At 40.3% G+C, this 288,358-nt stretch overlaps 1 protein-coding gene across 1 annotated transcript; it reads right to left on the reverse strand.

The window, feature by feature from the left end:
• Window positions 1-76,845: 76,845 nt before the first annotated feature.
• Window positions 76,846-230,220, reverse strand: LOC147619509 (uncharacterized). Its single transcript, XM_086773549.1, has 2 exons — window positions 230,199-230,220; window positions 76,846-78,029 (listed from the first exon to the last, which is right to left on the reverse strand). The coding sequence occupies exon 2, from the start codon at window positions 77,864-77,866 to the stop codon at window positions 77,099-77,101; it is 768 nt and encodes a 255-aa protein (XP_086629675.1). The 5' UTR covers window positions 77,867-78,029; window positions 230,199-230,220; the 3' UTR covers window positions 76,846-77,098.
• Window positions 230,221-288,358: the final 58,138 nt, after the last annotated feature.

A 288,358-nucleotide genomic window follows, 5' to 3' on the forward strand; every position in this document is an offset into this window, starting at 1 on the left:
GAGGTTTATTGTGACATTGCCCCTGAAGACACAAGTATGCTTGTGAATCACAATATTGAGATATATGACACAGTCCTCTTCATCTGTCTGAGGTTTGTGTAGATTTGCTTTTGTTTTCTTGATGAATTTCTCAGATGTTTTCTTGCTTTTGTTGACATGTTTTGTTTGTGTCTCCAGATGTCTTATGAGGGATCTTCATGAATCAATGGCTGTGCAAGTGACCATTCTTGATCCCCTTGTTACACAGTGCCTTTTCAATAGGCAAGGGGATCTTGCAAGTTTTCTCAAAAACTTTGATATGCTTACCTGCAATTACATTGTATACCCTTATGTTGAAGTGTAAGACTCATACTCAATTATCTTTTGCCTATAATAGACATTACAATATTCATAACTAATTGCAGTATTCATATTATCACAGAGGCCATTGGAGTCTTATTATCTTCAATCTATTGGATAGAGATGTGATCTTTATGAACTCTTTGGCATCCATTCATGGGAGAAGTAAAATGTAAGAATCAACTTTTCCATGGTTTATGTTCCAGAACAATTTCTTGCATGTTTTCAATTATTTGGTTGACCCTCAATATTTTATGCTTACAGTGCTGCCAAACTTATCTTGAGTTTTCCAAGTTCTACCTATGTAGACTACAAACTTGAAGATTTTAAGTACTTCAATCAGGAAGTTCCTTTGCAAAAAGACTCAACATCTTGTGGATGGATGGTACTTGCTAATGCTTGGAGATATCGAGTCAAGATTTAGAATGACAACACTTACTGTAAGTTCATGAATGAAAACCATTGATTGATTTAGTGAATACATTTAGTGACCTATTTTCTTACTTTCTTATTTTCTTTTGTCTTAGTTGCATGAGTATCCAGATTCTTGGGTAAGTTTGGTAAGGGAGAAGGCAGTGTCCATGGTTTTGAGCAGATCCATCAATCCATATGATCCTGATTCTCCCTTTCCACCTAATAAAGGAGCCAAGGATACAACTTCAAAGAAAAGGAAAAGGGAGAAGAAGGAAAGCAAAGACAAGGATGACTCATTCAAAAAGGAAAAGACCTCTGCCAAAGAGAAGAAGAAGAGAAAGAAGAGCCCTACTAAGAGCAGATCTTCCAAGGGAAAAAAGAGCCATTCTAAAGAGAAGACCCATTCTAAAGGAAAGATCCCTCAGGCTACAGAGAAGATCCCTACCCCTCCTGCTAAAGAGAAGAGCCCTAGCCCTCTTGCTAAAGAGAAGACCCCTAGCCCTCCTGCCAAAGAGATGAGCTCTTCACCAGCTCAAGGGAAGACTCCTATCAAAGAGAAGATCCCTAGTCCTCCTGCCAAAGAGAAGAGCTCTTCTCCAGCTAAAGAGAAGACCCCTGTCAAAGAGAGGAGTGCTACTAAAGGTCTTCCTTTTCACTCACCAGTGAAATTTAAAATTCAGAAGCGTCGTTTATCCAACAAAGGTAGTAAGAGGGCAAATGTTGGCTCTCCATTAAATTTCTTTTTCAAGTTCCCCAGGAAGACTGCCAAGTCTCCAAGGCCAACCTCCAAAGAACCTTCTCCAAAACCAGACCCCACTGCCAAATCTCCCTCGCCAACACCTGAAGGTCTCAGAGAGGAGCCCAACTTACCACCATTAGAGGAATTCACTCTAAAGTCTTCGTCTCCAACACCTCAAGTGCTGAAAACTACAGAACTTGAACCTCAATCAGCAAAATTTGATCGAAGCAAAAAGAAGAGAGAAAGATTCTCTAAAGATTCAGGGTCATCTCATGCCAAAAGGAAAGTTGATTTTGTAGAGTGATTCCACATATTGGCTTTTGTTTTGTTCATTTTGTCCATATGAACACACCCTTTTTGGGACAATATTTTGTACTTAAATTCAGTATCAATAATTTGATATTCAACTGTTAAACCTTGTTCTGTGTTGCAAACAATTTATTAACCATTTTTGTGAAGAAGTCAAGACGAAATCTAGCAGAATATATTGATTACATTATTGGAGAAATCCTTTTCAACTATACAAACTTGCCCTTGCAAGTAGCTCAAATACAACTTTTTTTGGGGGGAGACATGTGATGCATGAGGTTACACTCTCCATCCTTGTACTGACAACAATATCATCTACTTTGAATCTATATTCAGGTGATATTTCATCCAAAAACTCAAGCGACTCTCTAACATGTTGTAGTCGCCAGTTTGATGTTACTATGAGTTTCGTGGGATCTATGAATGGATGGACTATGATGTTAAATTCAAACTCTGGACAATTCTCTTCAGAATCCAAAGGGACCCAACTACCAAGCTTGCTTTTCCATCTCCTATAGTCATAGCCCAAAACTAGGGATTGGCGACACAGTTGGTATGAGATAGACAAAGAATTTGGGCTTACTCTACAACTGATATTGTCCCCCATATGAAAAGTTTCCTTGGTACTCCATCCTTCTCCAAGTACAGTGTCCAGATCAGTCAGAGATAGTCTTCTATTAAGCCACATCGTTCTTGTCCTCTCCAATTCCATTGTTTTGAAACATGCCACAAAGACATGTATAGGCAAGAACCATTGAATTTTTATCCTTCTTGAAATCCTTCCAGGAGACATAGCTTTAAGAATATCATCTTTGATTTTGGATTTGAAGCTTGTTATGGTATTTGGATCAGGAACTTCCATTCTAGTGACATTAATGTGAGAATAGGTATGTCATATAATTCTCCATGAACACCTTCTCTTGATGGAACCCTGTATTCTGCAAAATACACAAATAAATCCACTGATTTGTAAAATGAAGGTGGTTTGTCTGCGTACATGACATCTGCAATCCCCTTGTGAATTGCTTTGAATGTGCCACTTAAGCTCTCAACAGGCTGCCACTCCACAGCTGTTGATGGAAAGATAACTAAAATGAAATAAACAACAAATATATCAGAAAGAGAAATATTGTGTTGTATCAAATAGATAAAGTTTTGTTGAATTACAGTAAGAATGGAGAATTGGATGTTCATCCAAGTTCAACACCATGTCTTTGGCCATGTAGACATGTTGAACTTTTGCAAGCCAGCCATTGTCGGTCACTTTGAATGCAAGAACACGACCTTTCCAATGGGATTTCACTTCATTTCGCTTGGTTCTTTTCACCCTGTGGGCACCTTTGCAAGAGGGAAGCATTGTTACCCAATCATTCACACGAAAAGACATGGGTTTCCAAACACCATCTTCTCTCGTGTTATGAAAATCACAAGAAGTTATATTATGAGAAGGACGACGTGAGGACGCCATAGAAGCTCACAGATAAGAGAAAAATAGGGAATCTTTTGAATAGTGAATCTTTTGAAAGTGCAAAGAAAGGAGAATAAACCATATGCCAAAATGAAGGGAAGGTGGAAAGTAGACGTTTGAAAAAATTTGGTGTTTTGTCATTAATAGCGTTGTTTTCAAGGCCTGAAAAGAGGATTTCGTATCTTCATGCTTGATTTTTTGAAATAAAAAATGGAACAAGATGTCACTATTTTGGACCCAAACTTCAATGTTAGCTATCGTAAACGTCTAAATTTAGCCGTTTTAGCCGTTCGCTACTAAAATAGAACCGTTAAGAAGACATTTGGAGGAGACAAGAATGCCATACTTTTGTATACGTGTCAATTCACAATTGGATAATTTCTTAATTCTTAGATTAACAAACAGCCCTTTTCTAGCCGTTTTTAGCCCTAATGCATAAAAACATAAAAAGCACATCGGCAGAAGAAGACAAGAACATGTCCTTCTCAACAACATTTGACAAGAACATGTCCTTCTCAACAACATTTGACAAGAATCTTGCCACACAAAGGGACATCATCAAAGGTCAAAATATTTAAATGATGAATGTCACTTCAATGAATCAAATGAGAAACTGAGAATCACCATCTTGTTCTGATGATTAAGTCTACATTCCTCCAGATCCTTCTCTCTCCTCTCCCATTATTAACATCTCTTAGTGTCTCCACTAACAAAAATCAAAAGTTACCTTGCCAATGATTGCCAAAAGCAAAAAAACAGAAGGGCTCACACAAATATAAAAATGCAATCATTCGCACAAAACCCACCACCCCGTTAACAATTCCCAATACTCCACTAACATATTCATTTATTAACTATCTTATTTCTTCCGGAGGAATCAAGACCATTTAATGTCATTCAATATCAATGCCATCGACAAATCTTGTTCATTCTCCTCACACAATGGTCTTCAACGACGCGATCACGTGGACGAGATCACCATCTCAGGAAGGGGGGAATGTTAACCCAATTCTAGAGTTAACAAGAGCTACCGCCATTATCTTACATTAAGGAGTCATGGTAGATACACCAAAGGGTCAGACATTCAAGATATGAAGCCATAGTGTCCAAAGCTACAACTTGGGGACGGGCACCTGTAATAGTTCACGGAGTATTTATGGTGATTCTCGCTTCAAGAGCGTGTGGCAACAAGATAGGATGAAGTCCTAAGTGATGTACTTCATGGATATGTTATGAGAGTAGTCATTGTAATAGCATTAGGCCTCTTATGAGCCTAAAGTGTCTGGTCGGCCCACAGTTTAAGTGAGCGTGAACACTTATGGCCATGTATATAAGTGAATTTATCTCATAATACAACATACTCTCCCATTGTGCAATTGAGTCTTTCTCTTGCTAGTCCTCTTGCTAATCTCTCCCCCTAATGCATGCTAGTGAGTGTGTGTGAGTGAAGCGAGGTGAGAGAAGGGATGAGGAACCGTAGTGCAACGCAACACTGTGACAATGCTCACGAGAGACGTCGTGGAATTGCTTCTCAAAGGAGTTGTAGATCTTGGAGACCTCAAGGGTTATGAGCTCAGCCGTGGAAAGATCCTCACGACAGTTGCGGTTCACTGGGTAATCTCTTTTTGCATGTGTTTCAAGGAGCATTAGGGTGAGCCATAACACCCCTCTTCTTCCTGATGTAAATTCTATCCTTGAAATATGTCGATGAAGATGAGATGTATGAATAAATGGAGTATGTATAGCTCTATGATTGATAATTAAAACATAAATAGAGCTATACATAGCTTTATGTTGCTCATTATAAGCAAGAAACATAAGCATAAACATAGAGCTATACATAGCTTTATGTTTGCTCATTATAACCAAGCAACATAAGCATAAACATAGAATCATTATAACCAAGAAACATAAGCATAAACATAGAATCATTATAACCAAGCAACATAAGCATAAACATAGCTTTATGTTTGCTCATTATAACCAAGCAACATAAGCATAAACATAGAATCAACATAGGACAAAAAGCATAAAAACATAAGACAAAAGCATTAGGTTTTAGATTGGAGCTTACCTCAAGAGTTAGCTAAAGATTAGGGATGCCCTGAAGAGCCTTTACAATAACAAAAACAAACACACGCAAAAAGAAATTATTTTATTTTTCCTTTAATGAAGTTATCTCTCTTTATGCATAGCTAATGAGAGCTTATGCAAGAGATCTTTCTTTCTGCATAGCTCGTGAGAGCTCATGCATAATTCGTGAGAGGTTATGAAAGAGATCTCATGCAAAGCTAATGAGATCTCATTCATAGCTCATAAAAGTAAGAGCTTATGTGTATAAATAAGAGCTCATACAAATAAAACCTCATTGGTTTTTTCTACCTATCTACTATTTCTTGCTCACAGAGTAATTGGTGGTCATTTAGTGACCATGAGCTTGGGGAATCCACATCTCTACGAGAGTCTGAGAATCCTACTTTGATGCTCCCTAGTCTCCCAAAAAAGAAGAAAATAATGACTAACCCAACAAATAAGTAAGGGCTAAGAAAGGTCTAGTTCAAGTTCTCGATGTTTATTTTTTTTAGTCTTTTGTTTTATATTATTTATATTGGCTTTTCTATTTGGGTTTAGAAATAGACTCAAGAATGTTTGTAGGGTTTTTTGTAAATTATGGAGCTTATGATGTTATCTATTCTAATCTTTTTTTATGACTTCTCAACAAATAATGTGCATATTTGTGTATAGTGGTAAAATTTATTTTAGGAAACTCCATTACAAAAAAAAATTTTCATTTATGAAATTTGTAAAATATTTTTTATTTAAAAAAGATTAATATTACTTTCAGTTATGTGCACTCGTTCTATGCCATTTGAAATTTAAGTTGTTTTTATGTTAAACAATACCAATTTGTAAATCTATAGAGGTCACACGTGTTCTGAATATTAAAAAAAGTATCAAAATTCATGTAGTTTTTTTACACATGAGATTCTAGATGTGCTTTCAAAAGTGTGTTTTTAAGCTACTTTTGAGCTTTCATGCATTTTGGGAGGGAATCTTTTTAGGTAACCCTTGTCAGTTACCTATTTTGTTCATAATAGTGTTATTACACAAGTCAGCTTGAAACAACAATAATCAAGATGCTTGTGAAAATAATTGTAGCTCCATAAAGGAACAAGGACATAGCCTTCTACCTAGTAAGCTATTTTAATTCATGTAATCTATACATTGATTAATTAATCATCTATCTAATTATTAATATGTTTTTTATTCTTCTATGTGAAGAATATTTTGTTTGCACACATGGCCCATACTTTGTGAAGGACCAGGGGCTTCTTGCTTCATGGAACACTCAAGGCATGAAGAAATCACACTATGCTGCTCGTATCAATAATTTTTGTACAACTTGACACGGTGGTGGGAAAACAAAAACAAATACTTATTGAAAGCTCTTTAACACATTTTATCAAAGGGAAATGCAATGATACAATGTAATTATTAAAAACCAAGTTAGTTTATACCTCACAAAAATATAGTCAGGATTATTAAGATCAATATATTCTGAACATTCATCACTCAATAAAGTATCTTTTTATATAAGAAGGAGATTAAGACGAAGAAACTTTGAAATTTGAGAAACCCACACTACTACGTACCAAAAAAAAACTTTGCATTAATATAAACACTATATAAGAGATTTGTTTTCCAATATATACAAGTAGGGAAAGTTTTCTTCTTCTTTAAAAAAGTGTTATTCTTTTCTCCTTCTTCCTTTGTCACCTCTTCCCTAGAGAGTTTACTCTCTTTTTTGGGGTTATGTTCTTTGGCAGTTGTTTACCCTCCTTTTTTGAGGGTAGTCCTCTTCTGATAAATGTTTGCCTCTATATCTCGGGTAGCTTGCCTCTATATCTCAATAACTTTTAGTGCTGATAGCCTCCAAGAGCACATGTATCCCAATCAAGAACTACCTTAGCCTATAAGCTATATAACATAAAAAAATACCTTGCCCTTGATGCCCACAACCCTTGACTATATCCAAATATACATATAGCATCTTTCTTCTCTACGTCCAACATGATCTTTTCTATATTATGTTGCATCTTTATCAGTGGAGTGATATTTTTCAGAATATTTTATCTTGGGAGTGAATCCAATTAATTATATGTGATGCATTGTTTGATTTTCAAGCATGGTAGTAGATAATTTTCATTTGTCAGAATTATTTTTGTGGATGCTTCCAAAGTAATTGTGATCTAACAGTGTGGACTATGTTGAGTATAGATCATGAGTTTGGAACAACTGAGATGGACATTGGACGAGATTATCTATCCGAGCACATGTGTGCTAAATATTTGATTTCGTATCGTTTGGCCCATCCTACATATGTTGGGCAAGGTTTAATTTTTATGAGATACTTTAAAAGCATTAGACTATGGTTCAATTTTGTAAAAGCCCAATTTGGGAAAGCTATGCTATTTATGGCTCCAAGGGCTAAATTTATGATAATATGATTTAAATACCGTGTGTGGAATTGGAGCCACACATGTCGGGGAGAGATTGCACCCAATCTTGTGTTCTTTCATTTTTATGCTCTTGAGAAATGTTATGCTATCTATGGATTAATTCTTCTATTATTTAATTTGTGGAATATTCAAATCTCCATGTACCATGGTCCTATAGTAATAGTGGTATCAGAGCGCACAAAAAACTCAAGTATTGAATTCCTGTAAGATTCCTCCCCAACCTCTCAAGATGTCCAACATCTTCCCCTATAATCAAATCCCTCTTCAGAAATATAAAAGATCTTGTTTCTACCAGTTTTCGCCTAGAGAGAGAAAATCTTCTAGAGAGTGGTAATTCAGTTTTTAAATATTTTAGGATAGAAAAATTTCTCATCTTATTAAAATAAGTTCCCCTTAAATAGAAGTTCAAAAATATTTCCAGAAGGTGCATTAGAAATTAAGTATAATCTGTTCAAGAGGCCTTACCCTAGGGGTCCAGATTTTTGAAAAATTTTAAATTAAGGTTCCTATGGACCAATAAGATTTATCCAAATGTAGGAAGGACATAAATGGAAGAATAAAAGAAAAATCCCCCAAAAATGAGTAAATACTCACATAAGATGAAGAGTTGACTAAGGACAAGGTTAATAGTTAAAAAAGAGAGATATTTAGAAGAAATGATACATTTTTGACACCTCAGTATGGGGGAATTCCCCTCATGAAGGAGGCGCCTATCTCACATGTTTGAATGAGTTTTAAACTCCCAAATAATGAGATATTTTTATCTCTCCTCTCTCTTGTTTCAACTAGATCCAAAAAGTGAGCAAAACTCACCTAAAAATGGTCAAAAATTGACCAAACTGATCCAGAAAATTCTAGAATCAGTTTGCTTGGTTAAGAGCTAACTTTTTCCTATAAATAAAAGCCTTCCTCTTTGTTGAAGCTTAATAGTGTTTTATGCACTGTTACCCTACTTCTCCCAAGTGCCAAAAACAGTGAATTTTACTCATAATTCATTAGTTTTTGACCTTTCCTCTTCTAGAAGATTGGTGGCCACTCTTGTTTCAAACAAGAGTAGAACCCTCAAACCATCAAGCCAAAGGAAAGCTCTCAAATTATCGATAGAAAATCTTCTAGAGAGTGGTAATTCAGTTTTTAAATATTTTTGGATAGAAAAATTTATCATCTTATTAAAATAAGTTCCCACATAAGATGAAGAGTTGACTAAGGACAAGGTTAATAGTTAAAAAAGAGAGATATTTAGAAGAAATGATGCATTTTTGACACCTCAGTATGGGAGAATTCTCCTCATGAAGGCGGCACCTATTTCACATGCTTGAATGAGTTTTAAACTCCCAAATAATGAGATATTTTTATCTCTCCTCTCTCCTGTTTCAACTAGATCCAAAAAGTGAGCAAAACTGACCTAAAAATGGTCAAAAATTGACCAAACTGATCCAGAAAATTCTAGAATCAGTTTGCTTGGTTAAGAGCTCACTTTTTCCTATAAATAGAAGCCTTCCTCTTTGTTGAAGCTTAATAGTGTTTTATGCACTGTCACCCTACTTCTCCCAAGTGCCAAAAACTGTGAATTTTACTCATAATTCATTAGTTTTTGACCTTCCCTCTTCTAGAATATTGGTGGTGGCCACTCTTGTTTCAAACAAGAGTAGAACCCTCAAACCATCAAGCCAAAGGAAAGCTCTCAAATTATCCATGTAAGTTGCAGATTCTTCTCTTTTCTATTCCTTTTATGGTTTTTTATGATTTTTGTCTTCTCTAAAATGAAAATGATGTTATGCCTCATTGAAAAAAGGCATTCCCTTCTCTTCTTTAGTAAATCCAACCATTTTTTATCCTAGATGAATGATTAATGAATAAAATTTAGTTTTTCATAATGTTTCTCTTAAATAAGTAGAAAATGTTTACTTTAGAATGATTTAAATACTCTTGGTGAACTTCTAATTAATTTTAGAGAGTTAAAAATTGAAAAATGGTCAGTCATACAAAGGAGGTTATGGTGAGTTTTTAAAAAAAAATTGGAAATAAGTATTATCTTTTATTATTCTAAAAGAGTAATCCTTATGGTTTCTAAATTCTAAAAGTGTCATTTTCATGCATAGAAGATGCATTTTGATTATTTGTATAAAAGAAATTTATTTTTATTTCAAAAGTGTTACTTTTATCATTATTGATTTTTATGCATAAATGTATGAATAAAAGATTATTTTTTTATTATAAAAGTGTTACTTTTATCATTATTGATTTTAATGCATAAAAGATTTTTTTTATTATAAAAGTGTTACTTTTATCAGTATTGATTTTTATGCATAAAAGATTATTTTTTTATTATAAAAGTGTTACTTTTATCATTATTGATTTTTTTGCATAAAAGATTATTTTTTTATTATAAAAGTATTACTTTCATCATTATTGATTTTTATGCATAAAAGGATGCATAAAAGAAATTTATTTTTATTTTAAAAGTGTTATTTTTATCATATTGATTTTTATGCATAAAAGAAAACTTTTTTATTGAAAGTGTGATTTTCATCATAAATAATTTTTTATGCATAAAATAAATTCTTTTATATTAAAAGAGTGATTTTCATCACAAATGGTTTTGCATGCATAAATATATACATAAAAGATAAATTTTTTATTAAAAGTGTGATTTTCATCATAAATGGTTTTTATGCACAAATGCATGCGTAAAAGAAATTCTTCATATTAAAAGAGTGATTTTTATCTCATTAATGATTTTTATGATGATAAAAGTGTGACTTTCATCTCAGAATCGGATTTTATGCATAAATAGATGCATATAGAAATTTTTATTTAAATAAAGGTTCTCTTTAATCCTCTGTTTGATTTTCATAAAAATTGGAAAAATGAATAAGTAGATAATCTATGAGCGGAAATTCTACCGTTTCATATTCACTAAGATGGTAAAATGAGAAAATTCAAATAAACTATCGAAATCGGAGGTCGGGATAAGTGATTATTTTATTCCTCATAGGAATTCATGATTAGTTTAGAAATCTGATAGCAAATATTCAAAAAATAAAATTTTAGAAAAAGAGAACTTGAAATATTACCTTTCAACAAGAAAGATAGTTTAGGAAGAACCTTTCCTGACTCAAATTCTGATTCAGACTATTGACCAAGACCTAATTCCTTCGTCAGTTTCAATCGATGACGATGTGCCTAGTTAAACAAAATACACTTAAATCACCCACCGAATCTGGAACTAAGTTAAGACTTTTGATTTTGATCTGAGGATCAAGTTAACAGAATTCGAGGAATTCTTTTTGGAATTTAGACGAGGATCTAGAAGTATTGGGATATGGATTTAAGATTTATTCATGGTATTCAAATAAAATCAAAACTGAAAACTTGCATAGAAACCCTGTTTTCTTAAAGGACTGTCTTACGCCAAAATACTGGAGGGAGCATTTGGTTTATGTATGTTCTAAGGGAAGTTCGGTTGCAACAGCTGGCGGGGAGTGTTCAAAGGATAGCTCATGCGACAAAGCCTGCCGAGGTCTTGACCAGCCTCAGTATGGTTAAAATGGTGCACTTTCGGTAGTACGATGGGCGAGGGCCGACGAAGCGATCCCTGAGTGAAGTGCCAGGACACCTATGGAGGATCTTGGAGGGTTCTGACCAGGCGACGCACGGGCTCGCGGTGCCGAGGATACCCATGCGTATGTCGAGGAAGATATTGTATGATGGACCAATGTTATTGTAATCTATCACTAGATCTTGTTGTTGACCCGCTGGTCTCAACGGAGAGTCTAGAGTGATACTGTTTTGTGAGAAACAAAGACTCAATGGAAATTTTGAAGTATGATATGTGTAACCAGTAAATGGTTTGTCAATGGATTGTTTTATAAATTAAAGTTTAAAGAGGAGTGTGTGAGTATCTGTTTTCTAAAGCAAAATTTAAGAAAGGCATTCAATTATGGGTGGGTGAGTACTTGTTTGGATCTACTATTCTAGTGGTTGGGCGGTGGCTAACCCATGGGCCGGATGGGGTTAGGCTGGAATCGATAGAGTTTTAATAATAAAATTGATTAACAGGATTACGTTTAGAACTCGAGTAGTTAAATAGTAACCTGAAGACTTCTCTAATGAATAGATCAAAGACTGTGCCTGATTCAATCAGGAAAAAAATGGTGATTCCTTCAAGTTAAGTCTGTAATAGTTTCCCCTTCTATTTGGTTTATTCAGATAAAGGTTATTTCAATATCTTGACCTTGTTAGAAAAATTCGTTAAGAAATTCAAAATGGTGGAATCGTCCCCGCTTTTCGGGCATGGGAAACTTTCCCGGTTTCAGTTTTCGGAATGACCACCAGCCTAGTCTCATGCTCGGACATTCGAGAGCAAGTCCCCGAGTGTGAGAAACCCTACCCACGCATGAGGAAGCCACTTCCGCTGCTACCATCCGGGAACCCGGTGCGCCGAGGGGGCAGTGGGATCTCACAATTCGGATCATGGAGACTTGAAGAAAAGACAATAAATTAATTTTTCCTCAAAGCTTATTGGCTTGGATAAAATTTGAAGGCTTTTCAACAAATTCAAAATACTTGCATGGGAAGAGGAGAATGTGCAACAAGGGTACAAAGACTTTGGACAAAGACAAGATTCATTCAAAAATCCAAGAGATAAAGAAGAGAAGGTGAGGAAGACCTTTGGGCAAAAGAAGACATGGTTATGTGAATTTTATACACCCTTTGATGTGATTGAAGATCAAGGGCAAGGAAAGAAGGTGAAAAACCACAAGTGGATTTGGAAGAAACCACCCTCTTCAAGAAAAAGCGGTTTTCATGTATTCTCAACCTCTTCTTAATCCAACCTTATAGATGAAAGTAGCTCATTGAGGAGACCAAGAACCCATTCTTAGTATTGCTAAGTTTATACTGAGTTCAATTTGTATAAAGGAGGGCTCATACTAATCCTACAATTCAAGAAATTTGGAACTATCCTCATGAGAGGAAAGCACACTACATTGCGTCGATTTGAATGAGGGAGTTTGAAGATTGAAATTTTAGAATTTTTTCCCAAAGCTTATATATATATATATATATCCTCTCCTTCCCATGGGCGATGGAGATTACTAAGGGTTGTGCTTCTTTTTATTTCCTCTCCCAAGTCATGCCACACGTGGGTGGTTTACTCTACGTAGGCTGCCTACTTCTTGAACGTAAGAGTTTCTTTTATATATATATTTAAAGCTTTAAGCTTTAAACATTGAATCTTCAAGGTTACCTTCTTAAGATTTTGAAAGCTTTTAAAGCTTATGTCTCTCAAAAACTTCAAAAAGCTTATATCTTTTAGCTTTTTAAAAAAAAGCTTTTCAGAGAGTCACTGTTATGGCTCACCCTGACTCTCTTTGAAACACATCCAACAAGACATAACCTAGCAAACTGCAGCTGTCGTGAGGATCTCTCCAATGGCCGAGCTCATAACCCTTGAGGTCTCCAAGCTCTACAACTCCTTGAGAAGAAATTCCACCACACCTCGCGAGTGTTGTCACACCATCACGTTGCACTATGTATACTCGCTCTCCTCTCACCTCACATCACTCACACACACTCACTAGCATGAATTTTAGAGAGAGATTAGCAAGAGGATTAGCAAGAATAAGACTCAATTGCACAATGGGAGAGTATCCTAGTATTATGAGAGAAATTCACTTATGTACATGGCCATAAGTGTTCACTCTCACTTAAACTGTGGCCAACCGGGCACTTTAGGCTCATAAGAGGCCTAATGCTATTACAATGACTACTCTCATAATATATACATGAATTACATCACTTGCGACTTCATCCTAACTTGCTACCACATGCTCTTGAAGTGGAAATTTCCATAAGGATTCCGTCACACCATTATGGGCGCCAGTCCAAGTTGTAGATTTGGACACCATTGCTTTATATCTTGAATGTATGACCTTTTGGTGTATCTACCTTGACTCCTTGATATAAGATAATGGTAGTAGATCTTGTTAACCATAGGAATGGATTAACATTCCCCCCTTCCTGATGCTGATCGCATCCTTGTGATCGCGTTGGACCTTTATGTAGGGAGAATTGACAAGCTTGTAGATGGCTTTGGTGCTAATTAACGTTCAATGGTCATTTTTCCTCTGGAAGGAATGATAAGGGATAGTTAGTAAATGAAAATGTTACTGGTTTTTTGGGAATTCCTAACGGGTGGGTGTGTGGGGTTTTGGTGAATGATTGCATTTTTATATTTGTGTGAGCATGTTTTTTTTGGGATTTTTTGCTCACTTTGTTTTTGGCAATCATAAGCAGGGTTACAATGTGTGATTTGTGTTAGTGGGACGCGAAGAGATGTTAATAATGGGAGAGAAGAGAGGGAAGAATCCAGAGGAAAGTAGACATAATCATCGGGAGAACGAGATGGTGATTCACAGTTTCTCATTTGATTCATTGAAGCGACATTCATCATGTGAAGAAATTGGCCTTCGATGATGTCCCATTGTGTGGCAGTATTCTTGTCAAATATTGCTGAGTAAGAAATGTTCATGCATGCTTCTTCCCATGTGCTTTTTATGCTTTTATGTATATTTAAGTGCTCTATTTTATTTATTGAATGGATTACTTGGTGTTGCTTGGGTTTCCATTCTTGTTGAACTTTAGGTGAAGCTGTTGGGGTTAAAGTTGGTGGTGAGGCTGTCTTCACCTGATTTGATTTTGGCAAGCATATGATGGGACTACCATCATAGTATCCTTGTTGAAGCACGTGCACAGGCACCCATCTTTGATGAACATTATAATTTGGTGGGTGATGCTGTTGGTACTGAGGTTTTTCTCTTTGTGTAAGCTTAGAGGAATTTTTGATACACTTGGGAATCCAAGCTTTGGTATTTCCTTGGTAGTACCCTTGTGTTTGCAGTAATCTTTTGGGTACCCACACTTGTTGAGATGTTAGAGTTTGTTAAGGAACTCGCATAGGCTTCTGTTGGACGGTGTTGTGGGGTACTTTTCTTTTTCTTTGGCCTCTGACTACTGCATTGAGGAAGAGACTTTGATGATTGAGTCACTCAAATCGGATTAATGCCTTCGTAGTAGCTTGGGCTACAAGTAGCTGCTTCTCCACACCCATATATTTTGATACCATTAAGATACTTGGATTTTGGTTGTTTTGGTGGATTTTTCTTTTTAATTGAAGTGGAAGGTTTGGGACCCTCTGTCAAATTGGTTTGCACTGAGGTTACGGGTTTGAGACTCATGGGTGTTGCTGTTAATGAAACTTGAGTCTCTTGCAGAGTGGTGGTTGTTAATGTGGAGGCTTTTGAGCATGTAACCCCCTCTAAAAGAGGTGTTTGCTCCGGGGCTTTTTCCTTGAGCTCCTTCTTTGAGATAGATGGTTTTGGTTGGTGATCTTCTTTAGGAATAGCAGTTGATTGCGTGGTTCTGGCATCAAACTTTCTTGGTGAGGATGGAGTGGAATGGGTAGATGGTTTATACAAGTTAGTCATTAATACAGATGGTAGGTCATTGTGTAGAAGAGCTTCCATGGAAGAGGCTTGTAACTTTTTGCATTCAGCATCATAGAAATCCATTAGGGTTAGATCTTCTTCCTCGCAGTATGGTATTGTCAACTTTGTGTCATTGACCATCATGATGACCCTATCGCTAGTAAAGCACAGTGGTGCTTGGGCAACAATGGTCCATTTATGACCCAAAATCAAATCTACTTCCAACATATACTCAACCACAAAAAACTTTTAAGGGATTAGTTTCAATATACATTGTATGTTCAATGTATCCCATACATGGCATGTTCAAGTCTTGTGTAAATGGACTTCTTTCAGGATGAGCCATGAGTGTTGGTTGACCTAACAAATCCCATAACTCGAGGGTCATGAGATTTTGATCTCGTGTTGGATAAAGTTGTGCTTGAATTGTGGTAAATTGATTGGAAAGTTCCAATCCAACCATAATTTTTGGGATATTCTCAGTAAGATATGTTGGAAGTTCCAGCTCCTCCAAGGTTTCTTCCTCCCATAAAAGCAATTGCGCAATGCATGCAAGAGTGTTCAAGGTCACTGTTTTCATGTATTCATCAAGTCAACGAGTCACGTATCCAAGTTCCACCTAAGACAACATCATACTCAAGGGGATTTGGGGTAACATGGAATCTAAATTCCACATCTCCCTCGATTGTTTGAGTAGCATAGATAAAGTAATCTGGAACTTCAATGTTTTGTCCATTGGCTCCTCTTTCAAGACCATTATCTATGGGGATGAGTTTAGGTTCTCCCAATGACACCCAAGTGTCTATTGTTCAGGATGTTATGAGACTAGCTCAAGGGCTAATCGATGTGCATTTATGATTAACATCATTGCCATTCAAATTATTATCAGCATTAGTATTCTCCTCAAATTCCACTCGCATGATCTTCTTATGCTTGCATGACCACCAAGCTTCTTGCATACACACCTGGGCCTTTACCTTGGCAAACAACAGCTCCATATCCATTCCCATATGTGTTGTTTCCTCAGTAGCACTCTCAGTCTCCCAGCTTTCTTCATCAGTATCAGCCTCCAAGTCCTCCAGCTTCTCAAGCATCAGCCCTTGTTGTCCTTCCTTGAGCTCTTGCAACCGGCATAAAGCTTCGTTTTAACAAGCACTTGCATGCTCTCTTCCATGTCCACATGAGGAGTATCAGAGCCGCAATCTTCCTCATTCTCTTTAGGAAATTCCAAAGGCAATGCATCATCTTCCTCTGTTAAAGCCTCTTCAATGATATGCTAGGTTTCATCAACAAACTCATCACCAAGCATAGCATACCAACCATCACATACCTCTTGCTTTGAAACCAACAAATCCTGGCGGTCATTCATCAAACCGTCATCAAGGCTCAAGTTGCCCACCTCCTTGTCTTCTACATGCATACCATCATACATAGGGTCAACAGGTACTTCCAGCACCTCGTCTTCTTGGTCTTCATCTTCCTCATCCAAGGTAGAGACTAGGTCCTCCATTGGCCACCCTACTTGTGTCATTTCTTCCTTTTTGACTTCTTCTTCATGCTCGTCCATGGCAAGAACTGGGTCCACCGCATCCTTTGTTTCTTGCCTTTGTTCTTCTAGAACCACCACTTCATCTTCAAATATGACCTCGTCAGCAAGATACTCTGCATTCTTAGGCTCATCAACCCAAGAAAACTTTGGCAACACTTTCAGCTTCCACTCTTTAGTATGCTCTGCAAACAGATTCTTCCATCTTGGCCTCAGCAGCCATCGTCAAAACTGCAACAGTGTTCTTTGGCTCTTCCCTTTCTTTTATTTTGGCAAAGACATGGGGAGGTACTTGATGCATCCCTTGCTTCGGTCTACTTCCACCAGATTTTATGACATCCACATCAAGATTCAAAGGGCTCCACACGGGCTTCACCTCTTTGATCGGCATAGGCACCATCTTTGATTTCTTCATCCTTGATGAGAGCTACATAAGGAGATACTTCCACCTTTGGGACTTCATGGATCTCCTTAATCCTCATTGTACTAGTTGTCATTGTTACAGGAGGGGTGTAGTACATCCCCCTTGTCCATTGTTGGGGCTCCTCATAGGTATCAAAAATTGGCACAAAATCTGCATTCATCTCGCAATTCCGAGCTCCCTTTATCGTTGCATGTTCCATTCTTTCTCCTTCACGAAATCAGCACCGCCGCTTCTTGAAAATGTGCTGGTCGCTTCAAATCAACCTTCACCCTTAGCATTGTCACCAAGCCATCAATGAAGGCATTCTTCTTAAACATGAGAGGGGGTCTCTCATTTCCAAGAACTGCACAACCACCTGCTTCATAAGTTTTCAAACTTTCACAGGAAAATTGCAACACTTTCAAACTCTTGATGTGCGAGCCACTAAGCTCCTGCCACAACACACTTGGATATTCTTTCATCCGGAATTTTGACAACAATGCCTACCTCACTCCTTCAGTTTGTTAATCTCTGTGGCGGCTTTGCCATTGCTTTCTTTACTTGATACTCATTCCACCACTTACGAGCTTCTCCCTTGATACAGATTCTCATCATCAATTGTAGAATCCGGGCTTCAACATGGTTGCTGATGCAAGAAACCTCCATCTGCTCCAAAAACTCATCCACATCTTCACCTTCATCACCAAGAAACTTTGGGTATGCGTACACCATTTTTTGCATACCAACTCTGCAAGTACTTGATTCGGGTTCCTAAGTGGGGGCACCGAAACATGTGGGGCAAAAGGAAAAGGGTAGTCCTCTATAGCAACATCCACCCACCCATGCCAGAACACACTCTGTAAGATCCCTGTCCCCACCGCGCAACGAATTCAGGGGTGCTAGTAGCGAAAGTAGCACTTCTTACGTGGGGCAGGGTCCCACACACGGGACCTCGCCCACGGATATCCGGACAAGAGACTATTCCATCGGTTCTTCCAAAACCGAACCCGGAAAAACTTCCCTTGCCTGAAAAGCACGGGCGATTCCTTTAGGATAAATTTTTCTCTAACATAGTCAAAAGCCTTAATTAACTGAACTGATCTGACCGAACCCGTAAGTCCCATAGTCAGATCATGAAAAAGATTGCACTTGGATTATAGAGACCAATGCTTTTTTCCTCATTGAGAGGCACAGCTGTTCATTCTTTTCCATAGAATATCTTTTGTCCAAGAATTACTTCATCTATCATACCATAACAGAATTGAATCTCAATTTAGGGATCCATCACTCTAGCCTAACCCCATCCAGTCTTGTGGGTTAGCCAACCGCCCAACCACTGTAGTGATGGGATCCAATTAAGAGTTTGGTTAGGTTTTGTCTCGAGTACCAGGGAAAAGAGTTCCCAGGCCCCCTAGCCGGATATTCATGCAAACTTAAAACTAGTCACACCACTTACAGACCCAATATGAAATTGCCTTTTTCTCAGCATCAACATCATCTATCTTTAAAAACAATCATTTAATGAAACCATTGTGTCATTGATCATAATCCTCAAAATCTCTGGTTGAATCTTTATTTCCAATCATTCCTTCATCGGTGTACCTATGGCATCATTGGCAACCAAAACGCTCACAACCTGTCCACTCATGGGCCTTTTCGATAGTTCCTAGCTCATAGCCCCCGGCAATATAATCACATAAGAATATCCAGATGGAATCTCCATTGAAGATCAGCAAGATCAACCAACAGATCCATATAGAAGAGCCATGGACTCATCCATTGAGAACCAAAAGGGTCAATCAACCAGATCCATGCCCGAATTCAGAAAACAACTATTATTCCTTATTCCAATATCTTCCTAACGTACGTGTGGGTATCTTCGGCGACTCAGAGCCCGAGCACCGTATGGTCAGTACCCTCTAGGATCCTAGTGCTTCACTCATACACCACTTCCTTAGTCCCTCATCCACCGCACCGGAAGCTCACCATTTAAATCGAACCGGAAGCTTTTCCATATCAGTTTGGTCAACTTTTGACCATTTTTGGATCAGTTTAGCTCACTTTTTGGATCTAGTTGAAACAGGAGAGAGGAGAGATGAAAATATCTCATTATTTGTGAGTTTAAAACTCATCCTTACATGTGAAATAAGCGCCTCCTTAATGAGGGAAATTCCCCCACACACTGAGGTGTCAAAAATGCATCATTTCTTCTAAATATCTCTTCTTTTTTAACTAATAACCTTGTCCTTAGTCAACTCTTCATCTTATGTGAGTATTTACTCATTTTTGGGGGTTTTTCTTTTTATTCTTCAATTTATCTCCTCCTTACATTTGGATTAATCTTATTGGTCCATAGGAACCTTAATTCAAAAGTTTCAAAAAATTTGGACTCTCAGGCTAAGGTCCTTTTTACCTATTTTTAATTTATTCCAATTGCACACTGAAAAGTTCTTTTTGAATATCTGTTTCAGGGGAAACCATTTTAGACACTAGGAGGAATTTTATATCCAAAAATATCTCAATTTTGGATTACCTCCCTCTAGACATTTTCTCTCTCTAGGCCAAAAACAGGGTAAAACTGGATATTTCTTTTATTTCAGAGAGGGGAATAATTCTAAGATCAGAAGGGGAGGTTCTTACATCTACACACCTCAAAATCTGGAGAGAGGAATCTTACATCCTACCTCACCTAAAAAATGCGAGATGTTTTCATCTCGCAAAATTAGAGGATAACTCTTTTCCTTAAGATTTGACTGATTTTGGGGTTTCTTATAGTTTGGTGAACCCCAAAGAATCCTGGGATAAAGATCCTTTATATAGAACTCATCACATCAGATAACAATTCACTCAGATCATATCATTTAAATCCTTATCATCACAATAATGGTCCATTAGACCAAACTTTCTATCTGAACACTCCTCCATGGGAATTTTCAATTATACAGATTTTTAATTTGACATCCCTTGACTTGATCCATTGGGTCAAGTATTCACAATAGCGATCTGTTAACACAATGCACTAATCTCATACTGATTTGCTGAAGTCATTATCCTCATTCCAGTTACGAACATCAACACAAGGACTCGTCCCATTCATCCTCATTGTGGTTTTGCTCAGCTTATTACACTTCAACAAAAATTCAGGAATCATCATTTTTCAATCCAAATCCAAATCAATTCATCAGTTCTCAACCAAAATCTTAAAATCATATGAACCACATTCGAATTCATCATCTGGATAGCATTTTTGCTTATAATTTCAAGATCTTAGATTTACTCGTATATACTGCTAGTAAAGAGCTGTAGTTATACCCTCGGTATATACGGGTAGTCACGGCCCTTGGAACTATAAGGTAAATACCATCATGTCTAGGCCTCAAGTAAGTCAGGGATTCCTTATAATTGCAGTACTTCCATATGAAGACCCAATTATCAATTTAGGAATTTCATTCTGAATATCAATTTGTATGAGTTTCATTACACAATTCCAACCTTTTACTGCTACTTCATAAATTTATGACATTTTTGGCTTCTTGGTTGATCCACTTTAGCCAATTTGCTCTGATACGAGCTGTAAGATCCCTGAGCCCCCACCACGCAACGAATTCAAAGGTGCTAGCAGCAGCGAAAGTAGCACTTCTTGCGCGGGGCAGGGTCCCACACTTGGGGTCTCGCCCACGGATATCCGGACAAGAGACTAATCCATCAGTTCTTCTAAAAGAGAACCTGAAAAAACTTCCCTTGCCTGGAAGGCACGGGCGATTCCTCCAGGATAAATTTTTCTCTAACATAGTCAAAAGCCTTAGTCAACTGAACTGATCTGAGTGAACACATAAGTCCCATAGTGAGATCAGGAAAAAGATTACACTTGGATCATAGAGACCAACAATTTTTTCCTCATTGAGAGGCACAACCGTTGATTCTTTTCCATAGAACAATTTTTATCCGAGATTTACTTCATCTATCGTACCATAACAGAATTGAATATCAATTTAGGGATCCATCAGTCCAGCCTACCCCATCCAGTCCCGTGGGTTAGCCAACCGCCCAACCACTATAGTGATGGGATCCAATTAAGAGTTTGGTTAGGTTTTGTCCTGGGTACCAGGGAAAAGAGTTCCCAAGCCCCCTTGTCGGATATTCATGCAAACTTAAAACTAGTCACACCACTTACACACCTAATATGAAATTGCCTTTTTCTCAGCATCAGCTATCTTTAAAAACAATCATTTAATGAAACCATTGTGTCATTGATCATAATCCTCAAAATCTCTGGTTGAATCTTTATTTCCAATCATTCCTTCATCGGTATACCTATGGCATCATTGGCAAACCAGAATGCTCACCACCTGTCCACTCAGGGGCCTTTTCGAGCTCATAGTATCCGTCAATATAATCATATAAGAATATCTAGATGGAATCTCTGTTGAAGATCAGCAAGATCAACCAACAGATCCATATAAAAGAGCCATGGACTCATTTGTTGAGGACCAGCAACATCAATCAACTTGATCCATGCTCGAATTCAGAAAACAACTCTTATTTCTTATTCCAATATCTTCCATGATGTATGTGTGGGTATCTTCCGCGACCCAGAGACCGAGCACCGTATGGTTAGCACCCTCTAGGATCCTTTGCAGGTCACCTAGCGCTTCACTCATAGTCCGCTTCCTTGGTCCCTCATCCATCGTATCGGAAGCTCACCATTTAAATTGAACCGAGGCTCGACCGACCTTGCTACGTGAGACATCCTCCGTTGACTCTCCGTCAGTTGTTTGCAACTTTATCAGCTAGGTCTCCACGACCTCATTTAGAAGTTGGTCAAAATGCTTCCCCAGCATTCTTGACATAAAAGAGTCATTTAAAAATAGGTCATAAATACAATTTCTATAATAAACTCTCGTCTTTCCACATCAATCTATATTACTTAATCCACATTTATTTTATATACATTCTCATTCTCATCCAATCACATCATTTTCCATCTCAACACTTCTTTCCTCAATTAACCTCATCAGATCTTATCCACTCGCATTTACCCATATGTCTTATCACATCACATTCATTACCATCTATCCAGTTTACATCGCATCTTATCACATCCATTTCACATCACATCTCATTCATTCACATCCCGATTCACATCACATCACATCATTCACATCCTATATCATTCATTCACATCCCAATTCACATAACATTCTTTCACATACATCCACATCCATCCTTTCACATACATCCACATCCATTCTTATACATCCACATCCATTCTTTCACACACATCCACATCCATCCTTTCACATACATCCACATCTATCCTTTCACATACATCTACATCCATTCTTCACTTATACATTTATATTCATTTTCATCACATATCATGCACTCATATCCCATATCATTCATTTACATTCTGATTCACATGACATCACATCTCATCCATTCATTTTCATTACATATCATCCACTTATATCCCATATCATTCATTTACATTCGATTACATTCTGATTCACATGACATCACATCTCATCCATTCATTCACATTTATCTAATTCACATCACATCTCATCACATCTATTCACCTCATATTCTCATCACTTCTATTCACATCACATCCATCCATCCATTCTTCTCGTCTATTTAATTCCCACCACATCTCATTACATCTATTCACCTCATATTTTCTCATCACTTCTATTCAGACATCACATCCATCCTTCATCTATCTGATTCACATCTTATCTCATCACATCTATTCATCTCTATTCACATCTTATCTCATCACTTCTATTCAGACATCACATCCATCCTTCATCTATCTGATTCACATCTTATCTCATCACATCTATTCATCTCTATTCACATCGCACCCATCCATCCAATCATATTCTATCTAATTCACATCTTATCTCATAACATCTATTCGCCTCATATTCTCATCACTTCTATTCACATCACATCCATCCATTCATTCACATCTATCTAATTCACATCACATTCTTTCACATACATCCACATCCATCCTTTCATCTATCTGATTCAGATCTTATCTCATCACATCCATTCACCTCATATTCTCATAACTTCTATTCACAGAATTTAAACATAGAATTTAAGAGGATTCTAATTTTTGATATTTTTGAATAACATAAAGATAAAACTTATTTCGACAAAATTTAAGAAAATTTTGCCATAACCTCCTTTGTATGGCTAACCATTTCTCAATTTTCACATTCAATTTATGACTTCAATTAATACAATTTGAGTTCTTATATCTCTAATCTACTCCATTTTTTAAAAATTAAGAGAGTAAACAATGAAAAGAGTTTAATCAATCTTATAATTAAACTTTCTAGGATTAAGAAGGGCTGAATTGTAAAGAAGAGAAGGGGGTGGCCTTTCCATCAAGGCATAGCATCAGATTTCAATCCAAACATTTACAAAGCATAAAATTTAAGAAAACCATAGATTTCAAATTCACAATAAGCAACAATCAAGCTTACATGGAGTTTTTAAGATTTCCTTTAGCTTGAGGGATTGAGGGTTCTACTCTTGTTTGCAACAAGAGTGGCCACCAGTTCTTTTGGATAGGATTTAGTCAAAAACAATTGAATTATCAAATGAATTCAATGTATTTGACTCTGGGGAGGAGTAGAGTAACAGTGCATAAACACTATTAATCTTTTAAAAAGGGGAGGCTTCTATTTATAGGAAAAATGCACCTCTAACCAAGTAGACTGATTCTAGAATTTTTCAGATCAGTTTGGTCAATTTTTGACCATTTTTGGGTTAGTTTAGCTCACTTTTTGGATCTAGTTCAAACAGGAGAGAGGAGAGATGAAAATATCTCATTATTTGTGAGTTTAAAACTCATCCACAAATGTGAAATAGGTGCCTCCTTCATGAGGGGAATTCCCCCACACACACTAAGGTGTCAAAAATGCATCATTTCTTCTAAATATCTCTTCTTTTTTAACTAATAACCTTGTCCTTAGTCAACTCTTCATCTTATGTGAGTATTTACTCATTTTCAAGAGATTTTCTTTTTATTCTTCAATTTATCTCCTCCTTGCATTTGGATTAATCTTATTGGTATATAGGAACCTTAATTAAAAATTTTCAAAAAATTTGGACTCTGAGGCTAAGGTCCTTTTTACCTATTTTTAATTTATTCCAATTGCACACTGGAAAGTTCTTTTTGAATATCTGTTTAAGGGGAAACCATTTTAGACACTAGGAGGAATTTTATATCCAAAAATATCTCAATTTTGGATTACCTCTCTCTAGACATTTTCTCTCTCTAGACCAAAAACAGGGCAAAATTGGATATTTCTTTTATTTCAGAGAGGGGAATAATTATAAGATCAGAAGGGGAGGTTCTTACATCTACACACCTCAAAAGCTGGAGGGAGGAATCCTACATCCTACCCCACTTAAAAAACGTGAGATGTCCTCATCTCGCAAAAGTAGAGGATAACTCTTTTCCTTAAGATCTAACTGATTCTAGGGTTTCTTATAGTCTGGTGAACCCAATAGAATCCTGGGATAAAGATCCTTTATATAGAACTCATCATCAGATAACAATTCACTTAGATCATATCATTTAAATTCTTATCATCACAATAACAGTCCATTAGACCAAACTTTCTATCTGAACAATCCTCCATGGGAATTTTCAGTTATACAGATTTTTAATTTGACATCCCTTAACTTGATCCATTGGGTCAAGTGTTAATAGTAGCGATCTGTCAACACAATCCACTAATCTCATAGTGATTTGTTGAAGTCATTATCCTCATTCCAGTTACGAACATCAACACAAGGACTCGCCCATTCATCCTCATTGTGGTTTTGCTCAGCTTATTACACTTCAACAAAAATTCAGGAATCACCATTTTTAATCCAAATCCAAATCAATTCATCAGTTCTCAACCAGAATTTTAAAATCATATGAACCACATTCGAATTCATCATCTGGATACCATTTTTGCTTATAATTTCAAGATCTTAGATTTACTCGTATATACTGCTAGTAAAGAGCTGCAGTTATATCCTCGGTATATATGGGTAGTAACAGCCCTTGGAACTATAAGGTAAATACCATCATGTCTAGGCCTCAAGCAAGTCAGGGATTCCTTATAATTGCAGTACTTCCATATAAAGACCCAATTATCAATTTAGGAATTTTATTCTAAATATCAATTTGTATGAGTTTCATTACACAATTCCAACCTTTTACTGCTACTTCATAAATTTATGACATTTTTGGCTTCTCGGTTGATCCACTTTAGCCAATTTGCTTTGATACGAGCTGTAAGATCCTTGACCCCCCACCGGTAACGAATTCAGGGGTGTTAGCAGCGGAAGAAGCACTTCTTGCGCAGAGCAGGGTCCCACACTTGGGGCCTCGCCCACCACGGATATCCGGACAAGAGACTTATCCATCGGTTCTTCCAAAACCGAACCTGAAAAAACCTCCCTTGCCTGGAAAGTACGGGCGATTCCTCCAGGATAAATTTTTCTCTAACGTAGGCAAAAGCCTTAATTAAGTGAACTGATCTCACTGAACACGTAAGTCCCATAGTCAGATCAGGAAAAAGATTGCACTTGGATCATAGAGACCAACGCTTTTTTTTCTTATTGGAGAGACACAGCCGTTGATTCTTTTCCATAGAATAATTTTTGTCCGGGATTTACTTCATCTATCGTACCATAACAGAATTGAATATCAATTTAGGGATCCATCAGTCCAGCCTAACCCCATCCAATTCCATGGGTTAGACCAACCGCCCAACCACTGTAGTGATGGGATCCAATTAAGAGTTTGGTTAGGTTTTGTCCTAGGTACCAGGGAAAAGAGTTCCCAGCCCCCCTAGCCGAATATTCATGCAAACTTAAAACTGGTCACACCAAATATGAAATTGCCTTTTTCTCAGCATCAGCTATCTTTAAAAATAATCATTTAATGAAACCATTATGTCATTGATCATAATCCTCAAAATCTCTGGTTGAATCTTTATTTCCAATCATTCCTTTATCAGTGTACCTATGGCATCATTGGCAACCAGAATGCTCACCACCTATCCACTTAGGGGCCTTTTCGATAGTTCCTAGCTCATAGTACCCGGCAATATAATCACATAAGAATATCTAGATGGAATCTCCGTTAAAGATCAATAAGATCACAACCAACAAATCCATATAAAAGAGCCATGGACTCATCCGTTGAGGACCAGCAAGGTCAATCAACCAGATCCATGTCCGAATTCAGAAAACAACTCTTATTCCTTATTCCAATATCTTTCGCGACGTATGTGGGGGTATCTTCCGCGACCCAGAGCCCGAGGACCGTATGGTCAGCACCCTCTAGGATCCTTCGCAGGGTCACCTAGCGCTTCACTCATTGGCCGCTTCTTTTAGTTGTTTGCAACTTTATCAGCTAGGTCTCCACGACCTCATTCACAAGGTGGTCAAAATGCTTCCCCAGCATTCTTGACATAAAAGAGTCATTTAAAAATAGGTCATAAATACAATTTCTATAACAAACTCTCTCGTCTTTCCACATCAATCTACATTACTTAATCCACATTCATTTCATATGCATTCCCATTCTCATCCAATCATATCATTTTCCATCTCAACACTTCTTTTCTCAATTAACCTCATCAGATCTTATCCACTCGCATTTACCCATACGTCTTATCACATCACATTCATTAACATCTATTTAGTTTACATCACATCTTATCATATCCATTTCACATCAACACATCTCATTCATTCACATCCCGATTCACATCACATCACATCATGGGTGGTTGCAAGATGAGGTTATCTAGTTTCATGTCGTGGGCGCCCTTGGCTTTAGCTGAAAAACAGGCATTTTTTCAAGAAGAATAGCCAATCTCTCATAGTTAGCCAAGGAGTTTCACTTCAAGGTCTTCTAATGAAACATCATATGCAAAGTTGGGCACCTAAAACTATAATCTGATCGAATATCCAATAATTGCAAATCCCCTTTTCTTTGGGAACCAAGTTTGTATACAGGCCCTGTCCTAGGTTTAGACAGGTATAGTGAATGTGAGTAAATTGCCTATAACTTTTACATTATTACTCATACGATGTTCCCACTTTGCATATCACAAATACAAATAACATAGAGCTTAACTTGATTTATCGAGTAATTTTTGATGTGTTCTACTATTTTCTATATTATTTAAAAGATATTAGAATTGTTAAAAAACATACTATTTTATCCTCCCACCACATCTACCATTTCAAATGCTCAAATTGTATGGATCTAGTGATGATTAGATTGGGAAAGATTAGTATAATGTGGGTATAAGATAAAATTACAAATCTAACGGTTTGATTTTTGTAGATTTACTTTGGAAAATTTATTATGACTGTTAGCATTAAATCAATAGTAATTTAATTCTAGAAAATTAAATATTGAATCTTTCAATCTAAAAACTCAAGGGATAAATAATCTTGTTGCCATGAATTTATTAAAAAACATTTGGCTTGATTTGAGTATGGGAAGGTCCATTTTCAATCCTCCCAAGTGAAAATTCCCATATTGTGTCCACTCTCCCCTTTTCAAGTCTAAAACCAATCCTAGTTAGGTTTGGAAATCTAGGCTTGGTAAACTTCACAGCTTAGGTTTCATTCCATGTGTGAGGCTTGGGTAGGCCCAAACCTTATATATGCATGCCACTTTATGTCCACGTGAGCATCGAGGGGATCCACATAAGCAGCTTGCCACCTCAGCTTGCCACCTCCACCCTCCATGTCAACATGGTCAACCTAGTTGACTCCCCACCTCATCATCCTAGTCATCATTAATGCCACATCATCTTGCCACCTTTGCATGCCACCTCGCACATGGTGACATGGCATGCCACATCATGGAATTGCCACATCAACCATAATAGTGCCACATGTCAAGAGAATGCCACGTGTCATGCACGCTTGTGACACGTGGCATCTCCTTCCCACCTCCCCTCTTTTTTCAAAAATATATTTTTGGAAAAGTTAATTTAGTAATTTAGAGAAATAGAATATAGAAATTTAAATAATAAAATATATGTAACTTATTAAATAAAAGAATTTAAAATCACTAATTTTAAAGGATTATATTTTGGGATTAGATCAATAAAAATATTATTAAAGATCATATTATTAATTTTAAAAAAAATAAATTTTTTATTTTTATATTTCTTGAAAATTTTTTATGTAGAATAAACCTTTGAATAAAATTTTAAAAAAAATACTTTATTTAAAAAAAGCAGTTATATAATTATAAAATAAAAGATTTCTTTAAAGATATATTTATATATTTGGTAATGATAAATATTTAGACTTGTTAATAAATATTATAAATAATATTAATTTTTAAGTGGATAATAGTTTATCTTTAATTATCTTTATGTTTATCTTAGTTATCCAATCAATCTTAGATAGGAAATCCAGTGAGATTTGAAGTGGATAACCTATTTTTCCTATATAATCACATATCTCTAGTACTATCCCACACTTATCTGTAGTACTATCCCATCATTGAGCCTTTATAATATTTTCTCTCTTAGTTTCCTTGAGAATGGGTTCTCAAAGTCGTAGGAGTCGGAAACGTGATAGGACTAGACTCCCCCCCATCCACCAAGTTCAAGAGGAGGAGAGGAGAAGGGTAGCTCGTGAGAGAAAGAGAGAGTGGAGAGCACGTCAACGAGCAACACCTTCCGTTGGCGATGATCCAGGCCTTGCTCCTCCTCTTCCACTTCCTCTCCCTTCGCCCTCTTCCCCCCCACTACCCCTTAGTTGGGCGCCCTTCGTGTGGATAGGAAAGAACTATCAAAGTCAGCAGGGGCACATCGTCGTGCCCATGCAATCTTCCAATCTTATTTCAAAGACCTCACGTCTTCATCACAGGCATGTGTGCTTGATGCTTTGATTGATCTGCCCAACATGGCCAACTGCAGGACGCTTTCCGACATTGGAGGTCGAAGAGAGAGGAGAGTTGGCATGGCGGTGCTACAAAGTGTTCGTCATTCCTATATAGTTAACAAGAAGAGGAACTCTGCGGACGCTTTGGCTGCTCGACGGGCTATTGTGGCAGCCATAAGTAGCTCCCAAATGAAGGGTAAGGTTAGTGCCACATCTCGCATCCTTTCCATATCACCACACGCACTTAGAGTTGGGTCTATTAGGCGACAAAGTTTAGATGCCAATGAGGTTGGTGCTATGTGGGCGAGTAGTGGTCGTGTAGCTAGGCATGATCGCCTACTAGATGAAACCACTAGAACCTTGATAGAAAGTTTTTGGGAGGAGAATTGTCGTGCATCGCCAGTTTTCAAGAAAGCTTTGCATAAGAGAGTGACAAGAGGAGTGTTCATTGAGCACGGTGCTTGCTTTCTTGAAATGTCCCAAACTGAGTTGTATTCTCAGTTTGTGGCTTCGTATCCAGAGCTTAAAATTGGGCAAAGGTCATTTGAGGGGTGTAAGCCTTGGTTTGTGAGGTACTCACGTCAGCGTGACACATGTTGTTGTCGCTACCATGTTGAGTTCAAACTTTTTTATGATGTGTTCCGTTCTCTTAGCGGGCATAGAGAGTTGCCTCGTAGTCCACGTGATTTCATCCACTCTCTTTTGTGTGCACGCACGGAGGATGCCCAGTTCCATAGGATGCCTTGTGTGGAGAGCAATTGCACATCATGTGGTTCACTTGCACATCTACAGATGGTAGATCTTGATGCAAGTGACCAAGAGATAGTGGCATGGCAACGTTATGAGTATGTGACACACCAGCTCCAGAGTGGTGGATAGTCCAGGAAGTTGCAGCTCGTGGACAAACATACACCACGTTGTCACTTCACAGCCACATTTAGGGAGCAGATCTACCCCTACATACGGCACAGTCATTGTGCCAAGTGGCAGGATCGTCAGTTCCGAGCATGCCTAGCAGAGTTTCCTATTGGTGTGGTTGTCTCTGTGATTGATTTTGCAGAGAACTACACTTTCACACCTTTTCAGGAGATACAATCTGAGTATTACTTCTCAGAGCAGGTAATGGTTATATTTTGTAATATTTGTTTTATGTTTGAGCTACATTACTTAATTGATTTTTTGTGTCCTAAACGTATGTATTGCTTACCTCACCAGGTTGCTATTTTGGTCCACATTAGCTATCGACATGCAGAGGCTCATGTAGATGGGATAGCGAGTACCCCCGAGACCCGTGTCATTATTCGAGAGTATCATTTCTATATCAGTGATGATCGTTCACATGATGCACATTTTGTGCAACACTGTTTTCATCTCCATGACGATTTTTTAGGAGATTGTGGGATCAGACATGTCCAGCGATGGGTTTGGTCGGATGGTTGTGGCGCACAGTTCAAGTCATCACGTCAATTCTATTGGCTCTACAGGTTGTACTTATGGCTTTCTTACATTTACAATTAAACTAAATTCACTAGAACATCTTAAAGAAAACAATAACTAAGACTATCTTTTATGGATTTATAGGTGGCATGTGCAGTCTAGTATCCCAGTGATTTGGTCATTCTTTGAGACTGGTCACGGGAAGGGTGAGCATGATGGTGCAGGCGCGTGTGTGAAACGTGCCTTGAGGCGTCATCAGCTGCGACAGGATGCTCAGCGGTTCAGAGATGCGGGCCACATAGTCGAGTGGTGCTCCCAACATTTGTGTGGGAGTGCAGCATCATCGTACCCCAAACGTGATGCTCGGATTGTCAGGAGATTTTTTTGGCATGTGGATGGTGGCACGATTGACCGTAGAGCCTCCCATGATTGTGACACAGTACCTGGCACCTTGGGCTTACATTCCATCAGCAGGAGCACGTGCATGGCGGCCCCACGATTTACACACGACGGTTTGCATGCTTCTGTGGAGCATGTATGGATGGCGATTGGTCACATTGTGCCTCGAGAGGATGGGCAGATGCATGGATACAGACATTCCTCTCCCCCGAGCATCCTTCACATCCACCAGATGAGCACACAGGTCCTGCGTTCATGGTCAATTATGATGACCTAACAGATTTGCTACAGGAGGGTGATGTATTTGCTGTTATTGCCAGTGAGGGAAATAGCGAGGGAGTAGACTACTATCTGATGAGTTGCACTAGGCCAAAGTGCATGCTTGACCAGGATACAGTGGATGATCATGGGTTTTCTTATGACGCCCATAGCATGATTGTGGCAGGCCGGTTCTACCAGCAGATTCTACTTCATCGGGAAAGTCTTGAGTTCCAGCAGTGGAAGTGGGAGTTAGAGGCATTTCAGTTCTCTCATCTAGTGGTTGCTACCAGGCTCACTCTTGTTCGAGTACAGAGCCGAAAACACAGTTCTCACCCTCGTTTTCGGCTTCGAGTGGATGACCATGAGAGCATTCTAGAGCAGTTGAGAGCTAGAGAGGGTGCTGCTGACTAGATCTCTATCTTGATAGTGACTAAACTCAGACTAGCTGGGTTAGCTCACTTACATTGTACTTAGATTTTTGGGCAGTGACTAACCTCAGACTAGCTGGGTAGCTCATTTTCATTCTGATGTACTTATTTGATGTTTATATCATTATGAGTTTTCTCATTATTGAGTATCATTACATTTTAGTTGATGTTCTTGATTTTATTATATTTTTTAACACTTTGGCTATCATATTGTTTGTTGAAAATCTCCATGCCATCGTACCCAAACATGCTCTGATGGGGACCAAACTTTGCAAGCATGGGGAGGGGACCCACCCCCACATGCTTGCAAAGTTTGGTCACAATTAGAGCATGTTTGGATTGGCAATTAGCGCCCAGTGCGGGTTTTTCAAGTCTCTTGGTTCTTAAGAGGCCATGGAAAATCCGGGCCTTCCTCATACCATCGTACCCAAACATGCTCCGATGGGGACCAAACTTTGCAAGAATGTGGGGGTGGGTCCCCCCCACATGCTTGCAAAGTTTGGTCACAATCAGAGCATGTTTGGATTGGCAATTAGCGCCCAGTGCGGGTTTTTCAAGTCTCTTGGTGCTTAAGAGGCCATGGAAAATCTGGGCCTTCCCCATACCATCGTACCCAAACATGCTCCGATGGGGACCAAACTTTGCAAGCATGTGGGGGTGGGTCCCCCCCACATGCTTGAAAAGTTTGGTCACAATCAGAGCATGTTTGGATGGGCAATTGGCGCCCAGTGCGGGTTTTTCAAGTCTCTTGGTGCTTAAGAGGCCATGGAAAATCCGGGCCTTCCCCATACCATCGTACCCAAACATGCTCCGATGGGGACCAAACTTTGCAAGCATGTGGGGGTGGGTCCCCCCCACATGCTTGCAAAGTTTGGTCACAATCAGAGCATGTTTGGATTAGCAATTAGCGCCCAGTGCGGGTTTTTCAAGTCTCTTGGTGCTTAAGAGGCCATGGAAAATCTGGGCCTTCCCCATACCATCGTACCCAAACATGCTCCGATGGGGACCAAACTTTGCAAGCATGTGGGGGTGGGTCCCCCCCACATGCTTGCAAAGTTTGGTCACAATCAGAGTATGTTTGGATTGGCAATTGGCGCCCAGTGCGGGTTTTTCAAGTCTCTTGGTTCTTAAGAGGCCATGGAAAATCCGGGCCTTCCCCATACCATCGTACCCAAACATGCTCCGATGGGGACCAAACTTTGCAAGCATGCGGGGGTGAGTCCCCCCCACATGCTTGCAAAGTTTAGTCCCCATGAGAGCATGTTTGGATTGGCAATTGGCGCCCAGTGCGGGTTTTTCAAATCTCTTGGTGCTTAAGAGGCCATGGAAAATCCGGGCCTTCCCCATACCATCGTACCCAAACATGCTCCGATGGGGACCAAACTTTGCAAGCATGTGGGGGTGGGTCCCCCCACATGCTTGCAAAGTTTGGTCACAATTAGAGCATGTTTGGATTGGCAATTGGCGCCCAGTGGGGGTTTTTCAAGTCTCTTGGTGCTTAAGAGGCCATGGAAATTCTGGGCCTTCCACATACCATCGTACCCAAACATTCTTCGATGGGGACCAAACTTTGCAAGCATGTGGGGGTGGGTCCCCCCCACATGCTTGCAAAGTTTGGTCCCCATCGGAGCATGTTTGGATTGGCAATTACCGCCGCCCAGTGCGGGTTTTTCAAGTCTCTTGGTGCTTAAGAGGCCATGGAAAATCCGGGCCTTCCCCATACCATCGTACCCAAACATGCTCCGATGGGGACCAAACTTTGCAAGCATGTGGGGGTGGGTCCTCCCCACATGTTTGCAAAGTTTGGTCACAATCAGAGCATGTTTGAATTGGCAATTAGCGCCCAGTGCGGGTTTTTCAAGTCTCTTGGTTCTTAAGAGGCCATGGAAAATCCGGGCCTTCCCCATACCATCGTACCCAAACATGCTCCGATGGGGACCAAACTTTGCAAGCATGTGGGGGTGGGTCTCCCCCACATGCTTGCAAAGTTTGGTCACAATCAGAGCATGTTTGGATTGGCAATTGGCGCCCAGTGCGAGTTTGTCAAGTCTCTTGGTTTTAAGAGGCCATGGAAAATCCGGGCCTTCCCCATACCATCGTACCCAAACATACTCCGATGGGGACCAAACTTTGCAAGCATATGGGGGCGATGGTATGGGGAAGGCCCGGATTTTCCATGGCCTCTTAAGCACCAAGAGACTTGAAAAACCCGCACTGGGCGCCAATTGCCAATCCAAACATGCTCTGATTGTGACCAAACTTTGCAAGCATGTGGGGGGGACCCACCCCCACATGCTTGCAAAGTTTGGTCCCCGTCGGAGCATGTTTGGGTATGATGGTATGGGGAAGGCCCGGATTTTCCATGGCCTCTTACGCACCAAGAGACTTCAAAAACCCGCACTGGGCGCCAATTACCAATCCAAACATGTTCTGATTGTGAGGAAACTTTGCAAGCATGTGGGGGTGGGTCCCCTCCCCATGCTTGCAAAGTTTGGTCCCCATCAGAGCATGTTTGGGTACGATGGCATGGAGATTTTCAACAAACAATATGATAGCCAAAGTGTTAAAAAATATAATAAAATCAAGAACATCAACTAAAATGTAATGATACTCAATAATGAGAAAACTCATAATGATATAAACATCAAATAAGTACATCAGAATGAAAATGAGCTACCCCAGCTAGTCTGAGGTTAGTCACTGCCCAAAAATCTAAGTACAATGTAAGTGAGCTAACCCAGCTAGTCTGAGTTTAGTCACTATCAACAGCAACCCAATCAAAATCGTCATCTCTAACTGCCGGTCGACGTGCGCGTCGAGGCTGCTGTGCACGTCGAGGAGGCTATGCCAGCTGCGGGGGTCATCGAATGTCTACGGGGAGGTCTGCCTCAAAGGCAGGATCGTGAGCTGGTGCCGGTGTACTCGGGAGCTCACGAGTCCCAAAAGCTGCTATGGCCCTCTCTCTCTCTCTACGTCGTGCTAATGCAAGACGCCTCTGTCTGTAAACCCAAAATCTATAATCTGCAATGGTGCGTGTCTGCCACTCTGCTCGTGTAAGCTCCTCTGCTGTAAGGACACGCTGCTCATGAGAAGCAGCACTGCTGCTAGCACCATCACCCGTTGTGCCTCTAGGGCCAGCACCACCCACGCGCTCATATGCTGTCACCTGGCTCTCATGTAGGACTCTCTGGTAAGCGTCGAACTCATGTGAGCTCCACTCTATCTCAGGAGGCACCTCAGGCTTCTGGGCTTTATCGTCGAAGGCGTCGAGTCCCAAGTCCATAGCTGATGTAAAGTCGACAGGCCTGCCAGTCCTGGCATCTACTCATACAAGGCCTGGGTGAAGATCATCGATGCCCAATACCCTGTACGTCGCTAGGTCGACGCGTGCACGGCAGGATGGGCATGCTGCGAACCGGACGAGCTCCTGGGTGATGCAAGACAAGTGGAAAATATGTCCACATCCTAGGGCATATCCTCCTGTACTATCAATGTCCTCGATACATAAACAGCAGCACGCATCACGTAGGAAGGGTGGTGCATCCTGCGGGAGAGGTCGTCGAAAAACCTCTGTGTGACAGGCCGTGGATATAATGGTAGGTAAGGCACTGCCACGTCCGATGATCTACGATACTCTCGAACATGCAGCATCAGCTGCTCTGCCCTGTGCTGGGTAATCTGCTCCATAATCTGATGATGCTGTGCCTCAGCTCTGGAGCTCTCTACCTCGGTCCGAGTCTACGCAAAAAAGTAAAGCATTAAAATATTTGATTAGTCTCTCATTAGGTATTACTTAAAGAAATTTGTAACTTAGGACCTTAATTATAACTCTTTTACGTGCAAGAGAAACCTACCTGCTGGATGTCAGACTCTCTCAGATGCTGTGCCTCTGCAGTAGCTGCCTCTGCCATCTGTAATGCAGCTCGGAGGCGGTCAATCTCCGCTCCTCGCCTCTACCAACTCTTGAGTGAGCCTCTGAGTGGTAGGTGTGGGAACCTGCGTGACACAATCAACCATGCTGCTCATGTAAAAATATAGAAAAGTACATATAAACATGAAGATAAATGACCAAAAAAACTTAAGACGTAATATATATGTAAATACCTCCACATCTGTCGTCGGTATAGATCGTGAGAATAGGCGCACCATGTGCTGGATGCTCTCCGTGGTACTCCGTACATCAATGCCGACTAGCGTGCCAAGAGCCTCTACTGTCGACAATGGCACAAATGAAGGATCTGTGGTAGGTGCTACACGAAGGGCTGGTGGAGGCCGCCTACCCTGGTCCTGGAGACGGCCTCGGCCAGCACCACCACCCGGACGATGGCTGGTGTAATCGACCTCCTCCCCTAAGACAAACTCCGCATATAACTGCTTTGCGAAGTATATGGGAATCTGGCGATTGTTCAGCATCCTCCCATATGCGGCAACATATCGACTATAGATATGTGCCGCCATACGAGGATGCGAACACCGCGAAATAGTGAGGGGCTTGCCCGCCCCGGGCCTCATCCCACGACTATCGAGGAAAAGATCTAGGAAAGCCCCATCCCTAATAGGAGCAAGATCACAGACCTGACGATATGTCAGGCCATGTGACACAGGAGCAGCGCGATGGTGGGCTATCCACTCATCTACATAAACAATATCGTGAAGGCTACGAAGGGACGCAAGCATCGCCTCCAAGTCTGCCACGATATGTAATGTAGACGGAGTGTCTCTAGCACTCCTACGGATAGCCTCTAGCTCGCGGTCTATCTCCGCGATGAGGTCCGCAATAGATGAGCGGCCCTCCTCGTGGCCCTCCATGCTAAAACCTAAGCCAAATGTGAAGGGTCCAATGTGAAGGGTCTAATGTGAAGGGTCTAATGCTTAGTGCTAAGTAGCACTAATGAAGCTAAAAACAAAGCTAATGGGCTCACTAATACTAATCCAAATCAAGAGAGCAAGAGAGTGAAAACGACTTGTGAAAATGAGGCCAAAAAAAAAAGTTTTCCGGTTTTATAACCTCGATTGAGGTTCGGTAACATCATGCAATTTAGGGTTTGCAAGATTAACGCTCTGGATATTAGGGTTAGTGCAACATACAGCCAAGATACACACCTAATTCTAGGGTTGGGGAAGGATCGACGGCTGAGATTTGATATTACTATCTCGTTCGAGGTAAATGGACGGCCACGATTTAAAGGCATTACCACGACAAGGTATCTCGACGGTCAAGATTCATTATATACCTCGATCGAGATATTTAAATGGCCGAGATCACATCTTCCAGCGTACGTGAATGGACGGTATAGATTGCATTTCCGTATCTCGATCGAGATAATTGGACGGTGGATATTGCATCTACGTATCTCGATTGAGATATTCGGACGGTGCAGATTGAATCTCTGTATCTCGATCGAGATATTTGGACGGCTGAGATTTGAACTCAGTATCTCGATCGAGATATGGGGACGGTGGAGATTGTATCCGATTACCTCGAACAATGAATGGTCGCGATTGGATGTAAATTTCTCGTTCGAGATACGTGGACGATGGAGATGTGCTAGTCAAATATGCCTACGGGGATACAGCGTGGCCCTGATGTGGATCCGAGTGGCATAGATATCTCGATCGAGATATTGTGGTGGCGGTGACATGTATTGGTGACATGGATGATGCCTAGAAACCCGGACCTGCTAGCGTGGCATTAGTTGGCATCTCGATCAAGATATGTCGATTTAGGCTCGGGAGGCACGTGTCGTCTTTTGATTCGCGGCACTATCACGATCGAGGTACTCCGCCCGAGATGCATGGATGTCCCAATTTTAGAGAGAGTGAACGAAAGTGAGTACCCTCATCTTGCAACCACCCTCATTCACATCCTATATCATTCATTCACATCCTAATTCACATCACATTTTTTCACATACATCCACATCCATCCTTTCACATACATCCACATCTATTCTTATACATCCACCTCCATTCTTTCACATACATCCACATCCATCCTTTCTCATACATCCACATACATCCACATCCATTCTTTCACATATATCCACATCCATCCTTTCATATACATCCACATCCATCCTTTCGCATACATCCACATCCATCCTTTTGCATACATCCACATCCATTCTTTCACATACATCTACATCCATTCTTCACTTATACATTTACATTCATTTTCATCACATATCATCCACTCATATCCCATATCATTCATTTACATTCTGATTCACATGACATCACATCTCATCGATTCATTCACATTTATCTAATTCACATCACATCTCATCACATCTATTCACCTCATATTCTCATCACTTCTATTCACATCACATCCATCCATCCATTCTTCTCGTCTATCTAATTCCCACCACATCTCATCACATCTATTCACCTCATATTCTCATCACTTCTATTCACATCACATCCATCCTACACTAATAATCTTTTACAAAGGAGGAGGCTTCTATTTATAGGAAAAAATGAGCCTTTAACCAAGTAGACTGATTCTAGAATTTTCCAAATCAGTTTGGTCAATTTCTGACCATTTTTGGGTCAATTTAGCTCACTTTTTGGATCTAGTTGAAACAGGAGAGAGGAGAGATGAAAATATCTCATTATTTGTGAGTTTAAAACTCATCCACAAATGTGAAATAGGCGCCTCCTTCATGAGGGGAATTCCCCCAGACACACTGAGGTGTCAAAAATGCATCATTTCTTCTAAATATCTCTTCTTTTTTAACTAATAACCTTGTCCTTAGTCAACTCTTCATCTTATGTGAGTATTTACTCATTTTTGGGGGATTTTCTTTTTATTCTTCAATTTATCTCCTCCCTAAATTTGGATTAATCTTATTGGTCCATAGGAACCTTAATTCAAAAATTTTAAAAAATTTGGACTCTGAGGCTAAGGTCCTTTTTACCTATTTTTAATTTATTCCAATTGCTCACTGGAAAGTTCTTTTTGAATATCTGTTTTAGGGGAAACCGTTTTAGACACTAGGAGGAAATTTTTTATATCCAAAAATATCTCAATTTTGGATTACCTCCCTCTAGATATTTTCTCTCTCTAGGCTAAAAACAGGGCAAAACTTGTATTTCTTTTATTTCAGAGAGGAGAATAATTGTAAGATCAAAAGGAGAGGTTCTTACATCTACACACCTCAAAAGCTAGAGGGAGGAATCTTACATCCTACCCCACCTAAAAAATGCGAGATGTCCTCATCTCGCAAAATTAGAGGACAACTCTTTTCCTTAAGATTTGACTGATTCTGGGGTTTCTTATAGTTTGGTGAACCCGGGATAACTCTTTCCCTTAAGATTTGACTGATTCTGGGGTTTCTTATAGTTTGGTGAACCCAATAGAATCCTAGGATAAAGATCCTTCATATAGAACTCATCACATCAGATAACAATTCACTCAGATCATATCATTTAAATCCTTATCATCACAATAATAGTCCATTAGACCAAACTTTCTATCTGAACACTCCTCCATGGGAATTTTCAGTTATACAAATTTTTATTTTGATATTCCTTAACTTGATCCACTGGGTCAAGTATTAACAATAGCGATCTGTCAACACAATCCACTAATCTCATACTGATTTGCTGAAGTCATTATCCTCATTCCAGTTACGAACATCAACATAAGGACTCGTCCCATTCATCCTCATTGTGGTTTTGCTTAGCTTATTACACTTCAACAAAAATTCAGGAATCATCATTTTTCAATCCAAATCCAAATCAATTCATCAGTTCTCAACCAGAATTTTAAAATCATATGAACCACATTCGAATTCATCATCTGGATAGCATTTTTGCTTATAATTTCAAGATCTTAGATTTACTCGTATATACTGCTAGTAAAGAGCTGCAGTTATACCCTTGGTATATACGGGTAGTCACGGCCCTTGGAACTGTAAGGTAAATACCATCATGTCTAGGCCTCAAGCAAGTCACGGATTCCTTATAATTACAGTACTTCCATATGAAGACCCAATTATCAATTTAGGAATTTTATTATGAAATTTGTATGAGTTTCATCACACAATTCCAACCTTTTACTGCTACTTCATAAATTTATGACATTTTTGGCTTCTCGGTTGATCCACTTTAGGCAATTTGCTTTGATACGAGCTGTAAGATGCCTGTCCCCATGGCACAATGAATTCAAGGGTGCTAGCAGCGGAAGTAGCACTTCTTGCGCGAGGGAGGGTCCCACACTTGGGGCACGGATATCCGGACAAGAGACTAATCCATCGACTCTTCCAAAATCGAACCCGAAAAAACTTCCCTGGCCTGGAAAGCACGGACGATTCCTCCAAGAAAAGTTTTTCTCTAACGTAGTCAAAAGCCTTAATTAACTGAATTGATCTGACTAAACCCGTAAGTCCCATAGTTAGATCAGGAAAAAGATTGCACTTGGATCATAGAGACCAACACTTTTTTCCTCATTGAGAGGCACAGCCATTGATTCTTTTCCATAGAACAATTTTTGTCCCGGATTTACTTCATCTATCGTAGCATAACAGAATTGAATATCAATTTAGGGATCCATCAGTCCAGCCTAACCCCATCCAGTCCCGTGGGTTAGCCAACCGCCCACCAACCACTGTAGTGATGGGATCCAATTAAGAGTTTGGTTACGTTTTGTCCCCGTACCAGGGAAAAGAGTTCCCAGGCCCCCTAGCCGGATATTCATGCAAACTTAAAACTAGTCACACCACTTACACACCCAATATGAAATTACCTTTTTCTCAGCATCAGCTATCTTTAAAAACAATCATTTAATGAAACCATTGTGTCATTGAACATAATCCTCAAAATCTCTGGTTGAATCTTTATTTCCAATCATTCCTTCATCGGTGTACTTACGACATCATTGGCAACCAGAATGCTCACCACGTGTCCACTCAGGGGCCTTTTCGATAGTTCCTAGCTCATAGCACCCGGCAATATAATCACATAAGAATATCCAGATGGAATCTCCATTGAAGATAAGCAAGATCAACCAACAGATCCATATAAAAGAGCCATGGACTCATCCGTTGAGGACTAGCAAGGTCAATCAACCAGATCCATGCCCGAATTAAGAAAACAACTCTTATTCCTTAGTCCAATATCTTCAGCAACGTATGTGTGGGTATCTTCCGCGACCGAGAGCCCGAGCACCGTATGGTCAGCACCCTCTAGGATCCTTTGCAGGTCACCTAGCGCTTCACTCATAGGCCGCTTCCTTGGTCCCTCATCCACCGTATTGGAAGCTAACCATTTCAATTGAGCCGAGGCTGGTCAAGACCTCGGTCGACCTTGCTACGTGAGACGTCCTCCGTTGACTCTCCATCAGTTGTTTAGAACTTTATCAGCTAGGTCTCCCATGACTTCATTCACAAGTTGGTCAAAATGCTTCCCCAACATTCTTGACATAAAAGAGTCATTTAAAAATAGGTCATAAATACAATTTCTATAACAAACTCTCGTCTTTCCACATCAATCTATATTACTTAATCCACATTCATTTCATATGCATTCCCATTCTTATCCAATCACAGCATTTTCCATCTCAACACTTCTTTCCTCAATTAACCTCATCAGATATCATCCACTCGCATTTACCCATACGTCTTATCACATCACATTCATTAACATATATCCAGTTTACATCGCATCTTATCACATCCATTTCACATTACATCTCATTCATTCACATCCCGATTCACATCACATCACATCATTCACATCCTATATCTCATTCATTCACATCCCAATTCACACCACATTCTTTCACATACATCCACATCCATCCTATATCATTCATTCACATCCCATTTCACATCACATTCTTTCACATCCATCCTTTCACATACATCCACATCCATCCATTCGCATACATCCACATTCATCCTTTCCCATACATCCACATCCATCCTTTCACATACATCCACATCCATCCTTTTGCATACATCCACATCCATTCTTTCACTACATCCACATCCATTTCTTTCACATACATCTACATCCATTCTTCACTTATACATTTACATTCATTTTCATCACATATCATCCACTCATATCCCATATCATTCATTTACATTCTGATTCACATGACATGACATCTCATCCATTCATTCATATCTATCTGATTCACATCACATCTCATCACATCTATTCACCTCATATTCACATCTATTCACCTCATATTCTCATCACTTTACATCACATCCATCCATCCATCCATTATTCTTGTCTATCTAATTCCCACCACATCTCATCACATCTATTCACCTCATATTCTCATCACTTCTATTCACATCACATCTATCCTTCATCTATTTGATTCACATCTTATCTCATCACATCTATTCACCTCACATCTCATCACCTCTATTCACATCGCACCCATCCATCCAATCATCTTCTATCTAATTCACATCTTATCTTATCACATCTATTCACATCGCACCCATCCATCCAATCATCTTCTATCTGATTCACGTCTTATTATCTCATCACATCTATTCACCTCATATTCTCATCACTTCTATTCACATCACATCCATCCATTCATTCACATCTATCTAATTCACATCACATTCTTTCACATACATCCACATTCATCCTTTCATCTATCTGATTCACATCTTATCTCATCACATCTATTCACCTCATATTCTCATCACTTTTATTCACAGAATTTAAACGTAGAATTTAAGAGGATTCTAATTTTTTATATAAAGATTCTTTACGCATCTATTTATGCATAATTCAATTTAAGGAAATAGCAGTAGAGAGATGTGTGCGAAGGACTGGTCACAGGGTTGGCGATATAAAAGGCTAGCAGAAGGGGTGAGGTGCATTGTGGGAAAAGCCTGCTGCCTTGTGGTCGGCTGGATAGTGGGAGAGCCAGACGGGCTGGTGGTGCAAATGAGACTGGTAGGTGTAGAGAAGCTGGACGACACCGAGACTGGGAGCAGAGAAAGAGATGTGGTATCTGCCTTGTTTCGAGGCCTCTGGTGTGAGACCAAGAGGAAGTTTTGGGCAGTGTGTGTGAGTTGTTTGCTGTGAGTGTGTGATAAAAGGAGAGTGCGAGGAAGAGTGGTTGAACCTTGTCAATTGGTAAAATTTATGTTACCCCTTGTAAATGGACAATAGGGTTTGTGTTGATGATATGTGAGTGGCTTAGCCTTGCTAACAGATAAAAGGCCTGGATAATGAGATATGTGAGCCATTGAAGCTGTTTTTTCTCTGGTCTCTGTGTGGTGTTTTGAGAGTTTTTTGTTTCCAGCATTGTGCTGGTGGTGCCCCTTGTGTTTGTTGTGTCTTCCAAGGCTGCTGGGTAGGTAGCTGTAGAGGAATTTCTTCTTTTCCCAGCCTCCCGACAGTTTTCTGGTGCCCCCACTGAGGATCTTTCTTCAGGTTCCTTCAGTTTACAGGTTGCAACCATGGCATTTGCTTATCCTGAATTTCGCGGTGATAAGAATGAGGATGTAGAGGATTTCCTGGAGCAAATGGAGGTAGCATGTATTACCAACCATGTGGATAATCCGGATCAAATTTTAAGGCTCTTCCAGATCTTTTTGAAGGGCACAACGGGTACATGGCTTCGAAGGTTTGAAGCAGAAAGAACGATTGGTAGCCCATCTGGAATGACGATGGTGGAAAACCTGAGAGAAGCCCTTACAAAGGAGTTTCAGAGAAGAGAAGATCCCAATGACGTTTGGCAGGAGCTCCAGCTGAAGCAAGGTGAAAGCCAGAGTGTGGCAAGTTATGTTACAATTTTCAGTGAACTATGGACAAGATGGTGTTTAGCTCTTGAAACAGAAGTTCCCCCCATGTTTGTGAAGAAGATGCAATTCATAGCAGGTTTGAAGCAAAGTTTGTTGGTAAAAGTGGACTTGAAGCAACCTTCTACTTATGAAGAGGCGGTGAGGATTGCGAAAGAGAAAGAATGGAAGCTGAAGAAAATGGCGGATTATGGGATGATCAAGGAAGACAAAGTGGTCAAGAATGGTTGTCTTGATGTGAATATGGTCCAGGTTGATTTTGTGCAACAAACACCTACTATGTACCAACAAATTGGCAGGGGAATGTACCAGGTAAATCCTAAGGTAGTCGCCAAGGATTTTGGGCAGTTTAATGAGAGTACTGTGAAGTCTATAGCGGTGGATGTTATGCCGGCTTATGGTTTTGAGAATTACCAGAATTCTGATAATGTTGCCACTAGTCAGGGTGTGTTAAGTGATGTTATTTATGCTTCTAAAGTTCAAGCAGAGAAAGGTCTTGCAGAGAATAAGGTTTTGCCAATCATAGGCAGGGATTTAGATGTCAACAGATGCTTCTCTTGGCTTAAAGAGCCAGTTCAAGAACCTAAGGGGAGGAGGGGAGAGACAAAAGATGGTTTGCAAGAAGAGGATGGAGTGGAAGAGCAAGTAGACGAAGAGATTGAAGGAGATGGACTGCAAATGGAGGATCTAGTAGGATTTGACACGAGGAGTGAGACAAGGGAGAATCTTGAGCCTGAAGAAGAACCAAAGGTGGTTGGCAATGAGGAAGTAGAGGAAAAGATGATGCTTGAAGCACCTTCGGAAATGAGTCTCTCTTCCGAAGAGGACAGTGGAAGTGGAAAGCTGGTCACGGATGATCGTGTGAGTGAGAGCAATGCTTATTTGCTGGATTCTGGGAATTCTCTTATTGAACCGGTTGAAGAAGAACTAATGCTTGAGCAACCAGGCATATGGGAGCCAGAGTCAGGTGAATTTGGGATTATGAGGTCTGGGAATGCTATGCTGGAAAAAGATGGAAATTTTTCCACAATAGTGAATGCTTATGAGCCAGGTAATCAAAGGTCCAAGGATTTTGGTTGCAAAATATTAATGCATATGCTTTTAACTGTGGCTGTGCAGTGGGCAAGAGAAGAAGATGTGGATGATGAGCTGGACTGTGTTCTTGATAATGCACTGGATGATCTGTTGGAATTGGTTTCCTTGGAGAAGGTAACAAATGCTTGCATACCAATTGTGCAGGAAGGGAGTGGTGGTGTGATTGATGATGAGTTGGATGCTACTTTGGATGATGACAGGATAGATTTTGCAGGTGCGGTTGCTGATCATAAGGTGTGTGTTCCTTGTCATGCCCAAGAGAATGAGTCGGTTGTCAGTAGTGAGAATGCATGTGAGGCTATTGTTGTTGGTCAGGGGGACCAGGATGCTTTGCCTGGCAGTTTGGGGAGCTTGGACTTGGTAGAGATGCCTGTGCAAGATGTGGAGAATCTTGAAGGATCACCAATGGTCTTGAAGCTGGAGAAACTACAGGGAAGTGACAATGATGAGTCTGTAGTGCATGAAGTTGCTGTGTTTGATGTTGATGGGCTGAAGGGAAATGGGTATATGGTGGACACACCACATGTTGATGCTCAGCATATGGATGAGTGGTTTGGCTATAGTCTTGATCTGGCAGTCTGTCCAGAGGGAGAGTTAGAAGCCAATGATGCAGGTTGCAAATTGGATGATCATGAGGTGGGAGTTGAAGATCAGGTGTTTGTTAAATCAGTATATGATTATGAGTGGGAATCAAGTGTGTCAGAAGGGAATAGAGGTGAAGAATGGTTGTTTCCATCACAAAACCATGTGAGCTGGTATGGAGAAGGAAATGCAGTGTATATTGATGAAGCCATATATGAAGAGCCCAGGGGGTTGCTGAAAGTGGAAGACCATAACAGGATATATCAATGGTTATTTGACAGAGGAAAATGCTTGAAGGATTGGAAGGTAGATGCATCGAGATTTCCTTTTGATCCTGGTGGATAGCTATTGGACTTTGTGTTTTGCTGCTGAGCATGAATGCTCTAGCAGGCTAGGTGGTTGGCAAAGTATGTTAGGAGTTTTTCTGAAAGGTATTTTCGGCTTGTGTACATATGCGTGGCGTGTGGAAAGATTTGCCTGGGGATGCCTTGCCAGATGCTCTGGGTGAACAGTTTGGTGTTGGGCTTGTTGTAGGCCTATCTGGAACGTGGTCCGCTGAAGGTGGTATCAGCTGCTATAGTTCTGAATGTGTACGCGTCCTTTTAAATGAACGGGCACTCGAAGTTGTATTGAAGTGTGTGTGGAAGCCATGGGCAATAAAAGATTGGAAGGGGCCAAGATAACTTTGGACATGATGTGAAAAGGCATTTTGGGTGGCCATCTCATAGGCTTAAAAAATAAAAAAATGATATAATCAACGTGGCCGTCAGCCAGTGCTTTGGAAGGTTGGCGAAGGAGTGAAGTCGGCGGGACGTGTGGGAGAACGGAGCCGTTTTTAGAACCGGGAGCGCAAGACAGGAAGTGTGCCTTTTGTTTTGTGTGGCTAACTGCAGCCACAGGTGCAGAGAAGCAGGGCTGGTGAGAGACTGAGGACTTCTCGTGTGGTGAGCAGCCGTGGACACAATACAGAGGAGTCGCCTCGTAGAAGGACCGGCTGGCTGAGGTTCTGCAGAGAGAGCCGCTCTGGGCATGTGCAGCCACAGGCATGTAGAGAACAGAGCAGGGCGAAGCCGAAGGAGCCAGTGGGTTGACGGTGGCTGGAGGGCGCAAAGGTGAATGTGTGAAGTAGAGGACCTTGGTTTGGTTAGTCTGCAGAGACAGATGTTAGTGGGAGCAACTGCAAGCCGAGTGGTAGGGTGCCGCCTTGTGTAGAGGCCTTGTAGGTGGCTACGGTGACTGGAGCAGCGGACAGGGTCAGTGCAGCCACAGGCGCAAAGAAGCGTGGGCTGGTGAGACTTTAGAGACCACGATGAGGAGAGAAAGCGAGGGTTGGCCGCCTTGAAGTACAAGAGGAAGCTGGTGATACTACACAAGCTAAGGCGCAGGCCTCCTGAGAGAGTAGCTTACGGAGCTGGAGGCCGCCTGGCGAAGAGTTGCAGAGGGCTTCGATGCTGGTGTGAGCAACCAAGGGGAAGAGTCGGGAACTGCAGACAAAAGAGAAGGTGGCCTATACAGATTTGCAGGTCTCTCAGGCGCCTTGTGGAGAGCTGGCTAAGGATTCGATGGAACCAGAAACAAAATAAGGTGGTCGCCTCTCTGGCGAGAAGGCTCTCAAATAAGTGAAGGTTATGTTTGGAGAAAGTGCCTGGCGGGTGATCGTGCAACCGCAGAGATAAGAGGTTGCAGCTTTGTATAAGAGGGTTGCCCTGGTGATATGCAGCAGAGAGAGATGTGTGAAGGACTGGTCACAGGGTTGGCGATATAAAAGGCTAGCAGAAGGGGTGAGGTGCATTGTGGGAAAAGCCTGCTGTTTTGTGGTCGCCTGGACAGTGGGAGCCAGACGGGCTGGTGTTGCAGATGAGACTGGCAGCTGTAGAGAAGCTGGACGACACCGAGACTGGGAGAAGAGAAAGAGATGTGGTAGCTGCCTTGTTTCGAGGCCTCTGGTGTGAGACCAAGAGGTAGTTTTGGGCAGTGTGTGTGAGTTGTTTGCTGTGAGTGTGTGATAAAAGGAGAGTGCAAGGAAGAGTGGTTGAACCTTGTCAATTGGTAAAATTTATGTGACCCCTTGTAAATGGACAATAGGGTTTGTGTTGATGATATGTGAGTGGCTTAGCCTTGCTAACAGATAAAAGGCCTGGATAATGAGATATGTGAGCCATTGAAGCTGTTTTTTCTCTGGTCTCTGTGTGGTGTTTTGAGAGTTTTTTGTTTCCAGCATTGTGCTGGTGGTGCCCCTTGTGTTTGTTGTGTCTTCCAAGGCTACTGGGTAGGTAGCTATAGAGGCATTTCTTCTTTTCCCAGCCTCCCGACACCACACAAAGGTGAAGTGTCATCAAAATAAATCCTAGAGTTTACCTCCATCTGTGTACTTATTGGCTTGCGGTCTGTCATAGTAAATGCCTTCAAGATCTATGTTGCATACTTCTGTTTAGAAATGAAGATCTTGTTAGACTCTTGCCAGATCCCCAAATAATTATGCAAGATCCCCAATTCTATCATCTCAAATTCAAAGCCAAGCCTTTCTCATCACATATTTTCCATCCTTTTTTAGTACATACCAGTTAGCATCAAATGCACTTCTATAAAGACCAATATTTTTGAAAAAAGTATCTATTCATTCGTACCATGTCCTTGGGGCTTGTTTTAGCTTGTATAAACATTCTTCAACTTGCAAACCTTTTTTTTTGTTTTGGCCAGCTCAAACCCTTACACCATGACTGACACTTCAGACTCCTCTTGGGAGGTCCTCCACCATATCTCCATTTGGAGAAAGCGCTCGATAGGGGGGATAGATTTAAGGATTATGCTTGCCACACACAGTTGTCCCATCTAGGGGAAGCCCTGATGAAGCAGGTAAATGACCACACCATGCACTCCTTAATGAAGAATAACCACAAAGTGGAGCACCAACTCCTCTATTTCACTAGATGGTTCTACAAGGAAATAGCCAGCAGACCCCACGGTTGTATCAAAGTTGGAGTAGCTAGGCCTGGGGAGATTGCCCACTCTGGAGCCATGGGGGCTAGACCCTCTATAATAGTTGATACTTCATCGAAACCTATGATGTCAACCTACACACTAGGGATGTTTTGGGCAATGAAGGCCATAGACATAGGGTATAGCTCGGCATAGAGGTCATCAGAGGTGCCTTGTAGCTCCCTAACCTGGACTATCTCTATGTTACGCTCACCAACACCCTCCCTAAGCTGACCAGGGGCATATAAAAAGATAACCCGAACAAAGATGGGGTGGAGTGGGAAAACATTACCTAAGTGGATTTAATCATGCTAGTCTGTGCCTTGTAGTTTTTACTCACCACATGCTAGACGGACAAGTTTAGCATGTGCATCATGACTACATTGGCCCGTGTGCACCAAGGCCAGATGGTCAACTAGGCTAGATACCTGTATAAGGAGCTTCATGCAGTCTACTCAAACCTGTATAAGGAGCACCATGCAGTCAACTAGGCTAGATACCTGTATAAGGAGCTTCATGCAGTCGGACGGGAGGAGTTACCTCGTGCCATTTAGCTAAGAGTGGCCCTGATGTAGTCATCACATCTCTACTCCTGCCATAGACCTCTCCCCACTCCCCACCATCAAAGAGGCATCACCAGGGACTCGTGGGAAGAGAGCAGGTGTGCCCCCACCACCCAGTTACTCCTTACACAAGAGGAGCTGGCTGCAAAAGCAAGTAGAAAGGCCGCAGAGAGGAGGAGAAGCAGAAGCAAGATTTCTTCCAGCAAAACCTCTACGAGACACCACCCTCGGGCCACTTTACAGATTTTCCATATTTCATAGAGGTTGGACCCTCCTTCACGAATTCATCTCAGTAGAATACCTTGCACACTCTCCACTAGAGGTACGATCAAGAAGTTTTCGATCCAGCCAGGCCTACGCCAAAAGCAACCATGCAGCCCATGGTGATATGCCAAATTTTGCCTTAGGATTTTCACTCATGGCCAGGGAATTGATCATGCAAATGATGGATTGGAGGTGCCGTTTCACAGAGGGAGATGTTGGTGTGGCCGAGGCACAAGAGAGACACGTGATGCAGATCTCTACCAAGTTAACTTGCGTAACATGTAGCTCCAGGGCAAGTTTGATGAACAGACATAGCAGCTCAAGCATGCTCTTGGCAGAATCATCGAGCTCTAGCAACAACTCCAACACGCCCATGAATTTGGCTCAGCGGGCGCACCACAAAATTTTTGTTTGTGGAGAACCTAGCCCACAAAGCCTAAGATCAAGCAAAAGCTACGGAGGAGGCCCTTGAGCAAACTAAGCTGGATTTTTAGTGATACCGAGAGTTTTCAGTAGACACCATCCACCAGATAGAGGAGTAACTAGGCAAAGCTGAAGCCCGTGCAGCACAGCCACCTTCCACCCCCTCTGCTCCCTCCTCCAGCACACCATGCATCGGAAGGTGGATGCCTTGATGGATACAGCCACCACGGAGCTCCCTGTCCTTGCCCTCCCACTACAAAGCCCATTCCAGCTCACTCATCTCCATTATAGGAGCATCCAGTTGAACCTCCTCGAACACAACGTATATTGAGAGGAGCCCCTCTCCTGCCAGATTTACTCATACCTCCTCACCAAGCTCCCCATCACGCCAGCACTTCTATTTTCAGGGCCTCATCTCCTTCACCCATCCACACGACTTCTACAAACTCCCTCTCGACACCCTCTCTAAGCCATTTTTATCAGCTAGAGTCACCTTCTCCATTTTGGCTTTCCCTCTGACCATTAGGGGAAGGTTGAGGTCTATGGGGGCCCTTTAAGCTGCCATGAGATTAAGGAGATGATTAGTGTGAAGGCCAATAGGAAAAATACATGTGTACAAAAATGTTGGGTTGATTAAGAACCTAAATCTTTTGGTCAAAGGTAGAATCTTACCTTTTTCAGATCTGGCAGCAAAGAAAATCTTCAATATCTTTTCTTTTTATATTTTTTTAAAGGAAAAGTTTCAAAAAGTTACCCCCCCTCACTTCCCTCTTTCCTCCAAAAGTAGGGGCATGTTTCTCTCTCCTCCCTTTTAGACTAACCCACTTTCCCCATCTACCACTCTCTACACCCTCACTTGCAGCCCTATCTTCATCTCCAACTTGAGGAAAGCTCTTTGCTACCACCTACTCAGAGAAAGCTCTATTATCAGCCTCTCTCTCTCTCTCTAGAGGAAGCTCTGTTATCCGACTCTCTCTCTCTCTCTCTCTCTCTCTCTCTCTCTCTCTCTCTCTCTGCAAGCAGGCACCTAATGCAATCTTTCATTAGCTTTCTTTTGAGGATTTGCTACCAGCTACTCAGAGGAAGCTCTGTTATCAGCCCTTCTCTCTCTCTCTAGAGGAAGCTCTGTTATCAGACTCTCTCTCTCACTCTCTCTCTCTCTCTCTCTCTGTGCAAGCAGGCACCTAATGCAATCTGTCATTTGTTTTCTTTTGAAGGTTTAGCTTTTTGTGTGTGTGTGTATGTGTGTGTGTGTGTGTGTGTGTATGGATTTGCAGCGATCTTCTTTGAAGCTTTAGCTAGCTCTCTCTCTCTCTCTCTCTCTCTCTCTCTCTCTCTCTCTGAGCAGGTATTTGCTTTTTTGCCATATTCTTAACATTCACTTTCTTTTCATTTGGGCAATCTATGGCTCTTCAGTGTGTACGCAGGCCATCATCCACTATCGAGTCCATGGCTATTTCCAAAGTATAGGATGATGAAGGTTATTGGATTCGTACCGTTTTTAAGCGGTTCATGTGGATAACAGTGCAGCCGAGTTTGAGGGGTGCACACAAGGTTCCTCGAAGGCATATGGCTTCCACAAGCCATCACTGGAAAGGAAGGATCTTAGAATTCAAAGTTTGCAACAAGGATCGAAAGCGGCTTACAAAGGTGCAGCATGTTTACACCTCAAGCCAAATACATCTTGAAGATGAGAACTCACCACCGTTCCCAACTAACTGTAAGTTTCAGAACTTGTTTAATGTTTCTTTGCTTTAGAGAAATGCTTGCATGAAGACTATGTGAATATCAAGAACTCCAATGTATTCTATTGTATGCAGATGTTTTCCCTTCAATGTGTGGAATGGCAGCCTCTAGAATGTTTTACAGGGACCTTCGAAGCATGTCATGTTGATCTATGTATGCTGGGGAAACAAGTTCCAAACTTGCAAATAGAGGAGTATTTTTCATTGCTGCAACATATGTTGTGCCACAGAGGGGAAGGTTTGGAGCACTTGAGCCAATTTCTCCTCCTACACTAAATATCCCGGAATGGCCCATTCCAGACCCCACCACAATGGAGTGCTTTCAACGCAGGATTTTCCATGACATTCAATCAAGCCTAAAGGCTGCATATGGATCCCACAGGATAAGTGTATCTCTTTTCATGCCTTTACATGTGTTTATTGCTATTTTCAAAGTAGGCAAGTTCCATCGCACCACCCCAATAATGTGGATAAGCAAAGATGGGGTCTTTGAAGCTCTAGATACATTTCTAAAAGGCGATTGGACCACCAAGGTGGCAGAACATCAGGGCGATGTAATAAAGTGCTCAGCGGTAATGTCAATGGTAAGATACAGGTATCAGATAGGCAAGCAAAATCTAACTATGGTGTACTCTATTAGAAGGTGGAAATGCTCGCATGGTGAATGGGAATCTTTGGACTCTGATCTCTATGCTAGGGAGGAGGTAGAACTTCATATTGAAGTTCACCCAGGAGAGGAGCATATAGTGGTAGTTAATGATGATTGGAATTTCGCTCAGGTGAGAGATCGTATTGTCATGTCCTTTAATGTAAGGAACCAATTCAAGTTTGTTGTTTCTAATCAACCTATGCGTCACAGGTCAGAGAAACATACACTCTGTGTGTCATTGGAGACCCCTAGGGTCCTTAGCTTGAAAGACTATTAAGTTGCAGACTTAGGTAACATTTTGAGTGATTTTTGGCAATAATTTGTAGTGGTGTACTTTTGAATACAAAAATTTTGATTGCACCATAGCCCCAATGTCCTCTGTATTTCACTGCAATTTGGATTTTAATTTTGTTAATTTTAAAAATTTTAAGTATGTTCTATAAATTTATTAAATGTTTAAATGGAATGCTTTATAAGAATAGGTTTTGCTCTATAAAGCTCGTTTCATTCTTAAGATCTCACAGTTTCTATTTCCCTTCAATATCCCGCCATGGCTTCAAGCTCTAACTCGCTACGCGCAAAGCTTGAGAAAATTGGGCTCTCAATAGTAGGTGTAGGTCAGAACATTGCCATTTTTGAGGGGGTGATTGATATGCAGAGAACTCTAGACCTTGACGCAGAGGCTTTTCAAGAGCAAGTCCAGTGTCCAGTCCTGAAAACACATCTGGCTGTACATCTTCCTGTCGAGTCTCTACCTCTCTGTCCATGCTTGTATGCTTCTTTTTGATGCGTTTTTGCACTTGTTGAAATGCCTGTGCCGCGGCGACTGCCTGTATCAAATTGTGTGCACCAGACGGTACGTTTGGGTTCTCAGTTTTGCGTGTAGTGTGCTTAGTTCTAGCCATCCATTGACTTACACTAGTGAATGAACGTGAAAATGTACTTTGAAAACTCACTTTTACAGGTTTATATAGTTTTTGAAAAAACTTATTAATAAAAAAATTCTCTAGAAATTTTTTAAAAAAAGCTTTAACTTAAAAAAGGCTACAATTTTTAAATATGGAACCCATTTTCGACCCATACGCCTACGCACACCGAACCACTCATGCATCCCATGCATGGCACTTGATGCTCGCCATGCAATTGCTCGTTGGGGCAGATTGACATTTTTTACAACCCTTCGTAGTAATGACACCTGCCCTTTTGGTTTATGTCGACGTCAACCTCCCAAACTGCGATAAAACCAATTAAACATCTCATGCAAGGCATTACTTTTTTCCTTACCACCTCCACCATGTTGCGTGTTCTTAAAGTATGCTGCCTTAGCTTGATAATGAGAGCGCTCCATTCCTTGGGTGCTCCAAATTGCCATTGGACCATATTGGTCAAGAAAAAACTATGCGTGGGCAAATATAATGTGCTGTAACAAAGATCATATCAGAATTTTACTATTTGGCGAACGATTAATATCAGTAAATAGATAGAAAGGTAAAAATACCATATAGTGGGTGATATGTGTTTTTCCCCATGCATCAACCATTTGCTGAGTAAATGTATGTATTGCAGTCTTTATGTTTGTAATCTCCTCAGCAAAACAAGTGGAGCCTTTTCTAGCAATTGAATCATTTTGTCAAGTGACTCCCCCCCACAGCCTTGCCCGCTTGAGACCAAGCTCTGCATTATTCCCACGATAAGTGGTGCATTCACAAATGGCCTTCCATATCTCATATTTTGTGTGACTATTGTACCCCTTGTAATTTGAGAGAAGGTGTCTTGCTTTGGACCCACCCATGCATATTTTGTTTGGATTATCCTGACCCGGTCCTGACTTTTTAGTATCCTTAGTTAACTTTACAGCACCACCATGAAGCCCCACTCTTGAAAGGACATCTTCCAGCTTACTGATGCATTCGTTTTGCGAAGATGTTCAGACTCCATATTCCATGCATCAGTAATTTGTCCATTATGTGTAACCTAGCATGAAGCGTGCAAATATGAACACGGGAAAGTGGAATCTCTAATATAGGGCTCCATGAGATATCTTCTTGATCACGATTAGGCGGACAATTGGTATTACAATTCATAATGCCATTAACCCACTGCATAGGTTTCTTTGGATCTTTGTTTTGCGTTGTACTCATTGAAGGTGGTTGTACATTTTTCTTGCCCTTTGCATGAGATTTGGTCGTCTTGGTGGCTGCAACCTTGCCTGAAGCTTTTTCGTGTTCAATATACTCTGATTTTGAATGGCAACAATAAATACATGGAAAAAAAGTATTTGCTCCTAGCTTGCATCCTAGCATACACTTCAATGTCTTTAAATCACCTGCCATGTACAACTCAACTATAAATGTTCCTACATCTTCCACATGCAAAGTCTCTCCTTTAAATTGCAATAATATGACATTTGGGATGCCTGTTAGGTGGTTGTACATTTTTCTTGCCCTTTGCATGAGATTTGGTCATCTTGGTGGGGCTGCAACCTTGCCTGAAGCTTTTCCGCGTTCAATATACTCTGATTTTGAATGGCAACAATAAATACATGGAAAAAAAGTATTTGCTCCTAGCTTGCATCCTAGCATACACTTCAATGTCTTTAAATCACCTGCCATGTGCCACTTAACTATAAATGTTCCTACATCTTCCACATGCAAAGTCTCTCCTTTAAATTGCAATAATATGACATTTGGGATGCCTATTTCGGGTAAGGTACCATCGCAATGTATCATTCGTCTCCTGCAGAAGATCAAATGCTGACAACCACCATATATTCTTTTTTTATTGCACTCCATAGTAATCTTTTCCCTGAGATTGCCTTCCCGTGGTTGGAAGTTGAGGCTTGTGCACTACAGTCAAGAAGATTATCATCCTGTTCTGGATTTCTTTTGCTAGCCGTGTTCATAAGTGTTAGGCTGACTCTTTCTAATTTTCGTCCTTTTACAATTTGACACTCATCAAGCTTTAACACAAACACAGCCTGACCTTGGCACTCCTCAATGCTTAGACCATAATAAGAAATCATAGCTCTTTGAAGGGTCCTTAAATCAATAAAGACATTGTTATACTTGTTGTATTCAAAAACCTTTGTAGTACATACAGGCAGAGCATCCTCCACATGACGGTAGCCACCTAACATGTTCGCAATGTCTCAGTTTGCACTTTTTCTTGCCATGGATACAGTGTATGGAGTTGGTAGCATGGGTCGAATAAGTCCTTTAGCATGGGTCGAATAAGTCCTTTAGCACGATGACCTAGTGTAAACACCCTGTAAATGGCTTCATATCCCTTCCTACTGACACCAGCACTATCACATGCATCCATAATCTGTATGGGGCTTACCATATTTTGCAGCTCTCCAAAAATTTTGTTTCGGATTTGCTTAGATATTTTTCATGTGGGATCTTCTAGCAGCTTTGATATGTCTGATAACTTAACAACATGTTTCAATATGCCTGCTCTACATTCCTCAGCACCACCTTCATATCCCATCATATCCCTAGCAATATCTCTACATGGAACATAAATACAAAATAACATCAATATGTTTCACAAAACAGAATGGCCTGCAAAACAATGGCAAGAATAGAAGTTACCTTGTTGCTCGTACACGTCGTTTTCTTGCTCCACTTAGGGTTGCCAAGGTTTCTAGGGGCTGACTCTTTCTTTTCCGTTGTCGAAAGCCTACTGGAAGCTTCTTCAGGCTTGCAAGGTGTCGTTGCTTGTTTCGTGCATCCTGTTTGGCTGCATTCATCTTGTCCCATTCAATATCAAAGGCCTGCTGAAGCAACAAGTTGTTCTTCTAGAGCTCCTGATTCTGAGTTTTCAAGTTGTCCACTTCTTCAAGCCTATCAATGTCCTTCTTGTGTTGCTGCTGCAACTCATGCCATAAGCCTCGAAAATGCACTCTTGAATGCGATTCTTGAGCTGCAACAAAAGAAAGCCTCCTACAATAGCCAAATAGACCATTAGCTCCATCACCTACATAACTAAGAAATGTAGTGATATTAACAAAATGAGGTGGAGCATTGGAGTATATAAATCCATTCGTCCAGAGGTCAATACATTTTTGCCCTTGTGATCGAAGAGTACCCAATGGCACATTGGTCACACCACTTGTTTTTGAGCTGCGGATGGTAGCATACTCAGCAGAGCTAAATCTACATGTAGCCTGAACTTTGGTGCTCTGTTAGATATATCTTCAAGTGGCATTTTCTTTAGGGTTAGGCAATGCTGAAAAGAGCTTCTTGTAGAACACAATGCAAGAGTGAGGATAGGGTATTCTGAGGAGAGTGCAATGAAGTTTTGTTGTAAAAAATATTAGAAGATCATAGATGGAGTGATAAGGTAATAGGAGAAAGGACAAGGAAGATGGCAAGAGGCATAGAAGATGGTAGATTAAGGTTTTGCAGCATAATACAGTAGAGAGAGAGAGAGAGAGAGATGTAGATTAAGGTTTTGCAGCATAATACAGTAGAGAGAGAGATGTAGATTGTAGACGGAAGTAGGGGGGATATGTATGATAAACAATGCAAGAATGGAAAATGGTAAGCTCTGAAGCTATGGAGGTTGACAGAGGGATTTTCTGCACTTCAATGTGGGAAAGACATGAGAGAGAGAGAGAGAGAGAGAGAGAGAGAGAGAGAGCAGAAAATGATAAAAAGATGAGGCATGGAGGATGAGAGAGTGTGAGATATTTGCATTTGGAAGTGCAGAGGTTATGGAAGCTTACTAATCAGAGATGCAGAGCCATGGCACACCCAAATGTGAGAAAGGGGAAGAGAAAGAGAGTGGTAGTGAGACGAGGGCGTCTTAGAGAGAGAATATAGAGAGAGAAAGTGGGGGGTCCTAAAAGTGGAGGGAAGAGAGGAGGGAAGGCTTTTCAGCCATTTTGAATTTGGGGAAACCAAAAAGTTACCCCCAATTTAGCTCAAGCAAATATGTACTTGAAAAAATAGAAATTCAAATAATGATTGCATAAAGATCCCCTTGTGAGGCCTACTCAAAGTTTGCTTAGAGTCCTTAAGCAAAAGTACTTAAAAACATAATATGGCAGCTTAAAGGGCCCCCATAGACCTCAACCTTCCCCTAATGCCAGCAAACATCATAGACCTATCCATTCTGGATGGTCTATGCCCATATCTCTACCCCTCCCAAAGCTCAATAGAGGCTTTGCATGATCTACAGGGTATGGGATGGCACGTGGTAAACAAGGCCTACCTCCCCCCCCACAATGATGCTCTTCCCCCTTATTCCACCAAGGGCCTCCTCATCTTATACCACAGGTGCCACGAGCAAATGCAAGTGATGACCACCACTAGCATATGCCAATTTGACGATTCACATGTCGCTTTTCCCATGGAATTCACCTCCAAGGAAGAAGAAGCTGCACAAGCTTTTTTCGTGGCCCACGGCCCAATGGACACAACAAAAGGAGCTCCTGTCCCCCCAACGACTAAAACGGAGGTGATGAGACGACCATGGAATCCTCCCACCACCACCCCCATGATCCTCATCTCCCCCACCTCCCTCTCCACCCCCATTTCCTCTCCCCCAAATACCAACACCCAACCCCCACTATCCCCACACCCCTGTGGCACATCCACCCTTCCACTCCTCCATCTCAAAACTTTTTCTCCTCCCATTCATTTTCCCACACCACCCCCCTCACCAACCCCACCCTTACTACCCTTTTTATCATTACAGTTGGGCATGCACACCACCTTCCACAACATCCCATCCACCTCAACAAAACCCCCGGCCCTCTTCGATGCAAACCTCACCACACCACAAGAGCCTCCACATCGACCACCCCTCCACCCCCATCGCCGACACACAACAACCCTCCCAACAACAACTTGAAGAGTGCAAGATTCTGTCGCCGCCACTGCCATTGGAGCATAAGGAGATCGACCCTCCACTAAACCCTCTTAACTGGAGGGACCCCCTCGATCACACAGAATTCAAGCAAAAGATCTCCATCTTGGTTGACAGCTCTAGGCAACACCCATCACCCACACAACGGACCGCATGGGCATCCATGTCCTACACCCTTACCTTGAAGCCAAGCATTGCTAGCAGTGGCGGCAAGAACACCCACCAAGGGAGCATAGAGGATACCACCAGCCACCTGCCAACTGCTCGCCCCATCATGTTCAAACGCACGAGCGAGCGGCCAGCCTAGAGGCACCCTTTCCTCTTCAAACCATTCATCTGGGATACCTATTGCAACGCACCCCATGCACTCAGTATCAGCCCCCCCAAAGTACCTTTCTCTACAAAGATGGTGGGCATGAAATTTTTTTCGCGAGGAGAAAAAGAAGAACCCAAAGCTGCAGTTCAACTTTCCTTGGTTTGCTTCTCCGAGACGACTGTATGTACCGCAAAGACAATGATCCAGCGCTTCAACAAATTCATATGCCACTAGCGACGACGATCAAGTCCTAGAACTAGCCATGTGATCACCACCACGATCAGATTTTTCCACTTGATCATCACATTGCTGGAGTCATTTCCGGATTGTGGCCACCATATCTCATCACTTTGCTTGCATTTTAACACAAAGAAATCCACATCAAAGCCTGGGATCACCTCTCCACGAGGAAATCGATCGACTCTCCCACCAAGAAATCAATGAACTCTCCCTCCAGGGATCACCTCTCCCACTAGAAAATCAATCGCCTTTGCCAACAAAAACTCTGTAACAAAGGGAAAGGAGAAGTGCAAGGCACAGAAACCCTTTCAATTTCAATAGGGGTCAAGCACGGATGGAAACTTTTCCTTAGACCTAGGCCCAAATTATATCCTGAGTTCGAGAAATGGATGCTTGATACATGGAGAACCAATGACATGGCTAGACTTTGTGGCTATCATATTGGTGGCCTCAAGAGAGGTTTGTTTGAAGACTTCATGGTATACAATAGGATATACCAAACCCAATTGGTCATTAACAACAAGGTTGGTAATGTTTTCCAAGAACTACTACATCGGCTCATGGAATTTAGGTGGATTGGGACAAATTTTCCCACCACCAAGATTAAAACTTTGGTCAATAAATCTACTTGTCCATCTCTTGATCTGAATTTACTATCTTTCCTCAAATGTTGTGAGGTATCAACCTCTCGGTCGTTTCCTACTTCAGCCCCAATGGTTTCAAAGTTCCTTTAACCCATTCTTTTACATCCCTCCTCACAGGGTAGGTTTTGAAATTCCTTTTCATCCCTCCATAAGGTAAAATTGCTACAAAGAAAGGGCCTAATATGTCAGAGTATGGCACAGTGGAAAAAGATACAACAAGAGAAAGTACACTAGAATGGAGAGAATTTTAAAAATCATGATTATAACAGATAAGAGATAGGTACAATATGATGGCATTGTCCACATTGTGCTCTAGTGTAGAGCTTATATGGCAATCTAGACAGACTCTGGATGGGGAGAGCGTACTAACAGAGCATACTAACACAGTAGTGTTGTAGGTAGTGTGGTGGATGCATCCAAGACGTGGGTGGCTATGTTGCATTAATGCATCTCACTGCCCGTGTATTCATTACACGTTGCAACCGACCACCGCCCACTAATGATGAAATTATTATCCGAGGGAATATTCCCTAGACCCCAACTAACTCTTGTACCCCTTATCATCTCCTAACCATCAACGGTCGCATCTACGAACCCTTCCAGCATCTAAGTTGGGGTTCCCACTAAAGATATGTGCACCAATGTCTTCGCCTCAAAATGGGGGGCATACAAATGTGCACCATACATCAATGAGAGATACATGGTGAGAGGCGGGAATTAAGCACATGCTAACACCCCCCCTCAATGTTCACCCAAAGATGAACTAAGAGTTTCTTGGCCTAATGCCAAGTCCATGAAGATGTCGAATGAGCTAGTCCTTCCCAAGAGCTTTGTTGAAGATGTAGGTATGCAGTTCTGCTCCATAGAATAGTACTCTAGCTCCACAATCTCATACTCGATTAACTCTCGCACCAATGTCCTTTGTGCGAGCATGAAGCATGAGATTATTTGCAATGGTCGTGCAACTCTAATTGTTACATCGTAAGGTCATGGCTAACCTCACTAGAACTCCCATATCTGCTAGAATCCTCCTTAACCATAATCCCTCATAGGTAGCAAAACAAGTAGCCTTGTACTCTACTTTAGTTAAAGAAAGTGCCATTGTGGGTTGCTTCTTTCTAATCCAAGAGAACACACTCGATCCAAGTGTGAAGAAATATCCATAAATTGGCTTTCTGGTGTCATAATCTCCAACCCAATCGGAGTCACAATATCCCACTAAGAAGTCACCACAAACATGTATGTAATTCCACACTCAATGGTACCTTTGATGTACCTAAGCACATGCATTGCTGCATTCCAATGAATTTCTCTTGGTTTTTTGGAGAGTCTCCTCATCAACTACATAGCAAATGTCTCGTCTAGTATTTCACAAGAAAACCAACACCCAACAAGCTTCTTTAACATCTTGATGTCAACCAAAGGTGAACTATCCTCAAAATAAAGCCTACAGTTTATCTCCATCGGTGTACTTATTGGCTTGTAGTCTGTCATACCAAATGCCTTCAAGATCTGTGCTGCATACTTCTGTTGAGAAATGAAGATCTTGTCATACATTCAAAGTAGTGCAAAATGAAGTCCAATCAATGCATTGGCATAAGGACCAATGTACCATCATGGTTCAGATTTGCTATTGGAAGGAGATGGGAGAGATGAGAAAACAAGCCATCTTTTACATTTCAGATGATAACAACATGACAAACTATTCGTAAAGCATAGCTTTATGCTCCACTAAAGTCCTTAACTTTAAAATACATTGGGTTTGGTTAGATGGGGCAACATCTCAGTTTCAAGGTAGCGCACCCATTTTAGGCATTCACTACTACAAACCCTTGTTTTTTCTACATCACTGTGAAGATGCCACATGTTTTAAAGTGCTATATAGCATGTTTTTTTCTCTTTTAGTTTTACTAGGTATGCTCTTTAACTATCATTCGGATGATGTGGAGCTTTTTTGGTAATGGCCATGGCAAGGGAGAAATGATGGTGTCGATGCAATCATAAAGTGTGCAGTAACCACTGAACAATAGGATGCAAATGGTGCAAAGCTATAGAATGCACACGACATTATGGAATGGTTCAATTAGAAGATGGTTGGACACCAAGTCTATTTACAAAAAGATGACCAAGTTCTAAAGGTTGACTTGCAAATCTTTGGAAATGAGTTAGTTACCGTCTCTCTGACCACACCACACTAGTTTAAGTGTGCAAATGAGAATTGTTCTAGACAAGGGTGAAGAGGAATATGTGATGTATGCATCTCCTCCTCCTCTAGATTTTAGTGAAAAATGGAAGCACATGTTGTTAGCAAAACCAATGTACTTCCTAATCGAAGAACCACTTGATTTGAGTTCGACGAAGCACGGTCCTTTGAGACTTTCTAGATGGTCAGAAAATCACAAGAGAAATGGGGCCTTGGCAGAAGAAGAATAGGAAGCCAAGAGGATTTCAGCCCAAATTGAGGCAAAAAAAGATGATGTAATGGAATTAAGGCTAAGAGGATTTCAGCCTAGATTGAGGCAACAGAAGATGATGTAATGGACTGAAAACTACTTCCTAAGCATTATAAATCATATACAATGGGGTGACTGAACAATTGTTTGCCTTAGAGCTCAATGATCTAAGGAGGAGCAAGAACGAGTTTCATATGACTTTTGCTATCTCACTCTAAAGTTAAGGAAATAGACTTAGTTGGGAGGAGCCCAAACTAGCATTCATTTAGTAAGGATCTAGCTCCATATGAGGAAAAGGACCTGGTAGATTTGTTAAGAGAATTTAAGGATTGTTTTTCCTGGAAATACACCAACATGAAGGGAATACCACTTGAGATGTTAGCATGAAATACCTATTATAATTAAAGGATACAAGCATCCATAAAAAATTTCATTGTAATAAAAAATTTCATTTTCAAGTCCACTTTCCCTCTTGAACGTCCAAATTAAACTCTTTCTCCCTTTCTCTTCCATCTCTATCTCATTTGCCCAACCCTAATGAAACCATCAAAGCCTCAAACCCTAAAATTTCTCCTCCATCTTAATCTCCCTCCCTTCTCGGAGATCCATCTCTTTCATCTTCAAGGCTCCTGTAAAACCCTAGTCTACACATCTCTTTTCTTTTTACTCTAAACATAACCTTTCTTCTCTAAACATAACCTTTCTACTCTAGCTTCCAAGAAGATATGGCCGCACCAAGAAGACCAAAAGACGAGGTTGAGGAGATATCCTTGCACAACAAGGAGGACAATGATGGTGCTTGGGTGGGAGAGGCATTTCGTAAGAGCGCTTGGGTTTATCTACAACCTGCTGCAATCGTGCCTCACCACCGAGTTCGACGACGAGATGTACTGGAGCACCATTGGACAGGTCATTTACAAGGCTTCAAGAAGGCAAGCAATGGAAAACTAGTGGCCACGGTATAACATGTTTACACAGTAGGAGATATCCATCTTCGCCACAATAAACTCGATTTCCATACAATTGTAATAAAAGTATCGCAGGTAGAAAGGGGCATGTGAAATTTTTTGATAGGTGTTTCAATCTAAGTCAACTTATTTCTTATTTGCAGATATTTTTCCTTCAAACATGGTAGAGGAGCAGCCATTGGAAAACCTTACTAGAAAATTTCAAGCATTGCATGTAGACATTGGTCAAGAAAACATTGGTCAGGCAATGTTTTCTTGTAAAATAAGTGCAGAACTTCTTAAGGAAAAAGTCTTCTTTTATCGGCACTCCTATTTGGTGCCAAAGCAGGACGGTGGGTTTGGTAAGCTACAGATAATCACATCTCCACCCCTATCTTCTATAGAATGGAAAATTCCAGATGGTTGGATTGTAATGGTCATGAAATTAAAGATTCTTTGTGATATACAAGGGTCTTTGAAGTTTACAAAGCCCTCTCGATCTATGAGTCTTATTTGGGTATGCCCAATACATCTTTTTGCCAAGATGTTCAATCAATTTTGTTTCTCACAAACACCTACCATGTTTGTGTGCAAGAAGGTATTAGGTGATGACATGGTAGCCTTACTTGGAGACCAGTGAAGGACTGTAGAAGGGATACATAAGGATGACACATTCAAGTGCAATATAGTAGAATCTAGTGTCTCATTTTGGTATCTCAAAGCTCGTGCCACACTACACATATGCTTCTATTATGAGCGGTGGATGAAAAATAATAGTTGGGTCCCAATGGAGGCAGATGAACAAGTTATTTTGCCTCTCGATATATGCGTTCGGTTGCCCAGTGGCGTAGTGGAAGTTATAGGTGCAAGTAGACATTGGAGCCTCAACACCTCAATACCATGGGAGGTGAGGATATTAGCAGAGCACAATTCAAGGTGAACAATAGGAAGATTCTAAAACGACTAGAGCAAAAGACCTTGGTAGATCCCACTTGGGATGTTGATGGTATATCGCTCAATTAATGGGGATTTTGAATTTTGTGAATTTTGAAGCTACTTCAAGTATGTTAATTTTGTAAAGTCCTTGCCCTCAAAAAAGTGTACAAAGCAATGAATTTTTGTCTTCAGCTATGAATTTAGATTTTTATATTAAAGTTATAACTCAACAAATTTACTCTAAAGCTGTCTTGTATGTGCACAATAGTGGTCAGCTCAATGTAGGTACTACCTATTTCCAAATGGTTTAGTGGCACACAGATTTACAGCACATCGTTTTTTTATGTCGATGGTTTTGGAGTCCATCCAAAATAGTATATAAAGACCACTCCATAAGGGAATTAAGAACATTATATCTTACAACTTATAAGCTCTATAAAAAAGCCACCCATGGATGCAAATTCTTCTAATGAGAGGACTGTTCCTAGCAAGGTTTCTAGGCCAGCTATTTTAGCTGTTTCTTTTGATGATGACTCCTATTCCTGTGTTGGGGATACAGATGACCAACCTATCCACATATCCGAAAGCTTCAAAAAAGACCTTGAAGATGTAGACAAACTGATAGTAGATGAAAGCCAAAGAGGTGCATCAAATAATTCTTCAGATGAACAACCTAGAGAAGAAGACGGAGAAAAAATCTGTTTGTGCAGAATTAGAAAGGTCTTAAATCGATGGACTTAGGCCCAATAGAAGTCATTGTAAGACTTGTACTGAACTGTTGTATCTTAGCAATGACTAATGTGATGAAAAATTTGTACATGGAGGTGTCTACTCTACAAAGTACTCATAAACGATTTTGAAGCAAACGCTTTTAAAATTTAATTTTAACCAAAGATAAGTTATGAGAGTAAAAATTTTCAACAATCTATTTTATTATGGCAAAGCACAATACTCACAAAATAAAATAATGAGTAGGGCTCAATAAAAATGTAGTATGTTTATACAAATATGAGCCAAGCTCAATAAAAATACAAAATCTTTACAACATTGTCTCTGGACATACAGAATGCCTCTAAGCGGTTTCGGGCTCTGTAGCCTCAGCCTTAGCCTCCTCCTTTAACTCAGCCTTGGCCTCCTCCTTTGTCTCCTTTGTATTGGCCTCCTCCTTTGTCTCCTTTAACTCAGCCTTGGCCTCCTCCTTTTGTCTCCTTTGTTGGCACCTTGCCTGCCTTGTCCTTGCCCTTGCCTGCAAATGGAAGCTTCCTCTTTGCCTTACCCTTGCTTCCCTTCTCAGGGACTCCTTGTTTAAAGTTGAAATGCTTAATAGGGGAATGAAGAAACGACATCTTTTTTCTCTTCTTTGATACACTACTGTGCCAGCAAACTGGTGGAAGTGGCGAGTGAGGGTCATTAGGTGTAATTGCATTATTGAGGATAATGTTTATTGCCTTTGCCCGCACACTCCACAGCCAGAACTCGTCTGAGAGAACAGACTACACAACAACATAAAAGTCAATTAGAATAATGCAGGATCTCTCATGAAATGAACATAGAGAAATTATATTATAGTGACACAAGAAACTTACACAGCTATCAAAATTAGTGTCCTTGGAAAGGAGGACCTTCCAGAATTTTGCGATTATGTGCCAGCCAAGAGTGCGAATCCTTTTGCATAGGAACCGGTTGGTTGCGAAATTTCCACTTTTTCAATTCAGGACATAGAGTTTCAATCAAGGAAATCACCCTCTTACATGCCTTACAGTCAACGATATAAAGAATGACTTATAATCAACAATTAGGAAGCAATAAGGAAATGATATAAAGTATAATGACTTATAATTTAGACTATCTGTGCATTCTGAGAAGGCTATTCATAAAAATTGTCTGGCATTTCACCACATTTATTAAACAAGCAGACCAGTGCCCTCTGAAATTGAGAAAGTAAACAAAAAATATAAGAAACCTAACACAGGCAACTAATAACTTTAATTCCATCAACAGCTTTAAATCCAAAGAAAATACATACTTCTCTACATATGGCAGCACAACAAAGCTGGTACCTGGACTAACTCCCTGGAAATAAGCTGCAAGGTCCTCGTCAGACCTCGATGGGTCAATCAGGATAGTTGATACTAAAGGATCACAAATATATACTTGCTTTGCCTAGTCTGGTAAAAGCTCTTTCAACAGTATACCCATGCAGATTGAATTAAAAACATTAGGAAAGGAAAAAAGAAATCAAAATAAGAAAGCATTCAAAAAAAGGCGCAGAGTACACACCTTAAACAAGTAAGCACAATACTGTCATTGATCTCTCCATTCTTTTCAACGAGCATATAAACATCCATTGGAGCGATATGGAGGTAATCCTCCTGCTCGACGCTGTATGAGACATTGCATAATCTGACTAGGCACCGCCTTAAGTCTGTCATTATTCTATCCCACCAACTTTAGAAGGTTTTCTACCAAATCATCCCTATTGACATTCTCTTCTAATGTCTTTCAGATTTTCCCCCTTTAGAAGCCTCTTAAGCCCTTGTGGACCTGTTGTTGTCACCTCTTCAATAACCACCTTGTTAGAAGCCCTGTTCCGCTAACTCTGCTTACTAATGTCATGTCCTTGTCGATTAGTGTGACCCTCCTAGCATGGGCAGCATAAATGTTACTATCATTTAATAAGTCTATTAGGAAGTCCTCGCATGACTCTTGAAGACATGCAATGGCGCTACTCTGCCATTAAAAAATTAACCTTTCCACTTTATTCTGTCGCTTATGTATCTGACAATCCGCTGAGGAGGGCTGGGCATCAGGAGAAATCCCTTTGCCATGTAGTAGAGCCTATGTTCAACATTCCTTTCAGTCTGGAGAGGAGATTATCAACAAGGACATGGCAAGGACATCCCTAGAGGGAGAGTGGGGACAGACTATTGGCAGAGGGACCATCTCTTATGGGTCCATTACATATGTTCACATGTCAAGCCTCACAGATGTGATAATGGATGTATGGATGTAGATATGGATGTGGAAGTATGGATGTGTTCGCAATAATATAATATGTGAACAAATGAGAATGAATAATATAATATGTGAACGAATGAGATGAGAAATGGATGTGATGAGACGTAATGTAAATTAAGAAAGATAGGAATGGATGTTATGTGAAGTGAATGAATCTGATGAGATGGGATGGAAAATGGTGTATCTAGTAAAGAATGGATACACATATGATTTGTATTTGGGTTAAGTAATATGGATTGATATGGAACAATCTGGAAAGATGTGAATTCATTATAGAAACTGCATTCGTGAACTGTTTGTAAATGACTGTTTTATGTCAAGAATGCTGGGGAAGCATTTTGACTGTCTTGAGAATGTGGTCGTGGAGACCTACCTGATAAAGTTGCAGCAGCAGAAGCTGACGGAGAGTCAATGGAGGACGTCTCGCGTAGCAAGGTCGGCCGAGGTCTTGACTAGCCTCAGTTCGATTTAAATGGTGAGCTTCCAGTACGTTGGATGAGGGACCAAGGAAGTGGCCTATGAGTGAAGCGCTAGGTGACCTACGAAGGATCCTAGAGGGTGCTGACCATACGGTGCTCAGGCTTTGGGTCGCTGAAGATACCCACACGTGCGTCGTGGAAGATATTGGAACAAGGAGTAAGAGTTGTTTTCTGAAACCGAGTATAGATTTGGTTGATTGACCTTGCTGGTCCTCAACTGATGAGTCCATAGCTCTCTTATACGGATCTGTTGGTTGATCTTGCTGATCTTCCAGTGAGATTCCATTTTGTTATGTGAATATATTACCGATTACTATGAGCTAGGAACTATCGAAAAGGCCCCTGAGTGAACAGGTGGTGAGCATTCTGGTTGCCAATGATGCCATAAGTACACCGATGAAGGAATGATTGGAAATAAGGATTCAACCAGAGATTTTGAGGATTGTGATCAGTGACACAATGGTTTCATTAAAGGATTGTTTTAAGATAGTTGATGCTGAGAAAAAGGCAATTTCATATTGGGTGTGTAAGTGGTGTGACTAGTTTTATGTTTGCATGAACATCCGGCTAGGGGGCCTGAAACTCTTTTCCCTGGTATCCGGGAAAAAACCTAACCAAATTCTTAATTGGATCCCATCACTACAGTGGTTGGGCGATTGGCTAACCCATGGGACTGGATGGGGTTAGGTTGGACTGATGGATCCGTAAATCGAGACGACTCAATTTCTGTTCAGTTCGATAGATGAAGTAAATCTCGGACAAAAATTGGTCTATGGAAAAGAATCAACGGCTGTGCCTCTCAATGAGGAAAAAAGAGTTGGTCTCTATGATCCAAGTACAATCTTTTTCCTTAATCTGACTATGGGACTTACGGGTTCGGTCAGATCAGTTCAGCTAGTTAAGGCTTTTGACTACGTTAGGAAAAAGTTAACTGGGTGGAATCGCCCGTGCTTTTCGAGCAAAGTTTTTTTCGGGTTCGGTTTTGGAAAAACCGATGGATTAGTCTCTTGTCCGGATATCCGTGGGCGAGGCCCCCGAGTGTGGGACCTGCCCCCGCGCAAGAAGTGCTACTTCCGCTACTAGCACCCCTGAAATTGTTGCGCGATGGGGACATGAATCTTATAGTTGGTTTTAGAGCTATTTGGTTAATGAGGATCCGAGAAACCAAATATGTCAAAATTTTATCAAGAAGCACTAAAAGGTTGTAATTAAGTGATGAAATTCATACAATTTGATATTCAAACTGAAATTCATAAATTAGTAATTGGGTCTTCAAATGAAAGTACCGCACTTGTATATAGAACCCATGCCTAGACATGATAGTATTTACCTTATAATTCAAAGGACCGTGACTACCCGTATATACCGAGGGTATAATTGCAGCTCTTTACTCGCAGTATATACGAGTAAATCTAAGACTTGAAATTATAAGCATTAATACTATCTAGATGATGAATTCAAATGTGGTTGATATGATTTCAAATTCTGATTGAGAAGTGATGAGTTGATTTGGATTCTGATTGAAAAATGAAGATTTTTGAATTTTGGTTGAATTGTAATAGCTAAGTAAAACCTAAGTTTGGATGAATGGAACGAGTCCCTGTGATAATGTTCGTAGCTAGAATGATGTTAATGACTCCAGTAAATCACTATGAGATTAGTGGATTGTGCTAGCAGATTGCTGCTGTTAACACTTGACCCAGTGGATCAAGTTAAAGGAGGTCAAATTAAAAATCTGCATAAATGAAACATTTCCATAAAGGACTGTTCAGATAGAAATTTCGGTCTAATGGACCATTATTGTGATAAGGAATTGAATGTTATGATTTGAGTGAATTGTTATTTAATGATGAGTTTTATATAAGGGTTCTTTATCCCAGGATTCTGTTTGGGTTCACCAGAATATAAGAAACCCATAATCAGTTAGATCTTAAAAGAAAAAGAATTCTCCTCTAGTTTTGCGAGATGAGGACATCTCGCATTTTTTAAGTGGGGTATAATGTAAGATTCCTCCCCAACCTCTCTCAGGATGTCCAGTATCTTCCCCTATAATCAATCCCCTCTTCAAAAATATAAAAGATGTTGTTTCTGCTTGTTTTGGCCTAGAGAGAGAAAATGTCCTAGAGAGAGGTTATTCAGATTTTGAATATTTTTGGTAGAAAAATTTCTCATCTTATTAATATAAGTTTCCCTAAAACAGAAGTTCAAAAAGATTACCAGAAGATGCATTAGAAATCAAGTATAATTTGTTCAAGAGGCATTATCCTGAGGATCAAGATTTTTTCGAAATTTTAAATTAAGGTTCCTATGGGTCAATAAGATCAATCCATGTGTGGGGAGGAGATAAATCCAATTTGTAAAAGAAAATACCCAAAAATGAGTAAATGCTCACATAAGATGAAGAGTTGACTATGTACAAGGTTTATTAGTAAAAAACTATGAGTAATATTAAAAAAATGAGATATTTTGGGTATAATGATTCCATTTTGACACATATGTAAGGAAGGGGAGTCCCTTCAAGGAGGCGCCTACTTCACATGCTTGAATGAGTTTTAAACTCAAAAATAATGTGATATTTTTATCTCTCCTCTCTCTTGGATCAAACCGAATCAAAAAGTAACCAAACTAGGTCCAAATCTAGAAAACTCAATCAAAAAGTAACCAAACTAGGTCCAAAACTAGTCCAAATTCAACCAAACTGGATCTGGAAAATTCTAGAAAGTAGTTGGTCTTTGTTAGAGCCTCCCTCTCCTATAAATAGAACCTGAGCCCTTTGTTAAAAAAAAGAGAATTATGCTATGCCAGAATGCTGAAATAATGATAATTTTTACTATTCTCTAAAATTCTCTCCAAATTGAAGAAATTGGAGCTTCCCTCCTTCTTCAATCTCCATTGGTGGCTCCATCAACACACCAAACCAATTGATTCGTTGGGGGCCTCTACGGTGATCAAAGAATCAAGCAATTTGTAAGGTAAAGTATGAATTTTGATCTTTTTTCATAATTTCTCAATGTTTCTCTCTTCTCAACCCCTCTCAAGCTTGAGAAGCTTAATTGATGGCTTTTTAATACTATTGAAATTAATTGATGAATGGTAGTAAGAAAATACATAAATTTCCATTTATGCTTAATTTTAATGGTTTTTATGATTTTTGTCTTCTCTAAAATGAAAATGATGTTATGCCTCATTGAAAAAAGGCATTCCCCTCCCTTTAGTAAATCCAACCATTCTTTATCCTAGATGAAATCAAGTTTTTCATAATGATTCTCTTAAATTAGTAGAAATTGTTTACATTAGAATGAATTAAATACTCTTGGTGAAATTCTAGTTGATTTTAGAAAGTTAAAAATTAAAAAAAGGTCAGCGCCATACAAAGGAGGTTATGGCAAAATTTTCTAAAATTGTGTAAAAATAAGTTTTACTTTTTATTCTAAAAGTGTAATTCCTATTAAATTGGATTTATGCATGGATAGATGCATAAAGAATTTAAATTAATCCAAAAAGTGTTATTTTCATCAATTTTTATTTTTATGCATAAAGAATTTTATTTTTAATTCAAAAGAGTTATTTTCATCATAAATGATTTTATGCATAAATTAGATGCATAAACGAAATTCTTTTATATTAAAAGAGTGATTTTCATCATAAATGATTTGTACGCATAAACATATGCATAAAAGACTTTTTTTTATATTAAAAGTGTGATTCTCATCATAAATGATTTTATGCATAAATTAGATGCATAAAAAAATTTCTTTTAAAAGAGTGATTTTCATCATAAATGATTTGTATGCATAAACATATGCATAAAAGATATTTTTTATATTAAAAGTGTGATTTTCATCATAAATGATTTTATGCAAAAATTAGATGCATAAAAGAAATTCTTTTATATTAAAAGAGTGATTTTCATCATAAATGATTTGTATGCATAAACATATGAATAAAAGATAATTTTTTATATTAAAAGTGTGATTTTCATCATAAATAATTTTATGCAAAAATTAGATGCATAAAAGAAATTCTTTTATATTAAAAGAGTGTTTTTCATCATAAATGATTTGTATGCATAAAAGATATTTTTTTATATATTAAAAGTGCGATTTTCATCATAAATGATTTTATGCATAAATTAGATTCGTAAAAGAAATTCTTTTATTCTAAAAGTGTAATTGCTACTAAATTGGATTTATGCATGGAAAGATGTATAAAGAATTTATTTTAACCCAAAAGTGTTATTCTCATCAATTTTAATTTTATGCATAGAAAGATGCATAAAGAAATCTATTTTTAGTTCAAAGAGTTATTTTCATTAATTTTGATTTTTATGCATGAGAAGATACATAAAAGATTGAATTTTAATTCAAAAGTGTCATTCTCATTTAAAATGAATTTATGCATAGGAAGATGCATAAAAGATTGATTTTTATTTCAAAAGTGTTATGCTCCTTAAAATGGAATTTATGCATAAATAGATGCGTAAAGAAATCTTATATCAAAAATAAGAATTCTCTTGTATTCTATAAATAGATATGAGGATGTGAAATGAATAAGAAATGAAAAAGATAAAGAATGGATGGAGATGTATGTATGTGAAAGAATGGATTTAGATATATGTATGTGAAAGAATGGATGTAGATGTATGTATGTGAAGGATGTATGTGAAAGGAAAGATGTATGTGTATGTGATAAGTGTGGATGTGGATGTATGTGGAAGAATATATGTGGATGTGAATGTGATGGATACGAACGAGATTAGAGGCGATGAGATGTGATGTAAATTGGATAGATAGGAATGATAAGGGATGTGAATGAATGATATAAGGTATGAATGAATATGATAACATATGAATCGGGATGTGAATGAATGAATGTGTTAGCATGTGAATGAATGAATGTGTTAGCATGTGAATCGAGATGTTAATGAATGAATGTGAACGTGGATGTGAAAATGGATGTATGGATGCAGATGTGAATGTGGATGTATGAATGTGAATGTGGATGTGAAAAAGGGATGTATGGATGCAGATGTGAAACTAATTGCTTATAGAAGCATGGTGTGATATCAATGAAGCTATATCATTGAAATCCGTAATTTGTGTTGTCTTTCCATCTGGTCCCAAGATTCATTTCCATCAATTATTTTTGTAATTATTTGGACATCATTCCATTTTTAGCAATTAGTAGAGAGCATGCTTACATATTAAGTCATCTAGAAATATGCCGCAATTTCAAGAAAAGGCTCTTCTTTAATTTCTTATATCACGTCATCCTTCCATGACATAAAACCTATATCGCGCCATCCTTCCATGACATAAAACCTTCATATACGAATAGTTTTCTTATTAGAGTCTTTGTTATTTTAGCTGTCTTTTTTCTATCTCAGACAATTCTAATGTATGATTTTTAATAGATGGCTAGAACAAAGTAGATAGCAAGGAAAGTGGAGCAAGTCTAGGTCGGTAAAGAAAGTTACAACATGGAAAGAAAAGTATTAGGGGAAAAGTTGAAGAAGAGGATCAACTAGCATTTTAATTCCCTCATAGACATAAGGAAGGCCCAAAAGCATGTTGATCCCCTCATCCATAGGCTTACATTTATGAGAATTGTTAGACAGATTTGTGATGATTAGAAGCCTAGAATGAGATAGGCCCCCAATGCCATATGTGTCATTCAAGAGCTATAGAAGATTTTAGTATAGAATGTTTTATAGAGACATCTATATTTTTTCTACCCCTACCCATAGGGTCACGAGATAACAAGTTGTGTGACAACCAATTTAGAGTACTAGAACTAATAGCACTAACTCATATAGGTGAGTTCACACTATGGACTGTCCATTGTATGTTATTTTGTAGGAGAGTACTTTCCCTTATAGTATGTCCATTATATGTTATTTTGTAGGAGAGTACTTTTTCTTATAGTATGTACTCTTATCTTTTAGTTATATGGTTGTAGAGAAGAGAAGAAGATAGAAGAAAATTCAGCCAATCATATCTCTTGTGTGTGTGTGTTTGCTTGCAAAGGAAATCAAGCTCTCCCTCTCCTTTGCAATCTCTTTTCAATCCCTAATTTTGGATCGTCATAAGTTTGGATTGCAATTCTGAATTTCATTGTTCTAATCTCCAATCCCAATTTTTATAGTTCAAATCACTGATCTCAAATTTTGGATTGTCATAAGTCTGGATAGTTGATCCCAAATTTTGCTATTTGGATTGATTCCAACATTTTAGATTGTCAATCCCAATTCTAACTATTTGGATCATCAATCCCAAGTCTTAGAGCATTATAATTTTAGGATCTCCGATCTCATTTTTGGATCTCTTAGTTGGATATCTTGATCCCAAAATTATCAAATGTTTAGAGCACAAATTTCTATTTTAGATCGCGTGAGTTTAGATTGCCTCATTTTCAAATCATCTACCTTTTGGATTATCCAAGTTTTAGATCGTTCAAATTTTGGAGCGCTACGGTTTGGATTATTGATCCAAGCCCCCTTGTAATGTTGAGATCCAATTCCCATTTCTATAAAAAATAGAGAGCAATCGTGTCCATGATCCAAAGAAGAGGAGCGTGTGCATGCTATCAAAATTTTTGCCCAATCTAGATCACCTGCAAAGCAAACACAATCATCCTAACCAAATGGCAAGTGCACCTCAATGATTTGTATTTGCTTATAGTCACACATTTATCTACATCAAAATCTAAGATTGATCCCCTATTCAAGGTATTTTCCTCTACAGCAAGACTCAAATTACAATTGGAAATTTTGCATAGATTGTTAGAAATATAAGCCCAACTTGTCCCTTAGCCATAAATCAAATGTGCATAGGATAAAATGTTAGCCTAAGCTAGAGTCAAAGTGTGTAGCATCACTCCACATGTCCACCATCCGCATTTCAAGGGGAATACCAAACATGAAGGGGTCATGGAGAAATCAATGGAAATAATCTATGTGCACCTCATCAGTGATGTCAAAGTGCACCTCCTCAAAGGCTATAAAATCCCATGTAACTAGCTCATTTCAATTGAATGCAATCTACATTAATCCCTATTATGAATGGTTATTTGGTCTTTCCACCATGATTAAAACATGGCATCAAAGTTTATTAGGTCCCTAAGCCTTACTAAAATTTAATTATCTAGTAATTATAGTCTAATTTAGTTGATGAATTATCCCACTTTTAATGGAGCTTTTCTAGGAGCTATTTTCAGCATACACCTCACTTGGAGGGCTTCCACCACTTGTTCTGGGATAATTTTACTAACATTTATTCATATAGCCAAAATGGACCAGGTCTCTTCCCAACTTTTGCAAATTAATCCCTCATCACAAAGAAGGACAATGCCATAGGCACATTACAAAATGAAAGAGATTTAGGCCTCCTTAGTGCATTGGTCGAGAAAAACAGCGAGGTGAACTAAATTAGAGCTACAATCCGTGACACCAATGTAATGCCCTAATCAAAGAGATATAGAGAAGAAACTAGAGAAAGAGAGAACTCAAGATCGAGAAAGCCTAGACTCTACCGAATAAGAACTAGAGAGAATCAAGAGCTAGAAATTCCAAACTCTACTGAGTCCACAGGAGATAATGTAGAAAAGGAACAACTAACCTTGAATGTTGGTGTTGTAGCACCACAACCCAGTAGAGTACTTCCATTTGGCTCTCCAAGGAAATTCATCACATTTTATCGATCAAGGATATTCCTTAGACCAGCCTCTCACCATCCATTTGTTTACAAGACGATGCCATAAAGTGCCAATGGAATATATGCCTCTAGTAAACATGCTTATATTTAAAGGAGATATCTACCTTGAGAAACTCACGTACATTTATATTCAAAAGGTGCATGTAACTATAGCAAACTCTCAAGATTAGTGCTCTTTAATTAGATAAACCATTTGTCAAGGTTGATGTAGAGGATGACCATTTTACGAGCGAGAGCGGGTTTTGAGCGAAGGGGAAATGATTTGTAAAGAACACGAAGAAACCTATAGAATTTTTTTCGTGAATGTATCGTCTTTGGGTTGTCTAACCACAACCATTATTCTCATAGAAAATAAATGTGTGGTCACAACAAGGAACCTCAAACGATGAATCTTAACTTCTATTGAAGAAAAACGCCTAATGACAATAAGAAACCTTAAACTAGGAAACCCCCAACAATGAATTAAAAACATAGTGGCCTACCAAAAATAGTATTGAGCAACACGAGATCAAATATAAGCGTATTCTATAGAGATATAGAAAGTGATACATTTCTAGATTGAAAACCCAAAAATAGAACTCCAACAACAGTTAAATGCTATGCATATTCTCCTCCCAAGACCAAAATACAAGCAACCAAAAACATTTTCCATGTGTTTGTAGATAGCAACCCAAAAAAAAATTTCCATGTGTTTGTAGATAGCAACCCATGGACAATGTTTAGGTACGATGGCATGGTGCCCCCCCACATGCTTGCAAAGTTTGGTCACCAACAGACACAATGTATGATATACAAGTAGTGCCTAGTGTGTATTTTTTAAGTCTCTTACTATTGGAGAGGCCCTAAAACATCTTTCTCTTCCCCATGCCATCAAGAGGTCACCATGGAACAATGTTTGATATGTCAACTAATGTGCATTTTTTCAAATCTCCTAGTTCTCAAGAGGCCTTGGAAAATCCTCCTCTTCCCTATGCAATCGTATCCAAACTTTGCCGAGCATGTAGCGGGGTCACCATCCGTTGATACTTAATGTGTCAAGTAGTATCCAGTGTGCATTTTTTCAAGTCTCCTACTAGTGCTCGAGAGGCCCTGGAAAATCCCACTCTTCCTCCCCATGCCAAAGTACTTAAACATCGATGGGGACTAAACTTTGTGAGCATGTTGGAGGTCCCCTCCACAAGCTCGTAAAGTTTGGTCACCCCATCGGACGATGTTTAACATGTCAAGTAACACCTACTAGTGTACATTTTTCAAGTGTCCTAGTGCTTGAGAAGCCATGGAAAATAATGCTCTTATCCATGCTATCGTACCTAAATATCGTCCGATGGTAGTAACCAAACTTTCTGAGCATGTGGGGAGGTCACAAAGTATGGTCACCATTGGATGATGTTTAATATGCCAAGTAGCGCTCCTAGTGTGCATTTTTAAAGTATCCTCGTACTCAAGAGGCCTTGGAAAATCATTCTTTTTTCCATGCCATCGTACCTAAACATCATCCGATAGTGACCACATTTTACGTGCGTGTGGAGGAGTCCCCCCACACGCTCACAAAGTTTGGTCACCGTCGGATGATGTTAAGGAACGATGGCATGGGAAAAAGAATGATTTTCCAAGGCCTCTTGAGTACGAGCCCCCCACACGATCGTAAAGTTTGATCACCGTTTGATATGTGAAGTAACACCCATTGTGCATTTTGCAAGTCTCCTAATGCTGGAGAGACCTTAAAAAATCCTTCTCTTCCCCATACCATTGTACCAAAACATCATCCGATGGTGGTGACCAAACTTTGCGAGTATGTGGGAGGGACTCTCCACATGCTCGCAAAGTTTGGTCACGATCAACGATGTTTGATATGTCAAGTAATGCCCAGTGTGTATTTTTCAATTCAAACAATATGAAATATTAAAACAAAGTTGGTATACAAAACAAAACTAGAGACCCTTAGTTGGAGCCACGATTAACAAAACATAATTAATCATCACGATCAACCACATTGATAAAGTACAAAGATAAAATCAAGATCAACCACACTTATAAAGTATAATATTGTAAGATATTTGTTGATAAACATAACATTCTCATATCAAATTAATAGTCTACACATGAAAGAAGATTTATATACAACTATTTCCTTGAGAAGAGGTAGCTAAAGAACATATTTTAAAGTGTTTAGCACAACCATCTAGCTAACAACAAGAAAAGGTCATGTTATAAGAAAGAGATTATTTATTTTCTAAAGGCAAAATTATAAATACAACCTATCACCCATCAAAACTAAATAGCATAGTATCTTCAATATTCTCCATTAGAAAATAAACAAATACTAGTTTCATCAGGGATGTTCCCATGCAGAATACCTTTCTTTTAAGTAGTAGAACAATGATCATATCATGGTTCTCTCTCTCTCTCAAAGAGGAAGAAGAAGAAGAAGAAGAAGAAGTGTTCATGCTTAATTATTGCCAACTGTGTACAACATAAGATATTTCATTCCAAAATCATATCTCTTCAAGTTTGGTAAATACCTTTGAATCCTAAGGTATAAAATAGTCCCAAAAGCAAGTTGTAAGAGCATCAAAAGAAAAATCAGAGGTAATTAGAGGTAATTGCTGCTGCTTGCCCCACTTACTCAAAGTGGAGAGGTGCTCAATGTGGGGGGTTTGAGAGCTGTGTAATCTGCCCAAAGGTCCTCTACATTTCTGTTCATGAGCTGTAGCTTTGGTTCCATCCCCGTTCTAGCCTAGAGTTTAGGGCTGACAAGAAGCCTGGCTTGGCCTCCTCGCAGAATTGAAGAAAGGAAGTGGTGAGAGGTGGCTCCTCACGATAATAATCCCATAAACTCCATGACCACTGCTGGCCAGCTTCACCTTCAGTAGCATACAGATGATCAGAAGACGTAATTATATCCTCTTGAATGGTATTAAATCCTGCAAATCTAGTCAGCAAATTGGCCATGGCACCCATTAACCCTAATGGAGCATCGCCTTTGCCATCCCATAGCCATACATGAGCCATTCCTGCATAAATAAGCCTCTCCAACTCTGCATCTGCATTGCCTTCAAAGCTTTTGAGGCTAATGTACTTGCAGCTTATGTGAATATTGCTGTTTATGGTGACTAATGGCAAGCTTATAGTATCCTCAAACAGCAAGGTAACCGATTTAACAGCCTTTCTTGGAGTTTCCGGGGCGGTGTAAAGCTGGCTTTTCATGAACAGAGCTGCATGTTTCATGGTGTTCTGTAATTCTGGCTCTCTGCTAATTAGAGGTAATTGCCGCTGCTTGCCCCACTTACTGTGGGCGCAAACTGGCCAGCGCTTTGCTTGCACCTGAAACCGTACATTTTCGCCTCCGCTCGGAAAACCAGACCATGCTACCATTAGTAAGATACAAAGGAAGAATACAACACGAGCAAATACCCACACCCCCGCGCTGTTATCATCATCATAATCTCTTACTGCTTGCTCCTCCATACTGTAACCTTAGACTAATTATTGTTAATCTCTTTCTGCTTAGACTAATTATGGCTATTACCATCATTACCTCTTGCTGCTTGCTCCTCCATACTGTAACCCTTAGACTAATTACGATTATTGTCATCATAATCTCTTGCTGCTTGCTCCTCCATACTATAACCTTAGACTAATTATCCTATCCCAAGCTGATTTTTCTCTCTCTAAGACTGCGCGTATATACGAAATGCTTCTATAATAATGTTAAGCTTTTTTCCGGGCTTCAAAAGGATTGGACGTGTGGTTTCTGTGAAGTCGGCCTCAGCATAGGACAAGCTCGTGCATGCCCATGTGATCCCTCCTACGAAGGACCATATTTTACTCAGACGCCAATATGTACTTTTTGAGGTAGTTCCAATGCACTATAAGTCTATATTGTTTCTACAAAACCTTGCATTGATTCATGTGAAATTAAGGTGACTTCACTCGCTTACAAATGATAATTAGATTGATCAAACTTGACCTTCCCATTGATTCATGTGAAATTAAGGTGACCTTCCCATTGATTTATGTGAAATCAAGGTGACAACTTACTTAAAAATGATAATTAGATTCATCAACCTTGACCTTCCCATTGATTCACGTGAAATTAAGGTGACTTGACTCACTTAAAAATGATAATTAGATTGATCAATGATACCCGTGCACGTGAGGAATCCTTGGCCAAGGTCATATCAAGCACAAAAAGGAGATAACTTGCATAAGACTAAACGTATGCAACAAAAGGTGTGCAGAGTTTGTAAGCTTATGATTGTCTGTCCAACAAGGACCTACTAGGAGGTATTCTTACTTTTTGGCTTGCCCGTGGAAAGGCCTTGAGGTTTTTGGCTAGCTAGGGAAGTTTTCAAAGCACACTAAGTAGAAAATTTTATTAAATCATGTAGCCATCTCTTCATGATGAGTCCCTCTTTCTGTAGCCCCTACTTTCTCTCCCTCTCTCTCTAACCCCCTACTTTTATTCCTCTTCCCCCTACTCTCCCCTTCTATCGCTCCCTCTCTTTCTAACCCCCTACTTTCTCTCCTTCTATCTCTCCCTCTTTTTCTAAACCTCTCACCCTTCTCTCCTTCAAAAAAATGAGCCCTAGCTCTACTTCTATAGAGTTTTAATTGCCAAAAATAGAATGAAGAAGAAGAAGGATTGAAGATAAATAATCACATGCCTTCCATTTTTTATCTTCCTATTTTCAGATACACAACCCTTCAATTTACACTTTAAAATGGGCACCTTCATCTAATTATTTTAAAAACCCTTAATGATGATATCAGTATCATATTCTATCTCTCTAGGCTACCGCTTATCTCTCTCTCTTTCTCTCTCTCTCTCTCTCTCTCTCTCTCTCTCTCTCTCTCTCTCTCTTTAAATATAGACAAGCCCTTTGTGAACATCCATAGGATGTATAAATTTTCCTTCATATGATGTTTTAAGGACTTAAATTTCTTATTCGATGCCACATCACCTTTGAAGTGAGAATTCCATGTCAAAACACAAATCTACTTGCCCAAACTTTACAAATAAAGTATGTATAAATTTCATGCTCCTTTTATATGATCTAGGTTGCTTATACTATGTGCATTATAAGGTTAAATACGGATGTGCATGTATCCATATACTTATGTATGTGTGCATGTGTGTAATATGTGTTGATCATCATTTCACATGCTTTCATGAATGTGTACATGTGTGCAATATGTGATGATCATCATCTCACATGTATGAATGCCTGTGTGCTAGTTTTTTAGATAATTCATTTGTTGTATATGTAATCACATCGTTTTTTTAATTATGCAACTTCATGATTTTAAAGAAATTTTGAGAATGTTATGGCTATTTAAAGTTTTGGGCCTCAAGGGCCTAGACAATCCAGCCATGCTAACTTTTCTAGGCCTAGACCCAATACTTAAAATGGACATAACCTACTCAAAACTCATCGAAAAGTAGTCGTGTTTATACTCAAATCGACTGGACCGGCCCAACAAGTCCATCTAACATGCCAAAACTATAAATTTTACACTTTTATTTTATTTTTATTTTAAATCAATGATTCTACAAGAATTATAATCTCATCTACCTCACATGTACAAAAAAGAAAAGAAAAGATAAATAGTGTTGTCTTCTTCTTGGAGTAAACTTACAAAATGGACTTAGCTTTCTCAAAACTAATCTAGATATGGTCAGATTTAGTCTACCCACAATAGTAAGCTTATAAATTTTACATATAGTTTTTTTTCCACTTTGAGGTTTCAAAAAATTAATTATACAAAAGATAACTTTGAAATGTCCTTGTGCACGTAAGTTTCCATGTCATTCTTCATTTATTATATTGGCGAGCTTAGCATAATATTACTATGCATATATGATGTGTATCATCATTAAAACTTAAAACATTGTGAGCTTCCAAATCTCACTCTTGGTGAAAAAATGGACAAATAGAAAAGATGACCATTTTCTGTTAGAAGCTTGCCACCATTTACGCTCACTAAAAAACCACACCAAAATGTAAAACCAAGAGCACTAATTCTATGTCATGAAAAAGTGAAACCATCAATTTTAATAAAAAAAGTTCTTGTATTAAACACCTCGTGGATATTTTTGAAAAAATGTTATTTCAACCTATTCTCTTGATTGAAAAATGTAGGGTGCCTAATAGCCCTCCCTTTTGGATGCCTTAAAGGTAAACATTTAAACAAAAAACATATATGTGATATTCTTGAGGATAATAAAAGAATCTCGCCAATGTCATAATGAGGACTTTGGTATATTTTTGAAATAAAATTGTTTCAACCTATTATATTGATTGAAACATGTAGGGTGCCTAGTAGCTCTTGCTTTTGGGGATGCCTTAAAGGCTCACATTTAAACGAAAAGCATATATATGATATTCTTGAGGATAATAAATAAAATCACCAACGTTATAATGAGGACTTTGTGATATCAATAGAATCATCCAATATGAATTGAGCCTAGTCAACTTGCTAGCTAACATGACTATTGTTTGTCATGCATCGTGGATCTCATCATAATGAGGAATTTGTGATATCATTAGAATCATCCGATATGAATTGAGCGTAGTCAACTTGCTAGCAAACATGAATATTGTTTGTCATGCCTCGTGGATCTCGTAATGCCGATCTAGGCACTTTTGATACTTTTTTTAAAAATGATTTCGGGAACTTTTGAGAAATGGATAAGTCTAGTCGCTTATTATATCAAATACAAGAAAACATCTTTAAGTTCATTAAGTTTTAATGAAAAAGTTTGTACATCCACACAAAATATACCAATCAAAATGAGGACTAATTTTGGACATTACTGTAGTGATATCTTATTAGAAGGTTGAGAATGTCCATGATGATAGATTTTCATCTTTAGTTTCTTTTTCAATAATAACAAAAGCACTATAGTCCAAATATTAATAGGTTAGTCCATAACCCACACCTTTGATTTTTGTTTTCCAAGCATGTGAAAAGATCTTGTACTTGGTATGTAGCTTTGATACCACTGACATGAGATCTTGAAATACTTAATTGAAGAATAATACAAAACTCACAAATACACAAAGACTAAACCATAAAATTGGAATTAAATTGGGCAAGATGAGCATAAATTGTAACAAAAAAAAGAAAATAGAGTAGACATCACGCACACAGCAATTGAGTGTGCTGAAAAAGAAAAACATAACAACAAAAAGCACGATAGAAAATAAAACATGAAGAAGAAACTAGATGCGGTTGAGGAAGGTAACAATTGTCATTTAAATGAGGGGTCATTCTATATTCAAAATATGGCAATGAAAGTGTACATTGGGCGAAACATCACAATAGAGAATCTCAAATTAAAAGACCCACAAAATTAGTAAATGGAAGACTTTTGATGATGTCAACTGACCTTAGCATTTGTCTTCACATGAATTTACAAACCAACACTCCAATGCATTAGGGGGCATTTCAACATAAAAAGGCCCTGTAAAAGGATACCTAATTTCAAGCAATTAAGACTAATTTTATTGAGGCTTAAGGAGACAAACCTCATAATGACGCCTACTTTTAGCCCTAAAAGTAGGGGATCTCTCTAGTTTTCCCTCTCTAGGATTTTCACTCTAGGATTCTCTTTCTAGCCACTAAAACTCTCGAAACATCATCAATCTTGTCCATATAGGAGCTCCAAAAATATTTTTTATTACAATTCAAAATAATTATCTCAAAATAACTTTCAATCACATTTAATGCACTTTCATTGCGTTTCTGAAGTTCCCTCTAAATTTCATATCAACAGTCATTAAAAGATAATCTTGTTTAATACACTTTCATTGCGTTTTTGTAGTTCCCACAAATTCTAAATCAAGTCATTAAAAGACAAGGAAAACTAATGTTTTTTTATCTAAAAGTTTAATTTAAGTTTAAATTTCTAGATAGACTAGCATTTTAAAATTTATATTTTATAAACCCACCTAAAAACCATTTCCTTCATTGATTACTATCACATCTCCTCACTGTCCGACTCAACAACTAAAAGATTCTCTCTCTCTCTCTCTATCTCTCTCTCTCTCTCTCTCTCTCTCTCTCTCTCATTCTTTCCCTCCCAAGCCCTTCTCTCTTTGCAGTAGGTCTCTCTTTCAAATTTCTCTTTGGGATCCAAGCTATCTACCATCTTCCATTGTGTCTACTATGGCACTCACAAAAATAACAAACACCTCAAATTCATCACGAGTGAGGAAGGTAGACTTGCATATTCGCATCTTGAATGAATATGCACCTATCAGAAAAGAACATCCAAATGCACAGGAGAGGCAAGAAAGAAGACACCAGGGTCATTGTAATGTGGATCTTTGGGTTGATGGGTATTTATATCCTAATGATCCTTCTTCAAATTTCTCTCCACCTTTCACAGACCTATCCTCATTCATTCATTTTTTTGGAGAGGGTGAGAATGGGCTCATTGGATATTACAAACGCTTAAGTATATGTGATGCATGGAAGGTTCAATTTCTAAACTCACAAATTCATAACTTGCAAGTCACTTTGAGTAGTGTGCAACAAGCTCTCGAAATTACATAGAATAATATTTTACAGCTACAAAGAGAGGGCAAAGAGAAAGAGGACCACATCCTCAAGTTACAGGAGGATACAATCTCGCATATGAAGAGCACACCCATGGGAGCCAGAGAGCGAAAGAGGATAATGAACAACATTCAGAAACTGGTGGTGGTGCTCTCAAGCAAAGAATTCATGTAGCAAGGTTTGTTTAATTTTTGGTTATAAGTTATTCTTATTAGAGTGTATCTATTGTTTGGATTTTTTCATTAACTATTAATTCATTATATAATATTGTTGCTATAAGTAATCTTTGTTAGTTCATTACAGGATCTTTCTTAAAGATGCATGTGGTGATAATGGTCCTCAAGATATTGGAGATATGTTACATAGCTGCGTGAGAAAACATGACATTCTTTCCATAGCTCGAGATCCACGCTACAAGAAGGTACAACAGATACTTGCAAATGAGATAATGAAAGATATAACTAATATCTTAGGCATTGAGGAAGGTCAGAATGCATGCGATTAAGTGGGCATAAGCACAAAAGGATACCAGGCTCTCCATCAATTACTGTAAGATATACTTCGCAAACAAGGCATCACATGAAATATTTTTCCTACCCCAAGAAGATTAAGATTAGCAAAGAGGACATGCAATGAAGATAAGCAACATAAGATTGAAGAGTACCATTGCGTCAATGATGTGCTGACCATTAGAGCTTAGGGAAAAAAGCGAGGCAACAATGGTAATACTATGGTTCCTTACAACGAGTTCAACAATATATTTGTTGATCTACAACGTCTTCAGAAAGTTATGATCTTATTCTATGGATTACCTACTAATAATTGTAAGTAAATTTTATCTCTTGCAAAGTAGTTGAAAAAGTCTTTGAAAAATCAAAGCTTATTTAATTTTGTTTGTCATCATGCAAAGTGACAAAGTTAGCTTTGTGTTGAAAATGGATGAGTGTCAAATTGTGAAAGGAAAGAGGATAGAGCGAATGAGTATCACACTCATGAATGAGGCTATGGCATATGCAAAAAGTTGAGAGTTGTCGTCTTTTCTCAGTGAAGACACATTTGAGGGGAATACTGAGATCAACCAAACTCCTGATAGGGAGAGGATTTGCAAGCTAGACCTTCCCTCATATAGTGTCCAATTTGAGAAAGAGATATGGTGGCTTGGGGCATTTGAAGTATCAAAAGAGACACATGAAGTTCTCGCTTGGATGTTTGATAGGATACCTTGGATTACCAGTGTCATCAAAGCAAAAATTCAAGAAGAAAAACTTGAGGTAGAGGGCAAGGGCACTTATACAGTAGATCAAAGATATCTAAAATCTCATGAATTTGAGAGAAGACTATTTCCTTGAATTGATAGAATATTCTTGTGTAGTTTCTTTAGAGTTTATAAAAATCAAATGAAATGAGATTGATGACTTTTCAGTGCTTGATGCCGGGAATAATTTCATCGATGCACTAAGGGATTTAGAAACGTGCCTTAAGAAGGTTGAAGAACAAGAAAAAACTCTCCCCACAAAAGAAGAGTTTGAAGTTATTCAAAAGAGCATGGGAATTTCAATATAAGAAGAGATCCACCATAGACACCATGCTCAGAAGGAGAGATCCCTCCATAGGGTTGAACTAACTTGTGGGGGATAGGCAACTTGTTGAAGATAAAAACAAAAGGGTATTTTTAAGAATAAATTGAGAATTTATTTGCTTTAAGTTTGTATTTTTGTTGAGTAAATTATCTTTCCTCTATTTGTAGCTTGAGATAGTAGCAGATGAAGATGGATTCCTTGGCGGAGGTGGAGATAAACATATTTTTGTTGGTAGAGATTCAGTTCTCGAACACTATATTTCAAAGATACCACTAGATGTGTGGATCATTTACCATTCAAAGTATTCAAATGATCCAAATATTGCATTAATGGCCTTAAAGGTTCTATCAACATACTTAGGATATTCTAAGATTGTTACAAGACCATGGTACATGGAGATTTGAATATTCCATAAACTAAATAATAGAAGAACTTAACCATAGACAACATAGCATAACTCAAGAGCATAAAAATCAAAGAACACAAGATTGGGTGCAATCTCCCCCCCGACGTGTGTGGATCAACTCCCACATGCGGTATTTAAATCATATTATCACAAATTTAGCCCTTGGAGCCATAAATAGCATAGCTTTTCCAAAATTGGGCTTTTACAAAATTGATCCATAGTCCATAGCTTTTAAAGTATCTCATAAAAATAAAAACTTGCCCAACATATGTACAATGGGCCAAACCATATAAAATCAAATATTTAGCACACATTTATTTGGATAGATAATCTCGTCCAATGTCCATCTCGTTCCAAACTCATGATCTATACTCAACATAGTCCACAATGTTAGATCACAATTACTTTGGAATCACTCACAAAAATAATTCTAACAAATGGAAATCATTTACTACCATCCTTCACAATTAAACCATGCATCACACATAATTAATTGGATTCACTCCCATGATAAAATATTCTAAAAAATCTCACTCCCGTGATAGTCCTCCCATTTGAGAGAAAATAACTATCCTCGATTGTAACTATCAGCACATATAAGAGATTAAACACATTAATTGTTCCCACATTGGATTCACACACAATTCCTTTTACACACGTCACACGCGTGCGTTTTGCTACCACATCAGGTACGCCTCCTTTGCCCTCACTCCCCCTCTACTCTTGGTTACATGTACATGTGTTGTAAAATGTATGTGTGTGTGATTAGGAGTAATTTTCATGTTTTTTGTTTTCTTCTTTGTTTTGTAGGTTCTCTCTCTCTGCCAAGCTCTTCTCCACTTCCTTACCACTCAAGCAGGTTCGCCTCCTTCTTTGCCCTCCCTCCCCTCTCCTCTTGGTTTTGAGATGTGTGTGTGTGTGTGATTAGGGATAATGAATGTTTCTGTTTTTTACTTTGTTCTTTGTTTTGTAGGTTCTCTCTCTCTCCCAAGCTCTTCTCCACTTCTTTACCACTCAAGCAGGTTGGCCTTCTTCTTTGCCCTCCCTCTCTTGGTTGTGAGATGTGTGTGTGTGTTGAGGGATAATGAATGTTTTTTTTTTGTTCTTTGTTTTTCAGGTTCGCTCTCTCTTCCAAGCTCTTCTCCACCTCTCCTCTTGGTTGCATGTGCATGTGTTGTGTGTTGTGAGTTGTGTGCTCTTATTCATGTGTATGCTCTTATTCAAGTGCCCATGTGGGCTTTGTTATGTGTGTGTAGAAACATGTCCCGCACTCCATATGAGACACCGGCTTACTCTCCATCCTTCTCTCCATATGCCATGTCGCCTGACTAGTTTATGGGTTTTTTAGCACAAGCCACACCTGAGCAAACAACGATGGTACAACAATATTTTGGGGGAGGGGCAAGCACTTTGGCCGCACCATCGGGCACCACCATCTCTAACCCTAGTTCACCAATATAGAAACCCCACGAAGAGCTGCCAGAACCCCTCCCTCAAGTCGCTCGTCCAACACTCAACGAGGACAACGCTCGAGTGGTGGTGGAGGTGAAGGCGGTTGTTGTCCGAGTGGGGGAACGAATGGGTCTACGCTCCCACGTGAGCGTCCTTCCCCATCTAGTGCTAGAAGCACTCCACACTCACGATCATTCGCGACGTTTTGACACACACCTCAAACCTGATGGGGAAAAATATCATACAATTGTCAATGGCAATGTGGTTTTGGATTATGTCGGGTAAGAGATGAAGAGCCGCATCCGCGAGCTTTGCCACATTGTCTTTGCCAATGACTTTATGACTTCATGGCCAAAGTTGGATAAAGCTAAGAAAGATAGAGTCATTAATCAAATCAAGGATGGGTACAAGCCAGCCGTCAGTAGTAGTGATGTCGTCCCCATAAGGTGGATAAAGGACCACATGGTGGATGTCATGAAATATTGGCAGGGAGATGTGACTAGGAGATTGAAGGCAAGGGGTGAGAAGCCTTGGTACATGAGCACTGAGGATTGGAATGAGGAGAAGCAAAAGTATGCAAGAAATCCCCAATGCTACAAGCAACAAGAGGATGCGGTGAAAGCCCGAATGGAGAGCATAGGAAGCTCTCACCTTGAAGCAGTGGTTGGGATGCATTCCATGTATACTTTGTAAGTATCAACGCTTATCTTGTTGCTTTGGTACTTTCAGAATCAAGTGGTTGGTTGGCCAGTAACGAGAGAAGAGAGCATTGCTCACCGCCATAACAACACGTACTTTCTTTTGTGGAAGCTTGAGCGAGAAGGCACCAACCTCAATTGGGGGCGCATTGTGCAGATATGGTAAGTGTGCGACAAGTCTTAACCTTATGATTTGTATACTTGCTTTTCCATGTCATGTTAGATCGTTGTTTGGTATACCAAAAAAAAGCGTCTAGTATGTTTTTTATAGGGACCAATACCTAACCCTGAGTGAGGGCTCCCCATAGAGTGGTCTTGCCCATGTCTTTCCTCTTGTACATACATATTTTGGTCAGTTCACATCTTTGTTTGAGCTTGTATAGCCCCATGGAGGTGCACAAATGAATCTTGGTAAACATTTTGTTATAAGGACTACAAGACATTGAGAAGAAGTAGATGCTGATCCAAACACTAAGATCATGATTCCATTTTCTACCATGTTTTGTATTGTTGACATTTTGAAAACATATATTGAAAAAATCACACCTTCCTTGAAAATAAATATTTTAAATTTTCCTCTTTTAGCTTAATAGTACAAGGCTTAACCTTTGTGGGAAAATGTATATAATTTAGAAACTCCAAAGCTTCTAGCCACACAAGCATGTAGAAGCATGGAGGGTACAAGAAGTCGCATAAATAAAAAATGGAAGAAAATTTTTAAATCGAGATAACTAATCATTTACTCATGATAATTGACATAAAGACCAAAATCCAACATAAAAGTCATCGATTTCAACACACATCAGTTAGTCATAATTTGATCTAGAACCTTCATCCATCACAAATCTCACTTTTAAAACAACACTCTTACACATTCACAATTCATAAGACATATAGCTAGAATCTTGGGAGAATTTGCAAGTGCTTCTTATAATACCCTAAGATACCTAATATTCATCCAAAGATCTATGGTTTCTAGCCTAGTTCTAAGAAGAAAAGTACATGTTTCTAGCGAGATAAGCGCTACCTCCTCTGAGCCAAAATGTACTCTTGCCTTTATGCCATGGAGGAGGTTGAGATGATGACAAAATCTGGAGTAATCCACACCAATTTTTGCATGCCAAAGCACCTTCAAAAGAGGACTATGCTGCCATAGATCTACATTGTTGAACTATCCTCAAGACAGTCTAAAAAATAATGTCTTCTATTGAAAAAATGACACGTACGTAAACAGCAAAAAAGACAAGTGTACCAACACTAACATTCTAAAATTTCAACACTAAAAAAGAGAAAAGTTTCTATTTATGTAATGGCTTATTACAAGAAGTTCATGTACGAAGATAAAATTTGTAAGGTCCCTCCCAAGCCATGTATGTATGTGTCTCTTTTAATAAAGATTTCAATAAGGAAAGAGAGTGCACTTAGAGAAGAGTGAGACAATAAGGCTAGAAACATTAGGAAAGTGTTAGAATAAAAATATTAGCTCCAAAAATCCTAAACAAAAAAAGAAGACAAGAATAGTTCTATTAAGAGATTAGTATCTCCAAAAATATAAATTCGAATTCAAGTGATAAGAGGTCATATTTAGAGTCCATGCATACTAAAAATGTGGAAAAGCAACGCGTTTCTAAAGATGGCACGTTTGCAGCTATATACAGATGTTTTTGCCTATTCTACCCATTTTTTTATTAGAGAGTTATGGTCGAAACAATTTTCTGATTCTGTCAAGGTCTCTACAAAAAGGGAAAATTGTAAGAAGGCAGCAAGTAGCCTCAAGGTAATCCTAGAGCTTGAGATGTATATATCCCTTCATTCTTATCTAATATCTTAGAAAATAAGGTTAGATTACTATGGTCTTTCAGAGGAAGAGACCAAAACTCCATAGCTTTTCTTTTAAAGAAAGAATAGTATTCCGTAGCCCTACAAGAGAAATCTATTTTGCCATAGACCTTCGAAAGAGAGAAAAGTCACAGTACGAGTAAGAGGAGATAAAGCTTGGGGATGATTGGATGATTTTTAAGTCATAAGAGAAGGTAGAATCTATTCTTATATGTCAAGTTCTAAAGCTCTTGTTATCGAGCAAAGGTAATGATGATAAACGATAAATTTCTATAAGGTATATACATATTTTGTTTTTCAATTATATATCATTCTTAGGGGTTGGGGTATGGTCCCAGCTTCTCTATTAATTGCTAATAGTGATCTATTTAATTGATTTACTAGTTAAAGTTTGTATTCTTTTAAACAATAGCATATGCCGAGCCTGAGCGGGCAACAGGCCAGCTTGAGTCCTCACCCCAGTGGCCGACCGACGATGAGGTGTATGGTCCTGTAGGGTTTTGCCTAGCATGTAGAGACTCGAAGGCCAAATTCTAGATCATTGGTAGTATAAAGGAAAAGAATAAGAGAGCCGGTTTGGCTTGTATATGGAATTAATTCATGTATAAACTTTTTTTATAAATCTTGTCTTTGGCAGTATTATACTCTAAAAAAAGGTTGTTTTAACAAACCTTGTGAAAAGGGCCTTAATTAAGAAACATGTTTATTTATGTCAAATAGTGTGGTAGGATTAATTAGAAAACAAACTGATGCGTGAGTAGGGTGGAAGGTGGGAGGATGGAATGCCTCGATAGCACCATCCTACGGACGGGTGGACCCGATTAGTTGGGTAGCTTTCCAACAGATTAAGTGAAATCCCTACGCTAGATAAATAGGTTCTCGAGCAATTCTATTCTAGAAGACTAGGCCAGTGGTTGTGCCTTGCATGGATGAGGAAAAAAGCGTTGTCTCTAGGAATCAAGACTATTAGTTGCCCAAATTATGATCAATTACCCTATGGGTGATTTGATTTTTAGAAGACCACGCTCCCCTTGCGGGATAGAACTAGGTCTTACCTAGTTCTATGAATCGTATCCTTGAATCTTTGCATGGTCAATTTGTCGATGAGTAGGAAATTCTATCCAAGAGAAGACTTAGTGGACTATCTTAAGTGTTTCCCCTATTTTGGAAAGGGGGAACCTTACAAGTGGTATCAGAGCCGATCTTAGTTCCTAGGATTTGTTTTTTAAAGGTTAACTATCAAGGGATTAAAACAAGTGATTGTTTATCATATCAGAGCCGATCTTAGTTCCTAGGATTTGTTTTTCAAAGGTTAACTGTCAAGGGATTAAAACAAGTGATTGTTTATCATATGAGGATGAATCAATCATCTCAACTGGCCATATAAGTGATTTGAATATCCTCACATGTTGAGACAATCATCCTATAAAATTGTTCTTGTATCTTGGGGGTGCACACAAAAGATATTTGTACAATTAATTTGAGAAATAAGATTGGGGAGGAAACCTCTTGAGGAAAAACATAACGGTTGGAAATTTTCGCCATTTGTCGCGATCAAATTAAGAAACTAGTGAGAGACTGAATGACAAGAAGGATAGACCAAAACTTTATTTAGAGAAATTTTCAGGATATATCTCATTAGTTTGCATATTAAGATTATAACTCCATTAAGGTTTGAATAGTGGATGTGTGAATGCCATCCATTCCATCCATTGGATGCTTTACACTCAGACGATCATCCAAGATGTTGAACCCATCTCAGACAAACATGGGTCTAACTTCGGATGTGGAATTCCCAGAGGATCATGCTATTAGATGTGTTAATCCCAAGATACTAGATGTGTAATTTTCAGAACTAATCATCTCAGACGTGTTAATCCTGATAATCTTTGGATGTGTCAATCCCAAGGCACCAGATGTGTAATTCAAAAAAAAATGAAGATCTCAGATGTATTAGTCCTGACTGTCTTCAAATGTGGTGCTATGATAAGTATTTGATAGTTTTGAACTTTTAATGGATACAATGAAAGAAGCAAGTTCACCCTTGCTCACATCTAAAAATCGTATAATAAGAAATGCCAAATTAGATGAAAGCACTGTTGTCAATCTAACCACAAGAACCAGAATCAGTTATGGGATGCCATGAAAGTACACCTTCGAGAAAGGTTTTGTCCTCCAGGATTTTGAGAGGATAAAATGAATGAATTTTTGGAGCTAACCCAAAAAATTAAGACCCTAAAAGAATACCACCAAACTTTGGTTAAACTTCTCCAATTTGCTCTAGAGATGGATGAGGTAACTCTTCTCCACTGATTCATTTAGAAGCTTAATCTACCATTGAATAACCTCATCAAGAATGAAAAACTATCCTCTGTTTCAAAAGCCATAATTATAGCCAGAGACTATGATAAAGTTTTTTTTTATATAGAAAGTGTCGAGAAGGACTTATGTCCTTCCATGTTAATCAAGAAGAGGTCCCCTAATTCAAGAGGAACGTCAAGCCCACACTTGGCTATAAGAAATCATGAGCTAGAGAAAAATTAGGTCAAAAAATAGGGATAGCAGGGTTAAAGATAATCGAATTCAACAAGTATTCTATGAGTAAATAGAAGAGGATTGGTGCAAGATTCATGTGAAGTAATGTGCATGATAAATAGAGGTATTCTACAAGACGATACTAAGATTATGAAATTGCTATCATAGGTTATATTGCAGAAAGTATTAATTCCCTTACGTTTTTCCATGACAATTTGTTAAGTACCATATTACATGGGGGTATAGAATAAGGAATTTGAAGGTTCATATCATATGAGAGGTATATGGATGCATGAACTTAGGATAATAAGGCCAATTAACTTTAGAACTATAGACCTTTTGGAGGCACCAGAAAACAAGACAAACACACTTGGAACAATGTTTAGATAAAAGAAGATTTCTACCTAGTGGGGACACCACTTTGAAAGAGACAAGAGGATTTACTTAGATACTACCTCAGCTCGCGAGATGAGGACATCTCCAATCTTTTAAGTGGGAGAGATTATAAGGTCCCTCCCAAGCCATGTATGTATGTGTCTCTTTTAATATAGATTTCAATAAGGAAAGAGAGTGCACTTAGAGAAGAGTGAGACAATAAGGCTAGAAATCTTAGAAAAGTGTTAGAATAAAAATATTAGCTTCAAAAACCCTAAAAGAAATAAGAAGACAAGAATAGTTCTATTAAGAGATAAGTATCTCCAAAAATAGAAATTTGAATTTAGGTGATAAGAGGTCATATTTAGAGTACTTTTACATATTTAGAGTCCATGCATACTAAAAATGTGGGAAAGCAATACGTTTCTAAAGATGGCGCATGTGCAGCTATATATAGACGTTTTTGCTTGTTTTGAGTTTTTGTCAGATAGTTATGGGGCTGAAACAATTTGCTAACTCTATCAAGGTCTTTACATAGGGAAAACTGTAAGAAGGCAGCAAAGGCTCAAGGTAATCCTAGATCTTGACATGTATATATCCCTTCATTCTTATCTAATACCTTAGAAAAGAAGGTTAGATTGCTACGGTCTTTCAGAGAGGAAGAGACCAAAACTCCATAGCTTTTCTTTTAAAAAAAGAATAGTATGCCGTAGCCCTGTAAGAGAAGGCTATTTTGCCATAGACATTCCAAAGAGAGAAAAGTCACAGTACGAGTAAGAGGAGATAAAGCTTGGGGATGATCAGATGATTTCAATCGTAAGAGAAGGTATTAGAAGACTCTATTCTCATATGTCAAGTTCTAAAGCTCTTGTTATCGAGCAAAGGTAACGAGATAAACAACAAATTTCTATAAGGTATATACATATTTTGTTTTTCAATTATATATCATTCTTAGGGGTTGAGGTATGGCCCTGGCTTCTCTATTAATTGTTAATAGTGATTTATTTAATTGATTTACTAGTTAAAGTTTGTATTCTTTTAAACAATAGCATATGCCTTAATAAAGGATGTCTTATCGCAATCGCAAGTTGAAATGCAAAAATCTTTGTGAAAAGGATTGTTTTCTTAAGAAGGTGACATGGATTCTAGTCCTATGGTTTAGTTGAGTAAATGGATTGTTATCTTGGTTAAATTAAGGTACAGGTACAACTCTCCCTGCCTTGACGCTTCCCCGTTTTATTGTGCTTGTATGGCCGGACGGCAGAGACATTAGTAAGGCTTAGAGTTGGCCCATGGCATCCCTCATACCATTAGGAGAATGAGGTTCGCTGTGATTGAGGTGAGTGATTGTGATGCTGCCTAGTTTGAGGGCCCAGGCTAGTACATGAAATAGCCCACCCTATTGCCAAGACATCTCTTTGAGGGGCGGGAGGATCGAGTGACGGAGCCTGGAGGGCGACAGGCCAGCTTGAGTCCTCGCCCCAGCGGGCAGGCGATGAGGTGTATGGTCTCGTAGGGTTTTGCCCAGCATGTAGAGGCTGAAAGGCCAAATTCTGGATCATCGGCAGTATAAAGAAAAAGAATAAGAGAGCCGGTTTGGCTTGTATGGAATTGATTCATGTATAAACTTTTTTTCTCAATCTTGTCTTTGGCATTATTGTACTGTGAAAAAAGGCTATTTTAATAAACCTTGTGAAAAGGGCCTTAATTAAGGAACATGTTTATTTATGTCAAATAGTGTGGTAGGATTAATTAGAAAACAAATTGACGTGTGAGTAGGGTGGAAGGTGGGAGGGTGGAATGCCTCGAGACGGCACCATCCTACAGACGGGTGCACCCGATTAGTCGGGTAGCTTTCCAATAGATTAAGTGAAAGCCCTATGCTAGATAAATAGGTTCTCGAGCAATTCTATTCTAGAAGACTAGGCCAGCGGGCTGTGCCTTGCATGGATGAGGAAATCAAGACTAGTAGTTGCCCAAATTATGATCAGTTACCCTATGGGTGATTTGATTTTTTGAAGACCACGCTCCCCGTACCGGATAGAACTAGGTCTTACCTATGAATCGTATCCTTGAATCTCTGCATGGTCAAGGTGTCGATGAGTAGGAAATTCTCCCCAAGATAAGACTTAGTGGACTATCTTAAGTGTTTCTCCTATTTTTGAAGGGGGGAACCTTACAAGTGGTATCAGAGCCGATCTTAGTTCCTAGGATTTATTTTTCAAAGGTTAATTGTCAAGGGATTAAAACAATGATTGTTTATCATATGCCGACAAATCAATCATCTCTACTGGCCGTAGAAGTGATTTGAATATCCTTACATGTTGAGACAATCATCCTATGAAATTGTTCTTGTATCTTGGGGGTGCACACGCAAGATATTTGTATAATAAATTTGAGAAATAAGATTGGGGAGGAAACCTTTTGAGGAAAAACATAGGGCAATCAAATTAAGAAACTAGTGAGAGACTGAATGGCTGGAAGGATAGACCGAAACTTTGTTTAGAGAAATTTTCAGGATGTATCTCATTAGTTTGCATATTATAAATTATTAAGATTATAACTCCATTAAGGTTTAAATAGTTGACGTGTGAATGCCATCCATTGGATGCTTTACACTAGGACGATCATCCAAGATGTTGAACCCATCTCAGACAAACATGGGTCTAACTTCGGATGTGGAATTCCCAGAGGATCATGCTATTAGATGTGCTAATCCCAAGATACTAGATGTGTAATTTTCTGAAAACTAATTATCTCAGACGACGTGTTAATCCTGATAATCAGGGATTTCACTGACGTAAACGAGAACATGTGAACATGTTAATAACATATGTTAATAACACAAAAAATCTTGTGATCACATGTTATATTCACAAAGCTTTCACAAGGGCTTAAAAAAATTATCTTTGTTGGGCATAAAAAATCTTCTTAGGTGGCCACTGACCTGCTATTATGTGAAGATGGTAACATGAGAACATGTGAATAGCTTATTCCCATGTGTAGCCAAGCTTTTAAGGGGTTCTCAAATGGCAAGTGACCTGTTATTTTGTGAACGGTAACATGAGAAGATGTGAATAACTTGTTCACATGTGTTATTATCACAAGAAATCTTGTGATCACGTGAATATTAAATCCCTGCTGATAATCTTTGGATGTGTCAATCCCAAGGCACCAGACGTGTAATTCTCAAAAAAATAAAGATCTCAAATGTATTAGTCTTGACTGCCGTCAAATGTGGTGCTATGATAAGTATTTGATAGTTTTGAACTTTTAATGGATACAATGAAAGAAGCAAGTTCACCCTTGTTCACATCTAAAAATCGTAAGAAATGCCAAATTAGTTGGAAGCACTGTTGTCAATCTAACCACGAGAACTATAATCAGTTATGGGATGCCATGAAAGTACACCTTCGAGAAAGGTTTTGTTCTCCAGGATTTCGAGAGGATAAAATGAATGAATTTTTGGAGCTAACCCATGAAAGAAAGACCCTAAAAGAATACCACCAAACTTTTGTTAAACTTCTACAATTTGCTCTAGAGATGGATGAGGTAACTCTTCTCCATTGATTCATTTGGAAGCTTAATCTACCATTGAACAACCTCGTCAAGAATGAAAAACTATCCTCTATTTCAGAAGAAGCCATAATTGTAGCCAGAGACTATGATAAAGTTTTTTTTATATAGAAAGTGTCGACAAGGACATATGTCCTTCCATGTTAATCAAGAAGAGGTTCCCTAATTCAAGAGGAATGTCAAGCCCACCCTTTGGCTACAAGAAATCATGAGCTAGAGCAAAATTAGGTCAAAAAATAGGGATAGTATGGTTAAAGATTCAACAAGTATTTCTATGAAAGTAAATAGAAGAGGATTGGTGCAAGATTCATGTGAAGTAATGTACATGATGAATAGAGGTATTCTACAAGACGATACTAAGATTATGAAATTGCTATCATAGGTTATATTGCGTAAAGGATTAATTCCCTTACGTTTTTTCATGACAATTTGTTAAGTACCATATTACATGGGGGTATAGAATAAGGAATTCGAAGGTTCATATCATATGAGAGGTATATGGATGCATGAACTTAGGATAATAAGGCCAATTATCTTTAGAATAGTAAGCCTTTTGGAGGCACAACAAAACAAGCCAAACACATGAAATAAGGGACTCGGAACAATGTTTAGATAAAAGAAGATTTCTACCAAGTGGGGACACCACTTTGAAACAGACAGGAGGATTTACTTAGATACTACCCCAGGTCGTGAGATGAGGACATCTTTAATCTTTTAAGTGGGGGAGATTATAAGGTCCCTCCCAAGCCATGTATGTATAAGGTCCCTCCCAATCTTTTAAGTGGGGGAGATTATAAGGTCCCTCTAAAGCCATGTATGTATGTGTCTCTTTTAATATAGATTTCAATAAGGAAAGAGAGTGCACTTAGAGAAGAGTGAGATAATAAGGCTAGAAACATTAGGAAAGTGTTAGAATAAAAATATTAGCTCCAAAAATCCTAAAAGAAATAAGAAGACAAGAATAGTTCTATTAAGAGAAGTATCTCCAAAAATAGAAATTCGAGTTTAAGTGATAAGAGGTCATATTTAGAGTACTTTTACATATTCAGAGTCCATGGATACTAAAAATATGGAAAAGCAACACATTTTTAAAGATGGCGCGTGTGCAGCTATATACAGACGTTTTTGCCTATTCTACTCATGCTAGCTTGTAGACTAGATGCCTTCCAATTTTTTTGACTGGTTATAGGACTATATTCAGAGTTTTTATCAGAGAGTTATGGCCGAAACAATTTGCTGATTCTGTCACGGTCTCTACACAGGAAAAATTGTAAGAAGGCAACAAGTAGCCTCAAGGTAATCGTAGAGCTTGAGATGTATATATCCCTTCATTATTCTTATCTAATATCTTAGAAAAGAAGGTTAGATTGCTATGGTCTTTCAAAGAGAAGGAGGCCAAAACTCCATAGCTTTTCATATGAGAAGGTATTAGAAGACTCTATTCTCATATGTCAAGTTCTAAAGCTCTTGTTATCGAGCAAAGGTAATGATAAATAACAAATTTCTATAAGGTATATACATATTTTGTTTTTCAATTATATATCATTCTTAGGGGTTGAGGTATGGCCCCAGCTTCTCTATTAATTGTTAATAGTGATATATTTAATTGATTTACTCTCTAAAGTTTGTATTCTTTTAAACAATAACATATGCCTTAATAAAGAATGTCTTATGGCAATCTCAAGTTAAAATGCAAAAATCTTTGTGTGAAAAGGATTATTTTCTTAAGAAGGTAACATGGATTCTAGTCCTATGGTTTAGTTGAGTAAATGGATTGTTATCTTGGTTAAATTAAGGTACAGGTACAACTCTCCCTGCCTTGATGCCTCCTTGTTCTTGTGCTTGTATGGCCCGACGACGGAGACATTAGTAAGGCCCAGAGTTGCAATGTATCCCTCATACCATTGGGAGAATGAGGTTCACTGATTGAGGCGAGTGATTGTGATGCTGCCTAGTTCTAAGGGCCCAACCTAGTGTGGTGAGAATTAGCCCACCCTAGTACGTAGACATTCCTTTAAGGGGCGGGAGGATCGAGCGACTGAGACACCTGAGAGGGTGACAGGCCGGCTTGAGTCCTCGCCCAGCGGGCCGATGATGAGGTGTATGGTCCCGTAGGGTTTTGCCCAGCATGTAGAGGCTAGAAGGCCGAATTCTAGATCATCGGCAATATAAAGGAAAAGAATAGGAGAGCCGGTTTGGCTTTTATGGAATTGATTCATGTATAAACTTTTTTTATAAATCTTGTCTTTCGCATAATTGTACTGTGAAAAAAGGCTGTTTTAAGGAACATGTTTATTTATGTCAAAGAGTGTGGTAGGAATAATTAGAAAACAAATTGACGTGTGAGTAGGGTGGAAGGTGGGAGGATGGAATGCCCCAACGGCACCATCCTACGAACGGGTGGACCCGATTAGTCAGGCAGCTTTCCACCAACATATTAAGTGAAAGCCCTACGATAGATAAATAGGTTCTCGGGCAATTCTATTCTAGAAGACTAGCCAGCGGCGGCTGTGCCTTGCATGGATGAGGAAAAAAACGTTGTCTCTAGGAATCAAGACTAGAAGTTGCCCAAATTATGATCAATTACCCTATGGGTGATTTGATTTTTAGAAGACCACGCTCCCCCTGCGGGATAGAACTTGGTCTTACCTATGAATCGTATCTGTGAATCTCTGCATGGTCAAGGTGTCGATGAGTAGGAAATTCTCTCCGAGACAAGACTTAGTGGACTATCTTAAGTGTTTTCCCTATTTTGGAAGGGGGGAACCTTACAAGTGGTATCAGAGCCGATCTTAGTTCTTAGGATTTATTTTTCAAAGTTAACTATCGGGATTAAAACAAGGGATTGTTTATCATATGAGGACGAATCAATCATCTCTACTGGCCATAGAAGTGATTCGAATATCCTCACATGTTGAGACAATCATCCTATGAAATTGTTCTTGTATCTTGGGGGTGCACATGCAAGATATTTGTATAATAAATTTGAGAAATAAGATTGGGGAGGGAGGAAACCTTTTGAGGAAAAACATATTGTAATTAAATTAAGAAACTAGTGAGAGACTGAATGACTAGAAGGATAGACCGAAACTTTTTTTAGAGAAATTTTCAGGATATATCTAATTAGTTTGCATATTATAAATTATAAAGATTATAACTCCATTAAGGTTTGAACAGTTGATGTGTGAATGCCATCCATTGGATGCTTTACACTAGGAAGATCATTCAAGATGTTGAACCCATCTCAGACAAACATGGGTCTAACTTTGGATGTGGAATTCCCAGAGGATCATGCTATTAGATGTGTTAAACCAAGATACTAGATGTATAATTTTTAGAAAACTAATCATCTCAGATGTGTTAATCCTGATAATCTTTTGGATGTGTCAATCCCAAGGCACCAGATGTGTAATTCTAAAAAAAATAAAGATCTCAGATGTATTAGTCCTGTTTGCCTTCAAATGTGGTGCTATGATAAAGTATTTGATAGTTTTAAACTTTTAATGGATACAATGAAAGAAGCAAGTTCACCCTTGCTCGCGTCTAAAAATCATAAGAAATGCCAAATTAGTTGGAAGCACTGTTGTCAATCTAACCACGACGAGAACCAGAATCAATTATGGGATACCATGAAAGTACACCTTCGGGAAAGGTTTTGTCCTCCAAGATTTTGAGAGGATAAAATGAATGAATTTTTTGAGCTAACTGTAAGGTTTTCCCCTTCTAAAATAGGGGAAACACCTAAGATAGTCCACTAAGTCTTAACTTGGAAAAAATTTCCTATTTATCGACACCTTTACCATGTAAAGATTCAAGGATACGATTCATAGGTAAGACCTAGTCCTATCCCGCAAGGGGAGCGTGATCTTCAAAAAATCAAATCACCCATAGGGTAATTGATCATAAATTGGGTAACTACTAGACTTGATTTCTAGAGGCAACGCATTTTTCCTCATCCATGCAAGGCACAGCCGCTGGCCTAGTCTTCTAGAATAGAGTTGCCCAAGAACCTATTTATCTAGCGTAGGGCTTTCACTTAATCTGTTCAAAAGCTACCCCACTAATCAGATCCACCCGTCCATAGGATGGTGCCGTCAGGGCATTCCATCCTCCCACTTTCCATCCTACTCACGTGTCAATTTGTTTTTTAATTAATCCTACCATACTGTTTCACATAAATAAACATGTTCCTTAATTAAGGCCCTTTTCACAAGGTTTGTTAAAACAATCTTTTTCCACAATATACAATAATGCCAAAGACAAGATATATAAAAAAAGTTTTTACATGAATCAATTCCATACAAGCCAAACCGGCTCTCTTATTCTTTTCCTTTATACTACCGATGATCTAGAATTTGGCCTTACAACCTCTATATGCTGGGTAAAACCCTACGGGACCATACACCTCATTGTCGACCGCTGGTGAGGACTCAAGCCGGCCTATTGCCCTCTCATGCTCCATCGCTCGATCCTCCCACCCCACAAAACTAGACAGTATCATAATCTCTCCCCTCAATCGGTAAACCTTATTCTCCCAATGGTATGAGGGATACCTTGGGCCATTCTCGGGCTTTTCTAACGACACCGCCCGGTTATACAAGCACGGAACGGAGTTAGTGTTGAAGCCGCGAAAAACTTGCACTCTTTAAAGATAACAATTTCAATGCAATTCATTGAGTACATCATCACTCAATTCGTAACTTCATACATCTTTATGTTATTATTTTAAAAGGAAAAGATACACATTTATTAACACTAATATTTAAAAAAACTCCTCTTTAAAAGATGACCAAGCTAACCTGGCCACACCATTTCCTTGAGAAGCTTGTAAAGGGAGGGTTGGAGCTGCATCGGGAGCATCTTCTCTAATCTCGTTATTGCGCGCTCCTCTCGAGGTAATATTTTGACGTTTCCGAGAAGGGACCATCGTGGATGTGCTCTTGTAGGGCTCACTGTCGTGGTCGAAACGCTCCAGTCAAATCTCAATTCTCAGATCATTTACTCATTGTATGAGCAAAAGACCACAGCACATGAACCCTCTCTAAGGCTAAAACCTCTTACTAAAGTCCACGCAAATGGGGGGGATTGTGAGATGTCCTTAACACAAAAACGTTTTGCCAAAGGGGAGAAGGGGTGGTGTAAGTCTCTTCACAACGGCGGGGGGAGCGCGGGGGGGGGGGGGGGGGGGGGGAAGAGTTAAGGACACTGCCTTCTAGCAAGAGGGGGATAGAGGAAAATTGCCTTATCTAAAAAGTGGCAAATGAGAGGGTGTGGAGAAGGGGTGGTGTAAGTCTCTTCGGGGGGGGAAGAGTTAAAGACACTGCCTTCTAGCAAGAGGGGGATAGAGGAAAATTGCCTTATCTGAAAAGTGGCAAATGAGGGGGTGTGGAGAGGGGTGGCTGTACTACAGCCACCCCTCTCCAGCATGTACACTACATTGGGACAGACGACGGTACGGACGGCGGCTTAGCAGAGCATAAGCTACGCAGAAATTTGTGTTGCCCATGGAGCACCCTGGTGGGGTTTATATAATTGTGGGATACGGGTATGGGTGTTGCGCAAAGCAAGGACAAAATGACGGTGTACTAGCAAAGGCTGTAGATCAGTGGCCTGCATGGTTCAATGGGGAAGGTACGGTGTCGGTTAACAGTAAAAGGAGGGTGTCGGTTCAATGGGGAAGGTACGGTGTCGGTTAACAGTAAAAGGAGTGGTACACATGTACCTTATCTGGTCAGGGGCAGCATGGGTGTCCACGTAGCCGTACGTGTGGACCACACAGTGGGTATCCGTCCTTTGGTTCTTGTGCGGCCATCGTATGGGCACCATGGTAAGTGTGTACATTCTAAATTTTTGGGCGGGGTCCCCAAATTTGGGGCATCGGCGTCGATTTACGTGCCGAATTGCCTCGAGGGGCGAATTTTTTTTTCCCCGGGATGTTCTCCTGGTCATTGGGGTGCAGACTGTTTGTCAATCGGATGCCCGGTTGTGCATTTATTAAGGTTTAAAGGTCGTCGCTTTTTAACTAAAAATGATTGAAATGTACGTATAAGCTTGATTCGATGTCTGTTTTGGATGCTGTAAAATCTTATACTATGATAAAATCACGCACAGATTCCAAATTTGGGCTCAAAATTTGAAGATTCTAAGTAGAAATGTCTCATTTAATAAAATCATTGATTTTTTTACCATAAAAACTCATAAATCTATCTATTACATGGACATTTCTTTATTAGTGATGAAGATGGGTATGTTACATCCTTCCCCCCTTAAAGAAATCGAGATGTCCTCATCTCATCATGAATTGGGGATAATCCTTTAAGAGTGTAGCTAATTGTATCCTCTTTAGGGTAATCTTTCCAGTGTACTAGATGTTCTACAAGAGTTCTATTTCAGAGTTGCCTTTTCCTAGAATCTAAGATGCTACTGGGCTATAATTCAAGGACTCCTTGAGTAGGGATTACAACTTCTTCATCATCAAGAATATGATCAAGACTGGGTACATAAGGTTTTAACAAACTTACATGAAATACATTGTGGACTTTGATATAGGCTGGGAGTTGGAGTTTATAGGCACTTTTACCTAGACACTTGATAATTGTATAGGGACCACAATACCTAGGACTGCGCTTCTTATATTTCCCAAGTGATAGAGAACTTCGTTTGGGTCACACTCGTAGAAAAACTTTGTCTCCTTCCTTGAAGATCCTTTCAGACCTCTTGATGTCAGCATAATGCTTTTGTCAATCTTGGGAAGCTTTAATATCCTTTTGGTTTGCCTTGGTTTGTTCCTCCATCTCTTCAAGCATTTTCCTAGATGCCTCAACTCTTATGGTCGGATGAGAGAAATTTAGAGGAGACAAGCATTCTTTCCCATAGAGTGCTTTGAATGGCCACATTCCTATGCTCTGATCATAAGATGCATTGTAGGCAAATTGTACCAAAGGAAGGTATTGAATCCACCTTCTTGGTTCCCGTCCATAATATGCTCTGAGAATGTCTTCAATTACTTGATTGACTCTCTCAGTTTAACCCCATCAGTCTCTGGATGATAAGCTATGCTAAAGCAAAGTTGAGTTCCTAGGCTTGAAATAAGGACTGCCAGAACTTTGAAGTAAAGTCAGAATCCCGGTCACTTACTATCCTTTTTGGGAGACCATGAAGTTTGACTTCCTTGATGAATATTCAAGCAACATCATAAGCTTTGAAGGTCTTCTTTGCTGGTATAAGGTGAGCTACTTTGGTAAAAAGTAAGTCCACTACTACCAGAATGGAGTCATATCCTCCTTGAATAGTGGGGAGACTTGTGACAAAATCCATACTAATGCACTCCCACTTCGTTTAGGGAATATCCAAGGGTTGAAGTTTCCCAGGCATCTTGACCCTTTCAGCTTTGATCCTTTGGCATGAGAGACATTGCTTCAAGTACCGAAGGATATCATTTTTCAAGTCTCCCCAATGAAAGCTCCTTCTTACGGCATTTAATGTTTTTGCATAGCTTGGGTGTCCTGCAGTAGGACTATCATGAGCTTCATGGAGGATTACTTTCTTTAAAGCATGATCCTTAGTTATACATAGCTTGTGATTGAAGTAGAGGCTTCCTTCATGAGTGGAGTATCCCTTGATTAGATTCTTCTCTTTCTTTGAATTTCCCCCTTCTTCTACTAACTTCATCATCCTTTGATAATCTGGATCATGAGATGAGACTTCTTCCACCTTGACGAGTATGGGATTATTTGGCATTGAAATTGCACTACTTAAGAAAGATTTGCGGCAGCGGCTAAGTCCATCTGCTTACCACATTATCTTTCCCATGGTAAAATTTGATGTCGAAGTCATATTCTTGTAGAATTTCAATCCATCTCCTTTGCCACATGTTGAGGTTAGGCTATGTGAAGATTAACTTTAGACTTTTATGGTCAGTTACAAGCTCGGATTTGCCCCCCCAAGAGATAATGTCTCCATAATTTGAGGCAATGAACAATTGTTAAGAGCTCCAAATCATGGGTGGCATAATTTGCTTCATATTGCTTCAGCTTGCGGGAAGTATAAGCGGCTCGTCTTCCTTCTTGGCCTAAGACACCACCAAGTGCTAGACTACTGGCATCAGTAGTCTAGCCACTTCAAATTTCTTGGTGAAATCAAGAAGTTTCAGGACTAGGACAGAAGTAATAATGACCTTGAGCTGATTAAAACTGTTTTGATGGATTGGTAGCCACACTATTTTGCAATCCTTCTTAAGAAGATCCGTCAAAGGTGCAGCTACCAAGGCATAATCTTTGATAAAAATCCTATACCATCCCGTGATTCCCAAAAACCCACGAACTTCACGAACTGATTTAGGGGGTGGCCACTCGAGAATATCTTTGACCTTGGCGGGGTCTAATGAAATGCCATCTTTGGAGACGATGAACCCAAGATACTCAATTTGATGAGTAAAGAAGGTACATTTGCTCTTCTTGGCATAGAGTTTGTGTCTGTGCAACAATTGCAGAACTCTACGCACACGCTCCTCATGCTCTTCCATTGATTTGGAGAAGATTAAGATATCAAAAAAAAACAAGCACAAATTCATCCAAGTAAGGACAGAATATATCTTGCATTAGGCGGTTGAAGGTTGCAGGAGCATTGGTTAACCCGAATGACACTACAGTAAACTCACAGTGGCCATAATGGGTATTGAAGGCTGTCTTGGGTATATCTGCTTCCTTGACTTTGATTTGATAGTAACCATACCTCAAATCTATTTTTGAGAAGACTCTGGACCCATGAAGCTTGTCTCAAGAAGTTTTTCGATACGAGGGATAGGATACTTATTCTTGACAGTGACTTGATTTAGCCCTCGATTTAGCTATGCAGAGGTGGAGAGTTCCATCCTTCTTTTTTTGGAAAAGAACAGGTGCCCCCCAAGGAGCGCGACTGGGGCGTACGAATCCTTGCTCAATGAGTTGGAAAAGTTGCTCTTTAAGTTCAATGGCTTCAGGAAGGGACATTTTATAGGGCGTTTTTGAGACGGGTTGAGCTCCAGGGATCACCTCGATTTCATGATCGACTTCTCGAGGAGGCAGTAGCCCTATAAGCTCGTCAGGGAAGATATCAGAGAATTATTGGAGCCAAGAGGGCTTTTTTGAGGCTAAGGTTTGTTAGTCCTTCATTTCTTTCACAAGGGGCTTTGCTCGTATGAAAGCATCCTGTAATGTGCTTGGCCTCATTGCTTCAAGGCAGAAATCTAAGGGTTCATTTAACCCTTAGCAGAAACGAGCCACTTGATGGGAAGTAGTCATAGCTGGGGCATCCTTCCAAAGAGTGATAAATTTGGAATAGTAGTCCTCAAGAGTTAAGCTACACTGCCTAAGACTAAAAAACTCATTCATCTTTATGGTTTCGTGGGATGGGGGAAGATATCTTTCCTTCATGGCCTGCTTGATGTCTTGCCACGTTTGAGAATGCTTGGTGACTCCCTTGTCACGGCACCACTATTTTCACCAGAGTTTAGCATCTCTGATGAGGCGAAACCGTGCAAGCATAAACTGATTTGCTACTCCAGTACCAGCGACAGAGAAATAATCGTCCATCGCTTCAATCTAGACTTCAGCATCCTTCTCAATCTTTGAACCTTCTCCTTTAAAGGAGGGAGGTTGCATTTGCTTGAGCAAGAGCTTCTTCTCCTGGATATCAGTGTAAAGTGCATTGGGAAGTGGAGGGTGATCGTCCTGGCCATCATTGTAAAAATAATTTTAAGATTACAAGATTCATACTTGCACAACGCTTATTTTGGAGAGTAAAACATTGAAATCATTTTATTTCCAAATATTTACAAGGATGAGTTTTATTACAAATATCTAAGACTAATATAATTAGTCTTATTTGCCATCAAGGGAAATTCCTAAGCTTGACTATGACATAAGGGTAGAGCACTCCACATAGGTGAAATATGGGGGTTCCACTGTAGTTTCTAAGACTCCAAAAACTGATGGTAAGGTTGGTAGACTCTGGATTGGGATAGGTCCCAACATAGCTGCTCTGTCAAAACAGGTAAGACCTACATCACTTGGTCATACACCCAGTGATCTTGAGGTATGCGAATCCCATCTATAGTCACAGAGGTGTCGGCCCTGGTGGGGGTACCAACGAACCAAAATAAATGGATCATCTTCAACTTTTCAATCCAACGAATCCGCTTTAGGTCGGTGGTAAGGTTCCCAATTTGATTTGCTCGGATGAAGAGATATCTCGGCCCGCGACTCTAGAAATCTCTACCCCATCCTGTTTCAATACGAGAGAAATGAGGGGGGGACATCTCTCTAGTATCTGCACCATGGTGTCACGGAACTCGAAATTTGAGGAGTGACTAGCAGTCTCAAAAGATGCATTGGAAAACTAGAAACTTCGAGTAGGCATATTCCTCTTCCTACAGTCATTCAAACATCAATTCAACTTTTATTTTTTTAGTAGGATGTTTTTATTAATTAGCAATATGTTAGAGGTAAAACATTCATTGCAAAACAATCCTTGAATGGCAATTCCTAGGAGCTAAGACTGGCTCTGATACCAATTGTAAGGTTCCCCCCTTCTAAAATAGGGGAAACACTTAAGATAGTCCACTAAGTCTCAACTTAGAGAAAATTTCCTATTTATCGACACCTTGACCATGTAGAGATTCAAGGATACGATTCATAGGTAGGACCTAGTCCTATCCCACAGGGGGAGCATGATCTTCTAAAAATCAAATCACCCATAGGGTAATTGATCATAAATTGGGCAACTACTAGACTTGATTTCTAGAGGCAACGCTTTTTTTCTCATCCATGCAAGGCACAGCCGCTAGCCTAGTCTTCTAGAAAAGAGTTGCCCAAGAACCTATTTATCTAGCGTAGGGCTTTCACTTAATTTGTTGGAAAGCTACCTGACTAATCGGGTCCACCTGTCCATAGGATGGTGCCGTCGTCGAGGCATTCCATCTTCCCACTTTCCACCCTACTTACGCGTCAATTTGTTTTCTAATTAATCCTACCACACTGTTTGACATAAATAAACATGTTCCTGAATTAAGGACCTTTTCACAAGGTTTGTTAAAACAGTCTTTTTCCACAATACAATAATGCCAAAGACAAGATATACAAAAAAAGTTTATACATGAATCAATTCCATACAAGCCAAACCAGCTCTCTTATTCTTTTCCTTTATATTGCCGATGATCTAGAATTCCGCCTTCCAGCCTCTATATGCTGGGCCAAACCCTATGGGACCATACACCTCATCGTCAGCCGTCGTCGCTAGCACAAGGACTCAAGCCGGCGGCCTGTCACCCTCTCAGGCTCTATCGCTCGATCCTCCCGCCCCTCAGAGGGATGTCTGCACCCTAGGGTGGGCTTATTCACTGCACTAGCCTGGGCCCTCAGAAGTAGACAGAAGTAGACAGCATCATAATCTCTCGCCTCAATTGGCGAACCTTATTCTCCCAATGGTATGAGGGATACCTTGGGCCATTCTCAGGCTTTGCTAACGACGCCGCCCAGCTACACAAGCACGGAATGGAGTTAGCGTCGAAGCCAGGAAAAACTTGCACTCTTTAAAGATAACAATTTCAATGCAATTCATTGAATACATCATCACTCAATTCGTAACTTCATACAATTTTATGTCATTATTTTGAAAGAAAAAGATACACATTTATTAACACTAATATTTAAAAAAACTCTTCTTTAAAAGATGGCCAAGCTAACCTGGCCACCATTCTCCTTGAGGAGCTTGTAAAGGGAGGGTTGGAGCCATCAACCCTTTGCATAAAACATAAAAGCTGGACAAAACATCCACAGTGCTGAAAATGGAGCTTGTACATGTGACACTGGGAGCATCTTCTCTAATCTCGTTGTTGCACACTCCTCTCGAGGAAATATTTTGAAGTTTCTGAGAAGGGGCCATCTTAGATGTGGTCTTGTAGGGCTCGCTGTTGTGGTCGAAACGCTCCAATCAGATCTCAATTCTGAGATCGTTTGCTCACCGTATGAGCAAAAGACCACAACACATGAACCCTCTCCAAGGCTGAAACCTCTTACTAAAGTCCACGCAAATGGGGGGGGATTGTAAGATGTCCTTAACACAAAAACGTTTTGCTGAAGGGGAGAAGGGCTGCTGTAAGTCTCTTCACACACGGGGGGAAGGAGAAGAGTTAAGGACACTGCCTCCTAGCAAGAGGGGGATAGAGGAAAATTGCCTTATCTGAAAAGTGGCAAATGAGGGGGTGTGGAGAGGGGTGGCTATAAGGGGCGGCTGTACTACAGCAAGTACACTGCACTAGGACAGACGAGGGTACGGACGGTGGCACAGTAGAGCATAAGCTACGCAGAAATGTGTGTTGCCCATGGAGCACCATGGCGGGGGATTATATAACTGTGGGATACGAGTATGGGCGCTGCGCAAAGCAAGGACGAAAGGACGGTGTACCAACAGCAAAGGCTGTAGATCAGTGGCCAGCAAAAGGCTGTATAGATCAGTGGCCTACATGGCTCAGGGGGAAAGTTATGGTGTTGGTTAATAGGAAAAGGAGTGGTACGCATGTACCTTATCTAGTCTCAGGGGCAGCATGGGCTGTCCACGTAGTAACGGTACGTGTGGACCACACAGTGGGCGCCCGTCCTTTGGTTCTTGTGTGGCCATCGTACAGGCACCCTAATAAGTGTGTACGGTCCAAATTTTGGGGCAGGGTCGTCGCTTTTAGTAAGGTTTAAAGGTCATCGCTTTTTAACTAAAAATGACTGAAATGTACGTATAAGCTTGATTCGATGTCCGTTTTGGATGCTGTAAAATCCTATATTAGGGTAAAATCGCACGCAGATTCCAAACTTGGGCTTAAAATTTGAAGATTCTAAGTAGAAATGACTCATTTAATAAAATCATTGATTTTTATACCATAAAAACTCATATATTTATCTATTACATGGACATTTCTTTATTAGTGAAGATGGGTATGTTACACTAACCCAAGAAAAGAAGACCCTAAAAGAATGCCACCAAACTTTTGATAAACTTCTCCAATTTGCTCTAGAAATGGATGAGGTAACTCTTCTTCGATTCATTTGGAAGCTTAATCTACCATTGAATAACCTCGTCAAGAATGCAAAACTATCCTCTATTTCAGAAGCCATAATAATAGCTAGAGATTATGATATAGTTTTTTTATATAGAAAGTGTTGTCGAGAAGGACATAAGTCCTTCCATGTTAATCAAGATGAGGTCCCCTAATTCAAGAGAAACGTCAAGCCCACTTGTCTACAAGAAATCATGAGCTAGAGCAAAATAAGGTCAAGAAATAGGGATAGCAGGGTTAAAGATAATCAAATTCAACAAGTATTTCTATGAGTAAACAGAAGAGGATTGGTGCAAGATTCATGTTAAGTAATCTGCATGATGAATAGAGGTATTCTACAAGACGATACTAAGATTATGAAATTGCTATCATAGGTTAGATTGTGTAAAGGATTAATTCCCTTACATTTTTCCATGACAATTTGTTAAGTACCATATTACATGGGGATATAGAATAAGGAATTCGAAGGTTCATATCATATGAGAGGTATATGGATGCATGAACTTAGGATAATAAGCCAATTAACTTTAGAATAGTGAACCTTTTGGAGGCACAACAAAACAAGCCAAACACATGAAATAAGGGACTGAGAACAATGTTTAGATAAAAGAAGATTTCAACCTAGTGGGGACACCACTTTGAAAGAGAGAGGAGGATTTACTTAGATACTATCCCAGCTCGCGAGATAAGGACATCTCGAATCTTTTAAGGTCCCTCCCAAGCCATGTATGTATGTGTCTCTTTTAATAAAGATTTCAATAAGGAAAGAGAGTGCACTTGGAGAAGAGTGAGACACTAAGGCTAAAAACATTAAGAAAGTGCTAGAATAAAAATATTAGCTCCAAAAATCCTAAAAGAAATAAGAAGACAAGAATAGTTCTATTAAGAGATAAGTATCTCCCAAAAAAAAAATCAAATTTAGAACATAAGAGGTCATATTTAGAGTACTTTTACATATTTAGAGTCCATGCATACTAAAAATGTGGAAAAGCAACGCATTTCTAAAGATGGCGCATTTGCAGTAGCTACAGATGTTTTTGCCTATTCTACCTACGTTGGCTTGTAGACTAGATGCCTTCCGGTACTTTTGACTGGTTATATGACCATATTCTCAGTTTTTATTAGAGAGTTATGGCCGAAATAATTTGCTGACTCTATCAGGGTCTCTACACATAGGGAAAATTGTAAGAAGGCAGCAACAAGTAGCCTCAAGGTAATCCTAGAGCTTGAGATGTATATATCCCTTCATTCTTATCTAATATCTTAGAAAAGAAGGTTAGATTGCTATGGTTTTTCAGAGGAGGAGACCAAAACTCCATAGCTTTTCTTTTAAAGAAAGAATAGTATGCCGTAGCCCTGCAAGAGAAGGCTATTTTGCCATAGACCTTCGAAAGAGAGAAAAGTCACAGTACGAGTAAGAGGAGATAAAGCTTGGGGATGATCGGATGATTTCAATCATAATAGAAGGTATTAGAAGACTCTATTCTCATATGTCAAGTTCTAAAGCTCTTGTTATTGAGCAAAGGTAACGATAAACGATATATTTCTATAAGGTATATACAAATTTGAGTCCTTCGCTAGCGGCTGCCGACGATGAGGTGTATGGTCCCGTAGGGTTTTGCCCTACATGTAGAGGCTGGAAGGCCTAATTCTAGATCATCGACAGTATAAAGGAAAAGAATAAGAGAGCCGGTTTGGCTTGTATGGAATTGATTCATATATAAACTTTTTTTATAAATCTTGTCTTTGGCATTATTGTACTCTGAAAAAAGGCTGTTTTAACAAACCTTGTGAAAAGGGCCTTAATTAAGGAACATGTTTATTTATGTGAAACAGTGTGGTAGGATTAATTAGAAAATAAATTGATGCGTGAGTAGGGTGTGAAAGGTGGGTGGATGGAATGTCCCGATGGCACCATCCTACGGATGGGTGGACCCGATAAGTCGGGAAGCTTTCCAACAGATTAAGGGAAAGCCCTAAGCTAGATAAATAGGTTCTCAGGCAATTATATGGATGAGGAAAAAAGCGTTGTCTCTAGGAATCAAGACTAGTAGTTGCTGAAATTATGATCAATTACCCTAAGGGTGTTTTGATTTTTAGACGACCACACTCTCCCTACGGGGGATAGAACTAGGTCTTACCTATGAATCGTATCCTTGAATCTCTGCATAGTCAAGGTGTCGATGAGTAAGAAATTTTCTCCAAGATAAGACTTAGTGGACTATCTTAAGTGTTTCCCCTATTTTGGAAGGGGGAAACCTTACAAAATCATTGGCTACAAAATTAGCCAAAAGTACTAGTCTACAATTACAAGGTCATTTACAAAGATAACAACACTTGGCATCATATAACCAAACTGTTTACAAGGTGCCTTCAAGTTGAGAGAATGGTGGATAATGTATAACATATGGGTTTTGTGCATGCACTTGTTGTTGCAACATGCCATATGGAAGCTCTTTGATCCTTTGTTGGATAGCCGCCTAGCTTGTAGGCTTGGGGTCTACACGTAGAAATCTCATGAGAGCATTGCTATCATCCATTTCAGCATAATCAAGGAAACATGTAAGAGGATCCTTACCACCATAATCATCTATAACAATAGACTCAATGATGTGGCCTTCATATGGGTATCTTAAAGTAAACTCAGGAACGATACCTCTGAATTTGCTAGTTTCATCAAATATGACAACAAGTACTTAGACAACTCCTTATTATTGGGATCTCCTTCATAGGACAAAGGAGCTATGCAAGTATCGATTGGATTTAGTACTACCTTTAGAGGAGTTTCATCAATCAGAACAGTGTGCATGGGATCGAAGTCAATCCCATGCAAAACCAATGAGCTAAAGGGATTCAATTGGCACGTGTCCTCTGCTCATGTCAGATGGCGGTATTCCTTCATTGTAGTGGAGAGCCCGCAAAAGAATAAAATGGCGGGTTGCTCATATGTTAATACTCCACATTATGTGAAATGTGTATACCCAAGAAAATGGAAAAATCACACCTGAAGGAGGTTGCCATAATAAATAATATTGCTGGAGCAGAAGCACCAAGGTAGTAGCTGTCAAGCCATGGAAAACACCAACTACACATGGCTGGTCCAAACACCAACATAGACCGCAGGAGCCTAGCAAAATGAAGAAGGCTGCTTTCGAGGAAGGGAGGCGAGTTCATGAAAGGGTGAAGGGTAACCCTCCTGATTGAAGGCTTTTTTTTTGTTTTGACTCCTCTATGCAAGAGTGTGGTTCACATTCATTTTTGAGTTATTTTTTGATGATTTTTAGTGCTTTAAGGATCGTTTTTAACCTCAATTTCTTGGTTGAATTTTGAGGTTGCTGGTTGGAGACCAAAACGATCAATTTTGACCTCGAATGATCAAGACCAAATTTAAAGAGCGCGATGTCAGACTAGAGCACATTCATCGAACTCACGGTCAAGGAGATACGAGCCTCCAAACAGGGCTATTTTCTAGAGTCTAGGAGACAAGTCTCCAAACAAGGCTCTCTTTTTTTGCCGACGGATCCCTTTTCATGACGTTGTCAGGCGTTTTTCTGAGAGGTATTTTGGGCTTGTGTACATACGTGTGCATGGCAGGTGTGAAGAGTTTGGTTTTGAGGGCGTTGCTAGGTGTACAGGGTGGATGGCTTTTGTTTTGAGCTTGTACAGGCCTGTCCGGAATGTGGTCAACTCTGCAGGTGCTATCAGTTGTTCGATGGTTGGATACGTGCACGTGTCCCCAAGGATAAGTGGGTTGTGTTGAAGGTATGGAAGCATGGGCAATTTAGAGGTGAAGGGGATTAGTGTTACCTTGGGCATTTGGTGTGAAACGGAAAGCGAAAGAGTGATATGGCCATTTTCTAGGCCTTACAAAAAATAATAAATGATGATCCACGTGGCCGCCAATGTGAAAGGCCACATGGTTGCTTGTTTGATTGCCAAGTAGCCGCCAGCAAAGGAAGTCCAGAAGGTTGGAGAGTTGGCGAGTCGGCACGGGCTGCAGAGAAGAAGTGAAAGGTCCCCTTGTTTTGTTGGGGGCTCTCGGGCGTAGCAGCGGGCACACAAAGAGAGAGTCGTGTGGCTGGTGACACCAGGGAGCCGTCCTCGCAGGTAGCCGCTTGTGGATTGTGGAGCGCAGCCGTATGTGCAGGCGCTCTGGTGAGCGCAGCTGGTAGTTGGGCTGACGGGCTGCAAACTGGTGGCTGGGGGCCTCCCTGGTGAAGAGCAGTGAAGACAGGCGCCAAGAGACTAGCTCGAGCTGCTGGTTGACAGGCTGACAGTGCAAGGAGAGAAGCGAAAGGAGAAGGCGAGTGTTGGTGTCAGGCTGACAGTGCAAGGAGGGAAGTGAAAGGAGAAGGCGAGTGCTGGTGTCAGGCAAAATAAGCGTGGAGGCGCAAAGGATAGCAAGGGGTCTGCCTGGGTTTCGTGGGTGGCTGGTGAAAAGCTGACTGGCTAGGTGAAGCCATGTGGGAGCTGGTGTTAAAGGCGCTGTAGGCATGCAGAGAAGACCACTAGAGGAAGAGCGCAGAGCATGGGTGAGTGCCTTTGAGGTGTTGGCACAAGAGAGGAAGAGTTGGATGTGCAGTTGCAGGTGCAGCTTGATGGAAGCTAAAGGTGATCTACGAGGGCTAGTGTGGGCCGCGTAGGTGAAGCCGACAGTGGACAGCGTGAGCAGGTGCCGAGTGAAGAGAAGAGAAGGACGGTGTTGCTACTTGGTGGTGGGCCGGTAGCACTGTAGATAAGCTGCAGGTGGCAGAGGATCAGCACAAACAGAGAGAGAGAGATGTTTGGGTAGCTGCTGGTTGGCGACACATGCAGAAGTGATGGGCTGCAGAGAGAGTTGAGGGTTAGCTGGTGGGAGCCCTCTGAAGAGTGAGTGGTCGGGTTCATTCTGGTGTGATTGGCACAGCACGCAGGCGAGAGGTTCACGCGGTGATTGGGGATGTGGTGTATCCTCGACAGTGAGGGGACAGGGTCAGAGTGTTGATGGTTCGTGTGTTCGTGGCTGGATGGCTTGGTCGTCAGACGCAAGGTTGAATCCCAGAGGTGGTGTGGCCGTGGTGGAATTCCCTTGGCAGTAAATCCAGGCCTGAGTCAGTGTTTGTGGTTGTGTGAGTAAGGCTTCTGTATCGGGAGAAGCTTGTATGATGTTTTGATTTGGAATATATTGCTGGGTGTTTACTTCGGTCTATGGTGCCCCTATTTTGTGCTGTCTTTCTGGCATGGGTTGGGTGGTGAACTGAGAGAAGTGTTCCAGCCGGTGGTGCCTCCGTTGTGTTAGTGTTTTCCAAGTTTGGGAGGTGAAGGGCTATAGAGGCAGTGGTCTTTCTTCTTTTTTTTCACTTCACCATTCTTCTAGTGCCCCCACTGAGGATAGCTCTGGCGTTGTTCATTGCCTAGAAGGGCGTATGTTCCACTGAGGATAGCTCTGGCGTTGTTCATTGCCTAGAAGGGCGTATGTTCCACTGAGGAGAGCTCAGGGTGTTGTTACAGGTTTTTAGGATGTGGTCTTATCCTAAATTTCATGGCAGGAAGGGTGAAGATGTGGTTGACTTTTTGGAGTAAATGGAGTTGGCATGCATTAGCAATCATGTGACAGATGAAGAGCAGGTTTTGAAGCTGATAAAGATTTTTTTGAAGGGAGATGCCCAAAGCTGGCTGAAGGATTTTGAAGCACAGGATGCTGGTGTCTTGACCTTAGACAGGTTGAAAGAAAGCCTTTTGGAGTGTTTTCAGCAAGTGGAGGATTCTAGTGTGCTTTGGCAGGAGTTAAGCATCTTGAAGCAGGTACATGGGCAATCACTGGGATGATTTTGTGAAGGTATTTACATGTTTGTGGAGTAAGTTGTGTATGACATTGAAGCAGGAAGTTCCTCCTATGTTTCTGAAGAAGAAGAGTTTGTTTATTGATGGTTTGCTACCCCATTTAAAGGTCAAGGTTGAGTTGAAGAATCCCAAGTCATTTGATGATGCAGTTAGGATTGCTAGGGAAAAGGAAGGCAAGATTTTGAAGCAGATGGAGATGGGTATTTATCCGTATGAAGGTGTTGTGTCTGCGAGGGATATGCATGTAAATTTGGTTGAGGTGGATAAGAGTCCTATGTAAAGTTTGATTAGACAGGAGCCTCAAAGGCCTATACAGGTGCAAAGGGGGATGCTCTTTATGCCTTCTGATTTTTTTCCAAAGTCTTTAAAGCATGTGCAGGTGGATGAAAAGAAGGTGGATGAGAAGCAGGATGAGGAATCTGGATCAAAGTTTGAGACTTTTGCAGATAAGGAGTTGCCAGTGGATTCTTCTTTGGGTTTGGACGTCGTGGCTGTTCATGACAGTAAGTTGGAAGGTTCTATTGGAGATCATAAGCATTTGGATCTAGATGACATGCATGTACATGGAAGCAAAGAGGATGATGCCTTGGGATTGGCTGATGATAAGAAGGAAGAGGAGCTGGATACAGGATGCTTTGAGGATGATTCTTTGCTAGATTCTGCGAGGGAGGAGGATGGGGTAGAGAGTTGTGATGAATTGAAGATGGTTTGTGATGCTGCGGATGTGGAGAGCATGGAGGAAGATCCTATTATTATGGGTTTTCTTGGACAGCTTGATGGTGGTATGGTACCTGCGATGGATGATGTGGATGTTTGTCCATTTGATGCATTATGTGCTGGGGAGTCTTTGGATGATGATACCAGGGGGGTTGACAACACTCAAGAAGGTATGCATATAGATTTGGCTGATGAAGAGCATTGTGAGGTGAGTATTGTACTTGAGGATGATATATGGGAAGTTGCTAGCCTTGATAAGCAGGAGCCAGAGATGGAGATGGATGCAGATATGGCTGAGAGTGTAGCTAAGGCTTCTATGCGTGTTGCTGAAATGCTGAAGGCAAAGTCCATGGATGACAAGGGTTCTGAACCAGTTGAGTTGTATGGTTGTGAAGAGATGCCTGTATTACAAGAGTTGGAAGTGTTTGTGGACACTGCTGTTGGAAAGGATCTGGATTTTAGTGTGCAGAAAGGTCAAGATGCTACAACCTGGCCTTCACTGGTGTTGATGGATAGGATGCTAAATGCTGCAATGCCACAAGTTTTGAAGACGAGGAGGTTTGTTGTGGGTGAAGTGGACGTGGATGATTTGGTGGCCTATATGGTTGATGTTTGGTATGCAGTGATGCAGCCATGGTGTTTCAGAGATATTGGGGAATGGGATGGTGAGTTACTGTTTCCTTTTGATCTTGGTGGATAGCTATTGGACTTTATGTTTTGCTGCTGAGCATGAATGCTCTAGCAGATGGGGGGGTTGGCAAAGTATGTCAGGCATTTTTCTGAGAGGTATTTTGGGCTTGTGTACATACGCGTGCATGGCAGGTGTGAAGAGTTTGGTTTTGAGGGCGTTGCCAGGTGTACAGGGTGGATGGCTTTTGTTTTGAGCTTGTACAGGCCTGTCCGGAATGTGGTCAACTCTGCAGGTGCTATCAGTTGTTCGATGGTTGGATACGTGCACGTGTCCCCAAGGATAAGTGGGTTGTGTTGAAGGTATGGAAGCATGGGCAATTTAGAGGTGAAGGGGATTAGTGTTACCTTGGGCATTTGGTGTGAAATGGAAAGCGAAAGAGTGATATGGCCATTTTCTAGGCCTTACAAAAAATAATAAATAATGATCCACGTGGCCGCCAATGTGAAAGGCCACATGGTTGCTTGTTTGATTGCCAAGTAGCCGCCAGCAAAGGAAGTCCAGAAGGTTGGAGAGTTGGCGAGTCGACGCGCGCTGCAGAGAAGAAGTGAAAGGTGGCCTTGTTTTGTTGGGGGCTCTCGGGCGTAGTAACGGGCACACAAAGAGAGAGTCGTGTGGCTGGTGACTCCAAGGAGCTGTCTCGCAGATAGCCGCTTGTGGAGCCGGGGCGTCCCTTGTGGAGCGCAGCCGTATGTGCAGGCGCCCTAGTGAGCACAGCTGGTAGTTGGGCTGACGGGCTGCAACTGGCGACACATGCAGAAGTGATGGGCTGTAGAGAGAGTTGAGGGTTAGCTGGTGGGGCGCCCTCTAAAGAGTGAGTGGCCGGGTTCTTTTTTGTGTGATTGGCACAGCACGCAGGCGAGAGGTTCGTGGTGATTAGGGATGTGGTGTATCCTCGGCAGTGAGGGGACATGGTCAGAGTGTTGATGGTTCGTGTGTTCATGGCTGGATGGCTTGGTCGTCAGACGCAAGGTTGAATCCAAGAGGTGGTGTGGCCGTGGTGGAATTCCCTTGGCAGTAAATCCAGGCCTGAGTCAGTGTTTGTGGTTGTGTGAGTAAGGCTTCTATGTCGGGAGAAGCTTGTATAATGTTTTGATTTGGAATATATTGCTGGGTGTTTACTTTGGTCTATGGTGCCCCTGTTTTGTGCTGTCTTTCAGGCGTGGGTTGGGTGGTGAACTGAGAGAAGTGTTCCAGTCGGTGGCTGGTGGTGCCTCCGTTGTGTCAGTGTTTTCCAAGTTTGGGAGGTGAAGGGCTATAGAGGCAGTGGTCTTTCTTCTTTTTTTCACCTCACAACGTGAACTAGCATGGTACATTTCACGGCGTGAAATGGAAGTCACAGATTTTATCAAATTTAATTTTTTTTTGTGCATGGGGACTATTTAATGACGTGAAACAGTAAGGGTTCACGGTGTAAAACACTTAGGACGTGAACCCTTTTTTTTGTATGCGGGGACTGTTTCACGCTCTGAAACACTTAGATTTCACGCCGTGAACCCTTAAGGCGTGAGACAGACTTCACGGATTTTATCAAATTTTATTTGTTTTTTTTTTGGGTGGGCATGAGGCTTTAAGGCATGAGACCCTTAAGGCACGAAATGCTTAAGGTGTGAGCTTTTTTGTTTTTTTTTTGTGCACATGAGGCCTTAAGACGTGAGACCCTTAAGGCATGAGCTAAATTTTTCTATTTTTATTTTTTGTGCGCGTGAGGCCTTAAGGTGTGAGACCCTTAAGGTGTGAAACGCTCAAGGCGTGAGCCAATTTTGTTTTTCGGTCTTGAGGGAAATTCAAATTTACTTGTTTGGAGGGAATATTTTTTGAATTTTAAATTAAGGAGATATGGGTATTTTCCCAAAAAGGCAAGTGGGAATCAAAAAAGTCAATCTTTTTATGACACCCTCTTACACCTTTGATAAATAACCCCGAAAATGGACAATTTGACAACTCATGTGCATCTACTCATTCAATGCTCACATTAGCCTTAATGCGTTAAGTAAAAAAGTGATTAGGAACCAATTAAGAATTTAATCTTTTACTAATCTTGCCCTCTTTTAGACTAATCAAGGGCTCTAATTAACCCCTAATTACTAATTAATTCACACAATTGAGCACATCTTTGGATATAGCAAGTAATTGCTAAGCTTTGTGCATCAACTAATGTGTAAATTAATGTATAATTAGAGATTAATCAGACTCTTAATTTTGGTCTCTTCTTTTAAGGCAAAATTAAGGTAAAGAGAGTCAAATTTCTCCAATTGATGAAGACATTGATGTAATTAGTTGTTTTGATGCATCTAGATGCTCTCAAAACACTCAAAAACACTAACTTCGACTACCTACATGATCAATTTGGACCCCAAATAACACATTTTCTAATGGTTTTGTCTCTTGAAGTGGATTAATCTCTCTTAATGAACGAAAACCAGTCGATTAAGGAAGATTAGTAATTTTCAAGAGTTTTTTGATATTTTTGAGATTTTTTTTTATTATTAAGCTACTCCTAATGCTTTCTCTAATGCATACAATTCCAATAAAAAACACACGATTTAAGCTAAATTAATGATTCTAATTCTATGTTTAACTCTAAAGAGAGCTAAAAACCACTAAAAATTGCATTCTATTACATTGTTTGATGCAATGGATGAAAACTAAACCTAATACACTCTACGTGAAAGCCCTAGGAACATTAAAAACCACATTAACAACAACAAGAAAAACAATTTAAGCTAAAAATTAAACAAAAAGGCATTCTTTACAACAACAAAAAAAGAGAGCTATTCTCCACCAAATCACACACAAATCTCCATCAAATCCACATGTTTTTCATGGAAAATCATTAATCAAGAAAATGGGCAATGGGTAATGTGTAGATTAGAGAAAAACAATGGAAAAAGGCAAGGGATGACTCCTCGGTAGTGGCACCAAAAATGTTATGGCTCACCCTAACTCCCCTTGAAACACATCCAACAAGAGATTACCTGGTAAACCGCAACTGTCGAGGATCTTTCCAATGGCCGAGCTTATAAATCTCAAGATCTCCAAGCTCTACAACTCCTTGAGAAGGAATTCCAACGCACCTCGTGAACGTTGTCACACGTACTGCCCATTTCTCTCACCTCGCGTAGCAGTACGTGTACTCCTCCCTCCTCTCACCTCACAGCATTCACACACACTCACTAGCATGCATTAGAGAGAGATATTAGCAAGAGGACTAGCAAGAGCAAGATTCAATTGTAGAATGGGAGAGTATCCTTGTATTATGAGATAAATTCACTTATATACATGGTCATAAGTGTTCACACTCACTTAAATTGTGTTTCGTCGGGCACTTTAGGCTCATAAGAGGCCTAATGCTATTACAATGACTACTCTCATAATATATCCATGAAGTACATCACTTGGGACTTCATCCTAACTTTATACCACATGCTCTTGAATCAGGAATCGCCGTAAGTATTCCATCATACCATTATGAGCGTCCATCTAAGTTGTAGATTTGGACACCATTGCTTCATATCTTGAATGTATGACTTTTTGGTGTGTCTACCTTGACTCCTTAATATAAGATAATGGTAGTAGCTCTTGTTAACCCTAGGAATGGGTTAAGAGTCACAAGAAAAATAGAGAGAGAAGCTGACAAAATTACTCCATCTACATAAGAAATTCAGAGTGATCAACTGGCTTTTCTTCTTCGACATTTTTCCTTACTCTTTTGAAGACTCTTCCAACGTGTTATTTCTTGAGTTCATTTCCAATATTAAGGTGATAATTGGATTATTATTTTTATTCTTAGTTGGTGGATGCCATCAACTTCAAGCACTTCAACAAGCCTTCTTTCTTGGTACCTTTTCTATTTTATTTCTATATTTCCATATTATTTTACTTGCTTCTTCTACAATGGAAATCTATCCATAACTACCTGCTATCCAAGATCAAGTAAACATACTTCAAGCTCAGTCGTTGAGTGGGAAGAGGCAAAGAGAAGATCTAGAGTGGAAATTTTCTCGCAAGAAGCAAAGACGTGCATATTCCGAATTTGATTCCATGGATTCTGAAGAGGACCCTATCCAAAAGACTATGTGAGCTACTCTGAAAGCTCAACAGTCTTAAAAGAGACACAAGATCAACAGAAAGGCTTTTACTTTTCAGAATTATTATGGCAAAAAGGATGAACACATCATACTTGCATGGTTGAGCTAGCTTGATGATTCTTTTTTTGAGGAAAATATTTCTGAGAAGGATAAGGTTAAATCATTTGGTATGCAGTGTGTAGCTCTTGGTGGAATGTTATTAGATTGGTGGAATGTGCAACTCTTGGTGGAATGTTATTAGATAGGGCAAACACAAACCAAAGTCATGCAAAGAATTCTAGACGTTGATCAAGAAGGATTTCTTATCAATGTCATATAAGAATAAAGCTAGACAGCAATGGGATATTTTTAGACAGCTCAAAAAGGAGAACATATCAACCTATGTTGATAGATTTTGTTGAACTTTATTGTAACTTCAATCTATAGAGAAAGTGTGTGAAAAAGTGCAAAGGAGGAAGTTCATAGCAGGTTTGAAGCCATTTATTAGAGCAGAAGTGAACAAGTTTCATCCTCGTTCTCTTAGCAATTCCATCTCTCTACAACAAACTGTGAGAAGAAAAATGGATTTCCGAGAGACACTACTATTGGAAGCTCATGATTGGCCCTCTATTAAAATTCAACTTGAAAGAAATAAACAAGCTTAAAATAGAAGAAAGCTATGCATGCGACACAAGAATGGGTTAAACCTCCCCCACCATGAGACTGGCTCACGTCCTTTTCATGGTGTATTTAAATATATTTCCTTGTACAAAAAGCAAGAGCCAAAAATACATGTAGCCAGAAATATGGATCTCCACATTAGGCTTGCATAAACCTAAATACAAAAGCGTGAATAGTCTAAGGTTTACTCATAAAATAGAACTAATGTATATCAAAATGTTGCACACTAATGTGCACATAAAATATCACTCTCACTGTCGAATAAATAATCGTCACACGTGCCATGTGTCAGGTTTTTTCCTGTAAAGCTGTTTTGAGTCAGTGTACATATGGTGTGGATGGTGTGCAATAAAACTTTGCCCTGAATGCCCTGGCAAATGTACAGGTTGAGAGGTTTTACAGTACTGGTGTGTTGTGTGTTTTTTTCCCGGAGTGGACGCGAAAGATCTGGAGATGAATTTGGATGCAAGGAGCACACTCCATTTTTAGCATGTAGGTGCAAATGGTTGTTTGGAGCATAGCACCGACTGTGATGGTAGGTGATGATGTTGATAATCATGGCAGTGGATAGATCTTGCATTGTTTTGGAAGTTGTGGGTGTTGCATGACTAAGTTAAGCAAGGTGATGTAGGATGTATGGCCATCATTTTGAGGCTAAAGAATGAAATAAAATAAAACCATGGTGGCTATAAATATTATAGTATGGCCATTTTTAAGCTTGTAAAAGAATATATATATGTATATATATAATCCACATGGCCGTGGTTTTAAGGGGCCACATGGAAGGCGTAGGTGGCCGCCAACTTGATATCTAGAAGGGCGACGGCGTGAAGAAGGTGGTGGAAGGTGCCAACCGACAGGAAAAAAGGGGGCTGGTACAGAAGCGAAGAAGGGAGAGGAAAAAAGGCGCCTGGGAGGTTCACGAGTGAGAAGCAGAGGAAAAGAGCTTGCGACTGTAGCTGCTTCGATGGAGTAGATGAGCAAGGGCCGCCGGGAATATAAGTGGAGTCATCGCCTTTGCGAGTGGGCTGCAACAAAGAGAGGGGTCGCCTTGTTTTGAGAGTGCAGGCAAAGGTACTGCAGAGAGCCAGCGGGGATCGTCGCTTGCTGAAGCAGGGACGCCTGAAGTGAAGATGAGCTGCTGCCTTGTGGTGTAGGCCGGCGTAGGCTCGGATGCGTGAGACGCTACAGGCGACTTGAAAGAGGTGAACGAGGCTGGCGAGGGTGGCCTGCAGTGAGACTACGCAAGCTTGGGAGCCGGTGGCTAGTAGACTCGTCGCCCTGCTCAGAGGTTGAGAAGTGGGAAAGAGAGGTGTGAAAGCCGCCTTGGTCGCCAGAGTAGCTGAAGGTGAGTCGGCAGTTAGCAAAAAGGAGAGGTAGGCAAAAAGGAGAAGGTCACCGTGTGCTGCAGAGAGAGCCGAGAGCTGGTGGCCAGTGCGAGTTGAAGAGGGAAGCGAAGAGGCGAGTCGACAAGAGAAGAGAAGTTCCCGACCAGCAGCAGCAAATGAAGGTGTAAGTGAAAGTGGTTGCAGAAAAGGGAGAGTCACCCCCAGGTGGTCGCAGCCCGAAAGTCATTTGCAGAAAAGAGAGGGTCGTCAAAAGCCAAAAGGGAAGGTGAAGTCGTGAGGGTAGGTCACCAAAAAGCAGAGGGAGTTGCCCTTGTGGTGTGGTGTGCAGGCGAACCAGATGGCTGGCAACGATTGGGGAGCAGCGTAAGGTAGCTGGCGGCGACCAAGTGAAGAGAAGGCCGCCTGTGGGGCTGGTGTACTGAAGATACAGCAGCTGCTGTTATTAGGCGACAAGGGCTGAGTTACGGGCTATGCAGAGTGTGGCCGGTGGGCGACTGGAGACTGTAAAGATGGCCGCCCTGGGGTACGAGAACTGGTGAGTGTGGAGGACACACACAGAGAGACAGGTGGGCAGTGACTTTGAAGGCAGAGGGAGCCTGTGAAGAGGGGAGCAGATAAGCTGCAGGTGAAAGGCAGGCTGGTGTGGGCCGCCTAGAAGACAGGACAGTGGACAAAGCAGGGTGCCGAGTGAAGCACAGAGGGGACAGTGTTGCTGCTTGGTGGTGGGCCGATAGCAGGGCAGAGACAAAAGGCGGATAAGCTGCCTAGGTTTGTTGCGAGTTGACAGAGGATCAGCACAGAGAGAGAGAGAGAGATGATGGTCGAGCTGCTGCTGACGACACATGCAGAAGTGATGGGCTGCAGAGGACTCGAGGGTTAGCTGGTGTGGGCGCCTTCTGGAGCGAGAGTGGCCGGGTTCATTCTGGTGTGATTGGTACAGCAGGCAGGCGAGTGGTTCGTGGTGATCAGGGATGTGGTGTATCCTCGGCTGACAAGCCTGAGTGTTTTGTTTGTAAGTTGTGTGAGTAAGGCTTCTGTGTCGGGAGAAGCTTGTATACATGTTTTGATTTGGAAATATATTGCTGGATGTTTGCTTTGGTCTATGGTGCCCCTGTTTTGTGGCTGTCTGTCTGGCATGGGTTGGGTGGTGAAGTGTGAAAGTGTTCCAGCCAGTGGCTGGTGGTGCCCCGTTCGTGGTAGTGTTTCCAAGTTTGGGAGGTGGAAGGGCTGTAGAGGCAGGCTTTTCTTTCTTTTTTTCACCTCACATCCTTCTGGTGCCCCCACTGAGGATAACTCTGGCATCGTGGAAGGGCGTGTGTTTGACCGAGGAGTAGCTCTGGCGTTGTTCTTTGCCTAGAAGGGCGTGTATTCCACTGAGGAGAGCTCAGGGATTGGTACAGGTTTGTCATGATGTGGTCTTATCCGCAGTTTCATGGCAGGAAGGGTGAAGATGTGGTTGACTTTTTGGAGCAGATGGAGTTGGCATGCATTAGCAATCATGTCACGGATGAAGAGCAGGTTCTGAAGCTGATAAGGATTTTTTTGAAGGGAGATGCCCGAAGTTGGCTTAAGGGTTTTGAAGCACAGGATGCTGGTGTTTTGACCTTGGACAGGTTGAAAGAAGGCCTTTTGGAGCGTTTTCAGCAAGTGGAGGATCCTAATGTGCTTTGGCAGGAGCTGAGCATCTTGAAGCAGGTACATGGGCAATCACTGGATGATTTTGTGAAGGTATTTACATGTTTGTGGAGTAAGTGGTGTGTGACATTGAAACAGGAAGTTCCTCCTATGTTTGTGAAGAAGAGCTTGTTTGTTGATGGTTTGCTACCCCATTTGAGGGTCAGGGTTGAGTTGAAGAATCCGAGGTCATTTGATGATGCAGTTAGGGTTGCTAGGGAAAAGGAAGGCAAGGTTTTGAAGCAGATGGAGATGGGTATTTATCCGTATGAAGGGGTTGTGTCTACAAGGGATAAGCAGGTAAATTTGGTTGAGGTGGGTAAGAGTTCTATGCAAGGTTTGATCAGACAAGAGCCTCAAAGGCCGATACAACTGCAAAGAAAGGATCGCCAGAGAAGCTGGTGGACAGAGAGAAGAGGGAGGTTCCTTGTTTTTGTAGTGACCAATTCCGAGTGGAAGGCAACAAAGAGAAGAAAGCGAGCTGGCAAGGCTGGTAGCATGTAGGTAGAAGGAGTTGGTGGTGTACGTGGTGGTGGTTGCCGTCTCTGGTATGCAGAGAGTCTTTATGAAGAGTGGTTGCTTTGCTAAGGCTTTGTCTTGCTGATGTGAAAGAGAGAATGGGGGTAGTGTGGACTGCAGATGGGTTGTCAATACAAAGCTGAAGGGTATAAGGAGCCGCCTTGTGAGCCTGGTGAAGTTGCTGCAGAGGCCAGTACAAACAAAGCTCCAGCGAGACAGAGGAAGAGAGTGTGTGTGAGAGTTCTTTGCATATATGCCATGGTTACTCTTGGTTTTCTTCCCGTGTGAGGGTTGTTTCTCTGTATCTGCTCATTGGAATGTAAGCAATAGTTGATGTGCCCTATCTGTTTGCTTTTTGAGTAGTGTAACAGTGTGTGGTGTTGCTCTAAGCGGATTGTGTTCCAGCGAGAGAAGCTGGTGGTGCCCCTTGTGCTTGTGAGTGTTTTGAAGGTGGTGAGTCGGCGAGCTATAGTGGCCTTCTTGTGTTTTTGAGCTGCCTCACACCATGCATCAATAGATTTTTGTCGAAGCATGCGCAATGGATCCATGCACATCCTGCACACTAACCCTGCCCCACTGATCTGCAATGACATTAACAATATAAGCTCAAAATATGTGACAAGCTAGAGGTGATCAGTCTTGCTTGCACATAAATTAAATATCCATCAAATAAATCCATAAATTTCAAATAATGTTAATAATTCCAGCATTCCTCCTTGGTGAAAAGCAATTGTCCTCAGTTGCTAAACATCCAATACCTCAAAGTCGGTACCTTTACATACTTAAACAACTACGTGCAATACCTCAATTTGGTGACCTTTGCACAAAAGAAAATAGATAATTTAAATATCCATCACAGAAATCCATAATATCAAAACCTCGTGCAATACCTCAATTAAGTGACCTTTGCATGAAAAAATTACCATGTGTGATACCTCAAATCGGTGACCTTCACACATACCAATGCCAAATACCAAAATAAATTGCCAATCGTGTGATATCTCAAATCGGTGACCTTCACATGATTACACCGATCTCAATACCAAGTGTAAAATTCACTGCAGCTGTTTGTGAAAGGAGTCGATCAGGGCAAAGTGTGTAGCAAGGGCATGGTCTGGAATCCACCCAAATTCTTCTACAGGACAATTCTTGTACTTAACCAAATATCTGACATAAAAATTACCATTACGAGTTGTAGTTTGCTCATGATCAAGAATTGCTTCTGGAACTAAAATTTATGTATTAGCCTCCAAGAGAGGTGGGTCATCATAAATAACGGTAGAAGGTGGTGTACCTTTAAAGGCTCTAAGAAGACTAATGTGAAAGGAATTATGAATATTCTAATGGTCCGGAAGGGAAAAATGATAAGAATTGTCATTTATCTTAGCAATAATTCTAAAAGGCCCATAAAATCGTGGAGATAATTTAATGACTGGATGTTTCTCAACAGACTTTAGTCTACGCTTTTCTATGCGAAGCCAAACTAAATCATTTTTCTCAAAATTCTTTGGTCTTCTATGCTTGTTATCCTGTTTAGTGTAAGCTTGTTCAGTCTTAAGAATAGACTCACGAGCTTCAGCCAAAATTTGGTTATGAGTCACGACAAAATCATTGGCCGTTGAAACTTATGAGAAAGTTTGGTAATTAGAGTTGGAAGTTTCTTACCATAGACAATCTTAAAACGAGCTTTGCCAGTGGTTGTATGAGGTGTGTTATTATATGAAAATTGAAAAAGATACAAATACTGATCCGAATTTGCAGGGGATGAGATAGTGTAAGACCTCAAAATATCTAAAATAGTACTATTTGTAGCCTCAGTTTGTCCATTACTTTCTAGATGATATGCAAAACTAAAATCAATCTTTGTGCCTAAGTTTGAAAACAATGCCATCCAAAAATGATTACAAAATCGAGAATCACGATCTGAAAATAATGACTTTAGGTAATCCATGATTTGTGAAGATAGTTTTGATAAACAATTATGTAGCATGTGAAGCAGTTAATGTTTTAAAACATGCAATGAAATAAGCTTGCTTACTAAACCTATCCAGAATTGTCCATATCATATCATTTCGCGAAGATGTGGTAGGTAAACCAGTTATAAATTCCATAGAAATTTTCTCCCATGATGGTGCCGTACGAATAGGTAAAGACATGAGTATTCCATACTGTACAAAAGAAGCAACATCATCTTCTATGGTGAGCAAAGAGTAGTGAGAATGCCACGATGACTAACATATGGGGAGGAACAATGCATCTCTACATGCATAAACGCTTTTGAAAGAAAATGAAACCATCATTATATGCATAATCATGATGAAGAGGGAACTAATTATTAGTTTCTAACTTGTGCCAAACATCAAAAAAATCAGGATCTATAACATATGAACCACGCATATCATGCAAAGAATGAATGTCAAGCACTGAAATGTTAGAAATAGAAGGTTTTCGACTAAGTGCATTAGCCACTACATTCTCTTTACCACGCTGATATTGGATAAGAGGATAAAAACTTTAAATAAAAGATGCCCATTTAATATGGCGGTCTGAGCTAAGAGGTTGATTAAGAAGATATTTAGTACTTTGTTGGTGGGTCTTAATCATAAACTCAAAACCCATAAGATAATGTTTCCACATGCGTAAGGCATGGACAACTGCTAAAAATTCCTTGTCGTATGTACTATATGAAAGTTCAGAAGGTTTCAATTTTCTACTCATAAGCTAAAGGGTGTCCATCTTGCATGAGGACTACACCAATTCTTGAGCCACTAGCATCAGTGACTACTAGGAAGAATGGTGGAGAAAAGTTTGGAAGAAGTTGAAGGATAGGGGCATGAGTGAAACAATTATTTTAGTCTATCAAATGATTTTTATTGGCTTTTAGCCCATCAAAAAACTAGACCTTTCTTAAGCAACATTGTAAAGGAAGTTCTTTCAATGAGAAATTACAAATAAACTTCCTATAAAAGCCAGTCAAACCAAGAAAAGATCTAACTTCTTTAACAAATGTTGGTGTAGGCCAAGTCTCAATGACTTGTACCTTTTTTGGATCAACTTTGATACCTTCACCTGAAACAATGTGGCCTAAGTACTCAATTTCATCTTGGTAAAGAGACTTTTGTCTGGATTAGCATAAAGTTGATTTTCTTTAAGAAGATTAAACACTAATGCAAGATGATCTTCATGTTCTACATGATTCTTACTAAAGATAAGCAAATCATCAAAGAAAACAATGATGCAATCCTAATGGTCAATAAATATACGATTCATCATGGGTGAAAAAGTAACAAGTGCATTGGCTAGTCCGAAAAGGCATAACCAAACTGCATATCCTCAAATACCTCAATGTCATGCAATCTGTGCATAAGCCTGGCATGTGGTACGGTATCGAAGGCTTTGCGGAAGTCCACAAAGCAACAATATATCCTTCTCTTCTATATCATGCCCTCTTCAATAAGTACCCAAAGTGTCAGTATGTGATCCAAGGTAGTAAATCCTCTCCTGAAGCCAGCTTGTCCATGTGCTGGATGACCATGCCTCTCTGCCCATCGGCTCAGCTCCAACTCCAATATAGAGCCATAGTAATGACCAATCATGATAGTCCTGTAGTTGCCTGGTACCATGGGGTCACAACGCTTAAAGAGTGATATAATGATATGCTCTGTCCAGCTTGTCGCAAAACCCTCACAAATGGCACGATTAAACACACGTACGATGAGCGGAGCCAAAGTGTTATGCATATGAGAAGTGCTCTCCAACTAGCCCATCATGATCTTGTGCCTTTTCATTTTGTAACCTTTCTATCGGATCTAGCACCATCCGCTTAGTAAAAAAGGTGCTGCTAGCCAGCCTAGCTCCCAATGGAGGGGTGGTGGGGGGCTGTCCTGGTGCATCATATAGCTCTCTAGCATAAGTATGCCATGCCTCAGGTGTAGTAATCGGCGGAGTACCACGCTGTCTCTCCTAAAACATCTTCCTTGCCCTCTTGCTGTCCTTCCTCAAGAAGAGTTGGTAGATCTCCTCCTCTAGCTTAGCCAGATAGGCTCGTTTCTTTCTCCGCACAAGGCAACAAAAGATCATCCTGGCCTTTCTATGCATGTGAGTCCCAATGGCAATCTCACGTTGTAGCTATGCTCATGTCTCACGACACTTATCATCATACTAACTCTTCTATGGGGCAGGGTTGCGGGGGTGGGTGGAAGCGATCATAGTGCAGGGAAATGCATGAGGCGGATGCATGTAGTACACCTGCCAATCCTCTCATGATCTTGTCCAAAGGGCTATGTGGGCCTAAAGCGAACAAGCCATCAGATATTGCATCTTGGTAGAGAGAGAGAGAGAGAGAGAGAGAGAGAGAGAGAGAGAGAGAGAGAGAGAGAGAGAGAGTTCATATAGGCTACAACATACAAAATAATGGAGGAAAAAGGACACTCTCAAACACAAAAGCTACATTGCCACACAGTGCTACTCAAAGGTACACTCATCATTCACAAAAATGGACCACTGTTAGTGAGACGGTCTCGACTCTGCTCTCATATCTTGCATCCCCCATCATTTGTCTAGCCATAGCCTTAGCATACACTAGCAAAGTACTTCAAAAAAAAAGTGAAACAAGTCATCAACATTGCATGGAAGATGCACTAACGTAACTAATATGCACACCTCATGGGAAGAAAAAAAGAGATGTAGATGATTTTAAAAACCAAGGCCACATTTGATAACAAGGCAAGGCCCACAAAATGCCAAAAATACATATCCAGAGTCCATCGCAAATGCCAAAATAAACAAAAGAAAAATAGAAGACCCAAATGGTCAACTATAGTTATAGAAGAATAATGCATCCAAAGTCACGAGTGTGAAGTTAAAAAGGGAAGGTGCTCACTAGTCATAAGGCTTCTCCTCAACTAGAGGATCAACCATATCATCACCCTGCTACTACTGGTATCGGCTAGGACTAGCACCAATCACCCTCTCTCCTGGCGTGCAAGGATAGGTGACACAAATTCTCTCAGGACCCTCTTGACTATCAAACGCCATGCACATCCACCCAATATAGCAAGGCATGCTCTCCAAGACATGGGTGGCTATGTTGCATTAATGCAGCTCACTGCCTGCATATTCATTACACGTCCCAACCGACCACCGTCTCCACTAATGATGAAATTATTATCCGAGGGAATATTCCCTAGACCCCAACTAATGCTTGTACCCCTCATCATCTCCTAACCATCAACGGTCGTGTCTTGTACCCCTCATCATCTCCTAACCATCAACGGTCCCGTCTACAAACCCTTCCAGCATCTAAGTTGGGGTCCCCCCACTAAAGATATGTGCACCAATGTCTTCTCCTCAAAATGGGGGGCATACCAATGTGCACCATACATCAATGAGAGATACATTCTGAGAGGCGGGCATTAAGCACATGCTAACACCCCGTCCACCCGAAGATGAACTAAGAGTTTCTTGGCCTAATGCCAAGTCCATGAAGACGTCGAATGAGCTGGTCCTTCCCAAGACCTTTGGTGAAGATGTAGGCATGCAGTTTTACTCCATAAAACAGTACTCGAGCTTCACAATCTCATACTCAATGAACTCCTGCACCAATGTGCTTTGTGCGAGCATGAAACACGAGATTATTTGCAATGGTCATGCAACTCTAATTGTTGCATCGTAAGGTCATGGCTAACCTCACTAGAACTTCCATATTTGATAGAATCATCCTTAACCATAATCCCTCATAGTAGGTAGTAAAACAAGCGGCCTTCTACTCTACTTTAGTTAAAGAAAGTGCCATTGTGGGTTGCTTCTTACTAATCCAAGAGAACACACTGGATCCAAGTGTGAAGAAATATCCATAAACTGGCTTTTTGGTGTCATAATCTCCAACCCAGTCGGAGTCACAATATCCCACTAAGGAGTCACCACACACATGTATGTAATTCCATACTCAATGGTACCTTTGATGTACTTGAGCACATGCATTGCTGCATTCCAATGACTTTCTCTTGGTTTTTTGGAGAGTCTCCTCAACACATCTACTACATAGCAAATGTCTGGTCTAGTATTTCACAAGAAAACCAACTCCCAACAAGCTTCCTTAACATCTTGATGTGAACCAAAGGTGAACTATCCTCAAAAGAAAGCCTAGAGTTTATCTCCATCAGTGTACTTATTGTCTTGTAGTCTGTCATACACCAAATGCCTTCAAGATCTGTGTTGCATACTTCTGTTGAGAAATGAAGATCTTGTCATACATTCAAAGTAGTGCAAAATGAAGTCCAATCAATGCATTGGCATAATGACCAATGTACCATCATGGTTCAGATTTGCTATTGGAAGGAGATGGGAGAGATGAGAAAACAAGCCATCTTTTACATTTCAGATGATAACAACATGACACACAGCATAGATTTATGCTCCACTAAAGGCCTTAAATTTTAAATACATTGGGTTTGGTTAGATGGGGCACATCTCATTGCAAGGTAGCGCACCCATTTTAGGCAATCACTACTGCAACCCCTTGTTTTTTCTACATCACTGTAAGATGCCACATGTTTTAAAGTGCTATATAGCATATTTTTTTCTCTTTTAGTTGCGCTAGGTACTGCTCTTTAACTAGCATTCGGATGATGTGGAACTTTTTTGGTAGTGGCCATGGCAAGGGAGAACATGATGGTGTCGATGCAATCATAAAGCGTGCAGTAACCACTAAACAATAGGATGCAAATGGTGCAAAGCTATAGAATGCAATCATAAAGCATGTAATAACCACTGAACAATAGGATGCAAATGGTGCAAAGCTATAGAATGCACACCACATTGTGGAATGGTTGAATTAGAAGATGGGAGATGATGTGAAAAGCAAAGGCTCTTTATGGAAGTAAAGGTGGGTGGTGATGTTGATAGGTCTAATGCATGGACATGCCAAACCATCAAAGGAACTCACTCAACACACTACATATTGCGTTTCAGTCACAAAGATCCTACACAAGCAATATTTAGAGGCTTATCATTATTTTCTTCATTCTGCATTGATGAAACATGGACCTTGCACAAGCTAGAGCCCATCAATGGATAGAATGCAGTAGGCCTAGAGCAGGATGATATAACATACTCAATGGATAAAGACCAGCTAGTTGATATGCTTGAGCTGGGGGACCATTTTGTAGTATTTAGGTCCCCTAAAAATGAAGATGACAAGGACTATTACGTGGTGATGTGCAAGCAACCCAAAATATTCCTCTCAAAGCAACTGAAGAATGGTTGGGGCAATGTGTAACATTGGAGAGGAAGTTGTATATGGAACCTATATGCAAAAATCCCTATGGGCATAAGAAATTGTTTCCTACTAAATGGTGCACTACGTGCTATGGTACATCCTAATGTAGGTTTGGCAATCAAGTTCCCGATGTTGCAAGTAAAGCACAAGGTTAAAGGCCACAAAACAGGAAGGGGTTTTTTAATTCAAAATTTTAAGGTAAATTTACAGAAATACATTTACAAAAATAGTTTTTTTTAAAAACATGTAAGCCCATAAAGAAAAAGGGATCATTTTATTTACAAAAAAATTCATTAGGTAAGATGTTTTTTAAATACCCCTTGAATGCACGTGATATAACGGGTTTCTTAGTAGTGCACCCCTTGAGTTTATGCTTTGATTTAAAACCATTAATGGTGATGATGGATAAACGTGATCAAGTCATAGCCACCCCATGTATCCAAGCCTTTATAGAGACACTACCAGTGCTATGTATTAGCATACAATCTCTATAGCCTTAGCAAATCTAGAAAACCCACCAAAGCTCCATTCTGGGAGCACACAGGTTTGGGCCATTTACATGGCGATTTTCCATTTATTGTATCACATCACTAATCTACTTTATTCTCTATTTTTTATTATTATGCAATTTGAGTTTAACTTCATGTTGGTTGATCAATAAGTTTAAATGATGCTAGTTAATCAATAAAAATGATGTTGCAACTCTATAAACACACCATTGCAAAGGTGCACAAAGTTCAATGTTTTAAGATTATAATTTTTCCACTGAAGTTATCAATTCTAGTCTCGTGAGACTAAAGGGCTCATAATATTTTTCATATTTAGAATTTGATATATATTGTCATTGAAGATCCATATACAAGTATCTCTTTTTAGAAGTGGAGACTGAAGTGCATAATGCAAGGTAAGTAGCCACCATGTAGCAAAAACATTTAAGTATTGAAAATATCTTTTTACTTTCTTAAAGATAATACAATTGTGACCTCTCACATGTCAAACTTTTAGCCTAGTCTCCTTATTTTTGATAAGAAAATAAAGTCTCACAATGAATGGTTCTCACATAAAACAACACCTTAATTCTTTTAAGTGATACAACAATATCATGCTTGCTTATTGTTTACCATTTATTATATAGAATATAAAGCAAACTAAATAAGGAAAACACTCCATCATGATAACTTTAGAATTTGGTAAACATTAGTGGCAAAAACAAATTGTGATGCCATGAAATGAAGAAATTAACTTAAAACTAGCTTGCCAGATTCGCAATAATCAAGTTCATTTATACCAGTGGGTATAACACGCTTCTCCATTACAGAAAAGCAGAGGTACTTGATGCGTGGAGTTTGAGAGCCTTGTAATCTGCCCAAAGGTCGTGTACATTTCTGTTCATGAGCTCTTGGAAGTAGCTTTGGTTCCATCCACGTTCTAGCTTAGAGTTCAAGGCTGACAAGAAGCCTGGCTTGGCAGCCTCGCAGAATGCCAGGAAGGAAGTGGTGAGCGGCTGCACTGCTGGCCTTCATCTTCAGTAGCACACAGATGCTTAGAAGAATTAATTACAACTTTCTGAATGGTATTCAATCCTGCCAAGCTAGTTAGCAAGTTGGCCATGGCACCCATTAGTCCTAACAGAGCATCTCCTCTGCCATCCCATAGCCACACATGAGCCATTGCAGTATAGATACGCCTCTCTAACTCTACATGTGCATGCCCGTCAAAGCTTTGGAGGTTAACATACTTGCTACTTATGTAAATATTGCTCTTAATTGTGACTAATGGCAAGCTTATACTATCCTCAAACGACAGAGTAACAGATTCCACAGTTTTTTTGGGGGTTTGGGGGGTGGGGTAGAGCTGGCTTTCCATGAATAAGGCTGCATGTTTCATGATTTGCTGCAGTGCGGGCTCCTTGCTTAGTAGTTGCTTAGCCGACCTGCTATGGACGCAGGTTAATGGGCGGCCGTTTGCTTGCACATGAAACCTTATATTATCGCCCACACTCGAAAAAGCAGGCCATGCGATCATGAAGAAGATAGAAACAAAGAACAGAACACGGGCAAATACCCAACACCCCGTGTGATTTCTATCATCATAATCAGGTCTATTTGCTTGCTCCATTATACTCTAATCTTAGATTAATCCAATCTTAGCCGTGCTCTCTGATTTAATACACATAGAAGAATGCGCGTAGATTGGTATGCTTCTGCACTTCAAAAGTATAGAGGGCCTGTGGTTGCGACAACCTCGTACATGTGCATGCGCATGCATGTGTGCCTTAGGTGTCCTACTAGAGGGTCACTTTTGCTAACTCAAATTGACACAATGCACTCTATTTGTACACGATATTCCCATCTCAAATTGACACAATGCACTCTATTTGTACACGATATTCCCATGGGTTTCACATGCCAAGATCATTATTGATTTGCTTGTATATTCACAATAACTTTATGAAGCCCATAAGGTCCCTTAAAGCTGCCATCCTCTTACCAAAGGCCTTATCAAAGGACATGCCAAGACACAATTTCTAGTGTCCTAGTGTAAGGCATATAGAATCAACGTACACAAACACCAAAAGGTGTGCATATTTTGTAAACTTACACCTCAATCACAACAGACACACATCTACTTGTCACTACTGAATAGATGTTTTTACCAATGAGGTTTCAAACTTTTCTAGTTCTTCACTCATTATCATGCTTTACAACACACTAGCTTTGAAGTGAGCAAAAATTGTTCAAACAAGAACTATTTGCTCAAAGTTCTTTTGACAACATGTGCCAATTTTCATGCTACTTAAAATGCTATATGCTATGTACATTTTAAGATTAAATATCTATGTGCATGCATGCACATTAATCACAATAGACAAACATCTACTTGTCACTAATGAATAGATGTTTTTGCAATGAGGTTTTAAACTTTTCTAGTTCTTCACTCATTATCATGCCTTACAGCACACCACCTTTGAAGTGGGCAAAAATTGTTCAAACAAGAACTATTTGTTCAAAGTGCTTGTGACAACATGTGCCTATTTTTATGCTACTTAATATGCTATAGGCTATGTACATTTTAAGATTACATATCTATGTGCATGCATGCACATCCTTTTATTATGCATGCATGCATGCGTGTGTGTGTGTGTGTGTGTGTGTGTGCATGTGTGTGTGTGTGTGTGTATGCTTAGAACCTTGCATGCATGCATGCTTGTATGTGCTCAGTAATTAGAGAACTAGAGCTTTGATACTATCATATACATGATTTCATCATTCTTTAATCATAAAACTTTATGTTTTTTAAAATGAATTGGTAACTAAAGCTATTGTTAGGAATACAATATATTGAATGTAACTTGTTAATATTTTTCATGTCTTAATTGTAGATTTTTTAATTTTTCATACTCATGAAACCAATGCATACTTTTCGAATAAAGAATACATAGGCACTCAATCAAGTGGATATGAGAAGATGAATCTATTATGGTCATATTTTTAAATAAGAAGCATGTCCATCGTCATGTATGCACTTACTAGCACAAAGAGACTGTTTGCAAACTATTATAAAAACTAAAGAGAGGACAAATTTTATTTCACGATAACGAAAAACCAAACATTGGAATGATATGAGCCACCAATATTGATAGCAAAAAATTTAACGTGGAAATCTTAAAGATATTTTAAAAAATTTTGATTTTACCTATCCTATTGATTGAAACACCTAGGGTGCTAGCTCTCACTCTTCCCTTTCTTTTATTTTGGCAGACACATGGGGAGGTACTTGATACATCCCTTGCTTCTCTTGCTTCGGTCTCCTTCCACCAAATTTTATGACATCCACATCAAGATTCAAAGGTCTCCACATGGGCCTCACCTCTTTGATCACAGCATAGGCACCGTCTTTGCTTCTTCTTCATCCTTGATGAGAACTACACAAGGAGCTACTTCCACATTGGGGACTTCATGGATCTCCTCAATCGTCATTGTAGTAGTTGTCATTATCACAAGAGGGGTGTCGTACATCCCCCTCATCCATTATCACAGGAGGGGTGTAGTACATCCCCCTCGTCCATTGTTGGGGATCCTCATACATCTTGAAAACTGGCACAAAATTTACATTCATCGCAATTCCGAGCTCCCTTTGTCACTGCATATTCCATTTTTTCTCCTTCGCAAAATCAGCACCGCTTCTTGAACGCTTCTTGAAAATTTGTTGGCCGCTTCAAATCAACCTTCACCCTTAGTGTTGTCACCAAGCCATCAATGAAGGCATTTTTCTTAAACATGAGAGGGGGTCTCTCATTTCGGAGAATTGCACACCACTTGCTCCATAAGTCTTCAAACTTTCGCAGGAAAATTGCTACACTTTCAGACTCTTGCTGTGCGAGCCATTAAGCTCCCGCCACACCACACTCGGATGTTCTTTCATTCGGAATTTTGACAACAATGCCTGCCTCACTCCTTCAATTGTTAATCTCTATGGCGGCTTTGCCATTGCTTCATACTCATTCCACCACTTCCTTTAATATAGATTCTCATCAATCGTAGAATCCGAGCTTCATCTTCGACATGGTTGTTAATGCACGCAACCTCCATCTGCTCCAAAAACTTGTCCACATCTTCACCTTTCGTCACCAAGAAACTCTGGGTATGCGTACACCATTTTTGGCATACTAACTACAGGTACTTGATTTGGGTTCCTTAGTGGGGGCACTAGAACATGTGGGGCAAAAGGAAAAGGGAAGTCCTCTATAGAAACATCCACCCACACATGCTGAAACACACTGAAAGAACAAAAAAGGGGGCACCACCAGCTTTTACTAAAGCTGGAAAAGGGAAACTCACACACTAAACCTCAAGATGCTCACAACCCACAGTTCATCAACTCTCTACCCTCGTCCAACCACCCAGACACACAGAACACAGCCCAAAACACACATTCACACCAAGAGGAGAGAGGGAAAAGGGTACATCAACTTCTCTACATCACAACTCCATTGATAGATGATATATATGGGTAGAAAACCTTGATTATATAGGTTCAATAGCTTTAAGCAATAGATCAATTAAGAAAAGAGAGAGAATGAGAGACTAGCATGTGAATGGCATCCTTGTACACAAGGGGGTCTGGGCACATCAACAGACACACACACACACACACACACACACTAAATCTACACTCCCACCTCACGCACAACTTCAAACAAACTTGTAAGACAAGGCCCCTTTTGCTCACACACATTAATTCCAAAATGTTCTACAATATTGATTGAGTATGAAGTAGTGTGTTGAAGACAAATTTCCCTTTAAACACCCAAGATACTCACACCTTGGCATAGAGTGTAGTTACAAAGTTTGAATATAGCAAAACTCTACCACCATAACGCCAATGTTTTAGTATCACACATCCATGACTAACCCAATGAGAAAATGTGCTCACAATACACCCACACCACACTTATGCACCCTTTGCCCACATCACTTCCAAGATGTTCTGCTCAAGGACACGAGCAGCAGAGCGACACAATGGAACAACACACACACCTTCATGAAAGAACCTAGAATCAACACAAGGGTATCATCATGCTGAAATAACATCACTAGTTAGCTAATCTTGCACATTGATGTGGCACTCCAAATGAACACAAGATGAAGGATGAAGCTACCGTCCCTTGGATATTGTAATAAAGTAGGAACTTTATTTAATAGGGTTAATAATGGGACAAGTCCATGTATAAAAGAGGGGACTTGGACCATGGTTGTAACTTTTGATGATCATTTTTAGAAAGGGAAACTTATGTTTCTTGGAGCTCATGGCTTCTCTCTTGGCTTGTGGAAGGCTATTTCCATTCTCTTGGTGAGAGACTAAACACACTTAGGCATCATGTTTACATGGTGATTACTCATATTTTTCATGCATTACATCCCTTCATTCCAATTGGTATCAGAGCTCTTGATTTTGATCATGGGCATGCATGGGTTGTTGGGAAAATTTGCTTGAAAATTTGAGTTTCTTTCATTTTTTTTTCTCATTTTCTTGTAATCCTTGAGTGATTCTTGACAAATCTTCTCTAATCTTGCTTAATCTCATGGAGATGGTGAGCATTTCATGGAAATTGCTTAAATTTTGAGTGATTTTGGCCAATTTTGCCATTTTTGGACCAAATTTTGGGCCTCTGGACCAAAAATTTGGGGCAGTCGGGCCAAAACTTAGGGCAAGTGACTAATTGCAATTAACTTTTCTGCTAATCACGTTTAGTAATCATCTTCTTCTTCCTCAAGCTTTCCATAGCCATGGGATGCTCTTCCTTTACCCGTTTTGATGCCAAACCTTAGGGTTTTTGTAGAGCTCACTGAGATCTTTCATTTGAGCCTCTTCTTGCAAATTTTTTTCTCAAGATTGGAGAGCTTTTGTTCATTCTTCCATGGCTGTGAGAAACCCTAGTATACCTTGCCACATTGAACCATATCTTGCATTGCTAAGCTTCTACACATTTCATAGGCATCTTTGGTATTCTAATCATCTCATGGAGGAGGCAAAGAAGCAAACGGCGGGCTGCAGCAGGCTGCCGCCTCAAAATCTGCGCTGAAATTTGTGGGAGGGAGAGCTAGGTGAAGCCTAGCTCTACTACCTCATGAGGTGGAAGCTATGCAATAGGGTTTTTAGCCATTGTTTGGAGCGAATTTCAAGCTATGATTCAAGCACATGGGGGGTGTTCTTTGGCTGCAAATTTGAGAGCAAAGAGAGGCCACGTTTTTCTTCAACAAGAGGCTTCTTCAACAATTTTTTCCATTGAAGCTTTCCGGATGACATTGGTGAGTGGTTTGATCAATTTCTTGCAAATTTGAACCATTTGGTGGAGCTTGGGAATGGATTAGGGTTGGACACATTCAAATTCCCCTAATTTTCAGAAATTAACCATTAAAGCTTGACCATTCACATGCCAATATTGCTTTTCCATGCATTATTGATGGCAATGGTGAAAGGAATTGATTCCACATGAGCTTGGCCAATTCATAGATCACATTTTGGGGGATTTTCTTCATTATGTCTCAATTGGCATGCCATTGATGGAATAGCAAGCTTATGCAATGTTTTTGGAGTTTCTCATGCTCATCTTGATGCCATATGGACACTATGGATGCTCTACATAGCCATGCCAATGCCATGTTTTACACATGGGCATAAGAGAGCATAAGTTTTGGAAGCATGCATTTGTCAATATGCTGTGAAAGGGATTGTTGGAATGCAATTGCAAATGCCTTGATTGTGGTTAACAATTGTTTATGCAAATGCCATGGTGAGGGCATTGTGAATTGTTGGTTTGTGTTGGAGCTTTTGGATGATGGATTGAGGCATGAGTCCATGCTTTATTGATGAGTTCTAAATTGTAAAAGGGCATGAGTCATGCTCAATACTTGTAAGCCAACAAACTTGTTCTATCATTTGATATTATCCACATCATTTTGTACCTACACTCACCATTGCTACCACTTCAAGTTTCTATAGAATCTAGCAATGTGTGAGGGTACCTTGGCATTGGTTGGAGAGGCCAAGGGGAGAATGGCTTGAACTCTTTGTGCCGTGATTGCCTTGGAAAAGCGGTACAAAGGGGGATTAGGTACACCGGTGTGAAGACATGGCCTCAACCTTCACCTTGGAGGAAAACTCGGTGAAGGGGTGAGAAGAGCTTGGCCGGGAGATCGGCAAGCTTCAACGCGCGTCCTCAACAATCCTCACCATCGACTTTGTGGATGCATTTGGGCAATGGGGCCCCTTTTTCCGTCATATTGTGTGGATATTGCAAATGCTTTGATGGACAAAGAGTGCATATGATCTTTCATGACATTTTGGGATACAAAGAGTATTGCATGGTGATTTGAGAAGTTGCATTTTCATTTGAGATTTGGTTCCAATTACAAAGGAGAGTATGGCGGAATTTTTCCAACAAGGGAGCCAAACAAGCTTATTGATTGGAGATTTACCCCATGGATACACTTGAAGAGTTATTCACAACCACCAAGGGGAGAAACACCAATCATTTGTAGCTGGATTGAGCTTTGGGACCGAATTTTGGGAATTTCTGGGATTTTACAAAACCCTAATTCAGTCCTAGGGTTTTTGGGATTAGGTCCGAGTGATTACACGACTCTATTCTACTCCTTGAGAGTTTTCAAATGAGCCATAGAACCCCTTAATCGGATATCACAATCTCGGTCAAAGTAGTCATGTTGACTTTCTGGTCAAAGTCAAACAGAGTATACTTCCACTTTGACTGAATCAAAATGCTTTTAGGGGTAGGTTCTATCTTCCGTTAGCTTTCTATAGAGCCATCAAAATCCTAATTCCGACATATATTTTGCGTTTTAGAGCCAAATTACTACTTTCAGCTGTCCCGTACAAACCCTAAAACAGAGAGTACTTGCCCACACCTAATTCTTACTGTGTTCATTTGGGAGGATAGTAGACACCATTACCTACCCATAGAACCTTCTTTTGTCCGATTCTGACATCATTTGGGCATTCTACCAACATCTTGCATTTTCTTCACTATGCCAAAGGGAAGACCACGCAAGGGTGGGGATGTTGTGCAAGAAATGATCATTGGTGATGAGGACATGGAAGGTAATATGGATGCAAGGGATGCATTCATCAATGAAGACAATGGGGGCAATGTACATAATCAAATTTCTCAAGGGACACAAGCGGCGGTCAACCATGACACCCTCATGCAAATGCTTGTACAACGGTTGGAGACCTTAGACTCCAAGCTTGATTCTCATTTTGAAACATTATCCTCACGGATTGGTGTGATGGAGGACAAGTTTGGGAAGTCTCAAGCACAAGAAAAGCATGGGAATTATGGTGACTATGAGCAAAGAAAAGGCAAGGGCATCTTGAATGAGGATTCCATGAAGGCCGTACAAGAGGATCCATTGGGAGCATCCACTCGGGGATTCATGGCGGATGCACGGAGAGCTCTTGTCAAGGACATGTTTCCTCCTTCTTTTCATTCGGGTTTGTCTCACCTCAATGCATCAAAGGGTCCTACCTCTTCTAGGGCAATGCATTCAAGGGAAGAGGATGAGGTGTTTGTGAATGATGAGGAGATTGCACTCGATTGGAATCAAATGTCCTTTGCCCAAAGACAAAGGGATGCTCACGAGAAGTGGATGGAATTATCGAATATCATCAAGAGGGATTACAAAGACTTTGCACAATTTATGGAGTCATACTCGAAGATGCAAAGATTCAAGCCCTCTACCCAACATGATAACCCATCCCACATATCTTCCAAGGATGTCAAAGACAAAATCACACTATCAAAGTTCAAAGGTGACGGGTCATCTCCGCAAGAGTTGGAGGAGTGGGCTACCAAGCTTGACACCTATTTCCAACTTTACCCAAAAAGTGAGCGTGATATGGTACAATTTTCCTCCTTACATCTTGAAGATTATGCTCATCAATGGTGGAGGCACTTGGTCAAACAAGGGAACACGCCATCAACTTGGGAAGGATTGAAGCGGGAGATGAACTTGGCCTTCATTTCACCCTTAGTGCTTGACCGATACCATGAAGAATGGTATGAGCTTTCTCAAAAGGGGATGATGGTGAGAGGTTACATCAAGAGATTTTTGAAGCTTTCAATGTACGTGGAAGGCTTGAGTGAAGACATGAAGATGAAAAAGTTTGTGCATGGGCTTGAACACTTCATCAAGGCGGATGTGTCGGCTCAAAGGCCTAGCTCTCTCAAAGAAGCTATGAGGTTAGCTGAACTCTATGAGCCAAAGTACAAGAGGTCTCAGCCCATGACCTTCACCAAAGACACACTCAAACCAACCACTACTTCTTACAATTTTGGGAAAGGTCCTACCTCTACATTACCATCCTCTAATCCAAGAACTCCTACATCATTTGGGGGTGGACAGCCAAAGAATGGGATACATCAATTTGATGCCAAAAAGAGTAGTGACTTCATGAAGAAGAAGCCCTTTCAACCCTTCAAGAAGACTCAAAGAATGGATGATCCAAAGATTGAGGAGTTGAGAAGCAAAGGGCTATGTTTCAAGTGCAAAGAGAGGTGGTCACCCGGGCATGTGTGCAAATCAAAGAAGATTGTGGCCACTATGATCCTCATGGATGAGGAAGAGAACGAGGATGACTCTCATGACATTGAGGAATGGGAGGATTGCAAAGAAGAAGCACATGAGGAGTCACTTGAAGACCATTCTTTCATCACGGAGGATGGTGAGTTTCCGTTTGATCCGGGAGGTGGAGTTAAGGAAAGCCTTGTGGACGGAGACATGCCTACCAATGCAGAAATTTCAGCTTGCATATGCTCTATCTCACAAGAGTTGTTGGCGGGTTGCAAGAACCCAAGCACATTAAGGTTGGTGGGGACCATCAATGGGAGGGTTACACATATTCTTGTGGATTCCGGGAGCACTCATAGCTTCATCAACTCTAAATCCATCAACTCTCTCAAACTTAACACAAAGAAGACACCTACAACGTTCCAAGTGCAAGTGGCAAATGGGGAAAGTGAGAAGACTAGCTTGGTTTGCCCTTCTACAAAAGTGGTTTTATCCTCTTCATACACTTGGGAAGGTGATTTGGTGGTTTTGGATATGGGTCCCATCGACATTATCATGGGGTGTGATTGGTTGGCTTTACTTGGTGACATTCACATGAACCTTCAACAAGGTTTCATGAGCTTTCTACATCATGGGCAACAAGTGGTACTTGCTGCAAATGCACCTAAGAAGCTCTCTTTGATCACTCCAAGGCGACTCAAGAAAGAGATTAAGGCTTTTGGCACTATCTATGTGTTACATGTTACCCAAGAGGGGATGGAAGGCAGTGGACAGCACATAGATGAGGAAATGGCAACTCTTCTTAAGGAGTATGAAGATATTTTGCAAGTGCCAAAGAGTCTACCACCTAAGAGGGAGATTGACCATGCCATAGTACTTGAACCGAATGCAAAGGTTGTCAACAAGCCTCCTTACCATTTGTCTAAGGTAGAAAGAGAGGAAGTGGCTAAGCAAGTGCAAGATTTGCTTGCTATGGGTCTTATTCAACCTTCACAATCTCCATTTGCATCTCCCGTTCTCTTGGTGAAGAAGAAGGATGGATCCTTTCGCATGTGCATTGATTATCGTGACTTGAACAAGGTCACAATCAAGAATAGGTATCCCATACCTCGCATTGATGATCTTCTTGATGAGCTCAAAGGGGCAAAGTTCTTCACCAAGATTGATTTGAGATCGGGATATCATCAAATAAGGATGAAGGAAGGTGATGAAGAGAAGACAGCATTTAGGACGGAAAGGGGATTGTTTCACTTCATGGTGATGCCCTTTGGTCTTACAAATGCTCCGGCCACTTTTCAAGCATTGATGAATCGGATATTGGCTCCCCTTCTTTTCAAGTTTGTGCTAGTGTTCTTCGATGACATCTTGATCTATAGCAAGAGCAAAGGGGAACATCTATGTCATGTGAAGCAAGTGTTTGAAGTGTTGAGGAAGCACAAGCTTTATGCAAAGGAGAGCAAATGCACATTCATGGTCAATGAAGTGGAATATCTTGGACACTTGGTGGGTGAGAATGGCATAAGGGCTGATCCTAAGAGAGTGCCATGTGTCAAAGAGTGGCCAACACCAAGCAATACAACTCAATTGAGAGGATTTTTGGGATTATCTTCTTTCTATAGAAGATTCATGCAACATTATGCATCCATTGCGGCACCTCTTACCGACTTGCTCAAGAGGGAGGCTTTCTTTTGGGATTCCATTGCCAACAAGAGCTTCAATGAGCTCAAGGAGTTGCTCACTTCAGCCCCTATACTCGTATGTCCGGATTTTGCAAAGACATTTTATGTGAGGGTGGATGCAAGTGGTAGAGGAATTGGGACAGTTTTGTATCAAGAGCATGGAGTCATTGCATTTGAAAGTAGAAAGCTTACCAAAAAGGAGATGGGGCTTCATGTTTATGAGCAAGAGATGCTAGCCATACTTCATGCCATCAAGAAGTGGCATCACTATCTTTATGGTGCTCATTTCAAGGTGAGAAGTGATCATAGGGTGCTGAAATTTTTCCTCTCCCAACCAAATCTTTCTCCAAAGCAAAAGAGATGGCTGGCCACACTTCAAGGATATGATTTTGAGATATCCTACACACCCGGAAAGGACAATGTAGTGGCGGATGCATTGTCTAGAATGTGGGCATGCGCTACAACTTCAATCATGGAGGTATATAGTGAATGGATCAAGGGGATTCAAGAGGAATACCTCATCAATGAAGGTGCTGCCCATATTTATACCAAATTACAGCAAGGTGATGGTGGAGAGTTTCCTCATTACAAGCTTCACAATGGTCTCTTGTGGTACAAGGATAAGGTGTATTTGGTTCCTACCTCATTCTACATACCAAAGGTGCTTCATGAGATGCATTCTTCACCACTTTCGGGCCATCTTGGTGTACTCAAAATCTATGATAAAGTGAGCAAGAGATTTTATTGGAAAGGTATATGGGGAGATGTGAAGAAGTTTGTGATGGAATGTGCTTCTTGTCAAAAGAATAAGGATAGCCATCAACTCCCAAGTGGTTTACTTCATCCATTACCTATTCCGAATGGTAAATGGACTCACATTTCTATGGACTTCATCACGGGTCTACCAAAGACAAAGCATGGATGGGATCAAATATTTGTGGTGATTGATAGGATTACAAAATCAGCCCATTTCATTGCTTCAAAGACCACTTATGGAGCATCTCATATTGCCAAGCAATTTTTGGAACATGTATTCAAGATACATGGCTTGCCACTCAACATAGTTTGTGATCGAGATACCAAGTTCATGGGGATTTTTTGGAGGTCATTATATGAGAGCTTGGGTACTCAAATCACTCCATCTACGGCCTATCACCCTCAAACGGATGGGCAAACGGAGTGCACAAACAAATGGCTTGAGGTGTACTTGAGGCACTATTGTCATGACATGCAAACATCTTGGGATGAGTGGCTTTATCTTGCTGAATTTTGCCATAATTCAAGCAAGCATTTGAGTATTGGCATGTCACCATTTGAGGCTCTCTATGGATATCAAGTTTATGTGCCATCGATAGCTTTCCATGAAGACAAAGTGGTCAATCCATTGGCAAAAGAAGAGTTGGAAAGAATGAGACAACTTCTTCAACTTTGCAAGGACAATATGAAGAAGGCTCAAGATGTCATGAAGGCTAATGCGGATGTTCATAGAAGGAATGTGGAGTTTGAAGAGGGTGATTATGTGCTATTGAAGCTTCCCAAGAGTCGGCATAACACTCTCAAAGGTGTAACCAACTCAAAATTGGCTCATAGGTATTATGGACCATACTTGATTATCAAGAGGGTTGGTGATTTGGCCTACAAGTTGGATTTGCCTTCTTCGACAAGGATCCATAATGTGTTTCATGTATCTAACCTTAAGAGGTTTATGGGATCTTTGCCTCAAGAGATGGAAGAGCTTCCACCCATGAATGAAGAAGGTGAGATCATTTATGAGCCGGAGAGGGTTATTGGCAAGAGGACAAGAGAGTTGAGGAATCGGAATATTGATGAATACCTTGTCAAATGGAAGCAATTACCCATGGATGAGGCTACTTGGCAATCATTGGAGTATGTCCAACAACATGGCTTACTTGTGGATGACTTTCCGTGACCAAGTGGTATGGTTTACTTGAGCAAATTGGGTAATATGAGGAGAAGTATACATGCTGTAATTTCTGGACAGCTTTGGGAAGGTCTACTATTGGGCCTATTTTTCTACTCCAACAAGCTTCATGGCGTATCCTAATGAAAGATTATGATGTGGGCTACATATGGCTGAGTGTACATATCATTTTCAGCCCAATATATGGAGTCTAAATGAAGGATTTTCAAGGGTCTTCATCGACTAGAAGGGCTGTCATAACAGTCCCACTCATACACTTTGGGCTTGAAGCTTTGTGGACTTGTATACATCCGGATTTTCATTGTATATGTGCTTTGGATGTACTTGAGCACTCTTAACCACTTCCCATTGATTACATTAGAGTCTCATACTTTGAGATTGTACATGTTATTGATTTTGAGGACAAAATCTTTGGGAAGGGATGGTTTGTAATAAAGTAGGAACTTTATTCAATAGGGTTAATAATGGGACAAGTCCATGTATAAAAGAGGGGACTTGGACCATGGTTGTAACTTTTGATGATCATTTTTAGAAAGGGAAATTTATGTTTCTTGGAGCTCATGGCTTCTCTCTTGGCTTGTGGAAGGCTATTTCCATTCTCTTGGTGAGAGACTAAACACACTTAGGCATCATGTTTACATGGTGATTACTCATATTTTTCATGCATTACATCCCTTCATTCCAGATATGTTGGAATAGGCAATAAAACTAGAGCTTGATGGCAGCCCTCTTCTTGTCTTAAACACCTTGCTTTCTTATGGTGAAGATGACGGCCACTTCAAAGCAAACTAACAACAATCATGAGAACGATCATAAGAACACCGGGTTGGGCTTCCAAAACAAAAGCACCCTCTTGCCAAATAACTCATCAAATGTGCAACAAGGAAAATTTGCAAGCTTACAACACCGGCGGAACCACACCATTGCCTTCTCACCGTGGTTTCCCCAACTTCCACTAAGCTGGTTGCCTGCAATCTCTTGCTCATGGTCAAGGAGATAGCTATCTTTGCTTCCTCCCCTTCTTCTTCTTCTCAACTCGGACAGTCCTGGGGGTATTCCAGTAGCATCTCCCACTTTCCTCGTGGTTCAGCGGTGGCAACAATACTCTGCGCTACGAGCTACCCACCACAGATACCAGCAGTGGTAACCCAAAAAGGTAATACACAAAAATCTCTCTGCTCTGAGACACCAGCCCGCAGGGAGCCCAACAAAACAACACCTCTGTGCTATCTACCACCAGCGGCAAAACAAACAAAACACATCTCTACTCGCTACTAGCAGCAGCAATACTAGCAAAAAACAACACACCCTCTGGCTACGAGCTGCACCCCAGCAAGGTAAACATCTGTTGTGCTACCAGCTACATCGCCAAACACAATAAACTCTAGCGCCGACAGCAATACACTCTCTCAGAGGCGAAAATCCCAATGAAAAACTCCCCTCGTCTCGCCAGCCCCAGCTGCGGTCCTTTATACTCTCAGAGTTTGCAGAATTCCACTCGCAGAATCGAGCATATCATCACATGCTAAAAAGGCTTCATTGCCTCTTCAGTGGGTGGAGTATTGGGCATCCCAGTGCTATATGAACATGCATCTATATGTACATATGTCAGAAAACCATACTCAAAAAACTCCTAACATAGTTTGCCCACCCCCCAGCCTGCTAGGACATTTATGTCCAACAGTTCTCAAACAACTATTGTCCACCTGGATCAAAAGGGAAGCACTCATTGCTCTTCCACAATGCAAACACGCGCCACCATCCTCCTGGATCAAAACAAAACCAGTTGTCTTCTCCCCATTGGTAATCCTTCCAACATATATGTGCATCTTCATCTGCATCTGGTTCTAGCTGGCTTTGAAACAAATTATGCTCCAATTTCGCTTCATGTAAGCAATATTGCACTCGTACCACCCACTTGTCTCTTCCTGATAGGCTATGTGATAGCCATTTTGGAGGATTACTAGAGACTGGCATAGTTATAGTGCCAGCTCATTTAGTCGGGTGGTTCACATTATGGACCGACCCTTGTACGTGTAGTAGTTGAGTACTAACCCATATAGTGTGTACTCTTATCTTTATGTTATGTTGGTTCAGTAGAGAGATTGCCATGGCTTAATGGTAGTCAAGCTACATGCCATAAGATGCGATGGCTAAATGGCCATGGAGCTGCAGGCCATAAGATGGATAAATGGCCATGGAGCTACAAGCTGCCACCATAAGATGTCATGCATTGCCCTTGCACCACCATTGCCATGATGGCCATGGTTTGAATGAAACAAAGGGGGATGGAAGCGGACCATGCCGGTGCGGGCTACTTCCAGCCCCCTTTTTTTTCATTGAACCATGGCCATCACGGCCATGGTATTTCAACAAGCAATGGACTATAGCAAGCATGGAATGTAGAGGGTGGTGCTTCTCAGCAAGTGTTTTGGCAAAGAGTTTCTTCCTCTCATATAGCTGGTTATGTATCTCATAATGCTTTCTTTAGCCTCCTTGTTGATGACCTCCTCTCATCATGCTTACCTATTAGGTTAAACATACCCATCAATGTAAACCACACACCAGCAATCATAATCTTTATGGTTGCTGATGTTTAGGACAATAATGACACATAATATGATGAATCAAAAAGTTTGTAAGTGTTGTATTGCTCACTTGAATAGACAAAATTAGGAAAGCTATTTTGTTTTATTGAAACCATTGAGCTTGTTTGCAAGACGCCAATGTTTCTGGTTAGGCCTCCAAGAGGAGAGGTCCAATTTGTATTCCACCTAAGTTGAGTAAGAGAGGAAGGGGAGGGAGATCAAAGAGGGCTGAAAAATAGTGGAGTAAATACACAAAAAAATATGGGGTTGGAAGTACATGATAGGGTTGTTGATGTTCTTGTTGACGAGGGCTATGATAGGGAGAAGGAAGACGACTTGGTTAGAAGAGGGAGCGTGAGATGCAAATAGTTCCATTTGTTGTGAGGCCAAAGAATTTGAAGGAGGAGGATCCCAAGGATGAGAAAAGTTTGTTGATGTAACAAGGGGAAGATATATTGCAAAAGACTAGACTGTTCTCATGTTCTGTGTGTCCACCCATTCCTTTATGTAGATAGGTCTTTGTGATGACATTTTTGGGTTGAAAGTTGCTTTTGGAAATGAAGGATATGTTCTAGATAAGGGAACACCATATTAGTGAATTTGGGAATTTCCCAATTCCCATTTTTGAATACTTAAAAAAGGGGACATGGATAACATGTTTGTAAGTTTCTCAAAACCCTATCATATGACCTATCGTTGGAAAGCGCTTGAAAAATGGAATCTAAAGAGCTATAAAGCGCTCATTTTGGATTAGTGGTGTTCAAGTTATGGTTAATCCAAACTTTTGACCACGTGTCCCAAACTTGTGGGAAATTCCCATATTCCCCAATATGGTGTTAGGGGGTTTTTATAGTGTCAATGTGGAATTTGGATAGAGAGGAATAGATAGTTGATGATGATATTCAGCAAGGGTGGAGTCCGATTTGGAGGGAGGTGAACCAAGCTTTCGAAAATGAGATAGCTACCCATCTTGAGCTCACTAGTCTAGCTGGCCGTATGTTTTTTGTATGGGAGGGAAACCATCATATTGTGGCTTGGGCTGAAGCAATAAGGGAGAAATTCTTGACCGTCATGGAGAAGCATGTTCATGTACTCTCTATACAATGATCGATCCCACAGCAGTTAGCGAGATTGCACTTTTGTCATGTCTCCAAAGAATGAATTTGTAAGTGATTTATCTCATATGTTTCATTTATCACTTGCTTTTATTTGGTTCTTTCAACAATTGCAGAAACTATTCTTCATTTATCTTTTCTTGATTGTTTCTTGAATTACAAATAGAGTTTAATAGTGTTTCTTTGTTTGGTAGGTTTGGGGATTAGGCTAGTTGATAAATATTCTCAAGTTTCCAGCTTGGAAATTTTGCATCGAGTAAACTTGGTTCATCACTCACCTTATGGTTATGTAGATATTATCGAGGTTTTTTACTTTGCCTATTGTAATGATTCTTTGAAATGATATGGATATACATTAATTCTCATTTTGATCAAACAATCTTATGATGTGAATGAATCTTCTTTCAGTGCTCGTCGACAACTATGCTCCTCTTTGTGCATCGACTTGGTATGGATCCTCCCTTGTATGTCCCGGATAGCACACCTCTTTTTGAGAGTCTCCACATGAGACTCTTAGATACTTTGTCATATCATCACATGCTTGCTGGCAATCGAGCTATGAGTGCAAACGGTTCAGATTTGTGTGGCACCTTGGAGATGAGCTCCGCTTTTGTGGAGTGCTACTTGGAGCTTCTATGCTGGCCTTGAGGCACATTCTTGGAGTTGGGATGTGAGACTACACCCGTTCACCCCAGTGCAAGAAGCATCTCTTGCACTTGTGACTCTGGCGGAAGAGCCGCAAGCTGAGGCTGTGAAACGGGACATCGAAGGGGACGATGTCATGGATGAAGTTCCAAAGCTCGAAGTGCGAACTCTACACCCTATCATAGTAGAAGGTGTAGAGTTCTTATTTTTGGATGACATCGCCCATGTCCTTGGGCTGCACCAGGATGAAACTCTCTCAGTCATTGCTATGTACGCGGGCATGCGAGACACACAACAGCCGTCCAAAGATGATGACATCCGCATTGACTTCAGTTCCGCAGATGTCACAAAGGTGCTTGCGCTCCCGGAAAATCATGCCTCAATAGAGTCCCTTGTGGCAGAGACTCTTGTACAAATATCCCAGTGCAAGGATTTCTACGAGAGTGTGCCAGAAACTAGCTTTGCCCCTCACAAGCCGCTTGCCATTTCGGATTCCGTCAGCCTCGGGAGCATCAATATTAGTGATGCAGACCTTGCGGATCATGATGATGCCACTGAGGTAGTACACCCAATTTCTTCCCTTCTTAATTTGTAATTTTTTGAAGTCAACTCATTCTTCTATCTACTTTGTAGACCGCAAGAGAAATGGACTGGTTCGCAAGCCGAAAGGGTGGAGCACGAAAGGAGGTGGAGGGGAAAGATGCTGCGCTATGGCACTACATCCCGAGCTTCAATGCCGAGATGCTTCGCGTAATTCACAACGACTTTTCAAATGATGCGCAAGTTGAATTTTTGAAGTGCAGAGTCCTAAGCGCCATCCTGTCTGAAGCCCCTATAGCCCAAAATGCCCATAAATGTCCTAAGCGCCATCCTGTCTGAAGCCCCTATAGCCTAAAATGCCCATAAATGTATTCTTGTAAATAGGGAAGCAGCTATCTATAGCTTTGGTGATAAAGCTGCAGGGTCTTTCCTAGGATTTTGTGGCCTTAGCCTTGGACAAGGCATCACTGATGCCAAAGAGATAGCCGAACGCATTGGTGACAAACCATCAGTAAAGACTCTCACCCACGAGGCTTTCACCAAGCTCATCAAGCGAGTTGGCTAGATCTAATGTACTCATTTGCCTTCTGTGAAAATCAAACAATTAATGACATCAAGATGTTTTTCGAGCTGATTTTAAGTTTTATCTTCTTGATGTGTTTATATGTTGTTGTCGTGTCCTGTCATGATGTTTCAATCAATTTTTATGAATGCTCATCTGCCACCGCCCGTCCGACTTTGGCTCGACTCGACGGGCCGATTTCTCCCGCGTATGGCCCCAGAAGGGCATATCTGCTGTGCGGGGTGCGCCGGGGCCGAGGGGGGGGGCCGGTGGTCGCTCCGTGGAGCCTGTGTGCCATGGAGCGACTTTTGGCTGTTTGACCTGGTGGTCGCTCCGTGGAGCCTGTGTGCCACGGAGTGACTTTTGGCTGTTTGACCAGGTCAAACAACCAAAAGTCGCTCCGTGCCACACAGGCTCCACGGAGCGACCACCGGCCCCCCCCCTCGGCCCCAGCGCACCCCGCACAGCTGATATACCCTTCTGGGGGCCATACGCGGGAGAAATCGGCCCGTCGAGTCGAGCCAAAGTCGGACGGGCGGTGGCAGACGAGCGTTCACATGAGGTCGAATGTACATAGCGACAACAATTACATGCAAAAGACTACAATTACCTTGACAAGACAACAATCACTTGCAATAGAAAATAACTTTTTTGAAAATAGACATGGTTTTTCATTAATCAAATTGAGATTACAAAACACGGTTTGTTGCATTACAAAGGCTTCCCCTATCTAGTGAAAGAGAGCTTCCTCTCCACGGATACGCCTAGCTAGATGAAGATCAGATGGCTTCAAAGTGACACGTTTTGCATGCACCATGCACAAAACCGCGTCTTGGAAAAGCGAAACCAAAATATCCTCAGCACCTTGTTGCAGAGCGCCTAGTGCCGCCGCTTGCACACGATTGACATCCCGACGCTGGTCGTGGATAATCTCTTTGACGAGACGCCCAAAAGGTGCCTTTGGAATAATTGGTGTGCAGGTCTTTTGATATTTGCGAATTTCTCTAAGGGCAACTGTCCCTGGTCTCCACCTTTGCTTCTTCTGCGTTGTTGGGGGCGGTGGTGCTTGCGCGTGGCGAGTCCAAGCTGGCGTGTCATTTTTAAACTTCTGTCGCTGCTCTTGGAAGTTATCGGAAGGGGGTTCTGTGCGTTTAGGAATGGTTTTCCCCTTCTTAGCCTCTGCAGGTGTTGGAGTTTTCTTTGCCTTTGCAGATGGAGTCTTCGGAGCTGCTCTTTGCTCTGCCTCCTTCCTTACTCGCTCCTCTTCATCTTTCTTGTCTTTTTCCTCACGAAGCCTCCGTGTGTTTGCTGCCCTGGCTTCTCGTTCAAGCTTCTGTCTCTTATTTTCTACTTCCTCAGCTGAGAGTTTTCTCTTTCCTTTACCAAGTGCACGAGCCAAGACTCTGTCTAGCATTGCATTGACAATCCTATTGCTCGGCAGGTTCTCCCTTTCTACTGTGTCTTCATTTCTCCTCTTTGTATATTCTGCTCGAAGACTTTGTATAGCCGCTTCCAAAATTGTGTCATCTTCGTATCCGGCCATTCGCAGGTCAGCAACAAATCCGTGAGCTTTTCTGTTAAGCCAATCCTCCTCCGCAGCAAAGAATGCTAATCTTCTCTTGTTGCTTGCGGCGGCCTAAGCTTCTTCTACAGCCTTCTTATCTGCCTCCGCCTTCCTAACTGCCTCGTCTTCTTCCTCCTTCTTGGCAGCCTCATCCTCCTGTGCTTTCTTTGCTGCCTCGTCCTCTTGAGTTCTGACGATCTCTTCGGCTTCTTTTCTTGCTCTCTCAGCTGCCTCCATGTCCTCTGCTTCTTTGTGTAATCTCTTCGCTTCTTGGCATTCTTGGGCTTCTTGGGCCTCTCGCTCAAGCCTCACACGCTCAGCTTCCAGATCCACTTGGGGTTGTGGGTAAATGTTTGGGATTGCAGTTCTATGTGCCACCGGTAAGGGCCCAAAGTCTTTGAAAATGTCATCCTGCGTATTGGAGGGAGGATCATTTGGGGGCTCCATGTGCTTGAGATATTAGTGCACGAGTGAGAGAAAGAAAGAAAGAAAGAAAGATTTTATTAACGTCTTCCAAAAGACCGAACTCGGCCTATGAGACAAATCGGAGTACATGTATGGGGTATCCTCTGTCATCCCAACAAAATGAAAAAGTACTGAATAAAAAAACTGAATCTGGGTGTGCAGGGGATGGAGCTCTATTACTAGGAGAATGCAAAGCTATATGCATGGAGTATACAATCATGATATGCAACCTAGCTAGCTCCATCCTGTACCATACTGGGGGTATAAAATGGTATACATCAGTGAAGGGGGTGTCCACAGCTCCCTGAAGAACATGCCTGGGTGTGCTCTGAAGCGAGCCAGTCGCTCCGCACCCTCTCTGTGAAGGGGAGAGGAAGAGAGAGAGCTCACAAGTCAAGACTTTTAAAAATGACTATAAAACTCACTGATATTTATAGGGGGCCAAAATTACAAAAAAGTCAATTTACAAAATGAACGCGCCAAAAAGTGGCGAACAAGAATTATTGGGTGGGTAACCACACACGGCCATTTCTTAGTCGACCACTGTGCCATTGCCTCGCTCTTTCACGTGCCATTGACGCATTGCACCCTTCTCTTTCGCCTTGCACCTAACACCTTCATGATTTTGCGCCTCAAAGACAAATTTCTGGCTCGCTTTTGGGCCTTTCTCCCAGTAAGTGCACAGTAAAACCAATTGAACATTTCCTGAAACGCATTGCTGCGAACCTTGCCACCGCCATGACCCGTGTTCTTAAAATAGGCCGCCTTGGCTTGGTAATGTGATCGTTCCATGCCTTGGTTGCTCCAGAGTGCAAGAGACCCATATTCATCTAGAAAGAAGGAACTGTGCGCATAGAGAATATGCATGTAGTGTGTTATATGAGTTTCCCCCCAAGCATCGATCATTTCTTCTATGAATCTGTCAATCGAAGTCTTGAATGTAGCTATCTCTGCTTCATCAAGATACGGGCGCTCAAGAAGCCTCATCATCTCATCACAAGCTTCCCACACATGTGCACGCTTCAATCCTAGTGTCGCCTCATTGCCTCGATAGGTTGTTACATCACAAATCTGCTTCCATAATTCAAAATGTGTATGGCTTTGAGCCTCACCATAGTTTGAGAGCAGGTGTCTTGCTTTTGCACCACCCATACATATCTTATTAGGGTTATCTTGGGTACTTGATGGGTTTTTGCGATCCTTAGAGAGGGTGACAGCACCTGCGTGAAGCCCCACGGATGATAAAACAACTTCAAGCTCTTGGATGCCCTGTTCTCGCCGTGACTCTGGCTCCATGTTCCAAGCATAATTGATGTGGAGCATCAACAATTTGTCTAGAATTCTAAGTCTTGCGTGCAAGGTACACACATGTACTCGCGACAGTGGAATTGAAAGAATAGGGTTCCAAGTAGCATCCTCCTCTGCGCGAGATGGTGCCTTGCTTTGATTGCAGCTCATAATTCCATTGAGCCAGACGTGCATACCCTTCGCTTTTTGTAATTGATTTGAGCCCTTTGCACTTGCTTGCTTATGACCTTTCACCTTGGTTGCTTGTTTGGCCTTCCCCACTGCAACACTTGGCATCCTTGGATGACAACAAAAGATGCATGGAAACAAAGTGTTAGCACCGCTTTTAGTTCCCAACATGCATTTGAGGGTCTTGAGATCACCACCAAGGTGCCACTCTATTTCAAAGTGACCAGTGCCAGGCACATGCAAGACTTCACCATTTGATTGCGTGTGTATCACTCCTTGAATACCTGTACGGGTGAAGTACCACCTCAGACTGTCATGGTCCTCGTGCGGAAGGGTCCATGCCGCCTGCCACCATATGCTCTTCTCAGACTGCACTCCAAAGTAATCTTGCTTGCGTCGCTTTGTGTGCAAGTTATTCTCCGCATCACCTGTTTCATCTTCGCCGTCTAAGCTCTTTCGCTTCAATGCCCTGCTCATGAGTGTCAGACTTGTATGTTCCACCCTTTGGCCCTTTACAACCTGACATTCATCCAATTTGAGGACAAATATAGCCTTTCCATCCGTCTCCTCTAATGTCATATCATAAAACTGAATCATAGCTCGTTGAAGCGCCTCCACCTCGACGTAAACATTGTTAAACTTGTTGTAAGCAAAATCTTTTGAATTTGACATTGGCATGCTACCATCCACCCATCTGTAGCCGCCTAGCAAGTCGGCAATATTGTTGTTTACTGACTTCCTTGCCATAACTATACTGTATGGTGTTGGAAGTATAGATCGTGCCATTCCTTTGCCTCGTAGACGTGCTGTGATGCAAGTATACAAAGCCCTGTATCCCTTATCACTGATACCTGCTGTGTCGCACACAGTGAGCATGTCAATGGGACTGACAATCTGCTCGAATTCCTTGAGAAAATACTTTTGAATCCTGTCACGCAACGCACCATTTACTGGATTGGTTATCATATTGATTACTTTCTGCTCTGGAATAATGTGCTCAAGGATAGACTCCTCAGTATTGGAACAACCTAATATTGCTTTAGCACATTCCCTGTACATCACATAGTTCAGAGTCAATGACATAACTATATGAAAAAGGAATGTAATGCTAGTTTTGAAGCTGTGATTACCTTGTTTGACGCACACGTCGCTTGCGAGCCCCCCCATCTTTGGAAAGAAGACTCAGAGGCTTGCGCTTTCGCTGCCTTGCATTATATCCCACGGGGAGGTGAGTGAAATGATCGACACGTCGGCGAAGGTTCCGAGTTGAGTTTCGAAGACGGAGATAGTTCTCTATAGCTCGATCCCTCCTTTCCACACCTTTATCAAGCTTCATCTTCTGCTCTGCATCCTCCTTCTCTAGATCCTTGGCTCGAGCCAGCATATGTTCCTTTGTGGCCATGAAAGTTGACGCACATTCTTCCTTTTCTGCCTTGCATAATTTTAGAAGCTTCCTGAGGTGATTTTGATTTGAGAGTTCCTGCAAGTACAAAGAATAGAGCCTCTGACAGTACCCTAAGAAACCATTATAACCATCACCCAAGAAGCGTACGACCTGCGTGATATTACGAAAAGGGGGAGGTGCACCAGTCTGTGGATCAAGGGGATAAATGCTTCCATCAGTCCAAAGATCAATGGCTTTTGCACCTTGAAGTCGTAGCACCTCAGCAGGAATACATCCCTTCGTTCGATTACTTCGCATTGTGGCATACTCCTCGTCTAAGTCCACGTGCAAGCGAAACTTTGATTGCTTGTTGGTGATGTCCCGTAGAGCCATTGTACCTAGCAAATGGAGATGGAGATGTAGATGGATACAGAGATGGAAATGTGGATGGTGATGGAGATGGAGATGTAGATGGATACAGAGATGGAAATGTGAATGGTGATGGAGATGATGGAGATGGAGGATGGAGGTGGAGGATGGAAATGTGGATGGTGATGGAGGAGATGAAGATGGAGATGGTGATGGAGATGGAGGTGGAGGAGATGCAGATGGATATAGAGAAATGGAGGCCTTGAGGAGATAGATATGGAGAGCTTGCTAGTGATGGAGATGGAGAGCTTCAGCTTGCAAGGATGTGTAGATCTGTACCTTCATAGGAGGGGATGGTGAGCTCTTCCATGAGAGCTGGTGGAGAGGATGATAGATATGGAGAGCTTGCTAGTGATGGAGATGGAGAGCTTCAGCTTGCGAGGATGTGTAGATCTGTACCTTCACAAGAGGGGATGGTGAGCTCTTCCATGAGAGCTGGTGGAGAGGATGATGGAGTAGGAGGTCCAGATCTGCAGGCCATGGCTCCTAGAGAGAGAAAAAGAAGCCCTTACCCAAGTAAAACACCCTAAATGCATTTTAGAGAGAGAGTGTAGAGAGAGAGTGGGATCTGCAGCACCTCCAAAAAGGGAGGGAACAAAGTGACGAAAATTTTCAAACATTCTTTGTGAAAGGTACTTCACTACAAGACAAAAAGGCAGTTAGGTCCATATTCCTTCCCAAGGACAGAAGATCTAATGATTAGATTACCTTTAGGCCTATTTTCTTTTTTGTAGAAAAGGAAAAATGCATTTTCAGGCCTAGGCCACTAGCTTGGTCAAAGCTTGATTAGCATTTTAAGCATTTCACTAAGTGTCCAAATAAAAGGGCCCAAGAAGACCCCAAACAAGTCCTAATGAAACTTGTACCATCTAGTCCAGTTGCCAAACCTCCTAAAAAGCACATCAGTTCCAAGCCTAAACCTCGGATTGTTACTCAATGGGTCCCAAAACATGTTCTTAAAGCACAAGGCTATTATGAGGGTGCAACAGCAATTTGGCTTCCAAAATGCCATGCTTTGCTAGGGGTAAAAGAGTGTTTCAGAAAGATTCCAAAAGCCACCCTTGATTTTCCATATCAGTGGGTGAAAAAGAAATCAACACAAATTCTTCAAGAAAGGAAAGGTGGCTGTGATAGCACCTACAAATCTACTTGTGTTGATCTTCCTAAAGCATGTATTGAAACACTGGTTGTCCCAATTTCTCCTTATTACCCAATTCCACCCTCAACTGGTGTACCTAAGACACATCCAACTTCACATGAGTCTCATTTGAGCATAGATTCTAGCATTTCAATGCCTAAATCCTCTTATCTTGCTCAAATTCCAAGACAATTGATAAAATTCCCACCCAAGAAGGACATACCTAAAACCAAAGATAAGGCATTAACACTACAATTGAAGCTCTTTGGTAGATCAATGTTTGCATAGAGTGGTTCCTTATGCCTTTAGAGGATTATGTTCTTTTTGAGATAATTTCCACCACCAGGGCAAGGGTAAGCTCAGCGACTCAACAATAAGATCGACAAGCCAGGGCACTTTTCTCCCACTGGGTTTTTCCCCTCGGCTATATTCGGTGATTGGCACCAATAGCAAATTTTATTCTTTTCTTTTCTTTTCTTGTTTGTTAATAAAAATTTTGCAGAGATCTCCGCTAAAAAAAGAGCATCAAACACGCCCCAATAGTCCACCTACCGTGCACACAAATTAGGAAGGGGGGAGACATGCTACGCCTACAAAGATCAAGGAGGAGCAATCTGCACAAAATCAGCAATGCATCAATGCAAACGAACAACATCAACAGGGCACTACAACAGGTGTATTCAAATCTTAATCTTTATTTCTTTAAGTGCTTTTGTCTTTTGAATATATGGTTTGCATGTTCGCACAATGTTGGCTGGTTTAAGTTTTTGATTAGTTGTTAAAATATGGTGAGTGAATTCTAGACTGTTAGAAGACTAAGTAAAAGATATTTCTATCTAAAGACAGTGTAGGATATATACCAATGGAATATGCCAAGTTCTTATGCTTTCAAGGTATATTAGTTATCCCTAGTGGTAGCTACCTCTTAGATATGAGCTAGGTGCTAGGAGTAATAAAAATTTATAAAAAATTATACTCTAAAAAAAAAAATATGTACAAAGTAAATTGAGACATGACGTGTCTACAGCCATGTGGAATGCTTGGTAGGACCTGGGGTTGTCTTAGCACCTTGGGGCCGATGCCTTGGTTTCCATGGGGTGAACACTGATGTCTAAAAGCTTCAGAAAAAGACCTTTGAGGAATCTATCGCCTTGATAGATGTTGGTAGGACTCTGGGGTACACTGTGGGCCCTCGAGACCGATGCCCTCATCTTCAAGGGGTACTCCTTATGTCATAAAAGAAAGAAAAAGGGTCTGTCACCCTTGAGATACTTAGCGGTCTTTAGATTCTCTTGGCGGAGGTCTCTTGGCCATTGCTTGGGTCTCTTTGGGATGGAACCTTAATCTTTATCACCTTCTACACACACATTTTTAAAAGAAAAAAAAAGAAAAAAAAAGAGAGAATTCCAATCACCTTTGCTCATATTTAGGAGTAGGTTTGCCACTTAGGAATAACTTACATACTTGTAGGACATTGAGACTGCGGTCATAACCGGCGGTGTACAAAGCACACTTGCCTTTGCATAGCATTATCTACCACTTAAGTCTAACTTTGACTAGTCTTTACTCACCTATTTTAGTACTCATTAAAACTTTAATCAGCCTTGCACTTGTATGCTCACGTGTGAAATTATCATTGCTGGTTTTTCTTTTCTTTTCTTTTCTTTTTTTCAATAAAAGACTTTACTTGTATCCATTGTTTTTTTGTTGCAGCTCTTGCTACTACCGCGCTCGAGGACGTGCGCAAAATAGGAAGGGGGGAGTGTTGCATGACGAATGAAGATCAATACAAGGATGCAACAAAAAAGACACTTAGGGCTCTTGAAAAGAGTTCCAAGTTGTAGATGAATGTGGGAGAGGGCTTGACAATAATCCCACATGGGAACTTTTGGGAGTTCTAGAATTTTTGTATAAAAGGTGGCCCATTTGAGAGCTAAGGAGCACTCTTTGGTCATTTGGTTGAGAGACTCATAGAGAGAGCTTGCTCCATAGCTCCTTCTCATGTGCTCTCCCAAAGCTCTCCATCTCCATTCATGCTTCAATCTTGTACTCTCTATTCTCTACATTCTCATTATGGTCTACACACTTGCTAATCTAGATTTCTTAATGATGTTTTGATTTGTGAATTGTAGAGTGCATGTGATGAAGCTTGTGCATGAAAAGATGTGTAGTTGAGGCTTGTGTGATAGCTCTTTGCATGTTAGATTCTTTGCATAAGTTACATTTTTGTGCTTAAGTGTAGCCTAATCTTGATGCGTTGATTATGTTAGATTGAGAAGGGATCAATGGTTGATTGCTTGAGTGATGAAGAAGGATTGAGTAGGACTAGAAGTCATTAGTGTGTGGTTAACTAATCTTCTCCCATTCGGGATAACCTCTATGCGCTAACCGGGTTGCATTCACGGATTGACAAAGTATGTGGGTTGGAGTGTAGCCTCCGCTATGCTATGATGTCCCAAACATAGGTGCTGGAGGGTGGACGTCCGGGTGCTGGAAGGCGACACCTGGGTGGTGTAGGTGTCCAGAGAGAGAGTGTGGGCGTGAGACACCTGGGGGTGGAGGTGTCTCGAAGAGAGAGAAAGTGTGACACATGGGGGTGGAGGTGTCTCCACAAGAGAGAGAGAGCGCGACACCTGTGGTTGGATAGAGGGTTCTGGGAGGAGGGGGTACGTGTAGGGGTGTGCTAGAGGGTGCGTCTAGGTCGTGTACACACTTGGGTGTCCCGGGTGGATTGTCAGTCGTTTCACGGGCGGCGCCCGTGTGGTGGGGCCCACGCCGGCCGCCCGCCGTCGTCCCGGAGGGGTCAAAAAATTTTTTTGACGAAAATGTCCGGCCTTGCCCCGTGACCATGGGGGCGTGTTCCATTCATTGATTAGACACCTGGACAGTTACTATTTTAGGTCGGAAGTTTGCAGATTAAAGGCTTAAAAGCTTAATTAAACCCATTTCGGGTACCCGTTTTTAGTTCAAAAAAAACTAGTTTAAGCGTAAAATTACGCGTAGATTCCAAATTTGGATTCAAAATTACAAATTTCTAAGCAAAAATGGCTCATTTTCCAAAAATAGAAGCTTTTTTATCGTACAAATGACAAACTAAGTTATATTTTTCAACTCTGAAGAAGCAAGTACATTGTTATTTACAATGGGTATGTTATATTTTTCAACTCAGAAGCAAGTACATTGTTATTTACAAGTACATTGTTATTTTTCAACTCTGAAGCAAGTACATTGTTATTTACAATGGGTATGCCCTACTAAAAGAACTCGAGATGTCCGCATCTCGGCACGAACTCTAGGTAATTCTTTTGGAGGGTTGACTCTTCCTCCCAAGTGGCATCCTCCTCAGGGTAATCTTTCCATTTCACTAAATGTTCCCTAAGGATTCTATTGCGAAGCACTCTTTCTCTAGAGTCGACGATTCTATTAGGTCTCATTTCAAGGACTCCCTGAGTTGGCATTACAACTTGTTCATCATCAAGAACATGATCAGGATGAGGCACATATGACTTTAGTAAGCTTACATGGAATACATCATGGATTTTGAGGTGGGTCGGGAGAGGCGAAGTTTGTAGGCATGTTTTCCCAAACATTTGATGACTTCATAAGGCCCACAATACCTTGGACTCAGCTTCCTAAATTTTCCAAGAGATAAAGAACTTCTCTTTGGCCGCACTCGAAGAAAAACTTTGTCTCCTTGCTGGAAAATTCTTTCAGATCTTTTGGTATCAGCATAATGCTTCTGTCGATCCTGGGCGGCTTTAATATCCTTACGAATAGCTTTGGTTTGTTCTTCCATTTCTTCAAGCATCATCCTAGAGGCTTCAACCTTTAGTGTGGGGTCAGAGAAATTTAAGGGAGACAAACATTCCTGACCATAAAGAGCTTTGAATGGTGACATCCCTATGCTTTGGTGACATCCCTATGCTTTGGTGATAGGATGTATTGTAAGAGAATTCCACTAGAGGGAGATACTGAATCCACTTCTTTGGTTCACGCCCACAATAGGCTCTCAGGATGTCTTCTATAACCTGATTAACTCTCTCAGTTTGACCATTTGTTTCTGGGTGGTAAGCTGTACTGAAACAAAGTTGTGTTCCAATAGCCTGGAATAATGATGTCCAGAACTTTGAAGTGAAGTCAGAGTCCCAGTCCACTGACTATTCTTTTTGGCAATCCATGAAGCCTAAAGATTTCCTTGATGAAAAGGCCGGCAATATCAGAAGATTTAAATGTCTTCTTTACTGGGATAATATGGGTCACTTTGGTAAGCATATCCACAACTACTAAAATAGAATCATATCCTCTTTGTGTTGTGGGAAGACTTGTGACAAAGTCCATACTGATACATTCCCACTTCATCTGAGGAATGTCCAGAGGTTGAAGTTTCCCGGGCATTTTGATTCTTTCATCTTTAATCCTTTGACATGAAAGGCATTGTCTGATGTATTGAAGGATATCTCTCTTCATTCCAAGCCAAAAGTAACTTCTCCTTAAGGCATTCAAGGTTTTTGCATAACCTGGGTGTCCTGCTCTACGGGGCTATCATGAGCTTCATACAAGATCATCATCTTCAGTGTAAGATCTTTGGGAATACATAACCTATGCATGAAGTAGAGGCATTCATCATCGAGGGTGTATCCCTTGATCAATACATTTTCCTTTTCTGCGGGTGCCTCCTTGTGAACTAGGCTTACTAGCTTTTGGTAATCAGGGTGAAACCTGCTTTACCTTCTCTAGGATGGGGTTATTTGGCATAGAGATTGCACTTAGGAAGGATTTGCGACTGAGGGCATCTGCTACAACATTATCCTTTCCAGGACAAAATTTGATATCAAAATCAAACTCTTGCAGAGTCTCAATCCACCTCCTTTGCCTCATGTTGAGATTGGGCTGGGTGAAGATCCACTTTAAACTCTGGTGGTCAGTTACAAGCATACGACCTAGGAGATAGTGTCTCCATAACTTGAAACAATGAACAACTGCAAGGAGTTCCAAATCATGGGTGGCATAATTGACTTCATAGGGTTTAAGCTTACGAGAAGTGTAAGCCACAGGCCTTCCTTCTTGAATTAAGACACCACCAAGTGCAAGGCCATTAGCATCAGTGACAACCTCAAACTCTTTGGTGAAGTCAGGGAGCTTCAGAACTGGTGCTGAGGTGAGGATAGTCTTAAGTTGGCTAAAACTGATTTGGTGGATTGGTAACCATACTATCTTACATTCCTTCTTGAGGAGATCAGTTAAGGGTGCGGCTATCTTGGCATAATCCTTGATGAAGATCCTATACCATCCTGTGATGCCTAGAAACCCACGAATTTCTTTGACTATCCTAGGGGGTGGGCATTCCAATATATCCTTGACTTTGGCAGGGTCTACTGAGATGCCCTCTGAGGAGACAATGAACCCTAGATATTCAATTTGGGAAGTGAAGAAGGTACATTTGCTTTTCTTGGCATAGAGCTTATGTTCGTGCAGTATTTGCAATACTTTGCGTACATGCTCCTCATGTTCCTCTTTTGACTGAGAATAGACCAAGATTTCGTCAAAGAAGACAAGGACAAATTCATCCAAGTAGGGTCGGAAGATATCCTGCATCAGGCGGTTGAAGGTGGCGGGAGCATTGGTTAATCCGAATGGCATGACTGTAAATTCATAGTGGCCATAGCGGGTATTGAAAGCGGTTTTGGAGATATCTGATTCCTTGATCCTAATTTGATAGTTGCCAGACCTTAAATCCATCTTGGAGAAAACTTTGGATCCATAAAGTCTGTCAAGAAGCTCGTCGATGTGAGGAATGGGGTATTTGTTTTTGACAGTGACCTTGTTTAGGCCTCGGTAGTCAATACAAAGACGAAGCGTGCCATCCTTCTTTCTCTGGAAAAGAACAGGCGCTCTCCATGGGGAGTTACTAGGGCGAATGAATCCTTGCTCAATGAGCTGCCTAAGTTGTTCCTTGAGCTCTATGGCTTCAGGAAGAGACATTTTGTAAGGTCTCCTTGAAACTGATTCAGCCCCAGGGATTAACTCAATCCCATGATCTACTTCTCGAGATGGGGGTAGTTTTGTAAGTTCCTCTGGAAAGATATTTGAGAACTCCTGGAGCCAAGAGGGTTCTAAATCTGGGTTGCTTTCTTCTACCTTGTTGAGTTTGACAAGGAAGATCTGTTGGCCCTTGCGCACTCCCTTAAGAAGGCGATTAGCTTTGACCAAATGAAATTTGGGTTTACCTGTTTTTCCCTGGGCTGATACTACCTATCCTTGACTATTCTTAAAGGTGATGCTTCCTTCAACACAGTGAATGTCAGCATTGTTTGCAATTAACCAGTCCATACCAAGGATTCCATCATAATTCCCTAATGGTAAGCTTTTGAAATACCCATGGGTTGATTCACCACCCAATTCAAATTCAAGATCTCCCACACAATGTCGGGATACTTCTTCTTTTCCACTAGCTAACTCAACAATCATTGCTTGGGCTGGTTTTTGATCTAACTGTAACTTACGCAAGCATTTTGGAGAAAGAAATGAATGCGTACTACCACAATCAATCAAGAGCTGGAAAGATCTACCTTGATAAGTAGCCGGAGCTTGGATAACAGAAAACTGCTGATTAGGTCCTTGATGTTCTACAGCTGCATGAATGGTGGCTTGCTCTTCTTCTTCCATCTCTAAAGTCGGTTCACCAATCATAGAGCAGACACGGGCAGTCACTCCACGACCTCTACCACGTCCACCACTACCTCGTCCAGCCTGGCGGTTATTAGGAATCCCACGACCTTGAACTACCCGGCCGCCTTGTGGAGCAGCAATGACACTAGGATTGAGAGAGGGTCTTGCAAGTTTGGGGCATTCATTCCGGAAGTGGCCAACTTCATTGCAATAAAAGCACCTTTGGTCCCCATAGGATTCTAAAGTGGAATTAGCATAACTGCGGGGGATAAAATTATTGGGGTACTGAGACCAATAGTGTTGTGGCGGAAATTTGATTGGTAATTCCTCTGAAGGCGCCCCCTTGGGTTAGACTCAGGATAGACTCTCCTCTTTGCTTGACCACTCTTTACTTCTTTAGCCAGAGGTTTGGCTCGGGTAAGAGCATCTTGCAAGGTAGTTGGCCTCATTGCTTCAAGGCGAGAATCCAAAGGTTCATTCAGCCCTTGGCAAAATCGGGCCACTTGTTGAGTGATCGACATAGGTGGAGCATATTTGCCAAGTGTGACAAATTTTGAGTAGTATTCCTCCAAGGTTAAGCTAAGCTGCTTGAGGCTGAAGAACTCATTCATCTTAATACAACCACAACCACAATCACAACCACAACCACACCGATGATCTAGAATTCGATCTTCCAGCCTCAACCAGCTGGGTAAACCTCACGGACCGTCTCCCCTCATCGTCAGCCAGCCGATGAGGGCCAAGCCGTCCTATCACCCCCTCAGGTACTGCCGCTTGTACCAAACCCTCTCGCCCTTTGGAGGGGACGTCTCCTCATGAGGTGCGGGTTAAGTCACCGCACTAGCCTGGACCCACAAAACTAGGCAGCATCTATACATCACCCTCGTGGTGAAATCCAATTCCCAGTGGCATAGGAGGGGATTGCCCTGGGCCGACTCCCGGCCTCGCTATATCCTCCGCCCGGCTACACAGGCAAGCACGGAGTTAGCTAAGGGGGGGAGAAGCTGTACCTGCATGTTAGCAATAAACCAGTAGTATATCCAATAAAAAGAGACATAGCCTTTATTCAATGAATTCACACATTAACAGAAACCATCGTTTCAGAAAGACAATGATTCAAAAGCAAGATTATTTTCTTATAACTTTACTTAAGAGTAACCATAAGGTACTTTAGGCCATCTATACTAGGGGTTTAACCTTGGTTCCTTTCCTATTATTTCGAATCTTTGCATTAAGAGAGAATTTTACTTAAACTTGTTAAATGACCAACCTGGTTATCGTTTTCGTGCCTATTCGCTTCAAGAGGGGCGAAGTCGATTGCAGGGACGCAATTCGCTTCATTCCCTCCTTGGGCAGCACGTGGTTCATCATTTCGGTAGCGTTTCGGTGCCATAGGAGCACTAGAGTTTTAAGAGGATAGAGAGAGAACGGGGTGAATATAAGAGGTTGGGAACTTGGAGAGAAAAGAGAGAATTCTACTGGTTCAAACGGATTCGAAAACGGAGTCCGTTTGGGGTAGGAAAAGCTTGTTGGGCTTATGGGTAGGAAAGACCTCTTAGCCTAAGTTTAAGTCGCCGCAGGGGGGGGGGGAATTGAGAGGTGTCCTTAACTTGGAGAGCTCTTGAGAAGAGTGTACGCCTAGGGAGGCCTAGGGAAGAGTGCATGGTTAGGGAGGCCTAGGGAAGAGTAAGGCAAGGGTTGGAGGACAAGCACACTTTAAGTCAATTCACACAAGGGGGGAGAAGAGTGTAGGACATGTCCTAGAGCTTGAGGGAGGGCTTGCGCCTAGGGCCTTGCTGGGGGCTTTTTTCGGAGAAGGGGGCTGGGAGGGTCCTTTTATAGGTGCTAGAGGGTGGACGTCCGGGTGCGGGAAGGCAACACCTGGGTGGTGTAGGTGTCCGGGAGAGAGTGTGGGCGCGAGACACCTGGGGGTGGAGGTGTCTCGAAGAGAGAGAAAGTGTGACACATGGGGGTGGAGGTGTCCCCAAGAGAGAGAGAGCGCGACACCTGTGGTTGGATAGAGGGTTCTGGGAGGAGGGGGTACGTGTAGGGGTGTGCTAGAGGGTGCGTCTAGGTCGTGTACACACTTGGGTGTCCCGGGTGGATTGTCGGTCGTTTCACGGGCGGCGCCCATGGTGGGGCCCACGCCGGCCGCCTGCCGCCGTCGTCCGAGGGGGTCAAAATTTTTTTTTGACGAAAATGTCCGGCCTTGCCCCGTTACCATGGGGGCGTGTTCCGTTCGTTGATTAGACGCCTGGATAGTTACTATTTTAGGTCGGAAGTTCGCAGATTAAATGCTTAAAAGCTTAATTAAACCCATTCCGGGTACCCGTTTTTAGTTCAGAAAAAACTATTTTAAGCGTAAAATTACGCGTAGATTTCAAATTTGGATTCAAAATTACAAATTTCTAAGCAAAAATGGCTCATTTTTCAAAAATAAAAGTTTTCTGATCGTAAAAATGACAAACTAAGTTATATTTTTCAACTCAGAAGCAAGTACATTGTTATTTTTCAACTCTGAAGCAAGTACATTGTTATTTACAATGGGTATGTTACATAACATTTATCAATTATTGCCCACAAATAAGGTACAATAACTTATGAACATGTAGCCCACATTGAAGGTAATTTTAAACACATAATGTGTGTGTTTGCTATTCAATATTTTTCTCACTTATCATCTCCAAGATGGGATTCTGATTCTTACTTGCTATCTCAAAGACAGGCATCTAATTCTTCTTATCTTATGTGTAACTAAACCATTTCACAACAAGAGATGGCAAGCTTAGTAGCAAAATCTAGTGACAAAATTGCAACAAATCTAGAGATAGTTTTTTTTTTGGGTTGCAATTTCGGTTGTACTTCAATAATCATAGCAACAAAAATAGCAATGCAAATAGCAACATAACAATTTGAGCCACGTTTAAATTGAAGGGTTTTTAAAAACTCTTCCTTTGAATGTTACCACCTTTTAAACTTGTTCTTATCATCTCTCTCTCTCTCTCTCTCAAAGTTGGGTGTTCCTTGCTCCTTCCTCCTCTCTCTCGAGAAAAGGTGCATGATCTTCCACTACAAGAGGCAGGGCCATGGGACACATTTGTGCTACTAGAGCACTGTGAGCAAGTCATCTTTGTGGGAAGACCCGACATATCATAAATGGTTGTTTGTGATCCAAATAAATCCATGGGGAATACAAATATTTGAAGAGGTGAAAATAGCAGTTGACTATTTGCCAGAGGTTGAGGAACTCCCCCCAGATCATGTGATGGTTGAGCATACACCACTAGCACCTATTGAACAACAAGAAGAACAAGAAGAAGACATACTAGTTGAAGAAGTAGGTGAGGCTCACACAAGATTAGGATCGGATGAAGGTGTACTCATTGAGCAAATACATCTTGAACGAGAAACAGACACTAGAGATAATCTAGAAGAAGAAGAGATTCAAGTCGAGTATGATCATGATGCATCGATAGCTCTCACGCTAAAGCTAGAAGAGGATGACGACATGGATGAATTACCTTCTACTACTACAAGACAACTGGTTTTACCAATTGAAAACAATGATGGAGTATTTCTAGAAATAGATTTATTTGGAGTCATGGATCTTGCTGAGGACGAGCAAGTTGATGATGAACTTTAATTTCATTGTAAAATAGAGCACTTTCTTAATTGCACCTTATGAGGAGGAGGAGCTAGCATTTTTTCTCCTTCAAAGAGCGTGATGGAAGTTATACCCTCCTCTCTCCCTCGGCTCCCCCCCCCCTCTCTCTCTCTCTCTCTTTATCTATCTCTTTCTCTTTGATCATCTCTCTCTCCCTCTCTCTCTCTCTCTTTATCTATCTCTTTCTCTTTGATCATCTCTCTCTCTCTCTCTCTCTCTCTCTCTCTCTCTCTCTCTCTCTCTCTATCTATCTCTCTCTCTTTATCTACCTCTTTCTCTCTGGTCATCTCTCTCTCTAGCTCTCTAGCTCTCTTGCTCTCTCTCTCTCTCTCTCTCTCTCTCTCTCTCTCTCTCTCTCTCTCTCATAGACACATATTCTTGCAAAGAGGTAGAAAGAGAAGGCTAAAACACACCCCAGGATGGGAACTAGCAAATATTATATATAAATTTATTTATTTTTTTAAAATTGACTATTATTTCGACGCATACTCCGACTACGTTTTCCACGAGTATTTCGACGTCTTTTTCCATGCATATTTTGACGTCTATTTCGATGCACATATCAACGACGCGACCAGGCGTGGAAACTAAGCATCGAAAAACAATGATTCTCTTGTAGTGTTTCCTCCTTTGTCAAGAAAAAGTGGATGATCTTTCCTCCTCTCTTTTAAGCAAGGGTGAGTTTTTTGTGTTCCTCCTCTCTCTTAATCATTAAAGGTGAGGATTTAATTCCATTACTCCTATCTATTTTCTTGTAATGCACTTTTAATATTTTGTTTTAATTTTTCATTCTTTTTATTTATAGATATTTCTCTAAGAGCTCTTCATCAACTCTCCACACCCTGACCTCTCATTGAGTTGGAGACCTTAACTCATTCCATTCATTACATCCTTGTGTGCTTGTTTTTTAATTAATTTCTCTTATGTGTATGATTCATAACTATGCTCTTATGCATAGTATGCACTATGTATATATTATCCATAGTATATATTATGTATATATTGTCCATAATGTTAATACTATCGAGAGTATGCTAGTATGCATAATGTATTTATGTAATCCCACATCACAAAGTCTTTGTAATTTATCTTGGATTTTTAAATCTTGCTTACATTTAAATATTCAATCACAAGAACCCTTTGTTTATGCATCCAACACACTATCCATTCCAAAGCATGCTTTTGTTGATATAGGTTGAGATTTATTTTGCAAACTAGGTAGTGTCATTCCCAAACAAGGTGGCATCATTCCTTCTCTACAACATCAAATAAGGTGGATAACATCAAACAAATACTTGACACAATGCACTCAATAGTAACAACATTTAAAAAAATAAGTATAACAAATCCTAAAATTTGGTCGTCAAAGTATATTTTAGACTCTCACTTGATGAGATGTATAAAATTTTTATAGGCCTCTTGGCCCCACAGATTTAGAGTAATATGGATGTAAAATACAAACAATAAGTTATGTAAGACATAAGGGGAAATAAGGAGAGCTCTTTTTCTTCTTGAGGTCTTTAGGAAAAGATCATTAAGATACATGTCATTTAGTTTGATGGACCTTGATTCCATACGCTAGTGTGGCCATAGCATCATGAAACATACACCGATTAAAATATAAATTGTACATCCCTTCATCTTTGCTTTGAGGGATAGTGTTAAAATTTGGGATTAAACTACAATGTCAGATTGTAAAGGTTGATATGTTGGGTGAAAGAATTATTCTTAGAGCTATTGCAAAATGATTCCATGTAAATTAAAAGGGTAGAGGAATTTTCTTAGAGTCTCTACAAAGAAGTTAATGTAAAGTGAAAAGGGTAGATTCTCATTGATGCAAAAATGATGATGTAATGAGCCATGTGGGTTGGCATGTATGACAAGATTGAGAGATTCTAGGTTGATTGATAGAATCAAGGAATTGATGGAAATAATTATGTAGGAAATAATTGATCTAGAGATGCTTCTTGTGGGGTTTAATATGATGTATTTGGTGACACTTTTTGGCGAGATATTTTTACATATAATGAGATTATAGTTCATGTTGGTAATGTTATCTTTTTGAGATTCTTCTTAATTAGTTATTCATTACTTCTCAGTTACCTAATCATGAGTTCAACTCTTATATTTTATCCTAGTCGGATCAAAGTTTTCACTTAGTAAAAGTGAAAATCAAGAGTGTTTAGATTTATGATATGATTCATGAGGCATGACAACAATGAGTTGTCATGTTGGCTACCAGTTGAGGTCCAATTCATATTGGGGTGAATGATTGTGTTGAGTCCCCAAAGTCCTTATTACAATATTTGTGTTAATCCTCAAGCATGTTAAACACAACATGCTTTTCATTTGAATGTGTCACTTTATAACATTCAAACATGAGAGCTAGTACCCTAGGTGTTTCAATCAATAGGATAGGTAAAATCAAAATTTTTTAAAATATCTTTAAGATTTCCACGTTAAATTTTTTGCTATCAATATTGGTGGCTCATATCATTCCAATGTTTGGTTTTTCTTTATCATGACATAAAGTTTGTCCTCTCTTTAATTTTTATAATAGTTTGCAAACAGTTTCTTTGTGCTAGTAAGTGCATACATGACGATGGACATGCTTCTTATTTAAAAATATGACCATAATAGATTCATCTTCTCATATCCTCTTGATTGAGTGCAAATGTATTCTTTATTCGAAAAGTATGCATTGGTTTCATGAGTATGAAAAATTAAAAAATCTACAATTAAGACATGAAAAATATTAACAAGTTACATTCAATATATTGTATTCCTAACAATAGCTTTAGTTACCAATTCATTTTAAAAAACATAAAGTTTTATGATTAAAGCATGATGAAATCATGTATATGATAGTATCAAAGCTCTAGTTCTCTAATTACTGAGCACATACAAGCATGCATGCATGCAAGGTTCTAAGCATACACACACACACACACACACACACACACACACACGCATGCATGCATGCAAGGTTCTAAGCATACACACACACACACACACACACACACACACGCATGCATGCATAATAAAAGGATGTGCATGCATGCACATAGATATGTAATCTTAAAATGTACATAGCCTATAGTATATTAAGTAGCATAAAAATAGGCACATGTCACAACAAGCACTTTGAACAAATAGTTCTTGTTTGAACAATTTTCGCCCACTTCAAAGGTGGTGTGCTGTAAGGCATGATAATGAGTGAAGAACTAGAAAAGTTTAAAACCTCATTGCAAAAACATCTATTCATTATTGACAAGTAGATGTTTGTATATTGTGATTAATGTGCATGCATGCACATAGATATTTAATCTTAAAATGTACATAGCATATAGCATTTTAAGTAGCATGAAAATCGGCACATGTTGTCAAAAGAACTTTGAGCAAATAGTTCTTGTTTGAACAATTTTTGCTCACTTCAAAGCTGGTGTGCTGTAAAGCATGATAATGAGTGAAGAACTAGAAAAGTTTGAAACCTCATTGGTAAAAACATCTATTAAGTAGTGACAAGTAGATGTGTGTCTGTTGTGATTGAGGTGTAAGTTTACAAAATATGCACACCTTGTGGTGTGTACGTTGATTCTATATGCCTTACACTTGGACACTAGAAGTTGTGTCTTGGCATGTCCTTTGATAAGGCCTTTGGTAAGAGGATGGCAGCTTTAAGGGACCTTATGGGCTTCATAAAGTTATTGTGAATATACAAGCAAATCAATAATGATCTTGGCATGTGAAACCCATGGGAATATCGTGTACAAAGAGAGTGCATTGTGTCAATTTGAGATGGGAATATCGTGTACAAATAGAGTGCATTGTGTCAATTTGAGTTAGCAAAAGTGACCCTCTAGTAGGACACCTAAGGCACACATGCCTGTGCATGCACATGCACGAGGTTGTCACAACCACAGGCCCTCTATACTTTTGAAGTTCAGAAGCATACCAATCTACGCGCATTCTTCTATGTGTATGAAATCAGAGAGCACGGCTAAGATTGGATTAATCTAAGATTAGAGTATAATGGAGCAAGCAAATAGACCTGATTATGATGATAGAAATCACACGGGGTGTTGGGTATTTGCTCGTGTTCTGTTCTTTGTTTCTATCTTCTTCATGATCGCATGGCCTGCTTTTTCGAGTGTGGGCGATAATATAAGGTTTCATGTGCAAGCAAACGGCCGCCCATTAACCTGCGTCCATAGCAGGTCGGCTAAGCAACTACTAAGCAAGGAGCCCGCACTGCAGCAAATCATGAAACATGCAGCCTTATTCATGGAAAGCCAGCTCTACCCCACCCCCCAAACCCCCAAAAAAACTGTGAAATCTGTTACTCTGTCGTTTGAGGATAGTCTAAGCTTGCCATTAGTCACAATTAAGAGCAATATTTACATAAGTAGCAAGTATGTTAACCTCCAAAGCTTTGACGGGCATGCAGATGTAGAGTTAGAGAGGCTTATCTATACGGCAATGGCTCATGTGTGGCTATGGGATGGCAGAGGAGATGCTCCGTTAGGACTAATGGGTGCCATGGCCAACTTGCTAACTAACTTGGCAGGATTGAATACCATTCAGAAAGTTGTAATTAATTCTTCTAAGCATCTGTGTGCTACTGAAGATGAAGGCCAGCAGTGGAGATGGAGCTTATGGGATTATTATCGACGTGAGGAGCAGCCGCTCACCACTTCCTTCCTGGCATTCTGCGAGGCTGCCAAGCCAGGCTTCTTGTCAGCCTTGAACTCTAAGCTAGAACGTGGATGGAACCAAAGCTACTTCCAAGAGCTCATGAACAGAAATGTACACGACCTTTGGGAAGATTACAAGGCTCTCAAACTCCACACATCAAGTACCTCTGCTTTTCTGTAATGGAGAAGCCTGTTATACCCACTGGTATAATTGAACTTAATTATTGCGAATCTGGCAAGCTAGTTTTAAGTTAATTTCTTCATTTCATGGCATCACAATTTGTTTTTGCCACTAATGCACACACCTTAACGGTTCGAAGGTGTTTACCAAATTCTAAAGTTATCAGGATGGAGTGTTTTCCTTATTTAGTTTGCTTTATATTCTATATAATAAATGGTAAACAATAAGCAAGCATGATATTGTTGTATCACTTAAAAGAATTAAGGTGTTGTTTTATGTGAGAACCATTCATTGTGAGACTTTATTTTCTTATCAAAAATAAGGAGACTAGGCTAAAAGTTTGACATGTGAGAGGTCACAATTGTATTATCTTTAAGAAAGTAAAAAGATATTTTCAATACTTAAATGTTTTTGCTACATGGTGGCTACTTACCTTGCATTATGCACTTCAGTCTCCACTTCTAAAAAGAGATACTTGTATATGGATCTTCAATGACAATATATATCAAATTCTAAATATGAAAAATATTATGAGCTCTTTAGTCTCACGAGACTAGAATTGATAACTTCAGTGGAAAATTTATAATCTTAAAACATTGAACTTTGTGCACCTTTGCAATGGTGTGTTTATAGAGTTGCAACATCATTTTTCTTGATTAACTAGCATCATTTAAACTAATTGATCAACCAACATGAAGTTAAACTCAAATTGCATAATAATAAAAAATAGAGAATAAAGTAGATTAGTGATGTGATACAATAAATGGAAAATCGCCATGTAAATGGCCCAAACCTGTGTGCTCCCATGAATGGAGCTTTGGTGGGTTTTCTAGATTTGCTAAGGCTATAGAGGTTGTATGCTAATACATAGCAGTGGTAGTGTCTCTATAAAGGCTTGGATACATGGGGTGGCTATGACTTGATCACGTTTATCCATCATCACCATTAATGGTTTTAAATCAAAGCATAAACTCAGGGGGTGCACTACCAAGAAACCCCTTATATCACGTGCATTCAAGGGGTATTTAAAAAACATCTTACCTAATGAATTTTTTTGTAAATAAAATGACCCCTTTTTCTTTATGGGCTTACATGTTTAAAAAAAAAACTATTTTTGTAAATGTATTTGTGTAAATTTACCTTAAAATTTTGAATTAAAAAACCCCTTCATTTGAACTCACATGGTATTCTTACATATTTTTAGGTGAAGCCCCCAAGCCCATAAATAACTACTAGAAACTACAAAATAGTATGTGCACCTCCAACCCTCATTCAGACCTCAACTTATGTCCTATAAACTTTGGACAAGGTATCTAAGAGTAAACTATACCCAATATGTCATGTAAACTTTGGACACAATATCCAAGAGTAAACTATACCCAATATATCCTATACACTTTGGATAGGGTATCCAAAGAGTAAACTCTATCTACTTAATACATGAAATGTTTAAAGAGTGTTAAATATTATCCAAGCCTTGTATACACCATTTTACCTTCTAGGAGGATACCATCCCATATGAATATAATACAAGACTTCTCTACACCATCTTACCTTCTAGGAGGATACGAAAGTTATCTCCTACTATAACATACAATAGTCGGTCCACAATGTGAACTGGACTATATATTGAGCTGGTACTATAACTATGCAATACTTTAGTAATCCAAATATGGCTATCACACAACTTATCGTCTATTGAGAGCCGTCTATTGAGAGCATACTAACACCATCATCTACACCATGCGAGAAAATGACATAATTGCAGAAGCTATCACCCAGGTGGGTCATCAATGTTCACAGCACTAGAGTTGAGCTCAATATCTTAACACTCCCCCCTCGAGCTCAACTATACACACTATACGCCAAGTAAGCTCCTAAACCTATGGAGCTTCTATTGTAGCTGGATACACCATTATGCCAAACTTATAGAGTACCAAAGTCAACTATACTCTGATGTGAAGAACGAAACGAATTTGTTGGAAAAGTTGGAGTGCCATAACGTTTTTGACATTACAAAGTATGTACATTGTACACAAGTGCAAACAATGGCCAAATTATATTGCAAGATTTGAAATTTATATATCAAAGACCATATTACAAGCTCTCACGAGATGAGCCGACAAAAGATCATAGTATGGTATGGAAAGCCAAGATGGTTTTTATACTCGATGACCAAAATTGCATAAAGTAGTTGCATACAAGCTATACACGCTCAAACAAAGATGTGAGCTGACCAAAATATGTATGTACAAGAGGAAAGACATGGGCAAGGCCACTCTATGCGGAGCCCTCACTCAGGGTTAGGTATTGGTCCCTGTAAAAACCATACAAGATGCTTTTTTTGGTATACCAAACAACGATCTAACATGACATGGAAAAGCAAGTATACAAATCATAAGGTTAAGACTTGTCGCACACTTGCCATATTTGCACAATGCGTCCCCAATTGAGGTTGGGGCCTTCTCGCTCAAGCTTCTTCAAAAGAAAGTACGTGTTATTTCTCGTTGCCGGCCAACCAACCACTTGATTCTAAAAGTACCAAAACAACAAGAGAAGCGTTGATACTTACAAAGTAGACATAACATAAAATGAAACATACAAGATAAGTGTTGATACTTACAAAGTAGATATGAAATGCATCCCAACCACCGCTTCCAAGGTGAGAGTTTCCTATGCTCTCCATTCGGGCTTTCGTCGCATCCTCTTGTTGCTTGTAGCATTGGGGATTTCTTGCATACTTTTGCTTCTCCTCATTCCAATCCTCGGTGCTCATGTACCAAGGCTTCTCACCCCCTACCTTCAATCTCCTAGTCACATCTCCCCGCTAATGTTACATGACATCCACCATGTGGTCCTTTATCCACCTTATGGGGATGACATCACTACTGAGGGTCGGCTTGTACCCATCCTTGATTTGATTAATGACTATCTTTCTTAGCTTTATCCAACTTTGGCCCCATGAAGTCATAAAGTCATTATAGCAAAGACAATGTGGCAAAGCTCACGGATACGGCTCTTCATCTCTTGCACGGCATCATCCAAAACCACATTGCCATTGACAATTATATAATATTTTTTTCCATCGAGTGTGAGGTGTGTGTCGAGACGTCGCGAGATGATCGTGAGCATGGAGTGCTTTTGGCGCTAGATGGGAAAGGACACTCACGTGGGAGCGTAGACCCATCCGTGCCCCCACTTGGACAACAACCGCCTCCACCTCCACCACCACTCGAGCGTTGTCCTGTGTGAGTGTTGGACGAGTGACCAAAGAGGGAGGGGTTCTGGTGGTGGCTCTTCGTAGGGTTTCTATTAGTGAACTAGGGTTAGCGATGGTGGTTCCCGATGGTGCAGTCGAAGTTCCCCCCCCTCCCCCAAAATATTGTTGTACCATCGTTGTTTGCTTGGGCGTGGCTTGTGCTAAAAAACCCATAAATTGGTGAGGTGACAAGGCATATGGAGAGATGGATGGAGAGTAAGCCGCTGTCTCATATGGAGTGCAGGACATGTTTCTACACCTCGGGGGGGTCACTATATGTAAATCCTCTATATCACGTGCGTTCAAGGCCTATTTAAAAAGTCCCTTATCTGTGAAATTTTTAGTGAATATAATGTATCCTTTCCTATTCAAATCTGTAAAAATTTTTTAAAATACAATAAATAAATCCCCTTTGTAAATATATTTCTGTAAGTTTTAAATATTTAAAATGTCCTTCTATTGAACCCACGTGATACTTACATATTTATACGAGTGACCCCCCCGAGTTCTACACACACATAACAAAGTCCGCATGGGCACTCGAATAAGAGCATACACATGAATAAGAGCACACATCTCACAACACACAACACATGCACATGCAACCAAGAGGAGAGGGGAGGGAGGGTAAAAAAGGAGGCGAACTTGCTTGAGTGGTAAGGAGGTGGAGAAGAGCTTGGGAGAGAGAGCGAACCTACAAAATAAAGAACAAAAAAAAAACATTCATTATTCCTCAACACACACACACATGTCACAACTAAGAGGAGAGGGGAGGGAGGGCAAAGAAGGAGGAAAACCTTCTTGAGTGTGGTAAGAAAGTGGAGAAGAGCTTGGGAGAGAGAGAGAACCTGCAAAACAAAGAACAAAGTAAAAAACAAAAACATTCATTATCCCTAATCACACACACACATCTCAAAACCAAGAGGAGAGGGGAGGGAGGGCAAAGAAGGAGGCAAACCTGCTTGAGTGGTAAAGAAGTGGAGAAGAGCTTGGCAAAGAGAGAGAACCTGCAAAACAAAGAAGAAAGTAAAAAACAAGAAAATTTTCCCTAATCACACACATATACATTTTACAACACATTGGTAGCAAAACCCACGCGCCCGAACAAAAACGCAGAAAAAAGTGAATTTTTGTTTTACTGTAAAAACCTGCATTGTTGATATATATGTCAAAATAACCATCGAAAAGAGCATCAAAATCAGGGTGAAAAAAAGCATCAAAACATTCGTCAAAAAAAGCGTGGAAATAAGAGCTGAAAACATAAATTTTCCATGCTTATTTCGAGGATGTTTCAACGCCTTTTTCCACCCTGATTTTGACAACCTTTTCCACGATTATTCCCACCACGACCTTTTCGACGCTTATTTTGAGATGATTGCTACTTTTCATTCAAATTCAAAATCTTTCCAGATCTTACTGTAGAGTGGTTCTCTCTACCTTTCGCACACAAATTGAAATTGGCAGGTTTAGCGCCTACCTCCAATCCTTCCCGTGTGTTGAATCCTTGTCATGACCTCAAGGGAGAGGTGTAGCTAGCCAATCGCACTCAAATTGCAAGACAATAAAGAGAATTTAACAAAAGATTAGTCTTAAATAAGTACCAAAATTAGTCCCAAAGCCTGCTCTCCTATCCAACGGTTTTGCAACCGATTGGAGCTTAACAAGGAGTGGTAGTGTGTGTATGGTGATCAACTAATGTAGGCACTCGCTCCCCGGCAGTGACGCCATTATAGAGTGGTTCTCTCTACCGTGCAATATAGTGCTCATAGAGTACTACCGATCAACAAATGTGTTGAGAAACATAATGTCAATCCGAGGACTCGACCCGATTAGTGCATGAAGGCTTATCTCTTGCGGGAGAGCTCACATACACGAACCACCACTTGACGATTCAACCATTCAACACCTCAATCAATCTCTCAATCCCTCAAACCCACTACACTAATCAAGAGAACAAGCAATGCATGGCAATCTCTTAATCCCATTCAAACATTGATTAAATCTTAGCTTTCCCTAATGCAAGCAAACCCATAAGCGTGCATCTACTAACCCACAAGCTTAAGCAGGCATAGAATGTAACATTCTCAAACCCACAAGCTCATAGAGAGAGTCTATCCATGAATAACTCATTGCCAATGAAGTGGGCAAGAGCTTGCATCAATGGAGACTACACACACACACTACAAGCATGTATACACAAGAGAAAGGAAGAAGCATTCAACTAATCATAGATTAATCTACTTCAATGATGCTAAAATAGATTAAGAGAAAGAAGTGGAGCTATACTCATTGGAGCTTGATGCTCATTAGAGTACAATAGAGAGAGAGAATTAGAGAGTTGCCATAGCTTGAGAGCTCAAGAGCTTCACTCAATAGCTTATGAGAATGGCCAAAAACGTCCCCTTTCTTTAGCTAACATCTCTTTTATAGAGATGTCACTAACCCTAACCCTAGGCCTCTTTCACACATGGGTGGACAACCCCATAAGTGAGCCTTGCTTAATACACTTAGAACTTGCATTTAGAACCCACATTGGCCTAAAACGATTTACATTGCACTTCGGCACAAAAATATGGAAAAATTATGTGCATCTTTATGTTCCCATGGCTATAATCCTGCTCTCTCGCATTAATTGCATCCAGCCTCCTTCCATAATCCGTGTTCTCGTGAGTGTTCCCGTGGAATACCTGCATACCCTCGACATTTCAAATTCCATTGCTCATCTTCCACTATATCGTGGAGCACATGTGTCTGTTTTACGTGCTTGCCTATCCATATTGAACTTGCAATCGATTTTTGGATGGTCTGATACGATCGTATCAAAAACTTTTGCATAAGTGATGATATCATATGAAATTAGTGAGTTATGTACCATTATATACATTTTCTTAGCCTCTCTATTTTGTGTAACACCTTATTGAAACATCAAATATTGCCAGAAGACAATGAGATGCCAGTGGACCATAGTCATGAAAAAGCAATGTTGCACTCGATTGGCATGGACTACAACACACACCATGCTTGTCCAAATGATTGTATTCTTTATCGACAAGAATATAACAACGCAATACAATGTCTGCATTGTGGTACATCAAGATATAGACAAGATGTGCAAGGAGAAAGGGTACCAGCAAACATTTTACGACACTTTCCCATCATCCCTCGGATTAAAACAATGTTCAAGTGCAAATCCATTGTAGGATTGATGACTTGGCACCGTAACACTAGGTCCATGGATGGTGTTATGCGTGTGCCCTCACAGATTTCCCTGCATGGAAGCACATTTAAGAGAAGTGGGTAGCCTTTCAGGAGGAGGCTCGCCATATTCGACTTGGACTAGTGATGGATGGAGTGAATCCATTTGGTCTACGAAGTTCATCATGGAGTACATGGCCTGTTTATCTAGTTAACTATAATCTTCCACCATGGCTAGTGATAAAAAAAGGCATCTTTTATTGTCTTTGATAGTTTCTTGGAAAGTTCAAGGTGAAGAACATGGATGTGTATTTAGCCCCTTTAGTTGAGGAGCTTCGTGTTCAATGATATTTCCAAGAGGTTTGGACAACGTGCGTTAACATTGAAGTTCATGATATTTCCAAGAGGTTTAGACAACGTGCACTAACATTGAGAGGAATACTTATGTGGATGATGCATGATTGGCCTCGGTATGGAGAGTGCTCAGGTAATACTGTAGCTTGTTAACATATTATGTTAAGTCATGATTGTCATCCAAACTTACCTGCTATACAATCTTTTTTGATGTTCTACAGGGCTTTTAGTATGAGGGTATAATGGATGTCCATTATGTGGGCCTCAACTTGAGGCTCGGTACTCAAAGTCTATGAAGAAGATAGTATACGAGGGCCACAAGAAGTATCTCCCTGATAACCATCCTTTGTGTGAGGGATTTCAAGGGAGGTCTCCTCGCATATGGAAGAGCAATGATTGGAGGACCTTATGGGAGCTGGATCCAACCTGCACACCTCCAGGAATGAAGCGTTTATCGATTTTCCATCAACTTCCATACTGGAATGACCTTTAGTGAACCATATTCTTGACGCAATGCACATTTTCAAGAATATAGCCGAGGTGCTTTGGAAAACCATCACAGGAGCAAAGGAAAGCAAGGCACAACAAGATGATTTATAAGAGGTTCAATGCATGCAACACTTATGGGCCCAAAATAGAGCATATGGGAAGGTGAAGCTACCAAAAGAACCATGGGTCATGACAAATGAAGAGCAATGGGGTGTAAAGAGTGCGATAGTGAGTTTCATACCCCTATAGGATGCATGCATTTCTTGAAGGGAGCATTTACAAAGGACGATGAGCTTAGTGGCTTGAAGAGTCATGATTGGCACAAATTCTTGCAATTCATGCTTCCTATAGCCATCAAGGATTGCCTCAACGATGACATTAGAGCAACAATTTACAAAATTAGTGCAGTGGTGCATTCGATATCAAGGAAAGAGATTAGTAGAGACACATTGGAAGCAGCATGGCTAAACTCCATCAAGGCTATTACAATGGCTGAGAAATACTTTCAAGCTACTATTTTAACCATTTAATTGCACTTGCTAGTTCATGTGGTTGATGAAGTTGCTGTGGCTGGGGTTGTCCGTCCGATGGATGTTTTTCTTGGAGAGATTTATGAAGACACTTAAAGGATTTGTTCGTCAAAGAGTTCGTCCGAAAGGTAGTATGGTAGCAGGATGGCTTGTTCAAGAATCACTTGTGTATATAACTAAATTTCTCAATACGTCTGATCCCAATATGCCAAGATTATGGACACAAGAAGAAGATGATCGACTAGTTGGGGAAGAGCCACAAGGGAAAGGCCTTGTGAGAACAATGGATGTAGCATTGCGTGAGAAGATCAATAATTTTTTCATCTTGAACTCACATGCTATGGAGAAATGGATTGAGAGATATAACTTGGTGAAGGCTGAAAGGGACCAAGCTCGTTTGAGTTTTAGAAGGAGTGGAATAAACCCAACACTACCGTACCCAACAGAACTTACACTTCTTCCAGACTTTCCTTCGAATAAATGGATCGAGCAATACTGCAAGCTAAACACAATGGTGAATCAATAGGTGATGAGGAGGAGGAGCTTGCATGTGGTTGTGATTTCTATGTATGTGAGTTTAAGATATCTATGCATTGTCTTTTATGTTGTGCTTTCATGAATTTATACAATAAAAGTAATTATGTATTGTTCTTGCAATATCGTAAGTTTGGGGCAATTTGGTCACGCGGACGTCACTTTTAAGTAGAAGGAATAGATAAAAAGAGAAGAACAATTGATTGTGGTGTGAAGGCAAATTTCATGCAAGAAAGTCGTTCAAGTGCAAGTGATGGCAATACTAAAGTAGGCATGCTAGATTATTGTGGAACAATCCAAGATATTATCAAGGTTGGATTCAGAAAGTTTTATATATTCATTTTTTATATAAAATGGTTTAAGTTGGTAACTCAAGGGGCACAAGTAGCTGTACGCAAAGACAAGTGTGGATTTATTCAAGTAAACCACACAAAGATATGGACTAACCAAAGGGACACATTTGTGCTACCAGAGCACTATGAATCAGTCATCTTTGTGAAGACCCGACAAATCATAAATGGTTGTTTGTGATCCAAATGAACCCACGTGGAAAACAAATATTTGAAGAGGTAAAAATAGCAGTTGACTATTTGCCAGATGCTGAGAAACTCCCCCCAGATCATGTGATGGTTGAATATACACCACTAGCACCTATTGAACAACAAGAAGAACAAGAAGAAGACATAATAGTTGAGGAAGTAGGTGAGGCTCACACTGGATTAGGATCGGATGAAGGTGTACTCATTGAGCAAATACATCGTGAATGAGAAACAGACATGAGATATAATCCAGAAGAAGAAGAGATTCAAGCTGAGTATGATCATGATGCATCGACAGCTCTCATGCTAGAGCTAGAAGAGGATGACGACATGGATGAATTACCTTCTACTACTACAAGACAACCGGTTCCACCAATTGACAAGAATGATGGAGTATTTCTAGAAATAGATTAATTTTGGAGCCATGGATCTCGCTGAGGACGAGCAAGTTGATGATGAACTTAAATTTCATTGTAAAATAGAGCACTTTCTTAATTGCACCTTAGTGATGATGAGGAAGAGCTAGCATTGGTCCTCCTTCAAAGAGAGTGATGGCAGTTCTACCCTCCTCTCTCCCTCGCCCCCCCTCTCTCTCTCTGTCTCTCTCTCTCTTTTTCTCTGATCTCTCTCTCTCTCTCTCTCTCTCTCTCTCTCTCTCTCTCTCTCTCTCTCTCTCTCATAGACACATATGCTTGCAAAGAGGAAAGAGAAGGCTAAAACACACCCCAGGGTGGGAACTAGCATTATATATAAATTCACATTTTAAAAAAATAATTTTTCGATTGTTATTTCGACGCATATTTCAACGCCTATTTCAACGCATATTTCCACGCCTATTTTGATGCACATATCGATGACGCAACCAGGTGTAGAAACTAAGCGTCAAAAAATAATGATTCTCTTGTAGTGGGCCTATCTCATTCTAGGCTTCTAGTCATCACAAATCTGCCGAACAATTCTTGTGAATGTAAGCCTATGGATGAGAGGATCAACATGCTTTTGGGTCTTCCTTATGTCTCTGAGGGAATTCAAATGCTAGTTGATCCTCTTCTTCAGCTTTTCCCTTGATTCTTTACTTTCACTTGTTACAGCTTTCTTTGCCAACCTAGACTTGGTGCCACTTTCCTTGCTGTCTACTTTGTTCTAGATATCTATTAAAAATCAGACATTAGAATTATCTAAGATAGAAAAAAGACAGATAAAATAACAAAGACTCTAATAAGAAAACTACTCCGTATATAAAGGTTTTATGTCATGGAAGGATGGCACGATATAGGTTTTATGTCATGGAAGGATGACGTGATATAAGAAATTCAAGAAGATCCTTTTCCTGAAATTGTGCCATCTTTCTAGAGGACTTAATGTGTAAGCATGCTCTCTACTAATTGCTAAAAATGGAATGATGTCCAAATTACAAAAATAATTTCTAGAGGACTTAATATGTAAGCATGCTCTCTACTAATTGTGCCATCTTTCTAGAGGACTTAACATGTAAGCATGCTCTCTACTAATTGCTAGAAATGGAATGATGTCCAAATTACAAAAATAATTCATGGAAATGAATCTTGGGACCAGATGGAAAGACAAAACAAATTACGGATTTCCAAGGTAGGCATGGCAGACTAATCTCCTTCTCTGACACCTATACAGTAATATCCTTCTCCTCTGGCACAATTGATCTTGCCTTGAAATCAGCAACATGAAAATCCTTGCTCAATATTTCTTTCTCTTCCTTATCCAAAACCCTTTCTATATCATTCAATTCCTCTTGATTTTCAATATCTCCAAAAAAATGCTACTGACTGACTACACACCAAAAGTGTCACGATTACTCTTTCTAGCATCTTCAATGCTTGAATGTGAGAATGAAGAAAGAAAGCAAGGCTACACTATACTCAAGGAGCCTGCATTTTCTATTATGTAACTTACATTTGTGAGTAGTCCATTTTACAGTGGATCATACTTCTTTTGTAACCTAGACTTTTCTAATGGAGTCTTTGCCAAACTAGTCGATGATCAAACCTTATGCCTTTAAAATCCAAAGCAGCATCATCTATCAGAGCAAGGAAAGCTTTCACCTCTTTCTCAAAGTACTCCTTGAAATAATTAATTAGTGAAGATAAGTCAAAAGCCATATTCAAGCTTTCCCTACTACAAGAGACATTCAAGGGCCTTTACCTTGGCAAACAACAGCTCCATCTCCATTCCCATATGTGTTGTGTCCTCAACAGCACTCTCACTCTCCTAGCTTTCTTCATCGGTATCAGCCTCCAAGCCCTCCAGCTTCACAAGCATCAGCCCTTGTTGCCCTTCCTTGAGCTCTTGCAACCTGCATAACTTCATTAACAAGCACTTGCATGCTCTCTTCCATGTCCACATGAGAAGTATTAAAGCCCCAATCTTCCTCATTCTCTTTAGGAAATTTCAAAGGCAATGTGTTTGGGACATCATAGCATAGCGGAGGCTACACTCCAACCCACACACTTTGTCAATCCGTGAATGCAACCCGGTTAGCGCATAGAGGCTATCCCGAATGGGAGAAGATTAGTTAACCACACACTAATGACTTCTAGTCCTACTCAATCCTTCTTCAACACTCAAGCAATCAATCTAACATAATCAAGGCATCAAGATTAGGCTACACTTAAGCATAAAAATGCAACTTATGCAAAGAATCTAACATGCAAAGAGCTATCACACAAGCCTCAACTACACATCATTTCATGCACAAGCTTCATCACATGCACTTTACAAATCAGATTTTAGCATCAAAACATCATTAAGAAATCTAGATTAGCAAGTGTGTAGACCATAACCTCATATCATTGAAAATGTAGAGAATAGGGAGTACAAGATTGAAGCAAGAATGGAGATGGAGAGCCTTGGGAGAGCACATGAGAAGGAGCTATGGAGCAAGCTCTCTCTATGAGCCTCTCAACCAAATGACCAAAGAGTCCTCTCTAGCTCTCAAAACTCTTTTCAAGAGCCCTAAGTGTCTTTTTTGTTGCATCCTTGTATTGATCTTCATTCGTCATGCAACACTCCCCCTTCCTATTTTGCGCACGTCCTCGAGCGCGGTAGTAGCAAGAGCTGCAACAAAAAAAACAATGGATACAAGTAAAGTCTTTTATTGAAAAAAAAAGAAAGAAAAAAAAAAGAAAAGAAAAACCAGCAATGATAATTTCACACGTGAGCATACAAGTGCAAGGCTGATTAAAGTCTTAATGAGTACTAAAATAGATGAGTAAAGACTAGGCAAAGTGAGACTAAGTGGTAGATAGTGCTATGCAAAGGCAAGTGTGCTTGTACACCGCCGGTTATGACCGCATTCTCAATGTCCTACAAGTATGCAAGTTATTCCTAAGTGGCAAACCTACTCCTAAATATGAGCAAAGGTGATTGGAACTCTTTTTTTTTTCTTTTTTTTTTATGTGTGTGTAAAAGGTGATAAAGATTAAGGTTCCATCCCAATGAGACCCAAGCAATGGCCAAGAGAATCTAAAGACCGCTAAGTATCTCAAGGGCGACAGACCCTGTTTCTTTCTTTTATGACATAAGGAGTACCCCTTGAAGATGAGGGCATCGGTCTCGAGGACCCATAGTGTACCCCAGAGTCCTACCAACATCTATCAAGGCGATAAATTCCTTGAAGGTCTTTTTTTGAAGCTTTTAGACATCAGTGTTCACCCCATGGAAACCAAGGCATCGGCCCCAAGGTGCTAAGGCAACCCCAGGTCCTACCAAGCATTCCACATGGCTGTAGACACATCATGTCTCAATTTACTTTGTATATATATATATATATATATTTTAATGGTATATTTTCATAAAAAAAATTTTATCAATCCTAGCACCTAGCTCATATCTAAGAGGTAGCTACCACTAGGGATAACTAATATACCTTGAAAGCATAAGATCTTGGCATATTCCATTGGTATATATCCTACACTGTCTTTAGATAGAAATATCTTTTACTAAGTCTTCTAAGAGTCTATAATTCATTCACCATATTTTAACAACCAATCAAAAACTTAAACCAGCCAACATTGTGTGAACATGCAAACCATATATTCAAAAGATAAAAGCACATAAAGAAATAAAGATTAAGATTTGAATACACCTGTTGTAGTGCCCTGTTGATGTTGTTCGTTTGCATTGATGCATTGCTGATTTTGTGCAGATTGCTCCTCCTTGATCTTTGTAGGTGTAGCATGTCTCCCCCCTTCCTAATTTGTGTGCACGATAGGTGGACTATTGGGGCGTGCTTGATGCTCTTTTTTTAGCGGAGATCTCTGCAAAATTTTTATTAACAAAAAAGAAAAGAAAAGAATAAAATTTGCCATTGGTGCCAATCACCGAATATAGCCGAGGAAAAAAACCCAATGGGAGAAAAGTGCCCTTGCTTGTCGATCTTATTGTGGAGTCACTGAGCTTACCCTTGCACTGGTGGTGGATCCGTGTCCTCGTCTGCTGGAAAAATGGTATCAATTTCCTCAGGATGCAGAGACAACCCCTCATAAAAACCGGCCTCTGGAGAAGGTGGTAGAGGAAGGAGTGCTTCCTCACTAAAATATGGCATTGGCTCTATGGGAAGGTTAAGCAGACAGTTTTGATTTTGGAACTGCGCAATATAGGTACTCATATTGATCCAATATTGACATGTTGAGGCTTGGGGAAGGAGAGCTTGCAAGATCGGTGGTTGCAAGTCATTTAAGCTTGTATCCCTCCATTGTGCTTGAACCTCCTCAGGTAATCTACGTTGATTTGGTCCTCTCTCTGGTATTCTCACATTAAGAAGATTATGGCGTTGGGGTGTAATTCCCACAATTTGCTTCATTAAGCCCATGCCATATCGTCTAAAGTAAGAGCGATATATCCAACAAATATGTGAAGCTTCTCCTAATACGAGCCATGCACACTCTTGACAATGTGGAAATGCGTGATGCTGTTGATAGAATAACGTGACAAAGTGATGCCCACAGCAATTTTCACCTAAGGGAGCATAGAAGTACCTAGAATGTGTTTGAAACGGAGGAGCACTATAACCCCCGCGATGATCAGGTCGAGTACTATCAGGGTCAATGCATGGTGGACATGTATCTCGCCAAATGTCCATCAAGAGTTATCTGGACGTAGAACAATGAAATTTAGAACACTCATATCCATCATTACAATTCCAATAAAAAACAAGATTATCTCAAAAAGAACACATCTTCTAAAGGCATAAGGAACTACATTATTCAAACATTGATTTACCAAAGAGCTTCAATTGTAGTGTTAATGCCTTATCTTTGGTTTTAGGTATATCCTTTTTAAGAGGTGGGAATTTTAGCAATTGTCTTGGAATTTGAGCAAGATAAGAGGATTTAGGCATGGAAATGCTAGAATCTATGCTCAAATAAGACTCATTTGGACTTGTCTTAGGTACACAAGTTGATGGTTGAATTGTGTAACAAGGAGAAATTGGGACAACCAGTGTTTCAATACATGTTTTAGGAAGATCAACACAAGTAGATTTGTAGGTGCTATCACAGCCACCTATCCTATCTTGAAGAGTTTGTGTTGATTTCTTTTGCACCCACTGATATGGAAAATCAAGGGTGGCTTTTGGAATCTTTTTGAAACCCTCTTTTACCCCTAGCAAAGCATGTCATTTTGGAAGCCAAATTGCTGTTGCACCCTCATAATAGCCTTATGCTTTAAGAACATGTTTTGGGACCCAACGAGTAACAATCCGAGGTTTAGGCTTGGAAATGATGTGCTTTTTAGGAGGCTTGGCAACTGGACTAGATGGTACAAGTTTGTACGCATCTTTGGGTAGCCACATTGATAATTCCTTCTTGCCCGGCCTTCTTTGAGCAGCAACTAGAGTAGTTGAAACATGCCAGCCATGGCCCTCACTTGAGTACTCATCAATTATCCACATCATTTGTTTTAGAGCTTCAAGAGCAGATTTTGAGAGTTGGTTGTGTAAGGTAGAAAAATTACCCTTTTGACACGATAACACTACTACATGTTAGCCTAATACCGGCGCTTATAACGGCGCTATTTAACGGGGTCTAAAAAAGCCTCGTCATCGGTATAAGCGCCAGAACCGTAGCGTCGGTATAAGCGTCGGGTAATAATACCGACGCCTATACCGATCAATATACCGACGCTCACCGGGGGTAATACCGACGCATAAATCGACGTGTACACCGGTGCATATACCATGTTATATACCGGGGTAAATACCGGGGTGTATACCGACTTTAATACCGAGATATATACCACTGCATATACCGACGTCAATACCGGGGTATATACCGACGCTGTAGCAGAAATTTTTTTGGGCAGAATAGTGCTGCCTGGCTGTTGCCTAGCTGCCTGCAATGAGCAGGATCAACAACAGCAAACAGACAGCACCATTCTGTCTAAAATAGAGCACAAAAACAACCGTGCTCGTTTGCATATTTTCCTGATCGACAAACAAGAAATTAAATTAAACATTAATACTCAAGAATGTTTTGATCATATTTCATTAGTTTGAAGGTCATCTTACATCATGGTAATGCCTCCCAATTGACGGTCTCTCCTTCTTCTTCAAGCATCTCAAACAAGGCCACAAGGCCATGTTTGTGAGCGTACTTCTCCTCTCGCCTACTTGGTGGGCGATTCATGGCCAACTCCTGCACACACAATTAACAATTATAACTTTTAGAAATCAACATTTAGCCCACATACATACATTTAAATAAATAAAATTGCTACAAACACTTACGAATTCATGGCGCATGGTTTCGTAACCACCACTCCCGAGATGAGAAGCCCGTACTGTTTGGAGTCTTGCCCTTGCCGCCTCTCTTTGTTGTTGAAACCTGTCTGGTGTCTCGGTGAGCTCCTGAGCAATGGCTGCCCACTCCCTGTCATCTAGCCAAACAGGTTTCTCTTTCCCCTCTCTAAATGCGTCCCTCGCCTCTGACCTACGATGCCCTATCAAAATGCGAGCTGTATACTGTATCCACTCATTAGAGACGACATTCATAGGGTCAGATGGCTGGAACTCTTGCTTTATCTTTGTGTTTATATAATTTTTCTTCCCCTTGTCTTGCTGATCCCATTTAGTCATGACAGAGTCATGAAACTGTATAGTGCACAATTGTTGAATGCGTGTCTTCATTGCCTTCCCTGCACTATCCATTATTGGTGCCCCATCCCTAATTGTGTAAATCTTGCTGTTGTCATGGTCATGTGCACCCCAGGGAGTGGAAGGTGACCCTATGGGTGTGCTATCAACAGATGAGAGCGAAGGACGACGCTCACGTGGTGGTGGTGTCACAGCATCTGTGGCACTACCACCACAACAACCTCCCCCTAAAGACCTACTACGTGAGCGCCGTCTATGTGAAGAGGTGGTAGATCGAGCTGTAAGAGGAGTGGAAGGCTGTGTGGTATGAGGTGTGGGAGCTGCTGTCGTACCCACGGGTGTGGGAACTGGCGTCGGGAAGCCAGATGGTGAGGCAGACGTCCCTGCTCCAGAACCCCAATAACTCTGAGCCATGGTTCTCTGCTCTGGAGTCATGGACGAAAGAAAACCATATAACTGCTGGGGACTCATGCCCTGCGGTGTAGGATTAAATGAGAAATATGGACTGTAGTCGTAGGGCTGTGAGTCACCCATGGCCTGTTGGACAAAAAACCATATGACAAACTTGTGCGAAATGAAAATTACACGGTAAACAATGAATGAAAGAACCATAAGACAAACATTAACAATGATAAACAACATTGGTAAAACTATATCAACTTGCTCCTACAGTAGTGATTATGATGGTAAACATTAACAATGGTAAACAATGAAAGGACCTTCAATGTCATAAAACCATTACAAATATGTCATAACTATTTGCATAATCATTAAGATACATCATTTTAAAAATCATTATCTATTCTATCATCCTCATTAAGATCAGTAGCCCCAAAGAGATCTATGTCTATGTACATTTCAGCATCCTCATCATTAAAAGTCCCTTGATGAAGGATGTCTTCATCGTCTATGTCTTCTTCCTCAACTTGTTTTTCAGCTTCCTTGGTTTGCACCTCTTCATTTGGATCTTGCTCTAGTTGCTCCTCTTCATTTGCTTGCTCCTCTTCATTGTTGATATCGGCTTGTTCTTGCTGCTCTCCATTACCTTGTGCATCCACATCACCTTGTTGTAGCTCAAATTCTTCAAAAATTTGCTTACTGTGGGGGGCGACTTGAACCACAAACAGCCAGCGTGGCTCTTTTGGATCCTATTTAAAGACAACCTGCTCACAATGCTCTGGGCGCACAAAAGTATCTTGCTGATCGGTCCATACCTTTGTGGAGTCCACTTGGATGAGGCCACTCTTGTCTCTACGTACAGTTGCATGTGGCCCATTCATGATTACCTTGAACCACTTCACATCAAAGATAAACAACTCAAAACTTCTGAAGCCAACCTTTAATATATCTTGAATGGTTCCAAAGTAATCAAGCATTCCAGTAATTGTGTTATCATCACTTGCACTTGCACGACTTTCTTGAACAAACTGTGCTGTGACACCACAATCAAAGGTTGCTCTTCTTTGGTCTATTCGTTCTACTCGAAAATGACGTCCATGTGACCAAAACGCCCCATATTTGTGATACTACAAATAGCACAAAAAGTTTGTTGATGGAGAATCAAACACTGAGACATGTAGAGAAAAAAAAGAGAGACATGTAGAACTTAAACACTTACATGCCAATCGCATCCTTTTGTAAGCTCCTCCTCCTCCTCTGTTATAGGTAAACCAGCACGTTTGGCTTCTAAAATTGTAGCTTCTAGCCATCTACCTGTGGGAAAGTCCCGAAGACCTTGCATACCTTCTGGATATGGGAGATTTCTTGTAGTGCGATTCCTTCTGAAACTTAAACGATCTTGTACTCACTGTCACTTGAGAGCTTCATATGTCTCAATCCACTTCTCCATTACATAAGAGTTCAAGATGCAAAATTTGTTGATTTTTTCTCTCAAATTGTTATCCATCTTTCTCTTAATGCCTTGGCCTTGAGGTTCCTCACCAATGACTTGCCTGTTGGACTCTTAAGACCATAGTCGAGGTATCTCTGGATCTGAGGAACTTAAATATTCAGTGATGTAAACAAGGGACTCTTGTATCAGCCACCCTTCTAACATACTACCCTCTGGGCGAGCCATTTAGCGAACAAATCCCTTTAATGTCTTCATAAACCTCTCCAAAAAGAACATCCATCTTGAATGGACTGTTCCAGCAACTGCAACCTCATCTACAACATGAACTAGCAGATGCATCTGGATTGTTAATAAACTTGTAGGGAAAAACTTATCTACCATGCAGACTGCCTCTATGGAGTTTAAACGCGCTGTCTCCAAAGTGTCTCTCTTTATCTCTTTTGAAGAAATCCAGCGCACCAATGTGCCAATCTTATAGATAGTAGCTCTAATGTCTTCAGTGAGGCAATCTTTTATTGCTATGGGTAGCACAAATTGTAGAAACTTGTGCCAATCATGACTCTTGAGGCCACTAAGATCATCATCCTTTGTAAATGCACTTTTCAAGCAATGCATACAACCTGTAGGAGTCCGAAACTCTGAAATTGTCCTCTTGACTTGTTGTTCCTCCATCTTGCTAAAAACCCATGGGGCTCTTGGAAGTAGCACCTTTCCATTCGGTCTAGTGCGAGCCCACAACTCTTGCATGCAACCAATCTCTTCCAAGTCATCCCTTTGGCCTTTAGTATCCTTTTTTCCTGTCATGGTCTTCCACAGAATGTCAGCTACATTCTTGAAAATATGCATCGGGTCAAGCAAATGGTTTATAAGGAGATCACCCCAATAGGGGAGTTGGTGAAAGATAGAGAGACTCTTCATCCCAGGACATGCCAAGTTGCCACATTCCTCCCATTTGATCTTCCAATCGCTTGCCTTCAATGCACTTGGAGGAGGTCTTCCTAGATTACCATCCCGCAATTCATGATTTTCTGGAAGATACCTAACATGTCCTTGGTAGACATTCTTTCGTAATGCTTTTGAGTATCTTGAATCAAGTCGAGGACCACATACAGGACATGCATTGTAACCCGATATAGACAAACCTGAGCATTCTCCATAGCCAGGCCAATCATGCATTGTCCACATGAGAATACCTTTCACAGTTGTAAGTCTTTGGCCACTCTGCTGCTTTGACATGTCCTTCACTTCAATTCCGTTCCACAAGGTGCGTAACTCATCAATAAGTGGTGCCAAATATACATCCATGTTCTTCAACTTGTACTTTCCTGGAACTATTAATGAGAGCAACAGATGACCTTTCTTTATTGCTAACCATGGCGGAAGATTATAATTCACAAGGCAAACAGGCCATGTGCTCCATGAAGAGCTCCTTAAACCAAAAGGGTTTACACCATCCATTGCTAGGCCAAGACGGAGGTTTCGAGGTTCTTCCTTAAAAGCCGGCCATTTCTCTTCAATGTGTCTCCTGCATGCGGGTGATTCAGCAGGCACACGCATCACTTCATCTGTGGATCGAGTTGTGGCATGCCATGTCATCAAGCTTGCTATAGATTTGCACCTGAACATGCTTTTTATCCTTGGGATGATTGGAAAGTGCCTGAGAACCTTTACCGGGACAGCTTCCCCCTGAACATCTTCTCTATATCTGTTAGAGCCACAATGGGGACATTCTTGCAAATGCTCATATTCATGGCGAAAGAGGCAACAATCATTGCGACAAGCATGAATATTATTGTAATCCATGTCTATGGATTTCAATAACTTCTTCGCATCTGCACGAGATGGAGGCATCTCGTTGCCAGGGGGCAATATCTAATCTTTCAAAAGCCTACAAGTATGGCAATATCTGATCGTTACTATTAAGATTTTCTCAAATACAAGTTGATAATTTATCATTTCAACAGTAGGTGTAATCTCCAAAAAAGGACCTTACTTGAATAGTTCAGTGACACTTGTATTAGACCATCCAAAAATTGACTGCAAATTTAGCATCGTAAGAGATGCACGCAATACAGATATGTTGGCACCATTGTATAATGGAAGGCGTGCAAGTTTACGCATAGCCTCTTCCTCTGGTTCATAATTTGACCGTTGAGAATGTCGTGGTTGATGATCTTCATGTTCATGCTCCTCGAAGAGAGCTTCTTGTTGCTCGATGAAGGCATCCAACATTTCTTCCATTGGACCTTCTTCCATTTCCTGACCTTCTTCCATTCCCTCGGGTGCTGTTAATTGAGCTCCATCTGTCACTCCCTCCTGCGATATCCTCATCCTTTGTTGGGGACGAGAATTCACAGGTGCAATGTTATCAAGATGCGGCTGCACACTTGCTTGGTTGTACGATTGAAACCGTAAATTTTGCAAGCGCTCCATTGGAAATATGCCAGCATCATGAACATGCTGGTTGCAAATCCTTCGTTTTCGAAAGATTTGGTACTTACATCGCATGCATGGACACGCTATTCTCTCTTCAAGATTGAGAGGCTCCATCTAGCAGGATAACATGTATATGCAGCTCATTAAACACAAATCATTATGCATTACACAAAGCACTATGTAAACCATAAAACAGGGCTTCTTTTTCCCAGCCGCGAGGGAGATTTTTAAAAATAACATTTAAAGCATCAAACGGGCTTCTTTTCCCCAGCCGTTGAGGGAGACTTGACAAATATTTAAAAAAGCGTCAAACGGGCTTCTTTTCCCCAGCCGTTGAGGGAGATTTTAAAAATAACTCATACATTAGCTTATCTCCTCTCCATACAAAATTAACTCGAATTTGAACAGGGATAGAGAGAGAAGCTATCTCTATTCATAAATAGCTATTTATAAAGGCCTTATGCAATAATCTAAATGCATAGTATAAGTAGAAGCTTGCATAATAAGGCTGCAAGACTTATGCATAAGCTCTATGCATAAGCCTTATGCATAAGTCTTATGCATAAGCCATATGCATAAGCTCTATGCACAAGCCATATGCATAAGTCTTATGCACACGCTCTATGCATAAGCCTTATGCATAAGCCTTATGCATAAGCCATATGCATACGCTCTATGCATAAGCCTTATGCATAAGCTCTATGCATAAGTCTTATGCATAATAAGGCTGCAAGACTTATGCATAAGCTCTATGCATAAGCCTTATGCATAAGCCATATGCACACGCTCTATGCATAAGTCTTATGCATAAGCCATATGCATAAGCTCTATGCATAAGTCTTATGCATACGCTCTATGCATAAGCCATATGCATACGCTCTATGAATAAGTATTATGCATACGCTCTATGCACTATGCATAAGTATTATGCATACGCTCTATGCATAAGCCATATGCATAAGTCTTATGCACACGCTCTATGCATAAGCCATACGCACACGCTCTATGCATAAGCCTTATGCATAAGCTCTATGCATAAGCCATATGCATAGGTCTTATGCATAAGCTCTATGCATAAGTCTTATGCGTACGCTCTATGCATAAGCCATATGCATAAGTCTTATGCACACGCTCTATGCATAAGTCTTATGCATAAGCCATATGCATACGCTCTATGCATAAGCCTTATGCATAAGCTCTATGCATAAGTCTTATGCATAATAAGGCTGCAAGACTTATGCATAAGCTCTATGCATAAGCCTTATGCATAAGTCTTATGCATAAGCCATATGCATAAGCTCTATGCATAAGCCATATGCATAGGCCATATGCATACGCTCTATGCATAAGTATTATGCATACGCTCTATGCATAAGCCATATGCATAAGTCTTATGCACACGCTCTATGCATAAGCCATATGCACACGCTCTATGCATAAGCCTTATGCATAAGCTCTATGCATAAGCCATATGCATAAGTCTTATGCATAAGCTCTATGCATAAGTCTTATGCGTACGCTCTATGCATAAGCTCTATGCATAAGCCATATGCATAAGTCTTATGCACACGCTCTATGCATAAGTCTTATGCATACGCTCTATGCAAGAATTATGCATAAGCTCTATGCATAAGCTCTATGCTATAAGCCTTATGCACTATGCTAACCCTTAATCCCATCACCCAATGGTGTAATAAACATGATCTTGTTTTACATGGATAATAGATCTTACCTTGATAACATATATAAACTCTATGAATAAAGAGAATACCTTATGCATAGAAAAACAGAGCATAAGACTTATATGTTATATGTATAAGAGAGTAAAAACATTCAAAAAGCTTTCAACAAGAAGGCTACGCAAGCTCTATGTACAATGTCCATGCAAGCTTTCAAGAAACCTATGCATAGAGATTTTATAAGCTTGTAAGAAACCTATGCATAGAGATTTTATAAGCTTGCAAACTCTATGCATAAAGCCTATGCATAGAGCTTATGCATAGAGATTTCACAAGCTCACAAGCTCTATGAATAGAGCTTATGCATAAAGCTTGCAAGAAGGCTATGCATAGAGATTGCAAGCTTATGATAGGTTTTATGCATAGATATTAAATTAATCCTATGTGTAAGCTTACAAGAACCCAAAACTAGCCCTAAACCATAAAACATGGATGCAATAATTCATAGAAAATAGCATAAACAAGAAAAATCAAAAGAGGATCTACCTCTTTTTTGCAAAGCTGAAGGAGAGGATTGGTGAAAGATTGGTGAGGTGAAAGAGCTGCAAAACAAAATATTAAACAAACTAATTAGTAAATTAAACACAAGAAAAAGAACTAATACAAAACCCTAAAATCTCTATGCATGCATTAGGAGATCTATGCATACATAGAGAGCTCTCAACATGTATAGAGAGCCAAAAAAACACAAAACCCTAAACATCCTAATTCTTAAATTAAAAAGTAAAAGCAATTGCAAGAACATATTAGGAGAAGGAGAAGAGGAGAAAAGAAGAAAGAAGGAGAAAAGAGGAGAGAGGAAAAAAGAGGAGAGGGAGAGAAAGAGAAGAGGGAGAGAAAGAGACCTTCTCTAGCTGTAACGCGCCCTTCTGTGCGAAAAAATCAGAAAATAGGCTCTCGGCTGTGAAAGAGCGCCGGTATATGCTACGTAATATGCGTCGGAATATACGTCGGTATATGCTACGGAATGTGCGTCAGTATATGCGTCGGAATATGCGTCGGTATACGCGTCGGTATACGCGTCGGGACACGAAAATTTGAAAAAACCCCACCCTACTTGTCTCCTCCAACATTACGACGGACATACCGACGTTCGACATTTGCGTCGGTATTTTAGCGTCGGTATGCCCTCAAGCTCTTGTAGTGTAAAGCTCGTGGAGTAGCAGATCCCAAGATGCAATCAGAATCAATTTGCAACTTGTATTGTCTATTCTTCCAATCTACTAAGCAATTGGTAGCACTTAACCACGATCTACCGAGAACAACCTCTACTACTGCCTTGGACTTACGTGCCACATAAAAGGGCACTGACATCTGGTGATCCTGAATGGTCATCATAATGACACATTTTCCCTCTATAGGGTTATCCTGAGAAGCTTCGTAGGTCCACAGGAATTTGCACAAGTGGTGGTTGACCCAAGGCTATCCAGGTGTCAAACGAGAGAACATTATAATCTGCACCAGAGTCAATTAAGGCAGAGACAAAGTAGGTAGTCTCATGAAGATGGAGGCACACTTGAATATTGAATGGATCGACATATGGTTCATCAGTAGCCAACTGTATGGCCAACATAGAAGCTTTGCGACGCTCCTTGGCTTTCGCAACTCTAGCTTTAGCCTCCTCTTGAGCCTGACGTTTAAGTAGGTCAAGTGCTTCTTTCCATGTTTATGCAGCATGCATCTGTTGAAGCATGGCTTCAGTTAATGGTTCATTGTATTTCTTGAGACGACTTCCATTAATGAAGTTAGGCATTTTAAACGCACTGCACCACTTGGAGTAAGCTCATTAATCACAAACGGTCCTAGGCCACGTTTCTTGAGCTTTCTCTTATGCTTCTTAAGTGTGTACAAGAGTACCAGAACTCCTTTTTTGAATCGGCCAGTTGTTACATTTCTATCATACCATTGCTTTTGTCTCCTCTTCTCAGCATACATCCCCATTACCGCCAATAAGCGGGTCTCATCAAGCTTTTCCAATTCGTCAATGCGTTGTGAAAGCTCATGACCAGTCCAATCCAATTGTTTAGCTACCCGTAGAGTAGGTACAAGAAATTCAATGGGAAGAATTGCGTCTAGTCCAAAAGCAAGCTCAAATGGAGTTGTGCCCACAGATGTTTTATAGACTGTCCTATATGCCCAGAGAACTGAGTGCAACTTTTGCTCCCAATCAGTCCTATGTCCCTGAACAATCTTTGTGAGTGCTGTGCAGAGAATCTTGTTAGTACTCTCGGCTTGTCCATTGGTCTGGGGATGATAGGGTGCAGAACGCTTGTGAATTACCATAAATTCTTGAAGCAAAAATTCTATGACTTCATTTACAAAGTGTACACCTTGATCACTAACGATCTCAATAGGTAAGCCATAGCGTGTAAACACGTACTCATACAAGAACTTGGCTGTGGTTCTGGCATCATTTTTGAATGTTGCCTTTGCCTCTACCCATTTGGTCAAATAGTCGGTTGCGACTATAATATATTCTGCATGCGTGTGATGAGCCGGAGGTTTAATGGGACCGATAAAATCAATACCCCATTTTGCAAAAGCACGTGTGCTTAACATAGGCCGCAATGGCATATTGTCCTTTGTGATAGGAGGTTTGGTCCTTTGACAATCGTCACAACGTTTTACATATTCTTCGGCATCCATTTGTAAGGTTGGCCACCAAAGCCCAGACCACCTAATCAACTTAGCTGTGGTATTGCCCGAAAAGTGTCCACCCCCAACACCTGCATGTGCATGAGTTAAGATTTTCAAATAGTCAGCTTCACATACACACATGCGTAAGTTGCCATCCTTGCCCCTCTTGTAGAGTTGGCCCTCTATCAGCATATAGTTTGCCGCTTCAATTTTAATAGCATGCTTTCGGTGTTTAGGAATTTTTTGATCCATATGACCATGCTGAAGATAGTCCACAATATACTTACTCCAACTTGGTGTAGTTGAAATTTGGAATAATGTGACATTATGAATTGGCTTCTGAATTTTACATGAAGCACAGTTACGAACAAATGTTTCAGCATCTGCATGCATGGTAGGCCACCATTGTCCATCCTGAGATATACGTCGCACACAAGTAGTAGCTGATGCATGGATTCCATCGATACCCGCATGTGCCCATTCCAAGATTTCCTCATATTGGTCGGGGTTAGGTATAAGCCGTAACACTCCATCATTACCCTGACGATATAATCTCCCTGAGATTAACTTGAATGGTCGCCATAGGTCCACATTAGGACCTGCTAGTTGTATCTGCCCACTTGTCAAAATTTCTAAAATGGATTCAGACCATCTAGGAGCTGTCTCTACAAGGAAAAGTGTTGAATCTAACATATCATCATCCACACCCACAGGAGCTTCGCTAGAGGTGATTCGAGACAAATGATCTGCCCTTAGATGAGTTTTTCCTTTTCGAACTGCAACTTCAAAATCAAACTCAAGAAGGATGATAAACCACCTCACAATCCTTCCAGTTGCACAAGGCTTATTTACCAAATATAGCAATGCTTGATGGTCCACAAAAAATATGAATTTGTTTGCCAAAAGGTAATGGCGAAACTTTTTCACTGCATATATCATGGACAATCCTTCTCTTTCTGTGGTGGTGTAACTCTTCTCAGCATTGTTCAACTGTCGACTAGCATATGAGATTGGGAAATCCTTATTATGTTCTCCTGATTGAGCCAAAATACATCCAATTGCAAAGTTTGAAGCATCAATATGGACATGAAAGATTTGGTTCCAATCTGGTGCCCGTAAGATGGGTGCAGTCACTAATGCTTGCTTCAACTTTTCAAAGGATTCCTCACACTCATCAGTCCAATTAAACTTTACAAGAAGAGCAAATAATAGTCTGGCTAGGACAGCGTACATGTAGATGAATCTACGGTAATAGCCACAATGTCCCATGAATGTTTGTACCCCTTTAGGGTTGATAGGCCGAGGTAATGAGACAATGACATCAATTTTATCCATATCTGTTGAAATCCCATTGCGAGAAACAATATGGCCCAAAATTTTCCCTTGTCTTACCATGAATTTGCACTTGTCAGGATTCAAGCATATACGATAAAGTTGACACTTTTGAAACACAAGTCTGAGGTGTTCTATATGATCATCACGCTCTTGTGAGTGAACACATAAATCATCCATGAAGATCTCAAGAAATTGCCTAAGGTACTCCTTGAATACATGACTCATTAACCGCTGAAAGGTTTCTGGTGCATTTGTTAGACCAAATGGCATAACACGATAGGCAAAGATGCCATCTTCAGTAGCAAAGGCTGTCTTGTGTTGATCCTTTGGATCAATTGACACTTGATTGTACCCGAAGAATCCATCCAAGAAACTGTATGCCTTTTTCCCTACAACTCGTTCCAGAACATGATCCGTGATTGGAAGTGGGTAATGATCACGCACAGTAGCTGCATTTACCTTCTTGAGGTTTACACATACTCGAAGTTTTCCATTTTTCTTGGGCACCACTACAATAGGGGAGACCCATTCAGTGTGTTCAATCTCATAGATAAATTCAGCCTCTAAGAGCTTGTCTATTTCTTCCTTTATCTTCCGTGCGAAGTTTTCATTGTAAGTATAAGGACGTTGCTTGGAGGGCTTTGCATCCTCTCGCAATGGAATTGTATGCTGACATATGCTTGGATCAACTCCTTTGAGGTCTTTATAACTCCAAGCAAAACATCGCGATACTCCTTTATTGTTTGTATTAATAACTTCTCCTCATCTAAGGACAAGTCTGTGGCAATCCACACATAGCGAGGCTCTTCTCCTGGCTTAGCAATATCAATCTTTTTTGCATCTTCTGGACCATCGTATGAAATCCCTGGCATGCTTGGTTTTTGTCGCATGTGCTGTTGAAGAGCAATCTTCCGATCTTGAAGAGTGTACTGTGTGAAATTGGGAGGAACATTGAGACCTTGTTCTTGTCCACTTGAGTCTTCACTCATTGAAGACCATGCGGTTTTGAGCTCTCCTTTGCCATCTTGCATCGGATTTTTTTGTTCAACCGTTGTCTTTGCACTTCCGACACTCTCTTTTGAATCGGTTTTAGACTTGTTTCTTTGTTTTTTTTACGATTTTTGCTAACAATTGTTAGCTTTTTCCCTGCTTGGAATCCATCTGATCGTTTTACTTGGTCTTTGATACTATCTTGTGCTTGGACATAGTATAGATATCCGTTCTTTCCTGAGAAGTGAGGTGGTGGTCGAGAGTTTTCACTCTTAGACTCCTCCTTTTCTTTTTGTAGTCTCTCACGTTGTTCCCGCTCATCTTGTCTACGGATTCTTTTATGGCTCTTACTGCATTTACGTTTAGGTCGGCTTCGAGGGATCTCTACTTGAACCTCCCTTCCTCTCAAGAGAGGGCGTGCCTTTCCTAACTCATCCTCAGGGATTGTCACATTATTATTAAAATCAGAGTCCCAGCCATCTTCCTTATCAGCATCATTAGCAGATTCGAGTGTCAAATCCTCCACTGAGACTTCCTTGACATGCATAGCTGTTGTGGATGTATCCCTATAGTACAAATCATCTAGAAGGGCACGTGGTTGTACCATTCGTATAGGAATAATATCATATCCATCTGAGTCACAAAATTGAATTGGCTTCGGTAAAGCACATGTCGATAATGTTGCAAGGACATGACTCCATTCTAGTGGATCAATTAAATGCTCAGGGAAGGGTTGTGGAATGTATGCCTCATCTGATACACTTCGATTACCCTTAAGTCTCTCAGTGTTGAAATCCCTACATGAGGCTCCACACATCCATAGATCTTCTCGTCCATCTGACAATGTAACTCTTGAGCCCTCAGATGAAGCAGAATCAAAATCATCTATTGGAGACCTTGTTACATCACGATATGAGTGATTCCTTAGGTTGATCCTTGTGATGACAGAATCATGTCGGAGGTACAAATAATTGTATCCCCAATCTTGAATCATTTGAAATTGTCGCATGAATGGTCTACCCAATATCACTTCATAGTTTGGATGTTTTCCAAATCCACTACTGCAAAGGTGTGCTCATATTCAATCCCACATGTGGTGACCAATATGTTCTCAAGCAGCCCAAGGGGATGTTCTAAGCTTCCATCTACTAGCTGCAAGCGCATCCTGGTACTCCTAATAGCTGGTTTGCCCCACTTTTCCCAAATGGACCTTGTCACAATGCCCACTCCTGCACCACTATCAAGTATTGTAGTTGAAGCTACTTTTCGCACTTCTAATGGGAGGGTAGCATTTCCCTGATCGTCCTCACAAAATTTTCCTACTTTCTTGATAGGAACTGGCATAACATGCTTTGTCTCGGGGTGTATAGTGCACTCATGGTGGTGACCCTTTTGTAGCAATACCTGCTCTGACAAACATGTGGCAATATCATTCCACAACTCAGGTCGAATTTTTATCAAATCAAGCAAAGGTAAGGTACAAGCCACTGATGCTGACGAAATAGCTTGCACGATACTCATATCCTTCTCCTTTGTCAATCTTTTATGCATGGAGGGTATCCTCAAGGTTTGAGAACAGTTCTCATATTCTCCCAGATATGATGGTAAGGTTTTCATTGTATGCTTACTTCTAGGAGAAACAATTGTTTGAACTTCCTCCTGGATGCTTGGGCGTCTAAAGTTGTTTTCCGTGCCTCTGGTAAAATCCACCTCAGAGAATGGAGGCGAACTAATAGAAGACATGTTCTCATTAACTTTCTCATGAACTGCGGCCCACATCTCATTTGCCATGTCCTCATTAGCATCAATAACTTCATCATTGCATGGGAAGACAAGGCTAGGTGGTGGCAGATTACCTCCTTTCAATTGGGTGTCAATTGGTGCAGACCTTTCGCTATGAGCTTGTGAAATGAGCTCACTTTTCATTTCCCGACTTGATGACACTTCTGGTATGGTTTCTAATGTTGTCTTAAGAGAGGTCGGGCCCCGAGGAATAGGTGGTGGTGGTCCCTCAAGTATTGACTGAGCTTCCCTAATGAGTTGCTGATGTACAGCTAGATTGATCTTCTCCTCACGAGGGTTTGGGTATTCTTGAAGCTTCTTGGGTAGCTCAGATAAAGCTGCAATGCGACTTCTATGAGCATCAATGATGGCATCTAGAGTCTCATTCACTTTATCCACAAAAACAGAGCCCCCAGAACTATCCTCGGTCGTACTAGTCTCATCTTGTTTAGTACTAGGCCCAGGTTGAGGTTGATGCTCCTCATGCACTTCTTGGGATGTAAAAGTTTGATCCCTCATGTTTTGTTTAGAGGCTTCTTGAGAACCAGTGGATGCACTTTTAGTTTGCTTGTTTCGGTTCTTTTTCCTCCTAGTGGTCTTTTTTCTATTGGACTGTAGGGTCTTGTCCACTAGATTTGTCTTTGCATCCCTAGTTCGAGGTGTCTCATCAGTTTGTATTTCGGCATTTCGTGTCTGTGATCTAGTCATGACTCTAAGTGGCACGACATCCTCAGTCTCTGATGAAGGTGGTGATGGAACTGCCCCTACAAGGTTGAGTGAGACCTTTGGTTGAGAGGTGCCTTCCTCATGTGGTTTCAGACAATCCTTTGGGAAGTGTTCTACACAACACCCTAGACAATATCTTTCAATTGGTGGAAACTGTTGTACTGTTATATTGGATCGAGATGCTTGTCTTGAGCGATGTGGACAATCACGAGTCCAATGGGGTTCTCCGCACTCATAACAGGGGCCCATTGGCTTGGCCTCTACTTTCCTTGGCTGCCATTGACCTGAGGGGCCTGGAGTCCTAGGTTGGTAGTCGCCTAGTAACATTAAAGAGTTTTGTTCCCCTGGTTGAGCCTCCAGTGCTTGGCTTGGGTATGCGGGACTTTCAAAGAGATTTTCTTTGGATGAATATGATGCGTATTCCTCTTCCACATAGCCTGGGTTTACCAAGTCTCTACACATATTTGAATTGTCGTAGTCAACAACCCTCACAGGAGCAGTCCCTGGAGCAGGAGGTTGGGCACCAAGAACAGGTCGTGCTTGCTCTTGTGCCATCGGTGGCTTACGTTCAAAATTAGTATACTGTTGATACATTTGTGGAGCCACTCCACCCCTTGGCTGCTCACGTTCCTGTCTCATTCTCGCAATGCGAGTACATTCCTGTGTGGTATGGGTAAAGTTCCAAGCACAGGCTTGGCACCACTTTTTTTCTGGGTTGGTTTGTGACTAGAGGAGAAAAGGTATTACATTCCTCTGTTTTATGGTTACCGCCACATGCTCCACAAAGATGAGGACCTGTAGGAAGTACACTCCTCATTCTCTGCTGCTGTTGTTGTGGCTGCATGGGTGGACGATAGGTCTGTCCCAATCTCCTTAGTACTAGGTTAGCTATCTGGTCTGGATTTACTAGCACGCTAGACCCTGAACTTTGGTCATCACCCCACTGATCTCTAGGTTTCACCTCTGGGCCAGAACCATCTTGGAATTCAAAGTTTTCGATGAAATCCATAGCATCATGGCAACACTCATTGAAATTTGTATGCTTCTTCGCATAGAGATGTGTATGCAGTGTTGAATTTTTGAGTTCTTTCAAGAAGAGAGAAATTAATCGACTTTGGGCGAGCTTCTCATCTTCTGGGCAACGATTAATGTACTGCTTCATTCTATTTACATAGTCTCTAACACTCTCATTCTCGCCTTGCTTGAAAGAGTAGATGTGTGCTACCGTGTCATGTTGAATTCCCATCAAGGAAAAAGCAGCAATGAATCTCTCTTCCAAAACTCGTAAAGAAGATTTGTCTGAAGCCTCTAATGCCTGAAACCAAGCCAGGGCTTTTCCCTCAAGAGTGAGTCCAAATCCTTCAATTTGAGTATGCTTGTCAGCCACTTGCTCAGCTCAAACTACTTGCCTAAATGCTGCTACATGGTTGTATGGATCTCCCGACCCTTCATACTTCTTTACCAATTTCTGAAGAGTTGATGGCCTTACTTGTCATGAATACTCATCATAGGGCCTACGGCCTCTCACTCTCAGTGGGAATTGTTCCTCTCTTTGGTAAGATGGTCCACATGCATCAAAAATTGGTGTGGGTACCCTATTACCAGCCTCACCAAACCCCTCCAAAGATCTTGTCACCCGCATTTCAGGAGGTGCATTAATGGGAGGCCGAGTTGGCTCCCCTCTCCTCCGATTGTCATAGTGAGAAAGATGTTGTTGTGGTGTGACCGGTGGTCGCACATTTGGTGTAGGACGATATCTTGGTGTTAGAGTTGGGCTACTAGCAGTGGTCCACTTGGATGTTGAAGGTCCCTCTCTAGTGAACTCTCGTAGGGGAGGAGCAACAGTTTCTCCAAGAAAGGCTGTCTCTCCTGGGTTGGCTGTATTTGTTGAGAACACTTCCATGAATAATGGATGTCCTTTCCACGTGAGCTCCTGAATCTCTTTCCAATCTAAGGTTCGGTATTCATTGGCCCATTTATCAATTATTCTGTTCATGTGTCCTGCAAGCTTCTCAACTACCACCACATAAGCTAGAGGAAGATCTAGCTATGGCAATCTAGTTGTGGCATAATATCCCTCTAACGAGTCCTTATAGACCTCTTGAAGTGGGTCATCCTGTAAGACCTTTGTCACTGGAATTGGTCGTACAAACTCCCATTGGTTCTCAGCCCCCTGATCCATTTTACTCTTGCCTTTCCTATCCCTTTCCAAATTTAGATCTACAAGATGTAAATCATCTATGGATGGCTTTGAGGACTGGGCATTGGAGGGTCCAGGCATGTTCGGCTCAATGAGCCAATCATCTCTAGACTCCCTTGCTCTGGAAAGTTTTGATAAGTTAAAGAACTCGATTTTAGAGAGCTCCCCTAATTTGTCTACATTTTCTGGATGGTAGGTGACTTCGTAGCGAACACCATCTCCACCCATGTACATGTTACCCTGGTCATTGACTAGAGGTGCTCTATCAAGTTTTGAGAAAATGTCTGCGATCTTAACAAGATACTTTTGTTGTGGATCCCTGAAGATCTCAGCTCCTTGAGCATTTGTGTAGACATATTGGAGTCTCACATTAAGTGTTAACCCCATGGTGTCGGCTTCAAATGGATTAAAGGATCTTGTGGGTGTTCTATTTGGGGCTACGGGATGACTATTTGTCGGCCCTAGATTGTCCATGGACAATGAACTAGTTGTTCTGGAGGAAAGGGTATCGGATTGGGATTCAGAAAGGGTTTCAGCAATATCTGCCAAATTGCCTACCGATTGGGTCCCACTTTCCTGCGTAGGTACTCTAGAAGGTGCCCTAGGCCCTATGGCAGAATCTATAAGACGTCCCGACCGCAAGCGCATAAGGTCAAATTTTTTTTTGGTTTTTTATGTGTTTTTTTTTTGTTTTGTTTTCTTTTGTTTTTGTTTTTGTTTTTTTAAATATATATATATATATATATATTTTAACCTACCTAATTACTAAATGCAACTAAAATGAGTATGTGTGGCGTAACTATCTATCCTATTTTATTATTATTATTATTATTATTATTAAATGATTTTTTAATATGATTTTATGTTTTTATTTTTTTAAATTTTTTTAATTACACAAATTATGAATCACGCTTAAAAAAATACTAATTATGCACAAAGTTACAAAAATTAAAAAAAATACAAGTTACACTAATTATGCAAAAAAGTAGACTCCTAAAAAACACTTAATTTATAGAAATTTTTTTATTATTATTTTTATATATTTTTTAAATTTATATTTCTTTTCTTTTGTTTTCTTTTGTTTTCTTCTCCTTTTGTTTTTTTTTGGGTTTGTTTGTTTGTTTTGTTTTGTTTTTTTTTAACTAATAAATTTCGTGCCAATTACAAAAAATATGAATCTACTAATTATGCACGCAATTACAAAAATTCTTAAAAAATAAAAATAAAAAATACAAGCTACTTCAATTATGCAAAATTTTACAAAAATTTAAATAATGAACAATGGATTCAAAATACAAAAATAAAAATTGTTTTTTTCTTTTTTTTCTTTTTTAAATTATTTTATGGGTTTTTTTCTTTCTTTTTTTCTATCTCTTTTTCTTTTTCTTTTTTTTTTAAAAAAAATTATAGATATTTTTTTATTGTTTTGTTGTTTTTATTTATTTATTATTATTTTTTTATTTAAAAATACAAAAAACATGAAAAATTAATTAAAAAATAAAAAATAAAAAAAATTGAAAATGCACCAACCTTATCCGCCAACGCTTCACCGCTCGCCCGGATTCTGCGCCTCACCGCTCGCCCTCTGCAACGCCAGTCAACTGCCTTCACGTTCTGCTTCGGTGTCTGCTCCTACAGCACACTTCGCCTTCTTTTTCTCTTGCCGGCGCTCTGCTCCTTGCCTCAATCTCCTTGCCAGTCGCGATCACCTCCACACCGTCCACTTTGCCTCAGTGCTGCCGTCTGCTCCTTCTACCAACCTCACCTCCACGTCTTTTGCTTCGATGTTTGCTCCTACAGCCTTCAGCTGGCACGTCAGCTATAGACGCCCACTACAGCGCTTCTAGCTGCTGCGCTCTCTGCAGACGACACCATCCACGCAGGTCGCCTCACCACGCTTCATCGCTGCTCTGGTTTGCTTGCGCCTCACCGCTACTTCTGACGCCTTCCTCTCTATGCCGACGCCCCAACAGTCCTTCCACTCCCTTCAGCTGCCGACGCCCCAACAGTCCTTCGCCTGTCTACAGCAGCCAACGAATAAATATATAAAAGAAATATATATATATAAATTTATATATATATATTTCTTTTTTTTTTCACTGCGCTCGATGAAGACGCCTCCCCATCTGCGAACTTTTCATGAATCCTGTTCGATTCCAAACGAGAACTTAGAGAGCCCAACAGAGCATTTGAACGTGAAAAGGTCAGCAGTAGAAGGGATTTTATTGTAACGGCTTCTTTTTTAACGATGGAATGGGTGAGCAGTCGTAGCTGTTACATTCAAAGATACGTCTGTGGGGTGCAGGAGATGCAAAATTGTATTAAACTTAGAGAACTAAAGTTGTAAAACGATTGAAGAACCCAAGCTATTGCATACAAGAGAACCGAAGTTGTAAAATGGTGGTGGGTTTTTGAGATGAAAGCAAAAGAGAACCCAAGATGTAAAATGATGGTGGGCTGAGAGGAAGGCGGCATACAAGAAAATCCAAGTTGCTAAAATACACACAACTTCACTGCAGCCTCTTTCTATGTATATGTTTTTTTTTTAAAAATAAAAAACCGCCTCCAACACCTCCTACCTACCTCTCGCCAACCCCGTCAAAAATACAAAAACAGAAAGTACTTAAATCTGATTAATGGCAGGATTTCTCTACCGCAATGGGGTTTTAAATTTTTTTTTTTGCTTCTAATCAAAACAGAAAACACACAAGGTGCCCTTGAGATCACACACTCAATGCCCTTGCAAACTCTACTCTAATCTACCCTAATCCACGATTTTGCAATCAATGGAGCACTTAGTAAGAAGTAATGGTTAACACTCTTCACTAACTTAGGTGTGCGTTCCCCGACAGCGGCGCCATTGTTTGGGACATCATAGCATAGCGGAGGCTACACTCCAACCCACACACTTTGTCAATCCGTGAATGCAACCCGGTTAGCGCATAGAGGCTATCCCGAATGGGAGAAGATTAGTTAACCACACACTAATGACTTCTAGTCCTACTCAATCCTTCTTCAACACTCAAGCAATCAATCTAACATAATCAAAGCATCAAGATTAGGCTACACTTAAGCATAAAAATGTAACTTATGCAAAGAATCTAACATGCAAAGAGCTATCACACAAGCCTCAACTACACATCATTTCATGCACAAGCTTCATCACATGCACTCTACAAATCAGATTTTAGCATCAAAACATCATTAAGAAATCTAGATTAGCAAGTGTGTAGACCATAACCTCATGTCATTGAAAATGTAGAGAATAGAGAGTACAAGATTGAAGCAAGAATGGAGATGGAGAGCCTTGGGAGAGCACATGAGAAGGAGCTATGGAGCAAGCTCTCTCTATGAGCCTCTCAACCAAATGACCAAAGAGCCCTCTCTAGCTCTCAAATGGGCCACCTTTTATACAAAAACTCTAGAACTCCCAAAAGTTCCCATGTGGGATTATTGTCAAGCCCTCTCCCACATTCATCTACAACTTGGAACTCTTTTCAAGAGTCCTAAGTGTCTTTTTTGTTGCATCCTTGTATTGATCTTCATTCGTCATGCAACACAATGCATCCTCCTCCTCTGTTAATGCCTCTTCAATGATCTGATGGGTTTCATCAACAACTTATCACATACACATCCACATCTATTTTTTCACATACACACATCCACATCCATTCTTTAACATACATCCACTTCTATTCTTCACATACATCCACATCCATCCATCCTTTCATTCCCATCTATCAGATTCACAATACTTCTCATCACATCTATTCACCTCACATTCTCGTCACATCTATTCACCTCACATTCTCGTCACTCCTATTCTCATCACATCCATCCATCCATTCATTCTCACCTATTTGATTCGCATCACATCTATCCATCCATTCATTCTCATCTATTTGATTCGCATCACATCTTATCACATCTATTCTTAGAATGCAAGAGAATCCTTATTTTTTATATAAAGATTCTTTACATCAACAATTAGATCACTTAACTAGGATAAAGAAGGGCTGATTTTAAGAATGAGAGAGGGGGAAAGCCTTTCCAAGAAGGCATAGCATATGTTTATCATTTTAAGATAACAACAATTTAGAAAACCATTAAAAGAATAAGAAAAGTAAGATTTCTTACTTACATAAAATTCTGGGAGCTTTCCTTTGGCTTGATGGTTTGAGAGATGTACTCTTGTTTGTAACAAGAGTGGCCACCAATTCTTTAGAAAAGGGAATAGTCAAAAACTAGTGAATTATTAAGAAATTCACAAGTCTTGGCTCTTGGGAGAAGCAGAGTAACAGTGCATAAAACAATATTAAGCTTCAACAAAGAGGGAGGCTTCTATTTAAAGAAAAAAGTGAGCTTCTAAAACTGATTCTAGATAGGAGAAATGAAATATCTCAATTTCTGATAATTTTAAACTCCACCACACATGTGAAGTAGGCGCCTCCTTCATGAGGGGGGAATTCCCATTCTGAGGTGTCAAAAATCTATTCTTTTAGTAATTCCTTTGGTCCTTAGTCCACTCTTCATCTTATGTGAGTATTTACTCATTTTTGGGGGGATTTTCTTTATTTCTTCTATTTATCTTCTCCACACATTTGGATGAATCTGATTGGCCCCTCAAAACCTTAATTTAAATTTTTTTCAAAAATCTGGACCCCTAGGATAAGGCCTCTTGAATAGATTATACTTGATTTCTAATGCACCTTCTGAAAATCTTTTTGACCTTTTGTTTTGGGGGAACTTATTTTGATAAGAAGAGATATTTTTCCATCCAAAAATATTCAAAATCTGAATAACCTCTCTCTAGAATATTTTGTCTCTCTAGGCCAAAACAGGTAGAAACAAGATCTTTTATATTTATGAAGAGGGATGTAATTATAGGGGAAGGTCCTAGACATCTTGAGAGGTTGGGGAGGAATCTTACAAGGGTCACCACCATTCATGTGCCAAACACAATGGCACATTATGTATTTATGATGCAACGTGTGGGTCTTGGTAATCCACAATCGTTGTTGTCAAAGTTTAGTGATGTTGATCATGCATGGGCCCAAAAAGCGCTTACTCATCGGGGACCCAATAGATCCAAGTGGTTGAATCTTCCCATGGCACTCTTGTCACAATTAGTTTTCAAGGTGTGTGTGCATTGCAGTATGTTTTGATTTCGAAATATATTTCTTAATGTTTTCATTTCGAAGTATGTTTCTTAAATAAATATAAATGCATTGCAGTCAAAATTCGATGCCACATTATAGGCCAAGATCAATGGCTTGCCTAAGCGAGGGAGTAGAGAATACATGATGGATGTAGAATTGTTCGACAAGAACTATAGGGATGCCCTAAAGGAGATGGACACTCTTCACTAAAAGGGGACATGAGTTGCACAAATTGCCAACACCGACTCTAGGAAAGAGTTCTTTAAAAAACTGATCTCGTACCAAGGGTGGGGTGAAAAGGCTAGCAAATTCATCACACCAAAGCTAGCCAAGATTGCTCGAGCACATGTTTCAAATGAAGAGTAAGATCTTCAGCTCTATTGATGCATTACATTTTTTAAAAAGTTATTAGAAACCTAATACTTGTTTACAATGCAGAAAATGTAGGTTGCTTGACATATTGGCTCGTGGCAAGTCTGCTATGAGGGATGCGTAAATTCCACCATCTGACAGATCCTTCTTCATGTGGATACATCATCATGTGTACTGGTTCCAATTGACCGAAAACACACTCAAATTGTACGTGAAGCTAGAGGCGGGCTTACCTGTAGTAGCTTGCATGCATGAAAGAGAAACACAAGACTCTAGAGTAGGTATTCACGGATGCCTTGAAATCTTATAGGAAGTCTCGTTTTGAGAAGGCATTTATTAGGTGGAAATGACAAATGCGTGCTACCTTGGATCTTGACCAGCAACCACACTTACCATGCACATCAGGATGCCTCTTGTACAAGTATAAAGTACCACGACTCCTTTTTTTTTCCTTACATGGTGGAGAAGCTCTCCTACTTCTTGTATTGGTTTCTTAGACCTTTCTAATGGCTGTGTATTAGGTGGTGGAGAAGTAGTGTACACGATCAGGTCTACATTCTCGAGCACCCTTCAAATGCATGGGTGTTGTATGAGGTGGATGACACAAGATTGTACCCTGAAGAGTGGTGGTTTGACGAGATTTAGGGCAAGGACACATGGATACTTTGTCCATGGTGGTTAGACTACCCAGGGGAAAGTTTCCTCCAGAGGAGGCAGAGCAATTTCAGAGTGTACACATTTCCTTGTGCACAATATTTAATTTGTACAAGGTATGAAGCCAATTTTTTGAGAGTTTACAGTTCTAATGTTGGTTAAATGCAGTGGCTAGAAAGGGCAATAAGTCTACCACCGAGCGCAAGAATTGACCCCCGTGAAGAAAAAGGGTAAGAAATCCACACCTCCATCGTCCCAAAAAAGATCACGGCCAGACTGGGAAGGGGATGACTTGTTGAAATATCAAGCTCGTATACAGCTGGAGGATAGCACATGGGTGCTGACAGAGTGACAGTATGGTAGATAGATATCGTGTGGTGTGTTTATGACCGCGTCCAGCTGGTCATGTGTGGTGTGGACATTACACTAGGTTTACTTTGTAGTGTGGACATAACACTATGTTGTGTTCTCCTTTGTGTGTGTGAGAGAGATGGTGACTATGGCTTCTCTCCTTCTTTATGGTTGATGATTATGGATTAGGGTTTGCTTCTCTTGTGTGTGTTACATCCTGCTCCTGTTTTTTATCATGGTATCAAAGCCAAGAGCTCATTAGCTGAGTTGTGTGAGTGAGTGAGAGAAGAGAGAAGAAGAAGAAAAAGCTGTGAAGGAAGCCATTGGAGCTTGGAGCAAAGGAAAAGCTGTGGAGCACACACCGGCATCAGATCTGAGAGCTAAGGACCATTGGTAAGTGTAGCAAGACCCCCTCTGCGGATTGCAGGTGCCAAAGAGCAGGTTCAGTGAAGATGGAAGTGCATAAAGCAAGTGAAAAATTCTGGTTTTTTCTCTAAGCTTTCATGGAAAGCTTGAAGTGAATGTATACTCTTGGCAAATGTATACACAAAGGCACATGTATTTGGGCTTGCAAATGCATTAGCAAAGTGGACACAAGCATCATACAGAATCTTGAAGCAGATTGATGCATACAGATTTGATTAAAATCAAGAGAAAGTGGATTTATGTAAAAGTTTCTGGTCTTTCACAAAACCAGTGGACATACCCCCCGTGGAGGATCAATTGCAAGAGCTAGAGGCAAAATTGAGCTAAACCCTTCATACCCAAGGTAGATTAGGTCATTGCTAACAAGCCTATCTATTCAATTGTGATTTCCCCTCTCTCTACAGCCCACAACAGCAGGCGACGCTTTTCTGTGCAGATTTCTGAAGAATTTGATTAGATTTCATCTATTTCACTCATTTGGTCACCAAAGTGAATGCTTTAAAGCTTGGGGAGTTTAGCAAATACATTGCTAAGGACTTGTGATGCTTGGTTGCAGCTCATTTCATGGATTTGGAGCTCATTGAAGTGATTTAGCAGAGGTGTGCAGGTTTACAGAAAGTCTGTCCAAAAACAGAGCATTTTTAATCAAGGCATTAATCTTTGTCTATATCAAATTGGCAAAATTCCTCTGGTACAAGTAGAGTCCTATGAGTTGCTAAACTTTTGAATCAAAAAGTTTTGGATTTGGAGAAGATTTGAAGGAGATAGAGCAATTTTAGTGAGAGGTGGTACCTGACAGTTGCAGAAAAATTCAAACCAGAGGTTACAAAAATTGGTGGTTCTCATTCCCCTTGAAGAATTGGATCAAACCCTTCTAGGATATGTTGGAGAAATGTGTTGGGAAGCTAATGCAAGTTGAATAATTTCATTTGGACAAGATTTGAAGGATTTAGAGCATAATCTTGACTGGTTACTGGCGAGAATTTACTGGCGAGAAAAAAACCAGAAATTTTTTTGTGAAGGAGTTTCATTTGGTTTCAACTTTGATCGAGTGTACATTGTCTGTGAATCATTGTGGGATGTTAATGCACACAATTTGCAAGCATTTGATGTGATTTGGAGAGATTTGGAGCATTACAGGTACTTCATACATTGTGACTCTATTTTTTTGCAACAATGGGAGATGGTCTGATACAGATTGTTGGCGAGAAGCTTGATCACACTAACTTTCAAGTGTGGAAGTTTCGAATGAAGAGTTTTTTGAAAGGCAAAGGTTTATGGAGTCTTGTCTCGGAGGAAGATCCGGAGCCATACTTACCTCCTCAACCAAATAATGCTCAGTTACTGGCTCACAAGCAATGGGTAGAGCGATCTTCGAAGGTGTTGCATTATTTTTCAATATGTGTAACAGATGCCTTGCTTATTCACATCCAAGATGCAGATACACCGAAAGAAGCATGGGGTATATTGTGCCAAATGTATGAGACAGACACTGGTGCAAGGAAGATACAACTAAAGCAACAGATTCACAGTGTCACACGAAGGAATAGGAGTATACATGAGTATGTTCAGGAAATCAAGGCTTATGCTGATTCCTTGTCATCAATCCATGCCCCAATGGATGATGATGATTTGGTTGCACTCACATTGCGTGGTTTAGGCAAAGAATACAAATCTTTTGACACTTCCATCTCAGTAAGATTGGGAGGAATGCCAGACTTTAATGAGCTTGTGTCATTGCTCATTGTGGAAGAATTGAAGCTTGGCCTTGGTGGTATGAGTGTTACAGGTGGTGCATCCTCGTCAAGCAATGATGAACATGCAAGAAATCAGGCATTTTACTCATCTAGAGGCTCTCGAGGCAGGGGGAGATTTACCCCTCGAGGCCGTGGAGGACGTGGTTGGAATGACAGGCAACCACAATCAAATCAGAATTTTCAGAATTCACAGTCATCATTTGGATCACGTGGAGGTCGTGGATTTCAATCCCATAGGGGGAGATTTGGAACAGGTGCTCGTGGTAGAGGACGATGGCAAGGTCCTCAACAAAATTTGAATGGGATTGAATGTTACTATTGTGGCAAACTTGGACATTTGGCAAAAGATTGCTACAAAAAGCAGAATGATGCGAGGAATGGAAGACCACAACATGGAAATTATGCATCTACCAGTAACAATGATGGGAGTTCAAACCATCTTTTTGCAATGAAGCATGTTATGGGGACAATGGATTCTCAGAATGCTCGAGATGAGTCATGGTATATGGATTCAGGTGCCTCAAACCACATGACATGTCATGGTGAGTGGTTTGAGAAGATGCAACCATTGGATACAAATGGTTATGTGGTCACAGGAGATGATACTCAGCATCTTATAACACATGTTGGCAGTGTGCCTTTGAAGATGCATGATGGAAATGTGAAAAATATGTCAGAAGTGTTATATGTACCATCCATTATAAAGAGTTTGGCATCAGTAGGACAAATGGTTGAGCAGGGACTACAAGTCAGATTCAATGAGAAAGGCTGTTTTGTGGAAGATTTTAAGCATGGCTGTAGATTGGTTGCCAAGGGCAAGAAGGAAGGAAGGTTGTTCAAATTGGATGCAGGCATACCAGAATTGAGCTCAGCCATGTTTTCAAAGAGTAATGGGATTGTGCAGGACATTGACATGTGGCACAAGCGGATTGGACATGTCAATATACAGAGATTAAAGAACATGCAAACAAGGGGCATTGTCAGTGGATTGCCTCGATTCAAATATGATGGTCATATGCATGTTTGTGAAGCCTGTCAGTTTGGGAAGCAGGCAAGGTTGAGGTTTCCTAGAGAAGGAAACATGAGTAATAGACCACTTGAAATAGTGCACAGTGATGTATGGGGCCCAGCACAAAACCCATCTATCAAAGGAAGTCTATACTATGTGACATCTATAGATGACTTCAGCAGGATGACATGGATATATTTTTTGAGAGAGAAGAGTGAAGTGCTGGAAAAATTCATGGATTTCAAGGCTCTTGTAGAAAAACAATATGGCTGTTGGATTAAGTGTCTGAGAACAGATGGAGGTGGTGAATACACCTCAAAAGCATTTGAGCATTTCTTGCGGAAGCATGGGATAAGAAGACAGTTGACATGCAGGTATACACCTCAGCAGAATGGTGTGGCTGAGAGAAAGAATCGTGTCATATGTGAAGTGGCAAGGGCAATGCTTAATGAAAAGAGCATGCCAGATTACTATTGGGCAGAAGCATGTGCTACTGCAGTGTATATCCTGAACAAATCACCTACAGCAGCCATTCATGGAAGCACGCCTGAGATGCGACTTACAGGTTACAGGCCAGATATTGGACATCTGAAAGTCTTTGGATGTGTGGCTTATGTTCATGTGCCTGATGAAAGAAGACGGAAGTTGGATCCTAAAGCAGAGAAATGTGTCTTTGTTGGATATGCACAGGATCGAAAGGCTTACAAATGCTATAACCCTCAAACTAGACAAGTAGTCATCTCACGAGATGTTGTATTCGATGAACTTGCTAGTTGGTATAAAGCTAAAGATGAGGGAGTCATTGACACACTTGAGGCGAATGTGCCTGTGAACTTGCCATCACAAGCAAGTTCTAGTTCTACTACTATGTCTGGGCCAGCAGCAGAAGCTGAGAGTAGTAGCAGTGTACGTCCATGGTCAGGACGTCTGAGACATGAGAGTGTGAGCACTGGGAGTAGTGCTATGGATAAAGGCAAGAAGAAAGTTGAAGGAATTGGGATCACAGGCTATGAGTCCTCTAGCTCAGAGAGTTTGGATGAGGAGCTCGGGATACCTGTTGTACGCACACCTGGTGCTAGGCAGGACAGATATGTGCCACCACATGCCAGAGTTACAGGTGTACAGAGTGACCCGCATGCATTGCGGAGATCCCAGAGAGTTAGATATCCAGTGGAGAGATTGACATATAGAGATTTTGCTATGCACTATGCATACATGACATCTATAGTAAAGCATGTGGAACCTACATGCTATACAGAGGCTGTTGGAGAGCCTGTATGGGAGAAAGCCATGGATGAAGAGATGAATGCTTTGGACAAAAATGATACATGGGAATTGGCTGAGTTACCTAAAGGAAAGAATGCAATTGGATGCAAATGGGTGTATAAGGTAAAGTGCAAGTCAGATGGCAGCCTAGAGAGACATAAGGTAAGGCTGGTCGCTAAAGGATATGCACAAACTTATGGTCTTGATTATGATGAAACTTTCAGCCCAGTGGCTAAGATGGCTACAGTGAGGTCTATCATTGCATTAGCAGCACAAAAAGGTTGGGCTTTACATCAAATGGATGTCAAAAATGCTTTCTTGAATGGTGATCTACAAGAAGAGGTGTACATGGAACAGCCCGAAGGATATGTACATCCAAAATATCCTACTTTCGTTTGCAGGTTAAAGAAAGCACTCTATGGTTTGAAGCAAGCACCTCGTGCTTGGAGTGACAAGATCAGCAGATATCTTGTCAGTATTGGATTTGTGGTTGGAAATGCAGACTCTTCACTTTATGTGAAGAAGACACATGATGGTATCGTGATGATAGTCATTTATGTTGATGATTTGATTATCACAGGTGATTGTGGGAAAGGCATTGATGAGGTTAAGGCCTCTTTATGCAAAGAGTTTGATATGAAAGACCTTGGTGATTTGAGGTTCTTTCTTGGCATTGAGGTGATTAGAACAGGCAAGGGTATATGGTTGGTGCAAAGGCAATATGCACTTGACATGCTGGCAAAGTATGGTATGACAGCATGCAAACCAATGTTAACACCATTAGAGCAAAACATGAAGCTTAGGGCTGATTTGGGTGATGAGCTTGATGATATCACCATGTACAGGAAAATGGTTGGTAGTCTTATCTACATGACCATTACGAGGCCAGATATCAGTTATGCAGTTGGTTTGGTGAGTCAGTTTATGCAGAGTCCTCGTAAACCTCACTTGGATGCTGTGAGACGGATTCTGAGATATGTCAAAACTACCGCGCATTATGGTCTTTTCTATGAGGCAGGAAAAGACATGCATGTCTATGGATATACAGATGCAGATTGGGCCGGTAGTGCATATGACAGGAGATCTACCAGTGGCTATGTTTTTAGTCTTGGTAGTGGAGCTGTGAGTTGGAGCAGTAAAAAGCAACCTACAGTTGCTTTATCTACCACAGAGGCAGAGTATCGTGGAGCAGCCATAGCTGCATGTGAGGCTATGTGGTTGAAGAAGTTGCTAGATGATCTCAGGTTACAGAGTGATATGAGAGTTGTCATTCATTGTGACAACATGAGTAGTATTCAGCTTGCTGGCAACCCAGTTTATCATGCCAGGACCAAACATATTGAGGTCCACTATCATTTCATCAGAGAGAAGGTGCTAGATGGACATGTTGATTTGACATATGTGCAGACAAATGAGCAGGTTGCAGATATCTTTACCAAAGCACTTGGTAAGGATAAGTTCGAGTATTTCCGTACTCGATTGGGAGTCCTAGAGATGGACATGTCGAGCTTGAGGGGGAGTGTTGAAATATCAAGCTCGTATACAGCTGGAGGATAGCACATGGGTGCTGACAGAGTGACAGTATGGTAGATAGATATCGTGTGGTGTGTTTATGACCGCGTCCAGCTGGTCATGTGTGGTGTGGAAATTACACTAGGTTTACTTTGTAGTGTGGACATAACACTATGTTGTGTTCTCCTTTGTGTGTGTGAGAGAGATGGTGACTATGGCTTCTCTCCTTCTTTATGGTTGATGATTATGGATTAGGGTTTGCTTCTCTTGTGTGTGTTACATCCTGCTCCTGTTTTTTATCATGACTCAGATGAGGAATTTGAGGACAGCCATTCCAAGGATAATGAGCATGACGATGAGTGGCAATCCCATGCACAGGGCAAAGAGCAAGTGACCCCTTCGCATGGTGAGACCCAAAAGCAGAGGTCAAAGAGTTCAAAAGATGACAAGGCAGCCCTCTTGGGATCTAGTAAGTAAACTTAACATGTTAAAGCATTCATTAGATCATTTATTTATCAACGCTCATAACATGTATTTGGTGTTATGTAAATGTAGACTACCCTTCCATTGTTGTGAGCCCCCTGCACTTAGTTTTGAGCTTGAACATTGATCACCTCCATCTCGCGCTTATGGGAAAGAAAAAACATAGGTATGATATCTCAAAAGTGTGTGATTCTCTCCATTCATTGTCATTATAGCATTTGCACTCCCCTTACATGCTTTGTTATTCTAGGAATCTTGCAGTATTGCAACAACGATTCATGGGTCTGACGAGGTGGGGAAGCATGGACATCTTCGATAGCCTTGGAGGAATGCGCTTGGTGTGGGCTAATTTTCCTACAAATATGTGTCTCCACAAGGGCTCTTTAGAGGTTCCTCAAATTGAATGTTTTTCAAGAGATACTTGTGGAGTCGGCTGTTGTGCTTGCTACAGAGTTCCTACATGCCAATGGCACTATGGTGTGCGCCCTACATGCATAGCACTTAGGGATTGCTGTCCCAGAGGCAAGAAATGGGAACTTCACATTACAAAGAACTTTGTTCTTGTGCGTCCCACAATATCTCTATATCATGTCAGAAGTGTTAATTTGCCCAGCATCCTCTACCTTTACCAATGGGTGCCAGTTGTTGCTTGATGCTTTTGTATTTGTTTAAGTGTGTGGTTAGAGGTTCACTTTCCTTCATGTCAAGTTTGTAGAATTGAATTAGCAGATTTATCTTTGAATTTTTTGCTTGAGTGCCAAATAATTTATTGAGTTCATCCCATGCATCTTTAGCCTGTTGTATCCATGTGATGTGGTGAATGATTTCATCATTTAAACAACTGAGTTCAATGAGTCCTAATGCTTTCTCATTCCTTCTCTTCCACTCATTCTCCCCAATCACTCTGGGCATTCATCTGTTCCCTCAACTAGCCCCCACAGATTGTTTCTCATGAGCAAATACATGGCCTTTGTTTGTCATGTCACTACTCCCCATTAAATTTAGCTCTTTCTTCTACCGTGCTGATGTGAAGGGGGTCTTACCTCTTGATCCAATTCAAGATTCAAGGGTAGTGTATACCCTTTTATAACTCAAATCTGGTGTTAAATGATGATTACAATAGATTTATCAGCATAAAAATTAACATAAAGCGAAGTGTAGTTGATCTCTGTACTGAATGGTTGGAGTATCAAACCATCTCTGAATTGCAATTTGAAGTGATAGGGATCTACATCAGATACCCAATGGTAATTTTAAATCCTCAATTTCACCATAATATAGTGAGTAATGTTGATTAATTATTGATTAGTAAAATAATCCCTTATTCTATGTGTAGAAAATAGAGTGTGCGGGGAGGCCAGATCTGGGGCCTTAGAGTTCAAATGAGCTTAGATCCTTTCAAGAGCATCAATATTAGTTAGTCTAGTAGAGGATCAAGCCAAGAACCAAAGGATTTGATTAGAGATTGAATGCTTAATCTTAAGATTACCAACACATCTTTTTGTGAGTAATATAGAGCTGAAATCGATTGCTGGCGATGTTTTTTCATATTTCTAACCACATAGGTGTGTTTGCAGCATCAGAAAACCCTTTGGGCTAGCTCCTTGCTCCCAATTGTAAGTAGTGAAGCCAATTTTGCAGATTTATTGTCAGAGAAAGGCACCAACGATTTCATGGATTTCTGCTGCTCCGAACGTCGGTTTGGCGTGCTTTCTTGATGACCTGAAGCCTGTGGGTTGTGGCTAGCAATGGCTAAAAGATCTTGAGCGAGTTTTGAGGCTCAAAAGATTGAGAGCTCCTCCACTAGCTGGGGGTGCAGAAAAGAGTTGAAAAGAGGTTTAAAAGGTGATTTTCTTCTAATTAAGATTAATAGGGTGATTAGCAAGATAAATAGGTTCAAAAATTGGATGGAGCCTAAGCTAGGCTCTGATACCATGTTAAATTTGCATCAATGTGATGAGCTATGGTGGATCAAATACAAGAATCAATATCATTAGCAAGTGATTAGATGATGATTAATATGAGATTAGTGAGCAATTAACTGATAGCTTAATGTAGGCATGGATACTCAAAAACCATCAAATACTCATTAGGTCAATGCCTCAATTTATACAAGTTTGTACATGATCTGCTCCTTGATTTGTGCCACCTCCCCTACATCTAGGAGGGACACCTTATCCTTGATTCTCTCCACCTCTTCACTTTTCCCAAAATTTCTCCACACATCCTAAATCTTCTCATGCTACCCTTTATCCTCTCTCAGTAGATACTTCTCACTTTTTCACTGCTATCCACTCATTTACAGACTCTCTTTTATAGCCTCTTGATAAGGGCTTGTTCCTGCACACACACCCATTCACTTGTATATTCAACAAGAAGATGGCCAAGAAGAGGTGAGTGCAAGATTCTTTGGTTTTTGTGAAAGTCAACTCAGTGATTTTTCTCCCTAAAGTACTTACTAGTGTGTGCAAGTAGGTCTCTGATTTGGTCATCGCTATCTTCACGCACCCCAATGAGAGTACGTCCAAAGTATGATAGACAGGGAGGCAAGGTAGCTGCAGATGCGGAGGTTTTGATGTTGGCGATGATATCTTCTTAGACCCGAAAGAACAAGAGGAAACTTCCCCATACCAATTGGATGTATATGGGGATCGCATTTGATATACTGTTGAACGTAGCGAGCCTTTTGCAAGGTAATCATGTGCACGATTCAAGTAGTGAAATTGTTATATAATCAATGTCTTAGACATTGTCGTCCATTTGTACATATGGTAATTGTGGGCTTCTACTTACTTGGGACATTTATTGATCTCGAGGTATGCTGTCCTAGATTGCTTTGCTGGTACTGGGTCCATGGCTAGAGCATGCAAGACACTACAACAACATTACATCAGCCCTAGAGAGTGAAGAGGTGTGACTTAGTTCATGTCTACGACCACTTTCCCACTATGCACGATGATTTGGTTAACCAAGTTTTTAAGGGTGAGGTCAGTGAGATTGTTTGATGAGAGCCCAACACAGTCTAGTGCTTTGTCATGGCCACCTAGTGTTCCAATGGAGCCCAAATATCAACATGTCTTGCCACATACATCCCCTATAGCTTCATTTGTAGTGCCCTCATGGGAACCATGGCCTAATTTTGCAAGGCCACTTTTTCCACCCGCACTTGCACCATTCGGTAGAGCTCCTTACCCCATACCACTTCCCTTCTTCCACCGGGGAGTCCGACATCCATACTGATGAATTTCAGTAGCTTGTAATGTTTGAAATATATTGGTTTTAGACATTATTGTTGTTCACTCATATTATGATAAGGTCCATGTTTTTTGCTTCTTTCATGGCTTGGATTTTTGAGAGAGATGATGCAATTGGAGTGAGACCTCAACAACACAAGAGCGAGAGAGAGAGAGAGAGAGAGAGAGAGAGAGAGAGTATGATGGAGACATTAAAGCAATAACAATTGTGATTAAAGTATTTTTTCTTATGCTTAAAATAAAAATTCTAGTGCTCGAAAAAATAAATTTTTATTCCTTTTGAAGTTATAAAAACATTAGAGATTGCCATGTTCTTCAAGACACTCTTCTTCTAGACACATCCCATGCCACTCTCCCCTTATATCTTCATATTGACCGAGTCATTCTGAACTCTATGGTTATGGCTTCATCTAGTAATCCCTCTAATACTATAATGTTTGCAACCATCTTAAGTAAAGCTCTTCAATATTTCATGCAACTCAAAGAAAAGGAACCCAGATCGGATGCCATTTTGGAGACATGGACAACAACATCTGAAGTAAATGAGCTCTACAAGAAGCTGAAAACATGCCAAGCAGTAGCTTGTAGACAAGAACATGATAGAGGTGAAAGCAGCTTCAGCCATTGGGATGTGGAGAGCTTTCGACATCATTGAAGAGGCAAGGGAGGATCCTCTAAGAGCTTAGGTTTTCACCTTCATTCACAAGCTAGGGTAGACGGAAAAGGTGAAGATAATAGTTGAGGCCCAAAATGCTTTCATATGGTATCTTTGTAAAGAAGTACAAATAATCGTGTCATGTCATAGGTGTTTGCCGGCCTTGTAAGTTTGCTAGGGAATATAAAATGGAATTTTAAGATCATAATATGGTAACTTTGTAAACGAGTTGCAATGGTAGTTATAACTTGATATGCATTGATAGTTGTAAATGAGTTGCATTGTTTATAGTGCTCTTGTATCCATCCACTCCTCTCCTCTACTATCACCATGAGTTGTAATGTGCGAGACCATAGAGAGCTGATAGAGGGAAGGAAGTGTAGAGAGAGAAACTTCTCACCTAAACACCAAAAAGCGCTCACTCAAAAATGCTTGCCAAAAAAATATACCCACCTTGAGGTATTATTTTGTAGACTCGAAATGGTCCTTTTTTAAATATTATAGTTTCTTTGTTTTCATTGAGGATGCCCTACATAAGTACAAAGTCTCCCTCATTGATTTCCTTATCCTTGAGATTATTTTCAAACCACTTTTTTCTTTGATCCTTTTGTGTTAACATGTTTTGTATAGAAATTTTTCTTTCTTCCTCCTGTTGTTCAAAAATGAATAGCCTGTTGGCCAACATGTTACCCTCAAGTCTCTCAGTCATGAGGACTACTCTTAAGCTAGGTATCATAAATTTCCATGGCATTACCGCGTCAACACCGTATAACATGTATAAAGAGGTTTGGTAAGCTCATAAAGCTAATGTGACCTTGAATTCAAAATCATTGTGTTGAGCTTTAATAGTTTTTGTTAATAGGAAAATAAATACTTTGTTGGTCCTCTCAGCTTGACCATTTTCTTGCGGGTAGTATAGTGGACTTGTAGTGTGAGATCATGAACGTTGTGGTAAGACGTTGGATTACATCATTTATAAAATGTTTCCCTTGGTCACTTACCATCTCAAAAGGAAAACCTAAGTGGGTAATGATATTGTCATAAAGAAACTTAGCTATTACCATAGCATCTACTTTTCTTAAAGCTCTTGATTTGGCCCATTTTGTGATATAATTCATAGCTATTAAAATGTACCTTGCTTGGGTGCTATGTGTAGCCGGACTTGTGGGCCCCACAAAATCAATGCCCCACTTCATAAGGGATTTTTCCTTTGATGTAGACCTCTCCGCAAAAGTTCAATGACCCCCTTGGCAGTCCGGCACAGCCTCCTCAATGTGCACAACATCCTCGACGTGCATGTCGACCACCAGTTAGAGATGACAATATTGATCGGGTGTCCTTTGATAGTGACCAATCTCAAACTAGCTAGGTTAGCTCACTTATGTTGTACTTAGATCTATTGAGATGGGTTAGCTCACTTGCGTTGTACTAAAATCAGACTAGTTGGGTTAGCTCACTTACTTTATACTAAAACTTACATTGTACTTAGATTAATTGGCAGTGACTACACTTAAACTAGCTAGGTTAGTTCATCTACATTTTACTTTGATCTATTGAGATAGTGGCCAAACCCAAAGTAGATGGGTTATTAGCTCAGATTATGATGTTCTTAGTTGATAGTTATATTTTATGAGCTATGCCTTTATTGAGTATCATTGCATTTTAGTTAATATTCATGGTTTATGATTTTTTTACACTTTGGGTATCATATTGTCTGTTGCAAAATCCCACTCTCCTCCATGCCATCATACCCAAACATTGTCCAAACCGTGAGATCAAACTTTGTGAGCATGTGGGGGGGTCCCTCCTGCTTGCAAAGTTTGGTCACCATAGGAGGATGTTTGATATATCAAGCAATGCTGCCCAATGTGCATTTTCCAAGTCTCCTAGTGCTCGAGAGGCCCTAGAAAATCCCACTCTTCCCTATACCACATTACATCCAAACATCGTCTAAACTTTGTAAGCATGTGGGGCATCCCCCCCACATGCTTGCCGCAAAGTTTAGTCACCATCAAACGATTTTTGATATGTCCAATAGCACCCACAGTGTGCATTTTTCAAGTCTCCTAGTGCTCGAGAGGCCCTAGAAAATCCCACTCTTCTCCATCTCATCGTATCCAAACATTGCTCGATTGTGAGACCAAACTTTGTTGATATGTCGAGTAGTGTCGAGTGTGCATTTTTCAAGTCTCCTAGTGCTCGAGAGACCCTAGAAAATCCTTATCTTTCCCATGCTATCATACCCAAACATCGTTCAATGGTGACAAAACTTTGTTGATATGTCAAGTAGCGTGCCCAATGTGCATTTTTCAAGTCTCCTAGTGCTCGAGAGAGCCTGCAAAATACCGCTCTTCCCAGGCATGTCGAGCACTAGGAAACTTGAAAATGCACACTAGGTACTAGTTAACATATCAAAACATCATCCCATGGTGACCAAACTTTTGGAGCATGTGGGAGGGGACCAAATTTTGGTCACCATCGAACAACATTTGATATGTCAACAAGTAGCACCTAGTGTAACCCCCACATGCTCCCAAAGTTTGGTACCATCATCGAACGATGTTTGATATGTCAAGTAGCACCTAGTGTACATTTTTCAAGTCTCCTAGTGCTCGAGAGTCTCGAGAAAATCTCGTTCTTTCCCATGCCATCATATCCAAAAACATCCAATGGTGAGACCAAACTTTCTGAGCATGTAGAGGGGGGACCCCCGCACATGCTTGTAAAGTTTGGGCACCATTGGACGATGTTTAGTATATCAAGTAGTAGTGAGCGTGCATTTTTCAAGTCTCCTGGTGTTGAAGAGGCCCTGGAAAATCCTGCTCTTCCCCATGCCATCTGTCAGGCATTTTTTTGAGAGGTGTTTTAGGCTTGTGTACATATGGCATGCATGGCATGTATAAAGGCTTTGTTCTGGAATGCCTTGGTGGGTGTACAGGGTGGACGGTTTGGCTGTAGGCTTGTGCAAGTTTGTCCGGAGTGTGGTTTGCTGAGGTGATATCAGCTGTTCGGTCGCTTTGTTTGTGTGCGCGTCCCAAGAAACTGGGCATTAGCAGGTTGCATTTGAAAGAGTGTGTGGATGCGGCCAACATTGCCTTGTAGATGGTGTGAAATGTCAAGTTTGGATGGGTATGCACAAAAGCATTGGATGGAGGGAAAGGGTGATGATGGCCATTTTCCAAGCTTTAAAAAAAAAGAATAAATAACATAAATGTGGCCAGCTTGTTGAAAGCCACATGGCTGTTTGTTTTGCTGCCAACACGTTGGTCAGCACAACAATGGAAGATGCCAAAAGGTAGGCGAACAGGGAAATGCGAAGAGAGCCGACGGGGGTTTTGGGTGTGGAGGAAGGTGTGAGGGAGCCACCTAGATGGGTTGGCTGTAGGGTGACGAAGAGGGCTGGCGAGGTTAGCAGCAAGCGAAGCGGGAGAAGCTGGCTGGGTGGCGAAGGGCCCTCTAAGCACGCCTTCTGCAATGTAGAGAGACGAGGGCAGGTGACTGTGAGGGAGCCGCCTAGGAGACAGCGGTGGCTGGTCGCGTGAAGCAGGCAGGGGTTGACAGAAGGAGAGAGCTGCAAGGACAGGCTGTTGTTGCAGCTGGTGGCTGGTCGCGACACACACAGGGTGGTTAAGGTGTGCACAACAGCGTGGCTGGTAAAACAACTATAGACGAAGAGGTGTCAACTGTGGCTGCTGGCGACTACTGGGGAACAGGCGACAACAGAGGGAGCCACCTTGGTGAAGAGAAGAAGCTGGTAGCGCAAGAGGGCAGCGGCTGACTGGGCAAATTGAGAGAGTGGGTTGAGGTTGTGGGTGGTGGCCATAGACGCAAGAGGAGGGGAATAGAGCTTGGAGCGGCAGCGACCAGAGAGTGGTTGCTTTTTTTTTCTGTGAGGTTGGTGCAGCCGCTACGGAGACAGAGGGATGGCGACTGGCGCAGCCGACAGCGAGAGTGTTGGTTTTTTCTCGGTGGCTTGGTGTTGCTATCAGGGTGGTAGAGGCCGGCAGCATGCATGCAGAGAAGAAGCTGGTGTGAGGGTGGCCGCCTTTAGGATGCAAAAGGAAACTACTAGGCGAAGGGAGTGAAGGAAGCCGAGTGGAGTCGGGTGAATTGTGAAAGAGGGACTTTTTTTACATTATTGTGGATAAGTGTGTGGTCTTTGATTATCTTGTGGAGTACAGAGTTTTGAGGTATCTCAGTGTGGTGTTTTCAGAGATTTCTGTTTCTAGCATCGTGCTTGTGGTGCCCCTTGTGTTTGTTGTGTTTTCCAAGGCTACTGGGTAGGTAGCTATAGAGGCATTTCTCCTTTTCCTAGCCTCCCTATTATTTTTCTGGTGCCCCCACTGAGGATAGCTCTGGACCTTCAGTTTGTTTTCCTGAGGTTCCTTCAGTTTACAGGTTGCAACCATGGCGTTTGCTTATCCTGAATTTCACGGTGATAAGAATGAGGATGTAGAGGATTTCTTGGAGCAAATGGAGGTGGCATGTATTACCAAACCACCATGTGGATAATCCGGATCAAATTTTAAGGCTCTTCCAGATCTTTTTGAAGGGCACAGCGGGTACATGGCTTCGAGGGTTTGAAGCAAAAAGAACGATTGGTAGCCCATCTCGAATGACGATGGTGGGAAACCTGAGAGAAGCCCTTACAAAGGAGTTTCAGAGAAGAGAAGATCCCAATGACGTTTGGCAGGAGCTCTAGCAGTTGAAGCAAGGTGAAAGCGAGAGTGTGGCAAGTTATGTTACAATTTTCAGTAAGCTATGGACAAGATAGTGTTTAGCTCTTGAAACAGAAGTTCCCCCCATGTTTGTGAAGGAGAAGCGATTCATAGCAGGTTTGAAGCAAAGTTTGTTGGTAAAAAAGGACTTGAAGCAACCTTCTACTTATGAAGAGGCGGTGACGATTGCGGAAGAGAAAGAATGGAAGCTGAAGAAAATGGCAGATTATGGGATGATCAAGGAAGACGAAGTGGTCAAGAATGGTTGTCTTGATGTGAACATGGTCCAGGTTGATTTTGTGCAACAAACACCTACTATGTACCAACAAATTGGCAGGGGAATGTATCAGGTAAATCCTAAGGCGGTCGCCAAGGATTTTGGGCAGTTTAATGAGAGCACTGTGAAGTCTATAGCGGTGGATGTTATGCTAGCTTATGGTTATGAGAATTATTAGATTTTTGATAATGTTTCCAGTAGTCAGGGTGTGTTAAGTGATGTTATTTATGCTTCTAAAGTTCAAGGAGAGAAAATTCTTGCAGAGAATAAGGTTTTGCCAATCATAGGCAGGGATTTAGATATCGACAGATGCTTCTCTTGGCTTAAAGAGCCAGTTCAGGAACCTAAGGGGGGGAGGGGAGAGATAGAAGATGGTCTACAAGAAGACGATGGAGTGGAAGAGCAAGTAGACGAAGGGATTGCAAATGGAGGTGAGGCCCAAGTATATTTGGAATTGACCCAAGGAGAAGAAGATATGGATGAGGGTTATGTAGACCCAGCTTTTGGTGATGCTAAGAGTGTGCATGAAGAGGATAGTCAGAATGGTGAGATGCCATTAGTTTTGAATGAAAGGAACTCCCAATTGGTATATCACCTAGATGAACTAGATGGGCAGGCGTGTATAATTGGAAGAGACATGCAATAGTGGCCTTTTGACCCTGGAGGCTGACAGTTTATGGATACTAACTGCTAGGACATGAATGTCCTGCAGGCTAGGTGGTTGGCAAAGTATGTCAGGCATTTTTCTGAGAGGTGTTTTGGTCTTGTTTACATATGGAATGCATGGCGTGTATAAAGTCTTTATTCTGGAATGCCTTGGCGGGTGTACAGGGTGGACGGTTTGGCTGTAGGCTTGTGCAGGTTTGTGCGGAGTGTGGTTTGCTAAGGTGATATCAGCTGTTCGGCCGCTTTGTTTGTGTGCGCGTCCCAAGAAACTGGGCACTAGCAGGTTGCATTTGAAAGAGTGTGTGGATGCGGCCAATGTTGCCTTGTAGATGGTGTGAAATGTCAAGTTTGGATGGGTATGCATGGTAGCGAAGAAGATGGCACAAAAGCATTGGATGGAGGGAAAGGGTGATGATGGCCATTTTCCAAGCTTTAAAAAAAAAGAATAAATAACATAAACGTGGCCAGCTTGTTGAAAGCCACATAGCTGTTTGTTTTGCTGCCAACACGTTGGCCAGCACAACAATGGAAGATGCTAGAAGGTAGGCGAACGGGGAAAAGCGAAGAGAGCCGGTGGAGGTTTTGGGTGTGGAGAAAGGTGTGAGGGAGCCGCCTAGATGTGTTGGCTGTAGAGAGCTGACGAAGAGGGCTGGGGAGGTTAGCAGCAGCAAGCGAAGCAGGAGAAGCTAACTGGCAAAGGGTCCTCTGAGCACGCCTTCTACAGCGTAGAGAGACGAGGGCAGGCGACTGTGAGGGAGCCGGCTAGGAGATGGCGGTGGCTCGTCGCGTGAAGCAGGCAGGGGGGCTGACAGAAGGAGAGAGCTGCAAGGACAGGCTATTGTTGTAGCTGGTGGCTGGTCGCGACACATAGAGGGTGGTTAAGGTGTGCAGGATAGCGTGGCTGGTAACGATTATAGACGAAGAGGTGTCAACTATGGCTGCTGGCGACTACTAGGGAACAGGCGACAATAGAGGGAGCTGCCTTGGTGAAGAGAAGAAGTTGGTAGCGCAAGAGGGTGCCGACTGACTGGGCAAAAGGAGCGAGTGGGTTGAGGTCGTGGTGGTGGCCGCAGACGCAAGAGGAGGGGAATAGAGCTTGGAGCAGCAGCGACCAGAGAGTGGCCGTTTTTTTTTTCTGTGAGGTTGGTGCAGCGACTTGCGGAGACAGGGGCTTTGGCGAGACTGGCGCAGCCGCCGACAGCGAGAGTGTTGGTTTTTTCTCGGTGGCTTGGTGTTGCTATCAAGGTGGTAGAGGCCAGCAGCATGCATGCAGAGAAGAAGCTGGTGTGAGGGTGGCCGCCTTTAGGATGCAAAAGGAGACTACTAGGCGAAGGGAGTGAAGGAAGCCGAGTGGAGCCGGCTGAATTGTGAAAGAGGGACTTTTTTTACATTATTGTGGATAAGTGTGTGGTCTTTGATTATCTTGTGGAGTACAGAGTTTTGAGGTATCTCAGTGTGGTGTTTTGAGAGATTTCTATTTTCAGCATCGTGCTGGTGGTGCCTCTTGTGTTTGTTGTGTTTTCCAAGGCTGCTGGGTAGGTAGCTATAGAGGCATTTCTCCTTTTCCTAGCCTCCCGACACCATCGTACCAAAAATTGTCCAATAGTGGCCCCCACATGCTCACAAAGTTTGTTCACCGTCGGATGATGTTTAGGTACGATGGCATGGAAAAAAGAATGATTTTCCAAGGCCTCTTGAGTACAAGCCCCCCACATGATGGCAAAGTTTGGTCACCGTCGGATGATGTTTGATATGTGAAGTAACACCCAGTGTGCATTTTGCAAGTCTCCTAATGCTCAAGAGACCCTAAAAAATCCTTCTCTTCCCCATGCCATTGTACCAAAACATCATCCGATGGTGGTGACCAAACTTTGCAAGTATGTGGGGGGGACTCTCTCCACATGCTCGCAAAGTTTGGTCACCATCAACGATGTTTGATATGTCAAGTAATGCCCAATGTGTATTTTTCAATTCAAACAATATGAAATATTAAAACAAAGTTGGTATACAAAATAAAACTAGATACCCTTAGTTGGAGCCATCATTAACAGAACATAATTAATCATCACGATCAACCACATTGATAAAGTACAAAGATAAAATCAAGATCAACCGCACTGATAAAGTATAATATTGTAAGGTATTTGTTTCATAAACATAACATTCTCATATCAAATTAATAGTCTACACATGAAAGAAGATTTATATACAACTATTTCCTTGAGAAGAGGTAGCTAAAGAACATATTTTAAAGCGTTTAGCACAACCATCTAGCTTACCACAAGAAAAGGTCATGTTATAAGAAAGAGATTATTTATTTTCTAAAGGCAGAATTATAAATACAACCTATCACCCATCAAAACTAAATTGTAGTTTATCTTTAATATTCTCCATTAGAAAATAAACAAATACTAGTTTCATCAGGGATGTTCCCATGTAGAATATCTTTCTTTTAAGTAGTAGAACAATGATCATATCATGGTTCTCTCTCTCTCTCTCTCTCTCTCTCTCAAAAAAGAAGAAGAAGTGTTCATGCTTGATTATTGCCAACTGTGTACAACATAAGATATTTCATTCCAAAATGATACCTCTTCAAGTTTGGTAAATACCTTTGAATCCTAAGGTATAAAATAGTCCAAAAAAAGCAAGTTGTGAGAGCATCAAAAGAATAATCAAGCTAAAAGCTTTCAATTCACAAAAGCCAAAATGTTTTCATCATTAATTAAACAGCATGTATTTACGAGCCGAGAAATGAAAACACTAGATATTTTGTGTTGATGAGGCGGACCTAATTGAGCCTTATGGAACCTAATTAGACGTGAAATAGAGAATCATGCGGCTAGATGGTGTAGCGAAATGGTGTTGTATGTCATTAAAATTTGAACACGAATGGTTGGAGGACTACAGTCTTATTGTGGGAGAGATTAGAGGAGAGGTTCTCAATGTGGGGGGTTTGAGAGCTGTGTAATCTGCCCAAAGGTCCTCTACATTTCTGTTCATGAGCTCTTGGAAGTAGCTTTGGTTTCATCCCCGTTCTAGCTTAGAGTTTAGGGCTGACAAGAAGCCTGGCTTGGCCTCCTCGCAGAATTGAAGAAAGGAAGTGGTGAGAGGTGGCTCCTCACGATAATAATCCCATAAACTCCATGACCACTGCTGGCCAGCTTCACCTTCAGTAGCATACAGATGATCAGAAGACGTAATTATATCCTCTTGAATGGTATTAAATCCTGCAAATCTAGTCAGCAAGTTGCCCATGGCACCCATTAACCCTAATGGAGCATCGCCTTTGCCATCCCATAGCCATACATGAGCCATTCCTGCATAAATAAGTCTCTCCAACTCTGCATCTGCATTGCCTTCAAAGCTTTTGAGGCTAATGTACTTGCAGCTTATGTGAATATTGCTGTTTATGGTGACTAATGGCAAGCTTATAGTATCCTCAAACAGCAAGGTAACCGATTTAACGGCCTTTCTTGGAGTTTCCGGGGCGGTGTAAAGCTGGGTTTTCATGAACAGAGCTGCATGTGTCATGGTGTTCTGTAATTCTGGCTCTCTGCTAATTAGAGGTAATTGCTGCTGCTTGCCCCACTTACTGTGGGCGCAAACTGGCCAGCGCTTTGCTTGCACCTGAAACCTTACATTTTCGCCTCCGCTCGGAAAACCAGACCATGCTACCATTAGTAAGATACAAAGGAAGAATACAACACGAGCAAATACCCACACCCCCGCGCTGTTATCATCATCATAATCTCTTACTGCTTGCTCCTCCATACTGTAACCTTAGACTAATTATTGTTAATCTCTTTCTGCTTAGACTAATTATGGCTATTACCATCATTACCTCCTTGCTGCTTGCTCCTCCATACTGTAACCCTTAGACTAATTACGATTATTGTCATCATAATCTCTTGCTGCTTGCTCCTCCATACTGTAACCTTAGATTGATTGTCCTATCCCAAGCTGATTTTTCTCTCTCTAAGACTGCGCGTATATAGGAAATGCTTGTATAATAATGTTAAGCTTTTTTCCGGGCTTCAAAAGGATTTGGCCGTGTGATTTCTGTGAAGTCGGGGACAAGCTCGTGCATGCCCATGTGATCGCTCCTACGGAGGTGCACTATATTGTTTCTACACAACCTTGACCTTCCCATTGATTCATGTGAAATTAAGGTGACTTCACTCACTTAAAAATGATAATTAGATTGATCAAACTTGACCTTCCCATTGATTCATGCACTAAGAAATGATAATTAGATTGATCAGCCTTGACCTTCCCATTGATTTATGTGAAATCAAGGTGACAACTTACTTAAAAATGATAATTAGATTCATCAACCTTGACCTTCCTATTGATTCATGTGAAATTAAGGTGACTTAACTCACTTAAAAAATGATAGTTAGATTGATCAATGATACCCGTGCACGTCAAGAATCCTTGGCCAAGGTCATATCAAGCACAAAAAGGACATAACTTGCATAAGACTAAACGTATGCAACAAAAGGTGTGCAGAGTTTGTAAGCTTATGTAAGCTTATGATTGTCTGTCCAACAAGGACCTACTAGGAGGTATTCTTACTTTTTGGCCTTGAAAGGCCTTGAGGTTTTTGGCTAGCTAGGGAAGTTTTCAAAGGACAATAAGTAGAAAAATTTATTAAATCATGTAGCCATCTCTTCATGATGAGCCCCACTTTCTCTCCCTCTCTCTCTAACCCCCTCCTACTCTCTTCTTCTATCTCTCCCTCTCTTTATAACCCCGTACTTTCTCTCCTTCTATCTCTCCCTGTTTTTCTAAACCTCACACGCTTCTCTCCGTCATAAAATAAAATGAGCCCTAGCTCTACTTCTATAGAGTTTTAATTGCCAAAAATAGAATGAAGAAGGAGAAGGATTGAAGATAAATAATCACATGCCTTCCATTTTTTATCTTCCTATTTTCAGATACACAACCCTTCAATTTATGCTTTAAAATGGGCACCTTCATCTAATTATTTTAAAAACCCTTGATGATGATATCGGTATCATATTCTATCTCTCTAGGGTACCGCTTATCTCTCTCTCTCTCTCTCTCTCTCTCTCTCTCTCTCTCTCTAAATATGGACAAGCCCTTTGTGAACATCCATAGGATGTACTCCTTGTTTTTCATAAATTTTCCTTCATATGATGTTTTAAGGAATTAAATTTCTTATTTGATGCCACATCACCTTTGAAGTGAGAATTCCATGTCGAAACACAAATCTACTTGCCCAAACTTTACAAATAAAGTATGTATAAATTTCATGCTACTTTTATATGATCTAGGTTGCTTATACTATGTGCATCATAAGGTTAAATACAGATGTGCATGTATCCATATACTTATGTATGTGTGCATGTGTGTAATATGTGTTGATCATCATTTCACATGCTTTCATGAATGTGTACATGTGTGCAATATGTGATGATCATCATCTCACATGCATGAATGCCTCTGTGCTAGTTTTTTAGATAATTCATTTGTTATATATATAATCACATCGTTTTTTAATTATACAACTTCATGATTTTAAAGAAATTTTGAGAATGTTATGCCTATTTAAAGTTTTGGGCCTCAAGGGCCTAGACAATCCAGCCATGCTAGCTTTTCTAGGCCTAGACCTAATACTTAAAATGGACATAACCTACTCAAGTAGTCGTGTTTATACTCAAATCGACTGGACCGGCCCAACAAGTCCATCTAACATGCCAAAACTATAAATTTTACACTTTGATTTTATTTTTATTTTAAATCAATGATTCTACAAGAATTATAGTCTCATCTACCTGACATGTACAAAAAAAAGAAAAGATAAATAGTATTGTCTTCCTCTTGGAGTAAACCTACAAAATGAACTTAGCTTTCTCAAAACAAATCTAGATATGGTCATATTTAGTCTACCTACAATATTAAGCTTATAAATTTTACATATAGTTTTTTTCCACTTTGAGGTTTCAAAAAATTAATTATACAAAAGATATCTTTGAAATGTCCTTGTGCACGTAAGTTTCCATGTCATTCTTCATTTATTATGTAGGTGAGCTTAGCATAATATTACTATGCATATATGATGTGTATCATCATTAAAACTTAAAAAATTGTGAGCTTCCAAATCTCACTCTTGGTGAAAAAAATGGACAAATAGAAAAGCTAACCATTTTCTCTTAGAAGCTTGCCACTTTAAACGCTCACTAAAAAACCACACCAAAATGTAAAACCAAGAGCACCAATTTTATGTCATTAAAAAAGTGAAACCATTAATTTTAATAAAAAGTTCTTGTATTAAACACCTCGTGGATATTTTTGAAAAAATGTTATTTCAACCTATTCTCTTGATTGAAAAATGTAGGGTGCCTAATTGCCCTCCCTTTTGGATGCCTTAAAGGTAGACATTAAAACGAAAAGCATATATGTGATATTCTTGAGGATAATAAAAGAAACTTGCCAACGTCATAATGAGAACTTTGGTATATTTCTGAAATAAAGTTGTTTCAACCTATTATATTGATTAAAACATGTAGGGTGCCTAGTAGCTCTTGCTTTTGGGGATGCCTTAAAGGCTCACATTTAAACGAAAAGCATATGTATGATATTCTTGAGGATAATAAATAAAATCACCAACGTCATAATGAGGACTTTGTGATATCAATAGAATCATCCAATATGAATTGAGCCTAGTCAACTTGCTAGCAAACATGACTATTGTTTGTCATGCCTCGTGGATCTCGTCTCATAATGAATAATTTGTGATATCAATAGAATCATCCAAAAAATATGAATTGAGCCTAGTTAACTTGCTAGCAAACATGACTATTGTTTGTCATGCCTCGTGGATCTCGTAATGAATCTAGGCACTTTTGATGCTTGTTTTTTTTAAATGATTTTGGGAACTTTTGAGAAATGGATAAGTCTAGTCACTTATTATATCAACAAATACAAGAAAACATCTTTAAGTTCATTAATTTTTAATGAAAAAGTTTGTATATCCACACAAAATATACCAATTAAAATGAGGACTAATCTTGGACATTATTGTAGTGATATCTTATTAGAAGGTAGAGAATATCCTTGATGATAAATTTTCATCTTTAGTTTTTTTTTCAATAATAACAAAAGCACTATAGTCCAAATCTATAGGTTAGTCCATAACCCACACCTTTGATTTTTTTTTTCCAAGCATGTGAAAAGATCTTGTACTTGGTATGTAGCTTTGATAACACTTACATGAGATCTTGAAATACTTAATTGAAGAATAATACAAAACTCACAAATACACAAGATTAAACCATAAAATTGGAATTAAATTGGGCAAGATGAGCATAAATTGTAACAAAAATAGGAAAATAGAGTAGACATCACGCACACAGCGATTGAGTGTGCTAAAAAGAAAAACATAACAACAAAAAGCACGGTAGAAAAAAAAACTTGGAGAAAAAACTAGATGCGGTTGAGGAAGGTAACAATTGTCATTCTATATTCAAAATATGGCAATGAAAGTGGACATTGGGCAAGACATCACAATAGAGAATCTCAAATTAAAAGACCCACAAAATTAGTAAATGGAAGACTTTTGATGATGTCAACTGACCTCAGCATTTGTCTTCACATGAATTTACAAACCAACACTCCAACGCATTAGGGGGCATTTGAACATAAAAAGGGCCATTTAAGCATCCCTAATTTTAAGCAATTAAGACTAATTTGATTGAGGCTTCAAGAGACAAACCTCATAATGACGCCTACTTTTGACCCTAAAAGTAGGGGATCTCTCTAGTTTTCCCTCTCTAGGATTTTCACTCTAGGATTCTCTTTCTAGCCACTAAAACTCTCGAAACATCATCAATCTCGTCCATATAGGGGCTCCAAAAATATTTTTTATTACAATTCAAAATAATTATCTCAAAATAACTTTCAATCACATTTAATGCACTTTCATTGCGTTTCTGAAGTTTTCTCTAAATTTCATATCAACAGTCATTAAAAGATAATCTTGTTTAATACACTTTCATTGCGTTTTTGAAGTTCCACAAATTCTAAATCAAATCATTAAAAGACAAGGAAAACTAATGTTTTTTTATTTAAAAGTTTAATTTAAATTTAAATTTTTGGATAGGCTAGTAATTTTAAATTTATATTTTATAGCAAACCCACCTAAAAACCATTTTCTTCATTGATTACTATCACATCTCCTCTTTGTCCGAATCAACAGCTAAAAGATTCTCTCTCTCTCTCTCTCTCTCTCTCTCTCTCTCTCTCTCTCTCTCTCTCCCCCTCACTCCCAAGCCCTTCTCTCTTTGCAGTAGGTCTCTACTTCAAGTTTCTCTCTGGGATCCAAGCTATCTACCATCTTCCATTTGTGTCTACTATGGCACTCACAGAAATACAAACACCTCAAATTCATCACGAGTGAGGAAGGTAGACTTGCTTATTCACATCTTGAATGAATATGCACCTATCAGAAAAGAACATCTAAATGCAGAGGAGAAGCAAGAAAGAAGATAGCAGGGTCATTGTTTGTAATGTGGATCTTTGGGTTGATGGGTGTTTATATCCTAATGATCCTTCTTCAAATTTCTCTCCACCTTTCACAGACCTATCCTCATTCATTCATTTTGTTGGAGAGGGTGAGAATGGGATCCTTGGATATTGCAAAGGCTTAAGTATATATGATGCATGGAAGGTTCAATTTCTAAACTCACAAATTCATAGCTTGCAAGTCACTTTGAGTAGTGAGTGCAACAAGCTCTTGAAATTACACAGAATAATATTTTACAGCTATAGAGAGGGGGCAAATGGAGAGAGGACCACATCCTCAAGTTACAGGATACAATCTCTCATATGAAGAGCACACCCATGGGAGCGAGAGAGAAAAAGAGGACAATGAACAACATTCAGACACTTGCAATCAGTGGTGGTTCTCTCAAGCAAAGAATTCATTTAGCAAGGTTTATTTGATTTTTGGTTATAAGTTATTCTTATTAGAGTTGCAATCGGTGGTGGTTCTCTCAAGCAAAGAATTCATTCAGCAAGGTTTGTTTGATTTTTGGTTATAAGTTATTCAGACACTTGCAATCGGTGGTGCTTCTCTCAAGCAAAGAATTCATTCAGCAAGGTTTGTTTGATTTTTGGTTATAAGTTATTTTTGGTATCTATTCTTTGATTTTTTCATTAACTATTAATTCATTATATAATATTGTTGCTACTATAAGTAATCTTTGTTTGTTCATTACAGGACCTCTTTTAAAGATGCATGTGGTAATAATGGTCCTCAAGATATTGGAGATATGTTACGTAGCTGCGTGAGAAAACATGACATTCTTTCCATCATTAGGGCCAAAAACGTCTCAAAATGGGCTGTGTAAGGAATTTCGCTAACTTGCTAATTAGTAGAATGTTGACGGTCAAAACGGCTCCAAATTTAGCCATTTTGGGTATTTAAAGCGTATCTATCTGATTGAATACGTATCTAAGTGCATATTTTAAAATCTTAAAAAATAGATCGTTTTCATGCTACTCTTTAATGGCTCGTCTCGAAATTTGTCCTCTTTTAGTGACTACGCGGCAAAATGACCATTCTCTCCAAACGCGCTCTTAACCATTCTCCAAAAAAATTTCACTCCTCTGCTTCTCTAAAAATTTCACAAGCTACATCTCATTCTCATTCTTCTGTGTCTCTCATGATCTAATAGCTCTGCTTATACTTTTTGCTCGGTTAGTAATGAGTGATACATCTAATCGTAAGTTTCATTTGAACATCAAGCTCAACCAAGAGTATGCAACTACACGGAGTGTCTACCAAAGATCCCTATCATGTGCAAATGAAGCTCAACATCTTCGCAACGAAGGAAAGAAGCATATTGACCTATGGACAGATGGAAGTCTATATCCACCGGATCCCAAAACAGGAAGGTATCCTTCTTTTCACACACCACATGATTTGATTAGATTTGTTGGTGATGGGGAGGATGGCTTACTTGGTTATCGTTCAAGACTATCTCAATCACATATTAATTATGCAGAATATACTACATATCTTCAAAATACTTCATCTTTGAATGCAACAAAAATTTTAGAACTTGAAAACGAAATAGTGTCTTTGAAACAAGAAAATGATCAATTGAAATCCTTAAAAGAAACTCCAGTAGGATTAAGAGCACGAGTAAAACGAATGCGGGATGTAGTTAACTTAACAGAGAGATCTGGACAAAGAAAAAAAAGGTTAAAACTTGTAAGAGATCATGTTACTAACCTTCTAGGATTTGACATGTCTAATGCTCAGGAAAGGGTGAGATTTTTGAATGAGCTTATGAATAGGTCGGATATCTTGAAACTTTTAGAACTTCCTGAAAATCAAACTCAAAAAAAACTGGTCTTTCAACATCTATTAAAAGATATGGACTTATTAGTCCAGCCTTCCCAAATGCAAGAAGTTTGTGACACAGTGGGAGTGAGTAGAAAGGGATACAGAGCCATCTCTAAAACCTGGTTCAGGGTCCTTAAGTATTACAAAATCAAAGCTTTTGGGTTGCCTAGACCTCACAATGTTGGAAAATATAGAACTCTGTTAAATGAGGAAATTTCTAAACATTTCGGAGAGTATTTCCATATTGAGGGAACAATGCCATATGAGAGACAAAAAAAAAATCATCTTTTGAATACAACGTTTATAATAATATTTGGATGAACATTAGAAAAGTCCAATCTTTTATGGTGAGATATTACAACATAAGAGAAATAGATTGTGAAGGAAAACTTGTATTTGCTTTAAAATTAGATGAAGCTCAAATCCAAAAGTGTCAAAAAATGGAAAGAATATCTATATCCCTAATGAATAAAGCATTGGACTATAGTCAGGGTAAGCTTGATTCTCCATACCACAAAACTCAATCAGAAATGGAGCTATGGTGGATTGGATCAGCTCAGGTACCAGTAGAGAGTCATGACACATTAAAGTGGCTCTTCTCAAAAACAGACATTCCTTCAGTTATTCAGAGCCAAAATACAGGTGAACACCTTCATGTTGACGACATAGGTGATTTCATTGTGGAATGGCATTTGAGTGCCGACCTCAAGGCGTTGAAGTGTATGTTTGGTGTATGTGGAGGAGCAAATACCAAATATCCATGTCTTTATTGCATGGCAAGCACAGGGACAAAAGAATGGCTTGCAGAAAATGAGATTGGAAAACCACCATCCAGAAATAATGTGAATGTTGTCGATTATCCAACTTCTGTTAAAATATGGGATCCAATTCTACCAATACATTTGAAAAATGTGCATATATGTACACTGCATGCAGAGATAAGAATCTTGGACAAATTGCTCAGACTTCATCTGGACTTCCTTTTTTAGATGTACCCGAAGAGGAGGAGGTGGACAAAGAAGAAGCAATGCACTAAACGAATTATTCAATTGGTTCTACAGGAGGCAATTACAAAGGATGAGATCAAAGACCCAGCAATCTGAAACTACACCAACACCTCAAGAAAGAGACTAATGATTACTAACACATTTGTACCTCTAACAAAAAATTTTGCTGAAATAAAGTTTGTCCTTGCAAAATATTGTGTACATTAGTATTTGATTCTCTTGGGACTACTTGGCATGTCACCTCTGTATCTCAAAAATTTTCTCCTTCTATAACCTCCAAGAAGATTGATATCTGACACCTCAGCTGCTGCAGCTGCATAGCTAGAGTAGCAAAGACAGTATCCTGCTCTTGAGGCATTGAAACCTGCAGCATATCCAAAGATTCTAAGAGCAGCAGCTCTCTCTAGAAGCAAAACCTTGTTAGCATTTATTTGAAGGGGAGTATATCCCATAAACCTTGACAACACCTTCAAGGCAAATATTGGCAACTCAGCATCTTCAGAGAAGTTCATGTGGAATGCACAGAACACAGCCTTATCCAATGTAGGCAAGTAGTGCATGAGAGCAGATGAAGGCCTTCTTGACCTAGTTTCTGTAGATTTCACTCTGGTGCCTCTAGCTCTTCCCAGAAAATCATCCTTATCAAGCAATTCAATCTGCAAGACAAAAACCTCAATTAAAAAAAATTACAATCACAATAACATTTAACAAAAGATTAAATGGAAGCTACCTTCTGCAACTCATCCTCAATTACTACTTTGTCGTTCATCAAGTTGCAAGAGCCAACCCTTTCCACTTTACCAGAATCTGCCTGAAGCTTGAAATCTCTGCCAAAAGACTCAATACCTAACTCAATTAGCCTGTCCTCAAAATCCTCATCACTCAAGGAAGGTTTCCCCTCTTCCATTTTTTTAAGGCACAAGGCAAGTGCATCAGTAGCAGGGATAAATGAGTTGTCAGATGTTTGCAAATCAAGTGCCAAAAACTCTTCCTTTGGCTCTACTTCTGTATCAATAAAGTCTTTGGCCACTTCACAAGCTTCTGAAATTGCTGCAATACAGTAGTCTTCTCTGATATTGAAGAGACATTGAAGATAGGAAAGAGGAATAAAATCTTTCTCATTGATATAAAAGAAAGGAAGGTTTGGAAGAGTAACAGAGGATTCGGATATACTTACTACCTCTGAAGGCTCTTCAGTAATAGTGGAAGCCCTAAATTCTGCAACATCAAGATTGGCACTTTCTCTCTCCTCAGCTTGAACATCAATTTCTTCCTCTTCTAAAACTTCACATTTCTCTAACTTTGAAACTGTGGTGACATTTAAGTTTTCTTCCTCATTCTCTGCATCAATTTCTGGTTGTTGCTCTTTATCCTGTATTTCTGCTTTCAAAAATAGGAAGAAAAGAAAGGAGACATCCTTGGGGACAAGGTTGCAATGCTTTTTATGGATAGGACAAGAAATGGATGAAGGGCATGTGAAAGAAGTTCTATTTGAAAATCTACTGAACCTCTTTGTTACTTTGGCTTTCTCCACAGATAGTTGTGTAAAATCTGTAAGGTGACAAAAATCATGGTCTCCGATACGAAAACAATGAGCTTGAATTGACATTTCAAATTGCTTGTACTCATCTTCAAGAATGTCCTTGAGCTTCAACAAAACATCTGAAAGAGAAAACCTTGGATTGAAAATCTCCACTGCATCAACGTATATCTTCATATCATGACCATCTTGCAAAATAGCATTCAAGAGTTTCTCACTTGGGCTTTCTTCAACAAGCTCATGTCGACCCGCAACACCTTTACTCATTGAGATATTTGAGAAAAATGCCTGAAAAATTCTGATGTGCCAGAACCAAGCGAAAATGAAAGGTCCAAAAAAATTGGAATGACTCTATCGCTTGGTGCGGGCTTTGACAATTCCAAGGTCTCGAAATTAATTTTGATTTTTGCAAAATAGGGTTTGGAAGAGAAAACGGTGCACAGCTTGATCAGACGCAAATGAGTGGTCCAAAACTGGGAAAAAAATTTGAAAGCGCGTGACTAAAAGACATTAAATAGTGACCGTTTATGCCATGTGGCAATAATGATTACATACCACGTGTACTCAACGGTACTTTGTACGACATATCCGAGGTATAAAAACTTAATATTGTTAAAAATATTCATTTTTTTCTCCGACACTGTATCAAGCGAAACCAGGCTACCTTTTGTTTCCCAACCCGACTTTTCCCATATCAAGCGTTTTCACAATTCCCTACCCGAATCAAGCGATTACGAACATCCGAGATCCTTGGATTCTCCGCATCGCTTCGTTCGGGACTTCTAGTTTTTTTTAGTTCCTGCCCGCATCAAGCGATTACACACATCCGATTCTCTAGGATTCTCCTCATCGCTTCGTTCGGGTCTTCAAGTTTTCATTAAATCCTGCCCATATCAAGCGATAACACACATCCGAACCTCTAGGATTCTCCTCATCGCTTCGTTCGGGTCTTCAAGTTTTCATTAAATCCTGCCCGCATCAAGCGATAACACACATACGAACCTCTAGGATTCTCCTCATCGCTTCGTTCGGGATTTTTCTTTTTTTTATTTCGTGCCCGAATCAAGCGATTATCACCTTCCATAATCTTTGGATTCGCTATATCGCTTCGTTCGGGCTACCTCATTTTTTTGTCCTATTATACAAATTGCTTGATCTGGTCTCTTTTTTAAGCTTCAATGGCAAGGACAAAGCAGACTGCAAGGAAAGTTTACCCACCATTGGAGACTGAAAAAGCTGAAGACAAGCCAGGACCTTCCGAACAGGAAAAGCCTCTTCCAAAGCCTCGTGCGAGGGCGACAGCAAGAAAGAGATTGAATTATCAGGTGAAGTCCTTAAGAGAGATAAGAGCAGCACAGAAATCTACAAGTCTTCTCATTCCTCGACTGCCATTTACTCGGGTTGTCAAGGACATATCAGAAAGGTTAGTTGGTAAAATGAGAAACACATATCTTTAGAAAGTTCGATGGGAAACCCAGGCCCTCATGTGTCTTCAAGAGGCTGCTGAAGATTTTTTAATCGACTTTATGAATGATGGCTACATTGCTGCTGCATTTGCTCATAGGATCACTCTTATGAGCAAAGATTTTATGCTGGTGTCCAGACTTAGATATAAGTTTGACAAAGCTTTGGAGCCTATTCCAAGTCAAGATATGACAGCTTTTGAAATTCTTAATATCCCTCCAGCAAGGCAACCCAAGCAGTCTGTTGTTATTGAAGATATTTCTCATCCTTATGATACAAGAAAAGCTCAGGATATCAAAGAAGAAGTTGAAAAAGAGAGAGAGCAGGAGAAAATTTCAGAGGATGCACTTCTTTCTCAGCAAGCTGAGATTCTCCATTCATCCAATTCAGAGCTTTATAAGAATGTGACAGGTCAAATGATAGTAGATGTGTCCATGCCTGGAGAGGATGAGGTGTATTGTGACATTGCCCCTGAGGACACAAGCATGCTTGTGAATCCTAATATTGAGATATCTGACACAGTCCTCTTCATCTGCCTGAGGTTTGTAGGGATTTGCTTTTGTTTTCTTGATGAATTTCCCAGGAACCATATTTTGTTGACATGTTTTGTTTGTGTATCCAGATGTCTTATGAGGGATCTTCATGAATCAATGGCTGTGCAAGTGACAATTCTTGATCCCCTTGTTACACAGTGCCTTTTCAATAGGCAAGGGGATCTTGCAAGTTTTCTCAAAAACTTTGATATGCTTACCTGCAATTACATTGTGTACCCTTATGTTGAAGTGTAAGACTCATACTCAATTACCTTTTGCCTATTATAGACATGACAGTATTCATTACTAATTTCAGTACTCATATTATCACAGAGGCCATTGGAGTCTTATTATTATCAATCTATTGGATAGAGATGTGATCTTTATGAACTCTTTGGCATCCATCCATGGGAGAAGTAAAATGTAAGAATCAATTTTGCCATGTGTTGACCCTCAAATTTCTTGCATGATTTCAATTATTTGGTTGACCCTCAAAATTTTATGTTTGCAGTGCTGCCAAACTTATCTTGAGTTTTCTAGCCTCTACCTATGTAGACTACAAACTTGAAGATTTTAAGTACTTCAATCAAGAAGTTCCCTTGCAGAAAGACTCAACATCTTGTGGATGGATGGTTCTTGCTAATGCTTGGAGATTTCTTGAGTCAAGATTCAGAATGACAACACTTCCTGTAAGTTCATGAATAAAAACCATTGATTGATTTAGTGAATACATTTAGTGACCTGTTTTCTTACTTTCTTATTTTCTTTTGTCTTAGTTGCATGAGTATTCAGATTCTTGGGTAAGTTGGGTAAGGGAGAAGGCAGTGTCCATGGTTTTGAGCAGATCCATCAATCCATATGATCCTGATTCTCCCTTTCCACCTGGAGCCAAGGATACAACTTCAAAGAAAAGGAAAAGGGAGAAGAAGGAAAGCAAAGACAAGGATGACTCATTCAAGAAGGAAAAGACCTCTGCCAAAGAGAAGAAGAAGAGAAAGAAGAGCCCTTCCAAGAGCAAGTCTTCCAAGGGGAAAAAGAGCCATTCTAAAGAGAAGAGCCATTCTAAAGTAAAGATCCCTCAGGCTACAGAGAAGATCCCTACCCCTCCTGTTAAAGAGAAGAGCCCTAGCCCACTTGCTAAAGAGAAGACCCCTAGCCCTCCTACCAAAGAGATGAGCTCTTCACCAGCTCAAGGGAAGACACCTATCAAAGAGAAGATCCCTAGTCCTCCTACCAAAGAGAAGAGCTCTTCTCCAGCTCAAGAGAAGACACCTATCAAAGAGAAGACCCCTGTCAAAGAGAGGAGTGCTGCTAAAGGTCTTCCTTTTCACTCACCAGTGAAATTTAAAATTCAGAAGCGTCGTTTGTCCAACAAAGGTAGTAAGAGGGCAAATGTTGGCTCTCCATTAAATTTCTTGTTCATGTTCCCCAAGAAGACTGCCAAGTCTCCAAGGCCAACCTCCAAAGAACCTTCTCCAAAACCAGACCCCACTACCAAATCTCCCTCGCCAACACGTGAAGGTCTCAAAGAGGAGCCCAACTTACCACCATTAGGGGAATCCACTCTAAAGTCTTCCTCTCCAACACCTCAAGTGCTGAAAACTCCAGAACTTGAACCTTAATCAGCAAAATTTGATCGAAGCAAATAGAAGAGAGAAAGATTCTCTAAAGATGCAGGGTCATCTCATGCCAAAAGGAAAGTTGATTTTGTAGAGTGATTCCACATATTGGATTTTGTTTTGTTCATTTTGTCCATATGAACACACCCTTTTTGGGACAATTTTCTGTAAAATTCTGTATCAATAATTTGATATTCAACTGTTAAACCTTGTTTTGTGTCGCGAACAATTTGTTAACCAATTTTGTGAAGAAGACGAGACGAAATCTAGCAGAATATATTGATTACATTATCCTTTTCAACTATACAAACTTGCCCTTGCAAGTGGCTCAAATACAACTTTTTTTGGGGGGAGACATGTGATGCATGAGGTTACACTCTCCATCCTTGTACGGATAACAATATCATCTACTTTGAATCTATATTCAGGTGATATTTCATCCAGAAACTCAAGCGACTCTCTAACATGTTGTAGTCGCCAGTTTGATGTTACTATGAGTTTCCTGGGATCTATGAATGGATGGACTATGATGTTAAATTCAAACTCTCGACAATTCTCTTCAGAATCCAAAGGGACCCAACTACCAAGCTTGCTTTTCCATCTCCTATAGTCATAGCCCAAAACTAAGGATTGGCGACACAGTTGGTATGAGATGGACAAAGAATTTGGGCTTACTCTACAACTGATATTGTCCCCCATATGAAAAGTTTCCTTGGTACTCCATCCTTCTCCAAGTACAGTGTCCAGATCAGTCAGAGATAGTCTTCTATTAAGCCACATCGTTCTTGTCCTCTCCAATTCCATTGTTTTGAAACATGCCACAAAGACATGTATAGGCAAGAACCATTGAAGTTTAATCCTTCTTGAAATCCTTCCAGGAGACATTGCTTTAAGAATATCATCTTTGATTTTGGATTTGAAGCTTGTTATGGTATTTGGATCAGGAACTTCCCATTCTAGTGACATTATTGTGGGAATAGGTATGTCATACAATTCTCCATGAACACCTTCTCTTGATGGAACCCTGTATTCTGCAAAATACATAAATAAATCCACTGATTTGTAAAATGAAGGTGGTTTGTCTGCGTACATGACATCTGCAATCCCCTTGTGAATTGCCTTGAATGTGCCACTTAAGCTCTCAACAGGCTGCCACTCCACAACTGTTGACGGAAAGATAACTGAAATGAAACAAACAACAAATATATCAGAAAGAGAAATATTGTGTTGTGTCAAATAGATAAAGGTTTGTTGAATTACAGTAAGAATGGAGAATTGGATGTTCATCCAAGTTCAACACCATGTCTTTGGCCATGTAGACATGTTGAACTTTTGCAAGCCAGCCATTGTCGGTCACTTTGAATGCAAGAACACGACCTTTCCAATGGGATTTCACTTCATTTCGCTTGGTTCTTTTCACCCTGTGGGCACCTTTGCAAGAGGGAAGCATTGTTACCCAATCATTCACACGAAAAGACATGGGTTTCCAAACACCATCTTCTCTCGTGTTATGAAAATCACAAGAAGTTATATTATGAGAAGGACGACGTGAGGACGCCATAGAAGCTCACAGATAAGAGAAAAATAGTAAATCTTTTGAATAGTGAATCTTTTGAATAGTGAATCTTTTGAAAGTGCAAAGAAGAAAGAATAAACCATATGCCAAAATGAAGGGAAGGCGGAAAGTAGACGTCTGAAAAATTTGGTGTTTTGTCATTAATAGCGTTGTTTTCAAGGCCTGAAAAGAGGATTTCGTATCTTAATGCTTGATTTTTTGAAATAAAAAATGGAACAAGATGTCACTATTTTGGACCCAAACTTTAATGTTAGCCATCGTAAACGTCTAAATTTAGTCGTTTTAGCCGTTCGCCACTAAAATAGAACCGTTAAGAAGACATTTGGAGGAGACAAGAATGCCATACTTTTGTATACGTGTCAATTCACAATTGGACAATTTCTTAATCCTTAGATTAACAAACAGCCCTTTTCTAGCCGTTTTTGGCCCTAATGGAATTCATTCAGCAAGGTTTGTTTGATTTTTGGTTATAAGTTATTCAGACACTTGCAATCGGTGGTGCTTCTCTCAAGCAAAGAATTCATTCAGCAAGGTTTGTTTGATTTTTGGTTATAAGTTATTTTTGGTATCTATTCTTTGATTTTTTTCATTAACTATTAATTCATTATATAATATTGTTGCTACTACAAGTAATCTTTGTTTGTTCATTACAGGACCTCTTTTAAAGATGCATGTGGTAATAATGGTCCTCAAGATATTGGAGATATGTTACGTATCTGCGTGAGAAAACATGACATTCTTTCCATAGTTCGAGATCCACGCTATCTACAAGATGGTATGACAAATACTTGCAAATGAGATAGTGAAATATATAACTAATATCTTACGCATTGAGGATGTTCAAAATGCATGCGATGAAGTGGGCATAAGCACAAAAGGATACTAGGCTCTCCATCAATTACTGCAAGATAAACTTCGCAAATAAGGCATCACATGAATTATTTTTCCTACCCCAAGAAGATTAAGATTAGCAAAGAGGACATGCAATGAAGATGTGCAACATAAGATTGAAGAGTACCACTACATCAATGATGTTAATGTCTTCTCAGTGAAGACACATTTGAGGAGAATACTGAGATCAACCAAACTCGTGATAGGGACAGGATTTGCAAGCTAGACCTTCCCTCATATAGTGTCCAATTTGAGAAAGAGATATGGTGGCTTGGGGCATTTAAAGTACCAAAAGAGACACATAAAGGTCTCGCTTGGATGTTTGATAGGATACATTGGATTACCACTATCATCAAAGCACAAATTCAGGGAGAAAAACTTGAGGTAGAGGGCAAGGGCATTTATACAGTAGATTAGTATTTGGGGGGTGACCTGAAGACAATTAAGTGCTTGCTTGGGTGTCCAGAAGGTGACAACACCCCAAATCCTTGTCCGTGGTGCATGAGAATCGTGAGGGAAAACAAACAAAAGTCGGGAAAGAAGAGGATGCTTGAGAATCAAGATATTGAGAACGACCCCATGGACGATGCCGGCAACTGGGTTGGAGGTGTCTTGTCTGCCAAGATGCTAGCTGTGCCAAACAGGCATTTGAGAATCCCAGAATGGAATCCTATAATTCCATTTGAACTCAAATAATGTCCACTTATGTACCCTGCATGCATTCATGCATGTGCTTGACAGTTTGCTCAAGTGTCACATAGATTATGCATTTACCATCATGCAAGGTAAAGAACGACAAGAAGAAGCTCTTCATAAAGTAGAGAAACTACTCAACTCAATTGGGTGCCATATGGTGGCAATGTGCAAATTATTGTTAACAAAAAGACCTCTGGCATGAATCACGAGGTTGCATAACAAGTGTCCATGAGTGGAAATAATGCAAGACGTTTTTTGGAGAAGCGAGAAAATGCCAAGGACTCAACCAAGCCTTGGAACTTGTGAAAGGACTTATGTAAATGTACAACATTTGACTACACCAATTCAAGCCTTGTAGTTCAAAATGAGAAGGTTTGGTCAGACTTCAATAAGATGGTGAAACTTTTGACCAAAAGCAGGACAACCACAAAGGAGCAACAAAAATTTAAAGACGAGATTTCTAATTTTACGAAGTCCATGGTTGATACATGGGGTGAAACCAACATTACGCACTACATGGTAAACACATTTGCTCCTTCCTATTGGATATTAAGAAACGAATATGAATAACTACTGACTCTTAACTTTTTTACAGCACATTCTTTATGCTCATGGTGCATACTTCATGAATGAGTATGGTTCTCCAGACATGTGGATCACACGGAATGGAGAAATCTCACTATCAAGCTAGGGGAGTATATTTTAAAAACACTCGGCATGGAGGAGGGAAGACTCATACAAATTACCTTAAGGAGATGTTTAATTGGTTTTACAAATACACTTTTGGGCAAAAATTATCCATGGAAAGGACACATATGACTAATCTAGCAAGGGTAGCATGAAATAATGCCAAACAAAGAAGATCACTAAAGTGGAAAGCTAGCACAGGACCAGCACGTCATGCAGCATGGAGATCTTCACGAAGATGCATAGGAAGAATTTGGAAGTAGAAACAGCACTTTGAAATTGAAAGTATTTGGAATAAAGTTGTAAACATTTTTGACTTAGGAAGTAAACATTTAGAAGAAAGTTATAAAGCTTTTTGACTTGAAAATAAAAAATAATTGCACCATTCCATTATATTGAAGATTTTCAATAATGAAAATATTTACAACGAAAAGAGCTAATTGCTCTTGAGTCTCTTCTCTTCCTTCTCCCCCTCTTCGGTAGGAATTTTCCCTCTATAATGCAGAAACCTCTTACGACTATAGCCCTTGAGTAACTTTACATCCTCCACTCCTGCACCTAGGAGATAGCTTAAATAACATAGAAAATAACCTGCTCGAGAAGGCCAAAAACCAGGACCATATCCAAAGATACGGATGGCAACACACTTCTCTATAAGCATGAATTTATGTATATTATAAGGTATAAATGCATACCCTATATCCTAGATAGGGCTTTTAGTGTAAGGAGTGGAATCTCTACATTCCTGGAGTACTTGCTATGATATATAATAAATATATTTTTGTCGATAGAAGAGACATAGTGTGCAATAGCGGCATCTTGTCCAACTCTTGCACGACCATCACCACCTCATCTCCTCCCTAAGATATCCATTGGCATCGTCAAGCTCTATCTGCATTGACAAAGAACTAGGAAGGAACAAACTAAAGTAAGAAATAATTCAAATAGACTAAAGCAATAAGAATTAAACCAGACAAACTAAAGAAATAATTAATTCAGGTAATAGAAGCAATAATTTACCTTTTGGTTCTCATCCTCCTCCAACTTTGTTGCATTCCAAAGTTTGATGGAGCCCTCTTCATTTTCTTGGTCAAGTACAGGAACAGGTTCCTTAAGAAACTCAAAAATGCCCATATCCTACTGAAGGGCTTGAAATTCTTCCTCTGATGAAGGAAGAGAAGCTTCATTCTCCTTGGTTTTTTTAAAGCAAAAGGACATTGCTTCTGGGGCCTCTAAGAAGTTTTCTATTACTTCTATCTCCAATGTGAGAAATTCATCCTTATGCTCATTCTCTACATCGAGAACACTGGTGGACACATCTTCACAATCATCTACTATTATAGCAAGACAGTAATCCTCCCTAAAATTGTAGAGTTTTTTAATGTGAGAGGAGGTAATACTTCCCATTAATTAGAAAAGGACAGTAGCCCAGGCATGACAAAATTGGACGTCAGTTGCTCCCCATGGATGGATGACGTTCCTTCATCAATGATGGTGGAGCCTTAAACTCTGCCACATCAAAATTTGTGCTGACTGGTTGCCAATGATGCCATAGATACTCCAATGAAGGAATGATTGGAAATAAGAATTCAACTAGAGATTTTGAGGATTGTAATTAGTGACACAATGGTTTCATTAAAGGATTGTTTTAAGATAGCTGATGCTGAGAAAAAGGCAATTTCATATTGGGTGTGTAAGTGGTGTGACTAGTCTTATGTTTGCATGAACATCTAGCTAGGGGGCCTGGGAACTCTTTTCCTAGTACCCAGGACAAAACCTAACCAAATTCCTAATTGGATCCCATCACTAGAGTGGTTGGGTGGTTGGCTAACCTATGGGACTGGGGGATGGGGTTAGGCTGGACTGATGGATCCGTAAATCGAGACTCAATTTCTGTTTAGTTCGATAGATGAAGTAAATCCCGGACAAAAATTATCCTATGGAAAAGAGTCAACGGCTGTGCCTCTCAATAAGGAAAAAAGCGTTGGTCTCTATGATCCAAGTACAATCTTTTTCCTTGATCTGTCTATGGGACTTACGGGTTCGGTCAGATGAGTTCAGTTAGTTAAGGCTTTTGACTACGTTAGGGAAAAGTTAACCTGGTGGAATCGCCCGTGCTTTCTGGGCAAAGGAAGTTTTTTTCGGGTTCGGTTTTGGAAAAACCGATGGATTAGTCTCTTGTCCGGATATCCGTGGACGAGGCTCCAAGTGTGGGACCTTGTCCTCGTGCAAGAAGTGCTACTTCCGCTGCTAGCACCCCTGAAATTGTTGCGTGGTGGGGACAGGGATCTTACATTTTATCCTAGGACCAAGCACATTGAAGAGTACTACCACTTTATTAGTGGAGAGTAGATCCATGTAGGAGAGATCAATCTATTCTATTTCAATACATAATCTATTGCAATACACACATGATAATGTGGCAAATCTTTTCATTAAAGCCTTACCATGTGAAAAGTTTGAGGCCTTCTATAAAGCTTTGGGTCTCTTCCATTTCAGAGACTAATTTGCAATATTTGTAAACCTCACATTTATACTACAAGGGGGGTTTGTTAGATATTTGGTAGTGCTACACTGTGAGGTCATGCACTTATGCCATGGGAACTTTTGTCCCGCTGAAATGGACATCTAGTGTGAATGGGTATACCTTAGGGTTAGCTAGTATATAAGTAACCTTATTCATAGTTTAGGGTTGTTTCTCATTTATACTTTCTCTTTGTATTTACAGAGATATTTATCTCTCTCCTTTAATCTTGCCAATCTCTCCCATACTCTACACCCATGTGTTCTTGTGTTTGAGCATTGTGGATGTGTGAGTCCAACCCTATTCTGTGTGAGCTAACAACATTTAACTATCCACACATAAGATATGAAAGAGAGTTAATACATTATAGTAAAACAAAGAAGCATTAACATTTAATGATCCACAGATCAGACTTATTTCAAACACACATAACACGTGTTTGCTATTCAGCACCATCCTTGTGTGTGTTTATAAATATATGGACAATTGGTTGAGCTATTAATGTTACCTGTAACAATGACACATACTACTTGCATATTATTCCTTGTAAATGTCATTTCTAAAGTAAAATTTTGATACATAAGAGTCATTGTAGTGAACAAAAATGCATATAACATTTATCAATTATTGCCCACAAATAAGGTACAATAACTTATGAACATGTAGCTCACATTGAAGGTAATTTTAAACACATAATGTGTGTGTTTGCTATTCAATATTTTTCTTCTTTATCATCTCCAAGATGGGCTTCTGATTCGTACTTGCTATCTCAAAGACAGGCATCTAATTCTTCTTATCTTATGTGTAACTAAACCATTTCACAACAAGAGATGGCAAGCTTAGTAGCAAAATCTAGTGACAAAATTGCAACAAATCTAGAGATAGTTTTTTTTGGGTTGCTATTTCGGTTGTACTTCAATAATCATAGCAACAAAAATAGCAATGCAAATAGCAACATAACAATTTGAGCCACGTTTAAATTGAAGGGTTTTTAAAAACTCTTCCTTTGAATGTTACCACCTTTTAAACTTGTTTTTATCATCTCTCTCTCTCTCTCTCTCTCTCTCTCTCTCTCTCAAAGTTGGGTGTTCCTTGCTCCTTCCTCCTCTCTCTCAAGAAAAGGTGCATGATCTTTCACTACAAGAGGTAGGGCCATAGGACACATTTGTGCTACTAGAGCACTGTGAGCAAGTCATCTTTGTGGGAAGACCCGACATATCATAAATGGTTATTTGTGATCCAAATAAATCCACGTGGAATACAAATATTTGAAGAGGTGAAAATAGCAGTTGACTATTTGCCAGAGGTTGAGGAACTCCCCCCAGATCATGTGATGGTTGAGCATACACCACTAGCACCTATTGAACCACAAGAAGAACAAGAAAAAGACATACTAGTTAAAGAAGTAGGTGAGGCTCACACAAGATTAGGATCGGATGAAGGTGTACTCATTGAGCAAATACATCTTGAACGAGAAACCGACACTAGAGATAATCTAGAAGAAGAAGAGATTCAAGTCGAGTATGATCATGATGCATCGATAGCTCTCACGCTAAAGCTAGAAAAGGATGACGACATGGATGAATTACCTTCTACTACTACAAGACAATTGGTTTCACCAATTGAAAACAATGATGGAGTATTTCTAGAAATAGATTTCTAGGCATTCTAGGCATCATTAGGTAGCAAGAGACTAGGTCTAGTCTCCTACAAAAATAAAAACTCAAAAAAACATATAGAAGTATAGGTTGAGATTTATTTTGCAAACTAGGTAGTGTCATTCCTTATCTATAACATCAAACAAGGTGGCATCATTCCTTCTCTACAACATCAAATAAGGTGGTTAAAATCCTTCTCTATAACATCAAACAAATACTTGACACAATGCACTCAATAGTAACAACATTTAAAAAAATAAGTATAACAAATCCTAAAATTTGGTCGTCAAAGTATATTTGAGACTCTCACTTGATGAGATGTATAAAATTTTTATAGGCCTCTTGGCCCCACAGATTTAGAGTAATATGGATGTAAAATACAAACAATAAATTATGTAAGACATAAGGGAAAATAAGGAGAGCTCTTTTTTTTCTTGAGGTCTTTAGGAAAAGATCATTAAGATACATGTCATTTAGTGTGATGGACCTTGATTCCATACGCTAGTGTGGCCATAGCATCATGAAACATACACCGATTAAAATATAAATTGTACATCCCTTCATCTTTGCTTTGAGGGATAGTGTTAAAATTTGGGATTAAACTACAATGTCAGATTGAAAAGGTTGATATATTGGGTGAAAGAATTATTCTTAGAGCTATTGCAAAATGATTCCATGTAAATTAAAAGGGCAGAGGAATTTTCTTAGAGTCTCTACAAAGAAGTTAATGTAAAGTGAAAAGGGTAGATTCTCATTGATGCAAAAACGATGATGTAATGAGCCATGTGGGTTGGCATGTATGACAAGATTGAGAGATTCTAGGTTGATTGATAGAATCAAGGAATTGATGGAAATAATTTTGTAGGAAATAATTGATCTAGAGATGCTTCTTGTGGGGTTTAATATGATGTATTTGGTGACACTTTTTGGCGAGATATTTTTACATATAATGAGATTATAGTTCGTGTTGGTAATGTTATCTTTTTGAGATTCTTCTTAATTAGTTATTCATTACTTCTCAGTTACCTAATCATGAGTTCAACTCTTATATTTTATCCTAGTCGGATCAAAGTATTCACTTAGTAAAAGTGAAAATCAAGAGCGTTTAGATTTATGATATGATTCATGAGGCATGACAACAATGAGTTATCATGTTGGCTACCAAGTTGGGGTGAATGATTGTGTTGAGTCCCCAAACTCCTTATTACAATATTTGTGTTAATCCTCAAGCATGTTAAACACAACATGCTTTTCATTTGAATGTGTCACTTTATAACATTCAAACATGAGAGCTAGCACCCTAGGTGTTTCAATCAATAGGATAGGTAAAATCAAAAATTTTTAAAATATCTTTAAGATTTCCACGTTAAATTTTTTGCTATCAATATTGGTGGCTCATATCATTCCAATGTTTGGTTTTTCTTTATCATGACATAAAGTTTGTCCTCTCTTTAATTTTTATAATAGTTTGCAAACAGTTTCTTTGTGCTAGTAAGTGCATACATGACCCTTGACATGCTTCTTATTTAAAAATATGACCATAATAGATTCATCTTCTCATATCCTCTTGATTGAGTGCAAATGTATTCTTTATTCGAAAAGTATGCATTGGTTTCATGAGTATGAAAAATTAAAAATCTACAATTAAGACATGAAAAATATTAACAAGTTACATTCAATATATTGTATTCCTAACAATAGCTTTAGTTACCAATTCATTTTAAAAAACATAAAGTTTTATGATTAAAGCATGATGAAATCATGTATATGATAGTATCAAAGCTCTAGTTCTCTAAGTACTGAGCACACACAAGCATGCATGCATGCAAGGTTCTAAGCATACACACACACACACACATGCACACACACACACACACACACACACACACGCATGCATGCCTGCATGCAAGGTTCTAAGCATGCGCACACACACACACACACGCATGCATGCATGCATGCAAGGTTCTAAGTGCGCACACACACACGCACACACGCATGCATGCATAATAAAAGGATGTGCATGCATGCACATAGATATGTAATCTTAAAATGTACATAGCCTATAGCATATTAAGTAGCATAAAAATAGGCACATGTTGTCACAAGCACTTTGAACAAATAGTTCTTGTTTGAACAATTTTCGCCCACTTCAAAGGTGGTGTGCTGTAAGGCATGATAATGAGTGAAGAACTAGAAAAGTTTGAAAGCTCATTGCAAAAACATCTATTCATTAGTGACAAGTAGATGTTTGTATATTGTGATTAATGTGCATGCATGCACATAGATATTTAATCTTAAAATGTACATAGAATATAGCATTTTCAGTAGCATGAAAATAGGCACATGTTGTCAAAAGAACTTTGAGCAAATAGTTCTTGTTTGAACAATTTTTGCTCACTTCAAAGCTGGTGTGCTGTAAAGCATGATAATGAGTGAAGAACTAGAAAAGTTTGAAACCTCATTGGTAAAAACATCTATTCAGTAGTGACAAGTAGATGTGTGTCTGTTGTGATTGAGGTGTAAGTTTACAAAATATGCACACCTTGTGGTGTGTACGTTGATTCTATATGCCTTACACGTGGACACTAGAAGTTGTGTCCTGGCATGTCCTTTGATAAGGCCTTTGGTAAGAGGATGGCAGCTTTCAGGAACCTTATGGACTTCATAAAGTTATTGTGAATATACAAGCAAATCAATAATGATCTTGGCATGTGAAACCCATGGGAATATCGTGTACAAATAGAGTGCATTGTGTCAATTTGAGATGGGAATATCGTGTACAAATAGAGTGCATTGTGTCAATTTGAGTTAGCAAAAGTGACCCTCTAGTAGGACACCTAAGGCACACATGCATGCGCATGCACATGCACGAGGTTGTCACAACCACAGGCCCTCTATACTTTTGAAGTGCAGAAGCATACCAATCTACGCGCATTCTTCTATGTGTATTAAATCAGAGAGCACGGCTAAGATTGGATTAATCTAAGATTAGAGTATAATGGAGCAAGCAAATAGACCTGATTATGATGATAGAAATCACACGGGGTGTTGGGTATTTGCTCGTGTTCTGTTCTTTGTTTCTATCTTCTTCATGATCGCATGGCCTGCTTTTTCGAGTGTGGGCGATAATATAAGGTTTCATGTGCAAGCAAACGGCCGCCCATTAACCTGCGTCCATAGCAGGTCGGCTAAGCAACTACTAAGCAAGGAGCCCGCACTGCAGCAAATCATGAAACATGCAGCCTTATTCATGGAAAGCCAGCTCTACCCCACCCCCCAAACCCCCAAAAAAACTGTGAAATCTGTTACTCTGTCGTTTGAGGATAGTCTAAGCTTGCCATTAGTCACAATTAAGAGCAATATTTACATAAGTAGCAAGTATGTTAACCTCCAAAGCTTTGACGGGCATGCAGATGTAGAGTTAGAGAGGCTTATCTATACGGCAATGGCTCATGTGTGGCTATGGGATGGCAGAGGAGATGCTCCGTTAGGACTAATGGGTGCCATGGCCAACTTGCTAACCAACTTGGCAGGATTGAATACCATTCAGAAAGTTGTAATTAATTCTTCCAAGCATCTGTGTGCTACTGAAGATGAAGGCCAGCAGTGGAGATGGAGCTTATGGGATTATTATCGACGTGAGGAGCAGCCGCTCACCACTTCCTTCCTGGCATTCTGCGAGGCTGCCAAGCCAGGCTTCTTGTCAGCCTTGAACTCTAAGCTAGAACGTGGATGGAACCAAAACTACTTCCAAGAGCTCATGAACAGAAATGTACACGACCTTTGGGCAGATTACAAGGCTCTCAAACTCCACACATCAAGTACCTCTGCTTTTCTGTAATGGAGAAGCGTGTTATACCCACTGGTATAAATGAACTTGATTATTGCGAATCTGGCAAGCTAGTTTTAAGTTAATTTCTTCATTTCATGGCATCACAGTTTGTTTTTGCCACTAATGCACACACCTTAACGGTTCGAAGGTGTTTACCAAATTCTAAAGTTATCATGATGGAGTGTTTTCCTTATTTAGTTTGCTTTATATTCTATACCACTTCAGTCTCCACTTCTAAAAAGAGATACTTGTATATGGATCTTCAATGACAATATATATCAAATTCTAAATATGAAAAATATTATGAGCCCTTTAGTCTCACGAGACTAGAATTGATAACTTCAGTGGAAAAATTATAATCTTAAAACATTGAACTTTGTGCACCTTTGCAATGGTGTGTTTATAGAGTTGCAACATCATTTTTCTTGATTAACTAGCATCATTTAAACTTATTGATCAACCAACATGAAGTTAAACTCAAATTGCACAATAATAAAAAATAGAGAATAAAGTAGATTAGTGATGTGATACAATAAATGGAAAATCGCCATGTAAATGGCCCAAACCTGTGTGCTCCCATGAATGGAGCTTTGGTGGGTTTTCTATATTTGCTAAGGCTATAGAGGTTGTATGCTAATACATAGCACTGGTAGTGTCTCTATAAAGGCTTGGATACGTGGGGTGGCTATGACTTGATCACGTTTATCCATCATCACCATTAATGGTTTTAAATCAAAGCATAAACTCGGGGTGCACTACTAAGAAACCCCTTATATCACGTGCATTCAAGGAGTATTTAAAAAACATCTTACCTAATGATTTTTTTTTTTGTAAATAAAATGACCCCTTTTTCTTTATGGGCTTACATGTTTTTTAAAAAAAACTATTTTTGTAAATGTATTTCTGTAAATTTACTTTAAAATTTTTTGAAATTTACATATCAAAGACCATATTACAAGCTCTGATGAGATGAGCCGACAAATGACCATAGTATGGTATGGAAAGCCAAGATGGTTTTTATACTCGATGACCAAAATTGCATAAAGCAATTGCATACAAGCTATACAAGCTCAAACAAAGATGTGAGATGACAAAAATTGCATAAAGTACTTGCATACAAGCTATACAAGCTCAAACAAAGATGTGAGCTAACCAAAATATGTATGTACAAGAGGAAAGACATGGGCAAGACCACTCTATGCAGAGCCCTCACTCAGGGTTACGTATTGGTCCCTGTAAAAAACATAGTAGACGCTTTTTTTTGGTATACCAAACAACGATCTAACATGACATGGAAAAGCAAGTATACAAATCATAAGGTTAAGACTTGTCGCACACTTACCATATCTACACAATGCACCCCCAATTGAGGTTGGTGCCTTCTCGCTCAAGCTTCCACAAAAGAAAGTACGTGTTGTTATGGCGGTGAGCAATGTCCTCTTCTCTCGTTACTGGCCAACCAACCACTTGATTCTAAAAGTACCAAAACAACAAGATAAGCGTTGATACTTACAAAGTATACATGGAATGCATCCCAACCACCGCTTCAAGGTGAGAGCTTCCTACGCTCTCCATTCGGGCTTTCACCGCATCCTCTTGTTGCTTGTAGCATTGGGGATTTCTTGCATACTTTTGCTTCTCCTCATTCCAATCCTCAGTGCTCATGTACCAAGGCTTCTCACCCCTTGCCTTCAATCTCCTAGTCACATCTCCCCGCCAATATTTCATGACATCCACCATGTGGTCCTTTATCCACCTTATGGGGATGACATCACTACTACTGACGGCTGGCTTGTACCCATCCTTGATTTGATTAATGACTCTATCTTTCTTAGCTTTATCCAACTTTGGCCATGAAGTCATAAAGTCATTGGCAAAGACAATGTGGCAAAGCTCGCGGATGCGGCTCTTCATCTCTTACCTGACATAATCCAAAACCACATTGCCATTGACAATTGTATGATATTTTTCCCCATCAGGTGTGAGGTGTGTGTCAAAACGTCGCGAATGATCGTGAGTGTGGAGTGCTTCTAGCACTAGATAGGGAAGGACGCTCACGTGGGAGCGTAGACCCATTCGTGCCCCCACTCGGACAACAACCACCTCCACCTCTACCACCACTCGAGCGTTGTCCTCTTTGAGTGTTAGATGAGCAACCTGAGGGAGGGGTTCTGGCGGCTCTTCGTGGGGTTTCTATATTGGTGAACTAGGGTTAGTGATGGTGGTCCCCGATGGTGCGGCCAAAGTCCTTGTCCCTCCCCCAAATATTGTTGTACTATCGTTGTTTGCTCAGGTGTGGCTTGTGCTAAAAAACCCATAAACTAATCAGGCGACATGGCATATGGAGAGAAGGATGGAGAGTAAGCCGGTGTCTCATATGGAGTGCAGGACATGTTTCTACACACATAACAAAGCCCACATGGGCACTTGAATAAGAGCATAGACATGAATAAGAGCACACAACTCACAACATACAACACATGCACATGCAACCAAGAGGAGAGGGGACATACAACACATGCACATGCAACCAAGAGGGAGGGCAAAGAAGGAGGCGAACCTGCTTAAGTGGTAAAAGGAGGTGGAGAAGAGCTTGGAAGAGAGAGCGAACCTGAAAAACAAGGAACAAAAAAAAACATTCATTATCCCTCAACACACACACACATCTCACAACCAAGAGGAGAGGGGAGGGAGGGCAAAGAAGAAGGCCAACCTGCTTGAGTGGTAAGGAAGAGCTTGGGAGAGAGAGAGAACCTGCAAAACAAAGAACAAAGTAAAAAACAGAAACATTCATTATCCCTAATCACACACACACACACATCTCAAAACCAAGAGGAGAGGGGAGAGAGGGCAAAGAAGGAGGCGAACTTGCTTGAGTGGTCAGGAAGTGGAGAAGAGCTTGGCAGAGAGAGAGAACCTACAAAACAAAGAAGAAAACAAAAAACATGAAAATTACCCCTAATCACACACACATACATTTTACAACACATGTACATGTAACCAAGAGTAGAGGGGAGTGAGGGCAAAGGAGGCGTACCTGATGTGGTAGCAAAACGCACGCATGTGACGTGTGTAAAAGGAATTGTGTGTGAATCCAATGTGGGAACAATTAATGTGTTTAATCTCTTATATGTGCTGATAGTTACAATCGAGGATAGTTATCTTCTCAAATGGGAGGACTATCACGGGAGTGAGATTTTTTAGAATATCTTATCATGGGAGTGAATCCAATTAATTATGTGTGATGCATGGTTTGAATGTGAAGGATGGTAGTAAATGATTTCCATTTGTCAGAATTATTTTTGTGAGTGATTCCAAAGTAATTGTGATCTTACATTGTGGACTATGTTGAGTATAGATCATGAGTTTGGAACAACTGAGATAGACATTGGACGAGATTATCTATCCAAATAAATGTGTGCTAAATATTTGATTTTATATGGTTTGGCCCATTGTACATATGTTGGGCAAGTTTTTATTTTTATGAGATACTTTAAAAGCATGGACTATGGTTCAATTTTGTAAAAGCCCAATTTTGGAAAAGCTATGCTATTTATGGCTCCAAGGGCTAAATTTGTGATAATATGATTTAAATACCGCATGTGGGAGTTGATCCACACACGTCGGGGGGGAGATTGCACCCAATCTTGTGTTCTTTGATTTTTTTGCTCTTGAGTTATGCTATGTTGTCTATGGTTAAATTCTTCTATTATTTGATTTATGGAATATTCAAATCTCCATGTACCATGGTATTGTAACAATCTTAGAATATCCTAAGTATGTTGATAGAACCTTTAAGGCCATTAATGCAATATTTGGATCATTTGAATACTTTGAATGGTAAATGATCCACACATCTAGTGGTATCTTTGAAATATAGTGTTCGAGAACTGAATCTCTACCAACAAAAATATGTTTATCTCCACCTCCGCCAAGGAATCCATCTTCATCTGCTACTATCTCAAGCTACAAATAGAGGAAAGATAATTTACTCAACAAAAATACAAAATTAAAGCAAATAAATTCTCAATTTATTCTTAAAAATACCCTTTTGTTTTTATCTTCAACAAGTTGCCTATCCTCCACAAGTCAGCTGAACCGTGTGGAGGGATCTCTCCTTCTGAGCATGGTGTCTATGGTGGATCTCTTCTTATATTGAAATTCCCATGCTCTCTTGAATAACTTCGAACTCTTCTTTTGTGGGGAGAGTTTTTTCTTGTTCTTCAACCTTCTTAAGGCACGTTTCTAAATCCCTTAGTGCATCGATGAAATTATTCCCGGCATCAAGCACTGAAAAGTCATCAATCTCATTTCATTTGATTTTTATAAACTCTAAAGAAACTACACAAGAATATTCTATCAATTCAAGGAAATAGTCTTCTCTCAAATTCATGAGATTTTAGATATCTTTGAGGAGTAAAAAATGTTTGTTATCCTTGTGTGGGAGGGATGGAAGGCATGGGAGACCGATCTCCTTCTCTGACACCTATACAGTAATATCCTTCTCCTCTGGCACAATTGAGCTTGCCTTCAAATCAGCAACATGAAAATCCTTGCTCAATATTTCTTTCTCTTCCTACATTATACTCAAGGAGCCTGCATTTTCTATTATGTAACTTACATTGGTTAATAGTCCATTTTATAGTGGATCATACTTCTTTTGTAACCTAGACTTTTCTAATGGAGTCTTTGCCAAACTAGTCGATGATCAAACCTTATGCCTTTAACATCCGAAGCAGAATCATCTATCAGAGTAAGGAAAGCTTTCAGGTCTTCCTCAAAGTACTCCTTGAAATGAATAATTAGTGAAGATAAGTCAAAAGCCACATTCAAGCTTTCCCTATGAGAGACATACATATTATGTGCACGTGCTACTACTTGCAAAAAGCAAAGAGCTTCTCTACAGATGTCTCTTCTACCATAGGTATCCCTTTATCACTTGAACCAATATGAGCTAGCTAGGAATATACGTGGATCTTAGAAAGTGGAAGGGAGAAACTCTCTCGAGGGGTTTGGAAGGACGGCATGATAGGGTGAATTCGATGACCTCTGATGCCGGAAATCATGCCATCTTTCTATGCCACTAAACTTGCAAAATTGATGGGAAAGGATGGCTTTGTTGATCCAACTATGCTTTGTAAAATTAGGGAATGCTTCTTTGCAAAATTAAGGACAATGGTGGGTAGGTTGGTGCTTGGAAGGGACAAGAAAAAATGTTTCAAAATGAACTGCATGAATTTAGATAAGCGGTTAAAAAAGAATGTTATAGTACGAAACCATGTGATAGACGTACGGCCACATGTGGCTGACCATATGGTAGTCATATAGTCACATGTGGCTGACCATATGGTAGTCATATAGTCACAAATGGATGTATAATCACATGTGTGGATCACATAAATGGTTGACATGTGGTAGTACAAAATCTCATGTTTGAATATACGATCAAATATTTTAAGAGAATGTGTGATGTGATGCATATCTACCACATGGTAGAATGGAACAGAGCCACGTGGTAGTATCGTCAGAACTTATAAATACCATGCACACATCATTTTTTTGCTGTTGATAGAAGGACAATGCAATAACTATCAAAAATGCACTGCATGAATAGAGGAATCCTCTTGCTCAAAATATTTCTCACAACCCTCACATTTCAAATTCTTGCTAGCAGATTTCTTAAAACCCTCTTGCTCATAGCATTCAAAATATCTCTACAAGCACTCAATTTCCAGATTCTACCAGCTCTCTCTCAAGCACTAGCACGATATCAATAAAACTAATTGCTTATAGAAGCATGGTGTGATATCAATGAAGCTATATCATTAAAATCCGTAATTTGTGTTGTCTTTCCATGTGGTCCCAAGATTCATTTCCATCAATTATTTTTGTAATTTGGACATCATTCCATTTTTAGCAATTAGTAGAGAGCATGCTTACATATTAAGTCATCTAGAAATATGGCGCAATTTCAAGAAAAGGCTCTTCTTTAATTTCTTATATCACGTCATCCTTCCATGACATAAAACCTATATCGCGCCATCCTTCCATGACATAAAACCTTCATATACGAATAGTTTTCTTATTAGAGTCTTTGTTATTTTAGTTGTCTTTTTTCTATCTCAAACAATTCTAATGTATGGTTTTTAATAGATGGCTAGAACAAAGTAGATAGCAAGGAAAGTGGAGCAAGTCTAGGTTGGTAAAGAAAGCTACAACATGGAAAGAAAAGTATTAGGGGAAAAATTGAAGAAGAGGATCAACTAGCATTTGAATTCCCTCATAGACATAAGGAAGGCCCAAAAGCATGTTGATCCCCTCATCCATAGGCTTACATTTATGAGAATTGTTAGATAGATTTGTGAGGATTAGAAGCCTAGAATGAGATAGGCCCCCAATGCCATATGTGTCATTCAAGAGCTATAGAAGATTTTAGTATAGAATGTTTTATAGAGAAATCTATATTTTTTCTACCCCTACCCATAGGGTCACGAGATAACAAGTTGTGTGACAACCAATAAAAACTAATAGCACTAACTCATATAGGTGAGTTCACACTATGGACTGTCCATTGTATGTTATTTTGTAGGAGAGTACTTTCCCTTATAGTATGTCCATTATATGTTATTTTGTAGGAGAGTACTTTTTCTTATAGTATGTACTCTTATCTTTTAGTTATATGGTTGTAGAGAAGAGAAGAAGATAGAAGAAAATTCAGCCAATCATATCTCTTATGTGTGTGTGTTTGCTTGCAAAGGAAATCAAGCTCTCCCTCTCCTTTGCAATCTCTTTTCAATCCCTAATTTTGGATCGTCATAAGTTTGGATTGCAATTCTGAATTTCATTGTTCTAATTTTTAATCCCAATTTTTATAGTTCAAATCACTGATCTCAAATTTTGGATTGTCATAAGTTTGGATAGTTGATCCCAAATTTTGCTATTTGGATTGATTCCAACATTTTAGATTGTCAATCCCAATTCTAACTATTTGGATCATCAATCCCAAGTCTTAGAGCATTATAATTTTAGGATCTCCGATCTCATTTTTGGATCTCTTAGTCGGATATCTTGATCCCAAAATTATCAAATGTTTAGAGCACAAATTTCTATTTTAGATCGCGTGCCTCATTTTCAAATCATCTACCCTTTGGATTATCCAAGTTTTAGATCGTCCAAATTTTGGAGCGCTACAGTTTGGATTACTGATCCAAGCCCCCTTGTAATGTTGAGATCCAATTCCCATTTCTATAAAAAATAGAGAGCAATCATGTCCATGATCCAAAGAAGAGGAGAGTCTCCATGCTGTCAAAATTTTTGCCCAATCTAGATCACCTGCAAAGAAAACACAATCATCCTAACCAAATGGCAAGTGCACCTCAATGATTTGTATTTGCTTATAGTCACACATTTATCTACATCAAAATCTAAGATTGATCCCCTATTCAAGGTATTTTCCTCTACAGCAAGACTCAAATTACAATTGGAAATTTTGCATAGATTGTTAGGAATATAAGCCCAACTTGTCCCTTAGGCCATAAATCAAATGTGCATAGGATAAAATGTTAGCCTAAGCTAGAGTCAAAGTGTGTAGCATCACTCCACATGTCCACAATCCGCATTTCAAGGGGAATACCAAACATGAAGGGGTCATGGAGAAATCAATGGAAATAATCTATATGCACCTCATCAGTGATGTCAAAGTGCACCTCCTCAAAGGCTATAAAATCCCATGTAACTAGCTCATTTCAATTGAATGCAATCTACATTAATCCCTATTATGAATGGTTATTTGGTCTTTCCCCCATGATTAAAACATGGCATCAAAGTTTATTAGGTCCCTAAGCCTTACTAAAACTTAATTATCTAGTAATTATAGTCTAATTAAGTTGATGAATTATCCCACTTTTAATGGAGCTATTTTCAGCATACACCTCACTTGGAGGGCTTCCACCACTTGTTCTGGGATAATTTTACTAACATTTATTCATGTAGCCAAAATGGACCAGGTCTCTTCCCAACTTTTGCAAATTAATCCCTCATCACAAAGAAGGACAATGCCATAGGCACATTACAAAATGAAAGAGATTTAGGCCTCCTTAGTGCATTGGTCAAGAAAAACAGAGAGGTGAACTGAATTAGAGCTACAATCCGTGACACCAATGTAATGCCCTAATCAAAGAGATATAGAGAAGAAACTAGAGAAAGAGAGAACTCAAGATCGAGAAAGCCCAGACTCTACCGAGTAAAATCAAGAGCTAGAAATCCCAAACTCTACTGAGTCCATAGGAGATAATGTAGAAAAGGAACAACTAACCTTGAATGTTGGTGTTGTAGCACCACAACCCAGCGGAGTACTTCCATCTGGCTCTCCAAGGAAATTCCTCACATTTTATCGATCAAGGATATTCCTTAGACCAGCCTCTCACCATCCATTAGAACTAGAGAGAATCAAGAGCTAGAAATCCCAAACTCTACTGAGTCCACAGGAGATAAATGTAGAAAAGGAACAACTAACCTTGAATGTTGGTGTTGTAGCACCACAACCCAGTGGAGTACTTTCATCTGGCTCTCCAAGGAAATTCCTCACATTTTATCGATCAAGGATATTCCTTAGACCAGCCTCTCACCATCCATTTGTTTACAAGACGATGCCATAAAGTGCCAATGGAATATATGCCTCTAGTAAACATGCTTATATTTAAAGGAGATATCTACCTTGAGAAACTCACGTACATTTATATTCAAAAGGTGCATGTAACTATAGCAAACTCTCAAGCTTAGTGCTCTTTAATTAGATAAACCATTTGTCAAGGTTGATGTAGAGGATGACCATTTCACAAGCGAGAGCGGGTTTTGACTGAAGGGGCAATGATTTGTAAAGAACACGAAGAAACCTATAGAATTTTTTTCGTGAATGTATCGTCTTTGGGTTGTCTAACCACAACCATTATTCTCATAGAAAATAAATGTGTGGTCGCAACAAGGAACCTCAAACGATGAATCTTAACTTCTATTGAAGAAAAACGCCTAATGACAATAAGAAACCTTAAACTAGGAAACCCCCAACAATGAATTAAAAACATAGTGGCCTACCAAAAATAGTATTGAGCAACACGGGATCAAATATAAGCGTATTCTATACAGATACAGAAAGTGATACATTTCTAGATCAAAAACCCAAAAATAGAACTCCAACAGTTAAATGCTATGCATATTCTCCTCCCAAGACCAAAATACAAGCAACCAAAAACATTTTCCATGTGTTTGTAGATAGTGCGAGGTGAAAACAAGAAAAAAGACCATGCCTCTATAGCCCTTCACCTCCCAACTTTGGAAACACTAACACCAACGGGGGCACCACCACCCATAGGCTGGAACACTTCTCACTGTTCACCACACCACCCACACCATAAAGACAGCACAAAACAGGGGCACCATAGACCAAGTAAACACCCAGCAATTTATTCCCAATCAACACTGTATACAAGCTTCTCCCGACAGAGAAGCCTACTCACACAACCATAAAAACACTCAGGCCTGGATTTACTGCCGAGGATACACCACATCCTCAATCACCACGAACCTCTCGCCTGCCTGTTGTGCCAACCACACCCGAAAGAACCCGGCCACTCTCTCTTCAGAAGGCACCCCACTAGCTAACCCTCAACTCTCTCTGCAGCCCATCACTTCTGTGTGTGTCGCTGGCGAGCAACAGGTACCCAAACATCTCTCTCTCTCTCTCTCTCTCTCTCTCTGCTGATCCTCTACCAGCCTCACAACGAACACTTCCGCTGCCCCTTGAACTCCTTCTCTTTGCAGTGCTACCGGCCCCACCAGCCAAGCAGCAACACCTGTCTGTGTACAGCTTCCATGTCAAGCTTGTCTCACGTCCAGCCCCTACTCTTCGCTTGTCACACCTCTGTCTCCTAGGTGACCTCCTCTGCAGCCCCGCAGCCCGCTACCATACCCACAGCCACACGCTTCTCTACTGCTGCAGCACCTTCTTCACGGCGATTCTCCACTTGTCGCGAGCCCTCCTGCGCATCCAGCTTCTCTGTCCACCAGCACCAAGGCTCTTCACTTAAGTGGCTCCCTAGCCCGTCCTCTCTGCCCACCTGTCTTCAGCAGTCGCTAGTATCTCCTTGGCGATCTTTACATGTTGGCACCAAGGCGGCTCTTTCTCTCTCTCTTTGCACCAGCCACACGACCACTAGTGCCCGCCAGCCCGACCACCTTTGACGCCAGCACAGCTGCGCCCTCTTGCCTGCTTGCGTAGCCAACCATAGCTCTTCACCAAGGACCCTGCATCCAGCGCCCTCCTTACCAGCCCTTGCTCTTGATGCCAGACAGCTCTCTGGCTGCCAAACAGTCGACACCCTCTTGCCTACGCACTAATCGCCTCTTCAAAGGTTGCACTTCACAAGGGAAGCCCCCGGCTCCACAAGGCGGCTACCTGCGAGACGGCTCCTTCATGTCACCAGCCAGGCGGACCCTCTCATCTTCTAATACGATCTTCCAATGCCCACTCCATTTAAAGGGACGCACACACAAACAAAGCGGCCGAACAGCTGATATCACCCCAGCAAACCACATTCCGGACAGGCCTGCACAAGCTCAAAACAAAACATCCACCCTGTACATCTGCCAACGCATTCCATAGCAAAGTCTTCACACATGCCATGCATCCATATGTACACAAGCCCAAAACACTTCTCAGAAAAACGCCTTACAGATAGCAACCCAAAAATTTTTTCCATGTGTTTGTAGATAGCACTACAAGACAATGGTGCCATACACGCGTTTCATACACGTGATAAATTACGAGCGCGTGTATGGTCGCGCTTGTATTTGAATAGAATCGGGCGCGTGTATTTTAGCATTTAAGTTCGCATGTATATTTGCATTTATCAACGCGTATATAAATGCGTTTATATACACGTAGTAATACACGCATCTATACACGATAATATTCACGGATTAATACACGCTATTATACACGGATTAATACACGCATGATAGAGAAAAACTGAAGAAAAACTGAAGAAATACGTGCATTTACAACAATGAACAAAAATAAATCATGCATATGAGATGATAGAAATGTCATCAATTTAGAACGTACAGTGACGGATTGGTTAGGGTTCGATCTCATCTTCAATTAGATCCATCCTTGTCAAAAGATCAACATCAATATCCATTTGATCAATTTGTAAGGCTTTCTGTACTCCATTGATAATGGTATCGATGTCCTGATCATCCTCATCAACATCACCATCATCCTCAATGGTAGGGTCATTCTCATGATCATGAGAAATGGCATGCTCATCCTCATTATCATGATCATCTCTTATTTCTTGATCATCGATCACAACATCTTCAATGGCATGTTCGACGTCATCTTCATTGCGGCTTGTTACATCCTCCATATGCTCCATATTAGTGAATGTATTATACATCACTTTGGAACGTGGTGCAATAGGGATGACGTACCACCATTTAATGTCATGCACCATTGGTAGATAGATAACCTACTCAAATACACATAGTACAGTAATTAATTAGCATATGAAAAGTCAAGGGGTACGCGAGCTTAGATATATATGTACATGAAACACATTAGTAAAAAAATGCATACCTGCTCACATTGTTGTGGCAATACGAGCCTATCTTTCTTTGTTTGCCAGAACTTTGTAGAGTCAATAGTTACATATCCACTTGCATGGCGTTTTATCGTTGCATCAGGCCCTTTTTCCACCACGTTCATTTGCCATTTGACATCCAAAACATACACAAAGAAGCGACGAAAGTCAAGCCTAAATATGTCTTGGATTATGCCACAATAATCATCCATTTTTCCATTAGCTCCCTCAAAGCTAATAATGACACCGCAATCTTATGTATTTCTCTTTTCATCAATTCTTTGTGTTCGAAAATGCTTGCCTTCACACCATATAGCATTGAACATAGTGCATTGGACCAAAATAGAAGCAATATTTGTGTAAGCAATGTGAATAGATATTAAAAGCAAATCACTTACAACTAATGCAAAACATTAGTTCTATGTACCTTTGACATGCATCCTCGTGCATACTCCCATTCTTCCGCCGTGATATGCAGCCCCTCGTCGCTCTCTGCTCTCTCCATTTCCTCATGCAACCAATCAACATGGATATCATTCGGAAGTGTTGCTAGATGCTTAGGGTACCCTTCCGAGAGCCATGTTGCCTCTGAAAGAGAGCTCTTTCTGCTTGCCTTTTTGTCGTTGCATCCTCATATCTTGTAACCCATCTGCTCATCACGTCACTATTAAGGATACAAGTGAAATTGAGATCATCAATTAATGTTCTGTCAATTACTTTACTCTGTCCTTTTCCTTGAGGCACAATAGAGGTCATCCTCAAGTCCTCTTCATTGCTCCATAGTCGTGGCAAAGAGCTGTCCACCTGACCAAGAAATTCTGAAATATATATAAGAGACTCTTGTATCAACCAACCCTCGGCCATGCTTCCTTCACGCCTTGCACTTTGCCTCACAAAGTCTTTTAAGGTCTTCATGAAGCGCTCTAGGAAGAACATCCAACGTGCATGCACAGTACCACATAAAGCGATTTCGTCCACTAAATGCACAATGAGATGTAGTTGACTTGTGAGAATGGTTCGCGGAAAAGTCTCCTCTACCAAACAAACCACCTCCACTGCCATAACACGCGCATCATCCAACGTGGCTAGATCAATTGCTTTGGAACTAACATATCTGAAAAATAAATAAATAGTACGTTATACCTCATGCACGTTCATTTTGCAAGGTATAATGAAGGGTGATCTGAGCATGGGTTTTACATACCTCACAAGCTCGCCCATCTTATAAATACATTTTTTCAAACTCTTATTTGCACAATGGTCGATGCTAGTAGATAGTATGAACTGCGCACATAAGAGCACATGTATGTATGGTTTATGGCATTACAAAATTTAATTTCAACGTACGTACAAGACTTGGAAAACACTTACTTGAAGCATCTTGTGCCAATCGTGGGACTTCAACCCATATAGTTGCTCAACGCCTCTTTTCTTAGTGGTTGTAAAGGCTCCCTTCAATGATCTCATGCATCCAGTGGGAGTACACAAAGTGGTGATGGCCTGCTTTACCTGCTTCTCCTCTTTCTTTGATATAATCCATGGTGCAGGCGGAAGACAAACGTGCCCACCCACCTCTCGTGGCCAAGCTTGACGCATACGTCCTGCGACCCGCAAGTCCTCACGTACGCTAACATTGTCTCGTTTACCGGTAATATGTTCCCAAATACCAGATCCCACATTCTTGAAGATGTGCATGGGATCAAGAAGATGGTTGATCTTAAGATGGGTCCAATATGGCAGCCGAAGAAAAATGGAGTACCTACACAAGGGATTGCTCTATGTGACCTTTAATCCAATTAGAGACTACACAAAACAAGATTGAAAAAACATTACTATACCTGTTCATGCCATCTGGAGGAAGAATAGTTGTAGACTCCCAAATACGCTTCCAATCTTTTGTACGAAGTGTTTGTGGAGGAATGTTACTCTTACTAGCAACATATTTAGGATGATCTGAGGGGAGAAATCGATGGTGATTATCGAATATAGTCTTACACAAACCGTCAGCATACTCATGTACTAACGAAGGGCCACAAACAGGACATGCATGTTTACCCGATGTTTTCAAACCTGTTAAAATATAAATAAAAGTTAGAATAATAAAGTCAATATGTATAATTAATATATATAGCCAATAGTAATAGAGTAGGGAGGTAATTAGAATTCTTACCAGAACAATCGCTGTATCCTGGAAAGTCATGCATTGTCCACATCAACACTGCTTTTAAGTCGAAGTGTCGAGAGAAGGGAGGCCTACTAATGTCCACCACCGCAACACCTCTCCATAGTTCCTCCAACTCATCAATCAATGGTTCAAGATAAACATCCATATGCTTGACTTTATGTTTCCCTGGAATTAGAAGGGATAACATAAGATGTCCCTTCTTGATCGCCATTGATGATGGAAGGTTGTAATTCACCAACACAACTGGCCACACGCTGTATGCAGTGCTTTTGAAACCAAATGGATTCACTCCATCCATACCCAGGCGAAGTCTCAAGTTTCTGGGCTCTGTTTTAAAGCTGGGCCACTCATCTTCAATATGCTTCCAAGCAGGAGTGTCTGCGGGAATTCTCCACATGCCATCATCCGATCGATGTGAGGAATGCCATGACATAAGCTCTGCTATGGATTTGCACTTGAACATGTGTTTGATGCGAGGAATTATAGGAAAGTGTCGCAAGACTTTACGAGGTACATCAAAACTCTTCATATCTGTTCTGTACCTTGCTTCACCCCCACAAGTGGGACAATGTAGAGCCTCCTTATGCGTCCCACGAAAGAGAATGCAATCATTGACGCATGCATGCATGCGATCATAATCCAGTCCTCCAAGAGATGTCACATAACGCCTTGCTATGTCTCTTGAGGTCGGTAGTCTATTTTCCTTTGGAAGCATGTTTGATAATAGCCTGCATCCAATATCATCAATTATAATTAGTCTTAAATCCTAAACCTTAAACCACTAATTCAAATTTGTAAGTTAGAATGCTTACTTCAATAATGTGTCAAGACTTGCATTGCTCCATCCATAAACTGTTTGTATATTGAGTAGTTCAAGTGAAGCACGTAAAACAGAGAATGTGCACCCTTCAAACACCGGTGTCGATGAAGCCTTATAAAGATGCTCTTGTTCCATATCATCGTCGTCCATACCTTTGGGATCATCCTTAAAAAGATTCTGCACCATATCATCAAGCACCTCCTCTTCCACAACTTCGTGGGGTGCAGGGCTATTGTCATCCCTTTCCCACTCATTTCTGACAATAGATCCCGAAGCTCCAGCATCATCTCGTCGACACTTTGCGTGCTCTCGTTGCGCGTAGGGTACCATGTTAGGGTGTGGTACTACATCCTGCTTCAATTAGAGTTTATATATTACAACTCTATTAATTTAATTTGGATACCATGAGTCATTTGAATACCATCAATTTACATCTACTCACCTCTAAACCTGTTTGATTCCATTCTCCATACATGGAGATGTGATTCAAGGTAATTCGACGTGCTCGTACAATGCATCCTTGACATCGATTACACATACATTTGATCCGTTGTCCCAGCCACACATCGCGATTACGATGACGCATTGTCTCATCTTCCCCAAAACTGCTTGAGGTTGATGACATCCTATGTACAAACCAGAAAACACAAAATCATAATATGTTTTAAATGAAAGTATAAAAATTGCGTGTATTGACGCGGCTATTTCCTAAAAATTGCGTGTATTAACGTGGCTATTTCCTAAAAATCGCGTGTATTAACGCGAGTAATTCCTGCAAAACGCGTGTATAAACGCAGCTAAAATATCATACATGCGAATATACACGCGTTTATAAACGCGACGGTCTGTTTAAACTAAAAATAGACCGCCTTCCCCAAATATAGATTTTGAACTAACATATCAACACTGCTTTCGTTTTTGCCTCTTCCAACAGTAACGAAACCTAAGTGCAAGGAGGGAGCAGAGAAGGAGCAGACACGTGAGAACGAGGGAGCAGAGAAGGAGCAGAGAAGACTCACTTTTTCAGAGGTGAGTCAGTTTGTCCTGTGCCTTGTCTCTTTCCTCAGATTTGTTTATGCTATTTGCTCTTTGCTTTTTGGGTTTGTCTCCGTCCTTTTCCTTCTGTGCACACGATTGGGTGAATGATTCTGAAAGGGCGACAATGGTCCTTTTATAAGGACACTTTGTCTTTGTCGGAGGTCGGTCCTTTTGAAAAAAAAATTTCGCAGGTCGCGTGTAGAAACGCGTGTAAAAGCGCATGTACTCTGTCTGCAGAGTCTGTTCACGCGGATATACACGCTTTTTTTGACGGGTGTATACACGCGTTTCTGCACGGGTGTATACACGAGACTGCGTTTCAAAATTCATGATTTGCAGGCAACACAACTGACTTGAATGATGATATTTGTGTGAGTTAAGAGACAGCCCATGATGTACATGAAGATGTTTGTTGCAGGTTCTTTATGGATATTCCAGGTTCTTCATCCGATCCATTTGCGTACAGCAATTGGCTGATGGAGATGCTGAATCATTTTGGGCGCCATCCTGGTCCAGTTGAGCTTACAGAGTATATGTATGCCCATTCCCCTCCTTCCCTGCCTGGTGTCTATACCCCTACCGCGAGTATCCAGGGCACTCCAGTGCCGTCTATTCCTCCGAGTCCGACGAGACGGCATGCAGCTTCTCCTCTTCCACGTCCACCGAGGAGACATACCTCGTCCCAGACACACTCACGTACACCCTCACAGCCACCATCACGTGCTCCCTCAGAGCCACCGTCACGTCAGGGCTCACAGCCACCGTCACGTAGACAATCCCCCAGTCGTGACTCCACCCGCAGCAGTAGGAAGAGTGGGAGTGGAGGATGCGGCGGGTGCTTTGGTGGGGGAGGTGGGGGAGGTAGTAGGGCACGCGGTGAGAGAGGAGATAGAGGGAGAAGAGTTAGAGGAGACAGTTCGGAAGAGGAGGAGATGAGAGAGATGGAGAGAGTGGTCTGCTGGGGCGGGATAGTGATGGATGCGAGGGGGAGGGAGGTAATGGAGTACATGCGTGGGGTCGTATCAAACTCAAATAGAAATTGTTTTATTAAATTTAAAGATCAAAATAGTCGATTAGTTGGGGAGGTGATAGAGGCTGTACATAGTCGGTACCCCAATCCCCCACATGCTACATTCTCGGATGTATGGGGAAGGACGCGAATAAGGGAGATCTTAAGTAATAAAAGATCTCACCTTAAAAAACTCGCGTACGATGACCGGCTAAATGTAGCTGCGGGCGGGTGGCTATCCTGCCGAGAAACCTGCCACCACTGCGCACAAACGCGAGTGGAAGGAGGCAAAGAAACGAGCAGAGGGTGGCGTGAAGAGCAGGCAGCATGTGGAGGCACGACGGATCCAGATGGAGACCATTGGATCTTCGCATTTCGGATCTGGCGGCGTCGAGTCATGGGAGGCAGAGTTCGTAAGTATCTTGCCACTTTATTTGATTGTTTACTTAATTCATTGATTCTATGATTGTTTAAATCTTACAAATTGTGTTGATTATGATACAGCGACGGGTTACGGGGAGGACGCCCACAACCTACGATACTGCGTATGCTCGCTGGCATAGCAGACATGACACGTGGGCCATCTTCAGAGCCGAGGGACGTATTACGGACGCGCAGTTTGAGATGGCCATGAGACCATACGGTCGACAGGTACTTGAAAATTCTAAACGAATGATTTTGGTTTATTGAATTACACATATATATACTTATATACTATATATTACTTGAACAGGCACAAGCTGCTGATGATCCACTGCAAAGGGTGGACGTGAGCACTACGCATCAAACATTCCGACCGATGTGAGCTCATCTGAGCATGGAGGGAGCACCGAGTCATCATCTGGGTCTGAGTAGTACTCAGACTTATAGTATCACATTCCATATTGAGGATGTGGTTGTATATATTTTTTTGTAAACTGAAGCCATGGGCTACTTTGAGATATGGACTCCCTTGTATACATGTATGAAATTCTGATAGTAATATTGAATTGATTGATCGATAGTATTACATTCATGTCTGTCTTGAATCGTGTATTGACAATGTATGCATTCATGTCGTTCTTGTCTTAATCTCCCTCGTGCATATGTTCTTCGTGGATGGTCTAATGGGATGGTCTAATGCACAAAAAAAAAATCCAGAGAGTGTTATTGGGTGCTGGAATGCTGGAACAGTATTCAGGCACCAAATAGCACTCTCTGGATTTTTTTTTTACTCTCTGTTCGCGTGTATAAACGCGTCAAAACTGCTAAAACTCGCGTGTATTTACGCGGATAATCTATAAAATACGCGTGTATTAATGCATCAAAACTGACAATTACGCGTGTATAAGCGCATCTAAATTAAAGAAACGCGTGTATAGACGCAGGTATCAACGCGTCTGAGACATCTGAACTGAACAGAACGCGGCTATACACCCGTGTATAAGCGCGTCTAAATTAAAGAAAGGCGTGTATAGCCACATGTATCAACGCGTCTGAGAAAAGAACGCGGCTATACACCCGTGTATAAGCGCGTCTGAGAGGTTCTATACACGCGCTTTTACACGCATGTCTGTGGCCGCGATAATACACGCGCTGATACATGGGCCCGCTACTTTTTTTCACAAGTCACTTTTAGCGGCTAGGAGCGCGGGTATGAGCCCGATCCCTTGTAGTGTAGCAACCCATGGACAATGTTTAGGTACGATGGCATGGTGCCCCCCACATGCTCACAAAGTTTGGTCACAATAGATGCAATGTATGATATACAAGTAGTGCCTAGTGTGTATTTTTTAAGTCTCTTACTATTGGAGAGGCCCTAAAACATTTTTCTCTTCCCCATACCATCAAGAGGTCACCATGGGACAATGTTTGATATGTCAACTACCACCCTATCACTACAAGACAATGCTGCCATACACGCGTTTCATACACGCGATAAATTACGAACGCGTGTATGGTCGCGCTTGTATTTGAATAGAATCGGGCGCGTGTATTTTAGCATTTAAGTTTGCGTGTATATTTGCATTTATAAACGCGTGTATAAACGCGTTTATATACACGCAGTAATACACGCATAAATACACGATAATATTCACGGGGTAATACTCGCTATTATACACGGATAAATACACGCTACTATACACGGATTAATACACGCATGGCAGAGAAAAACTAAAAAAAAACTGAATTCCTTTACAAAATTAAAAACTATTTTCCTTAAACCATCTCATAGTACATTACAGTATACATCATTACATAATCCCACTACATGCATTTACAACAATGAAATATATTCAAAAATAAATCATGCATATGAGATGATAGAAATGTCATCAATTTAGAACATACAGTGACGGATTGGTTAGGGTTCGATCTCATCTTCAATAAGATCCATCCTTGCCAAACGATCAACATGAATATCCATTTGATCAATTGGTAAGGCTACGATTAAATTTATTCCACTATCGATATTCTGTACTCCATTGATAATGGTATCGATGTCCTGATCATCCTCATCAACATCACCATCATCCTCAATGGTAGGGTCATTCTCATGATCATGAGAAATGGCATGCTCATCCTCATTATCATGATCATCTCTTATTTCTTGATCATCGATCACAACATCTTCAATGGCATGTTCGACGTCATCTTCATTGCGGCTTGTTACATCCTCCATATGCTCCATATCAGTGAATGTATTATACATCACTTTGGAACGTGGTGCAATAGGGATGACGTACCACCATTTGATGTCATGCACCATTGGTAGATAGATAACCTACTCAAATACACACAGTATAGTAATTAATTAGCATATCAAAAGTCAAGGGGTACGCGAGCTTAGATATATATGTACATGAAACACATTAGTACAAAAATGCATACCTGCTCACATTGTTGTGGCAATACGAGCCTATCTTTCTTTGTTTGCCAGAACTTTGTAGAGTCAATAGTTACATATCCACTTGCATGGCGTTTTATCGTTGCATCAGGCCCTTTTTCCGCCACGTTCATTTGCCATTTGACATCCAAAACATACACAAAGAAACGACGAAAGTCAAGCCTAAATATGTCTTGGATTATGCCACAATAATCATCCATTTTTCCATTAGCTCCCTCAAAGCTACTAATGACACCGCAATCTTGTGTATTTCTCTTTTCATCAATTCTTTGTGTTCGAAAATGCTTGCCTTCACACCATATAGCATTGAACATAGTGCACTGGACCAAAATAGAAGCAATATTTGTGTAAGCAATGTGAATAAATATTAAAAGAAATCACTTACAACTAATGCAAAACATTAGTTCTATGTACCTTTGACATGCATCCTCGTGCATACTCCCATTCTTCCGCCGTGATATGCAGCCCCTCGTCGCTCTTTGCTCTCTCCATTTCCTCATGCAACCAATCAACATGGATATCATTCGGAAGTGTTGCTAGATGCTTAGGGTACGCCTTCCGAGAGCCATGTTGCCTCTGAAAGAGAGCTCTTTCTGCTTACCTTTTTATCTTTGCATCCTCATATCTTGTAACCCATCTGCTCATCACATCACTATTAAGGATACAAGTGAAATTGAGATCATCAATCAATGTTCTGTCAATTACTTTACTCTGTCCTTTTCCTTGAGGCACAATAGAGGTCATCCTCAAGTCCTCTTCATTGCTCCATAGTCGTGGCAAAGAGCTGTCCACCTGACCAAGAAATTCTGAAATATATACAAGAGACTCTTGTATCAACCAACCCTCGGCCATGCTTCCTTCAGGCCTTGCACTTTGCCTCACAAAGTCTTTTAAGGTCTTCATGAAGCGCTCTAGGAAGAACATCCAACGTGCATGCACAGTACCACATAAAGCAATTTCGTCCACTAAATGCACAATGAGATGTAGTTGACTTGTGAGAATGGTTCGCGGAAAAGTCTCCTCTACCAAACAAACCACCTCCACTGCCATAACACGCGCATCATCCAACGTGGCTGGATCAATTGCTTTGGAACTAACATATCTGAAAAATAAATAAATAGTACGTTATACCTCATGCACGTTCATTTTGCAAGGTATAATGAAGGGTGATCTGAGCATGGGTTTTACATACCTCACAAGCTTGCCCATCTTATAAATACATTTTTTCAAACTCTTATTCGCACAATGGTCGATGCTAGTAGGTAGTATGAACTGCGCACATAAGAGCACATTTATGGTTTATGGCATTACAAAATTTAATTTCAACGTACGTACAAGACTTGGAAAACACTTACTTGAAGCATCTTGTGCCAATCGTGGGACTTCAACCCATATAGTTGCTCAATGCCTCTTTTCTTAGTGGTTGTAAAGGCTCCCTTCAATGATCTCATGCATCCAGTGGGAGTACGCAAAGTGATGATGGCCTGCTTTACCTGCTTCTCCTCTTTCTTTGATATAATCCATGGTGCAGGCGGAAGACGAACGTGCCCACCCACCTCTCGTGGCCAAGCTTGACGCATACGTCCTGCGACCCGCAAGTCCTCACGTACGCTAACATTGTCTCGTTTACCGGTAATATGTTCCCAAATACCAGATCCCACATTCTTGAAGATGTGCATGGGATCAAGAAGATGGTTGATCTTAAGATGGGTCCAATATGGCAGCCGGAAAAAAATGGAGTACCTGCACAAGGGATTGCTCTATGTGACCTTTAATCCAATTAGAGACTACACAAAACAAGATTGAAAAAACATCACTATACCTGTTCATGCCATCTGGAGGAAGAACAGTTGTAGACTCCCAAATACGCTTCCAATCTTTTGCACGAAGTGTTTGTGGAGGAATATTACTCTTACTAGCAACATATTTAGGATGATCTGAGGGGAGAAATCGATGATGATTATCGAATATAGTCTTACACAAACCATCAGCATACTCATGTACTAACGAAGGGCCACAAACAGGACATGCATGTTTACCCGATGTTTTCAAACCTGTTAAAATATAAATAAAAGTTAGAATAATAAAGTCAAACCGTCTAATTAATATATATAGCCAATAGTAATAGAGTAGGGAGGTAATTAGAATTCTTACCAGAACAATCGCTGTATCCTGGAAAGTCATGCATTGTCCACATCAACACTGCTTTTAAGTCGAAGTGTCGAGAGGAGGGAGGCCTACTAATGTCCACCACCGCAACACCTCTCCATAGTTCCTCCAACTCATCAATCAGTGGTTCAAGATAAACATCCATATGCTTGACTTTATGTTTCCCTGGAATTAGAAGGGATAACATAAGATGTCCCTTCTTGATCGCCATTGATGGTGGAAGGTTGTAATTCACCAACACAACTGGCCACACGCTGTATGCGGTGCTTTTGAAACCAAATGGATTCACTCCATCCATACCCAGGCCAAGTCTCAAGTTTCTGGGCTCTGTTTTAAAGCTGGGCCACTCATCTTCAATATGCTTCCAAGCAGGAGTGTCTGCGGGAATTCTCCACATGCCATCATCCGATCGATGTGAGGAATGCCATGACATGAGCTCTGCTATGGATTTGCACTTGAACATGTGTTTGATGCGAGGAATTATAGGAAAGTGTCGCAAGACTTTACGAGGTACATCAAAACTCTTCATATCTGTTCTGTACCTTGCTTCACCACAAGTGGGACAATGTAGAGCCTCCTTATGCGTCCCACGAAAGAGAATGCAATCATTGACGCATGCATGTATTTTATCATAATCCAGTCCTCCAAGAGATGTCACATAGCGCCTCGCTATGTCTCTTGAGGTGGGTAGTCTATTTTCCTTTGGAAGCATGTTTGATAATAGCCTGCATCCAATATCATCAATTATAATTAGTCTTAAATCCTAAACCTTAAACCACTAATTCAAATTTGTAAGTTAGAATGCTTACTTCAACAATGCGTCAAGACTTGCATTGCTCCATCCATAAACTATTTGTATATTAAGTAGTTCAAGTGAAGCACGTAAAACTGAGAATGTGCACCCTTCAAACACCGGTGTCGATGAAGCCTTATAAAGATGCTCTTGTTCCATATCATCGTCGTCCATACCTTTGGGATCATCCTTAAAAAGATTCCGCACCATATCATCAAGCACCTCCTCTTCCACAACTTCGTGGGGTGCAGGGCTATTGTCGTCCCTTTCCCACTCATCTCTGACAATAGATCCCGAAGCTCCAGCATCATCTCGCCGACGCTTTACGTGCTCTCGTCGCGCGTAGGGTACCATGTTAGGGTGTGGTACTGCATCCTGCTTCAATTTATCAAATTATATGTTACAACTCTATTAATTTAATTTGGATACCATGAGTCATTTGAATACCATCAATTTACATCTACTCACCTCTAAACCTGTTTGATTCCATTCTCCATACATGGAGATGTGATTCAAGGTAATTCGACGTGCTCGTACAATGCATCCTTGACATCGATTACACATACATTTGATCCGTTGTCCCAACCACACATCGCGATTACGATGACGCATTGTCTCATCTTCCCCAGAAGTGCTTGAAGAGGTTGATGACATCCTGTGTACAAATCAGAAAACACAAAATCATTATATGTTTTTAATGAAAGCACAAAATCGCGTGTATTGACGCGGCTATCTCCTAAAAATTCCGTGTATTAACGCGGCTACTTCCTAAAAATCGCGTGTATTCACGCGGCTAATTTCTGCAAAACGCGTGTATAAACGCAGCTAAAATCACATACACGCGAATATACCCGCGTTTATAAACGCGCATATAAACGCGGCCGTATGTTTAAACTAAAAATAGCCCGCCTTCCCCAAATATAGATTTTGAACTAAGAAATCAACAGTGCATGCGTTTTTGCCTGTTTTCGCCTCTTTCAACAGCAAGGAGGGAGCAGAGAAAGGAGCACACACACGGGAGAAGGAGGGAGCAGAGAAGGAGCAGAGAGGACTCACTTTTTCAGAGGTGAGTCACTTTGTCCTGTGCCTTGTCTCTTTTGTCAGATTTGTTTACTTTGCTCTTTGCTCTTTGGGTTTGTCTTTTTGCACACGATTGGGTTACTGCATCCTGACAGGGGCGACAATGGCTGGTCCTTTTATAAGGACATTCTGTCTTTGTCGGGGGGTCGGTCTTTTCGAGAAATTTTTTTCACAGGTCGCGTGTACGAACGCGTGTAGAAGCGCGTGTAACCTGTCTGCAGAGTTTGTTCACGCGCATATACACGCGTTTTTGGACGGGTGTATACACACGTTTTTTGACGGGTGTATACACGCGTTTCTGCAGACAAAAAACTGCGGCGTTTCAGATGTCATGATTTGCAGGCAACTGACTTGAATGATGATATTTGTGTGAGTCAAGAGACAGCCCATGATGTACATGAAGATGTTTGTTGCAGGTTCTTTATGGATATTCCAGGTTCTTCATCCGATCCATTTGCGTACAGCAATTGGTTGATGGAGATGATGAATCACTTTGGGCGCCAACTTGGTCCGGTTGAGCTTACAGAGTATATGTATGCCCATCCCCCTCCTTCCCTGCCTGGTGTCTATACCCCTACGGCGAGTATCCAGGGCACTCCAGTGCCGTCTATTCCTCCGAGTCCGACGAGACGGCATGCAGCTTCTCCTCTTCCACGTCCACCGAGGAGACATACCTCGTCCCAGACACACTCACGTACACCCTCACAGCCACCATCACGTGCTCCCTCAGAGCCACCGTCACGTCAGGGCTCACAGCCACCGTCACGTAGACAATCCCCCAGTCGTGACTCCACCCGCAGCAGTAGGAAGAGTGGGAGTGGAGGATGCGGCGGGTGCTTTGGGTGGGGGAGGTGGGGGAGGTGGGGGAGGTAGTAGGGCACGCGGTGAGAGAGGAGATAGAGGGAGAAGAGTTAGAGGAGACAGTTCGGAAGAGGAGGAGATGAGAGAGATGGAGAGAGTAGTTTGCTATGATGTGACGGATAGGGGCGGGATAGTGATGGATGCGAGGGGGAGGGAGGTAATGGAGTACATGCGTGGGGTAGTATCAAACTCATATAGAAATTGTTTTATTAAATTTAAAGATCAAAATACCCGATTAGTTGGGGAGGTGATAGAGGCTGTACATAGTCGGTACCCCAATCCCCCACATGCTACATTCTCGGATGTATGGGGAAGGACGCGAATAAGGGAGATCTTAAGTAATAAAAGATCTCACCTTAAAAAACTCGCGTACGATGATCGGCTAAATGTAGCTGCGGGTGGCTATCCTGCCGAGAAACCTGCCACTGCGCACAAACGCGAGTGGAAGGAGGCAAAGAAACGAGCAGAGGGTGGCGTGAAGAGCAGGCAGCATGTGGAGGCACGACGGATCCAGATGGAGACCATTGGATCTTCGCATTTCGGATCTGGCGGCGTCGAGTCATGGGAGGCAGAGTTCGTAAGTATCCTGCCACTTTATTTGATTGTTTACTTAATTCATTGATTCTATGATTGTTTTAATCTTACAAATTGTGTTGATTATGATACAGCGACGGGTTACGGGGAGGAAGCCCACAACCCACGATACTGCGTATGCTCGTCGGCATAGCAGACGTGACACGTGGGCCATCTTCAGAGCTGAGGGACGTATTACGGACGCGCAGTTTGAGTTGGCCATGAGACCATACGGTCGACAAGTACTTGAAAATTCGTAACGAATGGTTTTGGTTTATTGAATTGCATATATATATACTTATATACTATATATTACTTGAACAGGCACAAGCTGCGGATGATCCACCGGCCGCCGCTGCAGAGGGTGGACGTGAGCACTACTCCTCCGACATTCCGACCGATGTGAGCTCATCTGAGCATGGGGGGAGCACCGACAAGTCATCATCTGGGTCTGAGTAGTACTCAGACTTGTAGTATCACATTCCATATTGAGGATGTGATTGTATATATTTTTTTGTAAACTCAAGCCATGGGCTACTTCAAGATATGGACTCCCTTGTATACATGTATGAAATTTTGATAGTAATATTGAATTGATTGATCGATAGTATTACATTCATGTTTGTCTTGAATCGTGTAATGACAATGTATGCATTCATGTTGTTCTTGTCTTAATCTCCCTCGTGCATATGTTCTTCGTGGATGGTCTAATGGGATGGTCTAATGCACCAAAAACCCTAAACCAGAGAGTGCTATTGGGTGCTGGAATGCTGGAACGGTATTCAGGCACCAAATAGCACTCTCTGGATTTTTTTTTGGCTCTCTGTTCGCGTGTATAAATGCGTCAGAACTGCTAAAATTCGCGTGTATCTGCGCGGATACCCTGGAAATTACGCGTGTATTAATGCGTATAAACTGGCAATCACGCGTGTATAAGCGCATCTAAATTAAAGAAACGCGTGTATAGACGCAGGTATAAACGCGTCTGGGACATTGGAACTGAACAGGATGCGGCTATACACCCGTGTAAAAGTGCGTCTAATATAAGAAAAAGCGTGTATAGTCGCGTGTATCAACGCGTCTGTGTAAAAAACGCGGCTACACACCCGTGTATAGGCACGTCTGAGTGGTACTATACACGCGGTTTTACACGCATGTCTCTGGCCGCGATGATACACGCGCTGATACACGGGCCCGCTACTTTTTTTCACAAGTTATTTTTAGCGGCTAAGAGCGCGGGTATGAGCCCGATCCCTTGTAGTGTATGTGCATTTTTTCAAGTCTCCTAGTTCTCAAGAGACCTTAGAAAATCCTCCTCTTCCCTATGCAATCGTATCCAAACATCGTTTGTCGATGGTGTCCAAACTTTGCCGAGCATGTAGCGGGGTCACCATCTGATGATACTTAATGTGTCAAGTAGTATCCAGTGTGCATTTTTTCAAGTCTCCTAGTGCTCGAGAGGCCCTGGAAAATCCCACTCTTCCTCCCCATGCCATTGTAATCAAACATCGATGGGGACTAAACTTTGTGAGCATGTTGGAGGTCCCCCCCCATAAGCTCGTAAAGTTTGGTCACCCCATCGGACGATGTTTAACATGTCAAGTAACACCTAGTGTGCATTTTTCAAGTGTCCTAGTGCTCGAGAAGCCATGGAAAATAATGCTCTTATTCATGCTATCGTACCTAAATATCGTTCGATGGTGGTAACCAAACTTTCCGAGCATGTGGGGAGGTCACAAGTATGGTCACCATTGGATGATGTTTAATATGCCAAGTAGCGCACCTAGTGTGCATTTTTAAAGTATCCTCGTACTCAAGAGGCCTTGAAAAATCATTCTTTTTCCCATGCCATCGTACCTAAACATCATCCGATAGTGACCACATTTTACGTGTGTGTGGAGGGGTCCCCCCACACGCTCACAAAGTTTGGTCACCGTCGGATGATGTTTAGGTACGATGGCATGGCAAAAAGAATGATTTTCCAAGGCCTCTTGAGTACGTGCCCCCCACACGATCGTAAAGTTTGATCACCGTCGGATGATGTTTGATATGTGAAGTAACACCCATTGTGCATTTTGCAAGTCTCCTAATGCTGAAGAGACCCTAAAAAATCCTTCTCTTCCCCATACCATTGTACCAAAACATCATCCGATGGTGGTGACCAAACTTTGCGAGTATGTGGGGGAGACTCTCCACATGCTCGCAAAGTTTGGTCACCATCAACGATGTTTGATATGTCAAGTAATGCCCAGTGTGTATTTTTCAATTCAAACAATATGAAATATTAAAACAAAGTTGGTATACAAAATAAAACTAGAGACCCTTAGTTGAAGCCATGATTAACAAAACATAATTAATCATCACGATCAACCACATTGATAAAGTACAAAGATAAAATCAAGATCAACCACACTTATAAAGTATAATATTGTAAGATATTTGTTCATAAACATAACATTCTCATATCAAATTAATAGTGTACACATGAAAGAAGATTTATATACAACTATTTCCTTGAGAAGAGGTAGCTAAAGAACATATTTTAAAGTGTTTAGCACAACCATCTAGCTAACAACAAGAAAAGGTCATGTTATAAGAAAGAGATTATTTATTTTCTAAAGGCAAAATTATAAATACAACCTATCACCCATCAAAACTAAATAGCATAGTATCTTCAATATTCTTCATTAGAAAATAAACAAATACTAGTTTCATCAGGGATGTTTCCATGCAGAATACCTTTCTTTTAAGTATTAGAACAATGATCATATCATGGTTCTCTCTCTCTCTCTCAAAGAGGAAGAAGAAGAAGAAGAAGAAGAAGAAGTGTTCATCCTTAATTATTGCCAACTGTGTACAACATAAGATATTTCATTCCAAAATCATATCTCTTCAAGTTTGGTAAATACCTTTGAATCCTAAGGTATAAAATAGTCCAAAAAGCAAGTTGTAAGAGCATCAAAAGAAAAATCAGAGGTAATTGCTGCTGCTTGCCCCACTTACTCAAAGTGGAGAGGTGCTCAATGTGGGGGGTTTGAGAGCTGTGTAATCTGCCCAAAGGTCCTCTACATTTCTGTTCATGAGCTCTTGGAAGTAGCTTTGGTTCCATCCCCGTTCTAGCCTAGAGTTTAGGGCTGACAAGAAGCCTGGCTTGGCCTCCTCGCAGAATTGAAGAAAGGAAGTGGTGAGAGGTGGCTCCTCACGATAATAATCCCATAAACTCCATGACCACTGCTGGCCAGCTTCACCTTCAGTAGCATACAGATGATCAGAAGACGTAATTATATCCTCTTGAATGGTATTAAATCCTGCAAAGCTAGTCAGCAAGTTGGCCATGGCACCCATTAACCCTAATGGAGCATCGCCTTTGCCATCCCATAGCCATACATGAGCCATTCCTGCATAAATAAGCCTCTCCAACTCTGCATCTGCATTGCCTTCAAAGCTTTTGAGGCTAATGTACTTGCAGCTTATGTGAATATTGCTGTTTATGGTGACTAATGGCAAGCTTATAGTATCCTCAAAGAGCAAGGTAACCGATTTAACAGCCTTTCTTGGAGTTTCCGGGGCGGTGTAAAGCTGGCTTTTCATGAACAGAGCTGCATGTTTCATGGTGTTCTGTAATTCTGGCTCTCTGCTAATTAGAGGTAATTGCTGCTGCTTGCCCCACTTACTGTGGGCGCAAACTGGCCAGCGCTTTGCTTGCACCTGAAACCTCACATTTTCGCCTCCGCTCGGAAAACCAGACCATGCTACCATTAGTAAGATACAAAGGAAGAATACAACACGAGCAAATACCCACACCCCCGCGCGGTTATCATCATCATAATCTCTTGCTGCTTGCTCCTCCATACTGTAACCTTGCGTCGATTAGTTTCTTCTTATGCTTCTTCAAGAATTCCTAAAGCCCACCGACTGGAGACTAATTATTGTTAATCTCTCTCTGCTTAGACTAATTATGGCTATTACCATCATTACCTCTTGCTGCTTGCTCCTCCATACTGTAACCCTTAGACTAATTACGATTATTGTCATCATAATCTCTTGCTGCTTGCTCCTCCATACTGTAACCTTATAAAGACTGATTATCCTATCCCAAGCTGATTTTTCTCTCTCTAAGACTGCGCGTATATACGAAATGCTTGTATAATAATGTTAAGCTTTTTTCCGGGCTTCAAAAGGATTGGACGTGTGATTTCTGTGAAGTCGGCCTCAGCATGGGACAAGCTCGTGCATGCCCATGTGATCCCTCCTACGGAGGGCCATATTTTACTCAGACGCCAATATGTACTTTTTGAGGGAGTTCCAATGCACTATATTGTTTCTACACAACCTTGACCTTCCCATTGATTCATGTGAAATTAAGGTGACTTCACTCACTTGAAAATGATAATTAGATTGATCAAACTTGACCTTCCCATTGATTCATGTGAAATTAAGGTGACTTAACTCACTTAAAAATGATAACTAGATTGATCAGCCTTGACCTTCCCATTGATTTATGTGAAATTAAGGTGACTTAACTTACTTAAAAATGATAATTAGATTCATCAACCTTGACCTTCCCATTGATTCATGTGAAATTAAGGTGACTTAACTCACTTAAAAATGATAATTAGATTGATCAATGATACACATGCACGTCAGGAATCCTTGGCCAAGGTCATATCAAGCACAAAAAGGACATAACTTGCATAAGACTAAACGTATGCAACAAAAGGTGTGCAGAGTTTGTAAGCTTATGATTGTCTGTCCAACAAGGACCTACTAGGAGGTATTCTTACTTTTTGGCCTACCCCCGTGGAAAGGCCTTGAGGTTTTTGGCTAGCTAGGGAAGTTTTCAAAGCACAATAAGTAGAAAAATTTATTAAATCATGTAGCTATCTCTTCATGATGAGCCCCTCTTTCTATAGCCCCTACTTTCTCTCCCTCTCTCTCTAACCCCCTACTTTTATTCCTCTTCCCCTACTCTCTCCTTCTATCTCTCCCTCTCTTTCTAACCCCCTACTTTCTCTCCTTCTATCTCTCCCTCTTTTTCTAAGCCTCACACCCTTCTCTCCTTCATAAAATAAAATGAGCCCTAGCTCTACTTCTATAGAGTTTTAATTGCAAAAAATAGAATGAAGAAGAAGAAGGATTGAAGATAAATAATCACATGCCTTCCATTTTTTATCTTCCTATTTTCAGGTACATAACCCTTCAATTTACACTTTAAAATGGGCACCTTCATCTAATTATTTTAAAATCCCTTGATGATGATATCGGTATCATATTCTATCTCTCTAGGCTACCGCTTATCTCTCTCTCTCTCTCTCTCTCTCTCTCTCTCTCTCTCTCTCTCTCTCTCTCAATATAGACAAGCCCTTTGTGAACATCCATAGGATGTACTCCTTGTTTTTCATAAATTTTCCTTCATATGATGATTTAAGGAATTAAATTTCTTATTTGATGCCACATCACCTTTTTTTGAAGTGAGAATCCTATGTCGAAACACAAATCTACTTGCCCAAACTTTACAAATAAAGTATGTATAAATTTCTTGCTACTTTTATATGATCTAGGTTGCTTATACTATGTGCATTATAAGGTTAAATACGGATGTGCATGTATCCATATACTTATGTATGTGTGCATGTGCGTAATATGTGTTGATCATCATTTCACATGCTTTCATGAATGTGTACATGTGTGCAATATGTGATGATCATCATCTCACATGCATGAATGCCTGTGTGCTAGTTTTTTAGATAATTCATTTGTTGTATATATAATCACATCATTTTTTTAATTATACAACTTCATGATTTTAAAGAAATTTTGAGAATGTTATGGCTATTGAAAGTTTTGGGCCTCAAGGGCCTAGACAATCCAGCCATGCTAACTTTTCTAGGCCTAGACCCAATACTTAAAATGGACATAACCTACTCAAAACTTATCGAAAAGTAGTCGTGTTTATACTCAAATCGACTGGATCGGCCCAACAAGTCCATCTAACATGCCAAAACTACAAATTTTACACTTTGATTTTATTTTTATTTTTATTTTAAATCAATGATTCTATAAGAATTATAGTCTCATCTACCTCACATGTACAAAAAAAAAGAAAGATAAATAGTGTTGTCTTCCACTTGGAGTAAGCTTACAAAATGTACTTAGATTTCTCAAAACTAATCTAGATATGGTTATATTTATAATTCTACCTACAATATTAAGCTTATAAATTTTACATATAGTTTTTTTTCCACTTTCAGGTTTTAAAAAATTAATTATACAAAAGATAACTTTGAAATGTCCTTGTGCATGTAAGTTTCCATGTCATTCTTCATTTATTATATTGGTGAGCTTAGCATAATATTACTATGCATATATGATGTGTATCATCATTAAAACTTAAAAAATTGTGAGCTTCCAAATCTCACTCTTGGTGAAAAAAATGGACAAATAGAAAAGCTGACCACTTTCTCTTAGAAGTTTGCACCATAAATGCTCACTAAAAAACCACACCAAAATGTAAAACCAAGAGCACTAATTCTATGTCATGAAAAAGTGAAACCATTAATTTTAATAGAAAAGTTCTTGTATTGAACACCTCGTTGGATATTTTTGAAAAAATGTTATTTCAACCTATTCTCTTGATTGAAAAATGTAGGGTTCCTAATAGCCCTCTCTTTTGGATGCCTTTAAGGTAAACATTTAAACGAAAAGCATATATGTGATATTCTTGAGGATAATAAAAGAAACTCGCCAACGTCATAATGAGGACTTTGGTATATTTTTGAATTTCAACCTATTATATTGATTGAAACATGTAGGGTGCCTAGTAGCTCTTGCTTTTGGGGATGCCTTAAAGGTGCACATTTAAACAAAAAGCATATATATGATTTTCTTGAGGATAATAAATAAAATAACCAACGTCATAATGAGGACTTTGTGATATCAATAGAATCATCCAATATGAATTGAGCCTAGTCAACTTGCTAGCAAACATGACTATTGTTTGTCATGCCTCGTGGATCTCGTCATAATGAGGACTTTGTGATATCAATAGAATCATCGAATATGAATTGAGCCTAGTCAACTTGCTAGCAAACATGACTATTGTTTGTCATGCCTCGTGGATCTCGTAATGAATCTAGGCACTTTTGATGCTTGTTTTTTTTTATGATTTTGGAAACTTTTGAGAAATGGATAAGTCTAGTCACTTATTATATCAAATATAAGAAAACATCTTTAGGTTCATTAAGTTATTATGAAAAAGTTTGTATATCCACACAAAATATACTAATCAAAATGAGGACTAATTTTGGACATTACTGTAGTGATATCTTATTAGAAGGTAGAGGATGTCCATGATGATAAATTTTCATCTTTAGTTTCTTTTTCAATAACAGAAGCACTATAGTCCAAATATTAATAGGTTAGTCCATAACCCACACCTTTGATTTTTTTTTCCATGTGAAAAGATCTTGTACTTGGTCTGTAGCTCTGATACCACTGACATGGGATATTGAAATAGTTAATTGAAGAATAATACAAAACTCACAAATACACAAAGACTAAACCATAAAATTGGAATTAAATTGGGCAAGATGAGCATAAATTGTAGCAAAAATAAGAAAATAGAGTAGACATCACGCACACAGTTATTGAGTGTGCGGAAAGAGAAAAACATAACAACAAAAAGCACGGTAGAAAATAAAACATTGAGAAGAAACTGGATGAGGTTGAGGAAGGTAACAATTGTCATTTAAATGAGGGGTCATTCTTTATTCAAAATATGGCAATGAAAGTGTACATTGGACGAAACATCACAATAGAGAATCTCAAATTAAAAGACCCACAAAATTAGTAAATGGAATACTTTTGATGATGTCAACTGACCTCAGCATTTGTCTTCACATGAATTTACAAACCAACACTCCAGCGTCGCACTTGGAATAAGCACACAAATTGTCAATGAATACTCCCAATCACTTCTATAGGTAGCCTTTAAATGCACATAAGCTAGTGAAATGTTGTAGGGGCATTGATTAGTCCAAAGGGCATAATCCAATATAGGTGAATGTGCCACCCATAGTGGTGAATGCAGCAGCCTTGTGCTAATCTGAGTGTGATGGAGAATTGACCTTTTTTAGTCCGCACACACTTGCAACTTCTCGCTTTTCTTTGGCATAATGACAATGGGTGAAATCTAATTAGTGAGCTCAATTTTGTAAATGAATCCCCTAGAGGAATAAGTTGTCAATGTATTGTTGTGCAAAATGGTTAAATACTTAGGATTCATTTGATAAAGTCTTTACCTTGCAGGTATGGATGCTTGGATCCTTCAATTATAGGGATTTCATGCTATAACATCTCAAGTGGTATTCCCTTCATGCTGGTATATTTCCAGGCAAAACAATCCTTAAATTCTCTTAATAAATCTACCAAGTACTTTTCCTCATATGGAGCTAGATCCTTACTAATAAATGCTAGTTTGGGCT

The sequence above is a fragment of the Cibotium barometz genome, chromosome 33, assembly GCF_041138505.1.
Source record: "Cibotium barometz isolate CiBa-2024 chromosome 33, ASM4113850v1, whole genome shotgun sequence".
NCBI lineage: Eukaryota > Viridiplantae > Streptophyta > Polypodiopsida > Cyatheales > Cibotiaceae > Cibotium > Cibotium barometz.

Excerpts from the sequence above, each read along its gene's own strand:
- LOC147619509 (XM_086773549.1), bottom strand. The coding sequence starts at position 77,866 with ATGGAGGAGCAAGCAGTAAGAGATTATGATGATGATAACAGCGCGGGG.